Source organism: Artemia sp. Qi Xiang Cuo, chromosome 5 (genome assembly GCF_049724085.1).
Source record: "Artemia sp. Qi Xiang Cuo chromosome 5, ASM4972408v1, whole genome shotgun sequence".
NCBI lineage: Eukaryota > Metazoa > Arthropoda > Branchiopoda > Anostraca > Artemiidae > Artemia > Artemia sp. Qi Xiang Cuo.
Window position 1 is genome coordinate 13,707,404 of NC_142798.1, and position 223,335 is coordinate 13,930,738.

A 223,335-nucleotide genomic window follows, 5' to 3' on the forward strand; every position below is an offset into this window, starting at 1 on the left:
ATACTTGTTGTCTCCCTGGGACCACCAGTCCCAGCGGAATATATATATATATATATATATATATATATATATATATATATATATATATATATATATATATATATATATATATATATATATATATATATATATATATATATATATATATATATATATATATATATATATATATATATATATATATATATATATAAATATATATATATATATATATATATATATATATATATATATATATATATATATATATATATATATATATATATATATATATATATATATATATATATATATATATATATATATATATATATATATATATATATATATATATATATATATATATATATGTATATATATATATTATCAAACCCTGTACTGGTGTATGTTAGCTGAATAAAAGAATTGTGTTATATCCAACCGCTCTACAATCTGAATTTAGTTCCTGAATATTCCCAGCTGGTAAGCCTTATTAGTCAGGTCATAGTCTAAGGCACGCTATCAATTTTTATTTACCTTAGGACCACAAGTATCTCCCCTATAAAGGGAGAAATGAAGGCATCGAATACACTTTCAACCTAAAACCTTAAAACAATTTTTCCATAGCTGGTGGTGGTTGGAAAACTGGGTCAAGAGGACTAAATAAAATTTTATATTGAAAGAGAAATGGCTTTGTCAAAAGGGGAAAGCAAATATACTTCGCCTTTAGCGGTGCTTGAATTAATAAAACTTCTAGCAGCTTTGCTCAAACTTTGGCTATTAGAAATGGATTTGTGTCCCCTCAAAGATTTGGGTACAATAGAAAAAATGAAAAAAGCTCAATCAAGAATTGCAAAATGAACAAAAACTGTATTCACTATTTAGCAAGTAGAAGTAAGTGCATTATTAGTAGTTTTATTAGGGTAAATAATGAATGCAATGCAGTGGTGCCGTGTATCACTAAATAATACAGTATTTGTACCGCGAATTAAAAGAATAAAATAAAAGATAATACGTAAAGAAAAATCTAACTGGACCGCTGAAACGTTGGTAGAAACAGAAAAATTTGAGGCACAATAGTAGCAAATAGGGCCGTAATTCAGCCTTACTACAGGTACAGGCAAGACCTATTGTTCAAGGATAACACTGCTACAATTTAGCAAAGGAAACTCTTAAATTGTGGTCCGAACAGTTATAGGTTAAATCTGCCATTTCCGAGTGTCTTAGGAGTAGAGACGCTTCGAAAATATGGCATTTTACGATGTAATAAGCCTTAGAAATACTTTTGTTAAAGCTAACCCAAATACTAGGTTAGTTGTGTAACATAACAAGCAAAGGGAAGATAAAGATATATAAATATGTAATTAAAGTACTTGAGGAAAGGGATGGAAAAAAGAGAAAAGTATCCTTATAAGTGAGAAACAAATGTAGAAGCTTAATTGAAGTCGCTAAAGGAAGCGAAATAAAAAGAATTAGAACCCAGCTGTGATGGGAAGTCTGCATAAGGCAGGAAATTCGGTGAGAGAAACCGATACTCACAGAAAATGGAGGCACGGGGATAGGTCTTAAAAGGACCTCCTTTCCCTATACAGAGGACCTTCATTTCAATAATGGTGTTAGAAAAAGTTCAAATTCTGAATTAGCTGCGCGAAATGAGTCAGAAGAAAGTTCAAATTTGGATTTTAAACCGTGGCTACTTTCGAGCCATGTAGATGTAAAACAAGCCAGTGATTGAAAACTGTTATGCTTGTTTGCATAGAATATAAGCCCACATTAGGACAAACAGAGAGGGCAATGTATCCTTTTGGGATAGCTAATATTAATGATTCTGGTCCGCTCTTACGGTTACTCAGTGACGAACTATCCTCAAGTCTAGTCTGATTATAAATCAGTACAGTTTAGTCGAAGAGACAAAATAGGAAAAATAAGTGGGAAAAAAGCTATGATAAAACTTACGAAAAAGTATGAAAAGCCATTATATCCTTAAGGAAATAAAAATATCCAAAAATAACTTCATTAATCTACAGACAGAAGTTGTAAGAAAATGGAGAATTTCACAAAGAGACCAAGACAGCTGCAAACAGGGTAGAGATAAATTACACTCTATCCCAAATTCCCGCAGCCATCCTCACAAGTCAGGAAATTAGTGTGAAAAAAACTCACTTATTTAAGCACAAAATTATAAACTATCACATTGCCACGGAAACGAAAAATTCAAAATGAACAAAAGGCTTCTCATTTTGTTCCAATTAGTCGTTACCAGAAGAGTATTTCCGCTTTAACCAAATTAATTCCTTCATTAAATCTGCCAAATATTTTAGAATTTTATAGACGTAATAATTAAGATCAAAAATAGAGTTACAAATATTATAGCTTGAAAAAAATTTACAACCAGATCATCGCCAGAATTGCATTTCAATAGGACAAATAATTGTTTAAAATAAAATTATTAGACTGGAAAGACCTTAAATAAGTAAACAAGCTGCTAATTTAATGCAGTATTTTTTTATAAGGGTGCACGTTAATGGCCGTATGTGTGCAAACTGTTTGTGATATGTGTTGTTTTAATATGTGTTTATAAAAGATGTAGCTTTCATTTGTCTATTCCTAATACTGATGAATTGAAGTAAATCCGGTCACGATTAAGGCAATTATGTCGTGCAAAACTTAACTAAAACTACTCGAAAGATTAACTGGAGAGCAGTGCTTTTAGAACACCAAATAAACACTTTTTGACGGAGAACACAAAAAAATACTGGTTGCGGCAATAGACAACCCCTCCCCCTTAGAAATAAGGAGATAATGAATTTGACCATAAAATGGTAATCGGCACAAAAACTTGTAAAATGTATTGAATAAAACTGGACATATAAATATATGTTTAGAAAAGACCTATTGTAATGAAAGAGCTGAAAAAACCATTAAGCTTCATTGAAGTAAATAATCAGAACATGAAAAACAAGGATTCAAGTTGAAAATATAGCCAGACGGAATTGAAGGAAAAGAAATTGAATGGAGTCGATTTGACTCTGATATGCGTGTATATTGAGCTGACCGAACGAGATTAGTACAATATATCTGTACTAAATAAGTACAAAATAAATAGAATATTATACTATGGAGCCACCATGACAGTGGTGTAACTCTGGCCGAGATTAAATAGAAATAGTGGAGATATACTCCAGGTAGAGAGAGGTAAATTATGCTTTTACATGTGGAAGTCGTTTTTGGAAAAATGACTAGCATGGCATAAACAATTAAAAAAGGCACATTAATAGCCTAAAGGACCTAAGTTAAAGTTGAAACTTAAGGCAAGACCACTAAAAGTTGGGAAGTTAAAGGGAAAATAATCATGATAACTTGTATGTCTTAAAATAAAATACAGTTTGCCATGAAGGCAAGGTATATTTCCTGCAGAAGGGCTACTATATTTGATAAGAGAATAACTCAAGAGAAAAGCTGTGGGCACAAATTAAAAAGTGTGGCTATAACTAATTAATTGCTGTGTGCTGGCTCATAACAGTGCTTTCAGCATTAGCAGTCAGACAAAAGAACCTGAATATGTTCTATGGTGCTACCGGAAGAAACTTGTTTTAACCAAGACTTCATATTGCAGGCACAAGTCAATCGATAATGTCATAACAAGTAAAAAGGTAAATAGCTAAATTTTGAGCTTATCAAATTTAAGCGGTAAACGGAGCCATGTCCAAAAAGGACATTAAAGCTGAAAAAGAGATTACAGGCGAAGAAGTTATTAAACTGTCTCAAGTACCTGAAACTCGTAAAGAATTAGAAAGCTCAAACGTTTGTATAAACAGACCGACATAGAGTAAGCTAAACCAGTTGCTGGCACAATTTTTTTTTTTTTAAATGGAACCAACGAAAAGTTGTAAAACAAAGATTAAACAAAACGAAAAATAAATGTATATAGTCGTATAATAAAAATGTATATAATGGTAACAAATGTTAGTGATGAAATATATATAGTTATAAAGGTATTTGAGAAATTGTTCAATATATTGAATTTCTATCATATAAAATTTTACATGAGTAAAGTGTAATAGCAAGAGATGTTTCCAATCCCTTAAATAGCGGCTAATCCCAGTTCTCAGTTATAGTATATAAATCTATTTGTTAGAGTTGAATTTTCTGGTAAAGATTTGAATTGCAGTTTAAGACTTATAATATGAATGTTTTTATGGACTCACTAAAAGTCCGTAAAAAAATAAATATTGCAGTGACTAAATAAATTATAAGGACACATAATTATTGGTTGCTTTTAAACAAGCAAGTTATTTAAAAACATAACTTAAGTCATTTTAAATTATCAATATAAATATATTGAACTAATATGCTTATTATTTTTGTTTTATTTTATTTTGATTTTTGAATCGTTCAAGAAATATTCTACACTACTAATTTATAAGAAATAAAGAAAGCACTAATTGGAATTAATTCCAATGCTAGTCTATACTGTGTTTTATTTTTCATAAATGCTTTAAGTGTTAACTAGTGGTTTAATGTTATATATAAACTTTCTGACTTCAAGTCAACGTATAAATATTTTTTATTTATTGTATAATAATCTGTTAAGTGATTAACAATTCTATATTAAGTTTGAAAGGGATGATGCAACAAATTTCCAGCAAGAAACATAATGTTTCTATTTAAGTGGCATATTATGTTTAAAGTAAAAAGAGGGAAAAGTAATTAAAATTAATTAACCTCTCGCTTAACAAAAAAGAATGCAGTTATATATATACAAAATTGAGTGTTTTTTATTTACTATATATGTAACAATTTATGCTTTATTTGTATTCTAATGTGATATTTATTTTAGATACAGCCTTAGTTTTTTTATATCAAATTTTTCGTAACATCTTTTCGGATCCATTTTTCAATCATTTTTTTGACGCATTTATGGAAAGTAGCAAATTTCGAAGCCAGTTCAATTGTATCCTGATACCAACATCTCAGGCCGTTAGAAACGAAACCATAACTGGTTAACTAATATTTTGAGGACTGTATGCAATATTACAGAACTTTGCTATCAGTTCATCATAAAGTGAGATAAAATCAGAACTTAAATTAGGCCAAGAAAATATCAATAAAAATGCTACGTAGCCTAAATGGTTTTATATTATTGAAAGAAAATGTGAAAATGCTTTGTGTTGGAAAAATATGTGAAAGTTTAAAAACCCAAAATTGTTATGTATAATTTATTCCAAGGCATTTCTAACCCCGGAAGATAAATAGTAAATCAACCACATCGCCCAGATAAATTAAATTATTAATGAGAATTAAATTTAAAATCAATTAATCAAATAGTTTCTAATATAACTTTAAATCTAATTTAAGCAAAAACACTAATTTGAGCAAAAACACTAATTCTTTTTTGAGATGACGAGAGTGAGAAATTGTATTTCCAGTGGGAATGCCGGATAAACGATTTGGTCAGACGGGTAGATCTTTGAAATCCCAAGGAAATTTCAACTTAAGTGGGCTTTTCCATTTAAAAATACTACGTCGGATTTTTCAGCGTTAAATTCAAGACCAGATTTTAAGTATTGTGTTTGAAAATTTTTGAATGTTCCAGAAAATTTTCCTTAAGTTTGCCTGAGGTTAAAAATGCTATCAGCATAAGTGACTAAGGCAATATAGAGGAGAGAAAGAACGCAAGAGATCTGACACTGACTTTTGGCCTTGAGGATGTAATTATTGAAATAACAAGGTAAGCCTATGACGCATTGCCTTGCTCTTTTCTTAACTAGTACACTTCTATCCAGTTGTTTTGCCATTTAATCTTTCTTAAAAAGGATTTATTTCCAACTCGTAGCTTAGCATACATATTCCTTTGACATTTTATGATTGCCTGATTTACTACTTTTTTAGCAGCCCTTAAAAGCATGACGGATTGATCAGGGAGTCAAAGACATGATGAACATTAAGACTCGTTAAGACAGGTGAACTACTGGTAAAAGAACTACCTGTATCAGCAACAACCGCAACAACCAGTGCCATGTTGAAAGCAAAATTAATGTGGAGGCGTGTAATATTTTTTTTCAAATTATTTTATGAGCAGTGGTTTATAAATCCATTGTAAACTGGTTAATACAGTTATGGGTCTAAAAGATGCGTATTGACTGGAGGTTTTTCTGTTTTTGGAGTAGGAGGCAGAATCTTGACGGAACCAAATCTTGGGTAAAATTCATCTGCTGAGGTGACTTGAGTTTTTTTTTCAAAAGCACGGTGCAACACTATTTGATGTGTAAAGCGTGAACTCTATGTATGCCTCGTTATTTGTGTTCAACGTATTTGTGCTCAACTTTGGGGTCTGGTGAAGATAATTCGGCCTCACACAAAGAACATCAATCAGATAAAGGAAAATTGACATTGGAAAAGGAAGTTTTTTGGATCCTTGGAGGAAGTGACGACCAAAGCAAATGATAGTTATCTTTCATTTTTTATGTCTCTTCTTGGCTCCAGGCAAAGGATTGGGAGAGGGAGGGTAGGCACGAAGCAATTAATCCCAAGACTTCCCTCTCTCAGATTTTGAAAAAATAATCATTTTGGATTTTCATTGAAAAATATGTCTGCTTTGTATTTTCATTTAAAAATAACCGAAGGAAAAACGAAATTACCCTCCAGCTAAAGTAAAAAAAAGTTATTTATCCGTCCCCACTACATTTTTTAGTGGAGCAGGCATGGTTATTTCTTGACGATCAATTAATCAGGGATGCTAATTCACAATAATCTATGGGGTTAAAGAGTACTTTCAATAAAAAAACATACATTTTTAGAATCTAGCGAGAGGGAGGGGAAACTTTCTCGAATGAGAAATGCCAAAAAAAGGTAATTTTTTGAATTTAGGGATCAATATGGTCCGGCTTTCTATTAAAATATATCACAATGGCAGTTAGTCACCAGCGGTTTGAAGTTTTTACATATTGCTTTTAAAAAATAATTACGAAATGAAAGTTTACCAAATTCAGTCCCTTGTACTGCAGAAAAAACCTTAAAATCAAACTGCTAATGACCGGGGAGCAGAGTCAACGGAGACCTAAAGGAGAGAGAAATTGCAAGTATCTGTGCAACAAGTGGACATGTACCTATAGTCTTAGTTTCCTACACTGCTAGATGATGGTCAGGACAGTGAAATTCCTACGGATTTGACATATCCACGAGATATAAAAAAAACCTAACTGTGATTACATAGGTGATGTTCAGTTCATTCCTTATTGAATTTCTAGTATCAGGTGTAAGGTATTTCTATAGATTCAGAATACGTTTTAAAATTATTTGAAAGTCGAAGGAAGATCAATTGGCTGGGATGATTAAAAGTGCGATATTACACCATATTTGAAACTTTTCGGGAGAGCCAACAAACGGAATAAGTTTGTCGGCTGTGGTCACTCTAAAGGATGAGGCTAATCAGTATAAAGGGAACATATTCTAAACCAAATTTTTTTGTGCTCTGTTCAGTGGCATAAATTAAATTCAAGCATTCCAAGGATCTTCAAAATTATTCTAATTTGTGGGGTATGTCTCTTTTTTCCTTGTCGAAAAAGGAGACAAATGCCAGATCCCCATGTTATCATAGGCAGCGCTCTAGCGCTGCCTAAGTAAAGAACGTTGTGGGCACAATGTGTTTTTTTCTCTCCATACCCGGGCACTTCGTATCGAAGAAGTTGTCGGAAGAATTTTGTAAAGGGCTCATTCGATTGGAAACTGGAGTGGCTAGTGCCCTTTTTAATAGTCGAAAGTGATTGGAGGGCAACTAGCCCCCCCCCCCGACGTCCATAGTAGAGCTGCCCCTAAAGCTCCGATCCCTCACCCCTGCTGCCACCTACAACTTTTTTAACACCAAATATGGGCATAGCCTCCCTAGGGAGAATACGTGGTTAATGGGGTCAATGACCTCTTTCTCCATGGTCTCTTTCTCCAGGTGTGTTTTTGGCACGCTCTCAGCGAATGTTATGATCCAGAAATAGTAGTTGTTGTTGTTTCCGAGGCAAATGTCAAGGTAAATGTTGTTGTTGTTGTTGTAAGTGCACGCTCTCAGCGAATGTTATGATGTCAGGAAATAGTATTTGTTGTTGTTGTATGCTAGGGAAGAATGTCATGATCCAGAAATAGTATTTGTTGTTGTTGCTCGAGGCAAATGTTATGAGTTTCCAGGAAACAGTTAGATCACGTGTTTCCTTCTCAGCCAATCAGAGGGCTGGTTACATAACAATTCGCCCTTGAGATTTTGTATATAACGGGCATGCAATGTAATTAAATTATCAGAAAGTATTTTGACATAGTTGATATAACAATGGATAAATTTGATGAATTAGAAGCCTTGGCAATCTCAATTTACCATGTAAGTGCATTTTTTATTTTCAAAATAAAATTATTTTCCTTGGTCACCCTCCAGTATATTTAGGTAAATCCCCTCCCCCCTCCCACTCTAATACAAACATCACTATACAATCTTTACACTCGATGGAAAACATAAAATATTTTCTTTTACCCTCAAAACCTAACCCCACCCCCTCCGCCCTGTTTTACAACAAAATTCTCGCAAAAAGAAATAAATATCCTTTCGTTAAATTTATGCAATTTTAAGTGTTCTATATCCTAGCTAAAAGCGACCATTGACTTCCGTCACTGTTGTTATTAACCGCTCTGGTTTTGACATAATGCTCTACGCGAGGTTAAAATTAGCTGTCACCCCTTTCCAATGTGCTTACGAACGTGGCAGCCAAAGTCAAAAGGAACTGTTTCTCCGTCAAAATTAAAACACTTTGAGGCAATTGTAATAATTAGGCGCAGACGCAATGCGCTATTTTGGAGAAGTGAAACAGATTATTTTCAAGCTTTCTTTCGATAAAGTTTCTTTTATATTCCCGGGAGGGGAGCGTGAATCCAGGATTTTTGCTGGGGAGGGGGTTAGCACTTTTAATAGTGACAAAATAGAAATGAAAGATTGTTTTTACCATAATTGTTTTCAACTTCAGTTTCTAACCATTTCTCTTTGATATTTTAGTGATTTTAGCTATAGCATTTGAATAAAAGGTAGTAAGATATATTTAGAACTCAATATATTCAGATATATAATTAGAACTCAAGCTCTAAAATTGATCTCAATCAGAAACCCTTATCGCTGTCTAAATTCACCAAGTGTAAAGATTTTCAAACAGAGGTCTTTATTCTACAAAGTTCAGGGAAGGTCTGACAATTTCATACGAGCAAAAATTCATTCAATACGAGGCGGGGACAGCCCCATTCATATACAGAATAATTTTGTTCGTCTTAAGTTTTAGTGTTGCTTCTTACTTCCAACTGAAAACTTATTTTTTAATTTGATGTTTTACCTTTTTCAAATCATGCCATAAATATCCGTTTGAATAGACCCTCTCTTATCAGTTTAATTCGATTTGAGTACTGGTTCAATTCGAACAGCAAACATTCTTTCTAGTCTTTAGACTTTTCAAGCATAGTAAACTTGATTACGGTATGTAATTTGTAGGGACTAATTCATTTTAAATATTTGCAATTGGAATAAAAGGCAAATTTTGTGGGGGCGTACTAGCTAGCACAGATCCAGATGGGCTGAATTCACATTTTAGAGTCAAAAAGTGCACACAAAAAAGCAAATATAATATCAATTTAAAACCCCCCCCACACCAAACAAAAAAATTTCTGGGGGGGGGGGGGCATATTTTCATTGTAGTTTGTATATTTTCTTTAGAAAACACATCGAAAACCCATATCAAGAGCTAAATTTGTGAGTTTTTTTTTCACTGACAATTCCTTTTTTTTTTTTTTTGCCAAGCCTTAACCTCCCTAATTGAAAGATATGAATTATAATCAAGAAACATAGTTCATCATATTTTACATATTTTTGGTTGGAAAACACACTGAAAAGACATATTATTTGAACTTACATCAAACGTTGGCGGGCTTACATTTGAAGAACCTTCCATTATTTTCTATCTTGTCCAATATTTCAGCCTATACTGACTTTTAAACCTTTCAAAGCCCTGAAATATACTAACCTAACGGTTATTTATTTACGAAATCGTGCAAACTGTTGATTTTAGAACAATAATTACCTTTCTATATATCACTTAACACTCACTAGAATTGCCACTTATCACTCACGGAGAATGGATTCAAAACAATACTTCTTACATCACATAGTCTAATTGTGTCAAACGAGACATCTTCAATGCAGATTAATTAATTGTTACGTTCGATTTTGTTTTGGACATAGGAAAGCATCGATGGGAGTGAGAATTTCTGTAAAACTATCAAAGATTGATCAACTCTGTGATTTCACACTTCTTGTGCAATCAGAAAGAAAAAAGAAGAAAAATTGATAAAAGATATTTTGAAATATGCCCCAAAATCAGAGCTATTACAACTTAAATGACGCGAGGGGAGGGGGGAATCAGGTTTTAAGAATATCCTGGATATATCATTTTATTTTATCTAAGTACTCACAGAAGGAGTCGTCACAGAAACTTTGAAAAGGACTCATTTGATTGGAAATTAATGTGGCTAGCACTCAATTCACAGGAGGGAGCGTGAGAACTCTTACTTCCAACTGAAAAGTTATTTTTTAATTTGATGTTTTACCTTTTTCAAATCATGCCATAATTATCCGTTTAAATAGACCCTCTCTTATCAGTTTAATTCGATTTGAGTACTGGTTCAATTCGAACAGCAAACATTCTTTCTAGTCTCTAGACTTTTCAAGCATAGTAAACTTGATTACGGTATGTAATTTGTAGGGACTAATTCATTTTAAATATTTGCAATTGGAATAAAAGGCCCCCAGACTCAAAAATTTCTGGGGGGGGGGGCATATTTTCATTGTAGTTTGTATATTTTCTTTAGAAAACACATCGAAAACCAAAAAAAAGTGATAATTTTTTGTGTTTTTTTTTCACTGAAAATTACTTTTTTTTTTTTTTTTTTGCCAACCCATAAACACCCGTAATTGAAAGATATGAATTATAATCAAAGAACATAGTTCATCATATTTTACATATTTTTGGATGGAAAACACACTGAAAAGACATATATACTACTAGCAACTCACTACAAGATAAGGACACCTGAGGCCAATACAACTACGTTTTATCAAGAAAATATCTAAAAATGTTGAAGGTATATTAAGAAAGGCTGGCAAAAATATGATAATACTGCTAGTACTAACAACTTATACGGAGTTCTGAAAGTGGAAGTTTATTAGATCATTAAGAAGGCTATTATTTCTTTGAAATATGCATTTAAATTGTAATTTTCATGTTTTGATATTATATTAATGAAGAATTTAAACATAGCTTCAATTAGCTATTTTTCACAATCAAACTATGATATTACATTTTGCTGAACCAGAGAATTAGGTTTAGACTTTTATTAAAAGCCTAAACAAAAACTGAAATTGTAAAACAGCAAAATGTCGGTAACATGAGTTAATTGATTAGGTTTAGAATTTTATCAAAGGCCTAAATGGAAAATTAAAATTATGCAAAAAAAAATGTCACTAGCGTCATTAAATTAGTTACCATTAACTCAGGAGTTATTCAAACAGAATCACTTGCATGAATACTAGATATTTTGTCCCTATTCCAGATCCATCATTCAACTTCTCTCCAAATTCAGGAGTCTTATCCAGCCACCAGACACCAATTGTGTCAACTTCTACTGCAGCAACCAATAATGAGAACCCAAGCTTTAAGATTGGTCTCAATCAGAAACCCTTATCGCTGTCTAAATTCACCAAGTGTAAAGATTTTCAAACAGAGGTCTTTATTCTACAAAGTTCAGGGAAGGTCTGACAATTTCATACGAGCAAAAATTCATTCAATACGAGGCGGGGACAGCCCCATTCATATACAGAATAATTTTTGTTCGTCTTAAGTTTTAGTGTTGCTTCTTACTTCCAACTGAAAACTTATTTTTTAATTTGATGTTTTACCTTTTTCAAATCATCCCATAATTATCCGTTTGAATAGACCCTCTCTTATCAGTTTAATTCGATTTGAGTACTGGTTCAATTCGAAAAACAAACATTCTTTCTAGTCTTTACACTTTTCAAGCATAGTAAACTTGATTACGGTATGTAATTTGTAGGGACTAATTCATTTTAAATATTTGCAATTGGAATAAAAGGCAAATTCTGTGGGGGCATACTAGCTAGCACAGATCCAGATGGGCTGAATTCACATTTTAGAGTCAAAAAGTGCACACAAAAAAGCAAATATAATAGCAATTTAAAATCTCCCCCTCCCCAAACTCAAAAATTTCTGGGGGGGGGCATATTTTCATTGTAGTTTGTATATTTTCTTTAGAAAACACATCGAAAAGCCATATCAAGAGCTAAATTTGTGAGTTTTTTTTCACTGACAATTCCTTTTTTTTTGCCAATCCTTAACCTCCCTAATTTAAATATATTAATTATAATAAAGGAAAATAGTTCATCATATTTTACATATTTTTGGTTGGAAAACACACTGAAAAGACATATTATTTGAACTTACATCAAACGTTGGCGGGCTTACATTTGAAGAACCTTCCATTATTTTCTATCTTGTCCAATATTTCAGCCTATACTGACTTTTAAACCTTTCAAAGCCCTGAAATATACTAACCTAACGGTTATTTATTTACGAAATCGTGCAAACTGTTGATTTTAGAACAATAATTACCTTTCTATATATCACTTAACACTCACTAGAATTGCCACTTATCACTCACGGAGAATGGATTCAAAACAATACTTCTTACATCACATAGTCTAATTGCGTCAAACGAGACATGTTCAATGCAGATTAATTAATTGTTACGTTCGATTTTGTTTTGGACATAGGAAAGCATCGATGGTAGTGAGAATTTCTGTAAAACTATCAAAGATTGATCAACTCTGTGATTTCACACTTCTTGTGTAATCAGAAAGAAAAAAGAAGAAAAATTGATAAAAGATATTTTGAAATATGCCCCAAAATCAGAGCTATTACAACTTAAATGACGCGAGGGGAGGGGGGAATCAGGTTTTAATAATATCCTGGATATATCATTTTATATTATCTAAGTACTCACAGAAGGAGTCGTCACAGAAACTTTGAAAAGGACTCATTTGATTGGAAATTAAAGTGGCTAGCACCCAATTCACAGGAGGGAGCGTGAAAACTCTTACTTCCAACTGAAAAGTTATTTTTTAATTTGATGTTTTACCTTTTTCAAATCATCCCATAATTATCCGTTTGAATAGACCCTCTCTTATCAGTTTAATTCGATTTGAGTACTGGTTCAATTCGAACAGCAAACATTCTTTCTAGTCTTTAGACTTTTCAAGCATAGTAAACTTGATTACGGTATGTAATTTGTAGGGACTAATTCATTTTAAATATTTGCAATTGGAATAAAAGGCAAATTCTGTGGGGGCATACTAGCTAGCACAGATCCAGATGGGCTGAATTCACATTTTAGAGTCAAAAAGTGCACACAAAAAAGCAAATATAATAGCAATTTAAAATCTCCCCCTCCCCAAACTCAAAAATTTCTGGGGGGGCATATTTTCATTGTGGTTTGTATTTTTTATTTATAAAACACATCTAAAACCCATATAAAGAGCTAAATTTTTTAGTTTTTTTTTCACTTACAAGTCCTTTTTTTTTTTTGCCAATCCGTAACCTCCCTAATTTAAATATATGAATTATAATAAATAAAAAAATTTAATAATATTTTAAATATTTTTTGTTGGAAAAAACACTGAAAAGATGTATTATTTGAACTTACATCAAACGTTGGCGGGCTTACATTTGAAGAACCTTCGATTATTTTCTATCTTGTCCTATATTTCAGCCTATACTGACTTTTCGAATTGAACCAGTACTCAAATCGAATTAAACTGATAAGAGAGGGTCTATTCAAACGGATATTTATGGCATGATTTGAAAAAGATAAAACATCAAATTAAAAAATAAGTTTTCAGTTGGAAGTAAGAAGCAACACTAAAACTGAAGACGAACAAAAATTATTCTGTATATGAATGGGGCTGTCCCTGCCTCGTATTGAATAAATTTTTGCTAGTATGAAATTGTCAGACCGTCCCTGAACTTTGTAGAATAAAGACCTCTGTTTTAAAATCTTTACACTTGGTGAATTTAGACAGCGATAAGGGTTACTGATTGAGACCAATCTTAAAGCTTGGGTTCAAATTATTGGTTGCTGCAGTAGAAGTTGACACAATTGGTGTCTGGTGGCGGGATAAGACCCCTGAATTTGGAGAGAAGTTGAATGGCGGATCTGGAATGGGGACAAAGTGTCTACTATTCACGCAAGTGATCCCGTTTGAATAGCTCCTGAGTTAATGGTAACTAATTTAATGACACTATTGACATTTTTTTTTTGCATAATTTTAATTTCCCATTTAGACCTTTGATAAAATTCTAAACCTAATCAATTAACTCATGTTACCGACATTTTGCTGTTTTACAATTTCAGTTTTTGTTTAGGCTTTTAATAAAAGTCTAAACCTAATTCTCTGGTTCAGCAAAATGTAATATCATAGTTTGATTGTGAAAAATAGCTAATTGAAGCTATGTTTAAATTCTTCATTAATATAATATCAAAACATGAAAATTACAGTGTAAATGCATATTTCAAAGAAATAATAGCCTTCTTAATGATCTAATAAACTTCCACTTTCAGAACTCCGTATAAGTGGTTAGTACTAGCAGTATTATCATTTTTTGCAAGCCTTTCTTAATATACCTTCAAAATTTTTATATTTTGTCTTGATAAAACGCAATTGTATTGGCCTCAGGTGTCCTTATATTGTAGTGAGTTTCTAGTAGTAGTTCTATTTTAATGTTTTTTGCAACTATTTGTACTAAAATCTATAAATTTTCTAATATTTTCTTGATAAAACATACTTTTGTTGACTTTAGATGGCTTAGTGGAGTAGTACGTTGTTAGTAATAGTAATATTATCATGTTTTTGCAATCCTTTCTTACTATACCTTCAACATTTTCAGACATTTTTCATGATAAAACGTAGTTATATTGGCCTCAGGTGTCCTTATGTTGCAGTAAGTTGCTAGTATTAGTTTCTTTAAGCGTTTAGTGTTAACTTACCTTTTTTAGGGATGAGCATTTAGGGTTCTCCTACATGCTGAGCCTGAAAGTTTGTTCCCTGACCTGTTGGATCTGAAAGTGTAATTTCAGAGAAATTCTTTAACATTTTAGGGTTAACTTACCTTTTTAGGGGTGAGTATTTAGGGTTCTCCAACATGCTGAACTTGAAAGTGTGTTCCCTGACATGTTGAATCTGAAAGTATAATTTTCATGGCGATGGACTATGCTAAAGAATAAAAACGGTTGAGGCTTAAGATATTTATTGCTTAAACATATTTAAAAACATTTGAAAAAAAAAATAATGAAATATTTAAAAAAAAAGAAGCTTAATCCATTTGATATGAGGAGGAGCAAGTTTAGGACTTTGGATATCTGATGCATTTTTCCATGTCAGGTATCTTTTCCGGTATCCATTGAGCGAAATATTTAACTTCATCTTCTGGGTCATGGACTGAATGTGGCTATTTCTCACATTTGAAGTCTTCTAAATTGAATAATACTATGTTTTTATCACATTTTTCTCGTAATAGTTTATCAGTTAGCACGTTTTCCTTAACATAAAAAGCTTGCACACCGAAAAAACTGCATATTTCCTGAATTTCCTCTTGTACTTGTTTTATTCCATAGCCATTTTCATTATGTGGTCGTATGGTTTTAGCGTAAAAGCCATTTCGATTTCTAAGATTTAGTGTGGACTCCATCTGTTTTTCTTGTATTTATACATATTGTATCTGATATTTCATTTATAGCAATGAATTTCACGTCGTTGATTGTCTAGGAGTAAGAAAGCTGCTTTGAAAATAATGCCAGTTGAGGAATATTTGAGTCCAATATATTTTGTGTCAATCACACCAAAAATTATTATATCTGAAAAAAAGTGTTTAAATTAAATAAATATGTAATATTTCTGAAACTCTAACAAATACAGCTCACTTTCATAGAATAAACTGAGAAGGATTGAGTGTGTTCAAAGATCCCAACTTGAAAACTGTGAAAATTATTAGTAAATAAGTAACGTTTTACATTTCAGCACCCGTTCCTCTGATTAAATATTTAAAGGGGTCAACTTTACGAGCAATAATTCGAGGCATTTTTCTATGAACATTCAGTTTAAATACTTAAACAAGAATTAAAGCATGGTTTAGCAGATTCTATCATAATTGGAAAAACGATGTATGAATCGCCTAGTAGACATTTACCATAAGTAAATAGAAGTCTTTATCGAAAGCAACCTAAACTCTGAAAATCATAGTTTGATTATAATAAATTCAACTTTTCTCAAAAATAACTCAAAGCATTATTATACGAACGTTCAGTTTTTATTCAAGCTCATGCCAGATCAATAAAGAAAATATCTTAGTACCTTTTATTCAAATGCTATAGTTAAAATCTATAAAATGTCAAAGAGAAATGGTTAGACACTGAAGTCGAAAACAATTATGATAAAAACAATTATCTTTTCATTTTCTATTTTGTCACATACTAGAGAAATTAGTTATATATTATATAGGCTAATAGCTAATATGTAATAAAGTACCATATAATACTAATGAAAATATCAGAAAGAGATATATAAATACAGGAGCAGGATAAGTAGATGAGTTACCCTTGCTTTGATGTCTGATTTCTTTGTTACTTTTGCTGTAGCCTAGGCCTATAGGGTAAGACTCGTAGTGATTAGCCAGTGCCTAATCTGAGCTGTATCTCTGATTAGAATGCAGTGTGTCCTTTACCTGGCAGCTTAGACTTTAATCTTGACCACTACTAATTTTCAGAATTATCAATCTTGGCCAATAGTCTACAAATCTTGGCCACAACATTGATAATTAAACATGAGACATTACCTTTAACAGACAGCAACTATGGAAGTTATCCTATAGTTTTGTTATTTAGAAAAAAAACCTTTCAGATTTTGAAATAAACAAGGTTCATTGTTATATTAAATTTAATCAATCAACTGTAGACAATCAAGGCAAGTGTCCTGAAAATCAGATCATTGACCCCTCTTCTTTCTGGGCTGGGTTGACAATAGATCCAAATCTTTAATTTGTTCTTCTTTTCTCATGATAAGTTCAAACACTTCTTCTTGGGAGAATTCAATTTTTACTGAATGAGATAATCCCTTACTACATAGTTTCTCTTGTTGTAAAAATTATGTTACTGTTATAGTAAAGTGCCTTGTTGTAAACAATGCTTATTAATATTCAAAATGTGGATAAATATGGAAAGATGTAAATCAGCTATTAGCTAATAATGTGAGGCAACATCATAGTAGGGTTTATCTAATTCAATATAGTCAGCGTATTTTGACCTACTATATATGGTGTTGTAGATTTAGATCCATTGACAGTTTTCTTTCCAGTATTTTACAATTCAATAGTATATGCTCATGGGTTTCTTCTGTGTTTTTACAGTACCTGCAAAATGGGCTATTGGCAACTTCTGCATTTGGCTGCTTTATTTTGTATGAAGGAGAGTGGTGGTTGAAGTTAGCTGTACTTGAACACAGGCAGTTGAACCAGACTGATTGTATACTGGTTGGAAAGGGGGATAAATTTGGTGGCTTTAATTCAAGCAATGTTTTTAGTCATAATCTAGTTGTATCCCTTATAGTTAGAGATTTCACTGGTTCCATTTGGCTTTTTGCTTCTTACTTTGCTATCTTGTCTGCGTTTTCATTTCCTTCTTTACCTAGATGACTAGGTATATATTGAAATTTAGTAACAAAGCCTAATCTTCCAAGGCTGCTTAGGTTTTCTTTGGTTTGATGTAGGCCTATGCCCAGTGTTTCAAAGTTAGTGTTTCATAGGATATAGAGAGCAGATTTAGAGTCAGAGAATATTACTATATGTTAATTGCTCTGTTTCATTTTAACTAGGGTCTCTAAGCACAAATTGATTGCAGCTACTTCAGCTGTTAGTGTGCTGGTCCCTGCCTTGTGTTTTTTCACAATGCATAGGCTGAGCTCTTTTAAAAAGCATCCACTTCCACATCCCTCTTCACTTAAAGATCGATCAACATTTCGAGGGGAGGAATTCTAGTTTAACCCTGGGGTGATTGATTCCCAATTAAATTCGAATTCAACTCCTCCATACTCTCCTCCAGACTGCTCATGCTGGGTGGGCTTATAATAAAAATTAACCAGGAAAATATTAATTTTTAAAAGATTTAATCAGTCAGAATAACATAACTACGAGTGTAACTTGACCCCACAAAATCCCTGGAGAAAGGTATTTAAGCTATGACATTTGTCCATTGTTTATATAAAGTAGTTGCTATTGAGAAAGATGCATGAAGATTTCCCATGGGGGGGGGGGGCGGAGTTGGGCCCTTTGCTTAATGGAAGGAATAATAATATAAAATTCAGATTAGGCTCATTTGATTGGAAATTGAAATTTATTTTTAACTTTTTAAGCAACAAAAGTAATTGGAGGGTTGCCAGCTCCCCCCCCCCCAAACCTCTTTTTTTCCTGAGGCATCCTTGATCCACTTTTTTTTAGTTTTCCCATCATAAAGCGCCTTAAAAGGTATGCAGTCACTCAACAACTGGCAGCCAGAGTTCGGACAGCCATCTTGCGCTAAAGGTCAATATAATTATGATAAGTTGTAAACTTCTGAAATCGATGAGTGAGTTGGCTCTCGCAGCACAGCAACAAAATTCAATTCTTAGTTTGTTTTACGTAAAAGTATCGAAATTTATAATGCATGTCATTCCCAATCCGGCCCACGATACTTCCCATCCATGTTTAAAGTGGTGGAATGTTCAGACTTTGTTAAAATGTGTCTCATCAAACAGGAAACTGGAGATCCGTCCCAGCAAGAACAAATAAAGACTAAGAACCTTCATCTCCCTATCTCGATACTACAACCATGCGGAGTCGAATAAAATACGGCTGATACCTGGCGAATTTGAGCGGAGGTGGAGCTGGCGCGGAACATTACAATTTGTTACCTCAACAACTGGCTCTTTGCAGTACAGCCCTGGAGAAGAAAAATTGAGTGAGAACAAGTGAAAGTGTTTGATTACACTTATCATACACGCCTGGAGGCCTGCTACGGTCTGTTCTTTGTAAATGCGTGGCGGCGATGAGGGAAAGTAAACGGCCGTCAACTCAGTGCTCAGCCAGTTCTCAAATTGGCTCCACCTCCGCTCAGATTTTACGGGTTATCCAATAGTCAGTGCATGGACCAAAGACGGAGGTTCTACTCAGTCTTATTTGTTCTTGGTCCCAGGGATGTATTGTGGTTCGTGATAGCCAATTATAACCCTGGAATGGACTTTTGATAAAGACAAAAGTACGATTGTGTTCCTTGTGTACATTTTATAGCCCTTTAACGGCGTTTTAGCATCGCATTTAACATTGGGAAAAGGATTATATTCCAAAGCTTTGACTTTACACAAAGTGATTTCCATAATTTTATGAATATATATGTGACAATATCCAATGATCTGATTTTTGTTTGTGTATCTATGTGATAATAAACCAATAAAATAATTATCTTTTTTGTTTTTGTCTGCGGGCTATGGTCGTTATTAAGTAATGTATCATTTTTCCAACCAATACATAAGGGCTGGGACACAATTTTAAGAATTTGTTCTGGCTATAACTCTATTGCGCCAAAAAGAACCTCTGACTGAATCAAAATGTTGACATTAAAACGCATTGGGTCACAGAGTATCATTATAGTAATCGGAGGTCCGACTCAGTGAAATTATGGGATACAGAAATTGCAGAGCACACACGGACAGTGCTTGAACTAACACAGGAGAAATCAAGCCGGTGGGCGTCCTCGTCAATAATTTTCCCCAAACTGTTGGACAGGAAAGTAAGCACGGTCGAGCATTTTCTGAACATAGCGTGCTGGAATTTCTGTAAAGTCTCTAGAGTTCCACATGGGGTAGCGGTTTATCGCAATTCTACTAAATGCAGCCTCAAAATAGTTTCTATACTGGAACTGAACTTCCGCAAACCAGGGAACGAATTGAAAGGTGGATAATGCCAGTAGGATCAAAGGACCTGAATAGTGGTGAGTATTTCTATAAAATGGCCGTGACCATTAAAAGTAAAGTTAAATTTTGGGCAAAAAATTGTCTGGCTTATTTTTGGCTTGTTTTTCAAAGGCTGCGGCTTACTTTTTTGTTCACAATCTGGCAACACTGGGCTGGCTCTCAAATTCTGGAACTGGCTGGCTCTGCATAGGAAATTGAAAAAAAATTATGGTTTTTGGTTCTCATGAACTTTGATTGAAATCCAACTGTTCTTGGCTTGCTAAAAGTAAAATTGGCAATATTATTTTGTTACTGTCATTGTTATCCTCATTCACAAATCTTTTAAATAATAGGGTGTATTAAGTTTTCCTAGCGCATAGAAGGCCTCCAAAAATTATGGATAAATTTTTCGCAATTCATATTATTGACTTACAAATAAAGTAAACACCACTGGATGCCTTTTTTATGCTCTTTCCAAATATAATACTAATTTTTGTTGGAAATGAATTTTTCCCCACCCATATATATAGGCTACCAATTCAGGGAATATATTTTGGTAAAGTTCTACAAAATCATATTATTGAGTTAGGACAAAAGTAAATACACCATTCAATGCCTTTTTTTATGCTGATTATGAATATAAAAAGAATTTCTATTAGAAAAGAATTTCAGCCCCCCCTCCTATATATGCCAATTCAGGGTTAGGGTAGGTTAGGTATATATAGGGGGGGGGCTGAAATTCATTTCCGATAGAAATGATTATTATATTTGTAATCAGCATAAAAAAAGGCATCAAATGGTGTATTCACTTTATTCCTAACTTAATAATATGATTTGGTAGAACTTTACCCAAATATTGGTATATATATAGGGGTGGGGGTAAAATTCATTTCTGACAGAAATGATTATTGTCTGGTATATGTCAAGGATGTTTACTATCTCCAATATTATTTGCAATATTGGTAAATTTTTACTAAATCATATTATTGACTTACAAATAAAGTATACAGTTACAAATATAATAATCATTTTGGTAAATATTTACCAAATCATATTATTGAGTTAGGAATAAAGTGAATACACCATTTGATGCCTTTTTTTTATGCTCATTATGAATATAATAATCATTTCTATTGGAAATGAATTTCAGCCCCCCCCTATATATGCCAGTTCATGGTATATATTTCTACATTAGGGGGGTGGGGGTGGGGGCAAATTTCGTTTCTGATGTAAATGGGAGGTAATTTTAAACTTTACCCCCACCCCCTCCTAATGTAGAAATATATACTCTGAATTGGCCTTATATAGGGGGGGGGGGGCGAAAATTCATTTCCAATAGAAATGATTATTATATTTGTAATCAGCATAAAAAGGCATCAAACAGTGTATTCACTTTATTCCTAACTCAATAATATTATTTTGTATATATTTACCATCATTTCTGTCAGAAATGAATTTTAGCCCCCCCCCCTATATATGTCAGTTCAGGATATATATTTGCACATTTGGGGGTGGGGGTTAGGTTAGGTTAGGGGATTGGGGGCTAAAATTCATTTCCAACAAAAACAATTATTATATTCATAATCAGCATAAAAAAAGGCATCAAATGGTATAGGCTATTCACTTTAGTTGTTACTCAATAATATGATTTGGTAAAAATTTACTGCAATATTTATAGACTTTTTGCTTCAAGCTTGCCACTGTAGAGAAGGATAAAACTAAGCCCCAAGCATCAAATACACAATTATGATTTTGCTCACAATATTGCTCTCACAGCTCACTGCCAAGAGGACATTCAACATAATCTAGGCCTAAATGAAATAGCAGCAAAAGCTGCCCTATCGGCCTAAAGATTAATGTTGATAAAATGAAAAGTATGTCAAAGAGAGTTATGACAACCTTTACAGCTGGCATTTGATACAAAGGCAATAATATAGAGGAGGTCAGAGAATTTAAGTACCTAGGTAGTACAGCAACCCAAGATGGGAATTTGTGATTGAGAAGTCATGCTTTGCATAGTGTATGCAGCTGGAGGATTTTCTCTGTAATATTTAAAGATGTCAAAACTATTCCCAGAAGTTGAAATTGTGATTGTTTAGGAGTAATGTACTCTGTACTTTTGAACATATACAAGTCTTGGAGTCTTTCAAAGAATGGTGAGAAAAGACTAATCAGCTTTGGGAACAATTGCCTACATAAAATCTTTGTGATATATTAGGCTGACAGAGTAACAAATGCCCAGATAAGGGGAGATACCAAACAACCACTGGTGACCAACAGGATCAGAGTGAGAATATGGAAAGTACTGGGTGCATATGACAAGTATAAGTGATGGGCACCTCCCACACAATGTATAGTTTTGTAGCCCATACAGCATTTGAAGGAGTAGAAGACAAAACAGCACACTTGGTTGAGCTCTAGACAAAGAGGCAACAAATCTCTAAAACATGCTTAAGGAAGTTTGGTCTTTGGCACAAGATTGGCCAAGTTGGAGGTCAACTGTTGCTGTCGTTCCCCCCCCCCCCAGGTATAGAATGATCTAAGTAAGTAAAAGTAGGCCTAGCTTGAGCCCCCAATTAGTCATACAGTGGCTAATCTTGGACAAATGACCTCATTGAAAAGTATATTTCCTTAAAATAGACAACAGACTCCTTGTCTTGAAATTTATGTATATATGTTTACATAGTTATGACTGGTTGATTAAACCCTAGCACTGCGCTGGTGGATTGACCAAACGCTGCCAACAAGAGGCCCAGTTGACCACTGCCAAAGTGTTGCTATGCTGCAGCTGCGCCACCACCACCAGAGGTGGCGGCGTTTGGCTGACTTTGAATTAATTTTGCAGCAATTCTTTATTGCATGAACTGCAAAGTCAGAGCTTTTCTTTCTTGTGTGGTTTAGTATTTGGGTTTTCCTGATTAGAATCAAAAATGGCTTGCACTATCCCCAAATTTTTGGGTATTTCCCCAAAAATATATGCATCACCACAAAAAAAGAATTTGGTTCCCCCAAAATCACCCAATCATGGTGCCACCCCTAGTAATTTATCACCAGTGACTTTCCCTGCCAAATATTACTTTGCATACCATAATTCTTCACTACTATCTTATTTGTTAAATTTTGTTTCTTTTGTTACTTTGCATAGAAAGCAGACAGATGCAATTGCAATATACACAGTTCTTCATATTTTGACAAAAATATTGTCTTTATGAAATGAGTTTAAATCATTTCAAATGCAGTTTGCCAATGGCTATATCTTACATCATTTGTAGTCAAGAATTTTATTTTTAAGTTGAATAGAATGTATTCACTACTGTACAGCTTCAGTTGAATTTTGAAATTGATAGTCAACAAATTGTTTCTACAGCTGAATCTTAAGTTTGCAGAATTCTGTTTTCTTTTGCTGTTTTTAGATACGATTTTCTTGATGTTTAATATTTAATTTCTGAACGCCTGATAGATTAAAGAAAATACAATCTTATTTTTGAAAAATGTAACCCCCCCCCCCCCTCCCCCAAAAAAAATCTTCTATTGAGACAAAATTTAGCTATAGACTACGCTATGTACAAGGTTGGGGAATTAAAGATTGAAACAGAAGTTACCTCAAAAATGTGATTTTAAAAAAATTTGTAAATTATTGCCTATAGGGGGATAGGGGGCTATCATTTTTAAACAATAATACCTCTTTTTTTTATTGAAAGCAGGGATGGCAAAAAGATAGTTATTTTTTTCATTTAAAGTGGAGACAGAAGAAAATGATATCAAAATTCCCTGGAAACCATCAAAATATTTTGATAGACCCAGAGCCCCCCATTGGGACTTGTTTATTGTCTTAGGTATTTTGAAATTTCTCAAAGGCTACTGGCCTAATTTGGCTTTTGTGTGTGCTCCTTTTTAATTAGATTCTATGGATCTTATTAAACGCCATTGCAAATCTATGACTCAGTTTTCCAATAATTTGAGATATATCTGAGTAATTTTATATTTTTGTTGTTGTCATTGTACCCCTTTACTCATACCCTCATTTTTTTTTCCAAGGAACACTAAGCTGTTTAATGTTATTTTGCATGTTTGTTTGAACCATACAGTGACCTAGTTAATTGTTAAGTAAATCATTTTTTTAATGTAAAGCAGAGATGTTATCCTATCAAGGTGGTATCCAGAGGGCGGGGGGGGTCGGGAGGTATTACATTTAAATGATAATATGTCAAATTTTTTTATTGAAAGCAGGGATGCCAAAAAGTTAATTATTTTTTTTTTATTTAAAGCAGAGATGGTATTCTATCATGGCGGTATCCCAAGGGGGGGGGGATAGGGAGCTATCATATTTAACTGATAATACCTCGATTTTTTTTGGAAAGCAGGGATGCCAATAAGTTAACTATTTTTTAATTTAAAGCAGAGATGGTATCCTATCAAGATGGTATCCAGATGGGGGGGGGGGGGCATAGCGAGTTATTATGTTTAAGTGATAATACCTTGAAATTTTTTTATTGAAAGCAGGGATGCCAAAAAGTTTTGTTTTTATTTAAAGTAGATACGGTATTCAAATCAAGGTGGTATCCAGAGGGGGGGGGGTTAGGGCGGTATTATATTTAAATGATAATATCTCATATATATTTATTTTTTAAAGCAGGGATGCCAAAAAGTTAAATATTTTTCTAATTTCAAGCAGAGACAGTATCCTATCAATGTGGTATCTAGAGGGGGGGGGGGTAGGGAAGTATTGTATTTAAATGATAATATCTTGAATTTTTTTTATTGAAAGTAGTCATGTCAAAAAGTTAATTTTTTTTTTAATTTAAAGCAGAGAGGATCTTATAGAGCATTATATGGCTGCTTTAAAAAAATACAAACGGGAGTGTGAAAGGAGGTGAGAGACTTTTACAAGAATTAACTAAAAAAAACTTTTTCCACAAAATAAGTTTTTCAAAGAAAAGTAAAGAACTCCATTAAACAAAAAATGAGCAAAAATAAAATCAAATAATCTACCAAGCATGAAACTACCACAAATCAGCATTGATAAATAAATGAAACCCAAAACAAACAGAAATTACAATAAAATACCGAGTCAAATGCAAAACGAGCAGAAATTAACATAAGTTGGGCTCAAAACTCCTATGCCTTCCAGAGGCCAGAACATAATTAGCACTTTACTGAAAAAATATAAATGTTTTTACTTTTATAACTTTAATAAATCAAATAATATTAACATTTTGATTACTAAATATCAGTATATGTACCGTATATTAAACTGACATTGCACATTCATTTGTATTTTGTCAATAAAAACTTATATGTCCCCAGGGCATAACTTATAACCCTTGCCCTGAAGACTTTGGGGGGAGTGTTCTAATCAAAGGTACAATTTCCTGAACTTTAAACTGTGTGAAACAAAATGGCTATCTCAAAATTTTGATTGGCTGTTTTTGGGGAATTGGTGGATGTGAAAGGGGTGTTAGTTGCCTTCCAATCACTTTTGACTATTAAAAAAGGTAGTAGCCCTTTCAATTTCCAATCGAATGAGCTCTTTTTGAAGTTTCTATGATAACGCGTTCTATAAAAACCTTATAAGCCCCAAGGGCATAACTTACAACCCTTGCCCTGAGGGCTGTGGGGGGGGGGTTGTAATCCTCAAAGACCTAATTTCCAGAACTTTCAACTACGTTTAACAAAATGGCTATCTTAAAATTTTTATTGGATGTGTTTGGGGAAAAGGTGGGCATGAGAGGGGGCGTAGTTGCCCTCCAATCACTTTTGACTATTAAAAAAGGCACTAGCCCTTTGAATTTCCAATCCAATGAGCCTTTTTTGAAGTTTCTATGACAACGCTTTCTATAAAAACCTTATATGCCCCCGGGCATAAATTACAACCCTTGCCCTGAGGGCTCTGGGGGAGTGCCCTCCTCAAAAACATAAATGTCTATCTGGAAATCAACTACGCTGAACAAAATGGTTATCTAAAAATTTTGATTGGATGTGTTTGGGGAAAAAGTGGGTGTGAGAGGGGGGCTAGTTGCCCTCAAATTACTTTCAACTATTAAAATGGGCACTAGACCTTTGTCTAGTGCCCTGAAATTTGATTCCTGAACTTAATTCTTTGAATAATTTCCTGAAATTTAGAATGTGTGGAACAAAAAGGCTATCTCAAAATATTGATTGGATGAGTTTTGGGAAATGGTGGGCATGGAAAGGGTGTTAGTTGCCTTCCAATCATTTTTGACTATTAAAAAGGGCACTAGCCATTTCAATTTCCAATTGAATGAGCACTTTTTGAAGGTTCCATGACAATACGATCTATAAAAACCTTATATGGCCCAAGGACGTAACTTACAACCCTTGTCTTGAGGGCGGTGGGGGGGGGGGTTGTCATCATGAAAGATATTATTTTCACAACTTTCAACTAAGTTGAACCAAATGACTACCTCAAAATTTTGACTTGATGTGTTTGGGGGAACGATGGGCGTGAGAGGGGGGTTAATTGCCCTCCAATCACTTTCGACTATTAAAAAGGCCACTAGCCCTTTTAATTTCCAATCAAGTGAGCCTTTTTCGAAGTTTCTATGACAATGCTTTCTATAAAAACCTTATGTGCCCCCAGGGCATAACTTGCAACCCTTGCCCTGAGAGCTGTGGGGGAGTGTCCTCAAAAACATAATTTCTATGTGGAAATCAACTATGCTTAACAAAATGATTATCTTAAAATTTTGATTGGATGTGTTTCGGGAAATGGTGGGTGTGGAAGGGGTGTTTGCCTTCCAATCACTTTCAACTATTAAAAAGGGCACAAGCCACTCCAATTTCCAATTGATTGAGCCGCTTTCGAAGTTTCTACAACAACTTTTTCAATACGAAGTGCCCTGGTCTAAAGGAAAAAAAATAATAAATAATACATTGTGCCAACATCATTCTTATATGCCCCCGGGACATATCTTAAGACCCTTCCCCTGAGGGTTTTGGGGGAGTGACCTCCTCAAAAACATATTTTCTATCTGGAAATCAACTACGCTGAACAAAATGGCTATCTCAAAATTTTGATTGGATGTGTTTGGTGGAATGCTGGGAGTGGAGGGGGTGCTAGTTGCCCTCGAATCACTTTCGACTATTAAAAAGGGCACTAGCCACTCCAATTTTCAATCGAGTGAGCCCTTTTCCAAGTTACTATAACAATTCTTTCAATACAAAGTGCCATGGCCTAAGACCAAAAACTAAAAATGAATAATACATTGTGCCAACATTGTTCTTTACTTAGGCAGTGCTATTGCGCTGTGTATGATATGACAGTTTGGTTGCTACCAGTAACTAATAGGTGGAGTATTCTATGAAAGCGTACTGTCAATGAGTAGAGAAAATACATTTGTAAATTTAAGCTTTGATTTGAGAAAGACTGATGAAAAAATTAATGTTTGCAGTCAACACTGATCGCGCCAGCGGCCCGCCGCCGCTTCTGTTTTTGGCCCCACTGCCACCGGTCTTCCCTCATCAGCTTGGCACCGGGGTGTATGGCTGATAGTTAGGATTAGGCTAGACTGGCCCCTATTTGGGACTGGCTGGGTACAGTTTTGGAAAACTTCTGAGTATTTGAATCTAGGTAAATATTTCTCCTATAGCATAGCCTATTTAAATAGGCCACTATTATTTTGTTTCATAGCTCTTGTCTTAGATTAAATCTGTCTAAGAGTGAGCCTGTCTATGATTTTGATAGCTTACCTTTTTTTCTTACTTTAAGATTATTTGCCCAAGATTTGACAACTAGTTTAGCTACTTTTTGATTTCTTGGAAAGGAGTTAAGCTAGGAAAATAAAACTCAGGGATTGATTTACAGACTTAAGTATGTCATTGGAAGGTATTTTGAAGTACCCACCTCCACTCCTTTCCCCTCAAGAGGATACTGATCTTTGATGAACTTCAAAATCTTTGTGTTTCGAAAGTGAAACCTTGGAAAACAAATCTTGTGCTTAGATTAAACACAACAGAGCTGTTTTCAGCTTCACAACTTTGCTCAATCCCAATTTATAAGGTTTCAAAGGTCTGCAAATATATCTTCTAAATTTAGAAAAAAATCTCATGACTTAAAATTCTACCTAAATAACAGTGTTTGCGTTTTCAAGATTAAAACCAGAAAACAAATGAAACCCAAAATTGACAATTAAGATAAAATATTATTTTGTAAAAATTCAATAGGTATAGTCAAGGGGTTACCTGTCAAGTAGGCAAATTTTTATGACTAAAAAATCAGAAGAGGGTTAACATATTTGCTTGGCAATACCTTCCCTGAGTAGGTTTTTGCCCTGGATTCATTACTGAAAGTCTCATTTTCCTAACTTAACCTCTTTTTAAGGTAGCAAAAAGTAGCTAAGCTAGAATTTTACCATTAGGAGCTGCCTGGTAGTTTGGAAATTAGTTAGCCTAAGTTAAGTGAGTAAAACTTTCAAGAATGAACCCAGGGTTTAAACTATGAGAGGTGTTGGCAAGCTACTATGTCTACATTTTTGTTGTTTCTAGAGTTTAGAAAATTGAATACATGACTGGTTTATCTGAATTCTTAAAAAAGAGCTTTACCTTAATCGCTTTCAATCGCTTTTTCATTGGCTTTAGTTTTCAAAATTAGAATCCTGGTATCTACTTAGTAGGTCAATGCCACATAAGGAAATCTAATAAAAAAAAACAGTATACCCAAAGAAACAATTCTCACTTCATAATATGCCTTATGCTACATGCTTCTCTCTGGTTGCTTTTGCTTTACAGTGTAACTGTATCTTGTATGGTAAAATCCCACCAAATAGAAGAAAACATAGTTGTTGAGGCTGGTGTAAACTTTACCATAGCTTTTGCCCTCCAAAAATTCTGTTTCTTTATGGTTTCTAGGCTTTAATGCAGAAAAAAGACCTTCTTTAGTTAAGAAGAGGTTATTTCTAATACTGTAAATTTTTCTTATATTTACCAAGATGGTATAGAATCCAAAAGATTATTTTGGACTTGCTGACCCACTAGTGCTGCTTGACCATATCACTAAACATCTGAAAGCTGATACTAAAAAAAAAAAAAAATTTTAATAATAAAAAAAAAAAAAAAACAGTGATCCTCTCAGCTTTTTTTTTCTTGATTTGTAATTAATGGACATAACACTGTTCTTTTTAATGCTTTGCTTTTTTCTGTATTCTTTGCAGGTTATATTTTATTTCTTTTCTTCTTTTGTCAGCATTCATTTTTGTAATATTATAAGCTATAGATGTACTTACGTACTTGCTTAAATGCTGAAAGTCTTAATTTTAAAAAGCTTACAAAACTCAAGGTGCTATCAGAATCAAATCAAATTGATGATATATCTGTTATAGATGTATGGCCTATGACCCAGGGACCCTTTGTCTGTTAAACTATTCAGAGTTTATCTAACTCTATCCTTTAGGTCACCCACTTGAAAAAAGGTGATGGTGTCTTTTTCATTACTAAGAGCAACTTTTATCCCAAGATTGTTCAAGTCCTTAGTTTATCCAAGTATGATGAAATCCTCCGGCTAAGTATCAGATCAAAACTATTCCCCTGTCCCTTTATGATTATTAATTAAAAAAAACTTTTTCCACAAAATAAGATTTCCAAAAAAAGTAAAGAATTCCATTAAACCAATAATGAATAAAAATAGAATCAAATAATCTACCAAGCCTTCAATTATCACAAATCAGTATCAATAAATAAATGAAACCTAAAACAAACAGAAATTAAAATAAATAACAGAGTCAAACTCAAAATGAGCAGAAATTAATGTGAGTAGGGTTCTAAACCCCAATGCTCTTATATGCCTCAAGGGCATAACTTACAACCCTTTACCTAAGGGATATGGGGGGGGGGGTTGTCATCCTCTTAGACATAATTTCCACGCCTTTCAACTATGTTGAACAAAATGGCCATACCAAAATGTTGATCAGAAATGTCTAGGGAAATGATGGGCTGGAGGGGGGATGACGCTCCCTCCGATCACTTTTGTCCATTAAAAAATAGCCCTCTCAATTTCCAATCAAATGAGCCCTTTTTTAAGTTTTTATGACAACGCTTTCTATAAAAACCATATATGCTCCCAGGGCATAACTCACACGATCAGTCCTGGGGGCCATGGGTGGGAGGGGGGTCATACTTCCTGACATAATGTGCAGATCCTTTAACTACATTCAAAAAAATGGCTATATACAAATGTTGGTTGGAAGTGTTTAGGGAAATGATAGGCATAGAGGGGGGGGGGGGAGGGGAGGAGCATTTGCCCTCCAATTGCTTTTGATTATTAATAAGGGTACTATCCCTCTCAATTCCCTATTGAATGACCCCTTTTTGAAGTTTCTACAACAACACTTTCTATAAAAACCTTATATGCCCCCAGGGCATAACTTAAAACCTTTGCCCTGGGGGCTCTGGGGGTTAGTCATCCTCAAAGGCATAATTTCCGCACTTTTCAAGTATGTTGAACAAAATGGTTATCTCAAAATTTTGATTGAATGTGTTCAGGGAAATGGTGGGCATGAGAGGGGAATTAGTTGGCCTCCAATAACTTTCAACTAATAAAAAGGGCACTAGCCATTTCAATTTTCAATCAAATGAGCCCTGTTTGAAGTTTCTACAACAACTTTTCTATAAAAACCTTATATGTCCCCAGGGCATAACTTACAACCTTTGCCCTGAGTGTTATGGGGGGGGGGTAGTCATCCTCAAAGACCTAATTTAGAGAATTTTAAACTACGTTGAACAAAACGGCTATCTCCAAATTTTGATTGGATGCGTTTTTTGGAAAGGGTTGGCGTGAGAGGGTGGTTAGTTGCCCTTCAATCACTTTTGACTATTAAAAAGGGTACTAGCCCTGTCAATTTGCAATCAAATGAGCCCTTTTTTAAGTTTCTACAACAATGCTTTCTATAAAAAACTTATCTGCTCCCAGGGCATAACTTACAACTCTTACCCTGAGGGCTCTGGGGGGTTTTCATCTTCAAAGACCTAATTTTCACAACTTTCAACTATGTTGAAACAAGTGGCTATCTAACAACTTTGATTGGATAGTGTTTGGAGAAATGGTGGGCATGAGAGGGGGGTTAGTTGCCTTCCTATCCTTTTCTACTATTAAAAAGGGCACTGGCCCTTTCAATTTCCAATTGAAATTGAGCCTTTTTGAAGTTTCTGCAACAACCCTTTCTATAAAAAAAACCCTATATGCCCCCAGGGCATAACTTACAACCCTTACCCTGAGTGCTTTGGGGGGTGTCATATTCAAAGATCTAATTTCCTGAAATTTCAACTACGTTGAACAAACTGGTTGTCTCAAAATTTTGATTGGATGTGTTTGGGAAAGTTGCCCTCCAGTTATTTTCAAAGTTTTAAAAAGGGCATTAGCCCTTTCAATTTCAAATATAATGAGCCCTTTTTGAAGTTTTTTTTGACAATGCTATCTATAAAAACCTTAAATGCCCCCAGGGCATAACTTACAACCCTTGCCCTGTGGGCTGTGAGGGGGGGGGGGGTTGTCATCCTCAAAGACCTTCCAGATACTTCAACTTCGTTGAACAAAATGGCTATCTCAAAATTTTGATTGAATGTGTTTGGGGAAACGGTGGGCGTGGGAGTTACCGTCCATTCAATTTCGACTATTAAAAAGGGCACGAGCCCTTTCAATTTCCAATCAAATAAACCATTTTTAAAGTTTCTACAACAACCCTTTCTGCTAAAACCTTATATTCCCCCAGGGCATAACTTACCACCCTTACCCTGAGAGCTCTTGGGGGGGGGGGGGTGTCAACCTCAAAGACCAAATTTCCAGAACTCAACAATGTTGAACAAAATGGTTATCTCAAAATTTCGATTGGATGTGTTTGGGGAAAAGGTGGGCGTGAGAGGGGTTTAGTTGCCCTCTAATCAGTTTTGACTATTAAAAACAGCACTTGCCATTTCAATTTTCAATTGAATGAGCGCTTTTTGAAGTTTTTACAACAACACTTTCTATAAAAACCTTATATGACCCTAGGGCATAACTTACAACCTTTGCCCTTATGGCTCTGAGGGGGTTATCATCCTCAAAGACCTAATTTCCAGAACTTTCAACTACGTTGAACAAAATGGCTATTTCAAAATTTTGATTTCATGTGTTTGGGTGCATGAAAAGGGGGGTTAGTTGCCCTTCAATCACTTTCAACTATTAAAAAGGACTCTAGGCCTTTCAATTTCCAATCGAATGTGCCCTTTTTATAAGTTTCTATGACAACGCTTTCTATAATAACCTGAAATGTCCCCAGGGCATAACTTACAACCCTTGTCCTGAGGGCTATGGGGAGGGGGGTGTTGTTATCCTCTAAGACTGTTTTCACAACTGAGGTCTGACTGGGAGAGGGGGGGGGGTATAAACATGAATTTGTTTTTGGTACTCTGTTTTAAAAGATTTTAGAAGTGTTTCAGTTGGGAGGAATGTTCAATGGAGGGGGAATTTCCAGGTGCCAAAAAATTCCGACAAAGCAGCAGGGCATTTTCAGGCATGATTTACAGAAGAAATGTGAAATTAAATTAAAAAACTTAAGGTTTATCAACTGAAAGTAAGGATCAGAATTAAAACTCAAAACAGACAGAAATTATTACATGTATGAGAGGGGCTGTACTATCTTCTACCTGTCAATCGTTCCACTAACTTTTGCTAAACCTGTAAAACAAATTCTTATTTCAACTAACTGGCCTTTTAGTTTAAGCTGTCGTATTGCAAGGGAGGGGAGGGGGGGGGGGCTGTAAACCGCATTTTTATGATATTTGACTATATCGTAAGAACAGTATCAGAAGAACAGTCGTTTTCAAAGAATTTGGAAAACAGTCAAAATTTGGTAAAAAGAGCCATGCATTGATGTGAGACCAATCCACCTCACGCACGAAATAATTTCTGTTCTTTTCAAGTTTTAATGTTGCCCCTTAGTAGAATGCATCTATGGAATTTGCATAAAGCTATAGGAATTCCCATGCTATTTGCGTGAAGCTATACACCTTTTCAAAGAGAGTGAGTACCCCCCTCACATGGCCTTATACTTTGCATAAAGCTATAGGAATTACCATGCTATTTGCTGGGACGTATACACCTTTTCAAAGAGAGTGAGTATCCTCTCACACCTATGTTCCCTTGGTACCTTTCCAAACAAAGTGATTAAAAAACACGTCTTTAGCAACTTCGTTCATCATGATAGTGTAGAAAGTTTCAATTGCACATGGAATTACACAAGAATATACAGTGCAGTTTGACGTGCACATTGCAAAAAGCGACCAATCCTTTTATATTATATACCTATAAAGTGATCAAACAGGTTTTGGAAGTATAATTGTGATTGTATAACGCAACCAGGCTGGTTTTTGAGACACTTTCATCATAACATGTTTTCTTTTTTTTTGTTTTTTTTAAACCAGAAACTAGAAATTATCAAATTGCGTAATCAAAAGAATGGTCTCATTCTAGAAATACCGGTTTACAGTTGGTTATAATCATGCTTTTTTTAACCAGAAACTAGAAATTATCAAATTGCGTATTTAGGAATGATTTTGTAGGAAAAGCTGTCTATCACCCTTGGATTATCCAATGTTCCATTTCTTTGAAGTATGTGCTATCAGACTGGTTTCTGATTTTTTGGACAATTCCCTTTAGTCAAGACTAGTTTGTTAGGAATGTGTCGCTAGATAGCATTTGCGAATTGGATCGTATGAAGGTGGAGAAAAAAAGAAAGGGTATAGCATTTGCGAATTGGACTATACGAACGATATTAATTGAATAATAGGAAAAAAAAACAGAGCTAGGTTAGGTTGGAATTGCATGGGGTTTGAGTTGCATGAGGGTTCAGTTAAAGAGTGCTCAGTTGCACGAGGGTTCAGATGCATGGGGATTCAGTTGCTTGGGGTTCAGTTACACGGGGATTCAGTTACAATGGAACCCATACAAAAACAATAGGGCACACACACAAGCCAATTAGGCCAGTGGCCTATGAGAAATCGTAAAATACCCAAGACAATGAACAAGTCCCAATGGGGCAAGTATTTAGTTAATATAATGCTTGGAATTGAAATTAATTTTTGAGGGGGGTGTAAAAATGGTACTTAATTAATATCCCGGTAAACATACGACTAGAAATGCTTCAGGAGAAAAGGACTATTGCTTCTTTCTGAACTAATCGCAATTCCTTGACAAATATTTTTTTTTACTTTATTGCTATTAATCAAAACATTGCATTGTCTATGCCACACCAAACTAGCGAATATTTATCGTGACTTTTTAGGTGTTCAATTTTTTTTTCAGTGTAATTAATAACATAAAAGAATAATGAAATTTAAAATTGGCTAAGCTCTAGTTTGACTACTTTATATGAAGTGATGGAGTGGGGGCAATTATTCACTTAAAATAATTCTAGGAAGGCGGAAATAAAGTTCTGAGGGAGGTGTAAAAATGGTACTTATTTACTACCTTGGTAAACATGTGACTTGAAATACTTCATAAGAAATAGACTATTGCTTCTTTCTGAACTTTCTGGGGAGGGAGTTGGGGCAAGTATTTAGTGAATATAATGCTAGGAAGGGGAAAATTAAGTTTTGAGGGGGGGTGTAAAAATGATACTTATTCAATACCCCGGTAAACATCTGACTTAAAATGCTTCAGGAGAAATAAGGCTATTGCTGCTTTCTGAACTAGTCGCAGTTCCTTGACAAATATTTTTTTATTTCCCAAGTATCCGTCAATAGATGTTGATAGAGAATTTATTCATTCTTATACTTAGATTTTCTCTATGTTAACCTATCTATCCGACATATGATGTATGTAAATTCCTTTTCTTACATCTCCGATGTTTTAATAGACATTCTAAACGTTTGATATGCTAGCTTACCCTAAAAATAATGAAAACATAACAATGTAATGCATAACATATTTTTAATGAAATAATGTCATGTAGAATATTAATACAAAAAAAATATATTATTATACATTATTAATATCACTGAACAACTTTGGACATTTTGAATCTGTTCCATAAAATGATTCACCATGGTATTTATTGATACTATAGCAATTGTCTTCTCTTAGTCCGTAATCAGTAGAATAATCATTATTCCATTTTGAGTCATACACAATTTTTACAGGTGTATCTTCGACAGTCTCAACATACTTTTCGTCTTTGGTATTATTTGGTTCATTGACTGTTTGATCAATGGCAGTAACGCTTGCTGGTACTTTGTTTTTCATCGATTCATCTTTATATTCCTTAGTGATATTTTCTGCCAATGTGCCTTTTATTTTTCTGTCAACTTCCCTGTCTATTGTCACACTATTTTTACACAGGTAAGTCTTCTGTCATGGAGACAAGATATGGTTTATGATATTAGTAGAAGAGTAGGCCTTTCTTTTCCTCTTTGCTTTCATTTGAGTGCTAATACCCGAAAGCTGATAATATGGCTTAACACTGGGAAATTTGTTACCACTAGCACTACCAAGAAGATAACCTTCTTCATCATCTATTATTTTTAAGTTGGCATTCTCTTTGAGTGCAATCATCTCCTGAGATCTCAATCTCGTATATCCTCCATCATAAGAGTTGAATTTTTTTGGTACTCCAAAGAAATTCAATTCCTTACTGTCATGACAATGCACGCATACGTTTCCGAATTTCATAGTTTAAATACTTCTCCTTGTCAGCATTCAATTCTACAATAACAATATCATGTGAACACACTTTCTTAAAATTCTTCATCTTCACTTCTTAGAGATGTTAGTCATGTGTTTATGGTTCTACTGTGTAAGAAATACTGATTTAATGTATGCAAAAACCAGCTAGTGTCGATAACCGGCCATAAAGTACCATTGGGAAAGCCACATCGTTTCTCTGATCAAGCATAGAGTACAATTGTCAGAGGCATAAGCACATTTCATGTCATTTTAAGATACGTAAAAAAAAGTTGAATAATTTCTAAGTGCATAAGAAAATTTAGTCCAATATAAAAAAAAGTACTACTACAAACATTATTTTTCTAATATTAAAGGTCATTAATGACATATCTATATCATTCTCATTTTGAGTTTGGAAAATATTAAATGTAAAGTTTTAATGTTTTAAGTATGTTTCATGTCATTCTAAGAGATGTAAAAAAAAGTTGAATAATTTCGAAGTCCAAAAAAATTTAGTTAAAAAAATAGTTTGTTTTTTATGAAAAAAATATTGAATGAGAACCATCAGTCATCATCAATAGGAGTATAGGTATGCACAAGAATATGTTTTATAGTTTAAATCAAAGTGTCATTCTATTTTTCTGATATGATTTAGAGATGTAAAAAAAAGTTGAATAATTTCGAAGTACAAAAAAAAATTAGTTAAAAAAATAGTTTGTTTTTCATGAAAAAATTGAATGAGAACCATCAGTCCTCATCAATAGGAGTATTGGTATGCACAAGAATATGTTTTAAAATTTAAATCAAGAGTGTCATTCTATTTTTCTGATATGATTTAGATGTAAAAAAAAGTAGAATAATTTCGAATTCCAAAAAGAAAATTATTTAAAAAAAATTCTTTTGCGTGAAAAAATATTGAATGAGAGCAATCAGTCATCGTCAATGTACGGTGCAAGGCAGGGTTGGAAAGAAAAAAATCTGGAAGTGAGGATACTTATGATTACTTTATATCGTTATTAGTACTAGCGGTATGATTAACCAGAATGGTGGGGGGTGGCATAGAATTGTCAATATCACCAACCCCAGTCTGTTGAATTGCATTGGATGGATGTGGCATGAAATCACCTAGGCTAGTTAGTATGTCTTCCAGGGTGTTTGGGGATAGTTGATAAAGCCCGCCTGTATTGTCCTGTGACGGAATTTCTTTATGATGACCCGGTTCAGATGATCTAGTACTACTAATATCACCTAAATGCTCTCTCATAAATCTATCTGTGCATTCCGGGTCCTCCACCATGTCAATGTCACAGGTTAGATCATTTAGGCTAGCCTTGTCCCCAAAACAATCATTTAAAAAACCTCTATACCACTCCATATTATCAAGAACTAGTGTAAGCTCATCCCTAAACTCCATTGGTGGTGCGACGATTGGTTCAGGTCCACTAAAAATGGATGCTTCATGACCTGATGGTGATGGTGCTGCTAATTCATTAATCTGTAGAAAAAGGGTTTATTTTCTATGTGAAATAACCATTATTTTATAAAGTTAAAAAACTATGTTCATTTTTCACCCCACCCTCAAAACTTAATTCACCCGCCTAGCATTATGTTCACTACATAATCGCCCCCCAACCCCTCACCCAATATAAAGTACCCAAAATAGAGCTTAGTTAATTCTAAATTTCACTATTTTTTTTATGTTATTAATTACACTGAATAAAAAATTGGACATCTAAAAAGACCCGATAAATATTCACTAGTTTGGTGTGGCATACACAGTGCAATGTTTTGACTAATAGTAATAAAGTAAAATAAAAAAATATTTGTCAAGGAACTGCGATTAGTTCATAAAGAAGCAATAGCCTTATTTCTTCTGAAGCATTTTAAGTCAGATGTTTACCGGGGTATTGAATAAGTACCATTTTTACACCCCCCCCTCAAAACTTAATTTTCCCCTTCCTAGCATTATATTCACTAAATAATTGCCCCCACCCCCTCCCCAGAAAGTTCAGAAAGAAACAATAGTCTATTTCTCATGAAGCATTTAAAGTCAGATGTTTACAGGGGTATTAAAGAAGTAGCACACCTCACCCTCAAAACTTTTTTTCCCTTCCTAGCATTATTTAACTGAATACTTGCCCCCACCCCCATCACTTCATACAAAGTAGTCAAAATAGAGCTTTGCCAATTCTAAAATTCATAATTTTTTTATGTTATTAATTACAGTGAAAAAAAATGAGCAATTAAAAAACCCTGATAAAAATTTTCTTGTATGGTATGGCATACACGGTGTAATGTTTTGACTAATAACAATAGATTAGATATAAAAAAAATATTTGTTACGGAATTTCGATTAGTTCAAAAAGAAGCAATAGTACATATCTTCTGATGAATTTCTTGTCGTATGTTTACCGGGATATTAAATAAGTACCATTGTTACACCCCCTCAAAACTTAATTTCCCCCTTCCTAGCATTATATTCACTAAATACTTCCCCCCACCCCCGCCCCAGAAAGTTCAGAAAGAAGCAAGTCTATTTCTCCTGAAGCATTTTAGCAGATGTTTAGCGGGGTATTAAATAAGTAGCATTTTTACACCTCCCTCAAAACTTAATTTCCCCCTTCCTAGCAATATATGCAGCATATAATTGCACCCACCCCCCACATGTCATATCAATTAGACAAAATAGAGATTTGCCAGTTCTAGATTCATTAATTTTCTTATTTTATTAATCAAACTAAAAACAAAATGAGAAACTAAAAAGCCACGATAAAAATTCGCTAGTATGGTTTGGCATAGACAGTGCAATGTTTTGACTAATAACAATAAAGTAAAAATAAAATAATATTTGTCAAGGAATTGCGATTAGTTCAGAAAGAAGCAATAGTCTATATCTCCTGAAACATTTCTAGTCGTATGTTTACCGGGATATTAAATAAGTACCATTTTTTTACACCCCCCTCGAAACTTAATTCCCCTTCCTAGCATTATATTCACTAAATACTTGCCGCCCCCCCCCTCACTGCTTATAAAGTTGTCAAAATAGAGCTTATTCAATTCTAAATTTCATCATTTTTTTATGTTATTAATTACACTGAAAAAAAATTGAAGACTTAAAAAGCCCCGATAAATATTCGCTATTTTGGTGTAGCATAGACAATGCAATGTTTTGACTAATAGCAATAAAGTAAAAAAAACATTTTTCAAGGAATTGCGATTAGTTCAGAAAGAAGCAATAGTTTATTTCTTCTGAAGCATTTCCAGTCGTATGTTTACCGGGGTATTTAATAAGTAGCTTTTTTAAACCCCCCTCAAAAATTAATTCCCATTCCAAGCCTTATGTCAGATAAATATTTGTCCCATTGGGACTTGTTCATTGTCGTGGGTATTTTACGATTTCTCATAGGCCATTCGCCTAATTTGGCTTTTGTGTGTGCCCCATTGTTTTTGTGTGGGTTCCATTGTAACTGAATCCCCGTGCAACTGAACCCCAAGCAACTGAACCCCCATGCATCTGAACCCTCGTGCAACTGAGCCCTCTTTAACTGAACCCTCATGCAACTCAACCCCAGTACAACTCCAACCTAACCTAGCTCTGTTTTTTCCCTTTTATGCAATTAATATCTTTCGTATAGTCCAATTCGCAAATGCTATACCTTTTTTTTCTTCACCTTCATACGATCCAATTCGGAAATGCTATCTAGCGACACAATCCTAACAAACTAGTCTTGACTAAGGCAATTGTCCAAAAAATCAGAAACCAGTCTGATAGCACATACTTCAAAGAAATGGAACACTAGATAATGCAAGGGTGATAGACAGCTTTTCCTACAAAATCATTCCTAAATACGCAATTTGATAATTTCTAGTTTATGGTTAAAAAAAGCATGATTATAACCAACTGTAAACCGGTATTTCTAGAATGAGACCATTCTTTGATTACGCAATTTGATAATTTCTAGTTTCTGGTAAAAAAACAAGAAAAGAAAACATGTTATGATGAAAGTGTCTCAAAAACCAGCCTGATTGCGTTATACAATCTCAATTATACTTTCAAAACGTGTTTGATCACTTTATAGGTATATAATATAAAAGGATTGGTCGCTTTCTGCAATGTGCACTTCAAACTGCACTGTATATTTCTGTGTAGTTCCATGTGCAATTGAAACCTTACACACTATCATGATGAACGAAGTTACTAAAGACGTGTTTTTTTTATCACTTTGTTTGGAAAGGTACCAAGGGAACATAGGTGTGAGAGGATACTCACTCTCTTTGAAAAGGTGTATACGTCCCAGCAAATAGCATGGGAATTCCTATAGCTTTATGCAAAGTCTAAGGCCATGTGAGGGGGTACTCACTCTCTTTGAAAAGGTGTATAGCTTCACGCAAATAGTATGGGAATTGCTATAGCTTTATGCAAATTCCATAGATGCATTCTACTCCCCTTAATTTTAGTTGAGAAAGCTTGTATTTTTTTGTAATTTATCAACGTATTTTAACGTTGGTATTTTCAGAACATTCTTAAATTGATTGTGTTTAGAAATGTTGTTCAATGAATCTCATTCTATATTTCATACCTAACATTTCAGTACTTTTTTTCATCGTGTTGAGTATAATCATAGGCAGCGTAGAAACTTCGAAAAGGGCTCATTCGATTGGAAATTGGAGTGGCTAGTGCCCTTTTTAATAGTCGAAAGTGATTGGAGGGCAACTAGCCCCCCCACGCCCATTCTTCCCCTCCCTACAACCAAACAAAATTTTGAGATGACAATTTTGTTCAGCGGACTTGATTTCCAGATAGAAAATATATTTTTGTGGAGGACACTCCCCCACAACCCTCAGGGCAAGGGTTTTAAGTTATGCCCTGGGGACATATAAGAACGATGTTGGCACTATGTATTATTTATTATTTTTTCCTCTAGAATAGGGCACTTCGTATCGAAGAAGTTGTCGTAGAAACTTCGAAAGGCTCATTCAATTGGAAATTGGAGTGGCTTGTGCCCTTTTTAATAGTCGAAAGTGATTGGAAGGCAACTAAGAACCCTTCCACGCCCACTTTTTCATGAAACACATCCAATCAAAATTTTGAGATAGCCATTTGGTTCAGCGTAGTTTATTTCCAGATAGAAAATATGTTATCGAGAAGGTCACTCCCCCACAACCCTCAGAGTAAGTGTTGTAAGTTATGCCATGGGGCATATAAGGTTTTTATGGAAGGTGTTGTAGTAGAAAAGGCTCATTTGATTGGGAATTCAAAGGCCTAGTGCCCTTTTAAATAGTCGAAAGTGATTGGAGGGCAACTAACCCCCTCTCACGCCCACCATTTCCCCAAACACATCCAATCAAACTTTTGAGATAGCTATTTTTTTCAACGCTGTTTTAAGTTCTGGAAATTATGTCTTTGTGGTTGAACCCCCCCCCCCCCCCACAGCCCTCAGGGCAAGGGTTGTGAGTTATGCCGTGGGGCATATAAGGTTTTTATAGAACACGTTGTAGTAGAAACTTCAAAAAAAGCTCATTCGATTGGAAATTGGAATGGCTAGTGCCCTTTTCAATAGTGGAAAGTGATTGGAAGGCAACTAACACCCCTTCCACGCCCACCATTCCCTCAAACACATCCAATCAAAATTTTGAGATAGCCATTTTATTCCACGCAGTTTAAAGTTCAGAAAATTATACCCTTGAGCAGGACACTCTCCCCACAGTCTTCAGGGCAAGGGTTATAAGTTATGCCCTGGGGGCATATAAGTTTTTATTGAAATCTTTGTCTTAGAAACTTCAAAAAGGGCTCATTCGATTGGAAATTCAAAGGTCTAGTGCCCCTTTTAATAGTCGAAAGTGATTTGAGGGCAACTAACCCCCCTCTCACGCCCACCCTTCTCCCAAACAGATCCAATCAAAATTTTTAGATAGCCATTTTGTTCAGCGTAGTTGATTTCCAGATAGAAATTATGTTTTTGAGGAGGACACTCCCACAGCCCTTAGGGCAAGGGTTGTAAGTCATGCCCTGAGGGTGTATAAGGTTTTTATAGAACCCGTTGTCGTAGAAACTTAAGAAAGGCTAAATCAATTGTAAATTGTAATGACCAGCGCCCTTTTTAATAGTTAACAGTGTTGGGAAAGCAACTAACACCCATTTCACAGTAATAATTTTCAAAACATCCAATCAAAATTTTTACATAACTATTTTTTTTAACCCAGTTTAAAGTTCAGAAAATTATACCTTTGAGCAGGACACTCCCCCCAGTCTTCAGGGCAAGTTTTTCCAAACACATCCAATTAAAATTTTGAGATAGCCATTCTGTTCCACGCAGTTTAAAATTCAGGAAATTATACCTTTAAGCAGGACACTCCCCCACAGTCTTCAGGGCAAGAGTTATAAGTTATGCCCTGTGGGCATTGAAGTTTTTATTGAAATTTGTGTCGTAGAAACTTGAAAAAGAGTTCTTTCGATTGCAAATTCAAAGGGTTAGCGCCATTTTTAATAGTCGAATGTGATTTCAGGGCAACTAACCCCCCTCTCACTCCCACCTTCTCCCCAAACACATCCAAACAAAATTTTTAGATAGCCCTTTTATTCATCTCAGTTGAAATGTTTAGAAATTAGGTCTTTAAGGATGACAACCCCTCCCCCCCACAACCCTCAGGGCAAGGGTTGTAAGTTATGGCCAGGGGGCATGTAAGGTTTTTTTTTTATAGAAAGCTATGTTGTAAAAACATCAAAAAGGGCTTATTCAATTGGACATTGAAAGGGATAGTGCCCTTTTAATACTCGAAAGTCATTGAAGGGCAACTAACCCCCCTCTCACGCCCACCCTTTCCCCATACACATGCAATCAAAATTTTGAGATATCCATTTTGTTCAATGTAATCGAAAGTTCTTGAAATTAGGTCTTTTAGGATGATAACCCCCTCAGAGCCCTCAGTGCAAGGGCTGGAAGTTATGCCCTGGGGGCATATAAGGTTTGTATAAAAAGTTGATTAGGGCTCATTTGTTTGGAAATTGAAATTGCCCTTTTTGATAGTCGAAAGTCAGTGGAGAGTAATTGACCCCCCTCTCACGCCCAGCATTTCAGAATCAGAATCATTTTAATGAAAACAGCTGTCATAGACACATTAAAAAAATGCACTAAAAGGCACTGTTTTTTACATGAAAACTTTTTTACATGAAAACACTTCTCTACATTTTATTAAAAGCACTTGTAAAAAAAGGAACAAAGGAGTTACTAAGTCTATTTGTGCGGCACGAGATTGGCATAAGTTTGCTTTTGTTTCTGGTATTTGCGCGGACAGGCATTTTAGGTGGTAATATTGTCCTATGTACAGGACTAGACAATAAAAACTGGCCAAAACGAATCATCAGCTGGAAACGGCGATCGCGAAGGCTTGGTATTTCAAGTGACTTCAGAGCGGAGCTGTAATCTACATATTTGTCGCAAAGAATGATCTTTACAGCTCGTTTCTGGATCCCCTCCAAATCATCACTTAAGTAATCTATGTGATGAACTTGTGTGGGCCCCAGACGGGACACGCATATTCAAGGATGGGTCGAATAAAAGTGAGGTACGCGGTTTTCAGCTTATACACTGGAAAACCTAGGCGGCGCATCGCCACCAGTGTCCGCATAGCATAATGTCCCTTCTTAACCAGCTCTTGTACATGAATAGAGAACGAACAGTCCACACTAAAGGTGACGCCCAAGATAGTCGCACACGAAGCAGAAGGGACAAAGTCGCGGGGTAGGTAAAATCGCGTTTAAGTGGGTTGAACCTCAAAACCTTTGATTTATTCTCATTAATTTGAAGACTGTTCGCAGAACACTGTGATTTAAACTGATCGAAAAAATTTGGGTCGAACTGGGCTACAGCTTGCGAATCCTTTACGTGGTATTTAAGAAGCACAGACAAATCATCGACGAATTTAAAACGATCGTCAAAGTCAGAAAGCACATAGTTGATAACAGCCAGGAAAAGAAGAGCTGCTAATTTGGTACCTTGTGGGGCCCCACATGTAATTTCCACCCTGTCCGATTCAATATCACCGGGAAAAAGGGCGTACACTTTTTGATACCTGTGACGTGAGAAATCAACTACTAATTGGAGGATGTGCTTACGGGCACCCATTGACTTGAGATTCTGGGCGGCAAGAGGGTGCTTAATCAAATCCAATGCCTTTCGGTAGTCTACCAGAAGTAAATCTACAAACGAGCTTCCAAACTCCAACCATTCAACTACTAGGTGATAAAGCCGTACTAAATAAACAGACGTGCTGCATCCCTTCAAGCAACCATACTGGAAAGGGTCAAGTGACGGTGAAATGTCCGTGAGAAGTTCACGATATATGAAAGATTCTGCAACTTTAGCAAAGTTCGATGTAATCGAAATAGGTCTTAACTGATCACATGTCTTAGGTCCTTTAACTTTGGGTATTAAGCGAATATAGGCTCGCTTCCAAGCATCGGGAAAGGTTTGTTCACTGAAGCACTGATTGATGATCGATGCCAATGGTTTGGCGAAAAACAAGGCATATTCTCGAATAAGTTTGACCGGCAACTCACCAGGGTAGGAAGATCAATTCGGTTTTAGTTTTTTAAGTTCTTTATAAACAGCAAATTTGTTAAACTGTTTTATTTCGTCAGTTTCACAATCGACTAAGAGATCAACCAGTTCGGCCTCTGTAATTGAGGGGTAGGTGGTACAAATGCCAGCAAAGAACTCGTTTACGTCTGAAGCGCTCATTTGAGATCTGTCAGGCTTGGGTATTTTTAGCTCACTGTTAACTGACTTGCCAGTCATTTGTTTCACTGTGGAATGCCACTTCCGACTGCTACTTTGGAGAAGGGGTACTACCTTGTCCCGAACATAATTTCTTCGCTTGAAGCGATTGACGGCCACGACTCGATTTCTAAGTTTTGCCGCCGCGGCTATTTGTCCGGAACTGTGCAGCTTGCACCTCATCTTGATCATTTGTTTGAGATCACTTGTGATCCATGGCTTATCGGAATCACTTACCACTACAACTTTAGTGGGAAAAAACTTGTGAACATCTCTAACAGAAGAGAGTTAAACTGCTGAACTTTGCTATTCAGGTTTACTATAGAGCACAGGTCGTCGAAGCAGTAAGTCCTGATCCACCGACCGAAATCGCAGATTGATTGAGAGTTAAGCGGACGAATAGTCACTTTGGTTCTCTTTGGCTTCGGTTGGTTATTTTTGGCTTGACAGAGAATTTCATAATGATTTGAACTCTGGAGAGGACCTAACGACCGAGGGGAGTAATAATTGTCACTCATGTTTGTAAAAATTAGGTCTAGAGTACTGCCACTCTGGTGCGTAGCAATGGTAACTACCTGCTTCAGATCAAGGACACTAGATACCCATTGTCTGTTCGTCTGGTTAAAATCGCCAGCTATTATGAAGCCAGGATAGGCATGGGCACGACGAAGTTTATCGATGTAGGTCTGTAAGTAGCTGATAAGCTCTTTCCTATTTTTTGCACTCTCTGGGTAATACACAGATGCAATTATCAAACATGAGAACTTTTTTGATAGTTTGGATGGCTTGCACTCTACCCAGACAACTTCGTGACACGAATCGGTGGGTATATTTAACAGTTTAGATGAAATGTCATTACGAATATAAATACCATCGCCACCACCTTTTCTACCCAGGCCTCTATCACGGCGAGTGTTGAAATAGCTAGTTTAGCCTTTTATTCTACCCATTTTATCAGTGATATCCCAGCATTCGGTAACTGTGGCAATAGGAACACTCACTTCTCTCAGCAGTATCTCCATCTCGTCAACTTTATTTGTTAAGGATCGGGCATTACACAGAATGAAATTCGGTTGCTGATAACTGGAGCTGATAACTGTTCAGGACGTAATAGCGGGGGAAGTTCATCAGAGGAACACGGTAAGATCGGCTGCAGCTGTGATGGAGAAAGAGTGAGAGGAATTTCGTACCTTTGCAAACGTCTTATTTTCACAAGAGTCCTTGGTTCACATACAGCCGTCCTCCGGTCAGAAACACGTTCCTCAGTAACATGAACGTGTATGACTGTCTGTCTGTTTTGGCACCCACCTTTCTTTCCACGCTGCCTACGCTTTTTTTTTAAGAACCACACTCAAGAAGTCCTCTGCTTGCCGTTTGAGTAATCCAAAAAGCCACAGACTGACAAATGTAAATTGCGTTGTAGTCAGTTGAAATGAATTAAGTCTTCTTAAACATTCTTTTTGATAGGCAAAAGTCATCATGATTGCACTTAGTAAATCTAGGGAGGCCAATTCTTTGAAAGAATGCACCATCAAAAACAGTTGGGACCTCCATACAAACAAGCTAAACTAGAGTTTAGCAGCACCATCTATATAAATCAAAATTAGATGGCGCTGTAGTCAGTTGAAATGAATTAAGTCTTCACAAACATTCTTTTTGATGGTTAAAGGTTATTATGATTGCACTTAGCAAAGCTAGGGAGGCCAATTCTTTGAAAAAATGCACCATCAAAAACAGTTGAGAACTCCACACAAACAAGCTAAACTAGAGTGGCGCAAAAGCAGCTGTAATAGCGCTAGCAGCACCATCTTAAGTAAACACATTCAATCAAACTTTATAGATAGCCATTTTAGTCAATGTAGTTGAAAGTTCTGGAAATTATGCATTTAAGGATGACAAACCGCCCAGTGCCCCCAGGGCAAAGGTTGTAAGTTATGCCCTGGAGGCATATAAGGCTTTTATAGATAGAGTTGTTGTAAAAACTTCAAAAGGGGCTCATTCAATTGGAAATTGAGAGGACTAGTACCCTCTTTAATAGTCGAAAGTGATTGGAGGGTAATTAGCCACCCTCTCACGCTCACCATTCCCCCAAACACATCCAATCAAAATTTTCAGATAGCCATTTTTTTCAACGTAGTAGAAAGTTTTGGAAATTAGGTCTTTCAGGATGACAACCCCAGCCCGCAGGGCAAGGTTTGTAACTTATGCCCTGGGGGCATATAATGTTTTTATTGAAAGCGTTTTCGTAGAAACTTCAAAAGGGCTCATTTGATTGGAAATTTAAAGGGCTAGTGCCTTTTTTAATAGTTGAACGTGATGGGAGAGCGACTAACGCCCCTCTCACGCCCACTATTTTCCCAAACACATCCAATCAAAATTTTGAGATAGCCATTTCGTTGAACCTTGTTGAAAGATCTGGAAATTATGTTTTTGAGGATGACAACCACCCTCACAGCCCTTAGGGTAAGGGTTGTTGGGTAAGGGTTTTAAAACCCCTCTGCCTTCCCAAGGGCAGAACATAATTTGCACTTTACTAAAAAAAATGCAAATGAATGTGCATTGTCAGTTTAATATACATATACTGACATTTAGTAATCAAAATATTAATATTATTTGATTTATTAAAGTTATAAAAGTAAAAACATTTATATTTTTGTCAGTAACCTGCAAATTATGTTCTGGCCTTGGGAAGGCATAGAAGTTTTAAGCTCAACTTATGTTAATTTCTGCTCGTTTTGAGTTTGACTCGGTTATTTATTGTAATTTCTGTTCGGTTTGAGTTTCATTTATTTATCGATGCTGATCTGTGGTAGTTTTACGCTTGGTAGATTATTTGATTTTATTTTTGCTCATTTTTTGTTTAATGGAGTTCTTTACTTTTCTTTGAAAAATTTATTTTGTGGAAAATTTTTTTTTTAATCAATATAGTATATAAAAACAGAAAGCAACAATTTTATAGAGCTAAAAGACTAACTTTAAACAAAAAACTTCTTACCTCGTTTCTTTTTTTTGTAAAACGTTTTCTTTCCTTATCTTAGCGTATCATATCATTGAAGTAAGTGCAACAGAGAATCCTATTGGAAAGGATTCACGTTTTTTCTTCAAAAATATGGAATTTTGATTTTTTTTTTTCCAGAAGAAAGAACGTGAATATGTGTTTATTTGTTTATTTTCTTCCTAGGGATGACTGTATCAAACCAATAGTCCTGGAAAAACGGGTTCATTCAGAGAGGAATTGAAAGTTCTAGGGCCATTTTTAAGTACTTAGCCAAAAAGACTGTGATAAGGGAAAATCGTATTTTTGTGTTATTTAGTGGCATCAACTACAATTTTTTACTCAAGTAGGACAACGTTGCTATAAGTAGAAAATTCTGAGGGAAGCAACCAATTTAAAAGTATCAAAATCTATATATTGAGTTGAGCATTTACAGAGGAAGCAATGCCACACGTCGCTTTGTATTCCTAATTGCCAAATAATGTATCTTCAAGACTTTTCAAGACAGGCCCTGGCATCTGGGACTGTACTGTGTTTTCCACGACCTATGGTCACCATATGCATTGCTTATTTATGGATTATTATTATTTTTACACATTATACAAAAAAGTTTTTTCTTATAGTTTTCTTATTAATTTCAAGAATTCCTGAGCGTCAAGATAATCTAATGGAATGACTAGAATCTGAGTAATTTTCACATAGATTGAGATTTTGTAAAGATGATGTCAATGCTAGATGGAAGCCACCTTGGTAAGATATCCAATATGTGTTAGGATTCTGTTTTTATTGCTTCTTGCATTTGTTTATTGTTTATATGTAGGCTAAGTTTAAATTAGAAGAAATTGTGACACCAAGTAATTTAAAGGAGGACAAGGAAATTTCAGGAGGGATAGGATTAAGAAAGGTGGGGATTTAAAGAAAAAAAAGTGGTATTATCATGGATCTTGAAGGGTTTACTCTCATGTCCACATTCAAGGCATCTTGCAAATTGAAAATTCTTGTATTATTTCGGTTTAACCAAGATTTAAGATACCTGTCCTTCTGCTAGAAAGTTTGTAATCAAAGCGAGGGAAGATATCAGATGGACCACTGGCCAGCTCTATGATTTCTCTGATATAGACTAAAAATCGTTTCGTGCTTCCGTTTCAATTAAGTGCTGCATGCCTACCGTCTGCAAGGCAAGTCTTCCTGCAAAAGAACAAAAAATACAACATGGAGAGGGGAAGGTGAAGCATCCATGGGCCAACTTTGGTCCTCCACTCTTCTTGCACTATTCTACTTTAAAAAATGTGCTTCAAGCAATGTGGGTCCAAAATTGAAACTGGGGCACTCGCTTGGGGCCGCAAATACAGGTGGAGGAGGAAGAAGGCCCCTCGGATGTATACTCAGCGGGCTCACTGGCAAGTGGGCGTATCTCGTGAGCTATAAACCTTCTCCCAGCAATGGGTTAAATTGTATGGTGAATCAGAACACCATCGCGGGAGGATCCACTTTAGGAAAACAACTGTGGCAGTGCATAGGATCCGGATTTATGGACAGCGGCCTCTGTAAAGGGCTGCCTCAATCCTGTTGGGGTGTGATGGGCCTGGAGAAAAACTTAGTAATAAAAATTCTCATGAATAATTAATGGAATATTAGAATATTAGTAATAATTATTGAATATTAGTTGCAGAATAACGCTACTACGGCATTTGGTGTAACCGAAACGGGCCAGGTCAGGGTTATGCTGGGTCCGATAAGTTTGAGAGCCATTCCAAAGCCCGTTTATGCTGGGCAGGACAGTTCTACATCCGGTTTCCGCCGAAAGTAAGTAAAAGTAAAGTAAGGCATGACTTCCGAATAAATGTTCTCCCAGTCTTTCGGAAAAATGGTTGAAGGAGGAAGTGGGCGGATATATTAAGATGCTTTGATCAGAAATTGAAGCGTAATCCTGGTTCAAAAAGGTGTAATAACCTTCTGTACTAAAGTTGGTGTGGGAGGTGGGGAGGAGCATAAAAAGCTCGCCATATACCTCCAGCTTGTTTATGTAACGAATCAGGACTTCTCTTGTTTTGAAGGGAACCAGGATTTAACTTGTTTTTGTGCAGTTACTATCAATCTCGGCTAAGATGAAAAAAAAACACAAAAAAAAACATCTCTCTCAATTCAAAGGTTGATTTCCTGCCATGGACTGACATTCTCGTATCGATACTAAAACTAAGTAAATAGTATGCTCCAATTTCTTCAGCAATGACAGAATTATTAAGGTTTAGGAGGTAAACGTGATACCATTACTCTACCCAAATACAAGTCCCAAATAAAGAAAATGAAATCACAGATCTAGCTGATTTGTAAAGTGGCTCGTAAAAGTGGATAACATCACTTTCGCACCTTTTTCGGATCCTTTAAATCTTCCTGTTTAATATTCGAAGTCAATATTTGTGGAAGCGATGGGATCATGGAATCGTTGCACATCTTAAGCTTTTTCAGATTTTTATTCCAAGTTCAATTTGAAACTGCTGCCTACTTGCTTGCCTTCTTAAACGGAGTACCAAACGAAAACAGAAACATGGCTCGAAAAACCAAAAGCTAGAAGGACTAGCGAAAACTACTGTTTTTGGCCCCAGCCAAGTATTCACATAGCTCTCTAAAATGTAATCTCACATTCATTGTTCTGGCTAAGACCCTCACTTTTGGTAAAACCTGCAGAGATTAATTCCTCGTCACCTCATACTTTCGTATATGCTATAAAGATACTTCCGCTATTATTAGTATATTGTTTATTTGTTAATCACTCCGCGATATGCTAAAACAAATGGCTTTAACCATCAGTACGTCAGAAACAACCAACAGGTGCTGTGTTTTGAACCATAATATTTTTGCTTTAGCTTTCCCATGCTGCATTTTTTTAGATATGTTATGTTTGGTTATGTTTTACACGTTTAGGCAAAGTGATACAGCTTTGGATTGTATGCATTGTTTGGTGTCAAGAAGAAGAGAATAAAGTTTATTTTAAGCAGTAGCAGCGTATTTTTCGACCATCTTTATGGAATGTATCTTTACTTTTTTATAAAGCGGCGTTCACATGCGTGTCTAGCTAGAATCTCATGTCTAGACACGTGTCTGGCCGGAAATGAACGTCTAGGAAATTACCGTTCTCAAGAAGAATTCAGTGCTTAGCTAAAAATACAAATTTAGTCTTAAATAGGTTACAGTTGTCACTTTTAGCCAATTAAGAGAGCTTTTGCGGGCAAAGCTTTCCAAATTGTAATCCCTATTTTTACTGTTACAAGATAATGGATGAAACAAGCCAAACAATTGTCTTAGTGTGCTTCACTATTATGTATGGTGTTGCATATCTGCCTAAAATAAAATAAAAAAATTAATGAAAATACAAAAATTAAATTTCAGGTTAAAAATGTAAACATAGTTGATGAAAATAGTGGAACTTGACACATTCTGATTGGCTGCAATTAAAAATCCTAAACTTTGAGTTCTAGAGTCTAGAACTGGGTGCTTAGCTGTAACTTGTCTAGCCAAGCACCAAGTTTTACCTGTGGACGTTAGTTGTCTAAACATTGATGTTTGGCAAGACACATGTCTAGACATGGGATTCTAGCTAGACACGCATGTGAACGCCGCTTAAAGGAAAGATTCTTCTTGGAACATACTATTTGGGTACTTGTATGGTGTACGCCCTACCTAATGTTCTTTTAATATGTTTCTCTGACGCTCAATCGTAATGAAATATACCAAAGTAATATAAAAGTATAATACTTTAGAAACAAATTTGGGTTAAATATTTGCACATTAGAGGGTGGGGGTAAAGTACAGCGGGTCCATATGCCTGATGTGCTAGGTACGATTATTCTGCATGTTATGCAGTAAGAATTGTTTTCTAACTTCACACTGTCCAAATACTTTACTCCCCTCCCCCTAATATGTAAATATATAGCCCAAGTTCTATATTTTTCATCTATTCTATCACTTCTCTTTGTCTTGCCTCACGCTAAGCTGAAAGAAATTAACGAAAAAACCGGTTCTGTCATGCGTCTTTGAATGAACCACATTAGGGTTTAGGTAGGGCGTTTATCATAGAAGTACACTATTTTAAAAGACCCCTGTGGTTGAAACTTGTCGCGTTTAATTGATGGTGAAAAAATTGATTCCAAGTGTTGCTCTTGCGACGCTCCATTCAGTGAAGCTGAGAAGAAATTGCTTTAGCATTCACGCGTCCGAAGAAAGCTAAATCAAATTATTTTTGATAGATAACATTTACAATCTCTACGTGTTCGCTAAATAACCCCTAAGTTTTTTTTTTTAGTCTGAGGACGTACACCATGTTTTTGTTCGAGTGGAGTGTTAGACACTGAGCTGTTGGAAGGGGTTTAGGCCCAAAGGCCCTGTTTTGGAGCCTCCAATCATTCTTATTGAAAATCTTTATGTGACCTAAATTTCACCAAGGAGTAATATCTCAACCCTTTGTGATAAATGTTCTTAACTTGTTTTGAAGGTTTATTTTTGACTGTTAGGCTTAGATTTATAATCAAATATATAAAAAATAAGTTTTTTCAATTGAAAGTAAGCAACAACATTAAAACGTAAAACGAACGAAATTATTCCGTATATGATGGGGGCTGACACTTCTTCAATCCTCACTCGTTATACTAATGTTTTTTTTTGTGATTTAAATAAGCTTCTTATTCCAATTAGACGGCCTTTGTGTTTCAGGAGTCATTCTTAAAGGATTGGAAAAAAAAAAAAAAAAAAAAAAAAATCAAAACTCAGTATTTATTCAGACTTCGTGGTGTTAACACCAAAAATTTTTCGGATATAATCCTGCTCAAGGTGTGAAATTTCCCTGTGGACTTTCATTTTGGATTTATTTTCATAAGCGGATTATCGTTTTGCTGGCTATTTCAAATTCCCTCGGGACATTAAATTTCCATTGCCAGTCTTCAGAGTGTAAACACCTGTTTTTGGACTTATTATTTCACTAGCAAGAACTTAATTTTTACAGTGACCTTCAGCAATTATAAAAGTTCACAATTAAGACCGGTATATTTCTTTTTTTTTTTACCGATGTGCTTCTTGATAGACTGATTAACTAAACAAGAGATGTTTACTATCGGAAATCTTGCCTTAGCAAAGTTAATTAACTACCCCCTTTGGCCAGTTAGAATACTTGGAAGAAATTCCACTAGAAATGGACCGAGTTATCTAGTATTCTGCTACGGTACTCATGATAAGCAGACAGTTAGTGAAGATTGCTTAGTTTCTTATGCAGAGAATATTAATGAAGCAAAGAGATCGAAAACTAAAAAGGTGGGACAAGCATTCACAGAAGTAGCGACTTTCCCCAATATATACGAAGAGTTTGCAAGAACAGGGGCGTCTGAAAATTCTTCTAGTTCGTCTATTTCTGGACTTTTTCAACAGTTAGCTGCGACCCAGGAAGAAGTTACGATAACTAAGACTAAGCTAGTGGCAGATATAGAAAAACGTGTTGCAGAAAAAATAGCGCAAAACATTGGAACTGGATCTTCTGATGCTTACAAATAAATAGTCAAATTATCACTGCATAAATTTATGATGCTATAGTGCTAGATCTTAATCCGAGGTTTGAGCGCATTGAAAACTTAATTAAAGGACTAAAGAGTCAAATTGAAGCACTAGAAAATCGTATTTTTACAATGGAAAACAAGCTTGATGATTTTGAACAGGAAGCTATGCAAGACTGTCTGATATTCTCAGGAATAAGACAGACACCTGGCTCAGATCTTGATATGACTGTCCTAAACCTTGTTAAGTCAACTATGGGAGTTTCGACTATTACTAGGGAGCATTTTGTGTCGATTCAGCGTTTCAGACTCAACTCTGCGGAAGATTCTCGAAATTTAGCCCGCTGAAATCCAGATCCTGTGGCCCCAGTTTTAGTGAAGTTGGTATCAAAAGAACTTTCGTACAAAGTGTTTAAAACTAAATCAAAATTAGCTGGATCCGGAATTTATGTTTGTGAATTTCTTACAAAACGTAGAAAGGCAATATTAAATAGTACACGGGACAAGTTCGGTGTGAAAAATGTTTGGACAGACAAAGGTCGCATTTTCGGGAAATTATCCAGCCAGAGCGCACCGCGTCGGCTCTATAGCCTAGCTGATACTTACTGAATTTTTCATAGTTGATTTAGTTAGAAGTGTCCTTTTTTTTACCTCTGTTTTTGTTGCTTTTCTTCTTTCTTTTCTTTTTTTGCTTTTTTTTTTTTTTTTTTTTTTTTTGTGGATTTTGTAAGGATAATGGGTGATATTTCTCACTTGCGTTTTCTAGAGAGTAATCCTTTTAGAGTGGGAGATGTTCTTTCTGATGATTTACTTCCAGAAAGTATAAATGCTGATTTTTTCCCGCAAAGGGATAGTTGTTATGTGGATGTGATTTCTTCAGGATTAGAGGTGAATGCAAGATCGTTTTGCCTGTGTCATTGGAGTTGCCATGTAACTTCAACGTATTATGAAATTCTCCAGTTAATTGATATTGTGAATAGTAAATTTTATGTAATTGGCCTTTGTGAAACTTTTTTAACTTCTGAGCATGTTCTGTCGTTATATATTTTTCCAGGATACAGGCTTATTGTAAGGAATAGAGAGAGAATGGGACGTGGAGGTTTGGTATTTTTGGTTAAGGATCATTTTGTTGCTAAAATAAGGGAAGACCTATCAGTTTGGATAGAAGGTAAGGTGGAATCTCTTACTCATGAGCTGGAAGCGGGTGGAGAGGATATATTAATTACAGAGGTTTATCAACAACCGAGCACAGTTTGGCAGGAATTTGAAAAGGGTTTTGGTATAGATGCTGTAGAATTGAGTAATATGGAGTGAATTGGCATGGGGGGTTTTAATTTTGATCTTTTAAGTTTATATAATGATAATTTGGATTTTTTAAACCTTTTCTCCAGTTATAATTTTTATCCATTAGTTGGGATTCTGACTCGTGTTACAGGACAGTCAGCTACACTTATTGACAATATTTTCGTGCGATCCCGGGTATTACATAGATGTTATGCTGACGTTATAGTAAATGAGGTTTCCGATCACTTTCCTATAGTAGCAGTGACTTCATATCAATATGCGATAAAGCAGAACAGGACAAAGGTTAAAAGAAGGCAACTAAAAAAAGAGAACCTACAGAAGTTTAGAGAGGAACTAAGTATCGTGTCATGGAAACCAGTTTATGAAGAATCTGAAAGTGCTTCTGCGGCATTCGATAAGTTCATGGACATATTGCAGCCAATATTTGAGAGAACTTGCCCAGTAAAGAGCATAAAGGTGAGGAAAAAGGAAACCCGGAAACCTTGGGTAACTATGGAGCTACTCGACTTAATTAGAAGGAGAAATACATTGTATTTGAGTTACTTAAATAGTAACCATAGTCAAGATCTAACTTAATTTAAACAAATCTGTAATAAAGTAAATCGGCTATGGCGGTCATGCATCCGCGAATATTATGGAGTGAAATTTAAGCAAAACAAAGGCAATACGAACACGACTTGGAATATTATAAATGAAATCGTAAATAAGAAGAAAGAGACCGAGATTCCTTCTATTCTGATCTTTGATGGTAAAGTTGTTGATGGAAATGAAGAGGTGGCTAATTTGTTTGGTGAATATTTTTCTAAGATTGGTGAATCAATAAGTGAGAATCCATACGATGATAATAATGAAATTAATGAGACGTTTAGTGACGAAAGGGGAGTTGGATTGGAAATGTCTGCAGATGAAACGAACGTTGAAGAATTGAAACAGATAATAGGATTGGTAAAATCAAGTTCTCCAGGGAATGAGGGAATTAATCTGAAAGCGTTCAAGCATGTTACGGTATATTTGTTGCCTTGTATTGTCTATTTGATTAACCTTTCTTTGAAGAAAGGTGAATTTCCTACTCGTCTGAAAGAGGCTAAAGTTATTCCCCTTCACAAAGGGAGTTCAAAAACTGATCCGTTTAATTGGAGGCCGATTTCAATATTGCCCCTATTTGCTAAGCTGTATGAAAAAGTGGTGCATCGACGACTTTATAACCATCTTACCGGTTTTCTTAGTGATACCCTGTTTGGATTCAGGAAAAAACACTCTGCAATACATGTAGTCCATCACCTAATAGATTTCATTAATGGTGCTCTAGAAAAAAGCGTACTAGTACTTTCAGTATTTATTGACTTTAGAAAGGCTTTTGACACGGTGGTTCATTCAATTTTATTAAATAGGCTAAGCCGTTTAGGGATCCAAGGGGTTATTCTGAAATGGTTTGAGTCTTATCTTAACCAGCGTATTATTCGAGTCTCTATTAAAAATTATATTTCAAAAACTTTTATCGTTAATTCTGGTGTGCCTCAGGGTTCCGTGCTTGGCCCACTTCTTTATTTAATTTGCGTTGATACCATGCGTTTTTATATATCAGATGCACCTATAACGTCGTTTGCTGCTGACACGGTGTTTACGATTACAGCTACTTGTCTGAACCAGTTAATTGAGAAGACAAATAAGGCCCTCGCTGAATTGATAAGTTTTACAAATTCTAGTTATTTGGTAGTGAACATTTCAAAAACAAATTTCGTGACATTTTGTAGAAATGGAGTTCCAAGTGTTTTAGATAATAAAATTGTTTTTAACGGTGAATTTTTAAAGCATGTAAATAGTGTTAAATATTTGGGCTTTAGTCTTGATTTTAATTTAAGTTGGGATTCACATTGTGATCTTGTGGCAGTTAAGATTTCAAGAGGGTTGGGTGTGATAAGAAGACTGAAAAATCAACTACCGTCAATTGTTTTACTTTTACTTTATCATTCTATTGTTAGCCGTTATTTATCTTATGGTTGCATGCTATGGACTAGTAGTTTTATTTCAAGTTTTAGAAAGGTCCAAATTTTGCAGAATAAAATAGTTCGTATTTTAGGTAATTATATTCAGTTTGAAAATAGCACGTTGAATTGCTTTACAAGTTTGAAAATTTTAAATATTTATCAGTTACGGGATTACTAGTTAGCAATTCTTATTTATCAATGTTTGAATAAGTGTTCACCGGAGGTATTTTGGGAAATTTTTAAAGTTAATTCATCTTATCCCTGTTATGAGACTATATATGCAAATGACCTTGCATCTGAGCTCTGGAATACTCAACGTGCTGCGTTTCTACCTCGTTTTGCGGGACCAGGGGTGTGGAATTCCCTCCCAGATGCTATTAGACAAGTTGATAATGTAAGCCAGCTCAAGAGTAGATAGAAGCGTTACCTTTTGGGTTATAATCTGAATGATTAGAATTTTGAATTTGATTAATGTTTGGTATGAAAATTGTTTGGACAGATAAAGGTCGCATTTTCGCAAAATTACCCAGCCAAAGTGCACGGAGTCGGCTCTATATCTTCGCCGATGCTTATTTTTTCTGTCATAGTTGATTTAGTTAGATGCATATTTTTTTTTTTTTTTTTTTTTTTTTGAGTGGATGTTTTAAGGATGATGTGTGATATTTCTCACTTGCGATTTCTAGAGTGTAATCCTTTTAGAGTAGGAGATGTTATTTGTGTTATTTAATTCAAATGCGGATTTTCCCCTACAAAAAGATAGTTTTTATGCAGACGTAGAGCTTCGTAATAATGGATTTGTATCCGTTGTAAACAAGCAATCTGGTTTTGTAGATGGCCGCTGTATATTTGTTTGTATTTTTTTTATGCTAAATAAATTAATTTGAATTTGAAAAGATTGAGTGAGATTTCTGTTCGTCTCATGTTTTAATGATGCTCCTTGCTTTCCGTTTAAGAAACTTAGTTTTTTAAATTTAATTTCTGATCATCATAACGGGAAATCCACTTACTCTCTCCGGGAAAAAAAAATCCACAGAAAATCCCCCCAGTAAATTCTTCCCGGACCGTTCCCTCCTTGCTAAAGATTTACCCCGAATGATTCCCCTTTGAAAATTCTCCTAACTTTCATTTTAATTTTTTACTTAATTTCTGATCGTTTTCAAATCATGCCAAGAGTTCTCCCTCCCTCCTCCTCCATGGAAAATTTTCTCCGGAAAATCCCCCTCCATGAAAGTTCCCCCTCGAAAAGTTTCCGTATATTTCCCAATAACAAATACAATATTTAAACATTGGACGAATTCAATAACTTACAGTCATTTCCCCCTGTTGTGAATTCCTCCTGGAAAATTCCCCCTGAAATCTCCCCCTCGCAGAAAATTCCTTTTGGAAAATTTCCTTATATTTCTTAATAACAAATGCTGGTTGTAAACAATTGGCAAATTGCATAACTTACATCCCTTTTCCCAGGGGCTGTGGGGGGTCATAACATCCCCAGAGGTACAGTTGTTAGACCTTTCAACTATGCTAAACCAAATGATCATCTCAAAATTTTGTCGGAGGTCATTGTGGAAAAAGGGTCATGGGAGGGGGATTAGTTGCCTTGCAATATTTTTGGTAATTTAAAAAGGGCATTAGAACTTATAATTTCCATTCAAATTCACCCTTTTCCAATCCGCTAGGACCATTGGTTCGATAGGATCACCACTGGAAAAAAGAAGAAGAAGAAGAAAAAAAAAACAGAAACGAAAAAACAAACACGCATCCGGAATCTTTCTTCTGACAAAATATGCAAAACTCCGCGTTTGAGGGGATTGATACCTCTGCAATAGGGTTGTCATATGTGCTGAATCTTATGTCACATGGGGGAAGTTTAGAGCTTCGGTTACTATTGGGCCGATTCGCTCCTTACTTACAGTTCGGTACCGCGAACTGTTTGATGAATAACTCAGATAACTCTAACAAAATTAAATAAAAGAAAAGGTTTCTCAACTGAAAGTAAGCAGCAACATTAAAACTTAAAACGAACAGAAATTATTACTTATATGAAGAGGAGTACCCCTTCCTCTATACCTCACTCTTCACGTCAAAGCTTTTTACTAGTCTTATAAAAACTTCTTATTGCTCTAATTAACCGATCCTTGTGTTTCAGGAATCATTCTTGAAGAATTAGGACAAAAGGTTGAACTTAAGCGTAAAAGTGAGGTACTGAGGAGGGGGTAATACCCCTTGTATACGTAATAATTTCTGTTCGTTTTGAGTTTTAATGTTGCTCCTTACTTTCAGTTAAGACATCTTTTTTCCAATTTCTGATCGTTTTTTAATGACAGGAAAGTTGGATGCCCTTCCACGGTAAGATCCTCTAGACAACTCCATCCCGGTAAAAATTTACCCCGGACAATTATCATTAACATATCCAGATGTAAAGTCTAGTCGGCAAAGAGAAAATAAAACAAATAAAAAGGATTTCATATATGAATTCTGGCAAATCCGCCAGTGTAAAATTTCCCCTGAAAATTTCACATTCCAAAAAATATCTTCCCCATGAACATTTCTTCCCGTGTAAGATACCCCCAGCTGAAAATTTACTTTCCCACTACCCGAAATGTATGCATATTTCCAAAAAACAAATTCTCGTAAACAATGGCTAAATTTCATGACTTACAGACCTTTCTCCAGGTGCTGGGGGGACGGTCATTTATCTCCAAAGGCATAGTTATTGGGTCTTTCAACTATGCTGAAGAGTGTGGCTATCGAATACTTTCATAAATGGAAATGAAAGTGCCTTGTTTCCAAGTACTGTTTGGTTTCGAAGTATATCTTGAAATGCTTGCGTGTTGGAAAATAAATTATTTTTATTCCTTTTGATATACGCTAAAATATAATTAAAAAGTAGGTGTTGAAGAAATTAAACTGTATATTGGCCCCCAAAACTCAGAAGGAATGGAAAGGAAATTGTTAAAACTTGATATATGCTAAAATATAACCAAAATGTATGTTTAAAGAAGTCGAAGTGTATGTCCCCCCCCAACCATAGAAGGGCGTCGTTAGAAGGAAATCGTTAAAACTTGATATATGCTAAAATATAACCAAAATATATGTTTAAAAAAGTCGGAGTGTATGTCGCCCCCCCCCCCCAAATCCTAGAAGGACATGCATAAAGTCGAAAAGTAATGTTGGGAGTGAAAAAAAATGTGTACGAAAATGTAGAAAATAAGGTTAAAGAGCTGTAAAAGAAAAACGTTATTGGACGTTAAAATTACAAAGGCTTTTGACAGACATGGCTCGGTGTAGGAGTGTAAGCAAAGTTGAAACTAAGGTTAGAAGCGTTAAAGGAGTGTACGATGTTTTAATGAAATTGAACTGTATACCCCCCCCCCCCCCAAAAAAAAAACCTAGAAGGATTCAAGGGAGAGTATAGAGACTCCCCCCCCCAAAAAAAAACCTCTTAAAATACAGAAAGAAAGTGGCTCTCCATAGGAAATACCGTGTATATGTTTCGTATACCCATGGGGAACTATAAGTTTTTTTTACCCCTCCGAATACCCCGTGTATCCCATCAGAAATAATAAAGCTCTTGAAAAAAATAATAAGGAATAGAAAAAAGCTGAAAATAAACATAAATGCTCCCGTCTTAAAAACCTTCTGAAATTGAGTGAAAGGAAAGGGGGTTCAAATCCCACATGAAATGCCCTGTAAATTCATTATAGTAAAACATTAAAAATTAATTTCTTATTTCTTTAAAAAGCCCCCCTTATTGGCTGGTCGAATGGGTGGGGTCCTCCCGGAGTGCTCTCCCCGAAGCGCCCGGTAAAGCTTGGGATATCTAGCAAAATGTTCGTATATACCATGCTAAAACATAACACTCTTGAAAATATAATAACGAATACAAAAAAAAACCTGAAAATAAACATAAAATCTTCCCATCTTAAAAGTCCTCTGAAATTGAGTGAAATGCAAGGGGGTTTGAAAACTCCCGTAAAAAGCTCTGTACATTCATTATAGTAAAATATTAAAAGATGAATTTCTTATTTCTTTAAAAATCCCCCTTATCGGCTGGTCAAAGGACGGGGCCATTCCGGAGCGAACGATGATCGAACGAATGAACGAACGATGATCGATTGATCGAACGATTTTGGCAAGAAAAGGGCGTTTGAGGGGGACTAGTTGCCCTTTAATCTCTTTGGTCACTTAAAAAGGGCATTATAACTTCTAATTTCCGTTTTTATAAGCTCTTTCCCTATATTCAAGGGGTAGGGTGTTTCTCCTTTTTTCACTAAGACTCCTTGGCTTTTAGAGGGTGTTTTCCCCTTTTTTTGAAAAGGGGCCTTTGATGGGGCCTTGTAGCCTTTGATGGGTAAAGCTAAACGTAATTAGGGTTACATAGACTTTTTGGAATTAACATAATAAGTCCATTTTCTCTATATATCTGTTGGTTCAGAAATTCCGTTTTTTAGAGCTTCGGTTGCTATTGAGCCGTGTAACTCCTTACTTACAGTTCGGTGCCACAAACTGTTTGATTAATTCTGTGGAAGCAAAGCCTTATTTGTAAAATAAAGCATGTGCTTGTTTATTTTTTTATTTGGCACAGACATCTTTTGGTGCTAATGATCAACATATAATATTTGAGATCAATCTTGAAATCTTGATTATCTCCGAATCACCCTGAGCCACAAGAGCTACGTATCTTTCTATGCCTAAATGCAAGGAAGGAGTTTTTGAAGGGGGTCGTCCAAACCTACAGGTCAAACATTGCTGCATTCCTCTCAGTTCTGTATGGTCATAATACTAACCAAAGGGAGCCCAAGATTGAGCTTACACATTGTTAACATAAGGAGCTCGGGAATACGGCTTTTGACTAAAGGGTATCGGAGACAGGATGTATGCACTCTTTATCAAAGACGTTCAGAGGCAGAACGTATCCTTTGCATATTGAAAGTAAATTGGAAACTGAGGTGTGTGTACTGTTGATCAAGGGAGCTGGAGACGGAGCCTGTGGCTATTGATCAAAGCTGGTAGAAGATGTATTTTGCTAACTGTTTACCGAAGAGGGCTTGAAAATGAAGCGTACGCATTGTGGACCAAAGGGGGTTGGAGACAGAGACTACGCACTTTTGACCGTCAGGGGCTGGAAATGTAGTGTACTAGTGTACCTGCTATTCACGATAGGGTTCCCAAGTAATTGGAAGTTCAAAAAATATAATATGCTTATATTTCCAAATTATTATCACATTCGGTAGTGATAATGGCTTGTTGTCTCACTGGTTTTGCAGCATCCAGCTATCCAAACTATCATTTTTGGGGGGATTTCGATTTGGACAAGGTGTAGTTTGTCCATCTTGTACTACAATCTATATAAAAAACTTTTTTTACACGGGCTGGATTTTTTCTGTTAAGTTATAATTCCTCAGATTTCAGATTGTAACGTAGAATGATTAGACATAAAAGGGGCGGTGCCTGCATTTTCTCTTTGTGCTGTGTAAATGCCTTCTCCAAAGCCATAATTATATTTTTCGGGTGGGTTGCTTCCTCTAAAGCTAGAGCTACCCAAATTTTACTTTGTAGCCTAGAAGTATTACACATCAAAATGTTATAGCCTATTGTTCTGTTCCTTGCGGGTTGAACAGCATTTAAAGCTAAATACTGAGTATATTGCACATTGTGACATGAAATATATAAACATGGAAATCTTTTAGCTTGTGATTCCTTTGTTTGTGGATTATTTCTTGTTTTTTCTTTCTTCTTGTATGCTCCCTCGTAAAAATTTAGTGCATTATTCTGAAAGTACCTGTCAAATTATACTGTTCTTGTTTATTCTTCGGCTCTTACTGGTCGTTCTTGCAAAGATGCGCCTGGTGGAAACTTTTGGCAAGAGCGAAGGAGGGAGGGGATCTCATAGAGCATCTAATACTTAGGAAAAAATACAATTTGAAGGTTCTAACGCCTACATGTTTATTTATTGGGATTTGCCTTCTACAAATAGTTCCAGGGCAGTCTTTGAACATTTTCCGGGAACATGTCTTCCCCTCCCCCTTTTTATGCAAATATGCTAGTGAAAAATACCCACTTTTTTACTCTCCGCTTTCTTGAAAAAGCTACTGTTCTTGCATGACCTTTCTATTTGATAGAAACATCCCTTTGACTTTCTGTGAATAATTAAAAACGAAAATGGTTTCCATTGCCCCGTACATGCGCCCATCACCCTCTTTGGTTTACACATTGTTCCATCGATTTCCTCAGAGAACAGTCATACTCTAGTCAAGGAAAATGATTGGTGTTCAGGATACAATTTACTTGTGCAATTTTCGTGTTTCAATTGAGGGAGATTGGTTGTGTTTAAAAGAGCTACCGGAAATTCCCGTTGAACAACTATCAGCATATTATCCACCGTTGCCAGCAATCAAACCGTTGATTTACGGTATTCAGCACAGTGATGGAGGTGCACTGCTATGCGCTTTTGCATGCCATTTTCTTTTAGCAGGCTGAAGTTGGTGCAGGGGCACTATTTGAGGGAGAATTGGGCGCAAAGTCCTGCCCTTGGGTCTCGGGGAATTGTACGAAACTTTTTAACTAGGAAGGTAGTGAAAAGTGCGATTTCAGGGTACTGCATATGATTTTCCCCCTCCAAGGTTCTCATGAAATGACGCACTTGACCGGTTACTCGTTTGTGTGGATGATAAGAAGCGGATCCTTACTTTTTGATTAGATAGGCGATAAATTATTACGCTAACTTTTGTTTTCATATGGTTTGCTATGAAACCTAAAACCAAATTTGGCCCTTTCTACTTCTTTTAAATCAGAAGTGAGCTTTCAGATCAGGCACTAGATTCATTAGAGATGTTCTACGTTGTCCCTTCTGGGAGACTCCGTCTCCTGGAATATCCCGTGAAATACCCTGTTAGTTTGATTTACATTCTTTGTGTTTGATTTCAAGTATATTGAATTTAGAAACTTTTTGTTGTAAGCAGCTGCGCTTCTATCTATTAGCCTCATTTAAAAAAAAAGAAAAAAAAAAGATTTTTGATGTGCCTTGTATACATTTCTGCAATGCTGCGCTGTGTCTCCTTTTAAGAACATGGATTTTAATTTCTTTTCGCTTTTGGCTACAATTTTTTCACAGATTCAAATATTTTCTTGCTGTGTCTATATACTTTACAAACGCTAAATGTTGCATTGGATAGCTTAAGGCCTAAAAATATTCAGAGCTGAGTACTAAAACTGCTAAAGTTATTAAAATTTTTCAAGCTGTTCCAAAATTGTACTGATGGGAATAAAAACGAAATTGTCATCATTGGAAATGTCAAAGACCTTGTATAACTATTCCAGCTATGGAAAAATTTACATACGAGATCCAAGATGTTATAGGTTGGTATAATGTAGATTTGATATTACATTTCGAGTAGGGCCTTTTTAATATTCTATTGTTTCTCTCTCTTTTAAGGTATATAAGTGCATACTGCCTGCAAAGAAAACCTTTAAATAGTATTATTTGGGGTCTGTAGTTTCCTAAGGACTTTTGAAAATTACAGCGGGTTTAATTGGGTAGGAACTAAACTAGGGATTGCAAAGATTTTAGTAAATATTTTTTTCAATTTTTTTTCAAGGGTTTTTCAGACAAATCATGGAGAGGGTGGTGGTGAACCCTCCCAAACGTTTTGACAACTGTTAAATTGCTTTGATTAATATTTTCATCATTTTTCAGAACCCGATCCAGTCCAAGTTGAACGAACCAATTTAGTTCACGTATTTCGACTCGTCGTTAGGCAGCTTTTGGATGCATTCCCTTCCGGAAAAACCTTAGACGAGGAGCATGCTCCCCTCCGCCATTTTTTTCTTGTCCTTGAACACATTTTGAAACATGGCTTACGACCTAGAAAAGTAAGTTCATTTATTCAGTACTAGGCTTCTTGTTATTTTTTGTCAAGTTTTTTTTTTTTTTTTTTTTTTTTGTTTTTTTTTTTTTTCTTCATAAAGCCCCTTAACGTAGTAAACAGTTTATTTATCGAATATTTTATCATAGGCCTAGTTCTGAGGTTTTTTTAAGACTAATGAACGAGGTTTTGATAGGCAATGTGACCTACCCTATAACTATGCAATGTAGCTTAAGATTTTAGTTCAAATCCGGACTTGCAATCTACGGTATCTTAAATTCTCAGAGGAAGACGCCTTTTTTTTCTTTTATAATAAAACCCTTTAACCTAGGAAACAGTTCATTTATCGAAATATTTTATCATGCTGCCAGTTCTGAGGTTTCTTTAAGACTAATGAACGAGTTTTTTGATAGGCAACGTGGCTTACCCTAGATTTTAGCCTTCCTTTTTCAAATCCGGACTTAAAATCGATGTTATCTTAAATTCTCAGATGAAGATGCTCCTCCTTCAAATATTTCACGTTTGTGATTAGGCCATTATTTTTACTATTATTGACCTTAAAACAGCCTGAATTTAGTCAGTTCCTTAGAAGAGAATAGGTAGGTTTGAAAATGTGTGAAAGGCCGTATGTTGGAGCGCATTACCCTCAAGAGTTTCCAAGGAAAACTCGGGAGTATCTAATCTCTTTCTTGAATATCCGTATACCTCTCTCCCCTGTGATATGATACGTACCCCCCCCCAAAAAAAAAAAAAAAATCAGGCAAAAATACTTACTAGAACCAAATTGGTGTTCAACCTGCATTAACTTAGCCCTGCCTAAGTTTTTTATTCAGAAAGTATAGATTTTGCAAGTTTCTAAGGTTTTTTGCTCCAAAATAAGTTATAATATATATTTTCTTTGGATGATTTGGGAAAATCCGTTACATCAGAGGGGAGAGACTTCAAGCTATTATAATAGTTGTAATTGAACACAAGAGTTTAAGATTGGGTACTTTTGAAGATATTATCGAATAAACATTCTCAGGGACAACATTGGAGAAGCTTGTCTAGAGTGCCACATTTCTACCCAAGTTTCCAGGAAATGCTAGGCTTTTGCTCTCTAGACGCCTAGTTTTATACAGGAGAAATATCCGTCGTTTAGTTTGTCTTTTTCTTTCCTTCTACTGGCCATAGACCCGTTGCTTTGTTCTTCATTTTGAGATTTATCTCTCTTTGTTTTGTTCTATCTCGTCACCTTATTCCTTTTTGTTTAGGTTTATTCCCTCTTTTCTGTATTTTAATACAATGATTTTAATGCAATCGTTGGCTTGTATCTTATTTTGTTTTGTTTTTAAACATATAGATTGTTTTAGATTTTATCTTTACCATGTTAATTAGTTTCTTCTATATTTAGTGCTGAAGACACCTAGTTGTATACAGGCAAAATGTCCGTCGTTTAGTTCGTCTTTTCTTTTCCTTCTATCGGCCGTAGACCCGTTGTTTTGTTCTTCATTTTAAGATTTTTCTCTCTTTGTTTTGTTCTCTCTCGTCGGCTTATTCCTTTTTGTTTCGGCTTATTTTCTCTTTTCTGTATTTTAATGCAGCGAGAAAATTTATTTTAATAAATTTTAATAAAATAATTTCTAAGGAAATGAAATTTTTATGCAATATATTTATATTTTAATACGTTATTTTAATACATTATTCAATATTAATTCATTCATTCGCTCATTATGGGTTAGATTTTAGTTTGAAGAAAATTTTCAGATCTTTTTTGGACAGGAAATAATAAATTTACAACCTCTTCGTTAAGAATTAAGAAGATGGAGAGATAATTTACGCATGTACTTTTTTTTTCAGCGTTTGGTTGTATTGCCTTGAGGATTGTGTTGGCTGCGCTGAGGGTTGAAGCAATTATTTCTTTGAATCTTCCTTTGTTTTATTTACAAAGCTTGCATTAGGCTTGCACTAGCACTTAGATTACGAATGTCCCCCATGAAGTGGCTTTATTATTATCATTTTATGTTTAACAATCAGGCGGAATGAGGGTAAAATCTTGGTTCAGTTTCGGGATGGATCAATCTTATTTGGGAGAGGCGAGTGTCCAACACTGGGAAACGTTTCCTGTTTTTATTTCATATTCGATATTTAACAAAATTTTTATATATTTTGAGGAAGGAGTCAGACATAATTTCCTGAATCCTCTTCCTGCCCTCACCGCCTAAAAATAAAATTTGGAAAAACTTGGAAAAATTTGGAAAAATTTGGCCATTTTTAGCTATTGTTTAATGAGCAAGATTGCGATTTAAAAACGGTAAAAGCGCATTATATCCTGTGATTTTTATAAAAGCACGCTAGTTACTGTAGCATGCAAATGCTCCGGCAAGGTAGTGACACCCCCCCCCCCCCAAAAAAAATCTCCCTTGTGTCTGGTTTACATGGTTTATTCTAACTTCTTGCTGTTTGAACAACTCAAAATTACTATTTTCTTTTATTTAACAGGGACTACTTGGACCGAAGAGAGAAATATGGGATATATTACAACAAGTTGAGAGACTTTGTCCGACTGCACAAGATTTAACCACTAGTATTCGAGATCTTCCAACTGTTAGGCAAGTGTATTTGAAATGTTATGTACCAAGTAACAGTTAGACTGATGAAATAGCTTATTTGTTCGCAAGAATCAAAATGGAACAAGGCCATTTTTCCATTGGTATTGTATTTTTGACTTCCATTTCAATAACTGGAAGGATAGCAAATGTAATGTTTGTGAGTAATTACCTGTAAAAGTAGTTCCCCAAAGTGTCTGTGTTCCAGCCAGGGCTGTATCCATGGGGTTGGGAGGGCTTTTCTTTTGTTCCCCTTCCCCTGAAATATTCATTCGAATCGTAAATTATTCGTAAAAATGCAGGTAAAAAGACAATTTGCCCTGAAGAATTAAAAATCTCCGAGCCGTAAATTGGTCTTGAAAAGGAAGGTAAGAAAAAAAAACGTTGTTTGAGACCGTTAGACCAATTCCACCGGAGATAAACTCCTTTTTCTTATTTTTTTTTTCATTTTTCCCCATTGAAAAAAGTCATTTTGGTAAATTCCCCCTCCCCTCCCTTCGTCATAAATCCTGAAAGATGACGTTGATCCCTTCCACCGCCAGGGCAGCTTAAGCATTGGGCCCGTAATAGAACAGGCTGTAATGAATTTGCTCTTGGTAGCCAAATATCATGTTTATGTGCTAATGCCTGTGTCTGAATGTGAAAATAAAAACGCTGTCCAAACAAGACATTTTGGCACAGATAACGACTACACTGTAAGTTTACATATAATGTTTACATTTATTATTATTATTATTAAAAAAATAGAAAATTTAAGCATTTACAAACTCATTGCAAAGTCTTTGGAACCGATATTTTATCATATTGTACCAAATACGTTTTTGGATTTTAAGATCTAGTGGCAAATTTTTGCAAATAATTTTTGTAAATTTTGCTAAGTTTCATTAAATAAGAAACAAAGATCAGAGGCAACACTATAGCGTTGCCTATAGTAACGGCCATAAGGCTCCAATGTTTTATCTTTATTATTTTTTTCCCAGAGACACTTGATATGGAAGAACGGTCGTATAAGCTTCGAAGCGGGCTCATTCAATTGGAAATCGGAAGTTCTAGTGCCCTTTTTAAGAGTCAAGAGTGATCGGAAGGCAACTTGTCCCCCTCCTAGACCTTTTTTCCCCAAATGTATCCGATAAAATTATTGAGATAGCCATTTTATTCAGAATAGTTCAAAGATCAAATTGCAAAAACTTTGGGGTCGACCCCCCTCCTCCAGAACCCGGGGGCAAGTGTTATAAGATATGTCCCGGTGGCATATAAGGCTTTTATGTAAGGGGTGGTCCTATAAACTTCAGAGGGGGTTATTATCAGGAGGGATAGACCCACTATCAGTGGGTCGAGGCTCAGTCCTTCCAGGCCCATTGCCTCTATACCCTAAAAATTATGCTCTATTTATAGTTGGGGGGGGGACCAATGATGAGTTCGACCTCCCCACCTTACCATATATCTTGCCTGCTGTCGAATTTCTCCCTCCCTTACTATGTCCTCCAGCTTAACAATAACATTATAAAGTATATCAAGCATGTGTCTAATCCTAGCTGGACATTCTTCTATCAGATGCCTTCTCGTTTCCACAGTGATCATCTCGCATTTTTGGCATAATGGGGACTTACCCCTCCTATTCTGGAAAGGTGTTTGTCGAATTTTTCAATTCCTGTTATGGCTTCTGTAAACATTCTCGTCTCGGACCTTTTCAGTCGTAGGAAATCTTTAGTCAGGGTGGGGTTGAATTTCGTGAGTAATTCCTTTGTTTCCTTACACTCCACTTTCCTGTGCCAATTTTGTTCCGCTTTTTCATTGCTCTAACTCCTCAATGCCGACTTCAAGCAATCCTGCGGAATTATGATAAATTGTTCTGGACCATAATTTCTCAATGATGTCCCAGTCTTAGTTACTTCGTCTGTCATTTCACTACTCTATTCCAGAGTGCCGTGGGACCACATCAGGGAAATTTGAATGCCAAGTTATTCAGGGTTTCGTGTATGTATGTATGACGGTACTAGACCCTTAAGGTCCAAACCGGCGATGCTGATCTTCGTTTCGTGGCTCTTCAGCCAGGAAGTGCAATGGGGGGCTGGGGGCCAGCCAGCCTGTGCTTTCGGGTTTCGTAGCCTTCCAATTCTCTATTTTGCCGGCTCTTTACATTCTGAAGAGCATTTAGGCATGTTTGAATGTCACTTAAGATACATATATATTTTCCTGTATTTTCCATTTCCAACGGTCTTTCAACTGCCCATTCTATTCCGAACATTTCAGTCTGGAAAACTGTAGCAAATTTACCTAGGTAATAACTGGTAGCATCCATGTCCACATCAGTAGTATTCTGATATACTACTACTCCTGTCCCCAATTTTCCATAAACGGCGAACCATCAGTATAGTATACTATCGCGTTACTTTTTTGGAGCAGTTCTGTCTCCTGCTCCACTTCCTTTCTGTCCTTCATGACAATTTGAAATTACCTCTCCGGTCTTATTGTTGGGATAGTATTATCTTTAGGCATCTGCAGCTCCTTGCCCTGAAGCAAAGAGGTACAGATGCCAACATTATCTTTACAACAGTCCATTGACCGTTTATCTGTAATCTGACAGCACTTTTTACTGCTTCTTCCTCGAGAAAATTTTACATGGGTAGAAGTCCCAAGAAAAGCTTCATTGATGCCGTAGCGGTTCTATCACATGCCGATATAATCATTAGGCATGCTAGCCTATGCACCCTTATTAAGGAGGCTATGTGGCTCGCAATTCGAGTTGAATTAACCCAAACCACTATTCCATACGACAGGATCGATCTAATTACCGTCTTAAATAAGTACATGATCTTATTTTGAGTCAAGCCCCATTCCTTTCCTTCCGTGCCTTTGCTTTCCGGAAAGCAAGCTTTGGCTTTCCGTTCATTTTCAAGACAGTGAGCTTTCCAGATCAGTTGGTGAACGATTATGACCTCTCGGTATTTCACCTGCTTTTTCAGAGATAATGGGTGATCATGTGTTTTTAGAGCAAAGGGAGCTTGCCATTTCATTTGTTTTGTGAATACTACTAATTCACTCTTGTCAGGTGCTAAGTGTAGTTTGTGTTTCTCTGATCATATTTAGATTTTGTCCAGCCTGTGTTGTCCCAATTCAAACAATGTCCTTAAAATTTTCCGCTCAGTAAGGATAGTAAGTCGTCCGCATATGCCTGGTTATATCGAATTGCTGCTTTAATAAATTTAGCAGGCTGTTATGATCACGTTCCGCATATACGGGGAGACTACCCTCCCCCCCCCCTGTGGGCATAGTTTCTGTAAAGTCTTCAATTTTTTATTCCCTTTAGCTCAACAACTATCTGTTGATTTCTAAGAATATGCAAATCCCATTTCTGAATATATCTAGTCTTGCTTCCTCCATGGCCATTTCTATAGGTTCAAAAGTAGCATTATCAAATGTTCTTCATATGTCAAGGAATATACCCAAGGTGTTAAATTCTAAGGCTTGCTCTACCTGCCACACCTATTGGTGAACTGCAGCGTCAGTACAGCTTCCCATCTTAAATCCCATTTCCTTTTCGGATATCGTGTTCACGGTCTCCAAATTACTTATCAGAAACCAATGAATCAATCCTTCCTTTACTTTCAATTGAAAGGAGTATATCTTAATCATCTTATAAGACCGGGGGTTTGAGTAGTCCTATTTTTCTGGTTTAAGTTTAAAAACGCCCCTGGCCTTGAGCCAAGTACGGGGGACATCCCAAAGCGAGGCTTCTCTTTGCAATACCAATATAATAGGTTTGTTTTTTCTTCCTTCCTCTCTGGAGCATTATAGGGTATATCCTATCGGTTCCAGGAACTTTATAAGGTTGAAAATCACCCAAAGCTTTTTTGGACCTTACAATTCGGGACGCCAGCTCTCCCCCATATTTGGGCTTATAAAATAAGCTGGCATGGGACTATTTTCTTCAGGGTCTTTTATATGTATTTCAAGCATGCGGTTCAGGGTTTCTTCCGGGTCGACTGTGAGTCTAGTCTCGCCACACTTTCCAAGTATGCCCGGTGATCTTTCTTTAGTGTCTTTTGTAGCCCATTACTAGCAACATCTGACTCTAGATTTTCACAGAAATTCCTCGAGGTTCTCTTTGCTCTCCTTATCTCCTTTTTCAGGAGTTTTAAACCTTCCGAGAAAGCGTCCCAGTCTTCAGGATTATTCATTCGGATAGCAGTTCTTAGCAGTCTTCGGGTCAGTTTTCTTCTTTGACTTAATTCTGGAGTTCAACAGTTATTGGCTTGATCCTCCTCTTCGACAAGTGTTAGAGGGGTTGCTTGTTTAAATGCACTGTTCATGCTTTATGTGAGTCTCTCTGCCTCCTGGTCTAGATCCTCTTCGGTTATTCTAGGGTTGGGAGGCAGATTGTTAAGTTTTCTGGCTAAAACTTGGTTATAGGTGTGCCAATTTATTTTCCTAGTATCCTTAAGAAGTTTACTTTATCGTTGGGAAATATATATTTTAATCCTTATTATTCAATGGCCAGAGAACGACAGAAAATCGCTCACATGCCAATCCTTTACCAGTTTCTCATATTGTGAAGAGGTTATTGTAAGATCCATAACCGCTCTTCTTCCTCTTGTTATGATAGTAGGGTTCGAGCCCCGATTGAACCAAACAAGACCTTCCCCCGCCAGGTAATCAAGCTCAAGTCCCCTTCCACTTGTATTGCTGCTTCCCCATAATGTGTGATGTGCATTTGCATCACGTGACAGAATTAGGGGGACCTTCTCTGCTTCACAGTATTCCACTTGTTCCATTAATTTCTTTGGTGGCGATTTCTCATTTTTCTCCAGGGTTGATCGTATCGAACCAATGGTTTTAGAGTGTCTGGACACAACTTAAAAGTTGTAGTGCCCTATTTAAGTGACCAAAAAATTGTTAGCTAGCCCCCGTCTCACGCCCTTTTCTCCATCTGATCAAAATTCTGACTAATCCATTTTGTACAGCATAGTTGAAAGGCCACTATGCCTTTGGAGATAAGATGACCCCCCCCCCCCTCCACAGCCCTTGGGAGAAGGTCTTTAAGTTATGAAATTTGCCCGTTGTTTACATATAGTATTTGTTATTGAAAATTATGCATACATTTTTCGGTTGAGTGAGGGGTGAATTTTTTGGGGGGAGATTTTCCACGGGGATAATTTTCCATGCGGAGGGAAGTTTCAGGGGGGTGTGAAATTTTAGGGGAAGTTTTACAATGGGGAAATTTTCTAGAATGCCTATATGAAATTCTCTTTATTTGTCTTACTTTCTCTTTACCGGCTCAATTTTACTTGTAGAGATGTTTCAGGTAATTTTCCAGGGTAAAATTCCACCGGGATTGAATTGTCTCTAGAGGATCTTTGCGTGGGGGGGGGGAAATTTTTCTGTAGATGGAGAGAAGGGTTTGCCGGCATTATTTAAAATAAATCTAGAAGTTAAATTAAAATAGAATTTAAAGATAAACAACATGCGAGAGAAATATGTACTTATTATCTTTTGATTCAGAGCCTTTATACAATAGTCTTAAAGATTTTTATTGATTGAGAATCACTAAGAAAATGTTAAATAAAAAGAGACGAGATGCACTGTGTCAATATGAGCAAAGGGAAGGGAGTGTTGACGGAAGTATGGACCCCTCAAATATTAAATCAATGTATTTAATTTTGGATATATAAGTTGCATATTTATCCTCAGATTATAATCAACAAGCTCCGATGTCCTTCAGTAGTATTCTAGACGAAACAAATTTGGAGGGAGGTGGAGCTTGGAAGGGCATTGGCACGGGGATATATGGATGTGTTGAGATATATACTATGTATGACAAAAATATGAGAGGCTTTGTCCTGCTGCTCAAGGTTCGAGCACTAATATTTGACGCCTTCCAATTGCTTTTTGAGTTTATTTGAAGCATTTCCTTCAGCAAGTTCTTTATAGTAACTTGAGTTAATTAACTGCTTTTCAACTCATCATTTTGATACATAATGTTAAAGATTTAATTTTAATATATATTAAACTTTTTATTAAGAAAGATACGTATGAAGATAATATATATTAAAACAACAACAACAAATATATAAATGATCCCCAAAAAGGCTCCATGGCATGTAAAGAGGGGGGGGGTCACACATACTGTTACTTTAAGACTAAATAACATTAACCTAAGGAGAATTTTCATTGCGATCTTCTTCACTCTCGAACTTCTTAAAAAAGATGATGGGAAGCACCAGGTATGTAAAAAGTTCCAAAGCTGCCAGTGCCAGGATACGACAGAATTCCAAATGCTATGTAAAAATCCTATTTTCAGACAAAACTTGCCAACAAATTTGAAAACTGCCAAGTAGTATTGCTAGTTTGTTACCCCACCTTTTGCACAGCGGGAAGCACTCTCTTGTCTCGGGGGCGACAGTTTTCCCTATGGATCACTGTAAACTTCCTGTATTACTTATGATCACTAATCCTTTCATCTAACCTTTAAAACAAGATGACACAAATACCATAGTATTTGGATTGAAATTCCTACAGTCCGACTTTACTGTCCCATTTTTCTCCTTATTATACAACTAGAAATTAATAACCATGCTAAGACTTACTGGACAGAATGACAATAGACTTTTACGTCAAGAGAATTTAACTCAGGGAACAAAAAAGTCGTAGTTCCTTTCGGGCAGTATTTTATTCGTCACTTTAACTGTTGATTTTAGACATTTTAACTGTTATTTTATGTCAATTAACGGTCATTTTAACCATTGAGCTCTATATCTTGTTGTGTTGACCTTGAAGTAATACCTGTTGTTGTTTTTTGTAGTTCCGTGCATTGCTTTTTTTGTGTGTATCAACATGCTCATGTTAGCTTAAAACTATTGTGGTGTATAATATCATATTCTATAAACTAGACTCGTCGTGAATATGTATAAGCAATGTGCCATGGTAAAATCCGGATTAAGACTCGCTGTTGCTTATTAAGAATCCTGTTTTTTTTTCCACGAGGGAACGTTTTTAAACTAGACAGTAGCCTTAATTATGTTTTTGGCTCAAACACCGATTTTTCCCATAAATTTGGGTATAGTATTCAAGCCTTTTTACTGTTAGGCAAGTTCATTTGAAATTTCGTTTTAAGTTGTGCTCCCTTGCGCACTTCACAGCCTATGCCTGTCATTTTGCTATCTTTGGTATTGAAATACGCTAAAATTATTCTTTCATTGCTAATTTTTATTTGATGCTTTATCAAGATTATATTAGTTTTTTAGATTGATACAAAAGTCATAAGCAGGATCAAATATCAAAGCACAAAATGTAATCATGGACTATTAAGTTTGGTGCAGATAAGTCAATCTATATACCCATCTTTGGAAAGTTACAACTGTTAGATTTTAAGGTAGATGGTAGATGGCTTAGGTAGTCCGTATATTAAACAGTTGTTAGTTTCTTTTGTTAGTTACTATAATTTTTATTTCTCTTAAGGATAATACTTCACTTCTGTAACTTAGTTTTTGTCAAACTTTAATTATTATTATTTATATTATTTTTTGTATTTACTTTAATTTTGCCCAGTTGATTTTTGCGAAATAATATCAAGAAAGAGATATTTTCTTTAAAGCTACAGCTCAGTTAGATAAAAAGACAGAAATAGATAAGCTACTGAAATACTTGAAAAATTGTATTATCCAACTTTTTGTTTACATTGTGCAGTTATTGATTTCTTTTGTTAGTAACTGTGCTTTTTTTTCTCATAAGGATAATACTTCATTTCTGTAACTTGAATTTTGTCTGTCTTTAAGTATTATTATTTATATCAATTTTGATTTAATTTCCCCCCCCTGTTAAGATTTGCCAAATTATACCGAGATAGAGAAAAAAATTACAGCTCAATTAGATAGAAAGATAAAAATAGCACAAAATGTAACCACGGACAATTATATTTTTGTGCAGATAAGTCAATCTATATATCCATCTCTGAAAAGCTAGAACTATCCGATGCTAAGGTAGATGGCTTTCAAAGGATATATTAGGCTCACGTTTGAATTACCATCTCTGTCGACACGACAAGGAATTATGACGTTTTATTTGATTAATATAAAAACCTTTTTCCAAAAAATAAGTTTTTCAAAGAAATGTAAAGAACTCCATTAAACAAAAAATGAGCAAAAATAAAATCAATTAATCTACCAAGCGTGAAACTACCACAAATCAGCATCAATAAATAAATGAAACCCAAAACGAACAGAAATTACAATAACAGGGTTTGGACTCGCCTATAAATTCCAATAAATTCCTGTATTTTAATGCACTCCTATAAAATGCCTATATTTTGGCTAAAATCTTATTATTCCTATATTTTCGGCTGATGAGCACCAAGAACATTGCTCATGGTTTGCAATTTTTGTTGCTCGTTAAGTAAGACAAGATGTGATTTTCTTTGCTTTTGACTCTGCTTGTAGACTGTGCTGCCTTTCGGTTTAGATCGATAATTAATTACAACTGTTGAGCTGTTTGAACTTAACTAATGCTTTGTGTTCAGATTAGTAAGCTGCTTTTGCCTGGGCTATGCTGTTGTGTTGACTTAGTAGCCTATATTTTGTTTTTTGTCATGTTGGGCCTGTCCGAAATGAGCGAAGATCAGTATTGTCTCTGCTTAATGAGACTGTGAGTTCTTGTGACTTATGTGTTTCCTGGCTGAACGCTATAAAAGGCTGATGCGAATACGGCCCAGTTTCGGACATATCCACATTTTTTCTTTTTATGGCCTTTTAATCGAGGATGCTATTTTGCAGGTGATGCTTCGTAATTAGGTATGGGGCCTACCAAGTTCAATAGTTCATGGCTTGCTAAGACGGATTGCAGCGATAGAAAGATCGGCAAATGGTCTAAGACTGGGAACGGCCAGTACTCGCTCTTTTCCAAACTCTGCTTGAAAAATCTTGGTTGAACAGCTCGGGCTGCTCAGCTAAACCAACATGCGCGATCTGCAGAACACAAAGCCGCAGTTACTGCTCAACTACATCCATTACAGCTTCACCTGACCGGACACTCTCGAGTTGATGAAACAACCGAGGATAAACCATTAGTTGGTACAAACATGTTTTGTGAGCGTGATGCCGCTTATAAAGCTGAGTTAATATGGGAACTTCAGACGGTACTGAGTTCCTTGTCTGCTAACTCTTCAGACCATATTGTCGCAACCTTCTATGCGATGTTCTCCGGTAAGATCCCCGACGGAATGTCCCTATTTGCGAAGAAACTCACGTATCTGATCACCGATGCACTGCATCCTTACTGTAAGCAAATGCTTGTGAAGGACATTCAGTTATTTTTTGTACTAAGATATGACGAGACAACCAACAACGCTGGTATGAAGGAGTTACAGATACATGTTCGATATTGGTCCTCATACAGAAACGAAATCCAGAGCAGACATTTATGTACAAGTTTTATGGGCCACGCGACAAGTGATGACCTGTATAGGAAGATTATGTCAGCCATTGAGCAGAATCAGCTGCCACTTGAAAAAATAATCACGCTTGGAAGTGAACAAAAGCGTTTGGAACAAGTTCAATGCCGAAAAAAAGAAAGTGACGGGAAAAGGAATATTGAACATTGGTTCTTGCAACATCCCTATAATTCATAACGCTTTCTTGAAAGGTCTTCAGGTGTTCGGAGAAGAAAGTTCCGACTTTGTTATTCTTGGCCATTCATTTTTTGACGGCTGGCCTGTACGTTGTGAAGACTATCGAAAGTGCCAAAAGAAAGTGGGAGCGCCAGAGAATGCTTTCATGAAGCAAGTCCCAAGCCGCTGGCTGACGATCGGACGTGCCCTCGCTAGAATCATGCAGCAGTGTCCGGCAATCTTGGAGTACTTCCTGAACTTCGTGCCGAGAGAGAAAAAACTGAAGAATATTCTGTCCACTCCCAAATTTCTGAAGATTGTGGCTTATATCAAAAGTGCGACGATGAAGGCCCAACTCGAGTTTGTTCTAGCTTCAGCAGAACTGTTCATGAGTTTCACCCAACTGTTCCAGAAAGAAGAGCCTCTCGTTCATGTTCTGCACTCAGAGATCAAAACACTAGTTGTGAAGTTTTAGGGACGGGTCTTTACTCCAGATTTCGTGACCGAGACTGAAAATTTCTCACCAGAAATGTTGAACCTTGCTGAAAAATTTGCAGAAAAGCCCATAGTTTCAGAAAATGTTGAACGAGCTTTCGGTGAGAAAGCAACACTGAAAGACAAGGCCATTTTCTATGTCCGGAAACATTTTATTGCGGGTATGTCCTCTGGAAAAGGATGGTTTTCTAGAGGCTTTACGCTGTTTGAGTCCGATCAATATGAAAGATTCAAGAAGCATTGCAGACATAGCGGTTGTGGCACGCGAGATTGCGATTGGAGTAAACTCAGACGTCCCCCAGGCTGAGTGGCTGCTTTTGCGAGCGGAAACTGGACCCCGTGAGGACATTACTCGGATCGATCATTTTTGGAGCCATTATTTTGGACTGTTGAATGAGCACGGGGACAGCAAGTACCCGGAACTTACCAAGCTTATCAAAGCGGTGATGACGTTGTCGCATGGCAGTGCAGATGTTGAGCGTGGGTTCTTGCATTCTGGTTAGATTCTTGGTGAAGACCAAGCCTTGATGTCTGAACGCATTCTGGATGCGAGACTCATGGTATATGACACGTTGAGGCTTTATGGAGGAAAACCAGAACGGTTTGTTATTACAAAAGAGCTGTTGAATCTGGCACGTTCCGCACGGTCTCGGTATCAACAATATCTGGATGAAAAGAAAAAAGAAGGGCTATCCGAGAAGGAGAAAGCAGCTGTCGAAGAGGACAGCAAGCGGAAGTTGCAGAAGGTCACGACAAAAAGAATGAAATAGAAGACCTGGAAAGCAAAAGGAAAAAACTTAGAGCATCACAGCAAGAAAAGAGAACAGTAGCAGATACTCTACTTCAGGAAGCGACCAAAAGAATGAAGAAGGCTACCGAGTCCAAGAGTTCTATAGACATTGCCCTAGCTGTTTCTTTGCTCGAAGGAGCTGTAAAGTCCAGAACAAGTGAAAGAGAACAGATGGTGGAATCTGCGAGAATGGATCAGTCTCTTGCAAAGAGAAAAACTGACCTCATATCGAAATTGATGCCCAAGAAGCAACAAGAGTGACTCCAAATATTTTACCTGTATCAGTCAATCGTTCGCACAGAATGTGTATCTGATTTTTTACTATTTGTACGGTTTGTATTTGAAATAAAAAAAATAAAAAAAATAAATGCGAAAACTCGTGAAATGACGAATTTATGTGACCAGGCATCCCACGCCATCTAACACAGATCTGATCCCGAGGACTTCCGAATCCTATATTTGGCCTATATTTGGGCCTGGGAAATCCTATAAAAATAGGGCAGAGCCTATAATTTGAAACGAACCGACCTGTCCGAACCCTGCAATAATTAACCGAGTCAAACTCAAAACGAGCAGAAATTAACATAAGTTGGGCGCAAAACCCCTATGCCTTCCCAAGGTCAGAACAAAATTTGCACTTCACTTAAAAAATATAAATGTTTTTACTTTTATAACTTTCATAAATAAAATAATATTAGCATTTGATTATTAAATATCAGTATATGTATATTAAACTGACAATCTACATTCATTTGTATTTTTTTCAGTAAAGTGCAAATTTTGTTCTGACCATGGGAAGGCATAGGGGTTTTGCGCCCAACTTATGTTAATTTCTGCTCGTTTTGAGTTTGCCTCTGTTAATTATTGTGAATTCTGTTCGTTTTGGGTTTCATTTATTTATCGATGCTTACTTGTGGTAGTTTTACGCATGGTTGATTATTTGATTTTATTTTTGCTCATTTTTGTTTAATGGAGTTCTTTACTTTTCTTTGAAAAACTTATTTTTTTGAAAAAGTTTTTTAAATTAATCAAATAAAACGTCATAATTCCTTGTCGTGTCGACAGAGATGGTACTTCAAACGTGCGCCTAATATATCCTTTGAAAGCCATCTACCTTAGCATCTGATAGTTCTAGCTTTTCATAGATGGATATATAGATTGACTTATCTGCACACAAATATAATTGTCCGTGGCTATAATTGTCCGTGGGCACTTCGATAAGAAGTGCCCTGCTGTAAAGGAAAAATACATTGTGCCAACATCGTTCTTATATGCCCCCAGGGCTTAACTTAAAACTCTTGCCCTGAGGGTTGTGGGGGAGTGTCCTCCTCTTTACTTAGTCCCCGTTTCTTTTCTCGCTCTCGAGTGTCCCCTTTCTTTGCTTAGGTAGCGCGATCGTGCTGCCTATGATTTATTCAACAACTTTCTATATAAATCTTATATGCCCCCAGGGCATAGCTTACAACCCTTGCACTAATGGCTCTGAGGGGGGTTATCATCCTAAAAGACTTAATTTCCAGAACGTTCAACTACGTTGAACAAAATAGATATCTCAAAATTTTGATTGGATGTGTTTTGGAAAATTTTGGTGTGAGAGGGGCGTTAGTCGCTATCTAATCACTTTCAACTATGAAAAAAGGCACTAGCCCTCTCAATTTCCAATTGAATGAGCCCTTTTGAAGTATCTACGACAACGCTTTCAATGAAAACTTTAAATGCCCCAGGGCATAACTTACAACCCTTGCACTGAGGGCTTTGATGGAGCTATCATCCTAAAAGACCTAATTTCCAGAACTTTCAACTACGTTGAACAAAATCTCCGAATTTCAATTCGATGTGTTCAGGAAAATGGTGGGCGTGAGAGGGGTGTTTGTCGCTATCCAGTCACTTTCAATTATTAAAAAAGGCACTGGCCCTTTCAATTTCCAATTGAATGAGCTCTTTTAAAGTTTCTACGACAACGCTTTCAATAAAAACTTTATATGCCCCCAGGGCATAACTTACAACCCTTGCCCTGAAAGCTGTGGGGAAGGGGTTGTCATCCTTAAAGACCTAATTTCCAGAATTTTCAACTACGTTGAATAAAATGCCTATTTTGAAATTTTGATCTAATTGGTTTGGGGAAATGGTGTGCGTAAGAGAGGCGTTAGTTGCCCTTCAATCACTTCTGACTATTAAAAAGGGTACTAGTTTTTTGAATTTTCAATCGAATGAGCCCTTTTTCAAGATTTCAATAAAAACCTTATATGCACCCAGGGCATAACTTATAATCCTTGCCCTGAGGGTTTTGGGGGAGTGTCCTCCTCAAAAATATATTTTCTATCTGGAAATCAACTACGCTGAACAAAATGGCTATCTCAAAATTTTGATTGGATGTATTTGGGGGAATGATGGGCGTGGGGGGGGGCTAGATACCCTCCAATCACTTTCGACTATTAAAAAGGGCACTAGCCCTTTGAATTTCCAATCGAATGAGCCTTTTTTGAAGTTTCTAAGACGACGGCTTCTTTAAAAACCTTATTTGCCCCAGGGTATATTTTAAAACTCTTGCCCTGAGGGCTGTGGGGGAGTGTCCTCCTCAAAAACATATTTTCTATCTGGAAATCAACTACGCTGAACAATATGGCTATCTCAAAATTTTGATTGGATGTCTTTGGGGGAATGATGGGCTTGGGGGGGGGGGGGTGTTGTCCTCTAATCACTTTCGACTATTAAAAATGGCCTTAGAACTCTCAATTTTCAATCGAATGAGCCCCTTTTGAAGTTTCTACGACGATTCCTTCCATATGAAGCGCCCTGCTCAAAAGGACAAAATAATAAATACTACATTGTGCCAACGTCATTCTTATATGCCCTCAGGGCCTAACTTAAAACCCTTGCCCCGAGAGTTGTGGGGGAGGGTCCTCCTCAAAAACGTATTTTCTATCTGGAAATCAACTACGCTGAACAAATGGCTATCTCAAAATTTTGATTGGTTGTGTTTGGGGGAATGATCGGCGGGGGGGGGGGGGGCTAGTGGCCCTCCAATCAATTTCGACTACTAAAAAGGGCACTAGCCACTCCAATTTCCAATCGAATGAGCCCTTTTCGAAGTTTCTATGACAACTCCTTCGATACGAAGTGCCCGGGTATGGAGAAAAAAACGTTAACATTATACCCACATCGTTCTTTACTTAGGCAGCGCTAGTGCGCTGCCTACGATTCTCTGTCGACACAATGGGCGGTTGATTCGTAAAATGTTGAAATCAGGTCACCATGATTTTTTGACGATAGAAAAAGAGGCTTGTTTTTTCCATGTTAACATAGAAATTACAATTTTCTGTGGAAAATTCAAACTAGAAGGGGAATTAAAAATATTTGTGAATAAATAAATGATGGTCTGTTGGTTTGTTGGGGGGGGGGGCGAGGGTACTTCTCCCCCCCCCTCCGGGTCCGCAACTGGATGGTTTATAATTTTTTTTTGACGTCGTGATATTTATTTTCTCAGATTATAGTTCCTGTGATAGTTGAAAAGTCTAGTCACCTGTTTTGGCGGAGAGCCGAGATAAGACTAGTTTCGTTTTTCAATCTATGTTTTCGTATGAAATGGGCAGACCTTTCCTGAACTTTAAACAATAAACACCTCTGTTTGAAAATCTTTGTGCTTTGTGAATTTAGATAGCGATAAGGTTCCTGATTGAGACCAATTTTAGGACTTGGGTTCTAATTATTGGTTGCTGTGATGTGTGAAATTACTGCCAAAAATACGCTTGATATATCTATTCTACCATAAAAAGGCACACATCGAACGCTAAAGAGCAAAATGCCATTATAATGTCTTTATCGGTCGACTTTTTAGTGCTGACTCAAAGGCGACCTATGTTGGGAATAGGAGATGTTCAGAGTCAAGCGAGGTTTAAATTGTTTAGTGACTTTTACCATCCATCTGGGAATAGTTTTCTGATAGTGAGCTCCTTTTGTGACATTATCTATTGTGAAATCTATTTCCGACCCCAAACTGAAGCTTCAACTCTTCCTTAAATGCCACAAGGAAAAGGATATGAAAATTAAAAATTTTCTTTTAAAGTTTCATTAACATTCTAATTCAGATAATGAAGCTTTTAAATCCGAATTTACGACTAATGGTGGGCTCCCTTTTTCTGACATTTGTGACATCTATTTCTGACCCAAAACTAAAGCTTCAGCTCTTCTTTAAACTTGAAGGGTGAATATTTCAGCTTATTCATTTCATTTTTTTTTTGTATTCTTTGGTAAAAGTTTTCATGTGACGATTTAATTTACTTTGAAATTACTTAATTAGTTATAGTAACTCTAATCTTAAATTTATTATTTTTTAATACCTTATATTATTAGCTCGTAATGATTTACTTCTATTTAATCTAAAGTGTTATTATTAGTGGTGCTGTATACTATTAGATGCTTAGCAGATTTTTAATTTGAATTTTTTACACTTTTTGATTTAGTTTTACTAAAATATTTTTAATTAGTATGTGCTCTTTGCTTGGAAAGCTTTATGTAAGTTGCATTTAATTTTTTGCGATCATTCTGTGCTTTTTTCTGTTGGTATTTTTAGTCTGCTGACGAGATGTTAGGCGCCTGCACTCTAATTACTTTTGGTATCTTAAGTTCCTTCTTTAATTGCCTTCAAGTACTCGGAAGCAAAAACTTATTCATAATTATAGCGTATCTGATGTGACAAATAAGCTTTAGCTACTTCACAGTAAGTTGCTAAAGTCAGCCCCTGGCTAGCTCGGGCCGTACCATGGGCTCATCCGTCTTTTCGTTCAATTCTAGGGTTTTTGTATTTGTGTTTTTTCCTACATTTTTTCTTTGCACTCCGCTTCTCTCTGTATTGATTAGCGGATTATAAATAAATTATTATTAATATTATAATAGTAGCTTGCTTATATTTGCTCAAAATTACTATTCTGTTACTTTTACTGTGAAGTATTAAATATTGAGCAAACTTTTAACAGTAGATTTTCGAATATTATTTTTATTTTTGGCGGCATCTTTAATTTGTCTATCAGATCATAGCAACTTAATTTTAGCTTCTCAAAATATAACTTCATTGCCTTTTCTGCATACTACTAAATATATATAATTTTTCAACTTTTTTTAAGTTTCAAAGTTCAAATTTTGCTTTAATCGGTTTATTTTGATTTTATATATATTTCTCCATATCAAATTATTATTTATTTAAAAATTTTTTTATTCTATTAATTTTTTATCTGAATAAATTTTCGGTATTTTAGGAGTGCAGAGGGGCGAGCAAGGGCATGGCTGCGTCTTGCTTTGATGCAGAAGAAACTAGCCGACTATTTATGGATTCTATTGGAAAATCGGGAAACGGTATTACTTCCGTTCTATCGCCCTGGGGCATTGCTATTATCTGAGGAAGGGGCTGTTATTGCGGGGCTTCTTGTTGGATTGAATTGTCTTGATGTTAATTTGTGTTTAAAGGTGAGTAAAACATAGTAACATAGTAACCAGGATATGTTACTATGTTAACATAGTAACCAGAATATGTTACTATGTAACTATGTTTAATCTATTCTGGTTACTATGTTACTATGTTAACATAGTAACCAGATTATGTTACTATGTTAACATAGTAACCAGAATATGTTACTATGTTAACATATTAACATAGTAACCAGAATAGACTGAACTACTTGCAGAAATTAGCCAAAATGATGTTAAGGTGAAAAATATATGTATTCTCATTCCTATAATTAGTATACTTATTTAGTTGCTATCAATTAATATAATTAACTAATTGATTATTATTAATTAAGGTAATAATATAATGATATGATTGTTATCATAATTGTCTAATTAATATGATATATAAATTTTATTCATATTATTAATATGTCTATCTATATAATAATTAGTGTATTTATTTTTTATTTAGTTAATATATTAACATAGTTAATAAAATTAATAAATTATGCTTAGAGGTGAGTGAAACGTTTTAAGATGACAGAATAGACTAAAAGATTAGTAGAAATTCGCTGTTTATTATGGATTTTACAGATAAATTCAGAGATTATTCAGTTTTATTGCCACGGAACATAGCTATTATCCGAAGAAAGGCACGTTATTTCAGGGATTCTTGTTAGAAAGAAATGTCTCTATGTCATTGCATGTTTAGAATTGAATAAAGCGTGCTAATTGTACTGAATCATAGTTGCAGCAGCTGCTACAATCAAGAACAAAGTCTAGCCCATAGTAACCAAAAATTTAAAACCACGTTCTAAAAAAAAAACAAAAAAAACTGTCAAATGAGGAAGAATCACCACTTGAAGCTGATTCACGAACGTAACTGCTATTTCTGGCTATTCTTCAGCAGAAAAGAATCTAAGAAAAGTAACACAGTAACAAATAAAAGTTTATGGTAAAACTAATTTATGGAAACTTCGAAAAATAGCCTGAAACACGTTAGCAATGATGGAATCACCATAGTCGAATAACTCGTAATGGAGAATGACTGTCCTCCATCTTGAGAAACAAGAAAAATCACTCATTCACATGGAAAGCAGTGATATTTCCTTCTCTTTTTTCTCTCCTTTTCCCAGGACTGATCGTACCGAAGCAGTGGCTGTAGAATGTTGGGAGACGGCTCATTCGAAAATAAATAGCGAAACATGGTGCCTTTTGTAAGTAACAAAAGGTAATATTACTATAAAATGCACATTTTGTACAAAACCGCGATGAAATAACTCACTTATCCTTTGAAAAGTTGCTTTTCTGGGCTACGATGCCATATTTGAGTGGCTCTGCTACATCTTACCCTGAAATGTCATCATATTGTCATCCTAGTGAAATGTCATCCTAGTGGTATATCTTCCCGTTCATGTTTTTCTGTTCTTTATAGAGGTACGCGGAAATGGAATAGTTTGAATAGTGATATTAAGACTATTGGTGACCCCAATATTTTTAACAAACCATTAAGGAATTGCTTTTTACTGAATATGAGTTTTGACTGATTAATTGATTTATTTATTGTGGGGGTTTTGTTGATATGTTGTTCCCAGAGGATGTATAATATATGACATTATTTTGTATTTATTGTTTAGTGTGTTGGTACTAGTGGTGTCGGTGGCCAAGTGTTCTTTGTTTTAAGTATTTTGTTTTCTCTACCTCCCCCACGGACAAGCTTTTCTTTTTAGGGGAGGCAGTAATAATTTTTTGTAGGCTATGTTTTTTTTTCAATAAATCCTTCTTCTTCTTCTTATTCCTTGAAATGTCGTCATCAATTGGTTTTCAGAGTATTCCTCGTGTTTTAATTCCAAAAAAATTTACTCTTATGGTTGACTATAACCAATTATAAGCATAAAAGTCAATAATATCTATGAACAACAACAAAAAATCCACCATCTGACGTGTATGTTTCTAAATTGCAGTCTAATAAGATGCAATTGTTTATAAAAATTGGAATTTTAGGCAACATTGCCATAATCGACAATGTATTTTTTTTTATTACGTTCCGGCTGAAAAAAAAACGAAGGCTTTTTTCTGTGTCTAATACATTTTTATTGATAGAGTAATAGAAATTTGCTGTCTTGTGCCAAACCTAGTCGTTGAATTTTCCAATTCTATTGAGCAAATTGGAAAATACTGGGTTTTTCTTTTCGTTTTTGGAACAGGAAACGTAGAATTTCTTGATTGGGTTTTCTGCCGTCCGTTTTTTCTAGGCTTTGTCAATCACTTTCGGTCGAACATAGTTGCTAAGTTTTGTCATTTCATTATGCCCTGTACTTAGTGTTGGCTATGGAAAACTGACAAAGCTTGCTTTTACCCCCTGTATAAACTTTGAGTAATAAATAATTCAGTAAATCCATTCAACATGTCTTGGGTTATGTGTCTTGTTTCTAAAAGCTTAGTAAACAGAAAAATACTTACTGTGCTAATAGTCTAGCCATGTCAAGATCAGCCCCGTTTTCAATATAGCTTGGTGCAATTAATTGCAATTTCTTATTAAATATGCACAATTATTTTGCTGTGTTGAAAGCCATTAGGGCAGCAAAATTAATTCACAAAGTAATTTGAAAAATAAAAAAAAAAGTCAAAACAGATGAGGCCAGGGAAAGTGATGTCCAGGTTAGAGTAATTTTAAAGTAGTGAAAATAGTTTTTTTTTCTTATGGAAGTAGGGGAATATTGTATTTTTTTTTAAGGAAGAAGATCTCGACAAGGCAGAAGGGGTTATAGATTTTTCTCTTTACTTTCGTGATACAGATCAAGAAAATCCAGTAAATGAAGATAGTTCGAATGCTGAAAATACTAACGTTGCTGCGGTTCTGGATCAGAAAAACTATCTGGAAGAACTGAATAGACATCTAACGTGAGTTTCTTTTTTGTATGCAATTTTCCTTGTAAAGCTTTCAGTAAAAACATCTAACGTAAGTTTTTTTTCTTTTTTTTGAGTACGGTTAAGCTAGTGGACCAGTTCAGAAAAAGAGTTAGATTTCTTGTGCTAAAATTATTTGGTGGTAATTGGCATAATAGCAGTGCGAATGCTATTTTTCTTAAGCTCTCTGAAATAATTCCGATCAAACTATTTAAAAGTTAGGTCAGCATCGGTTAAGTTGTATATCTATTTTGACCGCCTAAAAGATTGGCAATATAGCAGCTTAAGCTCATTAAGTGAGAAAATTATATACCCAAAGTGTTAAAAAGTAGAAACAAAGTTTCGTAAATAAGAAAATGCATCAAAAGAGGCAGACATGATGTGTCATGACAGATGAAATTTTGTGGTATGTCATAACAGGGTATTATCATCCCCTTCATCGTTTGAAACTAGGAGCCAAAGTCCAATACAGAGTACACAAAGAAAAGATTTTGGAGACATGATTTGGAATTTCGCTGACTTTGGCACACTACAAGGTAATTTTGACTTATATAAAAGTATAAAACCCGTTTAATGTTTGTTTTTGGTAACCAGCAAAATGCTCATATTTGATTTTCACAAACGCATAGCGTTGTCAATTTTTAATTTTCAGTTTTGTTTGTTGATTTTCACAGTTCAGTGTGGCAACACTGACTATCTTGTGATATCACCCTAAAACTTCGTAATTTTGAATCAACAAAAAGTCAAATACAGAGTAAACAAAGAAAAGACTTAATCCTTGAAAGTACAAACCTCAATACTCGCTAACGCTATACTCTTTGTGTCTGGCCTTTACCCTTTGCTTCGAGGAAGTGATCTGAATCAAATCCATATTTATTATTTCCTGTATTTCAGTTTTATTTTTTATTTTCCACGTTTTTACTAAAATAGAAAGCTGATTTTCAGTTTGATGCTACTGATATTATGTGAAATCTTCACCAGCAGCTCATTTCTGAAACATCCTTGAGCCTGGGCGCTCATCGCCGTCTCGTTCGCTGGTTCTATTCTATTTGTTATTGTATATACATGTATATTTGACGCTTCAGAAAATTTAGTTTAAGTGAATAAACCAGAACAAAAATTAAAGTGATTGAAGCGTTCTTTTGTTACTTCCAATTAAACGACCCAAGAACAAATTTGTGACTCTACAATTGTTAAAAGAGACATGAGGTAAATCCACTTAGTCAATATTATTTTATTGACTTTATTTATTGACAACTGTTTTATGGTGATGTAGATTTTGTTCATAAAGAGGCGTGTTTAATATATAAAAAGTTACTAACCACAGAACGAATTTATTATGGATTAGTGAGGTTTGCCTAATACTATTTGAAATTGCATAATGTAGTATAAGGTGAGGCTTTACAGGACAACAAATATCACACTGACAGTCAATCTGATAGAAATTGAAACTGATTAAATGAGTGACCAAATGCTGATTGGAACTGCTGCCTGAATCACCTTTTACCATTTTTTCAACAACTTATGGCCTTATACCATTTTTCAACAACTTAATGCTGATAGGAATTGTCACACAAATCACATTGACAATCAAACTGATAGAATCTGAAACTGACAAAATAAGTGACGAAACGCTTATAAGAGCAACCCCCATCACTCGTACTACGTACAAATCTTTATTTAGGTGTATATTTATTTTCTGAAGGAAACAGAAATATCCCCTTCTAACGACCACCTCTCTTCTTCTTAAAAAAACGTAAAAAAATTAAAAGATGAGTAAACCGGGATATTTATGTCAAAATTTTGTAAAAAAAAAAAAAAAAAAAAAAATATAATTATACTCTGGAGGGTCTGAGGAGCTGTTCCTGTTCCTGCAAAGAATTCAGTGATATTCTCGATGCCTGGAGATTTTGTCTGGAAAAAACTATTAAATTTATAATTTCTAGCAAAGAGTATAAAAAGAAAAATAATTCTAATTACTATAAAAAAGTTTATAGTGCCATACACTCCGAAAGCTTGTGAGCTCATCTTAGAATTCATTTATGGTTTCTAAGTTGAATCCATTGTCTAGTTGAATATTTAGTTTCGTCAAAATTACTGTTCGCGCCAAATGAGTTCAACTCACCGAGCTAGCTAAACTTGTGACGGCCATTCTTTTTTTTTATTTTGCTCAACACATTTGTGTGTTTGTAAATCTACACCCTTGCAAAGAAGGAGGGGGATAGGAATGCCCCGTGTATCCGCCATTGTCTCATAATCATATCGATCTCATGTAGGTACAATATGTATATACAGAAAAATTAGCTCACACTGTCTTTGACTTCGACTTACATTTTCCTTGATTCATTTTTTATTAATTAAAGTAGAAGTTTTATTAGAAATAATGGAAACATACACATATAACTCAGTAAAGTTTTGATATCAGCACGAGGTTAGTAGTACCATTCAAATAGGTAAATGTTATACACAGCATCGCATAACCGGGACATACAGATTATTTTCCAAAAACTGGAGAAAAACAAAGGCTCTGAAAAGAAAATGCAATAAAAACCAACATATTTTACTACGTAGCAAAAACACGACAATTGAAGACACTCGGGTTGCCACAACAAAAGGAAAAGAAAGAACGAATAAGCTTTCACAAAAATTGATACAATAATAGTCAAAGATAATGAAAGCAGCATGAACTCCAAATGAAAACAGCCGTGGAAAGTTTTTTTTTACTGATTTTGGGCATGTAAAATAATTTTTTTTCGATAGATCCGGGACCCAACTGGAATATTAAAAAACTTAAATATCAATTTCAACTCCCATCCGACCGCACTGAATTATAATTTAAGTAAAAGTCCACTAAAATATATATTCTATAATTTTGATTTTTGTGTCAGCTCCACATACAGTTTCTTTTGCCGTTTTTGCATAGCTGAATATGCAATAATGCAAAATACTGGATTTTCAATTCATAAATCAACGCAAGGCTAATTGCAATGGAATGGTTAATTGGCATCAAAATACTGAATGGCCTACTGCAAAATACTGGATTTTCAATTCATAAATCAACGCAAGGCTAATTGCAATGGAATGGCTAATTGACATCAAGACATGGCTAATTGTAGGAAAAAAGCCAAGACAGACAGTCCGAGTATTTGAGAGGCAAAAATGTTTAAATGGCTGCACGGGTAAATGTTGGGAGTAAGTATGACTCTCTTATTGGACAAGTTGATTTTGAATTGAAAATCTAGTATTTTGCAGTAGGCATCAACACATGGCTAATTGTAGGAAAAAAGCCAAGACAGATAGTCCGAGTAATTGAGAGGCAATGTTAAAATGGCTGCACGGGTAAATGGTGGGAGTGAGTAGGACGAAGGAGATTATTCCAGTGACTGAAAGATTAACATCGAATATCCGGTCGAATTTTTTTCACTGCTAGTTTAATGTTGCCTTAGTTATAAGGATCTGTGGAATTTCCATATTTTATATTCCAGTTTCATTTATGAAATCTGCTTTTCTTCAATTTTTACAGTGCTACGGTTCAAAACCTCCAAACGCGATTAGAAAGTGTCACTGCCACACATGCTCTAACCATTGAAGATTTAGAAGTCACAAGGTCTCAAGTAAAGCGACTACAAGAAGAAATAGATGAACTAAAAGGAAATAAGGATAGCAATAAAATAGCTGATGATTTCGTGGTAAGTGTTAAAAATTATTTTAAGGAAAAAAATTCAAATGAATTTAGTGAAAAAAATGTGCATTATCAGTTTAATATACATATGCTGATATTTATTCCTTAAAATCTTAATTAATTTTGATTTCTTAAAGTTATAAAACTTAAAACATTTAAAAGGATTTTTCTCAGTAAAGTACAAATTATATTCTGGCCATTAGAAAGCATAGGGGTTTAGAACCCTACTCATATTCAATCCTGATCGTTTTGAGTTTGACTTATTTTAATTTCTGTTTGTTTTGGGTTTCATTTATTTATTGATACGGATTTGTGGTAGTTGTATGCTTGGTAGATTATTTGATTCTATTTTTGTTCATTTTTGGTTTAATGGAGTTCATTACTTTTTTTCTTAAAAACTTATTTTGTAGAAAAGGTTTTTTTAAGTAATTTCTGTTCGTTTTATTTTGACATAGTGTTTTTCAGGGAAAAAGACAGAGCCTCTTCTAAACTTAGACAACCATCCCTTCCATAAAAACCGTAAATACCCCCTGGGCATAACATACAACCCTTGCCCCTAATCTTTGGGGTTTGTTTAAACCCCAAAAGCCTTGTTAATATGATATTGAGACTATTTTGGATAGAATGGCTATCTCAAAATTTCTATTAGATTCATTTCGGGACAATATGACGTGTGTTTGTGTGTGGAAGGGGGGAGTAGCTGCCCTCCGATCGCTTTGACTCTAAGAAAGAGCACTAGAGCGTCTGATTACCGATCCAATGAGCCCCCTCCGAAGTTTATATGACCATGCTTTCTATAAAAAACTTTATTTGCCCCCAGGGCATAACTTACAACCCATGCCCTGAGGGCCGGGGGAATTTGTTATCCTTACAAACATAATTTCCAGACCTTTCAAGTATGTTGAACAAAATGGCTATCTTAAAATTTTGATTGAAAGTATTTGGGGAAATGATGGGCGTGGGAGGGGGGCATTAGCCCTCTGATCACTTTCGACTAATACAAAAGGCAGTAGTCCTCTCAGTTTCCAATCGAATGAGCCCTTTTTGAAATTTCTACGACAAAATTTTCTATAAAAACCTAATGTGCCCCGAGGGCATAACTTATGACCCTTGTCCTGAATGCTATGGGGGGAGGGTTGTCATCCTCAGAGACTTAATTTACAGACCTTTCAACTACATTGAACAATATGGCGATACCAAAATGTTGGTTGGAAATGTTTTGGGAAATGATGGGCATGGGGGGGATTCTCCCTCCGATTACTTTCGACTACTAAAAAAAAACAATAGCCCTCTCAATTTCCTATCGAATGAGCCATTTTTGAAGTGTTTACGACAACGCTTTCTATAAAAACCTTATATGCCCCAGGGCATGACTTATAACCCTTGCCCTGAGAGTTTTTTTTTTGGGGGGGGGTCATCCTCAAAGACATAATTTCCAGACCTTTCAACTACATTGAACAAAATGGCGATATAAAGATCTTGGTTGGAAATGTTTTGGGAAATGATACGAGTGGGGGGATTCTCCCTCCAATCGCTTTTGGCTATTAATAAGGACACTAGCCCTCTCAATTTCCAATCGAATGAGCCCTTTTTGAAGTTTTTACGACAACACTTTCCATTAAAACCTTATATGCCCTCAGGGCATGATTTACAACCTTTGTCCAGGGGGCTTTGGGGCTTCGACATCCTCGAAGACATAATTTTCGGATCTTTCAAATAAGTTAAACAAAATGGCTATCTCAAAATTTTGATTGAATGTGTTCGGGGAAATGGTGGGCGTGGAAGGGGGTTAGTTGCCTTCCAATTACTTTCGACTATTAAAAAGGGCTCTAATCCTTTCAATTCCTAATCAAATGAGCCCTTTTTGAAGTTTCTACGACAACACTTTCTATAAAAACCTTATATGCGCCCAGGTCATACCTTATAATCCCTGCCCTGAGGGTTGTGGGGGGTCACCCCTCTGATCACTTTTGATTGTTAGTAAAGGCACTAGCCCTCTCAATTTCCTATTGAATGAGCCCTTTTTGAAGTTTCTACGACTACACTTTCAATAAAAACCATATATGGCCCCAGGGTATAACTTACAACCTTTGCCCTGGGGGCTTTGGGGTTTTTCATCCCCAAAAGACCTAATTTCCATAACTTTAAAGTACGTTCAACAAAATGCCTATCTCAAAATTTTGATTTGATGTGTTTGGGGAAATGGTGGGCGTTAGAGGGGAGCTAGTTGTCCTTCAATCACTTTCGACTATTAAAAATGGCACTAGCCCTTTCAATTTCCATTGAATGAGCCCTTTTTGAAGTTCCTACAACAACGCTTTCTATAAAAAAAACCTTATATGCCCCCAGGGCATAACTTACAACCTTTACCCTGAGGGCTGTAGGAGGGGGGGGGTTGTCATCCTTAAAGACCTAATTTCCAGAACTTTCAACTACGTTGAAAAAATGGCTATCTCAAAATTTTGATTGGATGTGTTTGGGGAAATGGTGGGCCTGAGAGGGGGGTTAGTTTCCCTCCAATCACTTTCTACTATGAAAAAGGGCTCTAGCCCTTTCAATTTCCAATCGAATAAGCCCTTTTTGAAGTTTCTACGACAACCCTTTCTAAACCTTATATGCCCCCATGGCATAACTTACAACCATTTTTCTGAGGGTTGTGGGGGGGGGGGGGGTTCATCTTCAAAGACCTAATATCCAGAACTTTCAACTAAGTTGAAAAAATGGCTATCTCAAAATTTTGATTGTTTGTGTTTGGGGAAATTGTGGGCTCGAGAAAGGGGTTAGTTGCCCCCAGTGCATAACTTACAACCTTTACCCTGAGGGCTGAAGGAGGGGGGGGGGGGTTGTCATCCTTAAAGACCTAATTTCCAGAACTTTCAACAACGTTGAAAAAATGGCTATCTCAAAATTTAATTGGATGTGTTTGGGGTAATGTTGGGCGTGAGAGGGGGGAAATTTTCCCCCCTATCACTTACGACTTTTAAAAAGGGCACTATCCCTTTCATTTTCCAATTGAATGAGCCTTTTTGAAGTTTCTGCAACAACGCTATCCATAAAAATCTTATATGGCACCAGTGCATAACTTACAACCCTTGCCCTGAAAGGTGTGGAGGGTTTGTCATCTTCAAAGCCTTAAATTCTTAAACTTTAATATACGTTGAACAAAATGGCTATCTCAAAATTTTGATTGTTTATGTTTGGGGAAACGGTAGGCTCGAGAAAGGGGTTAGTTGCCCTCAGATCACTTTTAACTATTAAAAAGGACACTGGCCCTTTCAATTTCCAATCGAATGAGCCCTTTTTGAAGTTTCTATGACAACACTTTCTATAAAAACCTTATATACCCCCAGGGCATAACTTATACTCCTTGCCCCGAGGGCTGTGGGTGAGAGGGGGGGGGTTGTCATCCTCAAAGAGATTATTTCCAAAAACTTTCAACTACGTTGAAAAAAGGCTATCTCAAAATTTTGATTGGATGTGTTTGGGGAAATGGTGGGCGTGAGAGGGGGATTAGTTGCCCTCCAATCACTTTTGACTATTAAAAAGGGCACTAGTCCTTTCAATTTCGAACTGAATGAGCTCTTTAAAGTTTCTACGACAACGCTATCAAAACTTATGGCCTGATGGGTGTGGGGGGTTTGTGATCGTCAAAGACATAATTTCCAAAACTTTCAACTACGTCGAACAAAATGGCTTTCTCAAAATTTTGATTGGATGTGTTTTGTTGGAATGGTGGGCATGAGAGGGGGGTTAGTTGCCCTCCAATCTCTTTCTACTATTAAGAAGGTCACTAGCCGTTTCGAATTACAATCAAATGAGCCCTTTTTGAAGTTTATACGACCGCCCTTTCTATAAGAACCTTAAATGCCCCCAGGGCATAATTTACAACCCTTATCTTGAGGGCTATGGGGGTTTTCATCCTACAAGACCTAATTTTCAGATTTTTCAACGACGTTGAACAAAATGGCTATCTCAAAATTTTGATTTGATGTGTTTGGGGAAATGGTGGGCGTGAGAGAGGGGTTGGATTCCGTCCAATCACTTTTGACTATTAAAAAGGGCACTAGTCCTTTCAATTTCCAATTGAATAAGCCCTTTTCGAAGTTTCTACGACAATGCTATCTATAAAAACCTTATATGGCCCCAGGGCATGTCTTACAACCCTTGCCCTGAGGAGTGTGGGGGGTTTGTCATCCTCAAAGACATATTTTCAAGAACTTTCAACTACGTCGAACAAAATGGCTATCTCAAAATTTTTATTGGATGTGTTTGGGGAAATGGAGGGCATTAGAGGGGAGTTAGTTGCTCTCCCATCTCTTTCAACCATTAAAAAGGGCATTTGCCCTTTTAATTTTCAATCAAATGAGCTCTTTTTGTAGTTGCTACGACAACGCTTTCTAAAAAAAATCTTATATGCCCTCAAGGCATAACTTACAACCCTTGCCTTGAGAGCTCTTAGGGGGTTGTCATCCTCAAAGACCTAATTTCCAGAACTTTCAACTACGTTGAACCAAATGCATAGTTCAAAATTTTGACTGGATTTGTTTGGGGAAATGCTGGGTGTGAGAGGGGGTTTAGTTGCCTCCAAATCACTTTCCACTATTAGAAAGGGCACTAGCCCTTTGAATTTCCAATCGAATGAGCCTTTTTGAAATTTTTATGACCACGCTTTCTATGAAAACCTTATATGCCCCCAGGGCATAACTAACAACCCACGCCATGAGGGCTGGGGGGGGGGCCTCCTGAAAAACATAATTTCTTGATCTTTCATTTACGTTGAACAAAATGGCTATCTCAAAATTTTGATTGGAAGTGTTTGGGGAAATACTGGGCGTGAGAGGGGGGTTAGTTGCCGTACAATCACTTTCGGCTATTAAAAAGGGCACAAGCCCTTCCAATTTCCAATCGAATGAACCCTTTTTGAAGTTTCTACGACAATTACTTCGATACGAAGTGCCCTGTTCTAAAAAAAGAAAGAAAGAAAGAAACAAATAAATAATGCATTGTGCCAACATTGTTCTTTACTTAGGCGGCGCTATTGCGCTGCCTATGAAATTTGGTCACAGATGTTTTTTTTTTTTTTTTTTTTTTTCTTAGGGCTAACAAAATTGACTAGTGCTAATGTTTCGTTAGGGCTAATTTTTAGGTAGGGCTAACACTGAACTGCTTTATAATGTACTATATAGGTTGATGTATACATACTATTATTCTCTTTTATTATAGAAAGTATACAATACAGCTAGCGTATTGTATTCTTACTTAAAGAAATATTCTTGTAAATGTTTCACTTTTATAAATTTAAGAAATCAAAAATTAACTAAGATTTTAATAAATAAATATGAGCATATGTATATAAAACTTACCATGCTCATTTTTTTCATTTGAACTTTTTAAAGTAAAGTAAAAATTATATTCTAGCATTTAGAAAGCATATGGTTTAGAACCGTACAGAGATTAATCTCTGCTCGTTTTGAGTTTGAATTATATTAATTTCTGTTTATTTTGGGTTTCATTGATTGATTGATACTGATTTGTGGTAGTTGTATCCTTGCTAGATGATTTGATTCATTTTTTTGCATTTTTGGTTTAATGGAGTTCTTTATTTTTTTTTTTTGAAAAACTTATTTTGTACAATTTTTTTTTTTATTAATAATAATAAAAATCCGGAACTTAGTTATCCATTTAAATATTTAAAGTACCAAAAGCAGTGAAAATGAAATGTGATTATTTAAAATATGGTTAAGTGGAAACTCAAGCAACCACAATGCATCTTGAATATTAATAAAAATCTGGAAATTAATTATCCATAAGTATTAAAAGTACCAAGAGCAGTGAAAATGAAATTTGATTGTTTAAAATATGGTTAAGTTGAAACCCAAGCAACCAAATATATCATAAATATTAAGAAAAATCCGGAACTTAATTATACAAATGAGTATTTAAAGTACCAAGAGCAGTGAAAATGAAATCTTATTGATTAAAATATGGTTAAGTGGAAACTGAAGCAGCCACATATATCTTAAATATTAAGAAAAATCCGGAACTTAATTATCCAAATGAGTATTTAAAGTACCAAGAGCAGTGAAAATAAAATCTTATTGTTTAAAATATGGTTAAGTGGAAACTGAAGCAGCCACATGTATCTTAAATATTAAGAAAAATCCGGAACTTAATCATCCAAATGAGTATTTAAAGTACCAAGAGCAGTGAAAATGAAATCTTATTGTTTCAAATATGGTTAAGTGGAAACTGAAGCAGCCACATATATCTTAAATATTAAGAAAAATCCGGAACTTAATTATCCAAATGAGTATTTAAAGTACCAAGAGCAGTGAAAATGAAATCTTATTGTTTAAAATATGGTTAAGTGGAAACTAAAGCAGCCACATATATCTAAAATATTAAGAAAAATCCGGAACTTAATTATCCAAATGAGTATTTAAAGTACCAAGAGCAGTGAAAATGAAATCTTATTGTTTAAAATATGGTTAAGTGGAAACTGAAGCAGCCACATATGTCTTAAATATTAAGAAAAATCCGGAACTTAATTATCCAAATGAGTATTTAAAGTACCAAGAGCAGTGAAAATGAAATCTTTTTGTGTAAAATATGGTTAAGTGGAAACTGAAGCAGCTACATATATCTTAAATATTAAGAAAAATCCGGAACTTAATTATCCAAATCAGTATTTAAAGTACCAAGAGCAGTGAAAATGAAATCTTATTGTTTAAAATATGGTTAAGTGGAAACTGAAGCAGCCACATATATCTTAAATATTAAGAAAAATCCGGAACTTAATTATCCAAATGAGTATTTAAAGTACCAAGAGCAGTGAAAATGAAATCTTATTGTGTAAAATATGGTTAAGTGGAAACTGAAGCAGTCACATATATCTTAAATATTAAGAAAACTCCGGAACTTAATTATCCAAATGAGTATTTAAAGTACCAAGAGCAGTGAAAATGAAATCTTATTGTGTAAAATATGGTTAAGTGGAAACTGAAGCAGCCACATATATCTTAAATATTAAGAAAAATCCGGAACTTAATTATCCAAATGAGTATTTGAAGTACCAAGAGCAGTGAAAATTAAATCTTATTGTGTAAAATATGTTTAAGTGGAAACTGAAGCAGCCACATATATCTTAAATATTAAGAAAAATCCGGAACTTAATTATCCAAATCAGTATTTAAAGTACCAAGAGCAGTGAAAATGAAATCTTATTGTTTGAAATATGGTTAAGTTGAAACTCAAGCAACAACATATATCTTAAATATTAAGAAAAATCAGGAACTTAATTATCCACATTAGTATTTAAAGTACCAAGGGCAGTGAAAATGAAATTTTATTGTTTAAAATATGGTTAAGTTAAAACTCAAGCAACCACATATATCTTGAATATTAAGAAAAATCTGAAACTTAATTATCCACGTAAGTATTTAAAGTACCAAGAGCAGTGAAAATGAAATCTTATTGTTTGAAATATGGTTAAGTTGAAACTCAAGCAACAACATATATCTTAAATATTAAGAAAAATCCGGAACTTAATTATCCAAATCAGTATTTAAAGTACCAAGAGCAATGAAAATGAAATCTTATTGTTTGAAATATGGTTAAGTTGAAACTCAAGCAACAACATATATCTTAAATATTAAGGAAAATCCGGAACTTAATTATCCACATTAGTATTTAAAGTACCAAGGGCAGTGAAAATGAAATTTTATTGTTTAAAATATGGTTAAGTTGAAACTCAAGCAACCACATGTATTAAGAAAAATCCGGAACCTAATTATCCACATAAGTATTTAAAGTACCATGAGCTGTGAAAATGAAATCTTATTGTTTAAAATATGATTAAGTTGAACCTCGAGCAACCACATATATCTTGAATATTAAGAAAAATCAGGAACTTAATTATCCGCGTAAGTATTTAAAGTACCAAGAGCAGTGAAAATGAAATCTTATTGTTTGAAATATGGTTAAGTTGAAACTCAAGCAACAACATATATCTTAAATATTAAGAAAAATCCGGAACTTAATTATCCACATTAGTATTTAAAGTACCAAGGGCAGTGAAAATGAAATTTTATTGTTTAAAATATGGTTAAGTTGAAACTCAAGCAACCACATGTATTAAGAAAAATCTAGAACCTAATTATCCTTATAAGTATTTAAAGTACCATGAGCTGTGAAAATGAAATCTTATTGTTTAAAATATGATTAAGTTGAACCTCGAGCAACCACATATATCTAGAATATTAAGAAAAATCTGGAACTTAATTATCCACGTAAGTATTTAAAGTACCAAGAGCAGTGAAAATGAAATCTTATTGTTTGAAATATGGTTAAGTTGAAAGTCAAGCAACAACATATATCTTAAATATTAAGAAAAATCCGGAACTTAATTATCCAAATCAGTATTTAAAGTACCAAGAGCAATGAAAATGAAATCTTATTGTTTGAAATATGGTTAAGTTGAAACTCAAGCAACAACATATATCTTAAATATTAAGGAAAATCCGGAACTTAATTATCCACATTAGTATTTAAAGTACCAAGGGCAGTGAAAATGAAATTTTATTGTTTAAAATATGGTTAAGTTGAAACTCAAGCAACCACATGTATTAAGAAAAATCCGGAACCTAATTATCCACATAAGTATTTAAAGTACCATGAGCTGTGAAAATGAAATCTTATTGTTTAAAATATGATTAAGTTGAACCTCGAGCAACCACATATATCTTGAATATTAAGAAAAATCCGGAACTTAATTATCCGCGTAAGTATTTAAAGTACCAAGAGCAGTGAAAATGAAATCTTATTATTTGAAATATGGTTAAGTTGAAACTCAAGCAACAACATATATCTTAAATATTAATAAAAATCCGGAACTTAATTATCCACATTAGTATTTAAAGTACCAAGGGCAGTGAAATTGAAATTTTATTGTTTAAAATATGGTTAAGTTGAAACTCAAGCAACAACATATATCTTAAATATTAAGAAAAATCCGGAACTTAATTATCCGCGTAAGTATTTAAAGTACCAAGAGCAGTGAAAATGAAATCTTATTGTTTGAAATATGGTTAAGTTGATACTCAAGCAACAACATATATCTTAAATATTATGAAAAATCCGGATCTTAATCATCCACATTAGTAATTAAAGTACCAAGGGCAGTGAAAATGAAATTTTATTGTTTAAAATATGGTTAAGTTGAAACTTAAGCAACCACATGTATTAAGAAAAATCCGGAACCTAATTATCCACATAAGTATTTAAAGTACCATTAGCTGTGAAAATGAAATCTTATTGTTTAAAATATGGTTAAGTTGAAACTCAAGCAACCACATGTATTAAGAAAAATCCGGAACCTAATTATCCACATAAGTATTTAAAGTACCATGAGCTGTGAAAATGAAATCTTATTGTTTAAAATATGATTAAGTTGAAACTCAAGCAACAACATATATCTTAAATATTAAGAAAAATCCGGAACTTAATTATCCGCGTAAGTATTTAAAGTACCAAGAGCAGTGAAAATGAAATCTTATTGTTTGAAATATGGTTAAGTTGAAACTCAAGCAACAACATATATCTTAAATATTAAGAAAAATCCGGAACTTAATTATCCGCGTAAGTATTTAAAGTACCAAGAGCAGTGAAAATGAAATCTTATTGTTTGAAATATGGTTAAGTTGAAACTCAAGAAACAACATATATCTTAAATATTAAGAAAAATCCGGAACTTAATTATCCGCGTAAGTATTTAAAGTACCAAGAGCAGTGAAAATGAAATCTTATTGTTTGAAATATGGTTAAGTTGAAACTCAAGCAACTATATATATCTTAAATATTAAGAAAAATCCGGAACTTAATTATCCAAATCAGTATTTAAAGTACCAAGAGCAGTGAAAATGAAATCTTATTGTTTGAAATATGGTTAAGTTGAAACTCAAGCAACAACATATATCTTAAATATTAAGAAAAATCCGGAACTTAATTATCCACATTAGTATTTAAAGTACCAAGGGCAGTGAAAATGAAATTTTATTGTTTAAAATATGGTTAAGTTGAAACTCAAGCAACAGCATGTATTAAGAAAAATCCGGAACCTAATTATCCACATAAGTATTTAAAGTACCATGAGCTGTGAAAATGAAATCTTATTGTTTAAAATATGATTAAGTTGAACCTCGAGCAACCACATATATCTTGAATATTAAGAAAAATCCGGAACTTAATTATCCGCGTAAGTATTTAAAGTACCAAGAGCAGTGAAAATGAAATCTTATTATTTGAAATATGGTTAAGTTGAAACTCAAGAAACAACATATATCTTAAATATTAAGAAAAATCCGGAACTTAATTATCCGCGTAAGTATTTAAAGTACCAAGAGCAGTGAAAATGAAATCTTATTGTTTGAAATATGGTTAAGTTGAAACTCAAGCAACAACATATATCTTAAATATTAAGAAAAATCCGGAACTTAATTATCCACATTAGTATTTAAAGTACCAAGGGCAGTGAAAATGAAATTAATTATACGCGTAAGTATTTAAAGTACCAATAGCAGTGAAAATGAAATCTTATTGTTTGAAATATGGTTAAGTTGAAAATCAAGCAACAACATATATCTTAAATATTAAGAAAAATCCGGAACTTAATTATCCACATAAGTATTTAAAGTACCATGAGCTGTGAAAATGAAATCTTATTGTTTAAAATATGATTAAGTTGAACCTCGAGCAACCACATATATCTTGAATATTAAGAAAAATCCGGAACTTAATTATCCGCGTAAGTATTTAAAGTACCAAGAGCAGTGAAAATGAAATCTTATTATTTGAAATATGGTTAAGTTGAAACTCAAGCAACAACATATATCTTAAATATTAAGAAAAATCCGGAACTTAATTATCCGCGTAAGTATTTAAAGTACCAAGAGCAGTGAAAATGAAATCTTATTGTTTGAAATATGGTTAAGTTGAAACTCAAGAAACAACATATATCTTAAATATTAAGAAAAATCCGGAACTTAATTATCCACATTAGTATTTAAAGTACAAAGGTCAGTGAAAATGAACTTAATTATCCGCGTAAGTATTTAAAGTACCAAGAGCAGTGAAAATGAAATCTTATTGTTTGAAATATGGTTAAGTTGAAACTCAAGCAACAACATATATCTTAAATATTAAGAAAAATCCGGAACTTAATTATCCACATTAGTATTTAAAGTACCAAGGGCAGTGAAAATGAAATCTTATTGTTTAAAATATGGTAACTCAAGCAACCACATATATCTTAAATATTAAGCAAAATCCGGAACTTAATTATCCACATAAGAATTTAAAGTACCAAGAGCAGTGAAAATGAAATCCTATTGTTTAAATGGTTAAGCGGAAATTCAAGCAACCACATATATCTTGAATATTAAGAAAATCCGGAACTTAATTATTCACACAAGTATTTAAAGTACCAAGAGTATTGAAAATGAAATCTGATTGTTTAAAATATGGTAAAGTGGAAACTCAAGCAACCACATGTATTAAGAAAAATCCGGAACCTAATTATCCACAGAAGTATTTAAAGTACCAAGAGCAGTGAAAATGAAATCTTATTGTTTGAAATATGATTAAGTTGAACCTCGAGCAACCACATATATCTTGAATATTAAGAAAAATCCGGAACTCAATTATCCACATAAGTATTTAAAGCACCTAAAGCAGTGAAAATGAAATATTATTGTTTAAAATATGATTAAGTTGAACCTCGAGCAACCACATATATCTTGAATATTAAGAAAAATCCGGAACTTAATTATCCACGTAAGTATTTAAAGTACAAAGAGCAGTGAAAATGAAATCTTATTGTTTGAAATATGGTTAAGTTGAAACTCAAGCAACAACATATATCTTAAATATTAAGAAAAATCTGGAACTTAATTATCCACATTAGTATTTAAAGTACAAAGGGCAGTGAAAATGAAATCTTATTGTTTAAAATATGGTTAAGTTGAAACTCAAGCAACCACATATATCTTAAATATTAAGAAAAATCCGGAACTTAATTATCCACATTAGTATTTAAAGTACCAAGAGCAGTGAAAATGAAATCTTATTGTTTGAAAAATGGTTAAGTTGAAACTCAAGCAACAACATATATCTTAAATATTAAGAAAAATCTGAAACTTAATTATCCACATTAGTATTTAAAGTACCAAGGGCAGTGAAATGAAATCTTATTGTTTAAAATATGGTTAAGTTGGAACTCAAGCAACAACATATATCTTAAATATTAAGAAAAATCCGGAACTTAATTATCCACATTAGTATTTAAAGTACCAAGGGCAGTGAAAATGAAATCTTATTGTTTGAAATATGGTTTAGTTGAAACTCAAGCAATAACATATATCTTAAATATTAAGAAACATCCGGAACTTAATTATCCACATTAGTATTTAAGGTACCAAGGGCAGTGAAAATGAAATCTTATTGTTTAAAATATGGTTATGTTGAAACTCAAGCGATCACATATATCTTAAATATTAAGAAAAATCCGGAACTTAATTATCCACATTAGTATTTAAAGTACCAAGAGCAGTGAAAATGAAATCTGATCGTTTAAAATATGGTTAAGTTGAAACTCAAGCAACAACATATATCTTAAATATTAAGAAATATCCGGAACTTAATTATTCACATAAGTATTTAAAGTACCAAGAGCAGTGAAAATGAAATCTGATCGTTTAAAATATAGTTAAGCTGAAACTGAAGCAACCACATATATCTTAAATATTAAGAAAAATCCGGAACTTAATTATCCACGTAAGTATTTAAAGTACCAAGAGCAGTGAAAATGAAATCTTATTGTTTGAAATATTTTTAAGTTGAAACTCAAGCAACAACATATATCTTAAATATTAAGAAAAATCCGGAACTTAATTATCCACATAAGTATTTAAAGTACCAAGAGCAGTGAAAATGAAATCTGATCGTTTAAAATATGGTAAAGTTGAAACTCAAGCAGCCACATATATCTTAAATATTAAGAAAAATCCGGAACTTAATTATCCAAAGTATTTAAAGTACCAAGGGCAGTAAAAATGAAATCTGATTGTTTAAAATATGGTTAAGTGGAAACTCAAGCAACCACATGTATTAAGAAAAATCCAGAACCTAATTATCCACAGAAGTATATAAAGTACCAAGAGCAGTGAAAATGAAATCTTATTGTTTAAAATATGGTTAAGTTGAAACTCAAGCAACCACATATATCTTAAATATTAAGAAAAATCCAGAAATTAATTATCCACATTAGTATTTAAAGTACCAAGAGCAGTGAAAATAAAATCTGATTGTTTAACATGGTTAAATGTAAACTTAAGCAACAACATACGAGCTATATCTTAAATATTAAGAAAAATCCGGAACTTAATTATCCAAAGTATTTAAAGTACCAAGGGCAGTAAAAATGAAATCTGATTGTTTAAAATATGGTTAAGTGGAAACTCAAGCAACCACATGTATTAAGAAAAATCCAGAACCTAATTATCCACAGAAGTATATAAAGTACCAAGAGCAGTGAAAATGAAATCTTATTGTTTAAAATATGGTTAAGTTGAAACTCAAGCAACCACATATATCTTAAATATTAAGAAAAATCCAGAAATTAATTATCCACATAAGTATTTAAAGTACCAAGAGCAGTGAAAATGAAATCTGATTGTCCAACTTGGTTAAACGTAAACTCAAGCAACCACATATATCTTGAATATTAAGAAAAATCCGGAACTTAATTATCCAAATAAATATTTAAAGTACCAAGAGCAGTGTAAATGAAATCTTATTGTTTAAAATATAATTGAGTTGAGCCTCGAGCAACCACATATATCTTGAATATTAAGAAAAATCCGGAACTTAATTATCCACATAAGTATTTAAAGTACCAAGAGCAGTCAAAATGAAATCTTATTGTTTAAAATATGATTAAGTTGAACCTCGAGCAACCACATATATCTTGAATATTGAGAAAAATCTGGAACTTAATTATCCGCGTAAGTATTTAAAGTACCAAGAGCAGTGAAAATGAAATCTTATTGTTTGAAATATGGTTAAGTTGAAACTCAAGCAACAACATATATCTTAAATATTAAGAAAAATCCAGAAATTAATTATCCACATTAGTATTTAAAGTACCAAGAGCAGTGAAAATGAAATCTTATTGTTTAAAATATGATTAAGTTGAACCTCGAGCAACCACATATATCTTGAATATTAAGAAAAATCCGGAACTTAATTATCCACATTAGTATTTAAAGTACCAAGGGCAGTGAAAATAAACTCTTATTGTTTGAAATATGGTTAAGTTGAAACTCAAGCAACAACATATATCTTAAACATTAAGAAAAATCCGGAACTTAATTATCCACATTAGTATTTAAAGTACCAAGGGCAGTGAAATGAACTCTTATTGTTTGAAATATGGTTAAGTTGAAAGTCAAGCAACAACATATATCTTAAACATTAAGAAAAATCAGGAACTTAATTATCCACATTAGTATTTAAAGTACCAAGGACAGTGAAAATGAAATCTTATTGTTTGAAATATGGTTAAGTTGAAACTCAAGCAACAACACATATCTTAAATATTAAGAAAAATCTGGAACTTAATTATCCACATTAGTATTTAAAGTACCAAGGGCAGTGAAATGAAATCTTATTGTTTAAAATATGGTTAAGTTGGAACTCAAGCAACAACATATATCTTAAATATTAAGAAAAATCCGGAACTTAATTATCCACATTAGTATTTAAAGTACCAAGAGCAGTGAAAATGAAATCTTATTGTTTGAAAAATGGTTAAGTTGAAACTCAAGCAACAACATATATCTTAAATATTAAGAAAAATCCGGAACTTCATTATCCACATTAGTATTTAAAGTACCAAGGGCAGTGAAAATGAAATCTTATTGTTTGAAATATGGTTAAGTTGAAACTCAAGCAACAACATATATCTTAAATATTAAGAAAAATCCGGAACTTAATTATCCACATTAGTATTTAAAGTACCAAGGGCAGTGAAATGAACTCTTATTGTTTGAAATATGGTTAAGTTGAAACTCAAGCAACAACATATATCTTAAACATTAAGAAAAATCCGGAACTTAATTATCCACATTAGTATTTAAAGTACCAAGGGCAGTGAAAATGAAATCTTATTGTTTGAAATATGGTTAAGTTGAAACTCAAGCAACAACATATATCTTAAATATTAAGAAAAATCCGGAACTTAATTATCCACATTAGTATTTAAAGTACCAAGGGCAGTGAAATGAACTCTTATTGTTTAAAATATGGTTAAGTTGAAACTCAATCAACCACATATATCTTAAAAATTAAGAAAAATCCGGAACTTAATTATCCACATTAGTATTTAAAGTACCAAGGGCAGTGAAAATGAAATCTTATTGTCTGAAATATGGTTTAATGTAAACTCAAGCAACCACATATATCTTAAATATTAAGAAAAATCCGGAGCTTAATTATCCAAATAAGTATTTAAAGTACCAAGGGCAGTGAAAATGAAATCTTATTGTTTAAAATATGGTTAAGTTGAAACTCAAGCAACAACATATATCTTAAATATTAAGAAAAATCCGGAACTTAATTATCCACATAAGTATTTGAAGTACCAAGAGCAGTGAAAATGAAATCTTATTGTTTGAAATATGGTTAAGTTGAAACTCAATCAACAACATATATCTTAAATATTAAGAAAAATCCGGAACTTAATTATCCAAATTAGTATTTAAAGTACCAAGGGCAGTGAAATGAAATCTTATTGTTTAAAATATGGTTAAGTTGAAACTCAAGCAACCACATATATCTTAAATATTAAGAAAAATCCGGAACTTAATTATCCACATTAGTATTTAAAGTACCAAGGGCAGTGAAAATGAAATCTTATTGTTTGAAATATGGTTAAATGTAAACTCAAGCAACCACATATATCTTAAATATTAAGAAAAATCCGGAGCTTAATTATCCAAATAAGTATTTAAAGTACCAAGGGCAGTGAAAATGAAATCTTATTGTTTAAAATATGGCTAAGTTGAAACTCAAGCAACAACATATATCTTAAATATTAAGAAAAATCCAGAAATTAATTATCCACATTAGTATTTAAAGTACCAAGAGCAGTGAAAATTAAATCTGATTGTTTAAAATATGGGTAAATGCAAACTCAAGCAACCTCATATATCTGAAATATTAAGAAAAATCCGAAACTTAATTATCCACATTAGTATTTAAAGTACCAAGGGCAGTGAAAATGAAATCTTATTGTTTAAAATATGGTTAAGTTGAAACTCAAGCAACAACATATATCTTAAATATTAAGAAAAATCCGGAACTTAATTATCCACATTAGTATTTAAAGTACCAAGGGCAGTGAAAATGAAATCTTATTGTTTAAAATATGGTTAAGTTGAAACTCAACAACCACATATCTTAAATATTAAGAAAAATCTGGAACTTAATTATACACATAAGTATTTAAAGTGCCAAGGGCAGTGAAAATGAAATCTTATTGTTTAAAATATGGTTAAGTTGAAACTCAAGCAACCACATATATCTTAAATATTAAGAAAAATCCGGAACTTAATTATCCACATAAGTATTTAAAGTACCAAGAACAGTGCAAATGAAATCTGATTGTTTAAAATATGGTTAAGTTGAAACTCAAGCAACCACATATATCGTAAATATTAAGAAAAATCCGGAACTTAATTATCCACATAAGTATTTAAAGTACCAAGAACAGTGAAAATTAAGTCTGATTGTTTAAAATATGGTTAAGTTGAAACTCAAGCAACCACATATATCTTAAATATTAAGAAAATCCGGAACTTAATTATTCACACAAGTATTTAAAGTACCAAGAGCAGTGAAAATGAAATCTGGTTGTTTAAAATATGGTACAGTGGAATCTCAAGCAGCCACATGTATTAAGAAAAATCTGGAGCCTAATTATCCACAGAAGTATCTAAAGTACCAAGAGCAGTGAAAATGAAATCTGATGGTTTAAAATGGTTAATTGGAAACTCAAGAACTGGTTAAGTTGAAACTCAAGGAACCACATGTATCTTAAATATTAGGAAAAGTCCGGAACTTAACTATCGAGATAAGTATTTAAAGTAACAAGAGCAGTGAAAACGAAATCTGACTGTCTAAAATAGGGTTAATTGGAAACTCAAGCAACCACATATATCGTAAATATTAAGAAAATTTGGAATTTAATTTTTAATAGGAAATACCTCGATACGCAGATATGCAGTTTTTGTTAGTGATAAAGAAAAAAGAAGCAACCCTTGTAAAAAATCAGCAAAAAAATAAGCTAAAAATATATGATACCAAACACCTTAAGAAGGTTTGGCTTTCCTTTTGAAGATTTAGTTGTCTTTAGGAATCAATAGTTTAAAATTCTTGAAATTTTTACATGAAATTTTTAATAAATAAGAAGAAATATTCAAATTTAAAACGGACAGAAATGATTACGTATATGAGGGAGTTTGCCCCCTCCTGAATACCTCACTCTACAATAAAGTTTGATTTTTTGCTAGTTAAACTTGTAACATTAAACTTGACGAATTTTGTACACTTTGAATAACGATCAAAGTTCGATTCTTTTGGTGTATCCATCCGGGTTCCAGTGGTAGCTAGCAACCTGGTAAGAGACGATCACTTCCCATACTAAAAAAACAGCGCATAATTAAAAAAAAATACCAGATCGAACTACAAAGTGCACAACCATTAGAACCGTTTTGTCTGAACCCCTATAAAGGAAACTTACATCCCCTTGGCTTGGGAAATCGATTTACTTGAAAAAGAAGGAAATTGCTCATTATCTTGATATTTTGCATCGACAGCATCTTTGCTTTTTTCTTACCGTTTTTTTTCTCAGCAGCTAGCGGGGCACTTGAACCTAACAGAAAGCTGTCAATGGCTCATTTAAAAGGAAAGTGCTTTATTTAGAAAGTTTTTGTAATTAACTAAAATAAAATTATTTTTTTTTTTACCTAAAACGGCATTTTTGTATACCAGTGGAGTAACGAATGTCATTAACATCATCTGGCATACGAAGATCAAAATAGGTCTTTTGATATTATAATAAGCATGTTGATATAGGTATATAAAATGTAATAATTTTTTAGGGTTTTAAAAAAATCTGATTTGTGAATTGAAACTCGAGTTATTCTTGAAAATTTTAAGTAGAATAGTTTTATTTTATAACCCAGTTTAAAGTTATAATATTCTCCAGGAACAAAACTTTTTCTGACTTAGCTCCTAAAGTACGCATCTCTTTAATGTTTTGCTATATTTCCATAGCAAAAAAGAAAATTTGTAAGTAAATGGTGTTATATTTTGTTTCTCAGTTTTATATATAGAATATTTCTAGTTTAGTGTAAATGTGGACATTGATATCATGGTTATTTAGATATATGGACTCTAGCAAAACAACAAACCACGACATTTCGCAACTAAAAGTTAGCATAATACAAGTATCTTTTAAACAGTTGCTGTTCTGGGGTATAGTGTCATATTTGACTTACTTAGCTGGCTGATTCTCTGAGGTTCATCTCTTAATATTTCAACTAAGAAAAGCCATAGGCCTTTTCCTGTTTGTAATTATGTTTTATGTTCGTTTCTTACAATTCCAACTAAGAAAAAGCCGTAGGCTATATTATCTTTGAAAAAAGCATTTTGTTAACTATTACTATGTACAACGTTAAACATAAGTCTGGGACTCTCCTTTGGAGAAGGAGCTACTAATTAAGAATATTATCATGGTTGCAGCGGTAGTAGAGATCTAGTAAGAGGCGATCAGTCCCTATACTAAGAGATAAAACAGCCCAAAAATACTAAAATAGTATCCCCAGATAGCTGGGCACTGGAACATATTAGAGAGGTATTTAATGTTTTATTTTAAAGGAAATTGTCACATCTAGTGCCTTTTGTAATTAAAAAAAATATTCAACTCAAAATTAATATTTTTATAAAAACTATATTTTCATATACTAGATGAAGAATGTCGTCATAACCGCAGGATACAACCATATATGACGCAATCCTAAGGAATAAAACAACCCATAACTTCTTAAAAATGTGTCAGATCAAACTCCAAAGTACACCTTCAGAACCACCTTGTCTGAAACCCTTGCCCCTATCATTGCTTTTTTTTAAAGCAGATAAGATTAAATGCTTTAAAGAACCACTGAATGACAAAGGTGTTGTTTTAAACCTTTATTTTGTGCTTGGATTAGGATCAGAAAAATCAGAAATACCTTTTACGAAATTCATGAGATTTACTCTCTACACTGTCTCTACACTAATTCAGACTAAGGAACTAATTGATAATTCAGTTGACAACTTCTTTAAGTCAATAGATAGTATAGGTCCAAAGCTTAGGGATATTGCGCCAGTATCAAGTATGCTGGTACAATTTTTCCAACTATGATGGACAATCCCGAATTCAGAGCTAACCAGAAAAATTTCTTTTATGATCTACCATACTTCTGTTTATTAGACAATCGTTGCCACAGAGTGGGTAGAACTCGAATCCTTCAACGCCGAAGGAAAGCCCTTTCTCCACTGTACTGTGGCAACTTTTGATTTAAATATAACATTCAGTTTATGGTGTCAAAGACGTCATACTAATTATATGAAAATTTCATAGTTATAGTAGAGAACGTGATTCAGAAATAGTAATTATTTTTGCCGTTCATCTTAAAAATAAAAGTATATAACCACAAGAAAACTATGGTGATTTTGAAAGAAATATAAAATCCCTCGAAACTAGAGTCCCTTGGCTTGAACAGCAAGGAAAATTTATTAGACTTGAAAAACAAGGGAAGTGGCTGCAATAACAATATTTTGCTACTTCAGTATCTTTTTCTTTTCTGTTTTATTATCAAGACTGTTTCTTAGGGTTTTGATTATAGTTGAGCCGTATCGCTCCTTACTTATAGTTCGTTACCACAACTGTTTGACTAATTGGTTTGTTGTTTAACTTCATGGTTCAGGTTGGTAATGCTGACAAAAATGCGGTACTGCCCTAGAAGGCTTACAATTTTGAAAGAAAAAAAAGGGAAAATCTTGTAAAGTTGCGATTTTCAGAAATGAACAGACCTAAGATGGGGCCAGGGGGGGAAATAACGTTTTAATTTAAAGTCCTCGGTACTCTAAATTACACTACCATTATTTTGATGTATTGATGTGCTGATAAGAATGATTGTGAATTATAGAATGAAATATTTTTAGAAGTTATAGACTATTTTATTTTATACATACTTACAAAATTCCCATTTACAGTATCAATCCTTAATGTAAAAAAATAAAACTAATTTTAAAATTTTCAGGTATTTTCTAGTTTCAATTAAAAGATTAAAATTATTGCTCTGATACCATAAATATTTTGCAGTTTATAACTTTAGCGATTCTGAACTGAAAACTAAAATAAAATATTTTTTTTCATTTTTTATGTCAAGTCACTCAATACTTTATATATGGTTATTAGTACACAATCGGTGTTAGATATAACGTTATGTCACTTTTTACGTCATATATGGTTATTAGTAGATGAAAAGACATTAAAAAATGCAGTTTTTTGTATAAAGTAATTCTATTCTTATTTTTTTAAATTAAAAAAGGCACTAGAACTTTTAATTTCCGTTTGAATGAGCCCTTTTGTGAACTTCTAGGACCAAGGGGTCGATACGATCACCCCTGGGAAAAAAACAAACAAAAAAACAATCAAATAAACACTCACCTGTGATCTTTCTTCTGGCAAAAAATACCGAATTCCACATTTTTGCAGATAGGAGCTTGAAACCGCTACAGTAAGATTCTCTGATAAGTTGCATCTGATGGTGGAATTTTCATTTTCATGACTTTTAGGGAGTGTTTGTCCCTTTTTTCAAAAATAAGGCAAATTTTCTCAGGCTCGTAACTTTTGATGGGTAAGACTAAATTTGATGAAACTTATTTATACAAAATCAGCATAAAAATTCAATTCTTTTGATATATCTATTGGTATCAAAATAACGTTTTTTAGAGTTTCGGTTACTATTGAGACGAGTCGCTCTTACTAGGCCTATACAGTTCGTTACGGCGAACTGTTTGGTCTTGACTAATAATGTTTTGATCTGACTCCTTTTTTAGGAACTATGGGTTTTTATATTTCTTAACATTGGACGTGATCGTCTCTTACTAGGTTGCTAGCTACCGCTGCAACCCGGATGAAGTGTTTCAAATCTTTATGTATCATATTGTTAATTTTACAACTTTAAATAATGACGTTGTGGTGCAAGTGGCTAGCACGATCGGCTGTTAACCGAAACGTTGGTGGTTCAAGGCAACCCGGGATCGATTTCCTTTAGTTTGTAATTCAGCTATCAATAAAACCGTGATTCTGATCATACTTACAAAATTCCTATTTACAGAATCGATCCTTAATGTAATTTTCTAAAAATATTCTAACAAAAGTAATAAAATTGAATATAGTTTAAGCAAATGCGTCTGAAATGTTCATGGTCAACAAGTTATTTGAGTTGTATGTTTTAAGTATAGAATGCTTTTTTAAAGCTTTTCCGAAAGGTACATTTTTCTAAAAAAGTTCTAACATTAGTAATAAAAACGGATATATTTTAATCAAATACGTCTGAAATATTCATGTAACACAAGCTACATGAGATATATTTTTTAAGCATAGGATGTTATTTTGAGGCATGAAGGTGCATTTTTTCTCAAAATGTTCTAACAATAGCAATAAAAATCTGATCTGTCTTAAGCAGATGCATCTGAAATGATCAAATGCCACTTACATTTAGGCAATATTAAAAAGGAAACTTAAAAGTCTAGATATGAACACAGTTAATGAACTCTCTCAGATAAAATTAGTGAATGAACCGGAAGTAATTAGTTTGTTCTTGCTAAATATGTTAATCTGAATTTTCATGCTTTATTATTTCTGCTGATGAAGATAATCGTATATGTGGTCAAAATATCCAGATTTTTATATCTATTTTCACTGTCTTATAATTGGACTTATCCCATTTGAACGTTTAGTTGTTCGTCATGGAAAGTCACACTGACTGAGAGATGGTGTAGACAAAGTAATAAGAGAAGAACAGTGCGGTTTTAGAAACGGTAGTGGATGTGTTGACCAAATTTTTACTCTTAGGTTAATAATTAGGTTAATCCCTTGACCCTCTGTCTTAGAGATTTTGAGCAAAGAGTGATAGAAGAGCTTTAGCGAAGATCTTATCCTTGCATTGTTTATTAAAAAAAAAGTGACTAATATTTCCCATGTAACATTATTTCAAAAGTTGTAATTTTCATTCAGATTCATCTGAATTACTTTGTAATCACGAGAAGAGATATTGAGAATAAAAATAAATTTGATACTACTAAAAAATTGCGACATTAGTAAATAAGCATTTTTTTTTAATCCAATTTATATGAAAAAACAAAACCTGTGGAGTAAAATAATACAAAAAGAGAGAGAATACTGCAATTATACAACAATGACATTAATTAAACAGATGAAATCAAGAGTGAGGGTGCAAAAATCAGTAAAATCTAGAATCTGATAGCTCTCCACGCAGTATGGCTGCCTTCGCTAGTGGCTGTACTCGAGTGGCTTCTCACCAGCGTGGATCCTCACATGATTGATAAGACTACTATTTTGAGAAAAGCTCTTGTTACATGTATTTCACTTGTATGGCTTTTCACCGGTGTGGGTTCTCATATGTACGGAAAGATTACCCTTGACATTAAAAGTCCGCTTGCACACGTCACACTTGAATGGCTTTTCACCGGTGTGGGCTCTCATGTGTATGGCAAGAGAATTCTTGTGACTAAAGCTTTGCTTGCGTACTTCACAATTGAATGGCCTTTCACTGGTATGGGTTCTTATATGTATTCTCTTTTAGAAATAATTTATTTTAGTTACTATAGATTTTTAACCCAATTAATTTCTTTAAAATGAGCTATTGAACAACCCTCTACGATGTTCCAGTGCCAAGCTATCTGTGGAAAAGAAAAAAGAAAAGAGAAAAAAATATCCCGTTTGGGGAGAATAACGTGGTTAAAGTCAATTTTCTTGATTTTCAAGCCAATATATTTCCCTTGCTGTTCAAGCCAAGGGACAGAAAGTTTCCTATACAGGGGTTTCGGACAAGGCGGTTCTAATGGTGTACTTTTTGTTTTGATCTGACTCCTTTGTTAGGAACTATGGGTTTTTATATTTCTTAACATTGGACGTGATCGTCTCTTACTAGGTTGCTAGCTACCGCTGCAACCCGGATGGAAAGATTACTTCTGATATTAAAACTACGCATACATGTATTGCACGTGTATGGCTTTTCACCGGTGTGGGTTCTCATATTTATGGCAAGAGAATTCTTGCGACTAAAATTTTGCTTGCATACTTCACAATTGAATGGCTTTTCACCAGTGTGGGTTCTCATATGTATGGAAAGACCACTCCTGTTATATAAACTACGCTTACATACGTTACACTTGAATGGCTTTTCACCGGTGTGGGTTCTCATATGTAAAGTAAGAGTATTCTTGTAACTAAAAATGGTTTTTCAATGGCATGGGTTCTCAAGTGTATGGCAGGAGTATAATTAAGATTATTGCATATAGATCGTTTCTCGTCATTTTGAAAAGATGTTTCATTCTTCTCATTTGCTGCGTCCTCTTCTTTTTTGTCTGGTAGTTTCTTCTTCTGGTTAGTCAGCTTCTTTGTGGCTGGATTTTCATCAAAAATGTCTACTGGTGAGATATTTGTATTAGATTGCTCAGTTTCAGTACAGTCCGTTAAAACCGATTAGGGCTGATTGGTTCCATTTGCAAAACTGATAGCATGGTAATAGTCTTGTTCATTCATTGAATTCATTTTTGAGGGTTCAAACCTATAAGCTTAATCACGTATCGGGTTGTTTTTATCCAATAAAAAACAAACTAATTTTCAAATTTTCAGGTATTTTTCTAATTTGAATTAAAACATCAAAAATATTGCTCAGGCACCGTAAATATTTTTGCTGTTTACGTAATAACTTTAGCGATTCTTAACTGAACTTAAAACTTTGTTCATCTTTTTTTTTTCATGTCGTAAAAAAACATTGCGTGAACCTTTAACAAAAAAATTCGTTAATAAAGTTTCTGGAACATGAAATGAAAATAGTATACGTATGCTGCCCGGGAGTTTTTCCATTTAAAATAACGACATTTGTATACGTGTTATTTTTTAATCTCATACGCTTTTTAAACTTTTGGTAACTATGGGCTGCGGTTCGCCTTTTACTAGGTTGCAGCTAGAGCTGCAACCATGATTATCTGAGGGATTGCACCGTGTCCGAAGAACTCTTTAAGAATTAATGTTCAAGTTTGGAGTAGCTTTTTTGGACAAAGCATTCTTTGAAGAACAAATTCTTGTAGAAACTTATATAGTAAGAAATGAATGAAAAAAAATATTATATTTAAAAATTTTTAAATTAAAGAAAACTGAGAAAAGTATTTAAACCGACCAACCAAAAAATTTACTTCAAAACACAGCATTACAGAAAAAGATATAGATAGCATCATGAAATATAACTTATGGTTTTGTTTACTATGGGCTGCGGTTTGCTTTTTACTAGGTTGCAGCTACGGCTGCAGCCATAATGTTATATTCACTCCACACACCCCTACACTCCTTTCAATTACTACAAGCTATAGTTCGTTTTTTTACTGTAATTAATTTTAAAATTTTAAGGTATTTTTCTAGTTTGAATTAAAAGATTCAAATTATTTCTCAGGTACCATAAATGTTTTTGCAGTTTACATAGTAGCTTTAGCGAAACTGAACTGAGAACAAAAATAAAATAAAAATTTCTTGTCGAAAGATAAACGTGTATACATATTGCATTCACTTATTATGTCATGTATCGTTATACGACAAAAATCAATACCTTTGTATCTTTTCAACATATTGTAAGCAGTAACCTTTTCAATGTGATTATAATAGATTTATGTTCGTTCTTTATTATAAAGAAAATGATGAATGACGTCATAGTTGTGGGTTAAAACTATAAATGACGTCAGTAAAACCTTATGATGTAGTAAAACCGTATGATGACGTCAGTTGCAACTGGAGTTCGTTCTACACTTTATGATTACAAACAGGAAAAAGCCTACGGCTATTATGACTATATGATTGCAAATAGAAAAAAGCCTACGGCTTTTTCTTCTTTGAAATTGTAAGAAACGAACTTCAAACAATCAAGTAGTTAACTAAGTCCAATGTGTGCAATGGTTTGTTATTCCAATGATCGTCTTTTAATGTAAAATCGATTCTGAACTAAAACTAAAATAAAATAAAAATTGATTTTTTTCTCAATTTTTACGTAACGTCACTCATTACGTTATATATGATTATTAGTACACAATCGGTGTGATATCTTACGTCACGTCACTTAATACTTTATGTGGTTATCATTGCTTAAAAAATCAAATATCTTTGAAAAGGCGGCAATATGAAAAGACAACTAAAATACAGTTTTTTGTAAAAAGTTATTTTATTTTTAATTTTTTTGTTTTTCATTAAAAAAGGCACTAGAACCTTTAATTTCTGTTCAAATAAGCCCTTTCGCAAAATTCTAGGACCTTTGGGTCGATACGATCCCCCCTGGGAAAAAGGCAAACAAATAAATACGTATCCGTGATATTTCTTCTGGCAAAAAATACAAAATTCCACATTTTTGCAGATAGGAGCTAGAAACCTCTACGATAGGGTTCTCTGATACGCTGAATCTGATGGTGTGATTTTCAATAAGATTCTATGACTTCTAGGGGGCGTTTTTCCTTTTTTTCCGAAAATAAGGTAAATTTTCTCCAGCTCATAACTTTTGATGGATATGACTAAACTTGATGAAACTTAAATATTTAAAATCAGCATAAAAATCCATTCTTTTGATGTATCTATTGATATTAAAATTACGTTTTTTAGAGTTTTGGTTACTATTGAGACGGGTCGCTCTTACTATACAGTTCGTTACCACGAACTGTTTGAAAAAATTCAATTGTTGCTCAGATACCGTAAATATTTTTGCAGTTTATAACTTTAGATACTCTGAACTGAAAACTAAAATAAAATAATTTTTGTCATTTTTAACATCAAGTCTCTCATTACTTCATATATGGTTATTAGTACACAATCGGTGTTAGATATTACGTCACTTCACTTATTACGTCATATATGGTTATTAGTAGATGAAAAGACATCAAAAATGCAGTTTTTTTTTGTATAAAGTGATTCTATTTTTAACTTGTTTTTGTTTTAATATTAAAAAAGGCACTCGAACTTTTAATGTCCGTTTGAATGAGCACTTTCGCAAACTTCTAGGACCAAGGGGTCGATACGATCACCCCTGAAAAAAAACAACAAAAACAAATAAACATGCATCCGTAATCTTTCTTCTGGCAAAAATACCGAATTCCACATTTTTGTCGATAGGAGCTTGAAACCTCTACAGTAAGATCCTCTGATACGCTGAATCTGATGGTGTGATTTTCATTAAGATTCTATGACTTTTAGGGATTTTTCCCCTTTTTTCAAAAATAAGAAAAATTTTCTCAGGCTCGTAACTTTTCATGGTTAAGACTAAACGTGATCAAACTTATATATTTAATATCAGCATAAAAATTCAATTCTTTTGATGTATCGGTTGGAAGCAAATTAAAGTTTTTTAGAGTTTCAGTTACTATTGAGACGAGTCGCTCTTGCTATGCAGTTCATTTACCACGAACTGTTTGATACAATAGCGAAATGAAACGTGAAATGAAGCATGAGAATCTTGCTCCCATATAAAAATATTCTGCCATAGAAAAAACTTGCTCCCATACAAAATTTGTTTACGACATTCTCGCGTTGAAAAATAAAGAATACACTTATTATTATATTTGTTTAATTTTAGCCTATTTGTAATTATGTTTGTTCTATTATATTTATTATATTGTTGTAATTTATTATATTTTTGGATTGTATAAATATATAATTATGTGAAATACTCTTCCAGACAGCTTACAATACCCTGGTCTTTATTTTCTTCTTTATTTCTGAACATAAAATGCAAATATTCATTTCTGAAGCAAGTTGTTGACAGAACAATAATATATTAGTAAATTTTTGCTTATTTAAATTTACTAACAAATTAATTGAAAAATTCTTTTAATACAATTACCAAAATAGATTGATGCAAAAGGAGAGAAATAGATTTATTAATAATGAATAGGTGAATAAAATAATTGAAAAATACGAAACAAATGAAGAAAACGTTAATATTGAGCAATGTTGTTGTTTGAAAATTTGTTCTGATTTTGTGTTGGTTATCTAATATTTATTTTATCCTTCTACTGTTTGATTGTTTGATTTTCTTTTTGTGTTCTTTGTTTTTTCTTTTGTAATATTTTTATTCTCTCTCTTCTGAAGAATAGTTGTATCGTATTGTTTAGGGCCAGAGCTGTACACATATATGGTTGTAAGCTATGTATTTGTCTGATTATTTGAATCCAGCATCTAGCTGTCATTCGTTGCTTAAATTGTATTTTAAGCTACATGTCCGCTACAAAAAAAATAAAAATAACTTATATTTAATCTTATCTGTAGAATTAATTTGTCAGAATGGTTTCTAAAATATTTGCAAAACATTGTATGGAATTACTCGTTGTTGTGGAATTATTGCATTCAATGGCAATTATCTCCATCTGTAGAATTGAACTATTATAGAGATTGATATTATTGTATTAATTTTCTAGTGGCAATTATAGAGAGTATAGACTGTATAGAGGCTGTACAAAGCATTAAAAGACAAAATGTAAAGCTTATTGGTATGTAAAGTAAGATATTTAAACTGTATTTTTACCTCCCCTCCCTTCCTCCTCCCCCTTAACGTTGTAGTATCAAAAATATTTTTGAACAACGTTAGTTATGTAGGCCAGATCACATGTTACGAAATTAAAAAAAGCAATATTTGGCTTTTAATTATGAGCGAAGGCCAATGATACATTTACAGTAATTGCTGGGCATGCTGCCGGGGCATGTCAATTTTTGTTGATTAGATAAAAACGAAAGTAAAAATCAAATGAATATATCTTTTAAACTGTAAAGGATTAATCTACTATGTGAACTTCAAAATCACTCCCCTCCCCTCCAACTTTAGTTGATTTCTCAATGTTTCTGTAATTTTACATATGACTTGGTTTCTATTGTTGCTTTTGTGTGTGTTTTTTAATTATGATATCCGAAGGAGGTGAGGGCAGGGGGAAACCTTGGAAACAAGATATTGCTGCTACATTTATTTAAATCAGCCAAAACGCTCCAAACTGGATATAAAACGAATGGCTACAGAAAAATTTCCGAATAAAATAATTAAATAATTAAAAATTTCCGAATTAATATTAAACTTATTAAGGATGCCAAGCTATCAGAAACTACGTGGAAAACATAAAATTTGTAACAGTAGGAATTTCCAGCACATTTTACCCTATTTTACTAGCATCCAGGTCAAAACCTTGATATTTCCATCTATATAGAGGTCTGGGTTGAAGTAGACAAGATTTGGTAATTAGACATCGCTCTATTATCTTTGTATAAAAGTAAGAACCGTCATATTAAAGATTTTTAATTTTTTACGTTTGTTTACCAAAACTCAAAATTTGTTGGTCCACACTAGCCCCGCCTGGTTCGACATTGTCGGTTTGGGCATGTCGGGTCCTGAACAAACTGGTCTCAAAATACACCAAAAGTTGTTGGCTTTTATTTGGCATTGTAGGTTTTAATCAAAGTATAAACACATACAACAAGTACTGACAAAACCTATCCTCTCCACACAAAAAAAGTGACCCTTTGTCCGCGTCTCCGGAGACGATTCCATACCTATGCGAAGCTGGCGAGTAAATCACAAGTTCCGTAGGTGATTATACTTGTTCCGTAAAAGCTGTATTAAATCTAATTTATTGGCTCGGAGCGATTAAGTAGTACAACATTTACCCTCTAGAGGCGCTGAGGTACGCGGGGTCACTTTTGGAGAGTTTTGTCAGTACTTGGTCAGTATGTGTTTATACTTTGGTTTTAATGCAAACCTTGCTTGTTAATTCTGACATAAAACTACAAAACTTCCAAAGGAATAAACTTCACAAAAACTATTCTGATAACTTGGCCCAGTATTTTTGGCAGGGGTCAAATTCAACACAAAATTTACGACGGGCCTTACTCGTTGCTCTACAATACAGGGTTTTGCAAGCTGGCACACCACTTCGCTGCGGTTCTCTGTGGGTGGGCTGACAGTGTCTTCTGACTCTGGAAAAACAAATTCTTTATTTACAAAAGCTAAGCGTTAATCCTGAACCCCCCATACCCTGATCCAGAGCAACGTTGAAGCGGGTTAATTTTTTCAGCTCCACCCTGAACAGAATGTAATCGTCCGCTGAAATACATGATAGGCTAACCAGCCGGTCGTCAAACCCATCCACATATTTTGACATTCTAATACATATAAAGTCAAGACATTCTCATTACAAAAATAAGGATGACCCCTCTCTCTGGGATTTTTGATGAAACCGCATATATTAACAACGTTGAACAGCTAGATGTATAGTTTTGCTCATAATTGGGTTTAATCGACGTAATCAAATATGAAGATGAGTAAGTGAAAGCAGTGTTTACTGGAGGACAGTAAATTCTGTGTTCTGGAAATCAGTTGTTATTAGTGATTAGTGGTATCCTGGGGATTTGCCCCTCCCCACTTAATTTCAAAAAGTTTTTTTTGAAATTTATTCTATTCCAAAAGAGGATGCTGCATGCCTACCTTACGGCTGACGCACACTTGGAGGTGCCAGACGTGTTGGAGGAGCAGGGGTTGGTGGAACAATAGAGTTAAACGCAATACGTTATTCTAATCAACAGTCTAAGAGGAAAAACGTCAAAATACAAATTTATCAAGATTGACTTCTGGTGAAGTTCACGAAGTTATGCTAAGATCAGGGACCAATCAGTGTACATCTTCTTTGTTCCACCTTGTGTGGGAATATTTTTTTTTATGTACTCACTTGGACACCCCTGAGTGACCTTTTCTTGAAAAAGCAAATGAAGACGAGCTTTATATTCTTGCGAACTAAAAAGCCCTTGTGGATAGCTCATTTATGATTAGAGCTCTATAGAGTAATAATTTCACAGAATAATTAAAAAAAATAAAAAATGTTGTAAGAAAATAAGAAAAATAAACAAAATACATTTCAAATATTTTTACTTTATGTACTTTCATAAATAATAAATTATTAAAACTTTAAGAAATAAATATCAGTATGTGTAAATTAAACTGACAATCCACGGTCATTTTTTTTCAGTAAAGTATAAATTATTTTCTGGTCTTGAGAAGGTGTGCAGGTTATCAGCCCTACTCATGTTAATTTTTGCTTGTTTCGAGTTTGACTCACCTATTTATTTTAATTTCTATTTGTTTTGAGTTCCATTTTATTTATTGCTAGTGATTTGTGGTAGTTTTATGCTTGAAAGATTACTTGACTTTATTTGTGTTCATTGTTGGCTTAATGGAGCTCTACTTTTCTTTGAACTTTTTTTATGAAAAAGTTTTTTTAAATTAATAAAAACAAAAAACTACAATAAATGAACATACAGAAAAGAAGAAAAAGTAGACAGAAGAGAATAAAAGAAGAAGAAGAAGAAAGAGAAGACAAAAAAATGTATGTTTGTAAGAAGCATAAACTTAAAAAATTAATTCACCCATTGTTCAAAATGGGGTCTTAGCCCTAGTTGCATGGTTAGATATGTGGCTAGTTTTTATTTTAGTATTTATTTTTTTTTTATTATTTTATATTTTTTAGTTTTATTTTAGCTTAGTATTTATTTTCATTTTTATATTTTGCTTTAGATGGTGCAAACAGAACCAGAAAAGGAGGCCACCGATACTCATAACGATGCTATAGCTCAGTTGAAGCTTTTGCTTGCTGAAGAAAAGAATAGAAGGCTTGACTTGGAGAGAGAACTTGAGATTCAGGTATTATTGTCGTTCGTTTCTTATTTTTAACACTGGATAAGTATATTATGTCCTCAGTTAGAATTTTAACTTCACTAAAAATTGAGTTTTCATATTCTGTTTTAGTTTTATTATATTGTAGTACCGGGAGCCCGGGCTTCGCCAGTGCCCCGGCACTTGGCACACAGAAGGCTTGCATATATTTGATTCTTTAATTACGTATTAACATAATCATTGCGTTATTCTTTAGTTTTAAGTCATAAGGTGTCAAATCAAATGGGATTTTTACTGTCTCTTGTTCCATGCCTTTTTCTTTAGCTGTTCGGAGTCATTTATCATCTTTTGTAATTTTGCATGTGTCATAGATACTAAAAACAATAAGACCACCACGGGGGGGGGGGGGGATTATACAGTTTCTGTTTTTCGAAGGTACATAAATGTGACGTCACTCACATTTTTTTTTTTTTTTTGGCATGAATTAATTCGTCTTCCCCGTTTATCCTTCACAGACGCCAATATAAGTTAATTTCATTCCAGGGCGGTTAAGAAACTCAGGCGTGAATTCCTTTTCTCCTTCCTGCGTATCTTTGGAGACGCTAAAATAACTCTTCCCCATTTTAGAGTGAAAAACGATCATAGATTTCGTTGCGCAAAATTTTTGTTTGCAATTCAATGTGATTGTTGCAGTTTTTTGTTCCACGGCTTTTTCTTTAGTTGTTAAAAGTAATTTGTCATCCTGTGTAATTTTGCGTGTGTCATAGATACTAAAAACGATACGACCACTCCTTGGGGGAAAATGATGTAATTTTGGCTTTTGAAATGTATATGAATGCAATGTCACCTACGTAATTTTTTTTCCAAAATTAAAGCTCTAAACGAATTTTCTCAAACTCTTGACCTATCTAGATCGTTTTTTCAGGATAAAAATTCCTAGGGTACCAATTGAAAAAAAAGAAAAAAATAGAGCGGATCTCAAGAAAAAAAAAATATACATACAAACACATTTGCTCGTTTAAAGACAGTAAATTAAGAAATGAAGGGAATGTCGAAAATGTTGATAAAAACGTTTATTCCCTCTATAATTTGCTATAGAATCAATTAGAGAGAGAGATGTTAATTATACCAAAAAGCAACATCAATATTAACAGCCACCCCGAGAAATAAAAAACTTGTCCGAGGGGTTGGCAAAAAAACTTAAGATAATACAGGACTAAATAAATAATAAAAACACTTATACAAATCGCAATTCCTAGTCGGCACCACAAAAAAAAAAAAAAAAAAGAAAATTTTTCGCATGCTGACCAAAGGTCTGCGTTACGCAGGTACCGATCTCCTGATCAATACCTTCGGCCGAGAGTGCAATGCGTGGTTGGGGGGGGGGCAAATCATCCGACGCGGCCCTTGTTTCCCCTCCCCCAGATTTCTCCAGGTACCCATTTAGAGCTGGATCGACTCTGGCTGAGCTTAGAGAGTCACGTCATTGATCCTCGTTCAAAACCAAATAGCCAGCGACACCAGGACTCGAACCCCTGTCCTCAGGATTTCAAAGTAAAGGAGTAGCTTTGCTAATTATCAATTATTCTAAATTATTCAATCAATTTTTCAATTAATATTTTTCCAATTTTATTAACAATTATAATAAAATACCTTACAACACAACAGCCCTTACAACAAAACAAATTCAACTTCACTATTAACATCATACCCCAGGGGGCCATATTCATTTATTTATTATTTATTTCATTATTTATTTATTAAAGGTATTCAATCATTTATTTACTATCTTGTTAGTTGCATAATTGATAATGAAATTGGAAAACTATTAATTGAAAATTGATTGAATAATTTTGAATAATTGATAATTAGCAAAGCTATTTTGCTCAGATCTGTGAAAACTGAAAAAAGGTCCAAGAAAACTGAACAGAACTGAAAACTGACAAGACTGAAAAATAGGTGGCTCGATCTTTTCAGTTTATTGAAGACCAGTTGGTTATACTTACTTACTTACTTAGGTCCTCCTACGCCTGGGGGCGCATAAGGCAGCAACAGTGATTCGCCACGACGACCTGTCCTGAGCCTTCAACCATAGCTCCTCCAACGAGGACCTCGCCAGCTTCGCCTCCTTCATTAGCGACCTGCCAAGGGTCATTTTCGGTCTCCCTGATTTGCGGAGACCGGGGGTGTCCAACACCATGCATCGTGCGGCAGCCTTCCTTCCCCCATTCGCACCATATGCCCCCAATAAAACCATCGCCGCTTTCTAATAAGATCAAGGAAGAGGGTATGATTTGTCATACAATAGATTTTATTATTTCGTATTCTTTCTGTCCAACGTATATTTACGATAGATCTTAGGCAATTATTGTCAAATGCCTGGAGTCGTCGTTCTAGGTGAGCAGTGATGCTCCAAGTTGCGTAGCCGTACACAATGACAGAGAAAACATTACAATTGTAAATGTTTAGCTTTAACCTCTTGGACTATTTATTATTTTTCCAAACATTTATAATGTAGCTTAAAGCAGAGCCAGCCAATGTTATTCGGCACAGTATTTCTTTTTCGGAATTGGCATCTTGCTTAAGATTGCTGGCGAGATACTTGAACTCTCTCACTTCCTCTATTTCCTCGTTGTTAACCAAAAGTCCTTCGGCTAAGTCAGGTATGACTGCATTCGACATTGATTTGGTCTTGTTAGCATTTATGGAGAGTCCGACAGCATTTGCCATAAGACCGAGTTCATTAATGTTGCGTTGCATATCTTCTGGGTCGTGGGTAATAAGCGCAACATCGTCAGCAAAATCACCGTCATTGAGTTCTCTCAGTGGATTTAATTGTATACCGCCACTAAAACTGCATCCACGGAGAACAAAATCTATCACTATGGCAAACAGTAATGGTGATAGAATGCAGCCCTGCCTTACACCTGACTGAACAGAAAACCACTCCGTTAGGCCACCCTCTGTCTGAGGGTGGCCTCAACTCTATGTTGAGGACCACATATAACCTATTGAATCTAAGTTGTACGGAAAGGAGCTATGTCCCATAAAGCTCACAACTTAATAGATATTGTCAATTAAATTACATTGAAAACGCAATTTCTAGGTGGGATCACGAAGGAGATGGAATATAAATCTAAGTTATATGGAAAGGTGTAATGTCGCTTTTTTTATTCAAAAGTAGACTATAATGTTAAAAATATACAAAATCCTTTTCTAATACGTATTTTAAATTCTTCTTCTTTTCGTTCTTTTATCCAGCGTCCTTTGGTTCATACTGAAATAACCTAGATGTAACTCCTTTCCTGGTTTCCTCTTCTTTTTTGTTTTCTTGGTAATGGGGGGGGGGGGGGTATTTCAGGTTATGGATAGAATCCAACCGGATCTTGTTGTATTTTTTTCCTGCTCCTGAGAATATAATAAAAAATCTATCTCATTTCTTTCTTTTTTTTTCTCTTTAAGACTCTCTGCTTATTTGTAATCTAATTCATCACTATTTAACTATCATTTCCTTTACTTTACTACTAGGCCGTATCCCGGGGGGGGATAGGGGGTTTGAACCCCCCACCCGAAATATTTGTCTGACTCGTAAAAACGTAACAAAAATGGACATAAGCAAATTTTGTATGCGTTAAAAAAAAAATTGTAACCCCCCCCCCCCCCTCCCCCCAATTTTTTTTAAATAAAACTCCCTCCGAGAAAAATCCTGGGTAAGGCCTTGCTTTACTATCTATCTACCTTACCTGTTACTTGACATTCCATAGCTTTCTACCTTTCTAGTTCCTCATAAACATAATATAGTGTACACACATACTTAAGGTGTAGTGTCGCTTAAGCCCCTCAACTAAATTGAGCTCGTCAAATGAAAAACATGAAAACATGTTTTCTCGGTAGAATTAGAAAGGAGGAGGCGCAGGAGTTGGAATTCAAATCTAAGTTGTACGGATAGGTGTTATGTCACCGGAAAGGTGTTATGTCACATAGAGCCCACAGCTAAACGGAAATTGTCGAGTAAATTACACGAAAAAGCGATTTCTACGTAGAATCACAAAGGAGGCGGAATGTAAATCTAAGTTATATGGAAAGGTTTTATGCTGCATAAACGCCACAACTTAACTGAGCTCGCCAAATGAATTGCATGAAAACGCGATTTGTTGGTGGAGTCACCAAGGAGGTAGAGCAAGAGTTGGAATACAAATTTAAGTTGTACGAAAAGGCGATATGTCACATAGAGCCCACAACTAAACGGACTTCGATAACATGAAAACGTAATTTCTAGGTGGAATCACGACGGAGTTGGAATGTAATTCTAAGTTATGTGGAAAGGCGTTATGTCACATAAAGCCCACAACTAAACGGACTTCGACAACACGAAAACGTAATTTCTAGGTGGAATCACGACGGAGTTGGAATGTAATTCTAAGTTATGTGGAAAGGCGTTATGTCACAAAGCCTACAACTAAATGAAGTTCGTCAAATGAATTAAATGAAAACGTGATTACCAGGTAGAATCACGAAGGAAGCCGAATATAAATCTAAGTTGTACAGAAAGGTGTGTGTCACATAGAGCCCACAATTAAATGGATTTCGTCAAATGAATTACATGAAAACGGGATTTTAGGTGGAATCACGATGTAGGGGGAATATAAATCTATGTTGTAAAGAAAGAATTACAATGAATTACAAGAAAACGGGATTTCTAGGTGGAATCGCGAAGTAGGGGGAATATAAATCTAAGTTGTACAGAAAGGTGTTTTGTCACATAGAGCCCACAATTAAATGGATTTCATCAAATGAATTACATGAAAACGGAATTTCTAGGTGGAATCACGAAGGATGGGGAATATAAATCTAAGTTGTGCAAAAAGGTGTTTTGTCTCCTAAACTCCAAAATTCGTCAAATAACTTACATGAAAACGTGATTTTTAGGTGGAATCATGAAGGAGGCAGAATAAAAATCTAAGTTGTACAGAAAAATTTTGTGTCACATAAAGCCTACAACTAAACAGAGTTCGTCAAATGAATTCCATGAAGTCGTGATTTCTAGGTGGAATCATGAAGGAGGGGGAATATAAATCTAAGTTGTAAGGAAAGGTGTTATATCACGTATAGCCCACAACTAAACGAAGATTGTCGAGTGAAATACACGAAATATGCGGTTTTTGGGCAGAGTCACGAAAGATGTGGAATCTATGTTTTACGGAGAGGAGTTATATCATATAAAGCCCACAACTAAATGGAGCTCTTTAAATAAGCTAAATGAAAACGTGATTTGTAGATGGAATCATGAAGGAGGTGGAATGTAAATCTAAGTTTTACGAAAGGTTAAAAATCTAAGTTGATAAAGCCTATAACTAAGATGAGTTCGCCAAAAGAGTGTTAAACACCAATGCAACTCTAAACAATACATCTAGAGCTGTAATAAAAGTAACCAATTGCTGTTTGCTGCAAAAAGCCTCTTTCTGTTTCCCTGTCACTATTTTAGCTTCAGGGAGAAAAATAATGCATAATCTAGAAATATTACTGGTCGAAACAAAGCTCCTGAATATGTTGAAAATTAGTCCATACTTTAAATTACTAAAACTTGATGAGGTATCAGCAGGCATAGAGCCTGGAATTTTAGTTGTGATTTTTTTTTTTTGTGGGGAATTCTAGTTGTGATTTCTTTGGTTGTAAATTTTAGTTTAGAGAAAGGGCAATATTTGTGTACAAGAAGTATCGATAGCCAACTTTTCGAGACTAGTGATCCATTGATTCAATACCGCTGAATATCATCACCCGTGGTATTGTCTTTAGTATCGGGTAGCTCTATATCTCACCTGATGTAGAGTGGGGAATAAATCCTTCGTCAAGTGTTTTTAAATTGAAGCGTGGTTTAATTTGTTAAAGATCTTAGAGGTGAAAATTGATCTATAGTACTAAGGCGATATAAATTTTGTCCCATTCCTTTTTCTCGGCCTGCTATATGTGTTGGATTCCCTATTAAAGAAAGTATTTTTTGAGCACCGATTCTACATTCTGGATCGTAGATTACAAAAAAATTGCCTATCGTGTTGCAGACTAGACACATGTCTTGGTTGACTGACAGATATTTTGCGTATATCTGTTAGGAAAATTCATTAAAAAAAACTTTTCCGGAAAAGAATTTTTCAAAGAAATGTGCAAAGGAGCTACATTAAGTCAAAGACGATCAGAAATAAATTCAAACAATTTTTCATGCATAAAACTGCCAGAAATCATTATCGATAAATAAATGAAACCCAAAACGAACAAGAATTACAATAAATAACCAAGTCAAACTCAAAACGAGTAGAAACTAAGAGGATAAGAGCTGACGCTCCCCCTACTTTTTAAAGACCAGAACATAACTTGTATTTCACTAGAAACTTTATTTTGTTTAGAGAAATGTTTTTCACATAATATCGAAATGAAAAAAAAGATAACCATCATAACCAAGATTGCTTGAAAAAACAACGAATTAATATGGATTGACAGGCTAATATATTCTGAATTGATTCCTGAAAGCATTAATTACTTTAGATTTATTATAGTTATAAAAGAGGAAACGTTTAAAATGTATTTGTTTTCAGTGATGTGCAATTTACGCTTTGGTCTTCAGAAGGCACAGGGAGTGTTAGCCCTACTCCAACTAGGGGGACTAGGTGCCCTCCAATCACTTTCGAATATTAAAAGGGCATTAGCCCTTTCTATTTTCAATCGAATGAACCCTTTTTATTTTCAATCGAATGAGCCCTTTTCGAAGTTCCTAAGACAACTCCTTCGATACGAAGTGCCCTGGTCTAAACAAAAAAAGAAGAAAAAATTAATAATACATTGTACCCACATCGATCTTTACTATAAAAATGTCGAACCTTCCAATTACTTTCGACTATTAAAAAGGGCACTAGCCCTTTCAATTTCCAATCCACTCACTACTCCTTTTTGTGGTAGTTCCCGCCTGATTTGAGTTTTCCTTGGTTATTTATTGTAATTTCTGTCAGTTTTGGGTTTCATTTATTTATTAATGGTGATTTATTGTTATTTTACGCTTGAAAAATTGTTTGAATTTTATTTCTGTTCATCTTTGGTTTAATTTAGATCTTTCTTTTTTTTTCTTTTTGAAAAATTACTTTCTGTTCGTTTTTAATAGACACAGGTTGAGAAGAGAATATTTCAAATCTTTTTGGTTTCTGTCAATAAGAATTCAGATTTTGGCTTGCTACTTATATATTCGACAAAATTTTGCGTAGTTTTCAATAGTAGTTGTACTATAATCAAAGTCGTATCCTGGGGAGGGGCCGGGTAGGGTGTTTGAACCCCTCCCCCCCCTCCCCGAAACGTTTGTCCGACTCGTAAAAAGTGTAACAAAAATGAATATAAGCAAATTCTTGATGCTTAAAAAATTAAATTGTACCCTTCTCCCCTCCAAAAAAATTATTTTGTCCCCCCCCCCCAAAAAAAAAATCCCGGGTACGGTCCTGACTATAATGTTTTAGATTGATGAGTACGACGAAAAATGTTCAGATATATGAGTTGGGTTGAAAATCTTCATAATTGTTAGAGTTCTATAAGGCGGAAGGAATTCTAACGCCTATCATGTTACAACCAAGAGTGTAGACAATTATTAATCAACCATTCCCTTCCACATAGCCTGAAAATTTCAACTTAATTCCCATAACCTTTGAAGAGACACCTTCTAGCATTGTTTTGTATCTTGCCTTCCCCAGTTAATATATGCTGTTCATCTGCTACATATGTATAGGGCTGGAATGCTATGTATACTTCTCGATGTGGAAGACAAAAGGAGCAAAGATCACTGTCGTAATAAAAAGAAGAAGATGTAAAGAAGAAGAAGAAGAAGAAGATGTAAAGAAGAAGAAGTAAAAAGAAGAAGTTCATTGTTATCCTGTTTTTTTTTCCTGTTTCTTTTTTTTCTAACTTTTAACATATATCTTTGTCTTCAAATTTTAGGCAGGTTTAAGAGCAGAAGCCGAAATGGCATTAAAGCTCCTTGAAAGAGACGCCCACGAAAAACAAGACTCGCTAATGGCTCTCAGAAAACAATTGGACGACGTCAAGAAAATTAATTTAGAGCTGTATAAGCAATTACAGGTATCATTCATATTCCCTTTTTTTTACAGTGAACAGCCTACTTATATAAATGGCCTACTTATATAGCAAAAATAACAGCCTACTTATACCGTATATAAACAACAGCTTATTAGTAATAACAATAGCCTGCTTATGCAAATGGCTGTGTCGGTAATCCCAAACGAATTACAAATCCTGGGCTCTGGAAGTGTTACACGACGCCTACCTGTAGCCTGAAGACAAGTGACTATTTCTTATCATACTGTTTTAGTAGAAATCTTGTTTCGTCTCAAATTTAATCGATTTCTTCTAAGGAATGGCGAGTATCATTTCCAAACGGTATCTGCTATAAAAGATTATCAAAATGTTTTGTGACATTTAAGCTTGTTTCGGAAATTAGATTTAAATAAAATAATCACATTTTACCCGAATTCGTCTCCATTTTTAGCAGATTTTGGTTGGTTTCATGACGATTACCTCTACTTTGGAGCAATTAAAAATTATATAGCAGCATTATTTATGTAGAAGTCAAAACTTTAAAAATGCTCAGCATTTGAAGTTTTTAATAGTTAATACATCTTCAATTTTGTATAGTTTGTATGACAAACTATATTTATTTAAATTCTAAGCTGGGTTTTACCGAAAAATAACTCATATTTTTATCTAATAAACTGACTATTAAATATATATTAGTATAATTGGTATATATATATATATATATATATATATATATATATATATATATATATATATATATATATATATATATATATATATATATATATATATATATATATATATATATATATATTGACTTGACTTGCTTTATTTACTACTAATTACAAAATAAACTATATACAAGCAACCGCCCGGGGAAGGCTCGAAAAGCCTGATGAAAGACGGCTGCAATCCTTTAATTCTCAACCATTTACAAAATTCATTTAATAAAAAAAAATTAACCAATAAAACCAAAAACTATGAATAAAAGAAAAGAGAAAAAAAACTGAGACAATAATAATAATAAATTATCTCCCCTCTCCCAATAAATGTTTTTTTATTTCTACTTTAAACGACCCAATGTGTTCAGCTTCCCAAACGCCAACTGGGATATCATTCCAAATAGCCGGAACCAAATACTGAATTCCAAAACCTGCACATGTGGTGTCTCTATACTCAACCATAAAATTCTTAGCCTCTCTAGTCGCATACCTGTGGAGTGAACTATTTACGCGAACAAAATTTGTAAAAACTGGAGGACATACATCATTCCAACATCTATAGGCAAAAATAGCAGCTTGGTAATCGCGAATCTGACCAATGTTAAGCACTCTTAATTTTTTTAAACATGACGCAGTATCATTCACATTTTCTATATAATTCCCAAGAAGACGTACTGTTTTATTTTGTATAATCTGCACTCTTTTGAAATTTGCATAAAAATTGCTAGACCAAATGACACAACCATAAGAAATATAAGGCGCAACAATACTATGATACAATAATAAAAGAACCGATAATGGTAAAAAATGCTTCAAACGACGCAAAATTCGCAGACCTCTAGCAACTTTAGCTGCAGCAAGATCAGTATGGTGCTTCCAAGACAAATTACAATCAAGCTGGAAGCCCAAATAACGCACCTCATGCACCTGTGACAAAGGCTTGCCATTAAAAAATATCCCTCCATCAACACTCGGAGGCTTACCAACTCTCCTAAAAATCATAAAATTAGTTTTTTTAACATTCACTGACAAAAGGCTCAAAATTGTAAATACATAAAATGACTTTAAAACCCTATTTACTTTCAACAATAGATCATCATTCATTCGAATAGACATAGTTAAAGCAGTATCACCCGCGAAAGTCGTGATAAAACACTCCGGTAAGTAAAAACGCATTGAATCAACATACACAAGGTACAGAAGTGGTCCCAAGACAGATCCCTGAGGTACACCACACTTCACTTGGTAGGGGGAAGAAAATGCATCATTTAAAACAACTTGAATAGATCTTCCACTTAAAAAACTATTAAACCATTTCAGATAATTACCACGAACTCCAAGGGACTGTAGACGTTTGAGTAAAATTGTAAAATCCACTGTATCAATCGCCTTTCTAAAATCAATAAAAACAGTCAAAGGGATTTCACCACGTTCAAAGCATCTATTTACAATATCACAGAGAGAATGCACGGCGTCCGACGTCGAGTGACCTTTCCTAAAGCCGAACTGAGTTTCACTTAACATCCCTGTTTTCGTACAGCATAACTACTGTCCAGATACTTCGAACCAACAAAAATATTGTCAATGAGAGTAGCTGAATGACTCGTAACCCGTGTTGGAATATTAGCTAGGGAAAAAAGATCATTAGCAACCATCAAATTAAAAAAATCAAGATTCACTCCATTCAGCGATAGCAGATCAAAGTTAAAATCACCCATACAAATAAAATCTAAACCTGTCCGAGACACCGCACGCGTAAGTTGATCAAATCCACGCTCAAAATCTTCCCAGCTTGCGTTCGGTGGCTCATACACAATACTAATCAGTAATTTACTACTAACCAAATTTATATATATACTAAAACGTTCTAACTTACCCTCTATCCAAACATCAATATTATTTCCTACTTGGTATATCAATGACTTGTGAAATCAAAAATACACGTCACCCTGTGTGAAGTGACACCCGGTTTATAGCCTGCAAATTATAATCTGGAAAAGAATACAGCGAGAAAGAATGTTCCTGACTAAAAAAACTTTCAGATATACCAATAAAACTAATTTTTCCTTGAGAATCAGAAAGAAATTGCAACACATCCTCATAACCAGTAGTGAGGTGCCAATTCCAGGCACATAAACGCAACGAATCGGCTTCCCCGGGGTCTAGCTTCGATCTTTGAACATAAGCACTATTTTTAACGGTTGAAATCTAACTTGGTTCGTACACGGTTCAACATCTCTTGCTATTAGTGCCGATAAAACCTCTTCTAGACGAAAAGGTCGGCTCATTAAATCATCAAGTGAAGAACCAACGAAAGTAAATAAATAAACATATAACAAATCTCTCTAAATGAAAAAAAAAAAAAAAAAAAAAAAAAAAAAAAAAAACAGTAAGAAATAAAAATAGAAGACCAAGATATTTTTTTGCAAATAATAATAGAAAAACTAAAACCAAAAACGAAACAAAACGGATCCCTCAAAAGAAAAGGAAAAGCAAGAATAAAATAAACGGGAGACCAAAACAGTTTTTGCGAATAATAATAAGAATGAAAAAATCGCGAAAAAGAACGAGAAACAAAAAGGCCAACAAAGCTGTACAGAAAAGAACAAACGACAGAAAACAACACAAATACTAATTTAAACGCATTCAGCAAGGGATCTTATTTTCCGGGCAGACGCTTCACCAGGCAGCTTCACTAGTATGTTGCCCCGGTCGATCCATACATTTTTAACACCAAAGCGATCCCTTGCGGCATTTAGCAGGTCAAAATATATATATATATATATATATATATATATATATATATATATATATATATATATATATATATATATAATACAATATAATATAATATAATATGATTTATAATATTTGTAATCAGGGGTGGATCCAGGATTTTTTTTGGGGGGGGGGGTGCAAAATAGGTCGATCCGATAAAAAAAAATTTAGGGGGCGCAAAATAGGTTGATCCGATAAAATTCCGTTAGGAGCAAGTTTAATTAACGCAAACTTGAGTTAATTAAGTAAATTACACTACTTTAGACTACGCTAGGGGACGTGCGCCCCCTTGTCTTCCCCCTGGATCCGCCACTGTTTGTAACCCACATAACAATGAAAAATAGTTGAGTAAAAAATAAGAAAAAGAAATAGAATTCACTACATTCAGAATAGCAAAAACAACACAATACAAATATATAACGATACCAATATGAGACAGCATCAAACAACTGGATGAGACGGAGATGAGGGCCCAGCCTCAAGAAATCTTCACAAATAACCTCCTGTTGATGATAGCGCAGAGTGCACATGATATCAGTAGTACCAAACTGACCGATTAATTTGCTATTCAGGTAAGAACGTGACAAATAAAGAAAAAAAAATTAAAATGCCAGAGATAGTTAACACGGATTTGACTCATATCGCTTTTCTCGAATCAAGGAATAAAGAACAGACGCAGAGTATAGCATGGTCACAATTAGTCGAACAAAATTTCGTGAGACGGTACCTATTACAGTGACCACAATTTGCGACTATCTTAGCATAACCCATTTTGTATATATCGTTAATATTAGATATAGTTTTCTGCCGGAGAGCTGAAACTGAATTGCATACCGAAATCCCGAGCCACCAGAGACTATGCACACGGGGAAAAGGGTAAAAAAAGCAAGTTAAGTCACCCGTGCCTAATGAATCATTAAAGGACAAATTTTCCCACTTAGCAATAATTAGGGCTAAACCTGTTCATTTTTAAAGAAGAACGCACCTTATTGATACTCTGTGCTAAAGCATCTTTAGATCGAATGCTAAGCAGCAGATTGTCGGCGGATCCAAGGTAAGATAAATCCGAAAATGCGGTAAAAAAGATAGAGGTTATCTTCAAAAGAACACTAGATATATAAGCATTGAAAAGATATGGAGAAAGCGTCCCTCCCTGTCTAACTCCACGTCGAACTGGTATATTTCCGAAAATCTGACCATTTGAGTTTAATATTGAAGAAGCATTGAAATACCAAAACTTTAAAACCAAAACAAAAGAGGAGTCGATCCCAGGGTCATATAATGAATTTAAAGCTTGTGAATGAATAACACTGTCGAACCCTTTGGACACTTCAAGTGCGCATGAAACTGAGTGGGCGCAATGCACATGTCGGCAGCCAAGACGTTTTTTAAACCCAAACTGATTAACATCATAATTTACTGCATCAATAATCTGAGGTAATAAAGCTTACTCAAATAACTTACTAATTTTACACGTGACAGTTATAGGCCTATACAAATCACATAAATTGGGATCTTTACCCCGCTTTAAAACTCAAGTTCACCTGTTCCCAAGGAAACTATCTGGAAGAAGGGAATTGCAAAGACATCTGAAATAATTGCTGTTGATGAAATAACTCTTTAGAATGCGGATTCAAATGAAAAGTGCAAATACTATCAATATCAGAAGACTTGGATTTCAGTCACTTTATCGACGCCATAATAGCATCAAGTGAAATCGAGATACCGTTATTTTGTGACACTTTAGGGGTAAGCACCGAGAAAAAAGAACTGAAAACTGAGCACGAATAGCCTAATTTATTACGGAAGATAAGCCCGAATAGTGCTGAATCCAAGAACGTTGTGGTATATTGTCCCCATGTAAACCATCAAGTTTCGAAGAATTAATATCACGCTTCCATTCATTGAAACTTTTGGAAATTCAGCACTAGATTCCTGAATTGATCGTAATCGACGCTTGGATGCAATTTTAATATAAAATATATTAAATATGTAATATAAAAAATATATTAAATATTACCGTTTAATATTAAATAACATTTACTCCGTTTAATATACTCCGTTTAATATAAAAAACATTACCACTAGACGGGCGCCCGCAGCCAATCGAGATTCAGAGTCAAGATGTTGCTTGATTTTTAGCTTTCTTTAACTTGGGGTCAATACTCCACTTAGGTGTACGAGTACGGCAACAAACTATTTCACCAGGAATTGCAGCTTCTTCAGCTTTCTTCAAGCAATCAACAATTTTATAATAATACATATTTAACTCAGATCGAGCCTTTGCTGAAATCACCCTGCAACACCAAAAGTTATACGGTACTTAAATGCTACACAGTAGAGGGACTATGGTAGTTAAATATAGAGGCCAATTTGTATGACTCCAATTACGATTCTCAAACCCCTTGGAATTATTTACACGAGAAGAATTGATCACCAGTTTAGAAGAAATAGACACTTGTAAAGATAAATGCCCCTCTCTTCGTCTTCTTCGTCAATGTGAACAACATATGCTATTAAAGTCGCTGAGGAAACAGCATGGTCAGGATTAGAACGAAATGTCAGCGATGGCTTGTGTTGTTGCCCACAGCCAGGGACTAAATCCAATTCTTATACCTGCGTATTTAGTCTCGTGCCTAACTAGTGCCTAACATCGTTACTGTTGACTAATCATGGGTTCTTGTAAAATATTAAAAAAACACAAGTTTTTTAACTGAAAGTAAGGAGAGACATCAAAACTTAAAACGAACAAAAATTATTACATACATGATTGGGTTCACCCCCTAGTCAATACCTCGCTCTTTAAGCCAAAGATTTTTTTATTACTTTCATAAGAGCTATTTATTCTAATTAACGGCCTTTGTGATCAAGGGGTCATTTTTAAAGAATTGGAACAAAATTCGAACTTTAGCGTATAGGGCGAGGTATTAACTAGGGGGCGAATCCCCTAATATACGTATTAAAAATATATGAATATGGATCCATGGTCGCGCTTATTCTATTAACACCCCGTTTTCTTGTGTCATCACTGGCGGTATGATGTTTATGTAAATATTTTAGTATCAAATAGCCTACACAATTTTTGGAGTAAAAATTAAAAAATCCAGCATTCTTGAGCGAAAAATATGAAATATGAGCCCCTTCCCCTTGAAACGAACTTTTTCATGCTCTGCAGGGTAGTGATGCAATATAATTTTATTGTAAGTCAGCCAATTCAACAGTGAGGCTCTTAAAAACATGGGGAAATATTGAGGAAAGGAGGAGCTATGTCTACCCAAGTTAAGGGATCAGTAATATGATAATCAGCAAATTACATTAACAGTTAAGTACACATTAAGTACACATTTAAGTACACATTAAACAGTTCACTTAACATGCCCAGTCCGAATAGTTTTTATAATCGACTCCTATATCCACCAATTTGCTGAAATACAATGATTACTGCAAATAAATTTAAATCGCTGATGGTTCTAGGAAAAAGTGGTGGTTTAGAACATTCGTTGACTATTTGGGAAATTTAGCTACTAATAGTCTTTAACATTAAAGTGTGTTTGTCCAAAATCAAATCATATTAAGTACGTATTTCAGAAACAGAGTATGCATATCACACCTAATTGAAATTAGAGACATGTATGAATTTTTAATATGTTTGTTTTGAAGTCGTAAGTAAGCTCATGGACTTAGGGGGTGCCAATTGAAAGGAGGTGCAATTGCTGCCTCCTCCCTAAAAAAATGAAAAACGTTCTCCCCCCCCCACCAAGCTCTCAGTTTTTTGAATTGGCACCCCTTCCTGACTTTCTCTAAAATTTTTACATTTCTACAAGGTTTAGCTTATATTACAGTCGAAATACATAGGTAGTACTATCTATTGCGATTCCAGGTGCTGAAGTTTCTTAAAGTCAATAGCTGAAAATGACTTTTGATTAGTTTAGATAGATGATTTCTCTCCACGTGAATTAACAAAAATACTTGGTTATGCTAGCCCGAGTAATGTAAGATGGAAGTTAAATTACCTGTAGTGTTAGATCTCCAGCAGCTTCACTCTTCTTTGACGTTTTGAGGGGATGTTTAGCCCTAATTTTTCAACTTTCGCATGTACTGTTGATAAACAGTAAAGAGGACTAAGATCTGTTGACAATCGGATCAATAGTTTTTTTAACTTTTTTTTAGTTAACAGGGCTTGAAATTTTTTACAAATATTCCTATAACATGGTTATGTTTAGTTCCTTTTTTTTCAGTAGCAGTGAAATTTACAGTAATGGTGAAGGTCCAAAACTATCGTTTTTTACTTTTGTTTAACTTTTTTTTAATTAATAGCACTTCAAAAAACTTTAAAAACTATTCCTGCAACACGCTTACTTTTAATTTCTTTTTCAGTAGCATGGAAATTTACAGTAAAATAATTATGAGGGTCCAAAACTCTATTTTTTCAAAACTTTTTTTGGGTTAACTTCACTTCAAAACACTTAAAATATATTCCTGCAATATAGTTACATTTAGCTCATTTTTTTCACTAGCTTAGGATCTCACGGCAAAAGTAAAATTCGAAAATTCGTTTTTAATAGTTATAAACTCGTTTCTAGCTAATAGTAGCACTTGAAAAATTTTTGAAAAATGTTCTTGCAACACGGTGACATTTATTTAATTTTTTTTCAATAACATGAAAATTTACAGTAATAGTGAAGTTCAAAAACTCTTTTTTTAAACTGTTTTTTTTTGGGGGGTTAATACGACTTGAAAAACTTCTTAAAATACTTTTGCAACAATGCTATGTTTAGCTCTTTGTTTAGCTGCATGGAAATTCACAGTAATTCACAGAAGGTCCAAAATTCTTTTTTTGAGTTAATAGTACCTTAAAAACTTAAAAATATTCCTGCAACACGGTCACGGTTCGTTCCGTTTTTTAAGTAGCATGGAAATTTACAGTAGCGAAGCTCCAAAACTCGTTTTTAAACTTTTTTTGAGTTAATTGCAGTTCAAAAAACTTGAAGGACATATTCCTGCAACACGGTTATGTTTGGCTCATTTTTTTTCCCCCTAGCATGGTAATAGTGAAGCATGGTAACTCACGGTAATAGTGAAGATCGAATACTTTTTTGGGGGATAACTGACGGTGTGCGTGTAACTGAACCCCCGTGTAACTGAACCCCTGTAACTGAACCCCCGTATAACTGAACCACCGTGTAACTGAATCACCGTATAACCGAACCACCCTGCAACTGAACCCCCGTATAAATGAAACCCCGTGACACTGAACCCCCCTACAACGGAACCCTCGTGCTACTGAACCCACGTGCAACTCAACCCCCATACTTACGTTGGGTGAAACGCAATAGGGTTATGAACAATAGTTATTTAACTATGGTATAGTTATTTAACCTTTAAACTGTTTTAAATAAAATGTCTGTCCCAAAATTTAGATTGGATGTATTTGGGGGAAAAATTGGGTGGGGTGGAAGCCCTCCTATCACTTTTAACTCTTAAAGAGTGCACTGTAAATTTTTATTTCCAATCGAATGACCCCCCCCCCCCCCAAAGTTCATACAAATTTTTTTTCTACAAAAACCTTATGTGTTAGCAATGAGCAACTAGCTTAAATTACAGCCCTTGCCCCAGATGCTGCTGATGGGGTTATTAACCCCAAAGGCATGGTTATTTGATCTTCAGACTATTTTAAACAAAATGTTTATTTTTATTTTGATCGGATGTATTTGTGGGGGGGGGGGAGATGTTGGTTAAGAGGGAAATGCTGATTGTCCTGTGATTACCTTTGATTCTTTGAAATTGAACTTGAACTTTCAATTTCCAATCAAATGAGCCTCCTTCAAAGTTTTTACGATCATCCCTTCGAAAAAAACGTTACATTTTAACAATTGGTAACTTGCAATAACATACAGATTGCTGATACAGGTGCATCAGCAATTTTTTTTTGGAACAGCTTAGCGTATCAAGATGAAACTTCTGGGGCATCTACCTGCCACTACTGTTATTAATACTGCTACTACTAATACTAATTCAATACAATTATTACTTCTACTGCTCCTACTACGACCTCTGCTACTATTAAACTAGCACTACTAAGGCTACGCATATCAAGTTGAAAATTTGACAGATTGAGGTATTTGAGGTGGAACTTGAACTAAATCAAAAGACACTATGTGCATTATTATGCATGCAGATTTTCAAAATGGCGTATCTCAAAAAGGGATTTGTGTATTAAGTTGGAACTTTCAGAGAGTGCTTAAAGGGAAAGTCAATTCACCAAAAGGAAATATGTGCACGCTCAGGCCTAGATTTACCCCTAGGTCCCTAGGCCCGGACCTAGAAGCACAGAATGCTAGCGGGAGCAATAAATTATCACTGAGTATTTTTTTTCCTGACAAAAACTGGACTGATGTGATTTATCGTCGCCAGGTGCACTCTGCCGCTACGTTGCCTATTCACAGAAAAGTGACTTTAAAACAACACAGGAATTCCATGGTCACTTATAAACTGTCAGATGTCTCCCAAGAATGGTAGCTGAGAGTTCGGTATTACCACTCTCTTTCATCACTTTTCGCTCATCAGTTGTGTTCTTTTAACACACAGTTACATGGTTACAAGGTTACACACAGTTACAGTTACATGCGGGTTCAGTTACACGGGGGTTTAGTTGAATGGGGTTGAGTTGCACGAGGGTTCAGTTAAAGGGGGTTCAGTTGCATGAGGGTTGAGTAGCATGGTGGTTCAATTGCACGGGGGTTCGGTTATACGGGGGTTCAATTGTACGGGGGCTCAGTTACATGGGGGTTCAGTTACACTGGGGTTTAGTTAAATGGGGTTGAGTTGCACGAGGGTTGAGTTGCATGAGGGTTCAGTAGCACGAGGGTTCAGTTTCACGGGGGTTCGGTTATACGGGTGTTCAGTTGCACGGGGGTTTAGATGCACGGGGGTTCAGTTATAGGGGTTCAGTTACACGGGGGTTCAGTTGCAATGGAACCATAACTAACATTGGCAAATAAATAAAAAAGAATTCCTCAAATGAAGACGAAAATTTCGGCTGAATTTTTTTTTAAATCTTATTTTAGAAGAAATGCTTTTTTTTAGATTAAAAATGAAAAATCGTTTTTTCTTTCATTCAGGAGTGCGAGATTGAGCTGGTTGAACGGGGTCGACTAGTGGAAAAACTTGAAGATCATGCGGCGCACATAGCTCAAGTCTTAGCTGGATTAGGAGCTAATCCTAATCCAGCAATTCTGCCTATTGATGATAGCGAAGATTGTAATCAACAAAATGGAAGCACGTCTGGATGATTTATTCGCTTTATTTTTTGTTTTATTTATTTGCTTTTTTTGTTTAGTTTTTATTTTGTTCGAACTTTTTTAGTCCACTCAAGAGACGCTCATCATCAGTGCAGAAAAATTAAAAAGTCTGGAAGACTTCCGTAGAAAAGGGACGGAAACAATCCAGTTTCTCGAAAAAGAGTGAGTTTGCTTTTTCTTCCTCTCAATTAATTATTACATTGTTCTTGCCTTAATGACATGTTTAGATTAGAATAATCGATAATAGGTTTCGATTACTCCTAAATTCGATAACTACAATCAACTACAATAGGTCAGTCACGTGGTCTTGTTTGCTTTATTTGCATTTGTAGGCTATTATATCCTGGTGAAATGTTTAAATCCTTAGAAACACAAGTTGGTTCTTGCAGTGTTTTCACTTCCTCACTGTCAATTATCCGTCATACCAACAAAGTTTTTCGAAGAAAATACATAGACGACTCTTCAGATTCGGCAGAAACCTTCCGCAGGTTCTGTGGCGGTGCCATTAGTGCCACCGCTAAAACCGTCCTAGCTGATTGGTTAGCACGCTGGACTTTGAAATCCTTTATCCAAGAGGAGAGGGTTCGAGTTCTTGCGTCACTGTTTATTTGGTATGGAACGGGAGTCAGTGGCGTGACTCTGTAAGCTCAGCCAGAGTCGACCTAGCTCTAAATTGGTACTTGGAGAAATCTGGAGAAGGTAAACAGGAAGGGTTTGTGAAAGCACAAGAAGGCTGGCCCTCAACCCTACATTGTACTTCCCAAGAAACAGATCAGCACCGCCGGTAGGGACTGTAAAGTCCAATACCGTATTCATTACCTTTTACCATTAGCAAAAAAACAAAGAACTTGGGTCGCCAAAATGCTACGAAATAGTTCGCAGCCTGTTTGTCTGCTGACAGTAACTAAAAGTGTTTCCTGTGGAGACCCATCATAGGATGCAAAAAGAAGACGAAGATTCTGTTATATACTTTGGATTATGTATTGTGGTCTATGCTCGAAGGGACTAACCCTGCAGGTTTTCTCCTCTCAAATCTTGAATTCTACTCGTCTAATTCCCATTTTAAAGATCCTGAAATATAAGAAAAGAAGCAATTGAACATTGTCTGTTCGAGCGCAATATACTAGTGTCTGTACAACATACCTTTCAAAGTAAACTGTTAAAATGTTTCTGACACCACAACATTCCTCCACTAGTCAAAAGCCTGGTTCGCTTAATCTGCACAAATGGTACTGAACTCGAAATGTGCATGTAAATTATCCAGTTCTTTGGATTTAAAGAGCTACTGCATGACATGTATATTTAGCAGCTACTTTAAAAGTCGAGCTGAATAGACCTGTACAGAGATTACTGAACTCGAAATATTATCCACCAGTATTATCCAGCTCCTGAAATCGAAAGTAGCCACTGCAAGACAAATAACTAACTGCTCCCTGTATTTGTTCAACACGCCTCATATAAAGCGAGAAAAGGAAGAGGGCTAAATATTCTTGACTGGAAAGCCCATATTTTCTCCTAATTGAAGAAGACAAATTACTGGTGTAATGGGGCAGAAATAAAATGAGGCTATAAGTGGGTAGACGGATTTTCAGGAAAGCAAATTATTCGAAATCTCGAAATATGGCTTAAACCACACGCTCATGTCCTCAATTTAAAATTCCTTATCACTTAAAACTAACAACTATCACAAGATTCAATCCCAAATTCAGAAACACGGGGTAATGAAGAAAATAAACGTCCAATCTTTAAGGGCCAGCCACATGGAGCTGAATTCCGTCCTCAAATTAGAGTGGAAGTGTGAACGAAAGGATCATGGTTTTGGTAGAAAATTTGAGTTTTGATAATTTCTCCTTCCTTATACCTAAAGATGTAATATTTGCGAGTTCTGATACATTATATCTTATAAAAATTTCAAATATCGTCTCTTTTGTTTGCATTGGCGTCCCTGATATAATTTAATTTGCTCCTCTTGAGGTATTATTACTGAATTATTAAGATTGGTGATGCTGAAGTCAAATCTGCGCTGATTTTGTAAATCTGCTGAGAAAATTAAAACTTTTTTCTATATTCAATTTACCCACCCATCGAGGAAATCACTTTTGCATGACCTTACCTTTAGTTCAGAAATATTTCCTGTAGTTTTTTGGATTTTGTACAGTTTCAGTAGATTCTCTGGAGATGTCCTGTGTCTTTTTTTCCATCGAATGGCTAAAATTCCATGGATTTACGGATAAATCCGTTAAAGTGGAAATACAACAACTGTTCTTTAGATGAACATAAAACTAAGATTGTTCAAATTCGTTATTTTTTGCATTGTTTCGGCCTTAAAAGAATCTTTGTATTAGAATAATCGGTTTTAGTTTAGATTATTCCTAATTTCGGTTATAATAATCTATTATAATATTTTAGTTGTCTTGTTTGCGGTATTTGAATTTCGTATTATATCTTAGCAAAATGTTTAAATCCTGATAAAAACAAGGTATTTTTTTAAATAAACATAAAACACAAGCTATTCAGGTTTAATAGTTGCTACATTGTTTCTGCCTTAATGACGTTTTGATTCGATTTCGATTCGTTTCGATTCGAATAATACCTATATATTTAGGTTATCTTAAATACGATTAAAATAATTACACTATTCAACTATAACTTACACTATTCAAGTTCATTAATAATTGCATTGTTTTTTGCGTCAATAGCGCGTTTCTATTAGAATAAATCGATTGAGAATTAGATTTAGAATGTGATTTAGAATTTAAAGTATATCGATTTAGATTATTCCCAAGTCCGACTGTGAAAATCCATGAAAATACTCTACTGATCTTTTTTGCTCTATTCGTTTCTCTATTATATCTTAGCAAAATGTTTAAGTCCTGATACACACAAGTTTTAGACAAACGCAAGCTATTCAATTTCATTGGTTATAGCACTGTTTCTGCAGTTATTACATGTCTAGATTAGATACTGATATCAATATGTGATTTATGCTATATTGAATTCGATAATTAATTTATTAGTTGTAATAATTAATTCTGTTAAAATCAATTATGATAGTTAAGTGGTCTTGTTTGTTTTATTTTTTTCCATTATAATTAATTAATTCTATATAGTTAATTATATTAAAATCCTTTATAATAGTTAAGTGGTCTTGTTTGTTTTATTTTTTCCATTATAATTAATTAATTTTATTATAATTCTATATAATTAATTATATTAAAATTCATTATAATAGTTAAGTGGTCTTGTTTGTTTTATTTTTTCCATTATAATTAATTAATTCTATTATAATTCTATATAATTATATTAAAATCCATTATAATAGTTTAGTGGTCTTGTTTGTTTTATTTTCTCCATTATAATTAATTAATTCTATTATAATTCTATATAATTAATTATATGAAAATCCATTATAATAGTTAAGTGGTCTTGTTTGTTTTATTTTTTCTTTATTATGTGTTACTAAAATACCCATATCTTTCTAAACACAAGGTCGTTTTTGAAACAAACGAAAAAACACAAGCTAAGACACAGTTGAACACGCTAAGCACAGTTGATTAATTATTGCACAATTTCTGTCTCAATGGCATACTTCGATTAGACTAGCTGATTATTATTGATTATTCACGATTTTATTAGAACTATCTGTTGTAACTAGTTCAGTTCTCTATTTTGCCGTTTTACACCCACGGCATTGCTAGAACTCAAATATCATCAGTCACAGCTGACTCATAATTAGCTGATCTATATTGTTTACTATAGTACATCGAATTTTTCTATAATCGAAATCTAAATCACAAACATACTTGTTAAATATATACTTATCAGCTGCTTGAGATTGTAGAATTTTGATCCGCATCTCTATTTTCTTTACTTTTTTAGTCTCAAAAAGTTGTATGATCAATCTACAAACCCAAATCGTAACCATAATCGTAGAAGTACAAAGGAATGCGATTATAACCACTAACTATATGTAACTTATACATTCCCACTGATTTGATCCCCCATGCTGGGTGGGGGGGGGGATTCAGAATACTTCTCCTCGGGGAGCATCAACAAGTGTGTTTTTAATGTTTAAGTTACAGTTCCTCTTTCTTTGTTTTGGGAGGGGAGGGGCAGGTGGCTCCATTGGACCAATCCTCCTAGTTAAGTGATTGGCGCGCTGGGTTGGAAATCTTTTGTCCGAGGGGCATGGGTTCTATTCCTGGTATGACCAGTTATTTGGTTAAGAGCGAGGTCAGTGGCGTGACTCTGTAATCTCAGCCAGAGTCGACGCAGATCGAAATGGGTACCTAGAAAAATCTGAAGAAGGTAAGCAGGAAGGGTGTGTGAAAGCACAGGATGGCTTATGCCCCCCCCCCAGTGTACTTCCTGGACAAAGGGCCATGAAACGGAGATCAGCCGGTTTGGTCCTTAAGGGTCTAGTGCCGTCATACTTACTTACTTATCAATCCTGAAAAGATCCTACATCCAAGTTTCGTAGTCGGAAATGCGTGATCAAGTCTATATAAAACCCACATAAAAGAATGTCGCTGACTCCCAGATCGTACTCTCCCATCCCCTCTTCAGCCAAACGCTGAGTGGTAATTAAGTCCTTTATCTCTTTTTTGTCTAAAAATTGAGAAATGTCTCTCTGCTGAAATACTATTTTTAAGCATTTGATTTTTACTTTTCTTGAATACCAAAATCGACGTTGTTACGTAACACTTGTTACGCACATGCGTGGGCCGTCAAACATCAAAATATTCTTTAAACATTTCTCCAGGGTTCCAGCTTAAAAATCCTTGTTTAATTTTACAAGGAATTTGGCTGCAAGCTGAGAATTTTGAGCCAAGCCATATCGAAAAGAAGATTTTAATGGATTTCACAAGTCAATTTAGTAGGCTCCATATTGAAATATTATGTGTAATTAAAAAAAAAATATTATTAATTTTGGTTTATCCACAGTCAAAATTTGAAGGAGAGAATCAGGTGATTTTTGGGGAAATGGGTGGAGTGTATGCAGCCTCCAGGTTGCATCGTTCCATCTACTCCCTTTTTAGGATCTTCCTAGCGTGTGGGAGGCCTTTTAGAGTTATTAAAAAAGAGTTATTAATTTTAGTTTGCACAGTCAAAATTTGAAGGAGAGAATCAGATGATTTTTGGGGAAAGGGGTGGAGTGTATGCAGCCTCCAGAATTCACCGTTTCATCTACTCCCTTTTTAGGATCTCCTAGCGTATTGGAGGCCTTTTAGGGACCTCATACCGCTCCTGGTGCTGCTCGCTTTTGTAAATTATCTATGTGAATAGTCTAAATGATTTTCATCTGCTTTTTATGTATCCTAGTAAGTAAGCTCACCCAAGAATTCAGTTGTTAGAATTAATCTGTAAATTCTTATGTTTTTCCTTAATTATTCTTCGATTAAATTATTTTTCTTAATTATTATTCTTATTCTTCGATATAATTACTTTAAGGTTTATATTTTTTTCTATAGATTATCGCAAACAAAAGCCGAATTGTTCCGTGTTAGTAACGAAAATGATGGTAATAAAAAAAGAAATGTACAACTTGACACGGAAGAAAAGTCTCTGAAGTTGGAATTAGACAAGGAAAGGGGGAAACGAATATCGCTTGAAAAAACAGTTGAAACTTTACAATGCCGTGCAGCAGCATTTAGTCAACTGTATGAGGTATTTAATTATGCTTTATTTATTTTGCATTTTGCTACATTTTTTTGCTTTATCTCTTATTTTATCCATCCTAGAAGCAGGATTCGTTAAGAAGATCGTAATAACTTTTCTGATGCGGGTTATTATTTTTCTATGGGATATGTTGTTCTGTGGGCTATTATTCTAATGTGGGTAATGTGGGATATTATATTCTTCTAATATTGGTTATTAGTACTGAAATTCAAACACTGTAACTTAATTGACCAAAAGGGTTATATCCGTTTTCTAAATATCTTGATTAATCCCTATTAAGACATTCTCGATAATTGACTAATATGGTGGAGATTTAAGGTACAGGTTATGACTAATCGTGTACCCTCTTTTAGAGGGCATAAGAATTTCCATAAGACATGCATAAAGTCTTTTTACAAAGGGTAAAAAAGTGCAGGAGTATTTAGTCAATTATATGAGATATTTACTTATTGATGCTTTATATTTTCGTTACATATTGTTTTATTCTTTGTTACTTATCTCATTCTTCTTAGAAATAAGATAAATCAAGAAAATTTTGATTATTGTTCTAATGAAGATAGTATACTGTCATGATCTCTATTATTGACAAGGGCGGGCTCACAAAGCTGATTAAAATATCTGTCCCCAAGGGCCTATCACTTTAGCCCCTCTCCGTCTAAAAGCAACAGTTTGAGGACAAGGGGTTAATCGCCCTCTAGATTAATATCCGATTTATAAAATGTCTCCAACCGGTATCTAATCCTAGTCAGACAATATTCTATTAGATGCCTTCTTGTTTCAACGGCCATATGAGATTTTTGGAAAATTGGGGAATCAGCTATTCCATGGTATAGCTTCAAAAATTCCCGATTCCTGGGATGGCCTCATTAACAGTTCGTATTTCAGGCCTTCCAAGTCAAAGAAGATGTTTGTTCAGCGTTGCTTCTTGACATTCCATCTTTCTGTGCCAGTTTTGTTGTGCCCTCTCAAGAGTCTATCTCCTTATTGTCGCTTTCCTGCAACTTTGCGTGATGATAATGGAAGTTTCCAGTCCATAACAAGCTATTAATTCCCTAGCTTCAGCTGCCAATTTCTCATCTGTGATCCCAGCATGTCTCAGTTCATCTACAATAAAGATTCGATGCTAGTTTGTCAAAGCTTCAATATTCTTAAGAGGCTTAAGACATGCCTGGTTTCAGATAAGATACATGTGTCCTTGCTTTAGTTTTAGTTGCTCCAGTCTCTTAGATGCCTGTTCTTTTCAAACGTTTGGCCTGGAAGACCATTGCATGTTTGTCTAAGTGATAACTTGTACCATGCGGCAGTATGGGTCAAATTGCTGTCTAATATAAGCACATGATGTTATTTTGATATTATTTTTTTTGCGGGCCTTATTAGGCTTAGGTCGCTTGTTCGCCTCTGAGTCAAAGCGAATTTAGTGGGCTGTCTCCTTAAACAAAGCTCTAATAATATGAACAATATGCGTTGCCCAATTTGCAGGCAAGTCTTGCCTGTGAACTGGGTTAGCTATAAATCTTCAAATCATTTGTTACGCCTGCAGGGGCAGGGGGGGGGGGTCGGTGTTTACTCTATGCCTAGCAGCCTTACTTCTACCATAGATGAATAGTCATGAACCATCGCTCAACACTTTTATTAACTTTTACCAAGTTGCCAATAATTTTAGTTCGGGATTAGGGAAGCTGTAGCTTTCCGCGCTTTATCTGCACTGTGGGCTTTCTAGCTTATCTGATGATCAATAATAATCCCCAAATATTTCACGCGTTTTTTTTCGTAGCAATAATGGGTGATTATACATTTTAAAGTAAGAAGGCTTTTCCATTCCCTTTTCTTTGTCAGTACTTCCGCTTCACTCTTTTCATAAGCAAAATCAGTTTATGCTTTTGTGTCCATGTCTGACTAGTGTTTGACAGGGGCTATCCTAGTTCAAGTAGGATTTCGAGATGTCTACCTTGTAAGGGAGACACAAGATCATCTACGTATGCCTGAGTTTACCCAGAATGCCGTTCTAATGGACTCATAAGATTATTCATGACAAGGTTTCACGTGGTTTTGAGTCCCCCTTAATGCCAGCCTTTCAGAATAGTTTTTGATTTTTTGCTCCATGACTGCTTGCCTGCTTTTGAGTATATGGGAATCCATTTTTGGATAGATTAAACCAGTTTTATTTTGTTCCATGAATGTTTGTATGAATTCGGAACTGGCGCTATTGACCTGCCCTTCTTTGTCTAGAAATTAATTAAAAAAAAAAACTTTCTCCACAAAATAAGTTTTTCAAAGAAAAGTAAAGAACTTCATTAAACCAAAAATGAGCAAAAATAAAATCAAATAATCTACCAAGCATGAAACTATCATAAATCAGCATCAATAACTTAATGAAAGCCAAAATAAACAAAACATAAAGTAAATAACCGAGTCAAACTTAAAACAAGCTGATATTAAAATGAGTGGAGCGGACAACCCCAATGGCTTCCCAAGGCCAGAACATAATTTGGACTTTACTGAAGAAAATATAAATGTTTTTACTTTTATAACTTTAATAAATGAAATAATATTAACATTTCGATTACTAAATATCAGTATATGTATATTAAACTGACAATGCACATTCATTTGTATAATAAAAACCTTATATGCCCCTAAGGCATAACTTACAACTCTTGCCCTGAGGGCTGTGGGGGCGAGGGGTTGTCATCCTTAAAGACCTAATTTCCAAAACTTTCAACTACGTTGGATTAAATGGCTATCTAAAAATTTTGATTGGAAGTGTTTGGGGAAAAGGTGGGCGTGAGAGGGGGGCTAGTTGCACTAAAAGCACTTTTGACTATTAAAAAGGGCACTAGCCCTTGGAATTTTCAATCGAATGAGACCTTTTTCAAGTTTCTATAACAAAGATTTCAATAAAAATCTTATATGCCCCCAGGACATAACTTATAACCCTTGCCCTGAAGACTGTGGGGGGAGTGTCCTGCTCAAAGGTATAATTCCCTGAACTTTGAACTGCGTGGGACAAAATGGGTACCTCTAAATTTTTATCGGATGTGTTTGGGGAAATGGTGGGCGTAGAAGGGGTGTTAGTTGCCTTCCAATCACTTTCGAATATTAAAAAGGGCCCTAGCCGTTTCAATTTCCAATCGTATGAGCCCTTTTTGAAGTTTCTGCGACGGAAAGTTCTATAAAAACCTTATATGCCCCCAGGGCATAACTTACAACCCTTGCCCTGAGGGCTGTGGGGGGGGGGGGATTGTCATCCTCAAAGACGTAATTTCCACAACTTAAAACCACGTTGAATAAAATGGCTATCTCAAAATTGTGATTGGATGTGTTTGGAGAAAAGATGGGCGTGAGAGGGGGGTTAGTTGCCCTCCAAAGAGTGGTAGTTGGGGGGGGGGTTACTTGACCTCCATCATTTTGACTCTTAAAAGGGAACTAGAACTTCCAATTTCAACCAAATGAGCCACCTTTAAAGCTTATACAACCATCCCTTCCATAAGAACCTTAAATGCCACAGGAACATAACATGCAACCCTCACTCTCAGGCTCTGGTGGTTTGTATCAACCTTAAAAGCCTTGTTATATGATATTTGGACTATTTTCAATAAAAGGGCTGTCTCAAAATATCTATTGGATACATATCAGGAAAACACGACGTGTTTGTATGTGTGTGTGTGGTGGGGGGTAGCTACGCTCTGATCACTTTGAATCTTAAAAAGGGCACTAGAACTTATGATTACCAATCCAATGAGTCCCCTCCAAAGCATATACGACCACCCTTTTTATATGAATCTTATATGCCCCAAGGGTATAACTTACAACATTTTCCCCACTGTATGTATAATTAGCAGTATGATCTTTCCGTATCTCACCCATTATAAAACCCAGGCCGAGGTGCGAGTGCTCCAGAGAACGTATAAACATAAGCGACATTAGATCTTTTCACGGGTAGACTAGTCAGATTTCTCTTGAACGCGGAACTTGGCTACAACGTTGGAACACTAAATTTTGAAGAAACTAATTTTAAATTGATTTATTCCAAAACATATATGAAAATTGGTAATTAATAGTGCAATGTTATTATTAGATGTTTTTAGGAATTAAAAGTAGGTTTCGAAGCCTCAAGTTGGTTTCAAAGGCATTTTGAGAGTTTCTGCCAAAATACGTGTTCCAGGGTAATTTTGGACCGCTAATGGCAGATCAAATGAGAGGAGCTATATACATATATACATATATATATACATATATATATATATCTAAAATGTGTGATGTCCTTCAGTTTTATGAAAACTCCCTAAGAATTTTACGAAAAACACTTCTTAACAGACGTTTGGTATTTTCTAGGATAGGGCTATTGTGGCAACTTTTACCACAGCAACCAATAATTAGAACCCAAGTTCTAAAATTGGTTTCAATCAGGAACCCTTATCGCTATCTAATTTCACCACAGTTCATATATTATCCAGTATGATCATTCTCTATCTCACCCATTATAAAAACCCGGACCGGGGTGCGAGTGCTCCGGAGAACGTTTTTGCAGATATAAACATAGGCGAAGTCAGATTAGCAGGAATCCAGGTTAGTCTATTTCCGACTGTTTCCATCAAAGTGCATTGAAACAAACGGAAATAAAGCTAATGCAGAAACAAGCTAATGCAGAAATAAGAGGGAGGAGCTTTTTGTTCACGAAGACCAGAAATGATCTGCGATAAGCTTACTGGTATATTCTGTCTACTGTGAATTTCACAAAGTGCAAAGATTTTCAAACAGAGGTGTTTATTCTTTAAAGTTCAGAAAAGGTCTGCCCATTTCATACGAAAACATTGATTGAAAACGAAACAAGTCTTGTCTCGGCTCTCCGCCAAAACAGGTAATTAGCCCTTTTCAAGTTTCACAGGAACTACAATCTGAGAAAATAAATACCACGACGTGAAAAAATGACAAACCATCCAGCGGGGGGGCGAGGGGGGCGCCCCCCTAACGTAGTTTAAAGTAGTGTAATTTACCTAATTAACGCAAGTTTGCATTAATTAAACTTGCTCCTAACGTAAGTTTATCGGATCAACCTATTTTGCGCCCCCCCCCTAAAAAAAATCCTGGATCCGCCCCTGAAACCATCACATCTATTCCATCAGTTATTAGAAGAAAAAAAATTCTTTATTTCCGCAAGTCTCATCAACCCCCCGCCCCCTTTCTCGAAAATTTTATGTAAGCCATTCAGGTAAGTCTACTTTATATTAATAAGCGAAGAATTCGTTCTTTTTATATAAATTAAGTAATGACTTTAGGATAGGACAGTTGCAAACCACTTTGCCAGCTCACTTAGTTTTTTTCTGCTTTCGCAATTACGAATGATACAATTTCGAACCATTTCTCATTTATTGACGCATACATACTAATGCATGAATAAGTGATGCATGAATAATGCATGAATAAGTGGGAGGAGCTTTTTGTTCGCACCGAGAACGAAGAGCCAGAAATCATCTGCGGTAAACTTACTGCTTAATTATATATACAGTGATTTTCCCTGAGAGCTGTGGGGGGGGGGGGGTGTTGTATTCCTCATAGACATAATTTCCGAAACCTTCAACTACGATGAATAAAATTGTTATCTCCAAATTTTTATTGGAGGTGTTAAGGCAAATGCTGAGCGTGAAGGGGGGGGGGGTACTGTTTGATCTCAAATCACTTTGACTATTTAAAAGGGCACTATAACTTCGAATTTCAAATCAAATAAGCCCCATCTGATGTTTATACGACCGTTCATTCAATAAAAACCATAAATGCCCTCATAAAATAACTTAAAACCCTATCCCCAGGGCGCTGGGTGATTGTGTCATCCCTAGAGACATTATTATGTGTTCTTTGGACTATTTTGGAAAAAATCGCTATCTCATAATTTCAAACAGATGCGTTTGGTGAAAGTAGGGGTTGTAGGAGGGAGGGGGGGAGGTAAAAGCCGTCCATCACTTTTGACTCTTAAAAAGGAACTAGAACTTTCAATTTTCAAACCAATGAGCCTCTTCTGAAGTTATACAACCAGCCCTTCCATAAAAACCTTAAATACCCCTTGGGCATAACTTAAAACCCTTGTCTCTGGGGTTTGTTTCTACCCCAAAGGCCTTGTTATATTATATTTAGACTATTTTGAACAGAACAGCTTTCTCAAAATTTCTATTAGATGCATGTCGGGACAATACGACGTGTGTGTGTGTGGGGGGGGGGGGGTAGCAGCTGCCTTCTGATCACTTTTACTCTTAAAAAGAGCATTAGAGCGTCTGTTTACCAATCCAATAAGCCCCCTCCGAAGTCTATATGACCTCGCTTTCTATAAAAACCTCATATGTCCCCAGGATATAACTTAAAACCCTTGCCATGAGGGCTGGGGGGATTTGTTATCCTCAAAGACATAATTTCCAGATCTTTCAAATACGTTGAACAAAATGGCTATCTCAAAATTTTTATTGGAAGTGTTTGGGAAATGATTGGTTTGGGGCGGGAGGGAGGGTCATTTGCCCTCTGATCACTTTCGACTAATAAAAAGACACTAGTCCTCTCAATTTCCAATCGAATGAGCCCTTTTTGAAGCTTCTACGACAAAACTTTCTATAAAAGCTTTATATTCCCCAAGAACATAACTTGCTACCCTTGTCCTGATGGCTATAGGGGGGGGGGTGGCATCCTCAAAGACATAATTTCCAGACATTTGAAAGACACGTTGCCGGTGCGAAACCGTGCGATCAGCCAAAATGTTGATCGGAAATGTTTGGGGATTCTCCCTTTGATTACTTTCGACTATTAAAAACGGCAATAGCCCTGTCAATTTCCAATCGAATGAGCCGTTTTTGAAGGTTTCTACAACAACTTTTCCTATAAAAACCTTACATGCCCCCAGGGCATAACTTACAACCCGTGCCCTGAGGGCCGTGGGGGGGGGGGGTCATCCTAATTAACATAATTTCCATAACTTAACTACGTTGAACGAAATGGCTATCTCAAAATTTTGATTTAATGTGTTTGGGGAAATGATGGGCGTGAGAGGGGGGTTAGTTGCCCTCCAATCACGTTCGAATATAAAGAATGGCACACGCCCTTCCAATCGAATTAGCGCTTTTTGAAGTCTAGGCATAACTTACGACCCTTGCTCTCAGGGCTGTGGTGGGAGTGTCATCCTCAAAGACATAATTTCTCGATCTTTCAATTACGTTGAACAAAATGGCTGTCTAAAATTTTGATTGGATATGTCTGGGGAAATGGTGGATGTGGAAGGGGCGTTAGTTGCCTTTCAGTCACTTTCGGCTATTAAAATGGGCACAAGCTCTTCGAATTTCCAATTGAATGAGCCCTTTTCGAAGTTTCTTCGATAACTCCTTCGATACGAAGTGCCCTGGTCTAAAGAAACCAAAAATAATACTTTGTGTCAACATCTTTCTTTACTTAGGCAGCACTATTGCGCTGCCTATGATAACCGCAAAATATTTGACCCAAGTAACTCACATATGTACCATGCTCAATTCACCTTAGTTCTTTATATGTCATAAAGAAAGAAAACGATCAAAAATGGGCAAAAGGGCCCACTGGTTTGTCCACAAGTTCCATGAATTGCAAACCTTCTCCCAGCAATGAGTTAAATTGCATGGTGATGCAGAACACCATCGCGGGAGGATCCTCTATAGGAGGACAACTGTGGCAGGACGTAAGATCCAGATCTATGGACAACGGCCTCTGCAAAGGGTTGCCTCGACCCTTTCGGGGTACCTGCAAGACTGGGGACCTTGCGGTTAACTCTACTCTTACTTGAGGAGTGGTGCCCCTCGAGGAAATTACAGCCTAGTAAACGACACAGCATTCGCACGGGATTCAGACTAATGGATAATTCTTCTGGGATTGGTATGTTTTGCTGGGCGTCTTTGGGCTGAAAAACCTCTTCCTAGCTAATTTATCTATTATGGGCTGCCTCCCCGTAGTAGCATAATATTTGTAGGCATGAATATATAATGAGTTGGAGGTAATAGGCTTAAGATTGCTTGTGCAGGATTTTAACTCTTGTTGATAGAAAAACATCGCCAAGTGCTGAAAACCATGTTGTGACCAAGATAGGCCCAGGATTGCACATAGCCCCCTTTGATGGAGGTCCTAAGGACTTCTTGCTGTCCGGTCCTAAGCCGGCTTAAGCACTTCGGTGTAGACTTGAGAAGATATGTGATCCCCGTCCTGCACTGGTATCCGGGATCATTGCTTTTCCTGAGGCGAAAAAAATTTCAATGATTTAAAGAACATGAAAATTGGAACTTGGAATGTTATGACATTAAAAAATGACTATCGTATCGACATTTTGACTGACGAATTCAGACGATTCGAACTGGATTTATTAGGAGTTTCAGAAACTCATATCCCAGGGGTAGGAAGCATGAAATTAGGTGATATAGAATTTGTTTACTCAGGCAGGAAGGATGGGATACATAGTCAGGGAATAGGGCTCATGATGAATAAAGAAACTTCTAAGTCTTGTTTATGCTGAGAAGCTGTGAATAACAGAATGCTAATCGCCCATTTTAATGACTAAAAAGTTCAGGGTATCAGTTATAGTAGTATACGCCCCTGTAGAACCAACTGATGGAGATACTAGTGACTCAGATGAATTTTACTTACAGTTACAGGAGCAAATAGACAAGGTCCCAGGTAGAAATATGATTTTATTGCTGGGAGATTTTAACGCCCAGGTTGGTAGAAATAAGGATAGATGGTACCCCAGCTTAGGTAAATTTGGTGTAGGAAAAGAAAACAGTAATGGATACAGACTTTTGCAATTTTGTAGGTATAACAATCTAGTTATAGCCAATACGGTGTTTGGTCATAAAATGGCCCATAAGTTAAAATGGTATTCACGTGATGGTAAGACAGCAAACCTTATTGATTATGCTATAGTAAACCAAAGACTGGCAGGATCAATAAAAGATACTAAGGTATATAGGAGTGCTGTTATTGATGTTAAAAGTAAAGAACAGGAACAGTTGAATACTAAACTTGAGAGTTTAAAATTTGATAATGTGGAAGACGGTTGGAATAATTTTAGAAAAATAATTTGTGAAGTTTCTGAAGGTGTATTAGGGAAGAAAGCTAGGACTGCAGCTAAGAATATTAGTGTAAATGCTTTAAGTTTAATAGAAAGGAGAAAGGACGTGTAGGCTACAAGAATTATCTGAGTGATAGATCGCATGAAAACAAAAGAAATGTAAAGAAAGTGGAGAAAGCATTGAAATATGAACTAAAGAGCTGTGAAGTGGAGGCCATGGATAAAATTGCCGAAGATTTAGAAGATGCAGCTAGACGGCATAATAGTAAAATATTGTACTGGCACGTTAACAAATTGAGAGGTAGTAGTCAATCGGGACTTGTCCCAGTTAAAGATAGGAATGGGGTGGTAATTAGCGATAAGGAAAAAGCTAAAGCGAGATGGGCCGAACATTTTGAGAATTTGCTTAACTGAGATAGAGTTGCAGGAAAAAATATAGAGGAAAATGAAAAAGTTTGTGATACCTTGGATGTGAAGGAAGATTGGTTTTGTGAGGAGGAATTAGCAACAGTACTAAAAGGATTAAAGAATAATAAGGCTCCAGGTGCTGATAGGGTAGTAAATGAGTTTCTTAAATATGGTGGCTCTGAGGTTAGAAATAAGTTATTGAAGATTATGAATATGATTTTTGAAAAAGGGGAAGTACCTAACGATTTTAGGAAAACCTTAATTAAGCCACTATAAGAAAGATGATAAAAGTGAGTGTGGTAATTATCGAGGCATTAGTCTAGTCTCTGTAGGTAGCAAATTGCTTAGTAATATGATACTTTTTAGACTGAGAGATGCCGTAGACAGTTTTAAGAGAAGAGCAGTGCGGTTTTAGAAAAGGTAGAGGACGTGTTGACCAAATTTTCACTCTTAGGTTAATAGTTGAGAAGTGCCTGAGTTTTCAAACACCTTTGGTCCTCAGTTTTATAGATTATGAGCAAGCGTTCGATTCTGTTGATATAGGAGCTTTAGTAAAGGTTTTATCCTTGTATGGTATACCAGACAAATACATTAAAGTGATTAGTGCTATGTACGAGAATAACACTGCTGCGGTTAAGGTAGGAAATGAGGTTAGCAGCTGGTTTTGTATTAAATCAGGAGTTAAGCAGGATTGTGTTCTATCCCCCTTTATATGGATTATTTTTATAGACTTTGTTTTAAGGAGCACAGGTAAGGCAATGAGAGACCACGGAATTAAATGGGTAGGAAAATGTCTCCTAGACTTGGATTATCCTCATGATTTAAGCATCCTAGATGAAAGTGTGAGCAAAATGAATGTAGTTTTAGAGGTTTTTCGAGTTCAGGGTGCTAGTATTGGTTTGAAAATTAATGTTAGGAAGACTAAGTCACTAAGGCTAGGAATAAGTGAAGATGAAAAGGTGGGTAATGAAAAGATTGATCAGTTGGTCAGCTTCACTTACCTTGGTAGTATTATTAGTAAAGATGGTGGGAGCAGTGAAGATGTTAAAAATAGAATAGCCAAGGCTCAGGGTGTTTTTTCACAGTTAAAAAAAGTCTGGAAGAATAGGAAGATAAGTCTTCAAACCAAGATTAGAATCTTAGAAGACAGTGGACAATCTTAGAAGACAATCTTAGTGATGACAGTGGTCAAATATGGCTCTGAAGCATGGACGCTCCGAAAAGCGGATGAAGATTTGCTAGATGTTTTCCAGAGAAATTGCTTAAGGATTGTTCTGGGTACCCGGCTGACTGACCGTATTTCAAACAATAGGCTATACGAAAAATGTGGTTCAATACCGCTTTCTAGTTCTATAATGAAAGAAAGGTTGAGGTGGTTAGTGCATGTTGTGCGGATGAATGATGACAGATTGCCGAGGATTGTTCTGTTCAGCCAACCATCTAGGGATAAACGGAAAGCAGGCCGGGCCCGTCTGGGGTGAGAGGACGTTATAAAGATTTAAAGGAAATGGGAACTTCATGTGCGGGTGTAAAAAGGGAGGCTTTGAATCAATTGGGGTGGAGGAGGAGCGTGCGTAGCTGTGTTGGCCTCAGGCGGCTTGGTGCTGCTATGAGTTAGTAGTAGTAGTAGTAGTAGAATCAAAATACTGAAGAAACGCACAAAGCAAATATTTCGAGAGAATAACTACCTTTCTTCTTCAGTGCGAACAAAATGATATAAAAAAGGAAAATGCTGTAGAAAAGGCCATAAAAACAAACGCGGAAAGTCAACAAAACCAATTAAAAAACCATCCAAAAAATTAAAAGATAAATAAATTTCAATAAAAGACAAAATTGTAAGAATTAAAATCAAACACCCAACAACCATAAAGTGAGCCATTTGCCACTATCCGCGATTTGCACAAAATCCTAAAATTCTGAAATGCCATAGGCGGATACTAACTTTAAGAAATTATTTGTGCTTTATGTGTTTTTAAGACTTTTAATAAAATAAATAGAAATAGCTGATAATTTATTTTTGCTTCTAGAAACACACAATGACAGCTGCTGCGTTAGCAGAAACTCAGAGATTAGCTACGGAAAGGGAAAAGGCACTGGAAGAGATTGGAGATAAACTAGGGGCTGCCAACCTTGAAGCTGATGCACTACGGTCAGTTCAAGTTTTAGTCACATTGGACCAATAGATATTACGTGGAAGGGGAGGGGGGAGGCGGATTGATAAAAAGATAAAAAAAAGTGTCTATGGGTATCATTTTTCAAATTTTCCCTGGATTTTTTAACCAATCTGTGGGGTATATCTTCCTCTGTCCCACCAAATTATTAGCAGGTGTGGTTATTATTATATTTTATTGATTATCTTGTCAGTTTACTTTGAACTGCAGCTCATCTTTTTTCTTTTTTCTTTTTTTTTTAGCCAGAAATTTGAGAACCATTAACGGAGATGTGCGCTTTGGCAAAAATTCCGAGTTTTTCATCTCAAAGTCGTAATAGATAATTAAAGATCTCTCCAGCCTCTTTGACACGCTCTATATAAAGGATAATTTAAATTCACTTTAGTTTTCAGCTTTAGCTCACTTTAAACTGCAGTTGATCAACTTTTTTTCGTTTTGGCATTTTGTGTGCGGTGAAATTTGACAAACATTAATAGGGGTATGTATTTTGATTAAAATCCTGAAGTTTCTGTCTCAAAGTCCGTAATTTAGAGGAATTAAAGACCCCCCCCCCCAACCTCTTTGACATGCTGTAAAAAAAGATAATTCACCATAGTTGACTAAAGGTGTGATCTTCAGTTGATTCCAGCTAGTATAGAAAACGTATTACAATACGCGGGCACTTAAACAACCATCCCAAGTTTAAAATAATGATGGGTCCAATGGTGGAATCAAATCAGTTTGTATGCTCAGACCAGGAAACTGTTATAACCTATGCCAACTGCTCCAAACACCTTTTAAAACATTGACTAGTGGAATGGAAAAAAAAAATGCGAGGAATTCGCTTAAATAGGGTACATGGTGTTTTTACCTGTGTTTTCTTATAACTTCTGAATTTATGCGTCTATGGGTACTATACACTTTGTCATAAGAAACTGTACAATAAAAAAAATCAGTCAGAAGATAGCAGTGTTCTTTGTATATTAATGTTTATTTAAGTTTATTTGAAACTATAAAATTTTTCACTTTACCCTCCCCCCCCCCATCTCTCTCGTAAGTCTTTGGGGATCATGACCAGTAAAAGAAAGTAAAAATTCGTTTATAAGCTAAACTCTTGACACACATCTACATCAAGCAGTAAAGAGTCTTAATGCTTTTATTAAAAAAAAAAGTAGTTCGAATATTTTTCGTCCAACATTGCATTGAATAATTTCAAATTTAGGTCATGTCATTATTTTCGGCCGAAACTTTGATAATCGTATATTTTATTAAAGTTAATATTTTATGTATCAACGTATATTTTATTTGTAGGCACCCTCTTTAATTATTTTTCTTTTTTGTTGTATAATGTATTATAGTGTTATAGTGAGTGCAGTTAGTTTGAAATTAAAAGAACTTGAACTTGAATTAAAGTGTCAAATAGTGGGCTTCAATGTAATTGGCGTGTTTTTGTGACGTTTTTTTTATCGTAAGGAATCACATACGATACGATACGAATTTATTATGTCAAATAACAAGAGTTAAATGAGACACAATATAATTTAAATAATCACTCTTCCTTGTCACTTATTTATTAAAATGAGACACAAAATACTGTCGAAAAGACAAACTGTATTGATTGGTAGCCAAGGGCTTACAAGGCTTGAGTTTATTCTGGTGTTTTGTGTGACATTCTGTTCTTCCCGGTTCAGGGAGCAAATCTCGATGCCTGTTTGACTCCAAAAGCTTCTGTCCAAAGGCCATTGTAAGCTGGTGTCGCCTGGCATCAAGTCTATCTAGGCCTAGGATTTTAAGGCTATCATCATAATTCGTGAATTCCGGACCTAATATCACACGGGTAGCTCGTTCCTGCACATTCTCAAGGTCATTTCTTTGCTCTTTACTTAGCCCCGATGGCCACACACGACAAGCATACTCTAAAATACTCCGAATATACAGTTTACAAAAATTCAACAGCGAAAAATGACTAAAACTGAATCGCCGAATTGTAACTAGATTACGCAACGCTATATTCGCCTTCTCAATACAATCATTTACATGATTCATCCATGAAATTTTTGCGCTAAAAGTTACACTTAAAATTGTAATGTTATTTACAATTGGCACATTTATATCACTTTGACTAGGAACTTTTTTTTTTTTAACGAGACTCTTATAAGTGCTGACTTTTTCCTATTAATTGAAAGCCGTTTTTCTTCACAGTCAGCCTCCAAACGGCGAATTGTGCCATCCGTACTAATCATGGATCCTAGCTTATCAAGTATCAGCACTGATAAATCATCTGCAAACTTCGCTCTGTTTCCATGCCAAGTCGCAATTTTGTTACACAATATTAAAAATAAAACAGGTCCTGTTTTGGTACCTTGGGGTATTCTACAGAAAACCTCAAGAAAATCTGATTGTACCCCATCAGCCCTAACACACTGTTGCCGTCCGTGTAAAAAAAACTATAATCTATCTGAATTGAAAAAGGTCTAAAATCTGTCATTGACTCAAGAATATCCGGATGGCTTGATTTGTCGAAAGCCTTTTGTAAGTCTGCTTGCAATATTTCTAAAAATTCATCTTTATTTTCTAGATGCTCCAGGGTTTCTTCCACAATTTTTATGAGATAATGTACTCTGCAAGGTTCTTTGTTAAATCAATATTGACAGGGATCCATTTTATCACAGAAATCTTCTAGTAACCATTTCCTTAGAAAATTTTCGAAAAATTTAGATACAATAGGGGTCAAAAATACAGGTCGTAGGTCACTCACCCCTTTTGGATTCGAAACTTTAGGTATTGGCGTTAAAACTGCCTTTTTTAAATCATCTGGAAAGGTATCACTCAACGGACAATGGTTTAAAAAGCCAGTCAGAGGTTCAGCTAGAAAGGCTGCGTTTTCTTTATAGAGGGTTGCTGAAATGTCTCCAGGGTATGTTGCCTTATTGGACTCAAGTCTCTCAAAAACTTTTGCAACTTCGTGGGGGAAAGTCACAGGTATTTCAGATGGAACAGCCAAGGGAAGGACACAGAGAATAGGGGGACTGCTTCTGAAAATACAAGCAAAGTACTTATTAATAGTGTTTGCGTCGAGCTTACTCCCAGATTCGTCCTATACGCTTACACTTTACCTTACAAAGGAGCCAGTGAGAAGCCGTATTCCTTTATAGTAACCGGCTGGATTTGTGGTCATGAGCTCGTACATTTTCGAACCGTATGAATTCTCAGCCAACCTACATTCATAGACCACTTGATTTCTCAGCTTGGAAGCTTCACCTATCTTCCGCTTTTTAAGGAGCCTGTTGCGTTTGCGTATCAGCCTTTTCAGGCACGAGTTAACCCAGGGCTTGTCAGCTGAGTTTAATGTGACTGTTCTCTCTGGAAAATACACATCATAAGCTCTCCGTAATTCAGTTGAAAATATTCTATAAATGTCGTTGACATTGCAGTTTTCGTATATACTTTTCCAGTTTTTCGATATAACCCATTTAGCGAACAGCTCTTTTCCAGACTCAGTCAGAGGCCGGCTCGAAAAAATTCGCTTGGTTCCTATCCTCTTTTCCTCCCTGGGACACCAGCGCACACAGAAGTGTGTAAATTTACCAAGACTCGGCAACGTCACTGGGTGAAGATGAGATCAAAGACAGACTTTTGAGTTGTCTTTTCACGAACAACAAGCTTGAAGCTTAGTGATCGTTCAATCCAGCTGGGTAGTAGGTCGTTGAAGTTATCCATAAGAGCCATAGAACTGTTTGGGCGCCTCATTTAAATCTTATCTAAACAAGCTTGTAAGTGCGCTATGATCTCCCGGCTGTAACTCGACCGCGGCGGAAAATAGAGTACTCCAACTACGATCGAGGAAAACTTACGGGGAAGAACTCCGCCGGAATTGTAATGGGGATGACAAAGATTGTGAGGTTGACACATTAGCGGACTGAAGTCGGTTCGCCATAATATTTTAGGCTTTTAGCATGCGTAAATAAAATATTCGAATTCCAGTAGCTCCTTTCGTCAGCACTAAAAAAAAAAAAAAAAAAAAAAAAAAAAAAAAAAAAAAAAAACTGAGAATTGGTCGATAGAAAAAATTAAAATTTTAGCTGAAACCAAGTTGTTTTAAGTTTTTCTAACGCCTAGGAGTACCCATCACTAAGGGACTTACGAATATAAGTTCCAAGCTTTTCAGAAAGATAAAATGCTGGCCCTTTTTCGTGTTAGCTAATATTTCATGACTCCTTATCCCTCTGCCCTCTCTCATCCTTACCTGACAACTTTGAGGGCCTGGGTACATATAATGTCTTTCGATTTACCTTGCTACTTCACAGTGAAAAAAAGTCCTATAGCGAGAACATTTTTAAGTAGATCAGGGACAAAAATTTGTTTGGGCCCTCTTTCCTACCACAACCCAAAGAACGTTAAGTCCATTCATTCAGCCCCTGCCCACCCTGAAACTTTTCAAATCAGCCAGAAATAGTATTAATGACGAACAAGCGACCTAAAACTAATAGGCCAACCCGCCTCAGGTGGGTCTCACCGAGTTGGTGGGCGACCGAGTTTTAGGATTGACACATTAACCACAAGTCTTCTAGACTCACAGGCAAACGGGGTCAATATTTTTCATATTATTCGGGCTTATGGCGCGTTTAAATGACGGGAGTAACTATGACTCTCGGTGGGAGTAACTTAAATTCGGCGGGAGTAAATCTAACTTAAATTTGGTAATTTTTTGAATAGATAATTGGGATAGTTGAATAAAATCTCCTCTGAAAATAAAGGATTGAAGTTAAACTACTTTGCAGTATTTTATCAGCTGTTCTGACGTTCGGAGTTCTATTCGAATTCCTCAAAATATTTGGTTTTATTTCGAATATTATTCCTTATATCTAGATTTCTTCTTTCCTCGTTATTTCTTTCATTTGATTTTATTCAGAATTGATTGAATTCATTTCTTAGTGAGAAGACAGCCATTGGTATCCAGTGGATCGATGACGACCTGGTCACCCTCTGTAAACTTTGTAACAAGCCGTTCAATCTCACAAGAAGAAAGGTAGGTTAATTTTTTGCCTGATTGACAAAGCTTGTTATAGGAGGGGCCTGGGTAATCGACTTATCTTAGTAGAAATACAAACTTAGTAAGTGGCCAAAGTACCAGAGATCTACGATTCGAGGCGCACTATTTGATCTATCTGCTCTTGTAAATATGTGAATCACAGTCAGATGGAAGTTGACCGAAGTTCAAAGGCTGTTTGAGTGGATATAAATTATTTCTTTCTTACTCCCTCTGACAAGAGCTGCGTGACTCAGAACTCGAGACCTAACCAGAGTTTCTGTTTTCTGAGGCTGTTACCTGAGCTATGAGATGATTCTTGCTTGCTCCCTCGTACATGAGCTTTGTGGCTCAAAGTTTGAGATTGCCACATGCTAAGGCCTGATGGAAGCGATTCGGACATAGACTTCATTTTGTGAACATTCTCACTTTGGCCAAGTTATTGCTCTGACATCCGATTTGTGTCAATAGGTAAACCAGAATCGGACAGAGGGTGGTCAGAGTAAAAAGAAAAATATTTTTCATCGTTGATGGAAAAAAAAATTCTTACTCAAAAACGAGTACCAGAGCTGTTTGACTTAGAACTCGAGTTTTGACGGAAGTTTCTATCTTCACACAATTGGTCCAGATGTAAACAATTTGGACTCGGACTTCGACTCGAGATAACATTACTTTGAGTCGAAATTTTAATAGCTTTAGTTCTGCTCATAACTTTGCGAAATTTTTCAGTAAAATTTTCACTGACCTTGTTTAGAAAGGCAACATGTGTTTAATGTTATGAAATGCCTGGATAGAAATATTATGAGCGTATCATAGGCAGCACAATAGCGCTGCCTAAGTAAAGAGCGAAGTGGGCACGCTGTATTATTATTTTGTTTCTGACCAAGGCACTTCGTATAGAGGTAGTTGTCATAAAAACATCGAAAGGAGCTTGTTCGATTGGAAATTGAAAGTTTTAGTGACCTTTTTCAGACTCAAAAGCGATTGGAGTGCAAGCAACCCCCTCCCCCCACGCCTATAATTTTTCAAAAAACATCTTATCAAATTTATGATATAGCCATGTCGTTCATCATGGTTGAAAGGACCATTAATTATTTCTTTGGGGATGTCATCCCTCCCCCCAACAGCTCTCAGGGCAAGGGCTATAAGTTATATTAGTTGTCCATTGTTAACATATAAGGTTTTAGTGAAAGGTGTCGTCGTTTAAACTTTGCAGGGGGCTCATTCGATTAGAAATCGGAATTCTGGTGCCCTCTTTCAAGTGATTGGAGGGTAACTAGCTCCCCTCCCTCCATGCCCTCTTTTCCTCAATCCTTTCGAAATTTGAGTTATTCAAAATACTCCAAAGATCATATAACAATGACCCCAGGGTTGACACAAGCCCCCAGAGCCTGGGGACAAGGGTTGTTAGTTATCTCCTGAGGACATATAAGGTTTCTTATTGAAATTGATAGTTCTAGTGCCCTTTTAAAGAGGCAAAAGTGATTAAAGGGCGTGAAAGTGATTTTAGACAGCTATTTTGTTCAGCATAACTGAAAGGTCCAGTAATCTTTGGGGATGCCAGAAGTCCCTTCCCTCTCCCTCCCCCACATCACTCTGGACAAGAGCTGTAAGTTAAGCAATTTATCCAATGTTTACATATAGTATATGTTATTGAGAGAGACAGATATATTTGACCTATACTTTCCAAAAAGACGAAGGGCATTCAGGTGATCCTTTCAGAGAATGTTGAGGGGAGTGTTGAACTAAATCAAAACACGTTATGTGCATATGGGTTGTCAAAAAGGCAAAACTCAGGAATTACTAAGTATATTAATTTGGAACTTTCAGGAAATGATAAGGGAGATGATCAATTGATCAAAAAAGCAATATCTGCTTGTTATACTACAATTACAACAACTACTACTACTACTAGCACAAAAACTACTGCTTCTGTAGCGATCACTACCAAGGTTGATGATATTTAAATAAACATCTTGGAAATGTTGAAGGAAAAGTTGAACTAAACCGAAATATACTATGTGCATGCAGATTGTAAAGAGATCAACCGACCAAAAGGTAATATGTCCATGCTATTGCTAATACCCACTACCACTGTTACTTTTACTACTATTATTACTGCTACTAAACTATTCCAACTACTACTTCAGTTGCAACTACTCGTAAGACTAAAAGTGTTAAAATGAAAATGGTGTTAAAATGGCATATCAGCAATACTTTGGAACGGGTTACCATATCAACATCCAGGGTGTTATGAAGGGGATGTTCAACTAAACAAAAGGCTACATGTACAAGCTAGTACTGCTATTAATACTACTGTTACTACTTTTACTACTACTACTAACACAGCACAACTACTGCTATTACTGCTCGTACTACTACCACTACTATTATGAAGCTAGTACTGATCTAAGTTTATGAAGCCGAAAATTTGAGAGAATATTGAGGAAAACTTTGAACTAAATATAACACACTATGTGCATGCAGATTGCCAAAAGGTCGTATCTCAAAAATGGATTTGGGTATTAAGTTAGAACTTTCAGAGAATGCTTTAAGGGGAAGATCAATCGACCAAAAGGTAAAATGTCCACGCTACTATTAATACCCGCTACTACTGTTACTTTAACTGCAACTACTACTTCTATTGCAACTACTTGTAAGGCTAAGAGTATTAAGATGAAAATGTCAGTAAGCGTATGAATATACAGATTATCAAAAGGGCATATTGGTAGTGTCATAGCAACGGCTAATTGTTTTAAGTTGGAACTTCCAGGACTTATTTAGGGGTATGTTCAAGAAAAACAGACAAAAGAATGGGAATTGATGGTTTAATACACATATGAAACTTTTAAGGTTGATTTATTCTTTAAAGTCTTTGTAATCTATCATTTATTAAAGAAAAAAAGGGAAAAATTTAAAATTTGTCTTGTTTTCTGAAAAGTCCAAATAAGGTTCTAGTCTCTAGAGGGCAAGGTGGGTGTTACCCCTACTCGTTTTAATTTCTACTCGTTCTGTGTTTGACTCGGTTATTTATTGCAATTTAGGCTTTGGTAATTTGTGGTAGTTTTACGCTCGGAAGATTATTTGAGTTTATTTCTGCTAATTGCTGGTTTAATGGAGCTCTTTACTTTTCTTAGAAGACCTTATTTAATGGAAAACGTTTTTCAAATTAAAGAGCGAAGTTGGCTCTATACAATATTTGCTTATTTATATATGGCGCTTCTTATGGAAGGATTTGTCGAAGAAAGTTTGGATTGGGCTCATCTAGGTGTCAGCGGTAGCTGCAACCTAGTAAAGTACGATCCTCGACCAGTAATAATCCAAAATTAATTATTTTGAAACCAAACCGGATCGCATCTTCGCTGCTTGACTCCCTGCGGTTGTTTCTTTACTGTTCTAGCTAAAATAAAAAGCCATATTTTTTTTCGTTTTTGTTGTACCATACAAGGATAGCACCTTCGCTAAAGCTCTTCTATCGGATGAATGAAATACTTGCTCATAATTTATGCAACTGAGAACAACTAAGAACAAAAACTCAGGCCCTTCTCAAATTTATTAATCTAAAAGTAAAAAATGTCTCGACGTATCCTCTCCTCCTACTAAAATCACACCGTTCTTCCTTTATTGTTGTTGCAAAGGTAGCTGGAATCTATTAAAGGACGGACCATGGCCCATAGTAACCAAAAATCAAAAAAGGCGTAAAAAAAACTGGTAAGTCAGAAAAGATTCGATTGAAAATTGATTAACAAAGCCCAGAAAGATTTTATTGATATTGGAAAAAGATCCAATGGTAGAAATATGTTTTCAATATGACGTTAGAGTAATGAGGGATGCATAATAATACCAAAAAAAACATTTTGAATAAACACTGGCCAGTGAGAAAAAATTACCAATAAACTGTTTTTGGCAGGAGGACAGCTAAAAAGGGCCTGGAAGGGCAGCTGTTTGCCCTCCGACCGCTTTTTAATATTTTCCTTAACATTCACTTAAAGTTTGACATGCCTGTTTGTTACTTACTTCTATAACAGCGCAATTAAAGCCAAAATATAATTTGCTGAGGAAAAGCTGAATTTTTTTGGTATCTCTGAATTCATGAGAAACTATACAAGATGATAAATGACTGAGCAGCTAAAGCAAAGGGCATGGAAAAAATGTCTGGGGTAACGATAAACGAAAATGAAGCACTACGAGATTTGTGATTATAACACATGTGGCAACAAATATTACAACGAATGGCAACTGAAAGTCATGGACAACGAAATCTGCATTCAGAAGGCCATCAATTAGTGTAAAGCTCGATTGCCAGATCAGTAATCTCATTCATTTTCGTTTTGGAGTATAACAGGGCTCTGTTTTGAGTCCTACCATTTTTAAGAGTGCTATTGAACTTGCTGCTTGTCACGTTCCCCCCCACCTTATTGAGCCCTACATAGGTGCAAGCCACCTTTCCTACACCGATGATATTCTCCTTATATCTGACGACCTTAAAGCATTACAGATTGCTATGAATATTATTTACACTAGATTACAGTGGTTGGACTTTCAGTTGCCCCTTCAAAAACTGAATTCATTTTGGTACTGTCAAAATTTCTGCCTCTACTTCCCTCCTACCTCCACAAGTATCTTGGTCTTCCGTTTGGTGGATCTATTAAAGCTACCAGCACACTTACCTTACATGCTCCGAAGGACAAATGAAGGATATCTTACGATTTACTTGCACGAACTAAGGGCCGATTTGATAAAAGAGTTGTGTAAACTTTATAATTCAATAATAAGAAATTTCTGTTTCTTAAAAATTTATTTTTATCCCAAATATATTTTTAGGAATATATGTATATTAGTTAATATACATCAATTTTAATTGAGGCTTCAAGCTTTGCCTTGTAAATAGGAATTCAATATTGCGTCTATACTAACTGCATCTGTCTAACAGAACAAAATAATGAGTGAAGGAAATTTCCAGGAAATTAGGAGTTGAGGTGGTGCTTAGTTGCCATTTAATTGTTGGCCTGCAGGAAATTGTTGACCTGCGAGTGGATGTGCTCTACCTCTTGGTGTCTTGTATACACCATTTAAACAGCTTCGAAAAATGAATTAGCTTATAAAAAAAATATCCAATAATATGCAGGACAAACAATTGTTGAGCCATAATAAAGCCATATTAGAGCCATATTAAATCATGTGAAGCTGGTTTAAACGCTAAATCACGGAGTTGTGTTATCTGCAGTCAATTGAATGCTTTTCCACTAAGCTATGCAAGTGAAACCCATATGCCTTAAGAACTGCAACAAGAGTCATCGACAGCTGAATATTCTATCTCGACCAAAATTATGAATGTCCCGCCTGTTTTTCTCTATGTAGTCAGCACTTGTATCGACCCAGATGAGCTAAATGCTTTGAAGGAAGTTTTGCTAGAATCCATACATAGATTACCACCAAAGAGTTTAACCGGTGTATCCGCTTTCAGCAATTACATATATATCCATGAAATAAATTCACTTGTTGAAATGTCTTATCCCTTTCTGGGAACTAAGGATTATACTAGTCAAGAACTTGTGAAATAATTAAGACTCTACAGGGTGTTAACGAGTGTTAAACACCCTGTTAAAGGGGTGTTAAAGGGTGTTACCAACAAAAAAAAGATCGCGTTTTTTATTTGAATATACCTCGGTAAGATACGTTAGGTTCCTTTATTGTCAAATTTTTCAATTGGCCTTTAACGCATTCACTAAGAACAGTTGGAATTCCATTTACGTTCTTTAAAAGTGCAATACACTTTGTTGTAATTTAGTAGCTGAACTAGGGACGATTCATATCAACACGGTGCTAGGTGCCCCCCCCCCCCAGGAAATGCCCCTTTGGAAATTTTCTTTCCAAACAAAGGAAGGAAGTTATTAATGTGTCTAAATTTGATTCATTAGGGACCAGTGATGTTAACCCAGATTCGTCTTGGCTTAGGGATTACAAAAAAAATAAAGGGTAAAAAAAAATATGTCTAAGTGGCATTATTCATAATGACTATGCTACGTGCATTTAATACATTTAAATGTATCATATTTAATTTTATTTCAAATAATAGTTTAAAAAATTTTTGTTCAGTGGCGTCAGTTGGAGAGAGGTGGCCCGTACCTCCTAGATTTTGCCCCTTGATTTTGCCACTTGTTGAAATGTCTTATGCCTTTCTGGGAACTAAGGATTATACTAGTCAAGAACTTGTGAAATCATTAAAACTCTACAGACATACGGTAGTACCTAGGTCTAAACCAACTTATGATTTACAAGGTGTACACTGCAACAAATTTTTAAAACCGATCAACCATACATTGGCTTCAATGCCAGCCATTTTAAGGGAATTCGGCAGGACACATTTTTGGAAGTTAGAGGAGACAAAATATATATTCGCTGTGTTGGACCGGAGCTATAAATCGCTGTTAACTTGTTAGAGACATACCACACAGATATTGGGAGAAGGATAATTTCTTTTATTGGAAGTCTTTGGACAGGGGGTCTAGGAATGGTTTTTGATGATGACTTTAAAAATACAACCTGAAGTCATTCGGATATAAGGAATTACCGGGCAAACTTTTCGAAACGGCCATGAAATTTGTTGAAGCTCTTGTTGCAAAGACGTCCAAAAATTGTCAAACAGTGGAAATCTATACGGCACGGCCAGATCAAATTGAGCTACTTACGATGAAATCATTTTCAATTCTTACTGGTGGTAATATAATCGTGTTAGACTCTTTTGAAGCCTCGCAGTTTAAGGATAGTTTCAAAAACGTATTTGACAAAACGAAAACGGTAATTTAAAATTGGCTTTCATTGCCGAATTGGAGGTTAAGGTATCAAAACAAATTGAAATTACTAGTTTTGTTGGTCCCTGTGTTTCAATGGGGTCCAAGCATCCCTCAGTAGTAGACACGCAAATTGTAGTTGGAGGCACCATGAAGTTGAAGTTTTGTTCGCTTTTGCCAACAACTACAGCGGTAATTGTCTTTGGTATTATCTCACAGAGTCCATTAAGTGTTGGGGTTATATACAATTCATTACCAACTAAAAAGACATCAATGGTGACAGAAGTATTAGGGTTGCCACAATGCTAGGAAATTATGTGCCTCTTCAGACGATAGGATGATACGATATGGGCTTGACGGAGGTGAAGCAACTGATGTGCTTGCTCTTCTTTTTGTGACCTTTTTAGAAAGGTAACATGTATCAGATGTAAAGGAATGGCTGGATAGAAATATTATAAACGTCCTTAAAAAGTTCACAATACCCGAGATGAATTTCCCCGGGACTCAACTACCCTTTAATATTTATAATTTTGCAATGAGAAAGTATAAGTTGGGACGATCGGAGTTTCTTCAGTTCTTTAAAAACAATCCAGACCGCAGCACAAATAATATATAGTTATTTATTTACTTCCCTCAAATTGAGGAGTATATAAAATACAAAAATGAAATACATCAACAAACAAAACAAAATAACTGATTTTAAACAAACGAAATCAGAGATCAAACAAGGAAACAAACGTTGACAAACGAAACGAAACAACTGATTATAGATTAGCTTAATAATATAACTGAATAAATACGTAGGAAAAAAAAAAAAAAAAAACAGACATCAAGCATCAAAAAACTAAACAAAACAACTGAAGAAAAAAACAAAAAAAAAACATCAAATCAAACATCATTTAAATTGTGGGAAAAAAGGGAATATGCAATTCATACAAAGAAATTTTTCGGACTTGTGGTAAAAATTATCCCTCTTAATCCTTGCCACTTCCAACGGTTCTTTAATTTTAAATTTCAAAACTAATTCGTTACTCCTAACACAAAGTGGAAAACCAAGTAAAAATTTACAGTATTTAAAATAGCAAACGCGAATTGATTAAAATTTGCAGATATTAATATCTCGAAAAAGAAGGGCATGATAGAGAACATAAGGGAGGGCAATTGCGTTAAAAAGAGAACCTAAAATATCACGATAATACATACCTCGGAGTCGTAACATTGAACCAAATGCCTTTCTAATTTTTTCTTGAATATTTAAAATTATCATTGACTTCGAACTTCGAGCTGAAGCACAATAAGGTAACCCCAGATAAAAGAACAGTATCAGAACAGTATCATCATTTCCCCAAACACTTCCGATCAAGATTTTAATATAGACGTTTTTGTTGAACGTAGTTTAAGCGTCTGGAAATTATGTCTTTGAGTATGACAACCCCCCCCCCTCCTCCACAGCCCTCAGGACAAGGGTTGTGCCCTTGGGGCATATAAGCTTCTTATAGAAAGTTTTGTTTTAGAAGCTTCAAAAAGGGCTCATTCTATTAGAAATTGAAAGGACTAGTGTCTTTTTTATTAGTCGAAAGTGATGAGAGGGCAAATGCCCCCCCCCCCCCGCCCATCATTCTCCCAAACACTTCCAACCAAAATTTGAAATAGCCATTTTGTTCAACGTATTTGAAAGGTTTGGAAATTATGTCTTTGAGGATAACAAATCCCCCAGCCCTCAGGGAAAGGGTTGTAAGTTATATCCTGGGGTCATGTAAGGTTTTTATAGAAAGCATGGTCATATAAACTTCGAAGGGGACTCATTGGATTCGTAATCAGACGCTCTGGTGCGATTTTTAAGAGTCAGAGGGATCGGAGGGCAGCTATCCTCCCTCCACACACACACACACATGTCGTATTGTCCCGAAATGCATCTAAAAGAAATTTTGAGATAGCCATTCTATTCAAAATAGTCTAAATATCATATAACAAGGCTTTTGGGGTTGAAAAAAACTCTAGATATTAGGGGCAAGGGTCCCTTGGGAGCACCTTAAATGCTCCCAAGGGAGCATTTAAGGTTTTTATGGAAGGGATGGTTGTTTAACTTTAAAAGAGGCTCAGACGTTTTCCTTGAAAAAGACCATGTCAATATAAAAGGAACAGAAATTAATTTAAAAAACTTTTTTCCACAAAAGAAGTTTTTCAAAAAAAAAGAACTTCATTAAACCAAAAATGAACAAAAACAGAATCAAATAATCTACCAAACATACAACTACCGCAAATCAGTATCAATAAGTAAATGAAACCCAAAACAAACAGAAATTAAAATAAATACTACTACTACTACTAACAACTCACCGCAGCATCAAGCCCCCTGAGGCCAACACAGATACGCACGCTGCTTCTCCATCCCAATCTATTCAAAGCCTCTCTTTTCACATCCACCGATGAAGCTTCCAGGTTCTTTAAATTTTTCTTTAGGGCACCCTCATTGAAAACGGGGATGACCTGCTCTCCATTTACCCTTAGACCATTGACCGAAAAGAACAATCATTGGCAGTCTTCCACTTTTCATACGCAAAACGTGATCTAGCCATCTCAACCTTTCTTTCATTATAGCCCTAGAGAGCGGTATTGAACCACATTTTTCGTATAGCCTATTGTTTGAAATACGGTCAGTCAGCCGTGTACCCAGAATAATCCTTAAGCAATTTCTCTGGAAAACATCTAGCAAATCTTAGAGTCAAACTCAAAACGAGGAGAAATTAATATGAGTAGGGTTCTAAACCCCTATGCTTTCTAAAAGCCAGTATATAATTTGTACTTTACTGATTAAAATTCTTTCAAGTGTTTTTATTTTTATAAGTTTAAGAAATCAAAGTTAATTAAGATTTTAAGGAATAGATTTCAGCATATATATATTAAACTGACAATGCACATTTTGTTCAAACAATTTCATTTGAATTTTTTTCAGTAAAATACAAATTTTCTGGTCAAGATCAAAAACCAGTTTCATAATATCTTTAGCTGTGGCCATTTCTGCATCCTTGCCACGTCTCATTACTCCCTTCACAAGAATTTCTGTGACTTTCCAGAGCAAATTCTTTGTAGTCCCCGCCGTATCCAGGCTGTAAAAGTCAGCCATGGCTTCAGTGATTTTAGTTTCCGTATTGCCATTTGCAAATGCATCACGGGCAAATAACAGGGCAGAGTTCATAATTACATGAGAAATCCCATTTGAAGTTACAAAAGTTTCTGAAAAATCACACACCGAATCTAAATCCTCCTCACGGGCAATACTTTATTGAATTCCTATATTCTTTATTGAAGGTTTTTGGGACACATAACTCGCCCACCTTTCTTCATGACTCCGCCTTCGCGCACGCGCAATGAAACATTTTTGGCGTATTGTGAAATACATTGCCAAGTAGCAGCTGATTGCTATGAGAGTTTGGGAAATTTCCCGAAGCATGCGCTGTGATGTGTCCCATTTCTGAACCAAATTGTTGGTACTGTAAAGTGCCTATGCTGTGAGTCGAGACATGACTATATTTTATTCGGCAGTGTTGTTGAGAGAAAATACAGACAATGCTATGCTTATGGTTCAATCTAACCTATTAGAATATTCCCCAGAACATCCTTTTAAGTAGCCAGCTAGAGTTTTTCTTGGTTTCAAAACAATTCTTTCATTAGACAGATTTTTTTAAATACTTTTTTATTAAAGCGTTGATGTTGATTACTGGAAAAAATCGCCTAAATGGCCTGATTTTTTAAATAACTAAAAATTTTCTTATATTGGATTAATTTAAAGTATTTAATTCAACTTCCTCTAGACGACTTAACAAATATTGTGTGCAATCATTTTCCTGCTCCCCGACGTATTCTTACCAGAAAACAAGACTTCCAAACCAGGTTATTATCCAAATTACAATAAACATAATGTAGTTTTACTTAAAGATGACGCATCTTTCCTGCAAATTGTCGTATTCCAACATCTTTCCAAAATTGTGAATTTAAATTCCTTTCTATTAAATAATGGCTGAGGCAAGACAAAATTGCTTTTTTGCCAAATTTTTGTTTTCACTCTTACCTCAACTGCCCTTGAAAGTAAAAATTTTCTTTGGCAAAAAATCTTTCACCATTAATAATAATCGAAACAACGGTTACTATTCCTAAATCAACTTCAAATTGCGATTCTTTCTTAACTAATATTTTTTTAAATCAGTTTTAATTTTTGCTGGCTATGGGCTAGGGTGCCTTATTTACGAAACGCTAATGAACAGCGAATCAATTATTCCTTAATAAAAATAATTTTAATAAACTCTTTCCACAAAAGAAGTTTTTCAAAGAAAAGTGAAGAGCTATATTAAACCAAAGATAAGCAGAAATAAAGTCAAGTAATTTTTCAAGCGTAAATCTAACATAGATCACCATTAATGAATAAAAGAAGCTCAAAACTACCAAAAATTACAATAAATAACCGAGTCAAACTCAAATCGAGCAGAAACTAAGAGAAGTTGGGCTGACGCCCCCCCCCCCCCCATCGCTTCTAAAGATCAGAACATAACTTGTACTATCATAAGATATGATTATTATACAGAATATAACTATAATTTTCGTTTTTTTTAAGATTCATAGGTAATATTTATCCGCAAAATGCTTGTACATTGATACAAGGGAATCAACATTTGGTTGGAAGAGTCTAGTCGCTCTTCTTCCCTCCCACCGCTATGAGGAAAATTTGTGCGTGGAGTTTTTTCAGCATTATATTGAATTTTTAAATTATTTTTTTATTTATTGACCATTTTTCTTTTAGCATCATTGTCGGAAATGCGGTGAAATATTTTGTGGAGACTGTAGCAGCAAACAACGAATTCTTCCCGAGTTGCCACATAAGCCTGTTCGTGTTTGTGATACCTGTTTTTCATCTGATTCAGAGACTTCAGATCGTACCGTATAATTATTTAGGTTTTTTTGGTGGGAATGACGGAGCTAGCCTTATAGATTTTGATGGTGTTGACAAATAATTTATAATTACTGTGTATTTTAACAATATAGAGTCGTTTTATTCTACTGAATTAGTATAATTCTATTTTACAAAGCTAGACTCAAGAGAAATTGCCACATCCAATGACCTGTCGCCAATTGTAGAGATATCTATTTCCCGTACGAATGCTTTCTAGTTTCAAAAGTTACAAAAAGTGTTATCTTTGAAATCACTCCAAAACCTGTAAACTCTTTAATCGTAACTTTCCGAAAAGTTGTATGATTTTATATGAAGAAAGTTAATTGAAGCCACGTTTTGATCAACATTTCCATTCTTAGCTATTTTTCTTGTGGCTTAGTTTTTTTCAGCTGGCTTGAATCGATCAGTTTTTTTCTTTCAGTGGCCACCCTTAACTGAATTTTAAAATATATTTCCTTAGTTGAGAATTAAGACAAATCCACCGGTTTTCTTCACTTTTCTTCGTCTTTCAGTGGCCACCCTGAACTGAATATTAAAATAGAATTCCTTAATTGAGAATAAAGACAAATCGACCGGTTTTCTATACTTTTCTTCCTAGCAGTTGTTTTATCTTTCAGTGGCCACCCTGAACTGAATTTTAAAATACAATTCCTTAATTGAGAATAAAGACAAATCGACCGGTTTTCTTTACTTTTCTTCTTATCAGTTTTTTTTTCCTTCAGTGGCCATCCTGAACTGAATTTTAAAATATATTTCCTTAATTGAGAATTAAGACAAATCGACCGGTTTTCTATACTTTTCTTCTTAGCAGTTGTTTTATCTTTCAGTGGCCACCCTGAACTGAATTTTAAAATACAATTCCTTAATTGAGAATAAAGACAAATCGACCGGTTTTCTTTACTTTTCTTCTTATCAGTTTTTTTTCTTTCAGTGGCCACCCTGAACTGAATTTTAAAATATATTTCCTTAATTGAGAATGAAGACAAATCGACCAGTTTTCTACCATTAGAGTATATTTCTACCATTGGAGTATATACCATTATGATCCTTATATTGAACAGTCTACCCTTTTAGCTGTTTAGGGCAATTCTTGGGCTAATACGGTCCCATGCAAGATTAAAGACCCTTTTATTGTGCTTAAAAACAGGATGAAGCATCATTAATCTAGCTTGTGGTTCACAAAACTGTCAGAGACAGAATGTTGTTGGAAATATGTATTGGTTTTAGTGTTGCCCCCAAATGACTCTTCTATAGGGATTTGCTTCATTTACTAGGAATATTAGGATTATTATTCGAATTATTAGGTCTTATAAAAACAAGATTATTAGGATTAAGGACTTAATGCTACTCAATCGTTTTGAATACAATGGTGGCAAAGAAGTTAAGTTTTTAATACAATTTTGTTTAAGCTTATCATCCAGATTAAAATTAGCTTTAAAGAATACTTCATTATCATTCTTTTTAATACCAGCTGGAGCTTTGTTCTTGAGTACATTTGTTTGATTGGCTTCAACCAAAACTTCTATTGGCTGCTCTGTTGCATTTGCATCTATTTTTTAGATGCAATAGTAAATTTTGTCTGTATACAACACCTTTTATACAATGCATGACGTCTTTGTAATACTGTCGTCATGTATCTTTTTTGCTCTTTAAATGCACATAAATTTGTCGTCATTCACATGAAAAATAATTTTTGTCTCTAGAAATTAAGGCTCTAGAATAAAAATTAAGGCTCTAGAGTATAGTCAGTCGAAAAGTGCACAGCTCGCACTTGACCCACCAAAATATTTCCTTGCCTCACTGGTGGGGACTTTGCCCCATGCTGGGAATCACGACCCTAGACGGTTGGCTGACAAGGACAATCTTTGGCAATCTGTCATCCTTCATCTACGGAACATTTCCTAGGCGTATCATCCTTTCTCTCATTATAGCCGTGGAAAGTGGGATTGAACCACATTTTTCGTACAGCCTATCTATTGAGATACGGTACGTCAATCGGGTACCTAAAACGATCCGTAGGCAATTTCTCCGGAAACATAAATCTTCCTCCGTTTTTATATATAACTATTGAACCTATGGTATTACCATAGGTTTGGTACAACCACCTTGGAAGAAATACGAAATCTTCCTTAAAGTCGTGACCTATTTAGATCATTTTTGTGGCCAGAAATGTCAATGTGCCAATCTTAAGAAAAAAAAAAAAAAAAACTATGTTGCCAATTTCGAAGCCTGGCCCCATCATAGCTATCCGACAGGCGTGTATACACTATATTGATTCTCATTGTCACTTTTCTTCCATCCGCTGACAATGTGAGTCTCTTCTTGATGCCATGGAGTCACCATAGGATTCACACAACCACCCTGCGAAAAATACAAATTCTTTCTTAAATTTGTTACCATTTTAGATCATTTTTGTGGCCAATATGCCAGTTCTAATGAAAAAAATATGTAGCCGATTTCAAGAACGGGCCCGGCCCAGGCACTCGGCATGTGGAAGGCTTATATATATATACTGATTTCCTGTTGTATGTAGTAACCTCCAAATGAATCACCTTTGTTTTCTACTGTTTCCCCTGAGAAATGGAGGGCTCCACATGGAACATGTATAATGTTGAAGGGTCCCTGTGACTACATGATGCTAGAGTGTTGACAGTGGCCAAGAATGGTTTTCAAGCGTATGCGCTTCGATAACGGAGAAAGATATACAAGATGTTTTCCAGAGAAACTGCCTACGGGTCGTTTTGGGTACCCGGTTGACTGACCGTATTTCAAACAGTAGGCTGTACGAAAAGTGTGGTTCAATCCAGCTTTCCATGGCTATAACGAGAGAAAGGATGAGATGGCCTAAGAAATGTTCCGTGGATGAAGAATGACAGACTGCCAAAGATTATCCTTGTCAGCCAACCGTCTAGGGTCGTGATTCCCAACACGAGGCAAAGTCCCTACCAGTGGGGCACGGAAATATTTCGGTGGGTCCAGTGCGGGCCGTGCACCTTTCGGCTAACCATATTCTAGTGCCTAAATGTTGGAAAAAAAATTTATGTGAATGACGTCATTTTCATAGCATTTAAAGAGCAAAAAAGATACATGATTGTGTTACAAAGGCCTATGAAATGTGGTGTATATAAACTAAATTTAGTGTAATTGGCATATTACACTACTATTTTTAAAATAAATAACACGAAATATACCTAGAGGCCGACTCGAAAAACATAACTAGTTAATTACAATTTAAGCTTCCTTCGGTCGAATAAGCGTAAAATTTTGAGCAGCAAAATTTGGATATCACGAGGGGGGTATCAGAATTTTAGAAATGCTTAGGTGGGGCATTGCCCAAAATAGGTTGAAAGCCAGGGGGCGAGGATCTAATAATAAATAGGCTGTCCCCGAAGGGGAGGGGGGATGTCGTAAGGAAAGATTTAATGGAAATAGAAACTTCTTGGGAGAGTGTAAAGAGTGTGTTTGAATATATTGGAATGTAGGAGGAGCCTGCTTAGCTGTGCTGTCCTCAGGCGGCTTGCAGTGAATTATTAGCAGTAGTAGTGGTAATATACAAGGTAGTGATCATAGTTGTTCTCTAATGTTGTTGAGATGTTTAGCCAAAACGTATTTAATATAAGATTGGTCTTTTTTTTGTCTTTTTTGGTAAGAAAAACCCTTGCTTGAACTGCAAACTGTTTCAATTACGTTTAATAAATTCACCCCCACTTAAATTAACTAAAAAAGCTTTTTCCACAAAATAATTTTTTCAAGGAAAAGTAAAGAACTCCATTAAACAAAAAAACCCTATGCCTTCCCAAGGCCAGAACAAAATTTGCACTTTACTGAAAAAATATAAATGTTTTTACTTTTATAACCTTAATAAATCAAATAAAATTAACACATTTTGATTACTAAATATCAGTATATGTATAATAAACTGGCAATGCACATTGGTTTGTATTTTTTCAGTAAAGTGCAAATTTTGTTCTGACCTTAGGAAGGCATAGGGGTTTCACGCCCAACTTATGTTAATTTCTGCTCGTTTTGAGTTTGACTCGGTTAATTATTGTAGTTTCTGTTCGTTTTGGATTTCACTTATTTATCAATGGTGATTTGTGGCAGTTTCACGCTTGGTAGATTATTTGATTTTATTTTTGCTTATTTTTTGTTGAATGCAGTTCTTTACTTTTCCTTGAAAAACTTATTTTTTGGATAAAGTTTTTTAATTAATTTCTGTTCGTTTTATATCGACATAGTCTTTTCAGAGAAACAGAAAATGATACTTTAAATCTTTTCGTTTTTAAGACTTTATAGTTAGACCTGCTATTTGTATGCTGGAGAACAATTTTCAGCAATTTTTAACAACATACACCCTCTTATAAATCTGGACACAAATAGGACTGTTTAATTTAGTTTCATACCTCCTCAAGTTGATCTGAGATGGAAAACTTGATACCATTCGATAAAAAAATCTGTTTACTTTCTTTGATAGCTTGGATACACTTACGCTATTTTGATTTGGTTAAATTTTAAGAGCAGAAATGAGAGGGTTGGCGTGGGTGGGTGGGAGTGGAAGGGGGATTATTTGCCCTCAAATCACTTTCGACTATTAAAAAGGGCATCAGCCCTTTCTATTTTCAATCGAATGAGCCCTTTTCGAAGTTCCTACGACAACTCCCTCGATACGAAGTGCCCTGGTCCAAACAACAAAATAAAATAATACATTATACCCACATCGATCTTTACTATAAAAATGTCAAGCCTTCCAATCACTTTCGACTATTAAAAAGGGCACTAGGCCTTTCGATTTCCAATCGAATGAGTCCTTTTAGTAACGACAACGCTTTCTATAAACACCTTATATGCCCCCAGGGCATAAATTACAGCCCTTACCCTAAGGTCTGTTAGGGTGGTAGTCATCCTCTAAGACCGAATTTCCAGAACTTTCAACTACATTAAACAACATGGCTATCTCAAAATTTTGATAGGATGTGTTTGGGGAAATGGTGGGTGTGAGAGGGGTGTTAGTCGCCTTCCAATCACTTTCCACTATTAAAAAGGGCACAAGCCACTCCAATTTCTAATTGAATGAGCGCTTTTCGAAGTTTCTACGACAACTTCTTTGATACAAAGTGTCGGGCTCTAAAATAAAAAAATAATAAATAATACATTGTGCCAACATCATTCTTATATGCCCCCAGGGCATAGTTTACAACCCTTGCCCTGAGAGTTGTGGGGGAGTGTCCTCCTCTTTATTTAGTCCCCGTTTCTTGTCTCGTTCTCAAGTGTCCCCATTCTTTACTTTGGCAGCGCGATCGTGCTGCCTATGATTTATACAACAAATTTCTATATAAACCTTATATGCCCCCAGGGCATAACTTACAACCCTTGCACTGAGGGCTCTGAGGGGGTTATCACCCTAAAAGACCTAAAAAGACATTCAACTACGTTAAACAAAATGGATATCTCAAAATTTTGATTGGACGTGTTTTGGAAAATGGTGGGCTTGAGAGGGGCGTTAGTCGCTATCACATCACTTTCAACTATTAAAAAAGGCACTAGCTCTTTCAATTTCCAATTGGATAAGCCCTTTTGAAGTTTCTGCGACGACGCTTTCAATAAAAACTTTATATGCCCCAGGGCACAACTTACAACCGTTGCCCTGAGGCAAGGGTGGATCCAGGATTTTTTTTTGGGGGGGAGGGGTACTAATTTTTGACTCAGTTTTCGACTAATTTTACTGATTTTTACCTAGGTTTTACTAATTTTCGACTTATTTTCGACTCGGTCAAAAATTTCGGGGGGGGGGGGTCAAACCGGGGACCCCCCCCTTCCAGGATACGGCCTTGCCCTGAGGGCTGTGGTGGTAGGCATTGTCATCCTTAAAGAACGAATTTCCAAAACTTTCAACTACGTTGAATAAAATGGGTATCTAAAAATTTTGATTGGATGTGTTTGGGGAAAAGGTGGGCATGAGAGGGGGGTTAGTTGCTCTCAAATCCCTTTCGACTATTAAAAAGGGCACTATCTCATTGTACGTCCAGGCGTATGAGTCATGGCCCATTGTCTAACAATAACGATTTCAATAAAAACCTTATATACCTCCAGGGCATAACTTATAATCCTCGCCGTGAGGGTTGTGGGGGAGTGTCCTTCTCGAATGCGCAAACTCTACGTGGAAATTAATCGTGCCGAACAACATGGCTATCTCAAAATTTTGATTGGAAGTGTGTGGGGGAATGATTGGTGTGGGGGGTTTGGGCTTGTTGCACTCCAATCACTTTCGACTATTATAAAGGGCACTAGCCCTTTAATTTCCAATTGAATGAGCTTTTTTTGAAGTTTCTACGACAAAGCGTCCTATAAAAACCTTATATGCCCCCAGTACATAACTTAAAAGCCTTGCCCTGAGGGCTGTGAGGGAGTGTCCTCCTCAAAAATATATTTTTTTTCTGGAAATCAACTACGCTGAACAAAATGGCTATCTCAAAATTTTGATTGGATTTGTTTGGGGAAATGATTGGCGTGGGGGGGGGGGGTAGTTGCCCTCCAATCCCTCGACTATTTAAAAGGGCACTAGCCCTTTGAATTTCCAATCGAATGAGCCTTTTTTGAAGTTTCTACGACAACGCCTTCTATAAAAACCTTATATACCAGTAGTAACCTAGGTGCTGATTTCAGGGATACATGAAAGTACACATGGAATTGCACAAGGATATACAGTTTCACGTACACATTGCAAAAAAGCGAGATATTTATTATAAATTTGGAACAATATCAATCTATTGGAATCGTTAGCGATAACAAACATGTTTTCAACCAGATGGGTTTTTGAAGCACATTCAGCATGGCGTGTTTTATTTTTTTTATTTATTTTTTTTGGCAATTGGCATTTTTTCTGATAACAAGCACCATTCATTGCTATCATAGCTCTAGAAAAAGGGTTTAGCATTTGCGAATTCGATCGTATGAAGGTGGAGAAAAAGAAAAAGGATTTAGCATTTGCGAATTAGACTATACGAACGATATAAATTGAATAATAGGGAAAAAAAACAGAGCTAGATAGCATTTGCGAATTGGATCGTATGAAGGTGGAGAAAAAAGGGTATAGAATTTGCGAATTGGTGATTATTAGTTAAGGTAACCCCTCGGGGTTGGTAACTCATACCTTATTTATTATAAATTTGGAACAATATCAATCTATGGAAATGGTTAACGATGATAAAATGGTCTTATGACTTGACCTAGCTTTACTTCTTCGATGTGTACTGTATAATACACCAGTGGTGTTTGAACAGTGTTGTCAATTTAAAAGAGTTTAACGTTATAGTATACTAAAAAGTTGATGCTAAGAGAGATGTAGATGGCAAGAAAAGAATTTTAATAACGGATGGCTTTACTTCTTTGATGTGTACTGTATAATACACAAGTGGTGTTTGAACAGTGTTGTCAATTTAAAATAGAATTTAACGTTATAGTATACTAAAAAGTTGATACTAAGAGTGATATAGATGGCAAGAAAAGAATTTTAATAACAGATGGCTTTACTTCTTTGATGTGTTCTGTATAATACACAAGTGGTGGGATGATGGCAGCGGGGTGTCTTAGAGTACTTATAGTGCTGTACTGTGGGCCGAATTGCTTGTGAAAAAACCCGAATGAATGAGTTGAAATGTGTTCTTGGGGAGATGGGTTGATGGCAGAAGGATGTCTTGAGTAGTTATAGTGTCATAGTGGGGGGCGAGTTGCTAGCGAAAAACCCGTGTGTATGACTTGAAATAAAAATTTTTAACAAGAAATCTCTGAAAAGTATTTTGGGGGAGATGGCTTGATGGCAGAAGGATGTCTTAGCGTAGTTATAGTGTGATAGTGGGGGGGGGGGCGAATTGCTAGCGAAAAACCCAAATGAATGAGTTAAAATAAAATTTTTAAATAGAAATGACTGAAAAGTGTTTTTGGGGAGATGGCTTAATGGCAGAAGGATGTCTTAGAGTAGTTATAGTGTGATAGTGGGGGGCGAATTGCTAGCGAAAAACCCAAATGAATGAGTAAAAATAAAATTTTTAACTAGAAATGGCTGAAACGTGTTTTGGGGGAGATGGGTTGATGGCAGAAGGATGTCTTAGCGTAGTTATAGTGTGAGAGTGGGGGGCGAATTGCTAGCGAAAAACCCAAATGAATGAGTTGAAATAAAATTGTTAACGAGAAATGTCTGAAAAGAGTTCTTGGGGAGATGTGTTGATGGCAGAAGGATGTCTTAGAGTAGTTATAGTGTGATAGTGGGGGGATGCGAAATGCTAGCGAAAAACCCAAATGAATGACTTGAAAATAAAATTTTAAACTAGAAATGGCTGAAAAGTGTTTTGGGGGAGATGGCTTGATGGCAGAAGGATGTCTTAGCGTTGTTATAGTGCGATAGTGGGGGTCGTATTGCTCGAAAAACCCGAGTGGATGACTTAAAATAACATTTTTAAGGAGAAATGGCTGAAAAGTGTTTTTTTTTTGGGGGGGGGGATGGGGTGATGGCAGGAGGATGTCTTAGCGTAGTTATAGTGTGATAGTGGGGGCGAATTGCTAGCGAAAAGCCCAAATGAATGAGTTGAAATAAAATTTTTAACGAGCAATGGCTGAAAAGTGTTTTGGGGGAGATGGGTTGATGGCAGAAGGATGTCCTAGCGTAGTTATAGAGTGATAGTGGGGGGCGAATATCTAGCGAAAAACCCAAATGAATGAGTTGAAATAAAAATTTTAACTAGAAATGGCTGAAAATTTTTTTGGGGGCGATGGGTTGATGGCAGAAGGATGTCTTAGCGTAGTTATGGTGTGATAGCGGGGGGCGAATTGCTAGCGAAAAAACCCAAATGAATGAGTTGAAATAAACTTTTTAACGAGAAATGTCTGAAAAGTGTTTTGGGGGAGATGGGTTGATGGCTGAAGGATGTCTTAGCGTTGTTATAGTGTGATAGTGGGGGGCGAATTGCTAGCCTAAAATCTGAGCTAGTAAGGGTTTATGACCATAAACTCTAGTTTTTTGTAAGAAAATTATGGGAAATACAATTCTCTGATTCAAATGTGAAACTTAAGTCCATTTTGGATCGAAAAATAAAACTATTTCCGTAAAATCTGAGCTAATAAGGGTTTTTGATCTTAAACTCTGTTTTTTTGCAAGAAAATTATGGAAATACAATTCGTTGGCTCATAGGTGAAACTTAAGTCCAGTTATGGATCGAAAAATAAACTATTTCTGTAAAATCTGAGCTAATAAGGGTTTTTGGCCGTAAACTCTAGTTTTTTGTAAGAAAACTATGGAAAATATAATTCTTTGATTCATAGGTGTAACTTAAGTCCCGTTTTGGATCGAAAAATAAACTCGTCCTATAAAATCTGAGCTAATTAGGGTTTTTTGACCGTAAACTCTAGTTTTTTGTTAGAAAATAATGGAAAATACAATTCTCTGCTTCAAGGGTGAAACTTAAGCCCAGTTTTGGATCGAAAAATAAACTATTTCCGTAAAATCTGAGCTAATAAGGGTTATTGACCGTAAACTCTAGTTTTTTTGTAAGAAAATTATGGAAAATACAATTCTCTGATTCAAATGTGAAACTGAAGTCCATTTTGGATCGAAAAATTAAACTATTTCCGTAAAATCTGAGCTACTAAGGGTTTTTGATCGTAAACTCTATTTTTTTGTAAGAAAATTTTGGAAAATACAATTCGTTGGCTCATAGATGAAACTTAAATCCAGTTATGGATCGAAAAATAAACTATTTCTGTAAAATCTGAGCTAATAAGGGTTTTTGACCGTTAACTCTAGTTTTTTGTAAGAAAATTATGGAAAATACATTTCTCTGGTTCAAATGTAAAACTTAAGTCCATTTTTGGATCAAAAAATAAAACTATTTCCGTAAAATCTGAGCTAATAAGGGTTTATGATCGTAAACTCTATTTTCTTGTAAGAAAATTATGGAAAATATAATTCTCTGGTTCAAATGTGAAACTTAATTCAATTTTTGGATCGAAAAATAAAACTATTTCCGTAAAATCTGAGCTAATAAGGGTTTTTGTTCGTAAACTCTAGTTTTTTTGTAAGAAAATTATGGAAAATACAATTCTCTGGTTCAAATGTGAAACTTAACCTGTTTTTGAATCGAAAATAAAACTATTTCCCTGAAATCTGAGCTAATAAGGGTTTTTGACCGTAAAATCTAGTTTCTTGTAAGAAAATTACAAAAAATACAATTCTCTGGTTCAAATGTGAAACTTAGGTCCATTTATGGATCGAAAAATAAACTATTTCCTTAAAATCTGAGCTAATAAGGGTTTTTGACCGTAAACTATAGTTTTTTGTAAGAAAATTATGGAAAATAAAATTCTCTGGTTCCAATGTGAAACTTAAGTCTATTTTTGGATCGAAAAACAAAAATATTTCCTTAAAATCTGAGCTAATATGGGTTTTTGACCGTAAAATCTAGTTTTTTGTAAGAAAATTATGGAAAACACAATTCTCTGGTTCAAATGTGAAACTTAAGTCCAGTTTTGGATATTCATAATTATGAGGACTGATGGTTCTAATTCAATATTTTTTTCATAAAAACAAACTATTTTTTTAAACTTCGAAATTATTCAACTTTATTTATTTTTTATTTTTTTGTACGTATCTTAAAATGACAAAATATGCTTACGGCTCTAACAATTGTACTCTATGATTGCTCAGAGACACGATGTGGCTTTCCCACTGGTATTCTACGTCCGGTTATCGACACTACCTAGTCTATTGCATGTATTAAATCAGTATTTTTTACGCAGTGGAACGATAAACACATAAGTAATATCTTTAAAAAAAAGTGAAGATGGAGCATTTTAATAAAGTGTGTTCGAATGTCAATGTTATTGTAGCATTGAATGCCGACAAGGAGAAGTATTTAAACTATGAAACAAGTACAAGTGGTATCACTATTGGAAATGTATGCATGCATTGTCATGACAATAAGGAATTAAATTTCTTTGGTGTACTGAAAAAATTCAACTCTTATGTTGGTGGTTATGTGAGACTGAAATATCCAGAGATGATTGCACTCAAAGAGAATTCCAACATAAAAATAATCGTTGATGATAGAGGACAACTCCTTGCTACTGCTGCAGGTAATACATTACCTACTGATACATCCTATCGTCGCCTTTAGGGCATTAGCATTCAACGGAAGTTCAAAAAAGAAAGGCCTACTCTTCTACTAATATCGTAAACCATATCTTGTCTACGTGCCGAAACTGTTACCTGTGTAAAAATAATGTGATAGACAGTGAAATTGCCAGAAAAATACGTGCGCGCACGTAACCTCGTCTAAATTAACCTTAAAAAATGAAATAAAGCTATGTTGACTTTGTATATTTTATTCAAAATATCCGACAAAGGATGCAGAAAAAGCATTTTTTCACTCTAATAATTAGATTTTGTAAATTATAATTGCTGTAACTGATAAAAGATGTTGATAAAAAATAAATTATTCACTCTGATACTTAGATTTTGTCAATTTTATTCCATGTATCCGAGAAAAGGATGCTGATATAGAATTTAATCAATCTGATAGTTAGATTTTGTCAATTTTATTCCCATTTACCTGAGAAAGGGATGTTGATATAGAATTTAATCAATCTGATACTTAGATTTTGTCAATTTTATCCGATGTTTTATCCTATGTATCCGAGAAAAAGATGCTGATATAGACTTTAGTCACTCTGATACTTAAATTTTGTCAATTTTATCCGATATATCCAATAAAGGATGTTGTTAAAGCATTTGTTCATTCTGAAATTTAGATTTTGTCAATTTTATTTGATGTATCTGACAAAGGATGTTTATAAAAAAAAATTATTCTATCTGACACTTAGATTCTGTCAATTTTATCCGATGTACCTTACAAAGGATGTTGATAAATAAAATTTATTCACTCTAACACTTAGATTTTGTCAACTTTTTCCTATATATCCGAGAAATGGATGTTGATATAGAATTTAATCACTCTTATAGGATGCTGAAAAAGCATTTATTCACTCTGATATTTAGATTTTGTTAATTACAATTGTTGTAACTGATAAAAGATGTTGATAAAAAATAAATTATTCACTCTGATACTTAGATTTTGTCAATTTTATCCCATGTATCCGAGAAAGGGGTGCTGATATAGAATTTAATCAATCTGATAGTTAGATTTTGTCAATTTTATTCCCATGTACCCGAGAAAGGGATGTTTGTATAAAATTTAATCAATCTGATATTGAGGTTTTGTCAATTTTATCCGATATTTTATCCTATGTATCCGAGAAAAGGATGTTGATATAGAATTCACTCACTCTGATACTTAGATTTTGTTAATTTCGTCCGACATATCCGATAAAGGATGTTGTTAAAGTATTTATTCATTCTGACATTTAGATTTTGTCAATTTTATTTGATGTATCTGACAAAGGATGTTGATAAAAGCAATTTTATTCACTCTGACGCTTAGATTTTGTAAATTTTATCCAATGTATCTGACAAAGGATGTTGATAAATAAAATTTATTCACTCTAAAACTTAGATTTTGTCAACTTTTTCCTATGTATCCGAGAAATGGATGTTGATATAGAATTTAATCACTCTTATACTTAGATTTTGTGAAATTGCTGCATTGTCTGTCTAGGAAGCACTTCAATCTATAATGAATGTTAATAAAGAATTTGTTCAATTTTTTTCATAATTTCCTGAATTAAATTTCTGTATTGTGTATCCAAGAGGTGAATTCGAGAAAGAGTTTTTTACTTACTTACTTACTTACAATTTTTTCATAATGATATAATGACATATCCAACAACTGATGTTAATAAAAAGTTTATTCATTCTGATACCTAGATTTTGTCAATGCTATCCCTTGTGTCTGATAATAGATGTATGCAAATTCCTTTTCTTACATCTCCGATGTTTTAATAGACATTCTAAACGTTTGATATGCTAGCTTGCTCTAAAAATAATGAACACATAACAATGTAATGCATAATATATTTTTAATGAAATAATACTATGTAGAATATGAATACAAAAATATATTATGATACATTATTAATATCAATGATTAACTTTGGACATTTTGAATCTGTTTCATAAAATAGTTCACCATGTTCTCTCTTGATATTGTAGCTATTGTCTTCTCTTAGTTCGTAATCAGTATAATAATCATTATTCCATTTTGAGTCATACACAATTTTTACTGGTGTGTCATCAACAGGCTCAATATGCTTTTCATCTTTCGTATTATTTGGTTCATTGACTGTTTGATCAATGGCAGTAATGTTTGATGGTTCTTTGTTTTTCATGGATTCATCTTTATATTCCATAGTGATATTTCCTACTAATGCCCTTTTTATTTTTCTGGCAATTTCACTGTCTATTATCACATTATTTTTACACAGGTAACAGTTTCGGCACGTAGACAAGATATGGTTTACGATATTAGTAGAAGAGTAGGCGTTTCTTTTTTTGAACTTCCGTTGAATGCTAATACCCGAAAGCTGACGATTGGATGTATCAGTAGGTAATGTGTTACCTGCAACAGTAGCAAGGAGTTATCCTCTATCATCATCGATTATTTTTATGTTGGCATTCTCTTTGAGTGCAATCATCTCTGGAGATCTGAATTTTGCATATCCACCAACATAAGAGTTGAATTTTTTCGGTATTCCAAATAAATTTAATTTCTTACTGTCATGACAATGCATGCATAGATTTCCAATAGTGCTACCACTTGTACTTGTTTCATAGCTCAAATACTTCTCCTTGTCGGCATTCAATGCTACAATAACATTGTCATTCGAACACACTTTATTAAAATGCTCCATCTTCACTTTTTTTTAAAGATATAATGTGTTTATCGTTCCACTGCGTAAAAAATACTGATTTAATACATGCAATAGACTAGGTAGTGTCGATAACCGGATATAGAATACCAGTGGGAAATCCACATCGTGTCTCTGAGCAATCATAGAGTACAATTGTTAGAGCCATAAGCATATTTTGTCATTTTAAGATACGTACAAAAAAAATAAAGTTGAATAATTCGAAGTTTAAAAAAATAGTTTGTTTTTATGAAAAAAAATATTGAATTAGAACCATCAGTCCTCATCATTATGAGTATTTCACATTTGAACCTGAGAATTGTATGTTCCATAATTTTCTTCCAAAAAAACTAGAGTTTACGGTCAAAAACCCTAATTAGCTCAGATTTTATGGAAATAGTTTTATTTTTCCATCCAAAAATAGACTTAAGTTTCACATTTGAACCAGCGAATTGTATTTTCTATAATTTTCTTACAAAAAACTATAGTTTACGGTCAAAAAGCCTTATTAGCTCAGATTTTACAGAAATAGTTTATTTTTCGATACATAAATGGACCTAAGTTTCACATTTGAACCAGAGAATTATATTTTCCATAATTTTCTTACAAGAAACTAGAATTTACGGTCAAAAACCCCTATTAGCTAGGATTTTAGGGAAATAGTTTTATTTTCGATTCAAAAATAGACTTAAGTTTCACGTTTGAACCAGAGAATTATATTTTCCATAATTTTCTTACAAGAAACTAGATTTTACGGTCAAAAACCATTATTAGCTCAGATTTTACGGAAATAGTTTTATTTTTCGATCCAAAAATAGACTTAAGTTTCACATTTGAACCAGAGAATTTAAAACTTTTCTGGATCTTTTATTAATTAAAAGGGATCTCCATTTACTTTTCTCGATTTAAATAAAACCAACGCACAATGATAGGTATTTAAATTTTCATTCTTGCCACCCTATGTCGGTGAAAAGGGGAGTTGTAATTTCACTAGTGGATAGAGCCTTTAGAATTTGTTCCCAGGAATTTCTGGATTCGGAATTGTTATATTTGAGGGATATTTTGTTTTGTAATAGTTATCCAATTAAATTCATTGACAAAATAATCGAAAATAGACGGGTTAAACATAATAGTAGGGTTATTGGGGTTTCTCAGTCTTCAGATTTAGATGTGTCAAAAAGTTTCATTTCATTACCATATGTACCTGGTTTGGGTGAGAAACTTCCACGGGTTTTACGTAAATTTGGTATTGATACATGTTTCCAATCGTTGAGGCCAATGGGTAGTTTTTTTGTTCTGGTAAGGATTTAACCCGGGGAAATTTAGTAAGTGGGGTGTATAAAATTCTGTGTTCTTCTGGGAAGTTCTATATTGGTAGGAATCACCAACAATTTGTTGAAAGGCTTATTGAACATCGAAATTCAATAGAAAAAACCCTACAATTAAGCAAGCCTCCAGAAACTTTTGTTTCAGCTTTAGCAGAGCATATTTGGTCTCAACCAGATCATTTTGTAAAATTTGATGAAGCCTTAGATATTTCAAATGATAAGGATTACACTCAATGGGCGAGGGAAACCATAGAAATTAAAAAACACATGTTTGCTAACCTTTCGATAAATAGGGACACAGGTAATTTAAATTTTGACCCAATTTATGATAATCTTCTAAAGAGTGAATCAACAGTCAAATAAGGGAGTTAAGGTTTTAAATAATCACCAGGGGACTATTTTACCTGCTAGACCAAAACGATTTGCTTCGGTAATAGCTAACAAAAGGATTATTTCGCAACAGAATAATTAAAGTAATTTACAGTTTTTTTTTATTTTTCCTCAGTTACTCTGGTCTCCTCACTGAAGTAACTCTATAATAGCATCTTTTCCCTACGTGGATCAGTTTGCACCAATTGTAAATTTTTTTTGGTGGTGGTTTTATTGGTTTTTAGTTTTATCTTGTTTTTTTATCCTGTTCTTCTTGTGTTTCTTTCGTGCTGAAGACACCTTGTTTGGATATAGGCGAAATATTCGCGTTGTTTTACATTTGTTTTTTCTTTTCTCTCCACTGGCCACAGTCTCGTTTGTTTGTTGTTTTTTTAGGTTTTTCTCTTTGTTGGTTTTTGTCATGGCTGGCCAGTTCGGCTTAAGATCTTTCATCCATCAACCCATCTCCCCAAGAACACTTTTCTGTCATTTCTCGTTAAAAATTTATTTCAACTCATTCATTTGGGTTTTTTGCTAGCAATTCACCCCCCACTATCACACTATAACTACGCTAAGACATCCTTCTGCCATCAACCCATCTCCCCCAAAACACTTTTCAACCATTTCTCGTTAAAAAATTTATTTCAACTCATTCATTTGGCTTTTTCGCTAACGATTCGCCCCCCACTATCACACTATAACTACGCTAAGAGATCCTCCTGCCATCAAGCCATCTCCCCAAAACACTTTTCAGCCATTCCTCGTTAAAAATTTTATTTTCAAGTCATTCCTTTGGGTTTTTCGCTAGCAATTCTCCTCCCACTATCACACTATAACTACGCTAAGACATCCTTCTGCCATCAACCCATCTCCCCCAAAACACTTTTCAGAGATTTCTTGTTAAAATTTTTTATTTCAAGTCATCCACACGGGTTTTTTTCTCGCAACTCGCCCCCCACTATCACACTATAACTACTCTAAGACATCGTTCTACCATCAACTCATCTCCCCAAGAACAAATTTCAAGTCACTCATTTGGGTTTTTTTTCGCAAGTAGTTCAGCCCAAAGTACAGCACTATAAGTACTGTAAGACACCCCGCTGCCATCACCCCACCACTTGTGTATTATACAGAACACATCGAAGATGTAAAGCCATCCGTTATTTAAATTCTTTTCTTGCCATCTACATCTCTCTTAGTATCAACTTTTTAGTATACTGTAACGTTAAACTCTATTTTAAATTGACAACACTGTTCCAACACCACTTGTGTATTATACAGTACACGTCGAAGAAGTAAAGCCATCCGTTATTAAAATTCTTTTCTTGCCATCTACATCTCTCTTAGTATCAACTTTTTAGTATACCATAACGTTAAACTCTATTTTAAATTGACAACACCGTTCAAACACCACTTGTGTATTATACAGTACACATCGAAGAAGTAAAGCTACGTCAAGTCATAAGACCATTTGATCATCGTTAACCCTTTCCATAGATTGATATTGTTCCAAGTTTATAATAAATAAGGTATGAGTTAACAACCCCGAGGGGTTACCTTAACTGATAATCACCAATTCGCAATTGCTATCTAGCTCTTTTTTTCCCTATTATTCAATTTATATCGTTTGTATAGTCCAATTCGCAAATGCTAAACCCTTTCTCTTTTTCTCCACCTTCATACGATCCAATTCGCAAATGCTAAACCCTATTTTAGAGCTATGATCGTCGAAGAAGTAAAGCCATCCGTTATTAAAATTCTTTTCTTGCCATCTACATCTCTCTTTGTATCAACTTTTTAGTATACTATAACGTTAAACTCTATTTTAAATTGACAACACCGTTCAAACACCACTTGTGTATTATACAGAACACATCGAAGAAGTAAAGCTAGGTCAAGTCATAAGACCATTTTATCATCGTTAACAAATTCCATAGATTGATATTGTTCCAAATTTATAATAAATAAGGTATGAGTTACCAACCCCGAGGGGTTACCTTAACTGATAATAAACAATTCGCAAATGCTATACTCTTTTTTCTCCACCTTCATACGATCCAATTCGCAAATGCTATCTAGCTCTGTTTTTTCCCTATTATTCAATTTATATCGTTCGTACAGTCCAATTCACAAATGTTAAACCCTTTTTCTTTTTCTCCACCTTCATATGATTCAATTCGCAAATGCTAGACCCTTTTTTTAGAGCTATGATCGCAATGAATGGTTCTTGTTATCAGAAAAAATTCCCATTGCCAAAAGAAAATAAATAAAAAAATAGTTTGTTTTTATGAAAAAAATAGTGAATTAGAACCATCAGTCCTCATCATTATGAGTATCTAAAATGGACCTAAGTTTCACATTTGAACCAGAGAATTGTATTTTCTATAATTTTCTTACAAAGAAAAAACTAGAGTTTACGGTCAAAAACCCTTATTAGCTCAGATTTTACGGAAATGGTTTTATTTTTCGATCCGAAAATAGACTTAAGTTTCACGTTTGAACCAGAGAATTGTATTTTCCATAATTTTCTTACAAAAAACTATAGTTTACGGTCAAAAACCCTTATTCGCTCACATTTTACGGAGAAAGTTTATTTTTCGATCCATAAATGGACTTAAGTTTCAGCTTTGAACCAGAGAATTGTATTTTTTGTAATTTCCTTACAGGAAACTAGAGTTTACGGTCAAAAACCCCTATTAGCTAGGATTTTAGGGAAATAGTTTTATTTTCGATTCAAAAATGGACTTAGGTTTCACATTTGAACCAGAGAATTGTATTTTCCATAATTTACTTACAAAAAACTAGATTTTACGGTCAAAAACCCTTATTAGCTCAGATTTTACGGAAATGGTTTTATTTTTCGATCCAAAAATAGACTTAAGTTTCACATTTGAACCAGCGAATTTAAAACTTTTCTGGATATTTTATTATTTAAAGGGATCTCCATTTACTTTTCTCGATTTACAGAAAACCAACGCACAATGATAGGTATTTAAATTTTCATTCTTGCCACCCTATGTCGGTGAAAAGGGGGGTTGTAATTTCACTAGTGGATAGAGCCTTTAGAATTTGTTCCCAGGAATTTCTGGATTCGGAATTGTTATATTTGAGGGATATTTTGTTTTGTAATAGTTATCCAATTAAATTCACTGACAAAATAATCGAAAATAGACGGGTTAAACATAATAGTAGGGTAGGGTTATTGGGGTTTCTCAGTCTTCAGATTTAGATGTGTCAAAAAGTTTCATTTCATTACCATATGTACCTGGTTTGGGTGAGAAACTTTCACGGGTTTTACGTAAATTTGGTATTGATACATGTTTCCAATCGTTGAGGCCAATGGGTAGTTTTTTTAGTTCTGGTAAGGATTTAACCTGGAGAAATTTAGTAAGTGGGGTGTATAAAATTCCGTGTTCTTGTGGGAAGTTCTATATTGGTAGGACTCACCAACAATTTGTTGAAAGGTCTATTGAACACCAAAATTCAATAGAAAAAACCCTACAATTAAGCAAGCCTCCAGAAACTTTTGTTTCAGCTTTAGCAGAGCATATTTGGTCTCAACCAGATCATTTTGTAAAATTTGATGAAGCCTTAGCTATTTCAAATGATAAGGGTTACACTCAATGGGCGAGGGAAGCCATAGAAATAAAAAAACATATATTTGCTAACCTTTCAATAAATAGTGACACGGGTAGTTCAAATTCTAACCCAATTTAAGACAATCTTTCAAAGAGTGAATGAACAATCAATAAGAAGGTTAAGGTTTGAAATAATCGCTAAGGGATTTCACCTACTAGACCAAAACGTTTTGATTCAGAAATAGTAAAGGACAGGTTAATTTTACACCTTAATAATTCAATTAATTTACAGTTTTTTTTATTTTTCCTCAGTTACTCTGGTGTCCTCACTGAAGTAACTCTATAATAACATCTTTTCCCTACGTGGATCAGTTTGCACCAGTTGTAAATTTTTTTTTCGTGATGGTTTTATTGGTTTTTAGTTTTATCTTGTTTTTTTTATCCTGTTCTTCTTGTGTTTCTTTCGTGTTGAAGACGCCTTGTTTGGATACAGGCGAAATATCCGCGTTGTTTTACATTTGTTTTTTCTTTTCTCCACTAGCCACAGTCTCGTTTGTTTGTTGTTTTTTTTTAGATTTTTCTCTTTGTTGGTTTTTGTCATGGCTGGCCAGTTCGGCTTAAGATCTTTCATCCATCAACCCATCTCCCCCAAAACACTTTTCTGTCATTTCTCGTTAAAAATTTATTTCAACTCATTAATTTGGGTTTTTTGCTATCACTTCGCCCCCCCCCCCCCTATCACACTATAACTACGCTAAGACATCCTTCTGCCATCAACCCATCTCCCCCAAAATACTTTTCAGCCATTTCTCGTTAAAAATTTTATTTCAACTCATTCATTTGGGTTTTTCGCTAGCAATTCGCCCCCCACTATCACACTATAACTACGCTAAGAGATCCTCCTGCCATCAAGCCATCTCCCCAAAACACTTTTCAGCCATTTCTCGTTAAAATTTTATTTTCAAGTCATTTATTTGGGTTTTTCCCTAGCAATTCGCTCCCCACTATCACACTATAACTACGCTAAGACATCCTTCTGCCATCAACCCATCTCCCCCAAAACACTTTTCAGAGATTTCTTGTTAAAAATTTTTATTTCAAGTCATCCACACGGGTTTTTCTCTCGCAACTCGCCCCCCACTATCACACTATAAGTACTCTAAGACATCCTTCTGCCATCAACCCATCTCCCCAAGAACACATTTCAACTCATTCATTCGGGTTTTTTCGCAAGCAATTCGGCCATCAGTACAGCACTATAAGTACTCTAAGACACCCCGCTGCCATCACCCCATCACTTGTGTATTATACAGAACACATCGAAGAAGTAAAGCCATCCGTTATTTAAATTCTTTTCTTGCCATGTACATCTCTCTTAGTATCAACTTTTTAGTATACTATAACATTAAACTCTATTTTAAATTGACAACACTGTTCCAACACCACTTGTGTATTATACAGTACACGTCGAAGAAGTAAAGCCATCCGTTATTAAAATTCTTTTCTTGCCATCTACATCTCTCTTAGTATCAACTTTTTAGTATACCATAACGTTAAACTCTATTTTAAATTGACAACACCGTTCAAACACCACTTGTGTATTATACATTACACATCGAAGAAGTAAAGCTAGGTCAAGTCATAAGACCATTTGATTATCGTTAACCCTTTCCATAGATTGATATTGTTCCAAGTTTATAATAAATAAGGTATGAGTTAACAACCCCGAGGGGTTACCTTAACTGATAATCACCAATTCGCAAATGCCATCTAGCTCTTTTTTCCCTATTATTCAATTTATATCGTTCGTATAGTCCAATTCGCAAATGCTAAACCCTTTCTCTTTTTCTCCACCTTCATACGATCCAATTCGCAAATGCTAAACCCTTTTTTAGAGCTATGATCGTCGAAGAAGTAAAGCCATCCGTTATTAAAATTCTTTTCTTGCCATCTACATCTCTCTTTGTATCAACTTTTTAGTATAATATAACGTTAAACTCTATTTTAAATTGACAACACCGTTCAAACACCACTTGTGTATTATACAGTACACATCGAAGAAGTAAAGCTAGGTCAAGTCATAAGACCATTTTATCATCGTTAACAAATTCCATAGATTGATATTCTTCCAAATTTATAATAAATAAGGTATGAGTTAACAACCCCGAGGGGTTACCTTAACTGATAATAAACAATTCGCAAATGCTAAACCTTTTATTTCTCCACCTTCATACGATCCAATTCGCAAATGCTATCTAGCTCTGTTTTTTTTCCCTATTATTCAATTTATATCGTTCGTATAGTCTAATTCGCAAATGCTAAACCCTTTTTCTTTTTCTCCACCTTCATATGATCCAATTCGCAAATGCTAGACCCTTTTCATATAGAGCTATGATCGCAATGAATGGTTCTTGTTATCAGAAAAAATGCCCATTGCCAAAAGAAAATAAATAAAAAAAAATAGTTTGTTTTTATGAAAAAAAATATTGAATTAGAACCATCAGTCCTCATCATTATGAGTATCTAAAATGGACCTAAGTTTCACATTTGAACCAGAGAATTGTATTTTCTGTAATTTTCTTACAAAGAAAAAACTAGAGTTTACGGTCAAAAACCCTTATTAGCTCAGATTTTACGGAAATGGTTTTATTTTTCGATCCAAAAATAGACTTAAGTTTCACATTTGAACCAGCGAATTGTATTTTCCATAACTTTCTTACAAAACACTATAGTTTACTGTCAAATACCCTTATTAGCTCAGATTTTACGGAGATAGTTTATTTTTCGATCCATAAATGGACCTAAGTTTCAGATTTGAACCAGAGAATTGTATTTTTTATAATTTTCTTACAAGAAACTAGAGTTTACGGTCAAAAACCCCTATTAGCTAGAATTTTTGGGAAATAGTTTTATTTTCGATTTAAAAATGGACTTAAGTTTCAAATTTGAACTAGAGAATTGTATTTTCCATAATTTTCTTACAAAAAAACTAGAGTTTACGGTCAAAAACCCTTTTTAGCTCAGATTTTACGGACATAGTTTTATTTTTTGATCCAAACATAGACTTAAGTTTCAGATTTGAACCAGCGAATTTAAAACTTTTCTGGATATTTTATTAATTAAAAGGGATCTCCATTTACTTTTGTCGATTTACAGAAAACCAACACACAACGATAGGTATTTAAATTTTTATTCTTTCCACCCTCTGTCGGTGAAAAGGGGGGTTGTAATTTTACCAGTGCATAGAGCCTTTAGAATTTATTCCCAGGAATTTCTGGATTCGGAATTGTTATATTTGAGGAATATTTTGTTTTGTAATAGCTATCCAATTAAATTCATTGACAAAATAATCGAAAATAGACGGGTTAAACATAATAGTAGGGTAGGGTTATTGGGGTTTCTCAGTCTTCAGATTTAGATGTGTCAAAAAGTTTCATTTCATTACCATATGTACCTGGTTTGGGTGAAAAACTTTCACGGGTTTTACGTAAATTTGGTATTGATACATGTTTCCAATCGTTGAGGCCAATGGGTAGTTTCTTTAGTTCTGATAAGGATTTAGTCCGGGGAAATTTAGTAAGTTGGGTGGATAAAATTCCGTGTTCTTGTGGGAAGTTCTATATTGGTAGGACTCACTAGAAATTTGTTGAAAGGTTTAATGAACACCGAAATTCAATAGAAAAAACCCTACAATTAAGCAAGCCTCCAGAAACTTTTGTTTCAGCTTTAGCAGAGCCTATTTGGTCTCATCCAGATCATTTTGTAAAATTTGATGAAGCCTTAGATATTTCAAATGATAAAGATTACACTCAATGGGCGAGGGAGACCATAGAAATTAAAAAACATGTATTTGCTAACCTTTCGATAAAAAGGGACACAGGTAATTTAAATATTGACCTAATTTATGATAACCTTCTAAAGAGTGAATCAACAGTCAATAAGGGAGTTAATATTTTAAATAATCACCAGGGGACTATTTTACCTGCTAGACCAAAACGATTTGCTTCAGTAATAGCTAACAAAAGAATTATTTCGCAACAGAATAATTAAAGTAATTTACATTTTTTTTTCCTCAGTTACTCTGGTGTCCTCACTGAAGTAACTCTATAATAGCATCTTTTCCCTACGTGGATCAGTTTGCACCAATTGTAAATTTTTTTTTGTGGTGGTTTTTTTGGTTTTCAGTTTTATCTTGGTTTTTGTACCCTGTTCTTATTGTGTTTCTTTCGTGCTGAAGACGCCTTGTTTGGATACAGGCGAAATATCCGCGTTGTTTTACATTTGTTTTTTCTCCACTAGCCACAGTCTCGTTTGTTTGTTGTTTTTTTTTAGATTTTTCTCTTTGTTGGTTTTTGTCATGGCTGGCCAGTTCGGCTTAAGATCTTTCATCCATCAACCCATCTCCCCCAAAACACTTTTCTGTCATTTCTCGTTAAAAATTTATTTCAACTCATTCATTTGGGTTTTTCGCTAGCAATTCGCCTCTCACTATCACACTATATCTACGTGAAGACACTCTTCTGCCATCAACCCATCTCCCCCAGAACACTTTTCAGACATTTTTTGTAAAAAAATTTATTTCAACTCATTCATTTGGGTTTTTCGCTAGCAATTTGCCCCCCACTATCACACTATAACTACGCTAAGAGATCCTCCTGCCATCAAGCCATCTCCCCAAAACACTTTTCAGCCATTTCTCGTTAAAATTTTATTTTCAAGTCATTTATTTGGGTTTTTCGCTAGCAATTCGCCCCCCCCCCTATCACACTATAACTACGCTAAGACATTCTTCTGCCATCAACCCATCTCCCCCAAAACACTTTTCAGAGATTTCTTGTTAAAATTTTTTATTTCATGTTATCCACGCGGGTTTTTTGCTAGCAACTCGCCCCCCACTATCACACTCTAACTACTCTAAGACATCCTTCTACCATCAACTCATCTCCCCAAGAACAAATTTCAACTCACTCATTTGGGTTTTTTCGCAAGAAGTTCGGCCCACAGTACAGGACTATAAGTACTATAAGACACCCCGCTGCCATCACCCCAATACTTGTGTATTATACAGAACACATCGAAGATGTAAAGCTATCCGTTATTAAAATTCTTTTCTTGCCATCTACATCTCTCTTAGTATCATTTTTTTAGTATACTGTAACGTTAAACTCTATTTTAAATTGACAACACTGTTCCAACACCACTTGTGTATTATACAGTACACGTCGAAGAAGTAAAGCCATCCGTTATTAAAATTCTTTTCTTGCCATCTACATCTCTCTTAGTATCAACTTTTTAGTATACCATAACGTTAAACTCTATTTTAAATTGACAACACCGTTCAAACACCACTTGTGTATTATACAGTACACATCGAAGAAGTAAAGCTAGGTCAAGTCATAAGACCATTTGATCATCGTTAACCCTTTCCATAGATTGATATTGTTCCAAGTTTATAATAAATAAGGTATGAGTTAACAACCCCGAGGGGTTACCTTAACTGATAATCACCAATTCGCAAATGCTATCTAGCTCTTTTTTCCCTATTATTCAATTTATATCGTTCGTATAGTCCAATTCGCAAATGCTAAACCCTTTCTCTTTTTCTCCACCTTCATACGATCCAATTCGCAAATGCTAAACCCTTTTTTAAAGCTATGATCGTCGAATAAGTAAAGCCATCCGTTATTAAAATTCTTTTCTTGCCATCTACATCTCTCTTTGTATCAACTTTGTAGTATACTATAACGTTAAACTCTATTTTAAATTGACAACACCGTTCAAACACCACTTGTGTATTATACAGTACACATCGAAGAAGTAAAGCTAGGTCAACTCATAAGACCATTTAATTATCGTTAACCATTTCCATAGATTGATATTGTTCCAAATTTATAATAAATAAGCTATGAGTTACCAACCCCGAAGGGTTACCTTAACTGATAATCACCAATTCGTAAATTCTATACCCTTTTTTCTCCATCTTCATACGATCCAATTCGCAAATGCTATCTAGCTCTGTTTTTTTCCCTATTATTCAGTTAATATCGTTCGTATAGTCTAATTCGCAAAGGCTAAACCCTTTTTCTTTTTCTCTACCTTCATACGATCCAATTCGCAAATGCTAGACCCTTTTTTTAGAGCTATGATCGCAATGAATGGTTCTTGTTATCAGAAAAAATGCCCATTGCCAAAAGAAAATAAATAAATAAAAATAGTTTGTTTTTATGAAAAAAATATTGAGTTAGAACCCTCAGTCCTCATCATTATGAGTATCTAAAGTGGACCTAAGTTTCACATTTGAACCAGAGAATTGTATTTTCTGTAATTTTCTTACAAAGAAAAAACTAGAGTTTACGGTCAAAAACCCTTATTAGCTCAGATTTTACGGAAATGGTTTTATTTTTCGATCCAAAAATAGACTTAAGTTTCACATTTGAACCAGCGAATTGTATTTTCCATAACTTTCTTACAAAAAACTATAGTTTACGGTCAAATACCCTTATTAGCTCAGATTTTACAGAAATAGTTTATTTTTCGATCCATAAATGGACCTAAGTTTCACATTTGAACCAGAGAATTGTATTTTCCATAATTTTCTTACAAGAAACTAGATTTTACGGTCAAAAACCCTTATTAGCTAGGATTTTAGGGAAATAGTTTTATTTTCGATTCAAAAATAGACTTAAGTTTCACATTTGAATCAGAGAATTGTAATTTCCATAATTTTCTTACAAAAAAAACTAGAGTTTACGGTAAAAAACCCTTATTAGCTCAGATTTTACGTAAATAGTTTTATTTTTCGATCCAAAAATGGACTTAAGTTTCACATTTGAACCAGCGAATTTAAAACTTTTCTGGATATTTTATTATTTAAAGGGATCTCCTTTTACTTTTCTCGATTTACATAAAACCAACGCACAATGATAGGTATTTAAATTTTCATTCTTGCCACCCTATATCTGTGAAAAGGGGAGTTGTAATTTCACTAGTGGATAGAGCCTTTAGAATTTGTTCCCAGGAATTTCTGGATTCGGAATTTTTGTATTTGAGGGATATTTTGTTTTGTAATAGTTATCCAATTAAATTCACTGACAAAATAATCGAAAATAGACGGGTTAAACATAATAGTAGGGTAGGGTTATTGGGGTTTCTGAGTCTTCATATTTAGATGTGTCAAAAACTTTCATTTCATTACCATATGTACCTGGTTTGGGTGAGAAACTTCCACGGGTTTTTCGTAAATTTGGTATTGATGCATGTTTCCAATCGTTGAGGCCAATGGGTTTCTTTAGTTCTGATAAGGATTTAACCCGGGGAAATTTAGTAAGTGGGGTGTATAGAATTCCGTGTTCTTGTGGGAAGTTCTATATTGGTAGGACTCACCAACAATTTGTTGAAAGGCTTAATGAACACCGAAATTCAATAGAAAAAACCCTACAATTTAGCAAGCCTCCAGAAACTTTTGTTTCAGCTTTAGCAGAGCATATTTGGTCTCAACCAGATCATTTTGTAAAATTTGATGAAGCCTTAGCTATTTCAAATGATAAGCGTTACACTCAATGGGCGAGGGAAGCCATAGAAATTAAAAAAAGATATATTTGTTAACCTTTCGACAAATAGGGACACAGGTAATTTAAATATTGACCTAATTTATGATAACCTTCTAAAGAGTGAATCAACAGTCAATAGGGGATTTAATATTTTAAATAATCACCAGGGGACTATTTTACCTGCTAGACCAAAACGATTTGCTTCAGTAATAGCTAACAAAAGTATTACTTCGCAACAGAATAATTTAAGTAATTTACATTTTTTTTCCTCAGTTACTCTGGTGTCCTCACTGAAGTAACTCTATAATAGCATATCTTCCCTACGTGGATCATTTTGTACCATTTGTACATTTTTTTTTTGGTGGTGGTTTTATTGGTTTTTAGTTTTATCTTGTTTTTTTTTACCCTGTTATTGTTGTGTTTCTTTCGTGCTGAAGACGCCTTGTTTGGATACAGGCGAAATATCCGGGTTTTTTTACATTTGTTTTTTCTTTTCTCTCCACTGGCCACAGTCTCGTTTGTTTGTTGTTTTTTTTAGATTTTTCTCTTTGTTGGTTTTTGTCATGGCTGGCCAGTTCGGCTTAAGATCTTTCATCCATCGACCCATCTCCCCCAAAACACTTTTCAGTCATTTCTAGTTAAAAATTTATTTCAACTCATTCATTTGGGTTTTTCGCTAGTAATTCTCCCCCCACTATCACTTTATAACTACGCTAAGACATCCTTCTGCCATCAACCCATCTCCCCCAAACAAATTTTCAACCATTTATAGCTAAAAAATTTAATTCAACCCATTTATTCGGGTTTTTCACTAACGATACACCCCCCACTATCACACTATAACTACGCTAAGAGATCCTCCTGCCATCAAGCCATCTCCCCAAAACACTTTTCAGCCATTTCTCGTTAAAATTTTATTTTCAAGTCATTTATTTGGGTTTTTCGCTAGCAATTCGCTCCCCACTATCACACTATAACTACGCTAAGACATCCTTCTGCCATCAACCCATCTCCCCCAAAACACATTTCAGAGATTTCTTGTTAAAAAATTTTATTTCAATTCATCCACACGGGTTTTTCACTAGCAACTCGCCCCCCCCACTATCAAACTATAACTACTCTAAGACATCCTTCTGCCATCAACTCATCTCCCCAAGAACACATTTCAACTCATTCATTTGGGTTTTTTCGCAAGTAATTCGGCCCACAGTACAGGACTATAAGTACTCTAAGACACCCCGCTGCCATCACCCCATCCGTTATTAAAATTCTTTTCTTGCCATCTACATCTCTCTTAGTATCAACTTTTTAGTATACTATAACGTTAAACTCTATTTTAAATTGACAACACTGTTCAAACACCACTTGTGTATTATACAGTACACGTCGAAGAAGTAAAGCCATCCGTTATTGAAATTCTTTTCTTGCCATCTACATCTCTCTTAGTATCAACTTTTTAGTATACTATAACGTTAAACTCTATTTTAAATTGACAACACCGTTCAAACACCACTTGTGTATTATACAGTACACATCGAAGAAGTAAAGCTAGGTCAAGTCATAAGACCATTTTATCATCGTTAACAAATTCCATAGATTGATATTGTTCCAAATTTATAATAAATAAGGTATGAGTTAACAACCCCGAGGGGTTACCTTAACTGATAATCACCAATTCGCAAATTCTATACTCTTTTTTCTCCACCTTCATACGATCCAATTCGCAAATGCTATCTAGCTCTGTTTTTTCCCCTATTATTCAGTTTATATCTTTCGTATAGTCCAATTCGCAAATGCTAAACCCTTTTTCTTTTTCTCCACCTTCATACGATCCAATTCGCAAATGCTAAACCCTTTTTTTAGAGCTATGATCGCAATGAATGGTTCTTGTTATCAGAAAAAATGCCAATTGCCAAAAAAAAAGAAAAAAAATATAACACGCCATGCTGAATGTGCTTCAAAAACCCATCTGGTTGAAAACATGTTTGTTATCGTTAACGATTTCCATAGATTGATATTGTTCCAAATTTATAATAAATATCTCGCTTTTTTGCAATGTGTACGTGAAACTGTATATCCTTGTGCAATTCCATGTGTACTTTCATGTATCCCTGAAATCAGCACCTAGGTTACTACTTATGCCCCCAGGGCATAACTTAAAACCCTTGCCCCGAGGGTTGTGGGGAGGGTCCTCCTCAAAAAGATATTTTCTATCTGGAAATCAACTACGCTGAACAAAATGACCATCTCAAAATTTTGATTGGATGTGTTTGGGGGAATGATGGGCGTTGGGGGGGGCTAGTTACCCTCCAATCACTTTCAACTATCAAAAAGGGCACTAGCCATCCCAATTTCCAATCGAATGAGCCCTTTTCGAGGTTTCTACGACAACTCCTTCGATACGAAGTGCCTGTCGAAGAAAGAAAACACATTGTTGCCACTTCGTTCTTTACTTAGGCAGCGGTAGCGTGCTGCCTATGATACCATGTGTAATAGAAAATCAAGCTGCTTGGACAATGTCAAAAACCAAGCATGGATCTTTCTTATGATTTGTCTAACGATATATTTTAGTCGTTGATTTGATAAACAATTAACGATAGAAAAACGACTCGAACACTAGGGCAAGATGTCATTTTTTGCTCAAGCTCTTTATTGATTTGGCAACTGTGTTTTATGCTGTGCATTTTGAGATTTCAAAGAAATAACTTCTTTGGCTGAGGATACAGTTACCTTGGTATTTGCCCAGTCTTTGGAAGAGCTTTTTCGAAATGCAAATTTTGTCATAATTCGTCGACATGTTTTCACATCAATACAAAAAGTTGCCTTATAACAAATTCAACGAAAACAAATTTCTACCGTGATTAGTCTGGCAAATGGCTTCGAACCTTTTACCATGTAATATATAATGACAATGCAGTATTTAAATAATTGGAAGCAAGAACTGCTTCGAGAAGGAGTTACTTGGCCCAATAGCAACAGAAAAAAAAATCGATAACAATAGATCCATCAACAGAACTGGCTTTCATACTGATTCAATATATATAAGATTCGTTAAGTTTATTATTGGTTGCACCGTTTGTGGCACCTTGCTCTAAATATAGTGGCAAATACGCCCCTTGTAAGGTACACTTTTCGTATCCATACTGGTTATATCTGTGGCAATTCCAGGGCACAAATATTAGGGCAGGAAGGGCTCATGGGGTCCATGGCGTGTCGCACTTGGTCTTGGCACCATAGGTTGCGTTATGTACACCGGTTACCAGTGCTATTGCCAGAAATCTTAAACTAGTGGCTTCAGGGTTGACCTAGGCAGTCCGTTGGATTACAAATACTTTTGGCAGAATATTCCACGAGACACCATGGGCCATGATACTATGCCAAAGCATCAGTAATATTTTGATAATATATTGGAAGTGGAATCTCTACAGGAGTATTTTTTCATTTGGAGGAAGGTTTCCTGGGGTGACTTTCCAGGTGAATTTTTACATATGGCAATTTGCTGAAATTCATACAAGATATTTGTTTTATTTGTCTTTCTTTTTCGCTAGCATGTGGAGATGTTCTTAGGGCATTGTCAAGGGTAAATTTTGGGCAGCGTTGGAATTATTGGAGCGATTTTTTACGTGGAGGGGCGATTTTCCCCGGTAGAAATTATCCATGGGGGAATTATCACCAGGAGAAATTCTCCATGGGCTGATTTTCTGCGGGGATAACTTTCTATTAGGGGGAGGGGGGATTTAAAAAAAAATCCATATAGGATGGATTCACGAAGACCTAGAAAACGATTATAAATTGAATTAATAGAAGTTTTGTTTTAACAAGTATATGGCTACTTGAATATAAACAAGTATACTAAGGAGAGTTTTTCAGGCAGAATCATCCGTAAGAAATTTTCTGGGGAATTTTCAGCGAGGATGGAAGTAAATTTCCCAGGGGAAAAGTTTTACACGGGTGAAATTTTTCATTGAGAAATTTTTCGTGAAAGAAATGTTTCATGGAGGGGGAGGGGATTTCCTGGGATTATTTGAAATACGATCAGAAATATATATATAAAAAAACAAGTTTTTTGCACTGAAATAAGGAGCAGTATTAAAAGTTAAAGTAATTAGAAAGTATTCCTTATGTGAGAGGGGGTACCTCTTCCTCAATACCTCTTTATTTACCCTGAAGTTCCATTTTTCCCCCAATTCTTTAAGAGCGACCTCTGCAACACGGGGGCTTTTTAATTAGAATCAGAAGCTTTTTTCCACATAACACAAATGTATAGAATGAAGAGAGGGGTATTTAGGAAGGGACATCCCCCTCATATACAGAATAATTTCTGTTCGTTTTAAATTTTGATTTTGCTCCTTACTTTCAATAGAATATTGTTTAATTGGAGTGAAGGAGGTGATGATGAGGCTTAAGAAAATGTTCTCGGTGGTGGTTCTTAAGTTCTAATGCAGAATGGTTGTTCATTCAATTACCTAGAATAGTTTTTGTGATGCGAAGGAGAACTTTAAGATTGTCAGACTACCGATGAGTGTTGGAGCTTAAACGCAGCATGATATGCATAGGAGCTGAAATGCAGGGGAATTTCGTGACTACCAACTAACGATACTGGTTTTTCAACCTACAAGTAATGTAAGCCCTGAGTATTCTTATTATTATTTTTTTTTTCGATAGCCCATTTAATCTCCCTTATTCTACCCGACGCAACAGGGATTTGACCATTAGATGAGAAATACGACAGCAGTATTCGTTCTCTGGAATTACTTTCTGGAGGAAGTAAGAGTGGCTGTTAGTCTTGACTCAGTCAAAAGAATGGTTAAATACTATTCTCTGGGAAAGAACAGAATTGATTTAAGAGAATAGTTCTTTTATTCAAATGAAAGGAAAATGATATAGTGGATTCATAGATTTACCTACAGTCAGTTTTTTTTTTCATAACTGTGGCTACTAATGGCAAATTCTTAATTGACGTTATTGTTAGTTGTCAATAAAGCATCCGTTTTAAATATTTTAATTATTTCACATAACCAAGAATTAGCCAACCAAAAAACCTGAACCGATACCCTTTTCGATGGCTCAAGTGGTAGAATAGTTGAGATGGTAAGGTCATTTCACCAAAACTATGCCAAAAATTATGTTTTTGTCCATCTATTTGAGGCATAAAAAATCAGGACACCCTCAAATGGAGGGGAAGAGAAATATATTACAATAATTTACTATCAAAGGCAACGTTAAGCACAATGATTGACACAAAAAGATTGGTTAACTTATAAGAGTGGAAACTGACGGTAGTGTCGGAAAAAACATCAATGCCATCTAGCGTTTGGTGTTTTTCAAGCTCATTTTTCTGTCAGGAAATGAGATCAGACACTTATTACTATACTAATTCCTCTAACTACACAAATTAAATGAAATATTCTCATTATTATGGGGAAAAAATGGCAAGTGTCACCAAACGCCAAATGGCGTTTGGCGACACGTTTGGGCTAAAAAGGAACGGAGCAAAAGAAACGTAAGGAATGAGCATAAGAACAAATTGGAAAGGAGGATGGACAGCTATGTTTAGCCTCAGTTGGCTCGGTCCTACATTGAATCATTATGGTTAATAGTAGCAATCGGCCAAAAATATTATCAGACGTAGGCTAATTATATACATCTTTTTTTTTAAATTGAGCTAAATTTGACTAGTTGTGTTCAGTTGAGCTAATATTCGTATTTTCATTAGCAAAATTTAGTTTCCACTGGTCCAATCTGGCAATACCTGTCTTGTTGAAAACTTTTTCGATGGTAACTATACATTCTACCACTTAATTTATTTTAGATCGTCGTCAAGATTGGAATATATTTGAATTTATACTAATTGAGCTAACAAATACCAATTTTTATTAAGTTGGGCCATTATTTGTGTATTCCATTAACAAAATTTAATTTTTACTAGCTTGTGGGGGGGGGGGGGATAGCCTAACCTTGCGGTATGATTCTTGTTGGAAAATTTTTCAGGCGTAACTACACTTTCTATCAAAATTGTATATTTAAAAATATCGTAAATTTTGAACATGTTTAAATTTATATTTCCCCCTCACTCTCAATTTTCGGATTTTTCCTTATATATTTTTTCATTACTCTTTACTAAATGAAAACACTGATGTGATTGCTATTTGATTTTGTAGTATCTACAAGAATGTCTTACTCCATACTCCTTACTTGTAAATACGCAAAGAAACATTCTGGGGAGACCTTTATTTTATCATTGACATTAGTATCCCTTGGTGACTTCCAAACACACAGGTTAGTTCAATCTCCAATAATATCTATAGTGTTTCTACCAAGGAATATATGTACATTGTGAAAAAAAATATTTGTCCTTCTCTGAAGGTAATTTATTTTGAAATACTTAAAACAGATTGGGCTTACGTTCGTAAAGGGTAATTATTTTTGAAGATACTTAAATAATGATTTTGTTTCCTATCAAGAATCGAAGTATCATTAAATGATAGACATCCAAAACAAAAAAGTTCAACGATCATATTTAGGCGGTAAACTCTCAGCCATGTAATTAGACATTTAGGGAGCACACACAAAAAAATCAACTGGCGAAGTTTTTGAAAAAAAATGGAAATTATTTCAACAATAGTATGAATCTTAAGACAAGGACGTACGAAGGAGAGTGGCCCCTGGGGCCCGCCGACTCTCCCCCTAGTCCTGTTTTTTTAATCCTTGATACTTCTTATCAGAGTTATCAATTACAATTTATTTTAATTATTCCCCCCCGCCCATTTTTTATCATTATTATCCCCCTCCTGAAAAAATTACTTAGTTTGTACCTGTCTTCAAATGATGGAAATCCATAAGTAGACCCCCTCCCTGTATACGCTCCTGGTCTCAACGGAAAGAATTCAGAATGCCTCTTGTAGCTTACACGTCCTACTCTTCATCTACATATCATCTTCTTCTTCTATAATAACCCTGTGTTTTATAGACACCTAGGAACACAAAATTGAACTTTCACGAGTTAACCCAAGTCTAGGTGCCAAGTGGAAGAGTCATTTTCAGGTATATCGGATGCAAGGACTTCACGTTAATATTTATTTCACTAGACTGGCTTTAGATTCGATATTAAATATAAAAAAAAACAAGTTTTTTTTAACTGAGAGTAAGGAGCAACATTAAAACTCAAAACGAACAGAAATTATTCCGTATATGAAAGGGGCTGCCCCCTCCGCAACGCCTCGCTCTTTACGCTAAATTTTTTATTGTTTTAAAAAAATAGAGTTGTGAGAAAGAGTCTAGCTTTAGCGTAAAGAGCGAAGCGTTGAAGAGGGGACAGCCTTTTTTATATACGGAATAATTTCTGTTCATTTTAAGTTTTAATGTTGCTCCTTACTTTCAGTTAAAAAAAAATTGTTTTTTAAATTTAATTTTGAACATTTTTGAATTAATGGAGGTTTTGATTTTGGCTCACCGTACATGAATATTAAAAAAAAGAATTGCATATTATTTTTACTTTTATTTGGTTAAATGGCTTTCTCGAAAGTTGTTTAATTTTATTTACGAACGTTTTTATTAGTAATAAATATATACGTAACTTACGAATTAACTTACACAACGAACTTCTATATCCATATATCTTTAATACGTATACTAGGGGGTTCGCCCCCTAGCCAATACCTCGCTCTTTACGCTAAAGTTCGAATTTTCTTCCAATTCTTTAAAAATGACCCCTTAATCACAAAGGCCGTTAATTAGAATAAATAGCTCTTATTAAAGTATTAAAAAATCTTTGGCTTAAAGAGCGAGGTATTGACTAGGAGGCGAACCCAATCATATACTTAATAATTTCTGTTCGTTTTAAGTTTTGATGTTACTCCTTACTTTCAGTTGAAAAACTTGTTTATTTTCTTATTTAATTTGTGATCTTGTTTTAAATAATGCAGGAAAACCCGGCGTCCCTTTCATAGCAATGTCCCTTCCCCCATGAAAAGACCCTCCTACGTAATTCCCGACCCCCCCCCCCTCCCCACTATCAGAAAAAAATCCCCCTTGAAAACGTCTGTATACTTCCCAATAACCAATACTATATGTAAACATTGGGTAAAGTTCATAACTTTCGGCCCTCCCCCAGGGAATTTGGGGGATTAAGTCATCCTAAAAGACGTATTTATTATATTTTCGACCATGCTGAACAAAATGACAACATTTTGATCGGGTGACTTTGGGGAAAAAATGAGCGTCGGAGGGGGCCTAGTTGCCATCCATTTTTTGGTCACTTAAAAAGGGCACTATAGCTTTTAGTTTACGTTCGAATGAGCCATCCAACGATATTATAGGACCACTGGGTCGATACGATCGCCCCTGGGAAAAAAAACAACAAAAAATAAATAAACACGCATCCGTGATCTTTCTTCTGGCAAAGAATACAAAATTCCAAATTTTTGCAGATAGGAGCTTGACACCTCTACACTATGGTTCTCTGATACGCTGAATCTGATGGTGTGATTTTCATTTAGGTTCTATAGCTTTTAGGGGGTCTTTCCCCCTTTTTAAAAATCAGCCAAATTTTCTCAAGCGCGTAACTTTTGATGGGTAGGATTAAACGTGATGAAACTTATATGTGTGAAATCAGTATTAAAATCTGATTCTTTTGATGTACGTATTGGTATCAAAATCCCGTTTTTTAGAGTTTCGGTTACTATTGAGCCGGATCGCTCCTTACTTACTACGATCTGTTTGAAAACCATAGGCGTTAGCTTAACGGACAATCACAGTCATTTACTGAGTGCAGCCAAAGAGAAAAAGAATGGTCACTGTCCTTAACATCAGTATTAAAAAGTGTGTTTTAATTCCATTGGTTTACTTTTGTGACATATTTTTGTAAGCCGGTTACAATATCCATTAGGCACATGTCAGCCAAGGAAGCCATGTAAACCCTCAGTTAATTTGTGTTGCTGTTCTGTGAATATTTGAGCAAGAAAGGAAAGCTTGGAATTCGCAACACATCTGCAACTGTCATCTTCGTGGTGTATCTCAATATACCGCTGGCCAATATAACTTCTACTGCTTAAAAACAAAAGATAAAAGGCTTCACTTTTCTTGTGCATGAATGAATAAATAAAAGAATTTATTTCAACATCATATATTTGCTTTACATCGGTAATGTTGTCAAATAGCTAAACGTCATCTGAAAACAATCACTTGACAACGGGTAGCCAAGGCACTCCTAAGATAAAACAACCTAGAAGTGTCAGCATATTTCAAGTAATCACCAGTGTGTATGTTTTCGTTTGTTTTGTATTTTTACGCCTTTTTAGATAAGGCAGGATTCCTCATTATAAAGAATACATAAATCCAGGTTTCAACAAGCGTATACCTAGTCCTGTCTCATGCCTTGGGGATAGAGTTGAGACTTACAATTTTTTTTTTGGGGGGTTGGGGGGAGGGAGGGGGAAGAGAAGGGGGAAAGGTTTGTATTGCGACGTATTTGGCGGAAGGGTAAAATTATTTTATTCAGGCTATTTTCTTCGCTACGGTTTTTGACGTTTTTGGCACGTCTTCAAACAGGTTCAATAGTTTGTTAGAACATTAAGGCTAGTACTTTGGCTAATAACGCTCAACGAGCGTGTAGCTCGAAGATTTGGCCGTATAATGAGCAAATAAAGCTCATTTATTAATTTAATAAAAACTAAATCAGACTTTGACGTAGACAGCTAGGTAAGGGGTAAGGGAACCTTCCTGACACTTCATATATTGTTGGAACAAAACAGGTTGTGGCAATAAACTGAAAGTAAGAGCGGCTCGTTTAAAAAAAAGAAAAAAATTGATTGCAATTTGTATCAACAAAATATACCATTTTTGCTGATTCTAATCATGCAAAGTCGTTCACTTAAAAAAAAAATTCATAGAGAGTTATCAGCCGATGAAAATTTGTATAATTTTAAAAGATGGGGCTAGACGCCCTTAAACAATTTGCGATTTGAAAGTCAACGTGCTTCCGAATCCGAAAGATAAAATCTAAAAAATACAAAACTTTCCATTTTTAGTAGGAAGCATGGTCACTGCTTATCTGTTGTCTGAGACTGAAGGGTGTATGAATATCCTTCTAATAGTTATTTTCGTCTGGAATGAAAATACAGGGTGTAGCCTATAGAATCTTTGGGCTTTTGAGGGAATGAGTGTCAAAGAAGAAAACACAACTTTTCAAGATATCGATGGGAAGGAAAGTGAGATGTGCGGCGCCATTTCCTGAATCCTACCTAGGAATTTTTAACTATAATGCTGACAGAAAGGAACGAAATTATCGGCGTCTTAAGATTTCTACTCAATAGTCAAATATTCGTTTGAAAATAGCTAAATCTAATGTAATTTATGTATGACAGGCCACTTGCTGTGAAACAAATACTTTGAAATAGCAAACTGGCTTACAACTGTCAAAAGAATGTTTGTATATCCTCCAAATCTTAGAGGGTACATTTTTTTCGATAACGATTTTGAAAATAGAACCTTGATAACTCCTGGGTTGCAAAAAATTCAAATTTTTACTAGTGCTGGAAATGGAAAATGAGAATTAGCTTCCAAAAACCCCGATTGTGTGAAACACTCTGCAATATCTCTTTTTTAGCTCAATTGCCTTTTGGGGTGGTGAATATTAATAAAAAATTCTTCTGTTGGAAATATCAACTTTAAGGCGTTAATTGACGAAGCTTCAAGATATACCATTACTGACTGGAGGGAAAAGCTGGGTCACATGGGTCTGATCTCTTCCAAGAGACGGGTGTATGTGACCTGGGATTTATTGTGAAGAAGGGCGTAAAAGCAAGGGAAAGTGTTACTATAGAAAAGAGCATGGATGGCGTGGAGCTGACAAAACAGCAGTTACTTTCTGTTTTCGACTCATAACCATTCACCGAGTCAGAAATAAGATATTACTAAGATTTTTCTTGGAGATGAACCTAAACTTACTACAAATATAAGAAATTGATCTTTTGCAACAATTTTCAACGTCTTTTTAATCTAAAAACTTAGTCAACCCCTTGTATTGACGACTTTTGTAGCGTCACTTCTCCCTTTCAGGGTCTTTAAGAAATACTTTCGTCTTGTGATTGAGGCATTGCTTGAATTTGTCACTAATCGCTATCCCTCTCCGGTCGTGAAAATATAATTGATTAGTAATCGCGAACAAAAGTTAGTGTTGTTTTAAAGTTGCTAAGGGTTACAACATTCTTTGCATTTGCTATACATAGTAAAAACTATGCTGACGGTTGGCAAAATTTAACGACATTACCGGCCGGCTATTCTCAACTTCAGTTATTGATAAATTATCGAAAATTTTTTAGAGTTATACTGTTTGTTGGTAGGTCGCTAACTGAGGATATCCATTTAGGAAAACAGTAACATTATATATATATATATATATATATATATATATATATATATATATATATATATATATATATATATATATATATATATATATATATATATATATATATATATATATATATATATATATATATATATATATATATATATATATATATATATATATATATATAAAAGACGCTTAGGAGATTTTGCTGTGGTGTTTTAAATTTCAAAACTCTAAGTTTTTAAATTCTTCTTGAGACTTATTGAATATATTTCTAAGCAGTCGAATGTTCCTTCGGCTCTTTGCATGTATAGGTGATATATTTTTCTCTTTTTTTTCGTAGACCGAGTACAAAAACCTTAAGAATTATGGTTTTACGCCCTCAGTCTTCAAAGGTTGGCTGCAGGAAAGAAAAGTCCAAAAGTCATACACCTCGGACTCAGTCTGCTCCGAAAAAAAATCTGGGTGGACTCCAATGGGATTCAAGCCTTGCTCTGAGTGGATCACAGGTACTGTTGCAGTTTTATACATTACATTTTCCTTTAAATCCCGTACATACAATAGGATTAAAGAAATACCATGAGTGTCTAGCAATTTCCTAGTATTTTAATAAGCCGCACAACTATTGAAAAAAAAACTTGAGGCGTATTTTTCTTAAAATCCTTACTAATAATTAAATACTCAAAATGTACAAAAAGATGGCTCGTCCTCGCAAGTTCCAACTTCAAATTCCATTTGCCCATATGATGTAGAAAAGATCTTTCTCTACGGCTTAAGACACGACTCTTTAATACCTTAATTACACCATCGCAATCAAATCATGTGAAACTTAAATACTGTAGGTGAATGACTAGCATTGACTCGTAGCTATCAAAACTAAATGTCTCCGCCGATTCACCGGAATCACCTGCCTTGATAAAAATCTCAAGTGTTGGACTCTTCGATGCCCTTGAAACTCAACATTCAATCCCCGTCAAGATCCAGCTCCAGCAACTTCGGTGGCTTGGTTACATCCAATGGATAAGTCTGTCACATCTTCCATAAATTCATCTTCAAGGACCAAATTCACGGTTGTTCCCCTCGTTATTGTCCCGCAAGGATGTGGAAATACAACTTTGTGTCTCATCGCCTCTCGGACATTTTTCATCTAACAGAAAACAGTAAGGCATACAAAAAGCACATTCAACCCACATCAAAATCCAGCTTCAGTAATTTCGGTGGCTCGGTTACATCCAATGGATGAGTATGTCCCGTCTTCCATAAATTCATCTTCAAAGACCCAATTCATGGTTCTTCCCCTCGTTATTGTCCCCCAAAGAGGTGGAAATACAACTTTGCGCATCATCGCCTCTCGGACATTCTTCGTGTAACGGAAAACAGTAACGTATAAAGAAAGCACATACACGCCATTACGAAGAAAAATGCCCCAAGACTACCTTCAAGGACGGACGAGGCTTAATTCAGGTCAAGTTTGTAAAAGACAGCCTTCCTATTTATCACGACACTAATCTTCACTTTTGTAATATGGGGGGGGGGGGTGATTTGTTAAAGAAAGGGTTTAAGATGGAGTTTCGACTTATCAGCTGAACATACTCCTCTCGAAAAAAGAATAAATTATATTCTTTAAAAAAGAATATGTAATAATATTCTTTAAAAAAGAATAATTCGAAAAAAGAATAGGAATGCTATGAAACAGGTTCCATATTACCACCAAATGTGTGAGGATAACGATAAGTTCAATTAGAATTGTGAGTCTGAAAAAATAACTACTGCTGCTTACAACAACTTATTACAACTTTAGGCCACCTGAGGCCAACGCGACTGTGTATGTTTTTCCTCCACCCTGGAATAGTATCCCTTGGTGTGTTATTTAATGCGTTTTTTGCATCAAATGTATTGTTGTTGAAACCTTTATGGAAATTTATCTCTGCCTCTGATAAAAGCAAATCCGATCGCTATTCTTTAGGCTCTGCAATTATTTTCTTAGTATCCTCATTTGATAATAGTTACATTTCCTGACGGTATGGTGTGTTTGAGATTTGTAAAAAATAAACGGGTGAACTGTCACGTTGGTTTTCTGACTGCTGCAACAGAATTGTCGATTTTTCACTGAATCGCTTTCTATCAATTGCCTAGCGCGGCTAGTTATGAGATCTTATAATGTTTGACACATGTTGAATGAGTGTTTAAAAGTTAAAGTTGTCAATAAGTGTGCATAATTTTTATTTGTGTCCTTTTTGTTTTTCTTTTTTTTTTATAATACTCTTTAGTGTATTTTTGTTGTTTACAGAGGGTAATAATTATTATTATTATTACTATGACTATTGTGCTACTATTTGGTGGTTGAGAGGATTTCTTGGGGTATGAAGCACGGTGAAGATTGTAGATTTTATTGTTAGGCTTAAATAAATTTAATCATATCAATAAGTTATTCGTTTATTTATTTACTTAGTTTATGATTTGTTTCTTGACACGGCTTGCGGCTTTTTTTTTACAACAAATATAATATAAAAAAGATGTAATTTAAGTAAAACTATAAGGTACACATAAAACAATCGATGTATCAATACTCAGAGCAATTTAAAAGTATTAAATCACATACATACCGAAGTTTAGAAATAGTAATCACTTATATGTACTAAAATTCTCCTTTTAAAATTCTTGTTGATATAATACATCCTTGTATAAATGACATGACAATTAGTGTTTTGAAAGGTGCCAACTAAAACGACTTCAAAACCATTATATAGCTTACTCCATGACTCACCCAGGTAACACGAACTAAACAAAAAAAAAGCCATCCATTCTGTCCTCAGACGTATATATTATGAACGGTTTTAGTCAGAATTCAACTAACAAAATTTGTATAGACACTTGCTTATATAATCATACTGGCGATTCATTCCAATCATTCAGCGCGTATTCCCATGGGGCGATGACGACAGCCGATTTGTGACGTCCGGCAGTTAGGGTGGTCATGTAAGCCATTAGAGGTTGAAAATACGCACATTACAGTGTTACTTTATAATAGGCCACAGTCAGCACGAGTTTCTGTGAGCTACACGCCCTTGTTCTTTTTATGCTACCAGAACGTTCAACTGTCTCGTTAAAATTATTTCAAAATGTTATTTTTTTTCATGTTTTATGTTTGACTTTTTTCCTTCCCTCTCTTTTTCCTTGAGCGCTGAGGATGGCATCACGGAGGTCCTTGCCTAAATATTTCCTTTGTCTTTTCGTTCAATTCTTTTCCATTGGCTGGAAATCACCCTCGTTCTTGGTTACTTAATTGTTTTTATTACATTTTTTTTTGTTTTTTGTTTTTTTTCGTATGGGGTTGGAACACATAGTTGCCACCAGAAAAACTCCCTAAGGTTTCTTACTCAATGTTTTTCTAACAATTTTGTTTTTCAAATGTAATAACGAGAAAAAAAACTTGTCTTGCCAGATGAATAGTGGCTATTTCACAATTCGTTTATTGGAATAATTTGTATCAATTCAGGTGATATATGTGTGATTTAACCCATTGCACAAAGCAGGCAAAATCTGACACAAAAATCTACCTGATGGCAACGTACTTACCAATATTATACATAAATATATTTAAAAGTAAACCCCTCACCGAATATGCAATTATTTCAAATAGCATATTCTCACGAAAGTAGAGTGGAAGACAGTTACTGTACTACACTGAAAACTACTTGTTTATTATTTAACAGCTCATGCTTTGGAAAGTCTCCAAAACAAATCTTTGAGCCAAAGTAGAGCAAAATATTATATTTTATTACATATATATATATATACATATATATATATATATATATATATATATATATATATATATATATATATATATATATATATATATATATATATATATATATATATATATATATATATATATATATATATATATATATATATATATATATATATATATATATATATATATATATATATATATGTATATATATATATATATATATATATATATATATATATATATATATATATATATATATATATATATATATATATATATATATATATATATATATATTATATATATATATATATATATATATATATATATATATATTATATATATATATATATATATATATATATATATATATATATATATATATATATATATATATATATATATATATATATATATATATATATATATATATATATATATATATATATATATATATATATATATATATATCTTGTTATCTAGACCCTGGCGCTGCGCTGATGAGGGAAGACCGGAGGCAGCGGGGCCAAAAACAGCAGCGGCGGTGCACCACCGTCCCGCCGCCGGTGCGATCAATATTTACCGCAAACATTATTGTTTTCATCAGTCTTTCTCAAATTACAGCTTAAATTTACAAATTTACTTTCTCTACTCATTGACAGTACAATTTCATAGGATACTCCACCTAGTAGCTGCTGGTAGCAACCAAACTGTCATATTCTTGTAAAAGTCTCTCACCTCCCTTCACACTCCCTTTTGTATTTTTAAATCAACCATATAATGTTCTATAAGATCCGTCTCTGCTTTAAATAAAAAAAATAACTTTTTGGCATCCCTGCTCTTAATAAATAATTCAAGATATTATCATTTAAATATAATACTCCCCTATCCCCCCCCCCTCTGGATACCACCTTGGTAGGATACCGTCTCTGCTTTAAATTAAAAAATAATTAACTTTTTGGCATCCATGCTTTAAAAAATAAATAAATTTGAGATATTATCACTTAAATATAATACTTCCCGAACCATCTTGATAGAATACCGTCTCTACTTTAAATTAGAAAAAAAATAAATTTTGGCATCCCTGCTTTCAATAAAAAATTCAAGGTACTTTCACTTAAATATAATAACGCCCTCTGCCCCCCCCTCCCTTGATAGGATACCGTCTCTGCTTTCAATTAAAAAAAAAATTAACTTATTCGCATCCCTGCTTTAAAATAAAAAAATCGAGGTCTTATCATTTAAATGTAATACCTCCCTACCCCACCCCCTCTGGATACCACCTTGATAGGATACCGTCTCATCTTTACATTAAAAAATAATTTACTTAATAATAACTAGGTCACTATATAGTTCAAACAAACACGCGAAATAACGTTAAACAGCTTAGTGTTCCTTGAAAAAAAAAATTGAGGGTACAAGTAAAGGGGTGCAATGACAACAACAAAAATGTCGAAATTATTCAGACATACCTCAAATTATTGGAAAACTGAGTCCAAAGAATCTAATTAAAAGGGATCATATACAAACGCCAAAATTAGGCCAGTAGCCTATGAGAAATTACAAAATACCCTAGACAATGAACAAGTCCCAATGGGGGGCCCTGGGTCTATAAAAATATTTCAATGGTTTCCCAGGGAATTTGATATCATTTTCTTCCGTCTTCACTTTAAATGAAAACAAATAATTATCTTTTTGGCATCCCTGCTTTCAATTTAAAAAATGGGGTATTGTCATTTTAAAATGATAGCCCCCCATCCCCCCTCCCTATTGGCAATAATTTACAATTTCTTATGAATCATATTTTTGGGTTAACTTCAGTTTCAATCTTTAATTCCCCAACCTTTTACATAGCTTAGTCTGTAGCTAAATGTTGTCTCAATAGAAGGTTGTTTTTTGTTGTATGTTTTTTTTTTTTTGGGGGGGGGGGGGGTAAACAATTTTCAGAAAGAAGATTGTATTTTCTTTAATCTATCAGGCGTTCAACAATTGTCTAGTAAATATTAAGAAAATCTTATCGAAAAATATCAAAAGAAAACAAAATTCTGCAAATTTACGATTCAGCTGTAGAAACAATATATCGACTATCAATTTCAAAATCCAACTGAAGCTGTATAATAGTGAATGCGTTCTATTTAACTTAAAAATAAAATTCTTGACTGCAAATGATGTAAGAAATAGCAATTGGGAAGCTGCAATCGGAATGATTTAATCTCATTTCACAAAGACGTTACTTTTTTTGTCAACATATGAAGAACTGTGTATATTGCAATTGCATCTGTTTGGTTTTTATGCGAAGTAACAAAAGAGACGAAAATTAACGAACAAGAGACTAGTGAAGAATTATGGTATGCAAAGTAATGTTGGGCAGGGAAAGTCACTGGTGATAAATCGCTAGGGGTGGCACCGTGATTGGGTGATTTTCGGGGATTCAGGGAACCAAATTTTTTTCGGGTGACGCATAAGTTTTTGGGGAAATACCCGAAAATTCGGGGATAATACAAGCCCTGCTTGATTTCTAATCAGGAAAATCGAAATACTATACTACACGAGAAAGTAAAGCTCCAACTTTGTGGTTTACGCAATAAAGAATTGCCGCAAAATTAATTCAAAGTCAGCCCAACACCGCCACCTCTGCTGGCAGTGCGCCGGTGGCGTAGCGATACTTTGGTGGTGGTAAACCGGGCCTCTCGTTGGCGGCGTTTGGTTGATATGCCGGCGCGGCGCCGGGGTTTAATATTATCTATATTATTATACATATTAATATTATAAGATATTTTACGTTATTACTGTTAAATATTCTATATATAAGTAGTAGACCAAAATAGTCTATATTATTATGTATATCAATATTATCATTATAATATATTCTGCATTATTATTTATTACTATTAAATATTCTATACTCTATATGTAGTAGACCAAAATATTCTATTCTCTAGGTTTCACTCAGCAATCGAGTCTCAACTCAAAGATCAGACGCTTGGAACTCCAATGATGATCCATTCACTTTTAGCATGAAAAGTTCGAATATTTCTAAGACATCTGTTTCAGTAAGTAGGTTTATCATGGGCAGTTCAATAGCGCTGCCTAAGTAAAGAACAATTTTGGCACAATGTATTATTATTATTTTTTTTTTTTTTGGTTTCTTGGTCTTAGACCAGGGCACTTTGTATCGAAGGAGTTGTCGTAGAAACTTTGAAAGGGGCTCATTCGATTGGAAATTGGAGTGGCTAGTGCTCTTTTTAATTGTCGAAATTGATTGGAAGACAACTAACACCCCTTCCACGCCCACCATTTACCCAAACACATCCAATCAAAAATTTGAGATAGCTATTTGTTCGGCGTAGTTGATGTTCTTATAGAAATTATGTTTTTTGAGGAGGACACTCCCCCACAGCCCTCAGAGCAAGGGTTATAAGTTATGCCCTGGGGGCATATAAAGCTTTTATTGAAAGATATGTCCTAGAAACTTGAAAAAAGGCTCATTCGATTGGAAATTCAAAGGGCTAGTGCCCTTTTTTTAGTAGAAAGTGATGTGAGGGCAACTAACCCCTCTCTCACACTCACCTTTTCCCAAACACCCCACCTTTCCCCCTCAGATCCCTCGGGGCAAGGGTTGTAAGTTATGCCCTGGGGGAATATAAGGTTTTTATAGATAGTTATGTTGTAGAAACTTCAAAAAGGACTCATTCGATTGGAAATTAGAAGGGCTTGTGCCCTTTTTAATAGTCGAAATTGATTGGAGGATAACTGACACCCCTCTCACACCCACCATTTCAGCATACACGTCCAATCAAAATTTTGAGATAGCCATTTTGTTCGACGTATTTAAAAATTCTGGAAATTATGTTTTGAGGATGACACTCCCCCCACAGCCCTCAGGGCAAGGGGTGTAAGTTATGCCCAGGTGGCATATAAGGTTTTTCTTTATTGAAAGCGTTGTCGTAGAAACTTCAAAAAGGAATCATTCGATTGAAAATTGAAACGTCCAGGGCCCTTTTCAATAGTCGAAAGTGATTGGATGGCAAGTAATCCCCCTCTCACGCCCACCATTTCCCCAAACAAATCCAATCAACATTTTGAGATAGCCATTTTGTTCAACGTAGTTGAAAGGTCCGGAAATTATGTCTTTGAGGATGGCAACCCCCTCACAGCCCTCAGGTCAAGGGCTGTAAATTATGCCCTGGGCCATTTAAGTTTTATATAGAAATTGTTGCAGCAGAAACTTCAAAAGGGCTCATTCGATTGGAAATTGAAAGGGCTAGTACCCTTTTTATATTCGGAAGTGATTGGAGGGCAACTAACCCCCCTCTCATGCCCACCAATTCCCCAAAAACACATCCAATCAAAATTTTGAAATAGCCATTTTGTTTAAAGTAATTGAAAGTTCTGGAAATTAGGTCTTTGAGGATGACAACCCCCTCACAGCCCTCGGGCAAGGGTTTTAATTTATGCCCTGGGGGCAGAAAGCGCTGTCGTAGAAACTCAAAAAGGGCTCATATGATTGGAAATTGAGAGGGCTAGTGCCCTTTTTAATAGTCGAAATTGACTGGAAGGCTTGACATTTTTATAGTAAAGATCGATGTGGGTACAATGTATTATTATTTTTTTCTTTTTTTTTGTTTAGACCTGGGCACTTCGTATTGGAGGAGTTGTCTTAGGAACTCCGAAAAGGGCTCACTCGATTGAAAATAGAAAGGGTTAATGTCCTTTTTAATAGTCAAAAGTGATTGGAGGGCAACTAGTCCCCCTCCCACGCCCACCCTCCCATTTGCCCATTATGTTTAAAAAGTAAATTTTGCCTTAAGATTAAATCAAAATGCACTGTGTTAATGCTAATTCCCAATAAAGCATCTCAGTAGTATCCCAAGAACGACTGAGGGTATTATGTTGAAACTTTCGGGGCTACTTCTGCTCTTAAAATTTAACCGAATCAAAATAGCGTAAGTGGACCCAAGCTATCAAAGAAAGTCAACAGATTTTTTTTGCGAATGGTAGTAAGTTTTCTATTTCAGGTATGAAACTAAACTAAACACTATTTGTGTCCAGATTTTTAAAAGGGTGTATGTTGTTAAAAATTGCTGAAAATTTTTATCCAGCATACAAATGGCAGGCCAAACTATAAAGTCTTAAAAAAACAAACAGATTTAAAGAATTATTTTCTTTTTCCCTGAAAAGACTATTTCAATATAAAACGAATAGGAATTAATTAAAAAAAAACTTTTACCACAAAATACGTTTTTCAGAGAGAATTAAAGAACTCTATTAAACCAAAAATGAGCAAAAATTAAAATCAAATAATCTACCAAGCATGAAACTACCACAAATTAGCACCGATAAATAAATGAAACCCAAAACGAGCAGAAATTACAAAAAATAACCGAGTCAAACTCAAAACGAGCAGAAATTAACACGAGCAGGGCTCAAAATCCCTATGCCTTCCCAAGACCAGAACATGATTTGCATTTTACTGAAAAAAATACAAGTGAATGTGCATTGTCAGTTTAATATACATATACTGATTTACATCAATTAAAATGTTAATATTATTTGATTTATTAAAGTTATAAAAGTAAAAACATTTATATGTTTTGGTCTTGGGAAGGCATAGGGATTTTGAACACTAGAGTTTTCCGTTCAAATTTTTTGAAAGGTCATTTGTAAACAGAACCTCCTATAATTACCTCCCAAAAGTATTTTTAACAAACAGCATAAACTTTAGCGTAAAGAGTTGAGGGTAGGGGAAAAACCCTTTCATACATAGGAACAGGATAATATCAGTTTTTTTAAGTTTTATTGTCTCTCTTTGCTTACATTGATTTTTTTTTAAAATACATATGAAATTGACCGATCTAATGTTGGACTAACCCAGCCACGACACAAAAAAAAGTAAGAAAAAAGAATGAATTTTAGAAAAGAATATTGTCTAAGGTCACTGAAAAAGTATTCAGCATAGGTGAAAAAACAGTAATAGAAGCAGAAAAACTACCCCCCCTCCTCTCTTTGCAAAAGAATGAAAAAAAGAAGGGAGGCTAAAAGCTATAAAGCTAGATGCAAATAAAGTCCCTATAAAAATTCAAATTACTTAAATGTGAGTAGAGAGGGGTCAGGAGGTACAAACAGGGCTCCTTATATGGGCATAGAATACTGACGGGAGTCCATATATGGGCATAGCCTCCCTAGGGAGAATGATTGCGTAATGGGGTCAATGACCTAAATTTCACAACAACAACATCGACCTTGACATTCGCTGAGAGCGTGCACTTACAACAACAACAACATCGACCTTGGAACACCTGTGCTGTCGACCTCAATTCACCTATCGTGAATCAATAATTCCCCTTAGAAACAACAAATTAATTCCCCTTTCTTGACAGATCAATCAATCAATGACATCATCTGTCAGACTTTAAAAATTTTCGCCTAGAAACATTTCTCCAGGAATAGATCCAAATCATTAATGTCTTTGCCCCGGGAACAACTCTTTTGGTCGAACTCCAAAGGATATTAATAACCAAAGGCCATGGAAACAATTAGGCAAGAAACATCTTAGCGATGAATTGTTTTAGCGCGCGAAAAGGTTTCCTATTAATTTGAAATGCGTTAGCGCAGAGATGCTAATAACAAAGGAACACGCTGAATTTGCGTTTAGGGATTATTTGGGCGAAACCGTTTTAGACAGGTTAGGGAACTATTTCGGCGAAACAGATAGAGACATTTTAAAAGAAGATTTTGAAGAGATTTTAGAAGAGAATTTAATGGTGAAACTCTGTGGTCGTTATAATACACAAGTTTCATTTGAACAGTGTTGTGAGGTCCTCTAACCCAACCCCAAAGGGTTCCAATCCTCCTACCCCAACCCCGAAGGAAGCCCCCGGTCCTCAAAGGCCCCCCCAGCTCCCAAAGGCACACCCAGACCCCCAAAGGCCAACCCCGGGCCGCAAAGGTCCCCCCCAGCACCCCAAGGACCAACAGGGTCCCAAAGGCCCACCCAGATCCCCAAAGGCCATCCCCGGGCCACCCAAAGGCCCATCGAGCCCCCAAAGGACCAACGGGGTCCCAAAGGCCCTCCACCGGTCCCCCAATGTCCCCCCGGCCCCCAAAGGCCCCCCCGCGCTCCCAAAGGACCACCGACCCTCAAGGGCCCCACAGACCCTCAAAGGCTCTCCCCGTGCACCCGTCTTTCGTTGATGTGTGTTGTCTGAAACCTATGATTTGGGATGTTTAGTTTGCTACTTCGGGGTTTTCTGAGCTAAGGTTTCCTAGTATTTCCTAGGTGAATGTTGTCTGAAACCAATAGTTTGGGATGAGTAGTTTGCTATTTCAGGCTTTTATGAGCTAGGTTTCTTAGCCTTTCGTTGGTGTGTGTTGAGTGAAACTGATGATTTGGGATATGTAGTTTGCTATTTTTGACTTTTCTGAGTTGGATTTCTTAGTCTTTTATAGGTGTGTGGTGTATGAAACCTATGATTTGGGATGTGTAGTTTGCTATTTTCGACTTTTCTGAGCTGGATTTCTTAGCCTTTCATAGGTATGCGTTGTCAGAAAATTATGATTTGGGATGTATAGTTTGCTATTTCAGGCTTTTCTGAGCTAAGGTTTTCTAGTATTTCGTAGGTGAATGTTGTCTGAAACCAATAGTTTGGGATGAATAGTTTGCTTTTTGGACTTTTCAGAGCTAGGATTCTTAGTCACTCATAGGTGTTTGTTGTCTGAAACTTCGAGTTTGGGATGAGTAGTTGGCT

The 223,335-nt window shown here is 35.0% G+C and overlaps 2 protein-coding genes and 1 long non-coding RNA gene across 5 annotated transcripts in view; 2 read left to right on the top strand and 1 right to left on the bottom strand.

Moving 5' to 3' along the window:
* Positions 1-20,272: 20,272 nt before the first annotated feature.
* Positions 20,273-174,180, top strand: LOC148951835 (RUN and FYVE domain-containing protein 2). 3 transcript variants are annotated; one of them, XM_089088740.1, is made up of 14 exons: positions 20,273-20,390; positions 48,152-48,278; positions 64,058-64,233; positions 66,708-66,817; positions 82,956-83,163; positions 85,883-86,049; positions 89,579-89,744; positions 120,736-120,861; positions 128,806-128,946; positions 139,788-139,885; positions 145,195-145,390; positions 156,905-157,026; positions 161,963-162,056; positions 173,649-174,174. In XM_089088740.1, the coding sequence occupies exons 2-14, from the start codon at positions 48,248-48,250 to the stop codon at positions 173,790-173,792; spliced, it is 1,779 nt and encodes a 592-aa protein (XP_088944866.1). In that variant the 5' UTR covers positions 20,273-20,390; positions 48,152-48,247; the 3' UTR covers positions 173,793-174,174. The 3 variants fall into 3 exon arrangements, with proteins under 3 accessions (XP_088944866.1, XP_088944867.1, XP_088944865.1); XM_089088741.1 differs by having other exon boundaries at positions 20,282-20,390; positions 48,171-48,278; XM_089088739.1 differs by lacking the exons at positions 20,273-20,390; positions 48,152-48,278 and adding an exon at positions 54,128-54,236 and having other exon boundaries at positions 173,649-174,180.
* Positions 118,684-129,214, bottom strand: LOC148951836 (uncharacterized). Its single transcript, XR_016141754.1, has 2 exons — positions 129,152-129,214; positions 118,684-119,144 (listed from the first exon to the last, which is right to left on the bottom strand). It is a non-coding gene; the product is annotated as an uncharacterized LOC148951836 (long non-coding RNA).
* Positions 174,181-205,903: 31,723 nt separating the features above from the next.
* Positions 205,904-223,335, top strand: part of LOC148951837 (uncharacterized) — a 129,699-nt gene continuing 112,267 nt past the window's right edge. Inside the window, exons 1-3 of the mRNA XM_089089082.1 lie at positions 205,904-205,977; positions 212,171-212,336; positions 218,530-218,640. Coding sequence (XP_088945208.1) covers positions 205,904-205,977; positions 212,171-212,336; positions 218,530-218,640 — 351 coding nt within the window. The remainder of the gene's footprint in view (positions 205,978-212,170; positions 212,337-218,529; positions 218,641-223,335) is intronic.

Excerpts from the sequence above, each read along its gene's own strand:
- LOC148951835 (XM_089088739.1), top strand. The coding sequence starts at position 54,155 with ATGGGACGTGGAGGTTTGGTATTTTTGGTTAAGGATCATTTTGTTGCT. Across the intron at positions 66,818-82,955 it reads CGAGATCTTCCAACTGTTAG|GAGTGCAGAGGGGCGAGCAA; the intron begins GCAAGTGTATTT and ends TCGGTATTTTAG. Across the intron at positions 128,947-139,787 it reads AGCTGTATAAGCAATTACAG|TCCACTCAAGAGACGCTCAT; the intron begins GTATCATTCATA and ends GAACTTTTTTAG.